Source organism: Macaca fascicularis, chromosome 11 (assembly GCF_037993035.2).
Source record: "Macaca fascicularis isolate 582-1 chromosome 11, T2T-MFA8v1.1".
Lineage (NCBI taxonomy): Eukaryota > Metazoa > Chordata > Mammalia > Primates > Cercopithecidae > Macaca > Macaca fascicularis.
In genome coordinates, this window is record NC_088385.1 from 46893948 (window position 1) to 47182305 (window position 288358).

The 288358-nt window shown below is 38.0% G+C and overlaps 1 protein-coding gene and 1 non-coding gene across 2 annotated transcripts; one reads left to right on the forward strand and one right to left on the reverse strand.

Moving 5' to 3' along the window:
• Window positions 1-985: 985 nt before the first annotated feature.
• On the forward strand, window positions 986-196173 carry MUC19 (mucin 19, oligomeric). The gene is given in 183 exon segments (XM_065525213.2): window positions 986-1037; window positions 6117-6149; window positions 8286-8312; window positions 14519-14668; window positions 16704-16853; window positions 20484-20633; window positions 22908-23093; window positions 23239-23403; window positions 23490-23672; window positions 24489-24677; window positions 24766-24807; window positions 26574-26624; window positions 27640-27699; window positions 28677-28905; window positions 29686-29803; window positions 30325-30385; window positions 30587-30684; window positions 34823-35033; window positions 35812-35937; window positions 36411-36534; window positions 39618-39753; window positions 41387-41479; window positions 42144-42228; window positions 42393-42530; window positions 43533-43682; window positions 45892-45986; window positions 46415-46541; window positions 47917-48163; window positions 51018-51070; window positions 51171-51271; window positions 51508-51659; window positions 52288-52426; window positions 53481-53585; window positions 53670-53864; window positions 54785-55024; window positions 55097-55253; window positions 56226-56351; window positions 57191-57332; window positions 58025-58056; window positions 58879-58908; window positions 60154-60195; window positions 60731-60763; window positions 61141-61185; window positions 70073-70111; window positions 71633-71731; window positions 74820-74885; window positions 75545-75628; window positions 75846-75923; window positions 76562-76636; window positions 76877-77011; window positions 77401-77466; window positions 84853-84951; window positions 86409-86510; window positions 86743-86844; window positions 87216-87311; window positions 90689-101026; window positions 101114-102616; window positions 105233-105298; window positions 105405-105458; window positions 109542-109595; window positions 110247-110303; window positions 111005-111049; window positions 111304-111357; window positions 111781-111834; window positions 112771-112824; window positions 112976-113029; window positions 113653-113706; window positions 115038-115091; window positions 115226-115279; window positions 115954-116007; window positions 116689-116742; window positions 117694-117747; window positions 117886-117939; window positions 118892-118945; window positions 119094-119147; window positions 119747-119800; window positions 120782-120835; window positions 120960-121013; window positions 121879-121932; window positions 122715-122768; window positions 122889-122942; window positions 123888-123941; window positions 124073-124123; window positions 124806-124862; window positions 125019-125072; window positions 125647-125700; window positions 125821-125874; window positions 126835-126888; window positions 127050-127103; window positions 127260-127313; window positions 127888-127941; window positions 133726-133779; window positions 134927-134980; window positions 136273-136326; window positions 136475-136528; window positions 137133-137186; window positions 137718-137771; window positions 137918-137962; window positions 138200-138253; window positions 138857-138901; window positions 139168-139221; window positions 139368-139421; window positions 141528-141581; window positions 142187-142219; window positions 142481-142534; window positions 142679-142729; window positions 143591-143644; window positions 144119-144148; window positions 144418-144471; window positions 144608-144661; window positions 146328-146381; window positions 147081-147134; window positions 147278-147331; window positions 148198-148247; window positions 148738-148777; window positions 149053-149100; window positions 149238-149291; window positions 149942-149995; window positions 150766-150819; window positions 150961-151014; window positions 151445-151477; window positions 151746-151799; window positions 151943-151996; window positions 152863-152916; window positions 153955-154002; window positions 154140-154193; window positions 154692-154745; window positions 154846-154899; window positions 155670-155723; window positions 155876-155929; window positions 156671-156724; window positions 156879-156929; window positions 157805-157858; window positions 158360-158392; window positions 158663-158716; window positions 158854-158907; window positions 159424-159468; window positions 159566-159619; window positions 160085-160129; window positions 160556-160609; window positions 161026-161058; window positions 161321-161374; window positions 161508-161561; window positions 162444-162497; window positions 162984-163016; window positions 165263-165312; window positions 165438-165489; window positions 165898-165930; window positions 166182-166235; window positions 166377-166430; window positions 168773-168826; window positions 169330-169362; window positions 169618-169671; window positions 169810-169854; window positions 170030-170077; window positions 170316-170378; window positions 170940-170987; window positions 171377-171430; window positions 171584-171650; window positions 172111-172157; window positions 172747-172800; window positions 173556-173609; window positions 174586-174633; window positions 174882-174935; window positions 175089-175142; window positions 175463-175516; window positions 175662-175715; window positions 182107-182157; window positions 182426-182479; window positions 183054-183095; window positions 184192-184245; window positions 185636-185689; window positions 186106-186156; window positions 186444-186497; window positions 186667-186714; window positions 188703-188732; window positions 190898-190929; window positions 191018-191180; window positions 191527-191564; window positions 192991-193105; window positions 194380-194415; window positions 195064-195172; window positions 195811-196173. Coding segments are annotated over 183 exon segments (24750 nt in total). The 3' UTR covers window positions 195995-196173.
• LOC123567707 (U6 spliceosomal RNA) lies at window positions 179132-179238 on the reverse strand. Its single transcript, XR_006690815.1, has one exon. It is a non-coding gene; the product is annotated as a U6 spliceosomal RNA (small nuclear RNA).
• Window positions 196174-288358: the final 92185 nt, after the last annotated feature.

Consider the following 288358-nt stretch of genomic DNA (forward strand, 5'->3'; position numbering starts at 1 on the left):
TCTTCTGCTTTTCTGGGGAGAAAAAACTAAGGACTGCTTTCACTTTAGCTGCTGAAGTCTTTCCTTGGGAGCAGCTGGGAGCAGATGAGGAGCAAATGGCATCATTGAAGCTGTGGAGTTGGCCTTCCATTTTCCAGGTCCACCTGACTGGCCCAAGAGATTCCTCCCTTGTCAATCCTCTCTACCCTGTTCATCATAGACCAGATCAGAACTTCTCTGAGATTCTAACTTGAACTTATCTCTTTACTCAGGATATCTAGATATGTATTGATGAATGACATTTTCTATTTAAATTTGTGTTTGTCCTAAAACATTCTTTTTATGTTGTTTTCATTTTAATATATTTTCTACTTATTTATATATCTTATTGTAAAATAAAAACATATCATTAGAGTTTTACATATCCTTTTGAATTATAAAGCTATTACTGTATATTTATACATCTTAGTGCATCTATACCTATACTTACGCAATGCATTTATCTAACATATTGGTAAGTAAAGAGTTCTTTGTTTCAAAGTAGGTTAATGTTTAAAACACATTTTGTTGTTAAGGGAAAGACAATTACAATATTTAATCACAATATTTGAGTTTCTTGAGGTATTAAGACTTCTGCAGTGATTAATGGAGGACAGATAAATGTGTGTATCCTCAGCTTATTTAGTTTTTAATCCTGGGGCTTTTAGTTCCTGGCTTTGCTGTTTGCACAGGGCGGCAAGAAGGCATGTTCTGGGTTTGGTACGAGCTGGATTTGGTCCAAGATAGAAGATGTCATAGGAGTAAGGCACTAAACTGGCTGAAAATGGATTTCATCTTTGGCAGGCTATGACATTTACCTTTGCTCTCTCGTCACCAAGTTTACCACACCTAGTCCCTGATGGCAGACAGTGGGATGAGTGGGTATAAAAACCAAAGTTACAGGGGCCCTTGTGGACTTGTCTCTCCAGAATGACTATGCTCCATTTCTAGGTCTCAAATCACAACCATGAAGTTGATATTATGGTACTTGGTTGTGGCTCTTTGGTGCTTCTGCAAAGGTAAGAAACTAATTTAAAGAATTCTTTCAAATGTGATGACCCCAAGTATATATTTGTTTAAATGTTTAGTGTTCTGTACATCAAACATTTTTCTTCCTAGCAATTTTTCTTAGACTACGTTTTAGAGTAGGATAAGAAAACTGGATTTCTCATCTTACTGTGTATTACCTCAGCTTTAACAATCCTGTCTTAAGGGTGTGGATACAAGCACACCTTGGAGATATCTCGAGTTTGCTTCTAGATTACTGTAATAAAGTGAATATTGTGATAAAGCAGGTCACACACAGTTTTTTTGCTTCCCAACATGTATAAAAGTTATGTTTACCCTCTACTGTAGACTAAGTGTACAATAGCATTATGTACAAAAAACAATGTATATATACCTCAGTTAAAAATCCTTTATTGCTAAGCAATGCTATGATCATTTGAGTTTTCACTGAGTTGTAGTCTTTTGGCTGGTGAAGGGTCTTGCCTTGATGTTGACTGCTGCTGAGTACCCAATGTGGTGGCTACTGAAGGTGGAGAGGGGGGAGCTGTGGCAATTTCTCAAAATAAGAAAGCTATGACATTTGCCACATTGATAGACTCTTCAATTCATGAAAGATTTCTCTGTAGCATGCAATGCTGCTTGACAACATTTTACCCACAGTAGAACTTCTTTCAAAGTTGCAGTCAGATTTCTTAAATCCTGCTACTGCTTTAGCATCTAACTTTGTCTAATATTCTAAATCCTTTGTTGTCATTTCAACTATGTTCACAGCATCTTCACCAGAAGTAGCTCTCAATTAAAGAAATCACTTTCCTTGCTCATTCACAAGGGGCAACTCATCATCTGTTCAAGTTTTCTCATGAGATTGCAGCAATTCGGTCACATCTTCAGGCTCCACTTTTAATTCTAGTTCTCTTGTTCTTTCTGCCACATCCACAGTTGCTTCTTCTACTGAAGTCTTGAACCCCTAAAAGTCAGCTTCTTCCAAATTATTTTAATGTTGATATTTTGGCTTCCTCTCATGAATCATGAATGTGCATCTAGAAAGGTGAATCCTTTCCAGAAGATTTTCAATTTACTTGGATTATATTCATCAGAGGGATCATTATTTAGGGCAAGCTATAACCTTAAGAAATGTATTTATTTCTTCAGTAAGAAGATGTGAAAGTCAAAATTACTCCTTTACCTGTCGGCTGCCGAATGGATGTTGTGTTAGCAGCCTGAAAACAACATTAATCTCTATGTACATCTCCATCAGAGCTCTTCAACTCTTTTTTTTTTTTTTTTTTTTTTTTTTTTTGAGACGGAGTCTCGCTGTGTCGCCCAGGCTGGAGTGCAGTGGCCGGATCTCAGCTCACTGCAAGCTCCGCCTCCCGGGTTCATGCCATTCTCCTGCCTCAGCCTCCCGAGTAGCTGGGACTACAGGCAGCTGCCACTGCACCCAGCTAATTTTTTTTTGTATTTTTAGTAGAGACGGGGTTTCACCATATTAGCCAGGATGGTCTCGATCTCCTGACCTCGTGATCCGCCCGTCTCGGCCTCCCAAAGTGCTGGGATTACAGGCTTGAGCCACCGCGCCCGGCCGGAGCTCTTCAACTCTTATCAATGAGCAGTAATATTTTGAAAGGCATCTTTTGTACTGAGCACTAGATCTCAGCAATGGGCTTAAAATATTCAATAAGTCCTGTTGTAAACAGACGTACTATCATCCAGGCTGAGTTATTTCATATATAGAGCATGGGCAGAATAGATTTAGCGTAATTCTTAAGGGACCTAGGACTTTCAGAATGGTCAATGACCAGTGGTTTTAACCTCAAGTCAGAAGATGCACTAGACCCTAAAAAAGAGAATCAGTCTGTCCTTTGGAGCTTGGAAACCAGGCATTGAGTTCTCCTCTCTAGCTACGAAAGTCCTAGATGGCATCTTCTGCCAATCAAAAACTGTTTTGTTTACAGTGAAAATCTATTGTTTGGTGCAGCCACCTTCATGAATTATCTTGGCTACATCTTCTGTTCTGAACTTGCTGCAGCTTCTCCATCAGCCCTTGCTACTTCACTTTGCACTTTCATCTTATGGAGACTGCTTGTTTCCTTAAATTTCATGAGCTAAACTCTGCTAACTTAAAACTTCTCTTCTGTAGCTCCCTCACCTCTCTCAGGCTTCAGAGAACTGAAAAGAGTTAAAGCCTTTTTTCTGGATTACGGTTTGGCTTAAGGGAATACTGTGGCTGGCTTGATATTTCCAGGCTACTCAAACTTTCTCCATATCAGAAATAAGACTGTTTTGCTTTCTTATCATTCATGTGTTCGCTGGAGTAGCACTTTTAATTTCCCTCAAGAATTTTTCTTTTGCATTCACAAATTGGCTGAGTGTTCAGCACAAGAGACTCAGCTTTCAGCCTGTCTTGGCTTTCCACGTGCCTTCCTCACTAAGCTTAATCATTTTGAACTTTTGATATTAAATGCAAGATCTGCCACTCTTCTTTTCATGTGAACACTTAGAGGCCATTGTAGGGTTATTAATTGGCCTAATTTCAATATTGTTGTGTCTCAGGGAAAAGGGAGGCCCAAAGAGAGGGAGAGAGATGGGGGCAATGACCTATTGGTAGAGAGGTCAGAACATAAGTCTATATTAAGTTTGCCATGTTATTGAGCATGGCTTGTGATGCCCGAAAACAATTACAGGAGCAACATCAAAAAATCACTGATCATAGATCACCATAACAGGTATAACAATAATAATAAATTGGAAATATTGGGAGAATTATGAAAATATGTTACAAAGACCTGAAGTGAGCACGTGCTGTTGGAGAAATGGTGTCAGCAGAGTTGCTAGTCACAGGGTTGCCACAAATCTTCAATTTGTAAAGCACACAATATATGTAAACATCAGTAAAGTAAAGCACAATAAAATGAAGGATGCTTTTAAATATATGTATACACATTTAGATATATTTGTTTAGCAACCGCCTAGAACTATTACTAAGAAGATCACGCAACATACATTCAGTGTTGTTTGTTACTGATTTTCATCACAGTTTATGCTTTGATGTTTCTATCTTGAATGCATATCCCTACTAAGACTAAAGACACAAACAGGTAATCATGTTTTTCACAAATCGAGAAATTATCACCAATTAAAAACAGGGTCATCATCAAAAACAACACTTTTAAACTAACGACTTGCCTGGATATTTTAGAAAGTTCATTAATTACTTTCACAAATTAAAGGTAAGATGTCATTCATTTTGAGAAAATTAAACATTAAGCAAAATGAAAAAGTGCCTAGAAACAAACGTTGTTCTGTTCCTGAAAAGGGCAGAAAAGATAACATTATCCAAACGTAAGGGGAAAAGTCTGCAAAGAGCAGGAGATTTTTTTCCATATCTAAACTTAAAAATCTATTCTCTAAATCTGAAAGTAGAACACAAAACATACATCTTACTTTTCTCTGAGATGCCAGAATATAGAGAACTGCAATTATTTGTTATAATTAAGATAAAATTTCTACGTTTAATCCAAGTCTCTGGGAAATTGATGAACCATTAGAAAATGATTACTTTGTGTAACAGTGATTTTCAAAATCTTACATAGTGCTTTGTTATATTCTTTTTTTCCTGTTGCATAAATGTGTTTCTTGTTTCCTAAGTAATGGAGCACAGAGCACATTCTTTTCTTTCTTTTTTTTTTTTTTTTTTTTTTTTTTGAGACAGAGTCTCGGTCTGTTGCCCAGGTTGGAGTGCAGTGGCATGATCTCAGCTCACTGCAAGCTCCGCCTCCCGGGCTCACGCCATTCTGCTGCCTCAGCCTCCCGAGTAGCTGGGACTACAGGCGCCGCCACCTCGCCCAGTTAAGTTTTTTGTATTTTTAGTAGAGACGGGGTTTCACCGTGTTTGTTCGCCAGGATGGTCTCGATTTCTTGACCTCGTGATTGCCTGCCTCGGCCTCCCAAAGTGCTGGGATTACAGGCCTGAGCCACCGTGCCCGGCCCGAGTACATTATTTTCAAAGCATTTATTATACGTCGTATCACCATAAACATAATTTTAAAAGTACTTGTTGTAAGTATATTAAATTTCCTGAAGAATTGGCTCATGTTTCTAAGGTAAATTCCTATATATCCATCCATTGTAGATCTGGAAAATGATTATGAGTATTTCAACGGGCTTTCCATAGACAGGCGACTTATCAACAAAATTCAAAGATTTTATGTATTTATTCAAGATGTCATTGTGGGAAATGAGAAACATACTTGGAAAAATGCTCTTTGCAGAAATCCTAGGTGCCTTATTTGAAATGAATTTTTGTTGCTGTTAGTCTGATTTATGTTTCATATACAGATTCTCATAGTTTTCAGCAGGTTATAGGATGATAAATCTTGGGGCCTGGAAGTTGCTGAAGGCAAATATTTAGTCAGTATCCATATAATCAATTGGAAGAAACATTTGCATTGTTTAATCAAGCATAACTATATAGAAAGAAAAAAATTTGAAAAACAATTTTTCTGGTTAAGTAGATAAAAACAGTTATAAGAGACATAGTTCAGGCGTGAATATGCATAATCTACTTTTATTTTTTTTTCCTCAGGCTATCCTATATTCTCATTAAAGTCCATATAATTGATTCTGTTCTTTTATTCTTGTTTCTTTTTCGTATAATTCACTGCTTATGAACACATTACCCAGAAAATGTTTAGGGGAAATAAAAGCATGTGAAATTTAGATCAGAAACCATACTTTAGATAAACAGCTGTAGTTGTGTGAAAAAGATATAAAGTACTGGCTAATATTAATTTGTGAACTTAATCTATTTGGTCATGCATATTTTCAAGTCTGAGTTGGCATTGAAAATTTTGATATCAAGTATGCTGGTAGGTCTGTGTTACATAGATCATTTCCTATTAAATAGAAAAGCTGCAAAATAGTAAATTACCATTAAAATATTACACTTACCAGATAAAAACAGTGGATTGCTTATATTGAATTTTAAGGAAGAATGAAAACAAAAAGAACATCTTTTTCATTGTCTTAAAATATGTTATAGAGAATTATAAAATGACTTGTTTTGTTTTTTTTTTTTCATTTAAAAATAGATGTGGAAGCCCTACTTTACCGACAAAAATCAGGTCAGTATCTTTCAGGAATTAATCTTTGCTTTGAAACATTATGCTGCATTGTGAGGTTGCTTTTGGAATCAGAAAATTAATGTGTGTCCTACACACTTGGTTTTGTGAATGAGCTCCCATGCCACCCTGTTTACTCCACGTGACTCTGAACTCCTTAAGGACAGATTTTGGTCTCTGCTGCTCACCCTGTATTCATAATGCCAAGAGCAGTGGCTGCAATGGAGTAGGTCCTCAGTACATCTTTGTTTTAAATGAATAAAATAAATTGGGATTATCAATATAAGATTTATTTTGCCTACAAGAATTTTCTACTTGAAAGTAACCAAATGCTTTGCAAGGTAAACTTTCTGAAATAAACCAAGGATGCCCTAACTTCTTACCAAAGAAGACGAGGAACTTCTGAAAATAGCTTAATCTTTTTTAAAGGCATGAAAATGCATGTCCATTATCATATTATATTCTATACAATGATGCCCTTGGAATCTACTGACTTGTGTAAACAGTTTGTCCCTGTTCCGGAGATTGTTTCTGAGTTTCTGTGTCTGCTTTTGATTTGCCTTTCTGTCCTCTCTTTTCTGTTCAACAACTAACTCTATATTCATAGGATCATCATGTCTACTTTTAGCAGTCAGTTCCAATTCTTACTCATTGTTTTCAGTCCACTGGGCTGAGAACACCATCGATCCAAGCTCATTAGCCTTGTACCTGTGGTAAGGATGTGCACTCTGAGTGAGGCCTCAAAAGATTTCTCCTGATGGGTACATTGAATAAGCAAGAATTTATCCGTGGGCTCGATGATATCTCTATTTGCCACAAGAGGATTTCGGGACAACTTCTTAACTGCAATCTACATTTCAGATAGTTAGAATTTTCCAGGTGTTTAACTTACACAGAGAATATTACTGTGCAGTTTTCTTTTGAAGCATTTATATTAAGTGTCTCCAAGCCACATCTATAAACCATTTCTTCTTAGCCTTTGGCTAGACATGTGTGTGTGCATTTGTTTGTGCAATACATAAGATTTGGTTTTGACAACAAATTTATGAGAACATATGGGAAATATCTTTTAAATGTGCTATTTACTGTTTGTCTTAATTTACCCCTTCATCTCTGGGATAGGTTTACTAACCATAAGTCCTGGATTATCCTGAATTGGATTTTAGTTCAAATTTCTAAAAGTTTATCTTAGTATCAGACCATGTGCCTTGACTCTTTATTTGAATAATGCAGTCAGTTTGGGTTTAGAAAATTTAAAGGTTATAGAGCATAGAGAAGCATTTAAAACAAACCACAATCCTGTAAATCTCCAAATAAAAATGTTACCGAAAACATCTTTGAAGTTTCTTTAATATGCCATCAACATGCAACTTTATGCAAAATTCGATTACCATTGTTAAGTGTTTTATTTCACAGAATTATTGAGAAAATTATTTTGGAAACCAATGACTTGATGTACTTAATACTAATATTTTTATATTTGTAAATCTTTAATAAGTGCATGTATATGTAAATTATACTTTTTGTCGTAAAGTACCCATTCTTATTGTGTTTTTGACTCAGCTGTACTTACAATAGCTTGACAAGGTTGTACATTTACATGCCATTTATTTAAGTATGGAGAAAGTTTACCTTGATTTACAATAATGACACTTAAATAATTTTTAAGTTGTGTATACGTAAATTTTAGTATTCAGCTATAAACTAGAAATTGTAGACATTTGATTCAGATTAAGTAATTGTAGTTTATTCAGTACCTTTGTCACATGAAAATATCTTTTAACTAAAACTTCTGCATTTTACCAAAAGAATAATTAGTCTTTTGAAGCACCTGTTCAGGCGTCTAAAAATTATTGAGTTTTGCTGCATTCTAATTTATGCATTTAGACTGGGCATGAGAGTGACTGGAAGATTAGCCCAGACTTTCTCCTTTATGGCAGTGTTCTGAAGATGCAGAAATGTACCATGGGCAATGGCTAATTACCGTATTTATGCCTGAGTATTAAATTCAATGAATATATCTCTTTGGGAGCACCTCCCAAAGACAAGAAATGACTATAATCAATATTCACTTTCTACTGGCAAATCTATCATTTAGAGACACCACTAATGACAGCAATTCTTCCTTTCTTTGTTCAGATGGTAAAATAGCAGCAAGCAGATCAGGTAAATTACTTTATTCTCTTTTCTTATACTGTTTATACTCAAAAGCAATAGAATGGTAGTGCTTTGCTTTGGACCTAGGGCGTATCTCCCCTGGAAAAATCCTTCAAATGCTTAAAATATAATCTCTCTTATTATTACAGACATGCTTTAATGTGTTTTTGTATAATCTGGGCCAGACATTTTAATCTTTGATCAATACTTTTAAAGGTGGTGAAATTTAGAATGGAAAATTGCTCTGGTTATTTGCTTAACCTAAAATATCTTAAACCTGTGATAGAAATGTGTATGCAAATTTAAGACTTTACTTTCCTATATTTTCATTGGCAGGACATGCTGTTGGTTTTCTCTTCCAAGATTGATTCCTTAGTGATCTGCTTTAAAATCAATCTAGTTTTCAGCAGTTTTACTAGATCCCATCAGGTGATTGAATATCACCATTATCCTTTACTGTTTTTTGTTTCTCTACCCACTGAAATGGAAAAATGAGCCATAGCAAATCAACAAGACTGCTTAATGAAGTTTCTCTGAAATCCAGCATTAAGATTATTGCTAATATCAACTTAGATTCAATTTTATTCTGATCTATTGTACACAGCAATCAAAATAGCCCAATATACTTTCCTGTGCTTTTCTTATAGGCATTTTACATCCCTACCTCATTCTACAACATAAATAAAATGTAATTTCAAAAAGTCTTCTTTGAGGGAAAATATAAACTGAGATTAAGCAGCAGCTCAGTTGAGTCAGGAAGACAGCAAGATTATTTTTCACAACTATGGACGAGACTCATTAAATTCCATCATAGTGATATAGTAAGAGTTTCTCTACAAAATCTGGTTGTTACTTTTGTAAATGGGGGTATACGAGTCTTCAGCATTCCTTTAGAAGCCCCCATTCACAAATGAGAGGGAGGTAAGGGTATGCTTGGGATTTTATAGTTCTATGAAAGTTCCTTAAAATTCTGAGGAATTGAATTTATTCTCATGTGTCTCAGAGAACTTCCAGGTCTGGGTATTATTTAGGAGGGACATGAGGTTCTCCAAGGCTAGAGCTGTCTTAAGTGAATAAAAATGGCAAGCAAGAAAGTCCCCATCAACCACTCAACCAGTCAACATAAAACTGGACAAACTGACCAGGCATGGTGGTTCAGGCCTGTAATCCCAGCACTTTGGGAGGCTGAGGCAGGCAGATCACGAGGTCAAGAGACTGAGACCATCCTGGCCAACATGGTGAAAGCCCGTCTCTTCCAAAGAAGAGAAAAATTAGCCGGGCATGGTGGTGGGGGCCTGTAGTCCCAGATACTCAGGAGGCTGAGGCAGGAGAATTGCTTGAACCCGGGTGGTAGAGCTTGCAGTGAGCCAAGATTGCGCCACTGCACTCCAGCCTGGCAACAAAGCAAGACCCCATCTCAAAAAGCAAACAAACAAACAACAAACAAACAAAAAAACTGGACAAACTTCAGGGCATTGTTATCCCTCAAACTCTTCATTTAATGAGATCAAGACTCCTACATTTGAGAAAAAGGATTATAGGTCAATACAGGGCTTCATGTTTTTTGATATCCACTGATTTTTACTGATGTCAGAAACATAATTCATTTGTTCCCATTACTTTAAAAATCTTCCTATCCACACAGCGGAATCATGTTCACCTCTCTTATCCAGCCCTTTCTCTCCATGAGGTAGGGATGAAGAAGCAGAATTATGTCTATTTTTATTTTCTACTCCATTCTATGGTTTAAAGTATAAGCTAAACCTTCCAAAATTTTGTGCAAAATGTATTCAAAATCTAATATGACTTTATTATGAAAATATAAACATTTTCATTTATCCTTAAGCTATAAAGTAAACATTTTATTTATCTTTGAGCATTGTATAAGCAATCTGTCTTTAAGCAAGATGAAGGCAGTGTACATTGCAGTTAAGAGCAAAGGATTTCTTGGCAGATTTTTCTAACCACGTGATCTTGGACAAATTATTCAGTCTCTTCTAAATATCTATTTTCTCATCTACAAATGAAGTAGTTTAATGGCACCTATCCCATAGAATTGAGGCTACTAAAGTGATAAGGTATATAAAGTACTGTTATACAGATGTTGTACATTTGAAAAACATACTGACCATAACTTCAGCAGCAAGTATTTCTGAGCAAGTTTTATATAATAAAAACAAAAGGGATAAAATAAAGTTAATAAAGTTAGTGAAGACAAATGTGGCACATTGAATATCTAGGATGCCAGGTCTACTCATGTCAACATTAGAATGAAGAAATACTGGTCTAATAAAATGAAGAATCTAATATGTCTCCGGGGTTGAGCTCAGGAGAGGTATGATGAGTATGGTGAACAAACACATCATGAATTAAATAAGTGAAATAAAATGCATCTAAACGAGTTTGATGCAGTAAGTTTGCTGAGACAAGTCAAATGTATTAAAGGACAGGGTTTATTCCAGTTGAATGCTGTGTGTAAGACACTGGACTAGGTACACTCACCTCACTTAACACTGTCATTTAATTAATACTTCTATTATGAAGTAGACATGATCTTATCCTTGTTTATGATGTACTCCCCATTTAGTAGATAAGAAAACTTTGTTTTAGAAATGTTAAATTGTCTATCCAAGGACAAGTCAAGAACACAAAACACAGCCAGGGGCAAAAGTACAAATGCAAGTGTGTAAATAATAAAAAAGTTACAAATAACAGGAACAAAGTAGCAAATAAAATGTGTAAGCTGGAATGATATTTCCTATGCAGAATTTTTAGATTCATTGGAAATCAATGCAAGAGCAGGGTTGCCTGTGCCCTATCCAAGAAGTAGCCCTGCTCCTTCTCTCTCTGGCTTGGTCACACTGGGAGAGACAGGCCAGCTTTCCTATCTCAGTCCACCTCTTTCTGCAAACTGACCACCCTCTGTTCATTCCTCACACCTTGGGCTTCAATTTTTTTTTTTTTTTTTTTTTTTTTGAGACGGAGTCTCGCTCTGTCGCCCAGGCTGGAGTGCAGTGGCGGGATCTCGGCTCACTGCAAGCTCCGCCTCCCGGGTTCACGCCATTCTCCTGCCTCAGCCTCCCGAGTAGCTGGGACTACAGGCGCCCACAACCGCGCCCGGCTAATTTTTTGTATTTTTAGTAGAGACGGGGTTTCACCGTGGTCTCGATCTCCTGACCTTGTGATCCGCCTGCCTCGGCCTCCCAAAGTGCTGGGATTACAGGCGTGAGCCACCGCGCCCGGCCTGGGCTTCAATTTTTGCAATGTGGTCTCACCTGGGGCAGAAGGTCTCAGGAAAGATGCCCATGAAGGTCCAAGTAGCAGGCTTGGAGCTGCAGCCCAGGGGACTTAGAATATTGTCCAGTAATGGGGAGGGGCAAGCACACCCTCTGAGTAGACAAAGGCTCTTCACCCTCGCCCTGTATTCTGTGTTCTCTAAGGAAGGCCATGACCCAGGAAGGCCACATGAAACTAACATAGATCAGAGCAGCAACCTCTGTTGCTAGGTCTAAGAGAGGTAGTGGCCAAGACCACACTGATTGCAAGAGGGTGAGCCCAGATGGGTTTGCTGAAAAGTGCATAATTTACACACAACTGAATACTTCTTTTCTTCCTTCTGCTTTGTCATCAAACTAAGATATTTATATATTAAAGTGCGGTTCTGAAACTACATGGCATCGAAGAAAGACAATGAGAGAGAGAGGGTAAAAGAGGAAAGGAAGAAGAGTATGTGGAAAACATGGGTTGATAGAGGGAAAGAGGAGACAATGAGAGGCAATGCTGTCTGTGGAGAAAGGTAGTGTAGTCATTGGAAGGTTACCTAATATAGGTAATAATATAAATAGACTATACATGATTTAAGCACTTGTATTCCTACAATAAAAAGTTTTATTATGGAATAAACATTAAAGCAGAATGTGATGCACATACAGGTTAAGGAGACTATCAAAACAGAAAGACATAGCCAAGCAGATGTAATCTATGACATACATGTTCTCAAGATTAACAAGTAGTTCTCAAGTGAATTTCATAGCAGCGTTAGCCATACAGTTCAATCTAAATTTATGGGGTAGTTGGGGTGGCCACCTGTGTCTGCTGATTGTCTTTAAAAGAAAAAAAATAAATTTCTTATATCTTATGACTGGAGGTAGGTTTGCAATTTGTAACCAGGCACCAGCTGAAGTTAGGCTCCTACCTCCCAGGAACCTAGGGGATGGGAAGTTATCTTCCTCTGTGATGACATGTCAAAGTGATGGTGCCAGGCCCTTGGGGAAACATTCTTGGGGTGCTTATCCAGTCTTTAAAAATATTTATATACATTTCAGAGAGGTAGAGAAATAAGTCACAAGTTTTCTTTTCTTTCTTTCTTTTCTTTTTTTTTTTTTTTTTGAGAGGGAGTCTCACTCTGTCGCCAGGTTGGGGTAGGGTGGTGCAATCTTGGCTCACTGCAAACTCCACCTCCTGGGTTCAAGCGATTCTCATGCCTCAGCCTCCCTGGTAGCTGGGACTACAGGCATGCACCACCACACCCAGCTAATTTTTGTATTTTTGGTAGAGACGGGGTTTCACCATGTTGGCCAGGCTGGTCTTGAATTCCTGACCTTGTGATCTGCCCGCCTCAGCCTCCCAAAGTGCTGGGATTACAGGCATAAGCCACCGTGCCTGGCTGAAAACACAAGTTTTCTAAAGTAAATAATCTAAGCAAAAGTGTGTAGGGAGAGAAATCTCATCTCCTATTTTGAATATGGAGAATTAAACTACTTAGTTTTACTTGCATTTGCTCTTACTTATTCTTCAAATTTTACTTACAAGTAATGTGCTTCATTCTCTTCTCTATTCATTGATCAAAATGTATGTCTTCCACAACTTTACAGGAATATCATCATTATTATGACATTAATTCTAAAGCATTTCAATTTTATTGTAAAGATTAAAAAAATAAAGGGAATGACGGAAAGCACATATGCATCATGTAAGACAGTATTTCTTCTCTTAAAAGTAATCTTGTTGGTGAATGTATTTACTAAATAAATATGAATTGGGTGTCCTCTGTAGTTCAGGCACTGCTCTCATCACCTGGGATACTTGAGTGAATTAAACAGGCAAAGAAACATTGAGTTTTTGCAGCTTAAAACCTGGAAGGATACAGTCAATAAACAAAAAACATTATAAGCAGTAAACATGTTATATTACAAGGTGATAAAATCTGTGGGATAAAATAGAGTAATATTAAATATAGTGGTAATTGGGAGTATAATGGTGGGGGTGGAGTTGCAGTTTTAACTGGTCAGAGTGTGCCTCATTGAGATGAAATTTAAGCTGAGACTTGAAAGAGGCTAACTCTACAATTAATTTATGAGTAAATGGTTACGTCTTTGCAGGAATACAGAAAAGAGAGTCAGATATGTTATCTTAATTTTGTCAGTTATAAGGAACAGTAGCCAAGGACAGAGTGGATTCAACATAGCAGATTATTTTGCTGGGCATCTAAGTTTATTTGCCTTGCTATCCATAAGGAAATATCTGAGGCTGGGTAATTTATGAAGAATGGGGGTTATTCATCTCCTGTATTTGAAGGCTGTATAAGAAGCATGGCACCAGCCTTTACTTCTGGTGAGGGTCTCTGGGTGCTTCCGCTCATGGCAACAGCCAAGGGCAGCTAGCCGGTGCACCATGAGAGAGCAAGAAAAAGAGAGAGAGAGATGAGGAATGACAGTTCTGTGGGAACTAACAGAGCAATAGCTCATTCATTACCAGGAGGACAACACCAAGCTATTCCTGAGGTGTTTGCCCACGTGACCCAAACACTTCCCAACAGGCCCTACCTCCGTCACAGGGATCAAATTTCAACATGGGTTGTGGGGAGACAAACTCCTAAACAATAGCAGTGGGAAGAGGTGGGATGCTGGAACTTGGGACTTATGAATGGGGAAGAAAGCAGATTGGGGAGTTTCTGCTCTGTCCAGGAGAAGAAGAGTCTCTCTAGCACACATCAATGATTGAATTTCCACAGCTCGATTCTCCTCTCTTTCTTAAGGTCTTAGAACCATGACAAAAAGACATGGATAGGTGGTATATGTTGTTCAAGTGCCACCAGAATAATAAGACTTGTATAAAATAAAAAAGTGGCTTTTCTTAGTGTCATAATCAGACCGCTTTTATAGTCTGTGCTAACAATGCTGTTTTCAAATAAAATCTTCTGTTATTTGCTGTAGGTGGCTTCTCTTATGGTAGTTCATCCTCTGGTGACTTGGACAGAAAAAAGCCACTCTTTAGCTTGGAATTTGGTTCTCCAGGAGAAGCTGAAGACAAGTCCAGACAACGTCAGGATGCTGGGAGTTCAAGGTCAGAAGACACCCCAGCAGGTACTGTTACAGAGAATACACTTACCTAGCAAGCATTTTTTTTTTTTTGATAATATGATAACCTTTGTTTTATTGAAGACGTAGCCTTAATAGAAATGTGAAGACCCTATAGGCACTAATGCTAGCTTCAAAGAGAGTGCTAAATTCTGTCTTTAGAGAATTCTGGCAAAGAGGTTTACAATAATTATTGTCCTGGTAATATTTATTTTGTATGCTATCTTTATATGTAGTATCTTAATTGTTATTATAATATATTTCAGCATATACATTAATAATTTAAAGTGCTTCCTGGACCCAAATGTAGTATAAGATCTCTCTATTCACATTTCTGTAATCTAACCACCATTCATTTCCTACATTAGGATTCTCTTTTTAAATTACACCCTTAATTTGCTAAACAATATTTTAAAGCAGTTTCTAAAAAGTTCATGGCCTGCAATTTTTTGGGGAGGAAAAATTTTTAGTGTCCTTACGTGAGGTATTTCATCTCTTGTTGTATAAAATTTTAAATGTCTTTAGGTGAGGTATTTCATCTCTTTCTGTGTTAGTTTATTCTCATGCTGCTATGAAGAAATATCCAAGACTGGGTAATTTATAAATAAAAGAGGTTTAATTGACTCACAATTCTGCACGGCTGAGGAGGCCTCAGGAAAGTTACAAGCATGGCAGAAGGGCAAACAAACACATCCTTCTTCACGTGGCAACAGGAGAGAGAAGAATGAGAGCTGAGTGAAGGGGCAAGCCCCTTATAAAACCATCAGATCTTGAGAACTTACTCGTTATCACAAGAATAGCATGGGGGAAACTGCACCCATGATTCAGTTACCTCCCACTTGGTCCCTCCCACCACATATGGGGATTATGGGAACTACAACTCAAGATGAGATCTGAGTGGCAACAGAGCCAAACCATATCACTTGTTTAACACATTTCTTCCCCCTGGCCAGTCCAAACTTTTTCTTTATTTTCCTGGTCCTGAAATCTGTTTGGTTTGTACCTCTACAAAAAAGAGAAAGAAGGAAGTCCAATGAAATAAATACTTTCAATGTTTTATATGAAAATTTAATATTTGAGTTCATGTAATGAAAAGGCAGTAACCGCTTTGGGTGTGGGGGTGTGGTTATGATACCTTTAGGCAGGACATAAAATTGTATATCTTTCCATGAGGTTGATACTATTTTATGCACATTCATTATGTAGTCTTCATTTAATAGTAAAATAAATTTTGTTTAAGGGAACTTTGTTTTAGAAGTGTTACTTTGTTTAACAGGCCAAGGGCACAGTCAGGGGTCAAGAGTATAAATGCAGGTATACACAAAATTAAAAGTTATAAATAAAAGAACAAAATAGTACATAAAATACTTTTTTTCCCTTCCTTGACAACAATATATTTATGACAACCTGGAAGGCAGGTTCCAATGTAGAATTTTCATGTTTATTGGAATTCAATAAGAGAATAAGTTTGGCTGTGCCCTAGGCAAGGTCCCTACAGCCTCTCTGTTTCTATCTCCTGCTTACTCCCATACTGAGAGGGATGCCCTAGTTTTACTATTTCAGTCCATCTTCTTCCACACACTGGCCATCCTCTGTCCATCCTTCAGACCTAGGGTTTCAATCAGTGTAATGTGGTCTCACCTGGAAAAGAAGGTCTTGGGAAAGATGCTCATGTAGGCCCAGATCGTGGGTTTGTCTGTAGCCCTAGGGACTTAGGACATGGTCCAGAAATGGGGTAGGGGATGACACAGACTCTAGGTAGGCATGTCTTCTTCACCCTCAGCCTGTAGCCTCTGCTCTCTGGGGAGCATCATGACCCAAGGAACGCCAGAGTGAGACTTGCATAGATCAGATTAGGAACTTCCAAAATGTTTGGATTAGATGATTAAGTCCCAGTGGTATATGTTGTTTCAAGTGCTGCTAGGATGATGGGATTTATACAAAATAAAATGTGGCTTTTCATAATGTCATAATCAAATGACTTTTATATTCTGTGCTGATAATGCTGTTTTCAAATAACATCTTCTGTCATTTGCTGTAGGTGGCTTTTTTTACAGTAGTTCATCCTCTGATGACTCAGACAGGAAAAAGCCACTCTTTAGCTTAGGACTTGGTGCTCCAGGAAAGGCTGAAGACAAGTTCAGAGACCGTCAGGATGCTGGAAGTTCAAAGTCAGAAGACACCCCACCAGGTACTGTTCCAGAAAAACATATGTACTTAGCAAGCAAGTACTCTTGATTTTCATTTTGGATAATCTGATACCCTATGTTTTATTGAAGACAAAGCCTGCATAGAAATAGTGGAAACCCTAAAGACACTATTTCCAGGGCCAATGAGAGTGATAAATTCTGTCTTTAGAGAATTGTAGTAAAAAAGTTTACATTAAATTAATTATGGTCCTGATAAAATTTATTTTTAATTCTATCTTTATATTTAGTATCTTTATTGTTATTATGACCAATTTCAGTATATAAATTAATTATTTAAAATGCTTCCTGGACCCAAATGTACTGTAGAATCTCTCCATTCACATTTCTATAATCTCATCACCATTCATTTTCTACACTAGGATTCTCTCTTACACACTTAGTTTACTAAATAGTAACATAAAGCTGAGTTTCTAAACAGTGTGTAGACTGCAATTTATTTTTATTTTTTTATTTTTTTAAAGAAAAATTTTAAGTATCTTTAGGTGAGACATTTAATCTCGTTTGACATATCTTTCCCTGCTGGCCTATTTAAACTTTCAATGTACTTGCCTCGTCTCTGAAATCTTTAGAGTTTATACCTCTACATGGGAAAGAAAGAGGTTCAGTGAAATAAACAACTTCAATATTTTATATGAAAAGTTGATATCTGAGTCCATGTAATAAAAAGGCAGAAAAAGCTTTGGGTGTAGGGGTGTGGTTGTAATATCTTTAGGCAGGACATAAAAAACTCTTTTCATGAGTTTGGCAATATTTTATCCTCATACGTTATGTAGTGTCCATTTAATGGTGAAATAAACTTTGTTTAAGGAAACTTTGTTTTAGAAATGTTAATTTGGTTAGCCAAGGACAGGCCAAGGGCACAGTCATGGTCAAGAGTATAAATGCAGGTATATACATAATTAAAAGTTACCAATAAAGAAACATAATAGGACATTAAATGTGTTGCTTTTTCTACCTTGACAAAAGTACACTTGTGACAACCTGGAAGGCAGGATCCAATGTAGGATTTTCGGGTTTATTGGAATTCAATGCAAGATCAATGTTGACTGTGCCCTAGCTGAGGTCCCCACAGTCATGCTCCTTCCGTCTCTGGCTTATTCGCATACTGGGAGGGACATCCCAGCTTTTCTATCTCAGTCCATCTCCTTCTGTGCACTAACCACTCCTTCCCCATCCCTCAGACCTAGGGGATCGTATTTGCAATGTGGTCTCACCTGGAGAAGAAGGTCTTAGGAAACATGCCCATGCATGCCCATGTAGCAAACTAGGGACTGCAGCCCTGCGGCCCTAAAATGTGATCCAGAAAGGGAGACTGGGATAGCACAGGCCCTGGGTAGGCATAATCCCTTCACTCTTGGCCTGTATTCTGTGCTCTCTGATGAGTGCCATGACCCCAGGAAGGCCAGAGGAAGATGTGGGTAGAATAGAACAAGAATCCCTGTTGCCTGAGAGCAAGAGAGCTACTATCCAAGGCTACCAATTGCAAATGGAGGAACCAGATGGGTTTGCATTAAGAGTTTATACTTTTGCTGTGACTGAATACTGCTTTGCTTCCTTCTGCTTTGCCAGCAAACTAAAATATTTATATATTAAGGGGCAGCTCTGAAACTACATGACATTGAAAAAGACAATGAGAAAGATGGTAAAAGAGAAAAAGAAGAAGAGTGTATAGTGAAGAAGGGTAGATAGAGGGAAAGAGGAGAGAAAGAGGTGAAATACTGTATATAGGAAGAGTAGTACAGGTAGCAGTGGTTGAAGGGTTAGGTAATTAAACAATAGTATATATTGGCTATTCATAATTTAAACATTGTTTTAGTCCTAAAACAAATGCCTACATGCACATTTTATAATTTCAAAATCTCTTAAATGTTGAATGCCTTTCCCTAATACTACATAATAGATTATTATTTTGACTATTCTCATAATCACAGACATATTTTATTTTTACTATTTGCTTTAGAAAAGTAGAGATACACTTGCTAGAAACTTGGAAAATGGCTAAGAATTCCAAGAGAGGTTGTTGGGGAAATGTCTTTAAAAATGGTCTCCTGCCCCCTTTGAAAACCTGTCCTGACAGGCATCTCACTAAAAAGATTGCAGACACACAGAAATATTTCTCTTTTATAAAACACGCAGATAAAACCCATTACATGTAAGTTATGAATATAAGAAATAACTAGTTCTCAAGTGGATTTGACAGCATCATTAGCCATAGGGTTCATCCTACATTTGCATGGTGGTTTGGGTAACCACCTGTGTTTGCTGATTGCTTTTAAAAGAAAAAAGAAGTTTCTTGTGTATTATGACCGGAGGTAGGTTTGTGATTTGTAGCCAAACACCAGTGGAAGTTAGGCTCCTACCTCCCAGGAATTTAGGATATAGGGAAGCATCTTCCTTCCTGAGTATATTTCAAAGTGTTGGCCCCCGCCCCTTGAAGAAACATTCTCAGGGTGTTTATTTAGTCTTTAAAAATGTCTATGTACATTTCAGAGAGCTAGAGAAAGTACTCACAAGTTTTCTTTAGGAAATGATCAAAGAAAAGGTATTTGTGGAGGGAGAAGTCTTTTTCCTTATTTTAATGCAGAATTAAGCCACTTATTTTATTTGTATTTGTGATTACATAGTCTTCAAGTGTTACTTACAAATCATTCACTTCATGTTTTTGTCTATTTGGTGACCAAAATTTATGTCTTCCACAACTCTACAGGAATATTACAGTTAAGATGTTAATAATTCTGAAATATTTAAATTTTATATAGAGATTTCAAAAAATATACAAATGGCATGATAGAAAGCTGCCCCTTAATATATAAATTAAGAAGTGGTCTTTGTTGGTGACTACATTTATTAAATAAATACTGAGTGCCCTCTATTGTTGACGTACTGGTCTGGACACCTGAAATCCCTCTCTCAATAGAACAGGCAAAGAAAACTTGAGTTTATGGAGCTTAAAATGTGGAAGAAGGATGCAGTCAATACTCCATAAGTATTAAAGACAGTGATAAAAGGTGTATCACAAGGGGATATATTTTACCTTGTATATTACAAGATGACAAATCTGTGGGATAAAATAGAATAATATAATGGTAACTGGGAGTGTAACAATGGAGTGAGGTTGCAATTTTAAGTTGTCAGAGTGTGCCTCATTGAGATGAAACTTGAGGTGGATAGTACAATTAATTCATGAGTAAGTGTTTACATGCTTTCTTCCTTGCAGAAATACAGAAAAGCAGCTATAATGAACAGTAGCCAAGGACAATGTGGATTCAACAAGGCAGAAAATTTTGATTGGGGGAAGTGGGATGCTGGAACTTGGAGCTTAGGAATGGGGAAGGAAGCAGACTGGGGAGTTTCTGCTCTGCCCAGGAGAAGAGTATCTAGTACACATCAATTATTGAATCTTCATAGCTCGATTCTCCTCGATTGAAGTTTCAGAAACATGACCAAAAGGTACAGATAAGGTGATTAAGTCAACCAGTGGTGTATGTTGTTCCAAGTGTTGTCAGGATAATGAGACCTACTGAAAATAAAATGTGGCTCTTCATGGTGTCATAATTAGACTACCTTTTTAGTCTGTGCTAGCAATGTAAATGTTTTTTTCTTCACTGTAGGTGGTTTTTTTTATGGTAGTCCATCCTCTGGTGACTCAGACAGAAAAAAGTCACTCTTTAGCTTTGAATTTGGTGCTACAGGAGAGGCTGAAGACAAGTCCAGAGAACGTCGGGATGCTGGGAATTCAAGGTCAGAAGACAGCCCAGCAGGTACTGTTCCAGAAAAAATATGTACCTAGCAAACAAGTGCTTTTGGTTGTCATTTTGGATAATCTGAGAATCTTTCTTTTGTTTGCAGCACATGGCTTTAATAGTCATAGCTACTCTAAAAGCACTGATTTCAGGGCCAATGAGAGTGATAAATTCTGTCTTTAGAGGATTTTGGTAAAGATGTATACATTAAATTAATTGTTCTCCTGATAATTATTTTCATATGTGCTCTTCATACTTGGTACTATTATTCTAATGATGAATTATTTTTCTGACATTTTTTACTGTATAAGTAATAAAAAATGATTCCTGGGCCCAAATGTAGAGTAGGTTCTCTCCACTCATGTTTCTATATCTAACCACAATTGATTTTCTATATCAAGATTCTCTACTGAACTTACATACCCGGTTTGCTGAGTGATATGATAAGGAAGAGTTCCTAAGCAGTTTGTGGCCTGCGATTTTGTTTTTTGGGGGAAAAAATTTAAATTTCTTTAGGTGAGTTGAGGTCTTGCTGGTTCAATACAATTTTTCCTACTGTTCTACTCACATTTTTACTATATTTGCCTGACCCCTGAAATCTCTATAGTTTGTACCTCTACAAAATGGGAAGGAAGCAGTCCCAGTGAGGAAAATAAGTTCTATATTTTACAATAAAAATTAGTAGTTTTGTCTCTGAGGTGAAAAGGCAGAAACAGCTTTGGATGTAGTATCTTTATGAAGGATACCAAGTTTTTATTTTCCACTCACCTGTTTTGGGACTGACAAACTCAGTAGGACTATGGAGATAAGACAGATCCATCTACTCTTGTTTACATTAGGTGTTAGTCATTTTCTCATGTTCCATAGAGCACAATAAAAGCTTATCATCAACGGCCCCAAAGCTTCATCATTCTTATGGAATCTTTCAAATCTCATGATAAATTGGTTGCCATTCTTACTCCTGATTCTACTACATAGAAATATATATGGAAAGATATGGAATAAGGGAGATCAAGGAATATATCAGAAACTAAAATGCAGCTCTGATTCAAGCAGTGTGCAGGGATTACTTTCTTGTATTGTATGAATGAATACAACTTTTCTATGGTAATGATTGTATTTTGGTGGATGAAATCAGTTCAGCAGGTGGTACTGTTTGGTGATACTGCTTCAAATCAAAATAAAATTGGTAGGGGTCCCCGATCAAAATGGATTAGATGTAGGTGCAGTAAATGGATTAGCTGACTCTGATTCTGCTGCCAGGGAAACAGGCATTCTATGTTGTTTCTTAGTTTATGCTTTTGTCAGAATAATCAATTAATTGACTGATTTAATTAGCAAAGCAGGAATTGGTGGTTTTCTTTGACAAATACAGATTTAATATTAGAGGAATTCATAAAAAAATTTGTAAACTCTTTGTCTGGTTCATCAAAAATCTATATTAACTTCAACAGAAATCAGCAATTTAAACAATTTAGTGAAGAGGCAAGTAGGTTTGAGGCTTCCCAGGAGCTTAGACCTGGGACAAGGAGTTTCGATCCCCAGTCTTTCACACTAACCTTTGGGGAAACCATTTAACCTCTCTTGTTCACAAGTTTTGTCATCTGGAACAGATAAATCTTGTGCTCTTGGGTTTGAATGACATCTACCACATTAACTTTTAAAATTCCATTACTCATATTTGAACTAGTTTTCTTGAAAAAGAAGGCTGGAGAAAATAAATTTACAAAAGTATGGATGAATAGCATTTCATATTCGGAAACTAGAGCCAATGAAGGAAGTGAGTGTCAAGAAAGTATAGTAACTCTAGATATTTTTGATTTAGAACAATTTACCATAAAAGACGTGGACATTGGTAGAAACAGGAAGAACAAGGAGTTCACTGGTGGTAAATCCACAGACCTTGGTGCTCATGTCAGTGACTAAGGAATTCTGATTGAGAGACTATTAATACAAAATACAAATAATTCTTATTCTTTGTATATTACTCTCAATAACAGTTTAATTTTTCATTAGGCAGAAACATTTTGGCTTTTGATTTTGGAGTTGGTGGTGAAAGGAAGAATGAATTGGGATTTGGTTTTGGAAATTCTGGCTCAGTTGTTGTCAGTGGTCTTCAACAAAAGGCTATGGTGAAAATGAAATACAGAACACTGGAAATCAAGTTCCAGTGATGTGGATATTACTATTCAGATTTTTGCATCAAAATAAAGAATCATAAGATGTGTTAAAATACTCCCTTGGCCACAATGATTTTTTTTCTATTTTTCTTTCTTTTTTTGTTTTCAGCAGATAGCACCAACACAAGATCTGGTGCTGGCGTTAGTAGCAGTGGTGCTTCTCTGAATGTGGGATTTGGTTGGGGGACGTCTGATGAAAAGGGATTGGAAGTCGGTAGAGCTGATGGGAGTGAAACTAGAGGCAGCGGATCTGCTGGGGGTGAAACCATAGTCTTTGGATCTGATACAGGTAGCTCAGGTATTCCAACAAGACTCACTCCTCAAAATTTTAGATTGATTCAATTAATTAACTGGTTAAAATACTTTTATTTTAATGTCACTTAATAGCAAAGAGATTAATTAATTAATATTAACTTTAATCATATTTTGATTTTTTCCATTAGTTGGAACTGGTTATTCTGGTTTGAAACTTGGAGCAGGGAAAGGTGACGCTGCATTTGGTTTTGAAGTTTCTGATTCGAATTCATTTGGTGACAGTGGCATTAGTAGCAAAACAGTTGAAGGAAATCAAATGAGTAGTTCTGGAGGATCTGTTTCCATTGATTTAGGTATTAATATCCGACTTTTGTGCATAAAAATGTCTGAATCATAAAATAGTTTCAATATACCGTGACAATTATTTTATATTCTGCAGGTGATACCAGTTTAAGAAGTGAGAATCAATTTGTTGGTGGTGGCTCTCGAAATTCGATATCCAATTTATGGGATTCTGGTCAAGAGGGATTTGGAATCAATGAAATTGGAGGGAATGGATTGAGTGACAGTGTATCTGCTGAGGCTGGATTCAAAGGTTTTGGATCTGATGCCAGTAGCTCAGGTATTCTAGCCAGTTTCTGTTCCTGAGATATACAACTGAATTCCAAATATTCATTTATTTAAAACTATTTTGATTTTCTGTTAGTGGGAATGCTTGAGTCTCTTGAATTTGGACTTGGAAGAAAAAAACTTGGAGCTGGATTTGATTTTAGGTATTCTGATTCAAGGAAATTTGGTGATAATGAGCTTAGTGAAAATGGAATAAAAGTTACTAGAGAATCTAGTTCCGGTGGTTAGGTATCAATATTTAATTTCTTTGCATAAAAGTTGGAATCATAAACTTATTGAAATGCATTCTGATGATAATCATTTTATATAATGTAATTGGTACCAGAACAATAAAAAAGGGATTTTTTGTGTGTGATATATGAGAAAATTTGGGTTTTGGTTTGGAGAAATTTGGTCAAAAGGGATTTGGAAGAAGTGGCTCTGGTTGGAATGAGCAGAGCAGCAGTAAATCTCATGTCAGTGGCACAGGTGGTTTAGTCCTGGACTATGCTCTGGTGAAATCTAAATTGATTTCAACCTTTCATCCATTATTTTACTAACATTTTACTTCTTCACCAGTGGAAAAGTCATGGTTATTTGAATTTGGGCTTGGATAAATGAAGGGTGGAGCTGAATTTGACTTTAGAGATTCTGGTTTAAATCAATTTGGTGACAATGGCAATAGTAGTAAAGATTTTGATAGAAATGGAGTAGGTAGTTCTAGAGGCTATAGTGCTAGGTACTGATTGTTAATTTCTGTGCACGGACAATTCTGAATCATGGTATGCATTGAAAGTAATTCTAGTGATCATAATTTTGTATTCAACAGGTGACTCAAGTGCAAGAAATGGGTTTGAAAATTCTAGTGATATCTCTGAAGATTCAGGAGTCATATTGGGGTCATCTGATCAACATGGATTTGAAGTCAGTGGAACTGGTAGGAATAGAAAGAGAAGCAGTGAACCTGCTGAGGCTGAGGCTGGAAACTTGAGTCCTGGATCTGATGTCCGTGACTCAGGTATCCTAACCTGGACTCTATTTCCAAGAAATTCCAATAAATTTCTTTCTTCTTTATTTCTTTTAATCATATTTTGATTTTCGATTAGGAGGAAACACTTGGTCTTCTGGTTCTGGAAGTGGTGGAGGAAGTAAGGGTGCAGATGGCCTTGGTGTTGGTGCTTCTGGACTAAGTGCATTTGGTGAAACTGGCCTTAGTGGTTCAGGTACCTGTGATAATGGAAGCAATGTTACTGGATCTTATTCCTATGGCATAGGCATTGAGATTTCTGATTATCAGAAAATCAGAATTCTAAGAAACATCTTACAATGACAATGAAAATTGTAAACATTATTAATAGTAATTTAAAAGGAATTCTGCATTCTCAAATGTTGAAATATTCTTAGATATAATCAGGCAAATGATGTTTAACATTTGTTGGCATAAGATGTGGAACTGGTTTTATGGCTGTGAACATATCAATGTAGAATTCTTTTTGTTGCCATTATGTAAAATTGATTTGGAGTCAGTTGAAGAGATAAAGTAGCAGCTGAACTGTTGGTCTCAAACTTTGTATCCCGAATCTGGACTTGGCGGCTTTAGTTTTCTTTGCAAGCCCATTGCTGAGAAGACTAAGACTTGCATCCACTTTTGAAATCCTTATACATTTTAATATTTCCACTTAATGAAAACATTCGATTGCATGGTCTTGGAATTTGTATTAAAAAATTTTAAAATAATATGTACTCTTGATGCAGAAACTGTTTTGATGCTGTTACCAGGGCTGGAACGACCTGGGAAACATTAGAGTAGATGACAATAGAACTGGGGACAGTGGATCACTTACAGTAAAATGGAGGTTCTGGAAAATATTCAGGATTCATCTTTAGAATTCAGCTTCAGGATTAATATCTTTTTCTTAAAAAGTGAAATGTAATTAGCAAGAGATACAGTGTAGTGTAGTAACAGTTGACCTGACACGGGATTGACTATCAATGAACCTATTCCAAGAAAGGCCTGGTCATACAGAAATAATAATTTTAATTTTGGTTGTTCTTAAACTTTGGTCGTCAATTTTGAAGTCAACACTTCCAAAGAACTAAGAAATTTGTTTATTATTTATTGACATGGATTTTTAAAAAATCACAGTTGTTACAAACGGTTTCAAAGACATCTAATTTAGGAACTCCAGCTAGGCTGCCATTAGCTCAGGTATTCAAATTTAGGTTTTCTTCCTGAGAAATGTATTCAGAATAATTACATTTTATGTTTCTTAGTGTGGAGTGGTTACCGATTTGATTTTTTTTTTTTTTTTTTTTGCTATTTGGATGTTAGACTTTAACTGCTTTGATTTTTCCATGTGAGATAGACTTTATTAAGAAGTGTTATTTTTGGTAGTGTTTCTAATGGCAGTAAATCCAGTGGCTTTGCAATGGGAAGTCTGAATCTCTTGACATTAATGAAGGTGTCAGTTCATTTAGATTAGTGTTTTTCATATTTCTAGTTTCTGTGAGTGCAGAATCTTTTGCTTAATTGACCTCTTGAAATAGTACCCAGGTTTCCTAAAAGTAAAACAATTCAGAAAGGGAAATAGTTTGGTTGACAGTGGGATAGGAGACCTAGAACTTTGTCTAATGAACCTTTTTCTCTTACCCTTGACAAGTTTTAAGACAAATGATCTAGAAAAAAATTGATTTGGTGTCAGTTAATTTAGAGGCAAGGCATTTAATTTTCTTACTCCAGCAAAGTTTTGAGTTGACATTTTTTTTTCTTGTACAGCTTTACACGGCCTTAGTCTGCTAGCATTAGCATTGCTGGACTAGGATCTATGGTCTATCCATCAGATTTTCTTTAAAAATCACTTTACCAAGTAAAATTATACACACAAAATAGCTTAATCATTTTGTATTGAAATAGGTGTCACAAACTCGTCTGAATACAGTACATCTGGACCACTCAATACTCCAGGTAATCTAATTTATGACTTTGAGTGTTTAAAAAGATATACATACACACACACATACATACACTTACAATGTTGTAATGTTCTGCTGATTATTGATTTACTAGGACTTGTTACTATTTTTTCTCATATTGAGCTCTTAAGTGCTACTTCTCTTTGGATACTAAAGTTTAGATGGCCAACTAAGTATTTGAAACAATTTCATGAATAAGAGAAATTAAACCACATTTTAAGGGAATTTGAATAAAACATATTACAACTCCTTTACTATTTTAGACATAGTATTTTTAAAATGCCTTCATAAACAAATTAGGAGTTCAATCTGTTTCCACTCAGTCTGAGTAAATACAACCTGTAGTAAAGAGAAGAAACTTCAAGATAGATGATAAAGAGCATTTCGGAAAAGAGTTTGCAATTCTATCAGAACATCCACTTTTGTTATTGTTGTTGCTTGTTTTTAGGCTTTACCCTACAATTGAATATAAATTTACTTGGTTACATACCAGGGTCATTAGATATAAACAATCATGGGAAATGTAAAGTTTTAAAGTATACAGATTTTTCCCTGTGAGTGGGAGAACTGACTTTTCCTCATATATAGATAAATTATTAGTATTAGATAATAGACTGATTGACTAAAATGTACCTCTGTCCTATTTGTGCCACAGCTCCTGATAGAAATGAACATGCAATGTTTTATTTCTAAAGTTGAAAAATATTTCTGTAAGGGGTGCAGCATATGTTAGTAATTGTACAGGACCCCCAATACATAAGCTCTTAATGATTCATGAACATACTGAAAAAGTGTGGACTGCAGAGTTAATCATGTATGTGACTTTGGCAAGTCCCAGCTCTCACAGAGTTATCCATTATATATGTTATATAATATACAGTATAAAAAATTCATTGATGGCCTTCAATGCCAACTTTTAAGTTCCCATGTAGAAGTTCCAATATCTTGTATATTTAAAATGAATATATGTCTTAACATTGAAATAATCTATGCATTGTGTTGAATAGAAAAAGGATCCCACATTCCAGAAGCAACTCCAAAATACTCAGAAACAAATGCAATTATTGGTAAGTAAAAATGGTTATGATATTCATTCATATATTTACACCCACGCCAGTACCTAATGAGATCACAGAAACAAATTTACAAAATTTGAAACTAGTTTTGTTTATTTATTTATTTACAAGGTCTCACTCTGTCATCCAGGCTGGAGGGCAGTGGTAAAATCATAGCTCTCTGTAACCTCTGACTCCTAGGCTCAAGCAATCCTCCTGCCTTAGCCTCTTGGGTAACTGAGACTATAGGAAGGCACCACCATGCCTGGATATTCCTTTTTCTTGGTAGAGGCAGAGTCTTGCTATGTTGCCCAGTCAGGTCTTGAACTTCTGGCCTCGAATGATCCTCCCACCTCAGCTTTTCAAAATGCTGAAATGACGGGCATGAGCCCAACCTGAAACTAGTTTTGAAAATGTCCCCATCATCTGTCTGTTTAATCATTGTATGTTTGAATGATACCACATTTGTACTATTTTTTTCTCCAGAAAACATGTATACACACACACACACACACACACACGCATATACCTATACACAGTCATATATACACACATTTATATGTATAGAGATAAATGATATAATTCTTTATCGTCATTCAATATAAATGGGACTTCATTCAGACTTAGAAAAACTATCTCTACCAAAAAAGCAAAGCAAGAAAGCATACAAACCACTGCTTCCTTCCATATATTCCATCCCATATTAGAGACAATTTTTGTTTTCCTATGGGAAGCAAGATGTTTTCAATCTTGCTTTATTTTAGCTGGAATAGCCAACTTAGGGTACACTAAAGAAGTACTCATGTACTAGTTTTAGTGAGTCTTTGCAGTAGTGAAAGAAAGCAAGCACTGATTTAAGGTGGTGGCTGTGAGAATTGAACCTTTCAGTGATTTTATTTCCCTTAGGACAAAAATGCTTTAAAACAGACCTAGAAGGTATGCTAATTGTTCTAAATAATTATGTATATGTTCCTCTGAATATTTTGTAGGTGAAGCATCTACCTGGAGCAAAGGAGCATATAAATCTTTCAACGGTCGCATCTTTTTGTTCGAATCTTCATGCCCGTACACTTTCTGCCGTCACTGCGTTGAATCTGGAGGGGATTTCAATATTGAAATCAAACGAAACAATGATAGTGAGACTGAAAAAATAACAGTTCTAATTGACAATAACGACATCTCTATTTTTGGTGACACCATTTTAGTTAATGGAGAAAGGTAAATACTGTAGTGTTTTGGGTAAATGATATAAAATTATTTAAAGTGACCTGAGCAAAAAAAGAAAGAAAAAAAAAAAAGACAAAAAGGGAGATGATACTTTCTTCCCATTTTGATGCTCATATTGATATTTTAATTGATTATTGGCCAAGAGTTTGATAAATGTGTAAGACTTTGACATATTTGGGATTGTAAGACATTGTATTTATTCCCATAACAAGACGGAAAAAAATTCTGTTGTTTGAGTATACTGACTATCTAGATTATGGGAATTGTGTGTATTCAACAAATTCGATTATTTTTGTTGAATGTTTCAGGATATTTCAGTTTTCATTTGCAAGTTTAACACCAAGTATAAATTTAAGATTTTATAAGTTAGAAATTGAGGAGATTAAAACTGTTAGTCCATGATTTTTAGAGGGAGCAATTCAGATTTGGAAGGGATGGCATATTTGAATACTTTCCAGAATAAGAAAATGAGGCATGATATTCTACTTGGGAACATTTCAATTTATTTTTTTCTGACACCAAACCAATGTTTCATCCTGTTAATTTCTCCAAAGCGCCAAGGATCTATTAGTTGTTTTTTAGAAGTTCTTCCAGTGTTCAAAAAAGCCACTGTTTCTCTTTTTCTGAATTGATTAAAAAAACTTTAGTATTTACCAGCAAGTATTCTATCTATAGGATACTAAATTGTTAGGTGACATGAATTATCAGAAAACATATTATAATAGTATGATTCTTACCTTTTTACATATACTTATATTTTGTATTTTTCAGCATACAGATACCATATAACAATAAGTTGATTCACATTAAAAAATATGGAGAATATAATGTTCTGAATAGCCGTAGAGGAATCCTGACTTTAATGTGGGACAAAAATAACAAACTCTCAGTAAGTCTATCTATGATTTTCATGTAATCCTGTGCTTTTTGTCCTTTAGTTAAGTTACAAAAACAATACACTATTAGGGAAGTAAGAGCTAAGGCTTACTGAGAAATCTCTATGTATTAGTCATTATACTAAATATTATCTCATTTAGTATTCAAAACATCTTAAAATACATGCTATTAATAATCATATTTTGCAGATGATGAAACTCAGGAAATGCAAAGTAAAAAAAGTTATTAGGTTGGTGCAAAAATAATTGCAGTTTTGACCGTTACTTTGAAATGGCAAATACCGCAATTACTTTTGCACCAAATAATATTTTCAGACACATAGTAAATGGTGGAGTTAGGACCTATTCAAATTCCAGAACCAGGTCCTTAAGAAAAAGCCCTCTACCACCTCTAAGTAAGCAGCTTAGATAGAATTGAATTTGAGGAGGCATGGCCCTTTGGTTTGGGTACATTTTATTTTGAGATGTGTTTAACATTTCATGAACATATAATACATGTAATTTATTTTTAAAGCTCACTCTTCACAAGCAGTATCCAACTTGTGGTCTTTGTGGTAACTTCAACAGCACTCCAGGTAACATTCCAATGTATAATTCCTAAGAACCTGCTTTCCAAAATGAAACTAAAAACTCAAATTATTTTCAATTTTGCCTTTGTCTAAAGAATGAGAACTTGTTAAAATGAAAACATTTTACATTGCCAAGTCCATATGTAGCTTGAAAATAATGCACACATAAAAAGAATAACTGAAACTAAACAATGCTTTCTTTTTAAGGGCAAGATATTAATGAGCACATTGCCAATAGTAAAATTCCTGGTGATTGTCCCAATGCTGTTGGTAAAAGCTATGAAGTTTGTGAAGATGGAATACAGGTAAGAAATTTATATTTCATTGTGTAGCAAATTCTAGCAATAGTTCCCTTGGTTTCTTTTTTAAAATAAATGTTATTGTGTATATTTAGGGTACACAACATGTGTACGTGTTTGTCTGGTATGTGATACATATGGATAGTAAAATATTTACTACAGGGAAGCAAATTAACATATCCATCATCTCATCTGAAAGATACTTCAACTTTTTTTTGTTGGTTTGTTTGTTTCTGTGGTAAGAGCAGCTGAAATCTGCTCATTTAGCATGAATCACAGATACAGTACAATCTTATTACTTATAGTCTTCAGATTGTACATTAGATCTCAAGATTCTTCCAGCCCCTGTAACCATTGTTTTGTTCTCTGTTTCTACAGACTTAATTTTTTAAAAAAGATTACACATATAGGTGAGGTCATGCAACATCTTTCTTCCTGTTTCTGGCTTATTTCACTAGTATAATGTCATCCATGCTTATCCATGTTATGATAAATGGCAAGATCTTGTTGTTTTTTAGGGCTGAATAATATTCCATTGTGCATATATGAGCCACAGTTTCTTTTTCCATTTGTTTATTTGTGAACACTTAGGTTGTTTCCATATCTTAGTTATTATGATTAATGCTGCAATGAACACAGGAGTGCAAATATCTTTATAAGGTGGTATTTCATTTCCTTTGGATATATGCCCAAAAGAGTGATTGCTGGGTCATATAGTAGTTCCTTTTTTTTTTTTTTTTTTTGAGACAGTGTCTCACTGTGTCGCCCAGGCTGGAGTGCAGTGGCGTGATCTCTGCTCACTGCAACCTTCGCCTTCCTGGTTCAAGGAATTCTCCTGCTTCAGCCTCCTCAGTAGCTAAGGTTAGAGTTGCATATCACCAGGCCTGGCTAATTTTTGTATTTTTTGTAGAGATGGGGTTTCACCATGTTGGCCAGGCTGGTCTCAAACTCCTGACCTCCAGTGATCTGCCCGCCTTGGCATCCCAAAGTGCTGGGATTACAGGCGTGAGCCACTGTGCCTGGCAGGTAGTTCTATTTGTAATCTCTTTAGAAACCTCCATGATGTTTTTCATGATGGCTGTACCAATCTACATTTCCACCAACAGTGTGTAAGCCTTGCCTTTTCTCCACACTCTTGCCAGTTCTGTTATCTTTTAACTTTTTGATAATAGCCATCCTAACAGGTGTGAGGTGATAGCTCTTGGTGGTTTTGAGCTGCATTTCCCTGACGATTAATGATGTTGAGCACCTTTCATATACCTGTCGGCCATTTGTATGTATTCTTTTGAGAAATGTCTATTTAAGTCTTTCACTGATTTTTAAGTTGGGTTATTTCTTTTTCCACTTTTGAGTTTTATATGTTCTATATAAATTTTGGATATTAATCCTCAATCAGATATATGGTCTACAATTTCACCCCTAATTTTTAGGCTACGCTTTAATTTTGTTAATTGTTTCATTGCTATGCAGAAGCACTGTTTTGATGCAGTCCCACTTGTTTATTTTTGCTTTTGTGGCCTGAGCTTTTGGTGTGATATCCAAAACATCACTGCCAAGGCCAATGTGCAGGATCTTTTCTCCTATGTTCCTTTTGAGATTTTATATTTTCTGGTCTTCAATTTAGGTCTTTGATTAATTTTGAATTGATTTTTGTGTATGGTATAATATATGGGTTTAATTTTATTCTTTTGTATATGGAAAACCAGTTTTTTCAGCACCATTTAGTGAAGAACCCATCCTTTCCACCATTGTGTCTTCTTTGTGTCTTTGTGAAAGATAGTTGGCAGTATATGTTTGGATTTATTTCTGGGTTCTCTATTCTGTTCCACTGGTCTGTGTGTCTGTATTTACGCCATTATTATGCTGTTCTTATTAACATGGCTTTGTAACCCTTGGTTCCAATTTAAGCCCTTGGTTCCATATTCTCCTAAGCACTCATACCTTCTTCTTAGAATTCTGCAACTGCTTCCTCTCCAATGTTCCTATTTTCTGTTTTTCAGCTTTGGTCTAGCTGCACATGCCAAAATAATTTCCCCCCAAATACTATGATATTTACCATATATTAGTGTAACAATTATAATTTCCTTTGCATAGTGTTTTAGTTTGTCTGTATGGAAACTGACATGCTTCACCTTTCCACTATCATCTCTTGATGGGTACTGTCTTGATTCCTCTCTTACAGTTTGGAAATCCATGTACTATGTCCCACTCCCTTACTTTTGCCCCAGATATCCTTTCTGAATTGTCATCCCTCATATCTTTTACTTTCTTTTTGAGAAAGTTACAGATAATATTTTTGACAACAGCATTTGCAGATAGTTATCATTTACTTTGTGCATTTTCTGCACTTATGTAAGCTATTATGTTGAATTTGATTGACTGCATCATCTATTTGGTGACTGAATGAATGTTCACACATTCCTGTTTCAACTAGAATAGAATTCTCAAGATCAAGAAATGTGTGGATAGCATTAATAAAATATGTTTTTGTTTTATTGGAAGAGGGTGTTGCAATTACAGCCATCCTGTCATCTTACAGCAAAGCAAATCACACCATGGCATTATACAAGATCATCTACCATCTTCGTTGTGAAATCTTACTTGATCTTTGCAGTTGGAATTGCTTTCTCTTTCTTTTGTTACCTTATGGCTCTCATTGGTACTTCTGATAAGATACCATCTATAAAAATTGCCCAAGTTTTTCTCATATGTTCCCTATAAAATTAGATGTTCCATGATAATAGAGATTATGCATTGTGGTAGTTGCATAATATGTTGAAAACTTATTCCTTGTTGCTCAAAAGTGTTAGTTAAATGATTACATCAATTTACATTCAAACCAATGTATATTTACTAAGGACCAACTTATGTGCAAGATACTGTGTTAAGCCCAGAGCATAAAAAGTTGTATTTCTTACTCTAGAGAAATCTGTAATATAGTGAGAAAAATGTACAAAAAATAATAGATGAAGAGTAATATTTGAAGATTTTATTTCACTTAATTTTATATGTCATTTGGAGAATGTCATCAGCCTGCCTCCAGCCTAGTTGGTACAAATTGTACACTTGGGCCGGGCGCGGTTGCTTACACCTGTAATCCCAGGACTTTGGGAGGCCAAGGTGGGTGATCACAAGGTCAGGAGTTCAAGACCAGCCTGGCCAACATGGTAAAACCCTGTCTATACTAAAAACACAAAAAATTAGCTGGGCGTGGTGGTGGGTGCCTGTAATCCCAGCTGCTTGGGAGGCTGAGGCAGGAGAATTGCTTGAACCAGGAGGTAGAGGTTGCTGTGAGCCGAGATCATGCCACTGCACTCCAGCCCCGGAGACAGTGCGAGACTCCATCTCAAAAATAACAATAATTTAAAAAATTGTACATTTGTTCTACAGTAGCTTTTTTGCTTCTCTAAAAATAAACAAATTGTTAAAATAGAAAACAGCTATATGGTGGTTGAACTGTGTTGAAATTTGAGCTTTTTTTCATTCAATAATACATGTCATTACTTCCTTTACTAAAACAGAGTATGTTGTTCCCAGAGCAAATACACATGACTCTGACTAAGAAAGGACAGAGTCACTTTATTTTATGGTCATCTGTTTGATTATAAACTATGGGCAGATTAACAGTTAAAGGGACAATATCCCTTCTGTCTATTATGGTATTCTATCAGGTACCATCCCAGTCTTTGGCATTAATCAACTCTCTTCTCGCCCCTTCCATTTTCTCTGTTCTAAAATTCACGTCACCTTTAAAGACAGTCTGGATAAGTTTAAGTACAATAAATTTTGAAGTCATTACATAGCAATTCAAGATGCCAAGTATCCAGAAGTATTCTCTTGGGAGTCACTTTACTAGCTGTAATACTTCAAAAACCTCAATTTCAACCAACGTCATTATACAACAATCCAAAATGCCGAGAATCCAACAGTATTCATTTTAGGAGTCATTTTACCAACTATAATACTTCAAAAAGCTCTATTTCAAACAGCATCCAAGAACTTTCCTTGTCAAAGCTACAGGATATGATGCAAAACAAAAACAAAACCAAAAACTTCTGTATTTATGCTTTAAAAATTCATCTTACTGCCCATTTTTCTTACTTTTGTTGCCCATTTTAATAAAATATCATGCTTTATTTTGTAGCACTGTAACAAAATTATTGGAACCTACTTTGAGAAATGTGGAAAGGTTGCCGCTCTAGCCAATGACTACAAAATGATCTGCATTGATGAATACTGCCAAACTAGAGACAAAACATCTACATGTGACACTTACTCAGAACTGTCCCGCCTCTGTGCCTCAGATGGTCCTGGCACCTTTGAATCCTGGCGAAGCGATTCTGATGTGGTTTGTGGTAGGTTTTTACCTTCATTGTAGGTTACAACTCTGTAAGTTTCTACAGCACTTTATTTTTTATTTTTTTTCTTATTTATCTTTTTTTTTTTTATCATACTTTAAGTTCTAGGGTACATGTGCACAACGTGCAGGTTTGATACATAGGTATACAGTACTTTAAAGTTAAGCTGTATTGCAATGTAATCTCAAATGATTCTAAGCCCTGGAAGGGGATCGTAGAGATGATGAAGTCTTGTTTGTCACATATACTTACAAGGAAATAGATTTGTTTAGGTGATGTGACTCGCCTCAAGTTGCAGTGCTTTGTGTTAAGATCTTAATTTAAAATGTTGTACTTGTTACAATCAGTTAAAGTCACAGAAAACGATGAGTCAGTTCTATAGAAAATAACTGGAAAGTTTATCAAATGTATACTGATTAGTACTATCATTTTTCAAAAAGATTAATAAAGAATGTAAATATGAGGTTCATATGCAAACATACTTTCCACATATGCTTAAGTCAATCCTCATAATACAAGTAGAATATAAATATCAACTTAAGATGAAATGAAATTACAGAAAAAATATATTTCCTCTAAATTAAATATTGTGTCATAAATAATGCACAGGAAATTGGCATAATTTAGTCGTATTGAGTATCTTTAAAGACTGACTTGTACCTTGTAACTCAGACTCAAAGAGTTCCATTTGAGAAGCTCCTCCTTAGAAGAGTATGTATTTCTTATATTTAGTTTCCTCTAATATCCGTGTATACATATTTTTATATTTCTTCAGAAACACATAGATGTCCAGAAGAACAACATATCTACAAAGAATGTGGACCCTCCAACCCTGCAACTTGTTCTAATGTGGCTCCTTTTCAAGACAGTGACTGTGTGAGCGGCTGCACGTGCCCGGAAGGTAGTACACCAATGAGAGTATTTACACTAAAACAAAACAAAAGCTAAAAAGAAAGTGGGACTCAAGTCATGTCAGAGTGATATCTTATTTATAGCATGACATTCCAACAATTTAACTATTTCTAATATATTCTCTTAGCAAACTGCAGAGGAGGGTTAGAGAGAATTTTAAAGCTAAAGTGTATTTCCATCTCTACAATACCTGAGGGCTTCTGTATTACACAGAATATGCTTTAGTCCCAAATTGAGTGCAATGGGACTGTGCACTGTGTAGCAATAACTCAGACTCAGAAAATTGTTTTCTATCCTCTTGCCAGTTCTCAAATTAGGAGTAATTGCTTTAACAAGAAATTATCATTTTCGGTGCATGTTACGCTTGAAAGAACTATCTCAAGAGTGATTTCACAATACGCTGCTGAACAATTTACTGATGTTTGTAGAGTTTTGAGGTCAACTTTATACAATGTGTTCTAGGTTATCTGTTGGATGATATTGGAGAGAAAGGAAAATGTGTATTAAAAGCTGAATGTCCCTGTGAATCCAGTGGAAACGTGTATCAGCCAGGAGAAGTCCGAGAAGGTCCTTGTGGTTCTCAGTGGTACGTGTGTGCTTTTTGTTCACATATTATTGATGGTAAAATAATACCAATATTTTTACATAATTTGGAAAGATTCCTAAATGCACCCTTAAAATAAACCTTTAAGAAATCAAAAGCAATATCACTGCATTTTCTGTGTTGTTGGTGTTTTGTTTTTAGACTCAGTGTGTTTTTTATTTTAAAATATATGATCTTTCTGTGTATCTTTAGAAGATAATGCTCACTAACAGAAACAGTGTTTTCAATAGTAAACCACTTGGTAGTTGCAAATATAGAGCAAAGTATAGTATAAGATTTTGGTTATAATAATGAAACAATAGTGATGCTAATTCTGCCAAGAATATTTAATAAAACATACAGTTAGAAAGAGCCAAATACTGTTCAAATAGTTTTTATATGTGGCGAGATTGGTGAAGATGAATAATATATCTATTCAGCAGTAAATTCTAATGTACCAAAAGTTATTGTAGATTATTTCACTATTAATTGAATACTCAGTTTGAGTCTTCCTTCTAAGTTCTACAACAATGTAATGACCATTGAGATTTCCCCATTCTTCATTATGGCTTTTCTCTGAAGCTCTAAATTTCTGCAATACTACAAAATACTTTTCTTTTTTTTTTTTTTTTTTCATTATACTTTAAGTTCTAGGGTACATGTGCACAACGTGCAGGTTTGTTACATATGTATACATGGGCCATGTTGGTGTGCTGCACCCATTAACTCGTCATTTACATTAGGTATATATCCTAATGCCATCCCTCCCTGCCACTCCCTCCCCACAATAGGACCCGGTGTGTGATGTTCCCCTTCCTGTGTCCAAGTGATCTCATTGTTCAATTCTCACCTAGGAGTGAGAACATGCGGTATTTGGTTTTCTGTTCTTGCGATAGTTTGCTGAGAATGATGGTTTCCAGCTGCATCCATGTCCCTACAGAGGACACGAACTCATCCTTTTTTATGACTGCATAGTATTCCATGGTGAATATGTGCCACATTTTCTTAATCCAGTCTGTCACTGATGGACATTTGGGTTGATTCCAAGGCTTTGCTATTGTGAACAGTGCCACGATAAGCATATGTGTGCATGTGTCTTTATAGCAACATGACTTATAATCCTTTTGGTATATCCCCAGTAATGGGATGGCAGGGTCAAATGGTATTTCTAGTTCTAGATCCTTGAGGAATTGCCACTCTGTTTTCCACAATGGTTGAACTAGTTTACAGTCCCACAAACAGTGTAAAAGTGTTCCTATTTCTCCACATCCTCTCCAGCACCTGTTGTTTCCTGATTTTTTTAATGATTGCCATTCTAACTGGTGTAAGATGGTATCTCATTGTGGTTTTGATTTTCATTTCTCTGATGGCCAGTGATGATGAGCATTTTTTCATGTGTCTGTTGGCTGTATGAATGTCTTCTTTTGAGAAGTGTCTGTTCATATCCTTTGCCCACTTTTTGATGGGGTTGTTTGTTTTTTTCTTGTAAATTTGATTGAGTTCTTTATAGGTTCTGGATATTAGCCCTTTTTCAGATGAGTAGATTGCAAAAATTTTCTCCCATTCTGTAGGCTGCCTGTTCACTCTGATGGTAGTTTCTTTTGCTGTGCAGAAGCTCTTTAGTTTAATGAGATCCCATTTGTCAATTTTGGCTTTTGTTGCATTGCTTTTGGTGTTTTAGACATGAAGTCCTTGCCCATGCCTATGTCCTGAATGGTATTACCTAGGTTTTCTTCCAGGGTTTTTGTGGTTTTAGGTTTAACATTTAAGTCTCTAATCCATCTTGAATTCCTTTTGTATAAGGCATAAGGAAAGGATCCAGTTTCAGCTTTCTACTTATGGCCAGCCAATTTTTCCAGCACAATTTATTCAATAGGGAATCCTTTGCCCATTTCTTGTTTTTGTCAGGTTTGTGTCAAAGATCAGATGTCTGTAGATGTGTGGTATTATTTCTGAGGGCTCTGTTCTGTTCCATTGGTCTATATCTCTGTTTTGGTACCAGTATCATGCTGTTTTGGTTACTGTAGCCTTGTAATATAGTTTGAAGTCAGGTAGCATGATGCCTCCAGCTTTGTTCTTTTGGCTTAGGATTTTCTTGGCAATGCGGGCTCTTTTTTGGTTCCATATGAACTTTAAAGCAGTTTTTTCCAATTCTATGAAGACAGTCATTGGTAGCTTAATGGGGATGACATTGAATCTATAAATTACCTTGGGCAGTATGGCCATTTTCACAATATTGGTTTTCTTCCTTTTCCTGAAATGTATTGTGTCTCTGTGGGGACATAATTTGGCTCAATACAAAATGCATTTTCTCTACAAATGGAAAATGTTTTATTTTGGTAGTAATAATCAATATTAATTTATATTATGTTTATATTAATAATTAATTTTAATTTGTATGAAGAATTATAAATAATAGTACCTGTAATTTATTGAATGTCTATAACAGTACTGTTCAAGAGAAATATAATTTAGGCTACAAAAATGATCCACATATATCATTTAACAGTTTTTAGTTGACAAATTTTTAAAAGACATGAAGAAACAGGTGAAATTAGTTTTAGTCATGTATTTTATATAACCCAATATATCTAGAATACTATTATTTAAACATAACATTAATGTGAAATCAAGTTAGTGAGGGATTTTACAATATTTTTTTCCTATAAGTCTTCAAAATCTGTATGTGTTTTACATTTATAGTGGGTCTCAATTGAGATGAGACACATTCCAAAAGCTCGCTCGATGTATTGTGCAGTGCAATTCTACAATGTGGTTTGTAGCAGGTATTTTAACACTGATAATGAACTGTGTTCCATTTAAAAAAATCTCTGAAATCCAGATTATAAGTTTTATATACTTAATTCATGAGAAATTATCATTATAGTCAAGACTTCTAAAATATTAGGATACCACCATCAATGAGATGTTTTATTAGAGCTGAGATATTGGGTGGAAAATAAAAATGGTCGAATAAAGCTTAACCAAATGTCTTAACTTGTGATGAATTTTTAGTGTGAAATTTTATCTGAACCATAGAGAAAATACAATTGATAACCCTTAATATAACCATTACATTTTAACAGCACATGCCAAGATGCAAAATGGTCTTGCACTGAAGCATTATGCCCTGGAAGATGTAAGGTGGAAGGAAGTTCCCTTACCACCTTTGATGGTGTTAAGTACAACCTTCCTGGAAACTGCCACTTCCTGGCCATTCACGTATGTAATAGCCTGCAATATTTGAGCAAACTGATATACAAACAAAGCTATTCTTCAACCAATTTAAAACACAGTCTTCACCTTGAATTAGTATTTAAAGAAATAAAAAATGAACAATCCTTCAATTACTGGTTATGTATGTCAGTATGTTTTCTATCACATACTGGCACTGATGGTATTACCTGTCAGTATTAAATTAACATTACCTGTCCTCCTTGGAAATTCCTTGCAAAAAAACAACCTAACAAATAGAACCCTTTTCATTCACTCATAATCATATGAATACACTGGGAATTTATTTCATTCTTCTACTTTTCTTTGTGTGTGGTCACTACTGTTTCAAATAAAATAATATTTTACATTCCATGAAGCATCTTCTGCTTTCATTATTATTTCCTTAAATTTATTTTTAGTTTTTATAATACAACAGTATCACTATGATAGAAGCTATTCTTACATTTACATTCTTTTCAGTACTAAAATTTTAAGTCACTTGAATTTCAGTAAAAGAGTGATTCCGTTTTGTAGTTAGTGCTACAGAGAACTAGCAATCTAGTCCACCTGAGAGTTAGTGATTTTATATAATCTTTTTGGTAAGAAATGAAGATGAACAGAATTTGTGAATCCCGAAGTGATAAATGTTGGTTAATGTCCTGTAAGCTACAAAATGTAGTTGCTGCTACTAAAAGTCACTCTTCCAAAATAAAGCTTCTTGATTGCCTACCAACATAATCTGCCTTTCCTTCTTCTTCTTTTTTTTTTTTTTAAATTTATTTGAGATGGAGTTTTACTCTTGCTGCCCAGGCTGGAGTGCAATAGCTTGATCTCAGCTCACTGTAACCTCTGCCTCCTGGGTTCAAGTGATTCTCCTGCCTCAGCCTCCTGAGTAGCTGGGATTACAGGTGCTTACCACCACGCCTGGCTAATTTTTGTATTTTTAGTAGAGACGGGGTTTCACCGTGTTGGCCAGGTTGGTCTCGAACTCCTGACCTCAGGTGATCTGCCCACTTTGGCCTCCCAAAGTGTTAGGATTACAGGCGTGAGCCACTGTGCCAGGCCTGCCATTCCTTCTTTTTATGCTCCTCTAAATCCATTAGGATACAGGATGGGGAAAGTAAGAGGGGAAAATGACAAAGCATAGGGAACATTTGCTTCTTATAGATTACAGATTTCCAGACATTGAAATGAGATCTGGAAGTCTATGTTTGATATGACTTATATTACAGTTTAACAAATTAAATGACTCTCACATTGGATTTAAATAGACATTGTGAACTGTCCAGAGAAGAAGCAAACTGTGTTACTGCTAATTCCTAAGAGTCCTTATATGGCAGTACATTCCCTTTGGGAAGACAAAAAGTAAAAATAAAATTAAAAAATGATGACTATGAAAATTCATCAATGGTAAACTACATGGATATAGTTTATGCAAGATACTAAGCTCTTGGCCAGTCCTGAGGTTGTACTATGGGCTGAACTTGGTTTCTATTCTTAGAGCACTCTGATTGTAGTAGGAATTGTACATATTTAAAATTCAAACACTCATTGTGAATGAATTACATGGTAATAGCATACCATAAATAGCATTAAATGACATTCTAATAAACATTTTAATGAAATGTATTTTTTACAGAATGAAGATTGGTCTATTAGTGTTGAGCTCCGTCCATGCCCAAGTGGTCAGACAGGAACATGCTTAAATAGCGTTACACTTCTTTTGAATTCTGTAAGTAATCAGCTTCCTAAGGCTTATTCAGAGTCAAATCATATCACTTATTTTATAAATTCAGGATTTTTGAGGTTGAAGAAGAGAAGCTTTACTATGTATACTCAAAGCTTAAGTAAAATTGCATAGAAAATTGATAAAGTCTCTGGAAGTGCCAGCTAGTTGCAAAAGTCCTGAAGTATATCAAAATCACCATAGATATACAATTAATATGTTGATTATGGATCAAATTTATGTGTTCATTGAAATGTTAAACTTTGCAGACCATTTATGAAGGAAGGCAATAGCATTTGTTTAGAGCTTTATTTATTTGGAATTGACATTATAAGTGGAAATAGACCTAAATGGGAAGGGAGGATGAGTAGTTTGGACTTTGACCTTCACAGGCTGTTTAACCTTTGGATACCCAAGTTACTGTCTTGGGTTTCCATTTCTGCATTCACATGTTGGGGATGAAGATTTATTTACAATCTGGTACACAGAGTTGGTATGAGAAACAATGAAGCAAAGTGTGCCTTAAAAATGCTTTAAAAATGTATTTTAGATATTTATTAATTAATCCCATAGCATTAAACATCTTATGACATAAAAATTTGGGTTCATATATTACATTAAAATTAATACTGTAAGTTAATATTAACTAACAAAGTGTTTTAAATATTAGTCTGTTCCAGTTGACAAATACATATTCAGCAGTGATGGAACAGTCACAAATGACAAGATTAGAAATCAAGGTTATTACTATTCAGGTAAGTTTAATAACAACATTTTAAAATAAGTGTAAGATGCAGTCATTTTTTCAATTTTTAAAGCTATTACATTTCTGATTTTTAACAGATATCAAAATATTAAAGTATTTTAAGAAAGTAAGAACTGTTGAACATGTAATTAACGTTCTTAATTACTTTAACAGATAAAATACAGATTTTCAACGCATCTTCCTCATACCTTCAAGTAGAAACATACTTTCACGTAAAACTACAAATACAAATTGTTCCTGTGATGCAATTATATGTTTCTATGCCACCCAACCAATTCACAGACACTGTGGGTAAGTCCTCTGGATTAAGTTTTATTCCCAAGGCTGAAATATTACCATCACTTATTCTAATTTCTTAATTAGATAATTAATTAATAACAGTAAGCCAATAAACCATTTTGACTTAATCTTTCCTTCCACATTGTAGTAAAATAATTCCAACTTACTCGTCATAGTAAAGATGGCTTTACTTATTACAAAATCTATTCCCTAAAGATTTTAACAATTTAAATTTTTAAACATTTTAAATTAACGCTTTTATTTAAATGAGATTTGATAATATATGTGTTAATGTATCACTTTGCTAGTGTGTGCTACTAAGGCTTTAAACCGTAGTTGAATAAATGAAAATATTATAGATATAAATCTTTTGAACATCACAGTTTATATAAAAGCTACACTGTGACTTGTCTTTCTGGGAGATCATATGGTCATTTCTGTCACTGATGTTTTCTGTCTTATAAATCAGTTATTAACTACAGCCATAAATGTTGAGCAAAACAAACAAAGATTATGGCAAGTGCCACAAAGACTAGTACCTAATAAACAGCAGAAGCTTTTGTAACACACCTGTACTTGAGAAGGTAACTTATTTACACAAAGGAATAGATGTAACTCATAGGTCAGAAGGGTCTGGGTTAAAAAGGCATATAGCACTCAATATGATTCAGCTATCCACACTGAAATCGTGCAAATGTGAGTCATAAGTTCCTACTTAGAAGCACACTTTCTGTTGGCTCCTCCAAAGAGATACAAGTTACAGCGACAAATAGGAAAAAGACAGTATTCATGGCAAATGGTGTTTCAGTGCTCCTGGAATGCGAATGAAAGGGAATTTGGGTGAAATCTGAAATGCCATGACATTTTACTTAATGTATGAAGGCTAAACAAGGCATATTCTCAGGTAGCTTCTACAGGTTTTCTCTTGGGCAAAGAACTGAATGTGCAGTGAGGATGTGAATCCAAAAAATTGAGTAGGTGAGGTGTGAAACTTTGCTGTGTGCTTTTATACAGGACTCTGTGGTTCCTACAACAACAAAGCAGAGGATGATTTCATGTCAAGTCAGAATATATTGGAGAAGACATCTCAAGCATTTGCTAATTCTTGGGAAATGATGTCCTGTCCTAAAGGAAACCCCTCTTCATGTATTAGTATAGAAAAAGGTAATGTTAATTGACTATTGAAATCTGTAATTACATATTTGGTGTAATTACATATTATGTACTTATTTTGGTAATAATATGAACACGTCAGATAATCCTGGCTTTAGTTAGTTTTTGTTGTACTGTCTGAATTTTGGAGGACACAGCAGAGAAGCAGTCTGGTTGGCTGATCTTATTCCTACAAAACAAATAGTTCATGGGAGTTCATCTTGGTTGTTTGCTTTTCTATACCTACTCCTTTCCTTCTTACACAATTTTCACTGTCACTATAGAATAACAAGATTAGAAGAGATTTGGGGCACATTTAGTTCTTCAATTATTCCCTCCTTTAACTTAGTTATAAAAATAGTCATTGGTTGAACTAACAAGACTCGCCCAAACTGGTGAAGCCACTTGATAGAGCTGTGGTTGGGTCCAGGTGTCCTAACTACTGCTGTGCAAGCCCCAATACAGACATTAATTAAACTTTACACTGGTATGATTCAGCTTACATTTATGCTTACCAAAAGGCTTTTAAAATATTAGTTCAATTTATTTCTACCAAAACTCATGAGCAGCATGGGCGGGACTATTATCCCCACTAATGTAGATAGTGGGGATAATGGAGCGCAGAGAGGGTTAATAAAGATCCCTAGTGAATAAGGATGACAGATGAGAAATTCAAGTATTTTGAATCCGAGTCATGCTTTGGTCGCTCCTCTGGTATTGCTGATACTAATAAATGCTTCATTTTGTGTTGCTTCTTTCATTAAAAAAAAGAGTGCAATGGAAGCTAAGTTAAAATATATTACATTGACATGTTAATTAGTTGTTTCTAAATTAATATATACTTGAAATAGTCTTATCAGATTATAATAATATTTTAACATTACTAAGGCAATTCCTTTTGAAAGCCTTGTCTACTAATTTTGATTTAAAAGAGTTGGTAGAAGCATTAATGTAAACATCATAATACATATTTCAGGGTTTTGATTATCATATTATTTTGATTTTGGAGTGTTGTAATGAAAACAGTTATAATGAGAATGTATATCTCATAAGATACCAAGTCAATTTATGTTAAGCAGACTATATGCCACCACTTTGGAGAGATATAGAAATTAATTAAATTTAATTTTCAGTGCTTTACATTTAACTTAACGTAAAATACAGAAAATTAAACTGTATTTTAATAAGCTGTTAGTAATATTTAGATAAAAAGTGATGATACTGGGTTGCCAATTTGTTAAAATTTTAGAAATAATTGGTCTCAGTTTGTTTTTAATAGAGACAGCTTCCTCTATTACCAAAAATCTTTAGGCCAAGCACTTATTACTCAGATGCTATTGTTATGATTTTTATTTTTGTTAATTTAATACTATGCTAGTTATTTATAGGCCAATGAAATATCAATTAAAAAACAAAACAAAATTGGTGTGTTGGAATTATTGATACTGGTTGTGCTAATATATGACCTTCAGGAAAACTGATATAATCTTCTATAATCTTCTGAGGTGACTGGGATCATGTGGTGGTTGGGCGGGCGGGGCGTTGTTGTGGTTGCTTTATTTACCAACTCATCACAATTTAGCTATAAATATATATTTTAAAGTTAAAAGGAATCTAAAGATATAATACGATCCCCTAATTCCATTTTTATATAGAAACTGCATTTCAGAGAAAGGTAAATTGATTTAATCCAAAATTCCAAAGCTAACAAAGACTTTGCCTCTTAGTGTAAGATTTTTTAATTATAGCATGCCATCTTTGCATATAGTGACAAGTTAGATGTATTACAGCAGAACACTTTAAAAATTGTTTTAATAGAGAGAACAGTTAAAATTGTACATCTTTTCTTTCAATTAAAGAATTATGGCCGGGTGCGGTGGCTCACGTCTGTCATCCTAGCACTTTGGGAGGCCGAGGTGGGCGAATCATGAGGTCAGGAGATCGAGACCACCCTGGCCAACACGGTGAAACCCCATCTCTACTAAAAATACAAAAAATTAGCTGGGCTTGGTGACACACACCTGTAATCCCAGCTATACAGGAGGCTGAGGCAGGAGAATCACTTGAACCCAGTAGGCAGAGGTTGCAGTGAGCCGAGATCATGCCACTGCACTCCAGCCTGGGCGAAAGAGTAAGACTCCATCTCAAAAAAAAAAAAAAAAAAGAGGAAAGGATTATGACATTATTGAAACTAATTTTGAGTGCACTGATTTTCTTCCAGAAAAGTTTGCTGAAAGGCACTGTGGAATTCTTCTTGATTCAAGTGGGCCTTTTGCTTCCTGCCACCCAATTGTGAACCCTAAACACTATCATGAGGTATGTGAGGCTCTAACATTAACACCTCTTGTTGACAAATACTTTGCTGATATTGACAAAAGCATGTAGATATTAAATATTTTCGAATAACAGCCATTGTCAGTAGATTAAAGTATATCCTTCGATATGTATTAGATTCTATTAATTCATTCTTGTGTTAGATATGCCAACTTCAGAAGAAAAGTGGTGCGGAAAATAACCCCAAATGAGAAAAATCTTGAATAAGTTTCTCTTTCTGCCTTTTTAAAAATGTTTTGACAAGCAGGCTAATAATTCATTCACTATTTTGAATATTTAAAAATGTTTTCAAACATTTCAAAAAAGCTTTTTTTGGAGTAGAAGAGTGGTTAGGAACTAAATTATACTCAGTTTACCTGTTCTTCTGAGTAACTTCATAATGTAATATAAATTTGTTTCTTATTTTCAAGGAATGCAAAAAATATACTTGCTCTTGTGAAAACAGTCAAGACTGCCTATGTACAATTTTAGGTAACTATGTGAAAGCGTGTGCTGAGAAGGAAACATACATAGTAGAATGGAGAACTGGCCTATGTGGTAAGCCGCAGAGAAGCTTGCAATAACTACTTCCTTCCCAGTTTTGCTATAGTGTGTGTGTGTGTGTGTGTGTGTGTTGTGTGCGTGTGTAGGCATATGTATTTACAAATTTTTAACTAGTTCTTTCAAAGATGATTTTGTTGTTTTATTTTTAATATCCTTGTGCAATCCTTACATATTTTACTTCTTGATTTATTGATCTTGATTTAATATATTCACATATAGAGAAAAACCAGAATATATATGTATTTATATATAAATATATGTTTCTGTTCAATTATTGTGTGCTGAAATTTAAATAATGTTCTGACTGCTAATGCATTTGTAAATGACATTTTAATATGAATAATTTATGTTGAGAAAAAACAAAAATGAACCAATAAATTAAGGGCTCAACTATGATATTTTTAAAATCTTGCTTTGTTTTAAAATGTTTATTGCACTGTTTGACTATGACTTCACAAAAACACTTGATTTACTAAGAGAAAAACAAAAACAAACAACAAACTTTGTAGAAACAAACCTCTTGTAGATCATATTTAACACCACATTGCTTGTATCTAGTTAATCAATAAGATCTGTCCATTTCACCTCCAAAATCTCTCTTAAATTTATTCACATCTCTCCATCTATATTGCCACCAACCAGGTTCAAGAAACTACCATTGTTTTTTCTCCTGGGTAATTTCAGCAGCCTCCTTCAATATTTACTCTTGGCTTCCTCTAATCCATTTTCTACAGAAAAACCAGGGTAATCTTTAAAACCAAGCCAAATGGAACTAAGCATATCATGTGACACTCCAGGCTAAAATAAGTTAATGGTGTCTCATTGCTCTAAGGCTAAATACCAAACTCCTTAAGGGGGCCCTGTAAATTTTAACCACTGATTCATTCTGTCTCTGGCCATATAGTTTCTATTCTTCTATGTACTCTTTGAAAGACTCATTCTCCCTCTGATTTAGGCTATTCTCCAGACAGAATCACCTCTCCCTGGACTGTCTTCTTGCTCTTCATCTACTCACGCTCTTCACTAAGTGTAGATCCTCATCTGTACACAGTTAGTGCTTCCCCTCTTGTTTCTTCATAGCACGTACCATGATTGAACTTTCACTGGGAATATAAGCCACGTGAAAGCAATGTATTGCTTCTCCTGTTTATGGGCTTAACCCCCAGCAAAGTTTTTAAACACATTAATAGGAATTCAGTATTGACTGAAAACAAAAAAGAATTTTAAAAACCCAATGAACAAGGACTTAAAAAATTCATAATCTCTCTTATGAAAACTCACGATATCTATAAACATCGAGCTGAAATAAAATTGTTTATTTCCCTGAATATGTACATATTCATTGTTTCTTTTGTCTCTGTACCAACAGAACATTCTTGTCCAAGTGGACTAGTTTTCAAGTACAATGTAAAAGCCTGTAATAGTTCTTGCCGATCATTGTCAGAGAGAGATAGGAGCTGTGATGTAGAAGATGTTCCAGTTGATGGATGCACCTGCCCTGATGAAATGTACCAGAATAATGAAGGAAACTGTGTACTGAAATCTCAGTGTGACTGCTACATAAATGACGAGGTCATGCAACCAGGCAAACTCATCCATATTGATGACAATAAATGGTATGGAAATTACATGTATACTTGCTATGACACTGAAATCAACAGACTGTGTTCTTTTCAGAGAAATGGTCTTTTGTCAGTATGAAGTCTTTTTAGACTGGTCATACTTATGATTCTTATTTCTTAATATAAATCTCTTTTATTCTGGAAGGCTCATTGCATCCTAATGGATATAGATTATCCCACTCTGGTTTTGTTTTAAACACCAGTAGAAAAATATTCTGGTAAATTCTATATACAGACAATGTGAAATGATTTCATATTCAGAAGATGCTCTCTAGCTGTCTCTCTGTAGTCATCATTAAACAAACACTTATTAAGTGTCTGCAGTGTGCCAGGCCTTGTGCTGAGTGCTGGAGTTGCAAAGCTGAAGGAACATTGTCTTGGACTTCAAGTAAGCAGGGCACAAACTATTAGAAGGAGCTTTGTATACTAGAATATGGTAGCAGAAAGAGCCAGGTACTACCTAAGGAGATTAAGGAAAACTTCTCAGAGAAGACAGGCAAATAAATTGTACGAGGGAATGAATCTTTTTCCAGACAAAAATGAAATGTAGAGGATGATTTCCTGTAAACAGAATGCACAGATGTAGGAAATGTTAGAAAAAAACTACACATGTGGGTTGTTTTGTACAAGATTGGGTTAGAAACACTGACAGTGGTCAGATCATAACCAAGAATTTGGAATTAGTTTCTGAAGAATTGAAGAATTTTGACTATTTTGGCCAAGGAGGCTATGATTTCTACAGTTTGGAACAAAGTAATTTTTCTCTTTCTTTCTTTCCTTCTTTCCTTTTTCCTCCCTTCCTCCCTTCCTCCCTTCCTCTCCTTCTTTCCTTCCTCTCCTTCTTTCCTTTCTTTCCTTTCCTTTCTTTCCTTCCTTTCCTTCCTTTCCTTCCTTTCCTTCCTTTCCTTCCTTTCCTTCCTTCCCTCCCTTCCCTCCCTTCCTTCCTTCCTTCCTTTCTTTCTTTCTTTCTTTCTTTCTTTCTTTCTTTCTTTCTTTCTTTCTTTCTTTCTTTCTTTCTTTCTTTCTTTCTTTCTTTCTTTCCTTTCTTTTCTTTTCTTTTCCTTCTTTCTTTCTTTCTTTCTTTCTTTCTTTCTTTCTTTCTTTCTTTCTTTCTTTCTTTCTTTCTTTCTTTCTTTCTTTCTTTCCTTCCTTCCTTCCTTCCTTCCTTCCTTTCCTTCCTTTCCTTCCTTTCCTTCCTTTCCTTCCTTTCCTTCCTTTCCTTCCTTTCCTTCCTTCCTCCCTCCCTCCCTCCTTTCCTTCCTTTCTTTCTTTCTTTCTTTCTTTCTTTCTTTCTTTCTTTCTTTCTTTCTTTCTTTCTTTCTTTCTTTCTTTCTTTCTTTCTTTCTTTCTTCCTTTCCTTTCTTTTCTTTTCTTTTCTCTTTCTTTCTTTCTTTCTTTCTTTCTTTCTTTCTTTCTTTCTTTCTTTCTTTCTTTCTTTCTTTCTTTCTTTCTTTCTTCTTTCTTTCTTCTTTCTTAGATGGGGTCTCACTTCAATTGCCCAGGCTGCAGTTCAGTGGCACAGGTTTGGCTCACTGCAGCTCCAACCTCCCTGGGCTCAAGTGATTCTCCCACCTCAGCCTCCTGAGTAGCTGGGACTACAGGTGCATGCCACCATGTCCAGCTAATGTTTTGTATTTTTAGTAGATACAGTATTTTGCCATGTTGCCCAGGCTGGTCTTAAACTCTTGGACTTAAGCAATTCACCTGCCTTGGCTTCCCAGAGTGCTGAGATTACAGGCATGAGCCACTGTGCTCAGCCTGGAGCAAAGTAATTTAAGCATGTTTCTAATTCCATAGAGAGATGTAGGAATTCTTGACAACATAATTGCCAAAATGAAATAGCCATTCAAAAATACTTTGAATACACCTCCTCTCTTTTCTTTGGTTTCATGAGGCTATCATTTAGCAATAAGTAATTTTTCTTGATCATTCAAAAGGAAAGCCTAGGTAACCCCTTTATATCAAAGCCCATGAGCCTTTGGCTGGGGTTTGATAATGATAATTTCTTTTTCTCTGTAGTTTTGGGGAATCAATAGATTAACTTTTTAATGGTGCTTAATAAAGAATTACTATTTTATCTGTTTTGGACATTAGAAAATACGCAGTCTGCTCTTATTTTCATGGGAATCAATACATTAACTTTTCAGTGAATCAGGCCAGTACCTCCAAATTATGTTCCCTTCACCATATTTGAGACTTTCCTCAGCTGGCACCACTGTGATAGCTAACTTGGTTGCTCATTGTTGCTCTGTCTCTCTGTCTCCTGTTTCCTGCACTACTGCAAGAATGTGTAGCTTAAAGCCACGTGCATAGCTATGTAACAAACCTGCACGTTCTGCACATGTATCCCAGAACTTAAAGTATAATAATAATAATAACAACAACAATAAAGACTATGTAGCCTAAAGCACTATTCTGATAGGGCCGCCTCCCTGCTCAGAAACTTTAGTGACTGACAGTTACCTGGAGAACAAATACAAACTTGCAAGTCATTTAAGACCATCTAAAGTCTGGCCCCAATCTACATATACTGCTTCCCCCATTTTCCCTTCTTTCCACCCAAACATGAATCATTTGAGTCACTGGAACATATCTTGTTCTCTCCTACACCACAGTTTGGCATCTTATCAGAAGTATTAAATTTCACTTCTCATCAAGATCCAGCCATCCTTTCCACAAGGTTTTCTCTGATGCCCATAAAACCTTGTTTGTACATTCTTGTAATATTTAGAAGATGATATCTTATCCTTTGGTATATTTTATGCCTCTTCTGGGGATGGTGTCTCACTCATTGAACTAATTGTCCTTGAAACTTATGTCTAAATTTATAATTTTGTTTTATTTCCAGTGTCTGTCGGGATGGAATTCTTCTTTGCCAGATTCCCATTGATTTAACCCTACGTAAGTGTTAAAATCACGGTGCAAATCTAAAATATCCACTTTTGCTAAAGAAAACAGATCGAGAGGCTCTTGATCAGTGACAATTCTTCTTATTCTGCAGAAAATTGTTCTGGAGGGGCTGAGTATGTAGACTGTAGGGATCCCAAAGCACAGAGAAGAACCGACAGAACATGCAGTACTCGGAACATACCTGTTTTTGATGTAAGTAACATAGTATTAGAGTTTAGCCATTTAAAGGTTTTGTTTCGGGGCCTAGGAAAGCTATAATTTTAATGAAAAATAATTAGAAGGTCATACTCTTTTTGCGTGTTATTTTCAGTTGTCAAAGATTGACTCCAAATACATACATGATATATTTAAGCATTTAAATTAATGCTGATAATATGACATGATTAGAATGGTGCCTCATGGTGTATATTTTATATTTATTCTTGTAGGAGAACTTGCCTTGCAAACGTGGGTGCTTTTGTCCAGAAGGAATGGTTCGAAATTCTAAAGGGATATGCATCCTTCCTGATGACTGTCCGTGCTCTTTTGGTGGACGAGAATATGATGAAGGAAGTGTCACTTCTGTTGGCTGCAATGAATGGTGCTTAATAATGGATTTTTATTTTATTTGTTTTAGATATTAGAAAATGCAGTCTGTTCTTATTTTCATAGGAAAGAATTCACACTTTGGGATATTTGGGGAAAAAAATGACCAAATACAGTTAGAAAAAGATGCTATTTATTTATTTATTTATTTATTTTGAGACAGAGTCTTGCACTGTCACCCAGGCAGGAGTGCAGTGGCATGGTCTCGGTTCACTGCAAGCTGGCCTCCCGGGTTCATGCCATTCTCCTGCCTCAGCCTCCAGAGTAGCTGGGACTATAGGCGCTCATCACCACACCTGGCTAATCTTTTGTATTTTTGGTAGAGACAGGGTTTCACCGTGTTAGCCAGGATGGTCTTGATCTCCTGATCACGTGATCTGCCCGCCTCGGCCTCCCAAAATGCTGGGATTAGAGGCATGAGCCACCGTGCCCGGCCAAGATGCTATTTTTAAAACAGAAGTTTATGTAGCATTGTATATATTGAACATCCTACATTATAACGAAGACTACTACAAAATTTAAATCAATATGAAACATAATTTTGTGCTTCTTTACAAAAGCAATATTAGTGTATGAATCCCGGCATAATATAATCACTACGCTGTGTCATCTTTTCCTTTTAGTACCTGCATTAAAGGGTCTTGGAGTTGTACCCAAAATGAATGTCAAACCATCTGCCACATCTATGGGGAAGGTCATGTTAGAACTTTTGATGGGAAAAGTTATAGTTTTGACGGTCTCTGCCAGTATTCATTTCTTGAGGTAATTATGAATATGTCTTACTAAAATTTTTCTATAATTCTTAATTGTTCATTTGTAGATTAGTTCCAAATACTTTTATTTTCAAATGGGAAATATTTTTAAAAGGTCCCTTATATGTTTCCAGAAGGCAGTAAAATGTTATATTGTGTACTGCTGGCTCTGGAGACTAGGACTAGATTTCAATGCTGGCTCCATCTTTTATCAGATGCATGTCTTTGGGGACATTCCTTAACCTCTCAGTGTCTCAGTTTTTGTATTTACAAAATGGGCATGAAAATAGCCCCTACTTGAAACCACACTAGAGCACACACTGGAGGACATACTAGTGCTCAATAAATAAATGCTAGATATGATTCTTCCAACAACAGCACTGGCAGCAAAAATTACAACTAACATTTATGAGTGCTTCTTTGTCAAGCAAATTTATATATTTCATTGCATTTAATAATTATAATACTATAAGACTGATATTATTATTCCTATGATGCAGATGAAGAAATTGAAGTTTAGAGAGGTTAAGCAACTTAAGCTACCAAATAGAAAATGTCATAGTAAACCTAGACCTGTCTGATTACAGAGTTCATGCTTGTTACATACATTCCAGAGTTCATCTTATCAAGCTGCAAGCTTCCTAACTAACATTTAAGGGGTAAAATTTGTTGTATTTATGCATTAGTTTTGTTTGAATATCAAGTTTCATGTAAGTCTTTGAGGAAATAAGGCCAAATTTACCTAGCTAGTCTAGAAATAAATCTGTGATTACAGACGTCTATACTTTAAATACTTACATGTTTATGGAATAATTCTGAACTTGTGCAGAAGTAATGGGAAAATAACTGAGTCAAAACAAATTAGCTAGAGTGGACTTAGTCAAGGCTAACTATCTGTAAATGTGTTAAACTATTGTTTTTTTTGGAAATTCCGTAACACAACATATGGCAATTTATTGAGTTTAAGGCAAATATTTTCTCTAAGAATATTTGTCTGACACAAATACTGTAGTTGAGTTCTGTGTCTCTAATATTTACAAACTATTATAATTTTTATTTTAAAGGATTATTGTGGTCATGAAAATGGCACATTTCGTATTTTAACGGAGAGTGTTCCATGCTGTGAAGATGGACTAACATGCTCAAGAAAAATTATAGTTTCTTTTCAGGTACAGTACTATTTTCTTTATTTTTTCCTCTCACATTGTGACAGCCAAATAAAACTGTTATTATAAATCTGTCTGAATTTACAGGATCAGAATGTTGTCTTGCAAGATGGTAAAGTAACAGCAGTCAAATCTACAGAAAGTAAGAAATGTGAACTCAATACAAATGCATACTCCATACATACTGTTGGCCTGTACTTAATTCTGAAATTTCAAAATGGAATAATCATGATTTGGGACAAAAATACAAGACTGTCTGTTATTCTGGATCCAAACTGGAATGTATGTATATCGCTAACAACTGAATAACGGGGAAGCAAAATCATTTCTGTTACTAAAAATTAAAGACAGGTATTGATAGGCAGAGTATAGGGGAATGGCAGGGTCTCTGTTAGAGTAACAAGCCCTCCACCTTTCTTCAACCTTCTTATGAAATATGAAATGTAATCAAAGATAACAAAATCTGGTTAAAAAGTAAATGCAAGGCCGGGCGTGGTGGCTCAAGCCTGTAATCCCAGCACTTTGGGAGGCCGAGACAGGCGGATCACGAGGTCAGGAGAGCGAGACCACCCGGCTAACACGGTGAAACCCCGTCTCTACTAAAAAATACAAAAAACTAGCCGGGCGTGGTGGCGGGTACCTGTAGTCCCAGCTACTCGGGAGGCTGAGGCAGGAGAATGGCGTGAACCCGGGAGGCGGAGATTGCAGTGAGCTGAGATCCGGCCACTGCAGTCCAGCCTGGGCGACAGAGCGAGACTCTGTCTCAAAAAAAAAAAAAAAAAAAGGTAAGTACAATAACCTGAGGCATTGTAGTTTGCCTGTATTTGGTTACTTGAGATTATCACATGATGTGATTTTCAGGTATTTGATATATTTTGAACTAAATGTGTTCCTTGGAGCAAATATTTTAAGAAGCCAAAGTAGTCTCATGTGTAATTTGAAGCTAGCAGACATACCTGTTTTGGTTCTTTAGACATTTATTCTGTGTGGTACTAGATCATTTTGTGACATGGGGTACCTTAAATGGGAGAATACTCTTATCCACAAATTCTGGAATCTTATCCATGAAAATTGGAATTTTACATAGATTCATGCTTCAATATACATAATCATGACATCTATCTGTTCATCTATCATCTGTTTATCTATCTCAATATCCCTAGTACAACTAATTTTTAAATTTCCCTTTCCGATCAATACAGGGCAAGGTGTGCGGTCTCTGTGGAAATAACAATGGTGATCTCAAGGATGATTTCACAACAAGATACTCTTCAGTAGCTTCTGGAGCACTGGAATTTGGGAATAGTTGGAAAACAAGCCAAGAGTGTTCAGATACAGTGGCTGAGACTTTCCCATGTGATTCAAACCCATACTGTAAAGCCTGGGCTGTGCGAAAATGTGAGATCCTCAGAGACAGCACCTTCAGAGACTGCCACAGCAAGGTAGCATTGTTCTGAAAGCAGAGACTTACACAGGGTTTCCTCCCAGAGACTCATGTGCTGTGCTCTGCCTAGGTTGACCCCAGTGCTTACTATGATGCATGCATTGAAGAAGCCTGCGCATGTGACATGGAGGGGAAGTACCTGGGATTCTGCACTGCCGTGGCTATGTACTCAGAGGCGTGTAGTGCAGTTGGAGTTTGTGTCTCATGGAGAAAACCAAATCTGTGTCGTAAGTGAAGTCCATATGTTGTTGTTCTTTCAAAATGTAATTAGATAGAAGTATTTTGTTAGACCCTCAGTCTTCCTCTCATATTTTCTATAAAACACATGTTTGTGTACCTAGAAACATGTTGATATTTTTGTTTATGGTGTGCAAAAATACCTAACTTAAAAAATAAAGCACCTGGCCCAGTGCTTCAAGTTCAATTTTAGTTTAAAAATTCATGTGTTCACAGGGGGAAAAATGAATACTGATGGAGAATATTTCTCATTCATACTTCGATGATGAACTGTTTACCTATCTTGGTATATTTACATATCCTTCAATATTTACCGAATATATTACTTTTGCTTAAAGTGCTCACACGTTTCCTTGAAAACTTTCATAGAGCCCTATTGAAGATGAACTGTACATTGAGTATAGACTGAATCTCGATACATATAGAATGTAATAACCTTAATAGAAATGAGTCAGCTCTTTTTCTTCTAAGTATTATGAGAGAAAATATGAGAAGTGTTAAAACAGAACCCTCATTTTATTCAGTTTTTTATGCACAGGATTAGATTATATTGACATCTTTAGTTACTTCATTTAGGAACTATTATTTACATATTAAAGAGCTTAATTGTCTAGGATTTAGTTTTCCAATTTAAAGTTGAAATTGAAACCATGAATCTAGGCTATGACCTAAAATATCTCCAAATGATAAAATGAAAGTTTACCTGTTAAATCTCAAACTAACCAGAGTGTGAGATGGCAAAACAAAGTTCTATTTTGAGTTTATATGTCTACTCCCCTTGTGACCTATTTTGGCTTATATGACAGTTTAGATAAAGCCAAAGGAACTTGATAAGACCTGATATAGTTTAGATATGCTTATTATTAATATCATCCCAAATCCCTTATTAAAATGCTTTGGAAAATGAAAGGTGAAAATTGTCATATAATGAATGAAAGTAATTTGATATAATTCAATTATAGCTGTCTACTGTGATTATTACAATGCACCTGGGGAATGCAGATGGCATTATGAACCTTGTGGCACAGTGACTGCAAAAACATGCAAAGATCAGGTCATTGGCCAGAAATTTTCTTCACTTTTAGAAGGTAACACATACTTTAAGAATATCCATAAAGTAGTGCAAATGCTATTCATCTTAACTGGAAAGGATTGCTTCTCCCAATTTAGTGTCTAACACTTGGTAATTTAATGAATAGTTATCTTTATTATGTCATTAATGTTTCTACATTAGAAACACTTTCTCTAAACATAAGCTTAGTGGGGGATGGGGACAGCACTCTGATTCTATTGTCACTTTTATATCTTTGATTAGACAATGTTGTTCAGTGTGAATGCGGTTTCAGAATGCAACATATAATACAATCTTGCTTGAGTAGTATAATTACTGTAGTAATGAACTATATCTTACACTTAAGCAGCATTTTATTCTTAGCATTATTTATTTCAGAGATAAACAAAAAACAGGCAAGAAAACAGTATAACATGAAACTCTTCCAAAAGTCACAACTGTGTTAAATCCTTTGGTGTATTTTTAGCTTATTTTGCTATGACTTTATCTTTACCTACTGTTGCAAAGACAGATATTTGAAACTGGCATTCACATTTCAGGATATGTATTTACCAGAGCCTATTTTATGTTACAGCATCATGCCCATTATGAAAGTAGCAAATCATTTAAAATTACTTCAAGAATCATTTTAGAAAAAAATAAATCAACCAAAATCTTTAAGTTCTTAGTCTGACATTTCACTGCAAGAAGATCTGAACCTTGTTTTATTTATATATTTTCATTATGAGTGTGATATTGTTTTGCTATTGTCTACTTCACTTCATGGAGTCATTTAAGTAACTTTACAAATATATAATATTCAGTATAATGAGTTTCAGTAGATAGAGATGAACTGTGGGTCATTTTTACACACAGGTTGTTATGCTAAGTGCCCAGATAGTGCTCCTTACCTGGATGAGAACACCATGAAATGTGTCAGTTTATCTGAGTGCAGCTGCTTCTATAATGATATCATACCAGCAGGGGAAGTGATTGAAGATAATTGTGGAAGAACATGGTATATTCTCTACTAACTTTTCAATAAGCAATTTTGACTTTTGCCTTTTCATTTAGGAGGAAAACTAAATACGTGTATGAATATATTATGTTAATAATATATATGTCATGTATACATGTATATATATGTATAATTTTTGATCCTGCCATTTCTGAATGAGAAGGCCAGCTTTAGGTTCATTTTATATCAGTTATGTTAGTTATTTTTATTTTCAGATAATTCGCATGTCAACAAATGGTTTGTGGAATTTTATACTTAATAACGCAGAACACAGGACAGAAAATGTCATTGTGTAGTTGTAGAGGAAAAGAATTTTAATTCTTTAAATGTAAGATTATGTTCACAGGTTTTCAAACAGTTACATGGAAGCAAATTGACGGGTTCATAGTAGGTCACCACGGCCATCAAATAACATCGTGTTTGAAATTGACTATGTAAGAACTACCTTTAAGGGTTACCTGCACACCATTTCTTCAGGTGCCCGGAGCTCCTCAGTGAAATGATTGGGTATAGCAGCACATGGAAAAACAAGCAATTTGAATAGTATTCTCTTGGGGAAACAAATATTTACTTCTATTTGGTTCTGCTTGTTTTCAATCAGACAATTTGTTGTTTTAAATTTGTGAGCTGTATGCAATTAAGAGTCAAATTTTCCAATTCATTCTTTTTTTCTTTTTACATTTAACTTTCAGCTACTGTATTGCAGGGCAGTTGGAGTGCAGTGGTAAGTCATTAAATTTTACACTAATTGATTTAGGAAAAATCAGAGGAGGGGTTGGGAATCATTTTTAGGCTAATCACCAAAGGGGCAGGGACTTAAATGCATTAGGCTGTCCCTCAGAGGACTGGCACAATTCCATCCCAGAGCGATTGTCCATGATGAGTTGCTGTTGGAAACCAGTGCTGCCAAGATATGCTGAACGACTGTCAGATGGGGCCATGGCTGATACTCAGGGGGTGCACCTACTGCATACGTGCCCCTGCCTAACTGTAGGTTCTGGGAATTGAGGGAATGAGGCATCAGTGAAAGGATGATTCCTCCCCACTGATAATGAAAGGGAGGAATAGAAGATGAGAATCAATATAAAAAGAATTAAATAACTGAAGGATTGTTCGTGAGCAACACATATCTCTCACTGCAACCTCCACCTCCCTGGTTCAAGTGATTCTCCTGCCTCAGCCTCCCGGGCAGCTGAGATTACAGGCGTGAGCCACCACACCTGGCTAATTTTTATATTTTTAGTGGAAATGGGGTTTCACCGTGTTGGCCGGGCTGGTCTCGAACTCCTGACCTCAGGTGATCCACCTGCTTTGGCCTCCCAAAGTGTTGGGATTACAGGCATGAGCCACCGTGCCCAGCCACAACACACATCTTAAAAAAATAAATCCCAAAAACCTTCAAAAGAATATGTTAGCTACTCCTTTTTATATTAGAAATTGCAAGAAGTAAAATAAAAAGAGATGTGACTTATAGACAAATTGAGATGTAGAATTTTTTCAAGATATAAAAGTTCCTGTCAATAACAGTGATGTGTGATTATTTCAGAAACTGCTCCTACCAATTCAACATTTGCAGGTAAAATCATCATTATATTTTAAATGTTGTATCTCTGATTTCTTCGTGTAGCTCATCCTTTATGGTTTCACTTGAATCTGTGCCAGTAAAAGGTATGATGGTAAATCTGCTGATACAAAAATTGTGAATTAAAATGAACAGTTACTAGAAATATGTCAGAATACCATTTCATTATATTCATATGAATTAAGTTAGGAATATGATTAAACATACAATAGATATTATTAGTTAATATTTATGTTATTAATTCATTAATATTTTAACTCTGCACATTAGTTAAATATCATCATCCAAAGCTTGGTATTTTTAGATAATAATTGAATAAGTGAATGAAGTAGAAGTAAATGTTGCCTTCTGTGAAGTAAATATTTTAAAACCATCATCATGCTAGAGGATGATTTGAAAACAGAAATAAAAAATTATTTTCCTTCCTTCCTTCCTTCCTTCCTTCCTTCCTTCCTTCCTTCCTTCCTTCCTTCCTTCCTTCCTTCCTTCTTTCCTTCCTCCCTCCCTCCCTCCCTCCCTCCTTCTCCTTCCTTACCTCCCTCCCTCCTTCTTTCCTTGCCTGCTTTCTCGCTTCCTGTTTTGCTTGCTTTCTTGTTTTGAGGCAGGGTCTCACTTTGTTGCCCAGGCTGGAGTGCAATGGTGCAATCACAGTGCACTGCAGCCTCTATTGCCTTGGCTCATGTGATCCTCCCATCTCAGCCTCCTGAGTAGCTTGAACCAAAGGCATGCGCTGCCATGCCTGGCTAATTTTTTATTTTAGAGAGATGGTCTTGTTCTGCTGCCCAGGCTAGAGTGCAGTGGCACAATCAGGGCTCACTGCTTCCAACAGTGAGCTTCCAACAGCGAGGCTTTGACAATTTATTTAAAATTATGCAATCTGCTGTAAAATGCTAGTTAAATTTTAGTTATTTTTGGTCACTTACCTGAAGTGAAGTTTTCATGTCAAGGTTCTGAACCACATTCCTTTAAAGTCGTTATTGGCCCATAAAGAGACCTTATAAAGTTCCTATGAGATTTTGGTTAAGTGATAATAACAGGAAATAGTTATTTTTGGTGGACATATATAAATATATGGTGTTATTTGTGTAGATGTAAATAAAAAATTATTTTGTCACTTAACCTCTGCACATGTTTCAGAAATTTTACTTTTAGTTGATGACAACTGGTTTCTTGAGCTATATTTCCCAGCAAAAATTATTCAATTAATTAATTTTCATAAATATTGTGTTTCCTAAACAGTTTCCACTACAACAGCTACCGCCATATTAAGCACCGGAGCAGGTATATAAATTAAAAAGTGCTAACTATTTTTATAGCTCCTAAATGAGCAGCAAAGATAATTGATAGTTTGGGAATCATGGTACTTTTTTCAAAGTTTTCATTCTCCATTTATGTATTTGCTAAAGGCCCATGCCAAATAGCAGGTCTGTACGTAATTGTAACATTATTAAAGAACATCTTCCCTTTTCAAAGGTTGTCTGTCCTAAGAAGAACATTCTACATTCTACTGATTTGGAGAAAGTGGCTATGTCAGAAAATTCTATGTTAAATTCCTTGAAAGTAATTTACAATTTCTTTTATTAACACCAAGAAATCTTTAACTTTAATTGGATGCTTTGTCATTAAAACAGTAGCTAGCGGAGTACAAAAGTATATTGAAATGTGTAAACATCTGATAAGTGAACTTAACTGTTACATTTAATCATTTATTTGCATTCTGGAGATCTTGAAACATGTTTAAATAGGTATGGTTAACCTCATCTTTCAATACCAGTTTAATGTATATTTCCAAATATTTGTCTTCTTCTTTGCATAGCAATTACACTGGTTACCAGTAGCCCAGGCATAGGTAAGCTGTAACCTCTAAGCCACAACTTAATCAATGGCGGATTTTTAAAAACACCCAAAACATCCTTTGCAGTATTATATCTTTGTAATGACATTTTTAGAAGAAATAGACGAAGTTTCTTTTTTAAAAAAGAATTTTTTAGAGAAAGCTTTTGGGGAAAAAAAGCATTATACCAAATGATAAGGTTTTTTGACCTTTTACTTGGGGCCTATACATTCTAAAACTAATATTTGGGCTTCTTTTCACCTATATGATGATTTTTTGTCTGATACAGTCATTTCAAGTTGATCCATTTTGCATGTGACTATAGATGTTCTTGGAAGTATAATTTCCCCTGCATATAAAACTTATTTTTTCCATTGTTTTCTCAAATTCAGCAGCATCCATTCCAGCGATTACAACATCAAGCAGTGAAACAACAGGTAGGTAAATCAGAAAATCCATAAGTGACGAATAAAGTTTTGAATAAAGGTTTGTATCTGAAACCTTGAACAACTTAAATATTAGAATCAACATCAGTTTGATTACACATTAAAATATTTGGGTTTGAATTTTCCCTCTGACCATCCAGTTTCCCTAATTTAGTTTGCTATTTTATCTTTCCACCTAAATTTAAAAATGTATTCAGTATGTTTCAGTGTCTTTAATGTATATGAAAATATGATTAAAAAATTCACAAAAAATGGCTAGCAGACAGTTTAGCATTGTGACTCTACATGTTGTTGTTGTTTGTAATATATAATAGTCACCTTCTTTTCTTTAAACTAATTAATTATACAATTAAAAAGATGTCATTTTTACTTAATTGAAGATTCACATGCATAGTGTATGTCATTTCTTTCTAGAATCTATGTGTCTGAGAAAATCATCCATAGATTTCAACCTTCCAACTCTGCACTATCTTTCATATACTCACTTTTCTATACTTACAGTCTTTACCCCCAACTTAGCACTAATTCTCTTTCTTTATTATTTATTAACTTATCAAGTCTTAAATGAATACATTACTTCAAGTCACAGGCCATGCTTCGCCATCCTTGAATTCCCAATTGTACCTAATGTTAAGGTACAGATTAGTTTGTATTCAGTAAGTAGTTACAGAGTGAATGAATGACTTTTCTTTTTCCCTGTCAAAAATTTAGAACTCAGGTTTAGAACTTTAGCTCAGAATTTCTGGTGAAGGTTAAACTATTTGTTAAATATTAGTTATACTGATCAATCCAACAGTTCATACATTTCACTCATTGGAGCTAATCTTCAATACAAAGATACAGTGTAAAACCAAGGCTATTATTGGATTATAAATTGATATCATAATATAGAATTGCGACTATAATTTTGAACATTTTGTAAATCTTAGTGTTGTCTATTTTTAAATTAATATATTTTTATATTAAAGGAGTAAATACATATGTATATCTTAAAGCATCAGCTATCATAGTGCACAATATTATTAAAAATACCAAAAACAACATGCTACTTCCTGTCAAACTTTCTCTTATGTTGGATACCATTCGTGACACAAAGCATTACTGGCTCTTTCAATGTAAATCTCAGAAAGCCTGACACATTTCAAAAATGTTCTTCTGCAGTCTGTAATCATAAATTCATTTCCCAGGACTAATAACAATTTCATCCCAATAGTTTTTTGAATTATTTCTCATGCACCGCAGAGTAACTTTCTAGCTACGTGTTACCTCAGTTGCAAGCAGTGGACTGAATCCCTAATTTTCAGCCTGGCTCTGTTTCTAAGATGATTAATTTGGTTCAGTTACTAAGCTTTCCTTTAGTCAAAGTTGTTCATCAGCTATTAAAACTTTCGTATATTGTGATCATTTAAAGAAATAATTTTTTCCTTGATTTGATGAACTGCATAGATACACATGAATCATAAGCAGCTTAGATAACTATTTCTATTTCTTCAGTATCATGATGATGATATCTATATCCTATATCACAATACTTACCTAGAACTATTAAAAGTGGTTTAATTTTTCTAGCTTATATACATATATATAAAATACATAAATTATATGTATATAAATATATAAAACATATAATTTCCTTTTCAAACACCTGGTTTTGAATGTAATATTCAATTTTATTTTGTCAACACTTTGTACTATAGTAAGTTAACTGTCCATGGAAAACAGAACATCATGAGTAGATTACCCTGATAAGGTTTTTGTGAGCAACTGATTAAGTTTTAGATGTAATATTTTGTCCCATTTCCCGTAAAACACTAAAAAAACTTATCAATTATCTTCATGGTAGCATTTTAAAAATTATAAATCAAATGCAGAGTTGAATTATAGGAAAGATTACCTGGGTGATTTTTTCCTTGAATTCATTTGGTATTATTTATGACTTTTGTGCTTTGCCTTACTGAATCCTAATGTTTTATTTAATTTCCCTGAAATTCTGGTAGATATTTCATGCTCTGTAAGTATAATATTAATAATTAACCAAATGCTATGTTACTATTTTATTGAAAAATATGCTAAAAATGACTTTTATTGAGGATTTACCTTATTCTAGTCATTATATTAAATATTTTTCATTCAGTATCTCATTAAATCTTAATCCTCTGATTGTTATTCTCCACAGTCTTCCTCACCTCATCATTTTAAAGGTGAGGAAATGCAAAGAGCTTAACTAACATTTTCAGGGTTATAAGGATCAGAAAGAAAAGGACTTTCTGGCATGATCTAGAGAGAAGTCAGGATTGGTTTTCTTTTTCTTGTTATCCATGCCAGAAACTGTAGTCAACATCATTATAAAATCAGGAGACAAAGAAGTATAAAAATGTTTATTTTTTCCCTCATATTAAAATTTTCCAATTGTGCCACAAAATGTGTGTGTTTCAAATAAAGTTAGTCAAGTAATCCCAATGTGCAGAAAACATTGATTATCAAATTAATAATATATTCCCAGCATTTATTAATAGTGTATGTATAGCTTATCTTGTTGCTGGAACAGATTAGGAAGTGCTAATTTTCCAGATAAACTGAAGCATACAAAACTTTAATTAAATTTTAGTTAAATGTATCAAATTTCAATTAAAAAATAACAATTAGTGGTAAGAATTAGAGGTAATTCTTAGTTCCTTATCTTTTCTGAGGCTATGACCATATCACACTATACAGATGGGAATTTAGAAATCATTCAAATAATGGTTAACTTAGTTTTCCTTAAACCTGTGACTTGAGGGCTTGGCGCATGCCAGTTGGTCATCTTTGTTCATTCGATTAAGTGGAAATCATAAATAGTATACTTCAACTTGTGCTAGGGACTTGGGCTGAGTACAAACTATTCAAAATAAAATGTGATATTTCTGAATTTTAACAACTAAGAGATGATATGCCAATTTTCTTCTGGCTGAGGAATCATAATAATTTATATAAAGTGAGGATGGTAATCAGAAGAAACCCAGAAAGTGCTAGATAAGGGTTTACTGGTATTTTTATTTTGGAGCTCCAAAGGAAAAAAAGTCACATCTATTAGTTTTCATTTTTCATGTAAGAATAAAACATTTTCCTTTAAGAGACACCAACTTATTTTTTCTTTTCACACTCTTTTTCTTTCTAAATTCATCCAATAAACATTATGTCATTGTGAAAACGAAACAGTTTAAGTTGTTTGCTTTTAGAATTAAAAAAAAAAAGGTCTTTTGTAGAGCAATTGTCTTGCACAAATTGTAGGCTTGAAAGATGCATCCTATTTCTTTCACTGACATTGGTGGTTTAAAAGTGGCATTTTCAAATTGTGATGAATCCCTAACTACAAAATGATTTTTGTTTTTAAGTTTTCTGGTGGTAAGCCTCACTTGATCAGTTATGAGAACAATGAATCCCATATTTGTTTTATTTTAAAATAAGTGTTTTGACACCATCACTAGCAAAGGGTGTTTTTTTCTGTTTCTTTCAAAATATAGTATGCATCAACCGAAGATACTTAGAGATTGAAAAGTAAAAGATTATATTTCAGATATAATATAGCTAAGAAGACACTTTATTTCAAATATGTATTTCCTCTCCATGAACTATCTATAATAAATGAAAGGATTTGTTTCTTGGACATGGAAACCCATTTCATTGTGGATAATGTATTAGTGCTTTTGAGCAGAACCAATATGATAAGTGGGATAAATTAACTTGGTTAAAACTTTCCTACTTTTACTTTTTGCTTTGTCTTAAAAATAAATCATTTTAACATAAAAACCTATAATTATTGAACACAAAGATAACATTTATTTTAAAAAGAGTCTCGGCGGGGCAGTGGGGTAGGGGCTGCAGGCTTTTGCCACTGACTTGTTCTCTGGATAAAGTACTTTTGACCAAGTACTGCATAGAAGACAAGGTATGACTTCATTGTTGAATAGACCTTAACTTTTTTGTTGAGGTAAATAGCATAGAAGTAAAGGGTACTTTTGAGCAGTTTAGAAAAACATTGCGGAAAACTCTAAAGTGAAAGGGAAGCAGTGTGCAGACTTTAATTTCTCCACGTGCTTTCTGTATCTATCATCTTTTCCATACAGTGAATGCTTTCAGAGGGCTAAAATACCCTGAGAGATGCCTAGCTAACCATTCTAATAAGCATGCTATTTTTTAGAAGAAACATTATGCAGTTATGGGGCTTTTCCTTTTTAGATTGACTGATCTTGATACAGAGCTAATATTTACTGAGCACTACTCTACCTATATGACATATATTATGTGATTTGATACAGAAAATTCCCTGAAGTGGTGCCATCATTTCCCCCTATTTACAAATGAGTAAATGGAAACACAAAGAGGTTAAGTTATACATTCAAGGTTACTTGCTAATAAGTTGCAGAGATAATTAAAATTCAGAACATATTTTCTAGACTCCAGTCCTAATGCCCCTGTGTTTCCATGTTTAAAGAAGAGGATGAAGTTGAATTTAATTTACATCAGTTATTGAAGAAGCAACATGTAATTACAGATTCTGATTTCAAATTGGAACTTATGATAAAATCATAGGTTGTTTAGTAGGTTTATATTAAAACAACAACAAAAAAATCCCCCCTGTGAATGAATACGTGGGATACTGACATATAATTTAAAAGTGAGTTTCTGTTACACAACCATATAATCTGTTAAAATGCATATTTACTCAAAAATTTAAAAACTTAGAATGTTACAACTGTAAGTTATGTATAAATTTTGTTTATACAATGTGCTTATTATAAAATAGCATCAATCATAAAAAAAATCGCATCAGGCAAAGGGAGGTAGATGAGTATAGTGGAATGTGGAATTAGAAAAATAAGAATTTGAATCCCTCCCCTTAAGGTTTGACCCTGTTTTAAGTCCCTCAAGCAGCCTGAGGTTTAGTGTTCTCATCTGTGAAGTGGGAACTAAAAATAATCTCTACATGGAAAGATTTGAGAAAACAGTAAATGTGATAGTGCAGCTTAGTGTAATACATAGGAAGGATTCAGTAAAGGCAACTTTATTATTAGTGAATTTTATAAGGAATGATTAACTAGGTGAATGAGTTTATATTTTAGTTGGGGAGTTTAATACTTTATAGGTTACTAATCAGAAACATACTGCTTCTTGAATTAAAGCCAATTTTATGAATTTTTAAACTTTTTCAGAATAAGATATTTTGCAAAAGCTGTAGACTCTGCAGTACTGAATTTGTTGTTTATGAGGGGAAATGTTATGGATACTCCTGAAGTTTATCTTTCAGACATATATATATTTTTTAAATTTATTTATTATTATTATACTTTAAGTTGTAGGGTACATGTGCATAACGTGCAGGTTTGTTACATATGTATACTTGTGCCTTGTTGGTGTGCTGCACCCATCAACTCGTCATTTACATCAGGTATAACTCCCAATGCAATCCCTACCCCCTCCCCCCTCCCCCCTCCCCATGATAGGCCCCGGTGTGTGATGTTCCCCTTCCTGAGTCCGAGTGATCTCATTGTTCAGTTCCCACCTATGAGTGAGAACATGCGGTGTTTGGTTTTCTGTTCTTGTGATAGTTTGCTAAGAATGATGGTTTCCAGCTGCATCCATGTCCCTACAAAGGACACAAACTCATCCTTTTTGATGGCTGCATAGTATTCCATGGTGTATATGTGCCACATTTTCTTAATCCAATCTGTCACTGATGGACATTTGGGTTGATTCCAAGTCTTTGCTATTGTGAATAGTGCCGCAATAAACATACGTGTGCATGTGTCTTTATAGCAGCATAATTTATAATCCTTTGGGTATATACCCAGTAATGGGATGGCTGGGTCATATGGTACATCTAGTTCTAGATCCTTGAGGAATCGCCATACTGTTTTCCATAATGGTTGAACTAGTTTACAATCCCACCAACAGTGTAAAAGTGTTCCTATTTCTCCACATCCTCTCCAGCACCTGTTGTTTCCTGACTTTTTAATGATTGCCATTCTAACTGGTGTGAGATGGTATCTCATTGTGGTTTTGATTTGCATTTCTCTGATGGCCAGTGATGATGAGCATTTTTTCATGTGTCTGTTGGCTGTATGAATGTCTTCTTTTGAGAAATCAGACATATATTTTAAGTAAAATAAACTTCATTAAAAAAATGCCAAAATATTTTTTCCTTGTAAAAATTAAAATGATTCTTAGAATTAATTTAAAAACTTAGTGGTAGCTAGAAAATTAATTAAAAGACTTTATATTAAGTTTGTAGCGAGGTGAAACCCAAGTGGACAAAGCCACTTGAAAAAATGTTTTAGGGTAGAGTTAGTGTTTTGGTGAAGGCAGCTCCTCCTATTACTATTTATGTCTCGTACACAAAGAAGCTGACGCATAATAATTGACAGTATCAAGTACTTCCAGCATGTGTGTTCATTTGCAAGTAACAGAAAAATCAGTTGAAACTGTAATGGTTATGGATGTCAGAATTAATGAGAATGAGAATGCAGTCTCTATCAGTTTTGGTAATTAAACCCAGAAGAAAAGTGAGTTCTCACGTATTCCTGTTAGTAAAGGCTTATCCCTACTTTTATTGCTGTATCAATAATTTCAGACTTACATCTTCTGAAGTTCATTCATGGGGAAAGGGAGCTATATCATAGTAGCCTGACTGGTCTGTACTCCAATCTGTGCCTAGTTTAAATAACTCTATGACCCTGATTAAAGATCGGTCCTTGAGATGCACATGAGCATGTTGCCATCTCAGCAACATCAATTATAAGGAAAGGCCTATAAATATGTTCTCTTGTGCATATGGCAAAAATAGTGATGATCAGAGCACTACCACCTATGATGTGCAACTATGTTCTTGAATCCATGTTGATTAGAGCATATTTATTTAGATGTGTAAATTTTGGAGATTTGATTTTATTCCATATGATAATGCTGCTTTTAATTAAATGCAATTGTCTTCAGTTTGAAAGTGCTCAAATTGGATCACTGGAATTCCATAAAGGTTAAATCAATACTAGGAAATGGAATCTGCACCAAAATCTTTGGGAATATCAGGGTCTATCTATTCTTCCACATCATTCTAATCTTGATCGTCTCTGGGGTTCATGGCATAACAGTCTTTCCATGCTATTCTTACAATTAGATCAGCAAGATATTTTGATTCAAATGTCCAACTATTGTGCTCATTAGTGAGAAAAGATCAAGATCTGAGCTGGTCAGTTGGTGGAGTCTGTGTAATACCGATTTTGAAAATTCTTCTCAACTAAACCTTGTCAGCTCTTGATAACTGTCACAAAAATTTTCTCTGAAACTAGTTACCATACTTATTTAAATATACATTCTGTAAAGTAATTCAGGGAGACAGGATATTTTATTCTTTACTTGATATTGTGTTCTATAATTTCTAGTCTAATTTTTAATATTTCCATTAACATGGTGAATGGGTAATTAAGAAAACTTGAAAACTGCAGGAGGTGATGTGTTATACATACAGGCAGAATAACATAAAAAGCAGTATGGGTCACAGTCCTAGATACTGGGGGACTTACATTTGAGTCCTAGTTTTGTCGCTAACCAGCAGTATGATCTTGAACAAATCACTCAACTTTTCTGAGCCCCATTCTTTATAGGAAAATGGGTAAAATATTTTTACTCCATTCATTCATTCATTCATTCTATGGACAAATATTTCTCAAGCCCTTATTATGTGCTAGGCACTCTTATAGGCCTTGGAGATACTAAAGTGAATTAAAATTTACATGGTTTCTGCCTTTATAAAGCCTACAGCCTAGTCAGGAATGTGGATATCAATTAAGTAATTACAAAAACAAATGGAAACTTACATCAACACAAGAGCTATGGGGTATCTAAAAGGGCCTGGGATGAGAGGCAGGGGATTTAATCCAGTCAAGGAGCTCAGGAAGGACTGAAGAAAAGATGATTGAGTTGAGAACTGACCAATGAAAGCTCAAGTAGGAGAAGAGGAGGAAAGAACCATGTTCCAAGTACAGAGAACTGCAAACAGCAGGTAGAAAAGATAGAAAGGCAAGTGTGGCTGGACGAGGAGTGAGGATCAAATAGATTGTGTGAGAAGTTTGTTTCTCTCCTTTTTTTGAAGTTCCAAAACACTATAAAATTGCAAAGTAGTATTGTTTACATAAAGTAAGCAGTGGATTTCCATGGATTTTCAATGAAAATTAACATTGAAATAGAGAAAATGCCTGACTATTTTTTTATTTATGAAAACCCCAAATTAATAAAGGCTTACTTTTAAGTGCACAGGTCCTCAGTAAACATGTGATGAGCTTTTATCACATCCCTAGCAATGGGCAGACATTGAGAATACAAGGGTAAAACATGGCCTTTTCCTTCAGGAGTTCACTGATAATCCACAACAGCTGTTTAGGGTAAATTCAAATTTATTTTTATAAACCTGCTATGTCAAATCATAAACATAAATCTTAAAAAATATTTATCCTTTTCCCTCCAAGTCCTTATAGACTAAGTGTTACTCAATATAAGAATATCCAAGCTGCAGACAACCAGAAGCTGAGAAAAGTTGAAGAAACCATAAACTGCAGAATCAGCCTCTGCTTATCAGAGGATGTATTGCCGTTGTTGATATACATTCCATTTACTTTGTATTTAGTAGAATTCAGCATATGTGTATGTGTGTGTATGTATACATTGGAAAGTACACCATGTATGTCACTATTTTAAAAATGAAATACAAATTTTTTATTAACTCTAAACACTAAATATATTACAAATTACTCTATATTGAAAACTACACAACAGCTGAACAATCTCTCTAGTATTTTTTCCTTGAGGTTGGAAAAATTCACATCATTTCTGTTTTCCTTTTCAGGAACAACTCTAGGTCTTCTCACCGAGCCTTTTACTACAGGCCAGTATATTAATTCCTGGTTTTATATGTTAAATAAAAATATTCAATAGTTTAAATTATTAGTCACTTTGGGTTTTAAAGAAAGAATGTATAGGACAGTTTGGCTTTAGAAAAAATATTTCAAACAAGTAGTTTACTAGGTTTTTACCGCTGACTTTAAATTTTTCTTTAAAAACCTTGAATTTTACTTGTTTTTGATCAGTCTATATTGACTGGCTATAGAAACATGGTTTCTAGTTTGATTTTCTTCTTTATCATTAACTATTAACATAATATCTGCAACAGTAGTAAATATCTTTAAATTTTTTTAAAGACTATGGGTTGCACATCTAATAACATACGTTACTGTCTTAGATGTTTAAAGTTTAAACATGTGCACATCTAATAACAGCTCTCTTAGCTGTTCTAAGCCTAAATGTAGCAATTAACTATTTCATGATAGTGTTTCTTTATTGTTATTATCAGCCCCAGGCCACAGTGATTAAGGCATAAGGATCTGCTTATTTTTATTTTATTTTTAAATTTTAAAAATTATTTTTTAAAATGTGGATACATAGTAGATATATACATATATGGCATACATGAGAGGTTTTGATACAGGCATGCAATGTGAAATAAGCACATCATGGAGAATGGGGAATCCATCCCCTTAAGCATTTACCCTTTGTGTTCTAAATAATCCAATTATATTCTTTAAGTTATTTTAAAATGTATAATTATAATTTGCTATAGTCACCCCATTGTGCTATCAAATAGTAGGTATTATTCATTCTTTTAAATGTTTTTATACCCATTAACCATCCCCACCTCTCCCTAACCCCTGACTACCCTTCTTAGCTCTGCTAACCATCCATTTACATTCTATGTTCATGAGTTCAATGGATCTGATTTTTTTAGATCCCATAAAATAAGAACATGTGATGTTTGTCTTTCTGTACCTGGCTTATTTCACTTAACATAATGATCTCCCATTCCATCCATGTTTTTGCAAATGACTGGATCCCATTCTTTTTTATGGCTGAATAGTACTCCATTTCATGTATCATTTATCCATTCATCTGTTGCTGGACACTTAGCTTGCTTCCAGATCTTAACTATTGTAAACAGTGCTGTCACAAATGTAGGAGTGCAGATATCTCTTTGATACACTGATTTTCTTTCTTTTGGGTATATGCTCAGCAGTGGGATTGCTGGATCATACGGTAGCTCAATTTTTAGTTTCCTGAGGAACCTCCAAACTTTTCTCCACAGTGGCTGTAGGTTCTGCTTATTTTAAAACACTTATTTAGAAAAATATATGAAGACCTAGTGTGGCTCAGTTCAAGATGCAGAAAGCTGTATTTGTAAAAAAGAAAAAAAGGCAATGATATTAAAACAAATTCTTAGGGAACTCTAGGCAGAAAGTCACTGGCTTTATTGATTCTATTTTCTATGGTAAAATTGATTAAACAGTTAACTCACTCCATGGTGATAAAGTCCTAATAGACTTTAGATGAGACGTTTATTTTATGTTTTTCTCAGGCATTACTGAAACTTCAGTTCCCATCATCTCAACATCTGGAAATGCAGGCACGACAGGAGTAGTGAGCCCCACTGTCACTGGTGCTGCAGGCGTGGCAGGTAAATTAAATTCAGAACAAAGTATACCAGTCTCAGCTAAGAAACTCATTTTAGGTGATGTTACTCAGAACAATATTTTGCAAAATAAAAGTATTAGAGCTAGGTGATTATTCCTTATATGTAATTGAAATATCGTATCTTTAGTCTTTTCACAAGTTGCTTCCTTAAAGTATAATGTTAAAATTATATGTGCTGATGACCTTGATAGTTGGTGGTGCCTATGCATTTTTTTAGCCAGATATTTGTTTTTTCTTTACCTTTGTCAGGGACAACTGGAGTGTTACCTGGTATAACCACAGGAGCTGAACATGGAAATTTAAGTGACTTCAGAACAGGTGAGACAAAGAAATGAGTCAAATGCTGTCTCTTCCACAGCCTATTTCTACTAGGAATCCTCTGTTTCAACTTGGCAACAACTTTACCCTGAGTACAATAGCTGACTTCAGAGATATTGAAGTCAGCTAAATGACCTTGGGGGAAAAATTCAATGATTAATATTTAATAAAATACTAATGATATGTTTCTATGGCACAGGAATATTTCTGAATTGTCTACAAATAGATAGTATGTAATTTAATCAACAATTACACCATGGTAGTTATCTGTCGTTATTCCCATTAGGTGAGAAAATAATAAAAGGTCTCCAAGCTGGAAGAGGCAGGATTAGAACACAAAATCCTAAGTCTGGTGTGGAATAGCTAGCTCCACAGCTCTGTGTGTGTATAAAAACGTAGATCCAACAAAAGCCAATGAGAATATGCTTGCCCTACATATCATTGACTGAATTTTAACTACTGTTGGTTTCATGAATAAAATATTATTGGTTTCCTTAACGAGACATCATTTTGATAGAAAACAAAAAAGCGTAAGTTCACCCCTGTTCACCATGCTATCAGCTACTAATTTCAAGTATCTCTTAAGTTTCTTCTCTGCATCAATTTGCCTCTGCTTTTGTTCAGGTGTTAAACATTTTCCACCTAGCCTCCACCTTGCTCACCTTCCTCCAACACAATGGTGTTTAAAGTGTGGTTTCTGGAACAGCAGCATCAGCATCTTCTGGGAACTTGTTAGAAATGTAAATGTCTGGGCCCACCTGCCTAAAATCAGAAGCTATTGGAGTGGAGCCCAGCATTTTACTAGCAAGCCCATGCATCTAATGCTCATCAAAGTGGAAAACTACTGCTCTAACATTTCCACTCCTTCCTCACTTCCCTCCCAATCTACGCTGCAGTCAATACCATGGCAGAATGGACTTCCAAAATCTCAACTATCATCATGTCACTCCACTACTTACAATTCTTCAATTGTTCTGATTGCTTTTAAGATAAATCAAAACTTCTTTACATATATACTGGGTTAAAAGCCATTTCTTTAGTGTATACATGGAACTATTTCTCTTTATGCACTTGCTAACTAATCCATGGCCTAATTTTATTTTTTCTACAGTTACTATCCCCTAGCAATTTTCCTGATTTAAACATTATAACTTAAACACTTTATGGAATAAGATATAGTTTACATAGAAATTAATGGTTTAAAGGATATAATCAATGTACAATAGCACAAATTAAGAAAGTGGTTGGTTCCAATCAGGTCAGTAAACTTAAATTTTAGAGTGATGACCATTTGCTTACATTTCTTAAAACCTGCATGGAAATTACTTGGATAATAATGATAAGCCAATCAGCTATCTCTTTTGGTTATGAGGCAGTATGTATAAGGATTTTGAGCAGGGCTACTCAAAGTTTGGTCGACAGATGGATACTCGCCAGACTGTTACCAGTTTTTGATGTATTAAGAACTGAAACAGAGAGTAAGTATTTAAAAACATAGCAATTTCACAGGATGATTTTTATGTCTATTAAATAAAGACTTGTGTTTTGTAAGGTTTTACTTTTAAAAATTTCATTTCTCTATTTTATGGCCTTTTTCAAAGTATTAATCTAGCATAGTTTGGAAATTTTACAAAATTGATCTTTTGCTACATATTGTTTGAGAAACACAGATTAGAGTATTAACTGTAGTTAGACTGCTTGAATTTGGCTCCTGGATCTGCTGACGACCAACTTGGTGACCTGGAGCAAGTCATTTAATCACATCTAATAAATAAGAATAATAATATGACTTGTTTCAAAGGAATTTAATAAGAGTAAATGAGTTGGTTTATGTGTAGGGCTTTTTTTTTTTTTTTTTTTTTTTTTTTTTTTTTTTTTTTTTGAGATGGAGTTTCATTCTTGTTGCCCAGACTGGAGTGTAGTGGTGCGATCTCAGTTCACTGCTACCTCTGCCTCCTGGGTTCAAGCGATTTTCCTGCTTCAGACTCCCGAGTAGCTGGGATTACAGGCACCTGCCACCAGGCCTGGTTAATTTTTGTATTTTTAATAGAGACAGGGTTTTGCCATTTTTGCCAGGCTGGTCTCGAACTCCTGACCTCAGGTGATCTACCCGCCTCTGCCTCCAAAAGGCTGGGATTACAGGCATGAGCCACCATGCCCGGCGAGGGCATTTTTTTAAATACTTTTTTTTTTTTTTTAAATCAAAAGTAACCGGAGGCCTTCCTGCCCACACCCAGGGAACCAAGCAAAGCAGCTGCAAGCCCTGGACAATCAGGCAAGTTAGGACATGTGCTTTAGCTCCTGTTAAATGGGCGTAGTCAAAACATGCTTTAGCGCCTGATAAATGGGCATAATCAAAACATGTAAGCTGCTCAAGAAGCTTGAAATGTGACTAGAATCTCCCAGTCTTTTCCTTTAGAAGCATCATATGTTGAAATTACTGCTACTGTGTTTGTTAGGTACGACTGGAGGATTCCTGGGCGCAACCACAGGAGCAGGCAGGGGAAGCACACCGGGAGCATCAGGCAGTGGGGCCACCAGCCCTGGGAACCCAGCAGGCAAGACAAAGACTCTTTTGGGGGCTGTAATTGGGGTCCAACACAAGCTTTGCCAAGACCCCAGAATACGATAATGAGATTAAGTAAATATAACCAAGGGCAATATTTTAGGAAAACAACATGAAACTGAATATCCTGAAATAATTTTTTTGGTAACTATCCATATACATTAAGCACCATTATTCTTCCGAGTAGGAAGAACTGGAGGAGTGGATGCAGCCACCACTGGAGCTGCTGGTGAAAATACATCTGAGAGAGCAGGTACTGGAAGAGCGAAAACATCATGATGCTGTCCTGTGGACACGTGAGCTTTCTGCTCAAAATTTAGTCAGAAACAAGGTTTGTTGGGGAATCCAAACATTACGTAAGGCTGTGTGTGCAGAAGATCAGAACTATACCAACAAGCATATGCTGTATACCTAATACTGTGATAGATGCTCTGTGGGATACAGGAAAAGAATAGGGCCATATATTTGTTCTCACTCTACTTCACTTTGGAGAGGAAGGAATAAATATTCCTACAGACATAGATGATAAAGACTAAGAAAGGCAGGAGTTAATCAAGCAAATAAAAGGTGCATGCTGGAGCATAAGGCAATTCTAGTAAGAAGAGACAAGATAATTCAATGTTGAACTATTCAGTGTTGAACAGTGAATTATCTGCACGATTACTCTATTTTACGAAGAAAAACTCCTTTATTGTAATCAGTACAATATCAGAGTTTCCTGATTTATTTGATTTACCTTGAACAAGAACTTGTCATGACATTTATGAGATAGATTCATTTTTTTGAAGAAAAAAGTGTGTATTTATATGAGATAGATTCATTTTTTAAAGAAAAAAATGTATATTTTAGGTCACTTTTATAAGGATTTAACTTTCTTAGCAGACATTGTTTTTTTCCATGATAAAAAATTAGGCACACTGCGGGTATCTGGAGCAACCCCTGTAGTCGGAGGTGGCAGTACCCTGGGGGAAGCAGGCCCTGGAGCCACAGTTTCTGGTAAGATTGACCAAGCTGGACATGATGTCTCAGAAGTTCCCAACCATACCTCCTACACTAAGTGATGCTCTGTAAATTCAGGCTAGAACTAGTATTAGGATGCAGGGCTGAGGAAAGTTGGAGGGATAGTTTCTTTCACTTCCTTTGTCTGGAACCTTCCAAGTAGTCATAGTAACAGAAGTAATAACATATATACCTGCTCCTCTCTTGGTTTCAGGAAGCACAGGAGTTTCTGCAGGCTCCACCACTGCCAGCCCTGAAGCTTCAGTCACAACCTCTGAAAGCAGCAAATCAGGTAAGTAAAAGGGAAAAGTCAGTGAGTATGCAGGAGTAAAATGGAGCGTGTGGATCTCCACATTTTCTTTATTTAGCAGTGCTGTAAAGAACGAAAAGAACTGGAGTTAGGAAGCCCAGTTACTGACCACCGGTATTGCAGGTAGTAATCGGCCATACAGATTCAGACAGAGGTTCCTGTTCTGGAACTTCTGAGTCTGTGAGTCTGGAGTGGGGCTGGGGTCATAGTTTGCAATCCTAACTACAAATTAGAATCAACTAGATAAATGTTTGAAAATACATATTGAAGAATCCGTCACAGACTAATTGAATCTGTCCCTGGAAGAAGGGACCAGGCATTAAGTATTTTTAAAAAGCCTCACGGGTCCCACATGCAACCTGGGTTGAGAACCACTAGGTTCAAATATCTGAATATTAAACAAGTAAATAATAAACAAGCTTATTTACAAGGAAGAGGTAAATAAGCACTCTCAGGGATGCCAACAATTGTATATGATTCTCATAATGAATTTTTGGAAAGAGTGAACCATTCCTGGAAATGAAGAAGTGTAAACAAAAGATATTTTGAAAGCAGAGAGTAGCACCCTCTGTTCTGCTAAATCAAAGATCACGATACATATTTATTGTCTATTTTGAAAGGAACTACTGGACCCTCAGTAGGTGGAAAAACTAGAGCCACAAGCAGTGAAGCGACATCATCTGAAGGCGTGTCAGGTGAGTAGAGGATGTCATTCCGAGGCCATGGCTTTTGGTGAAAAGGACAATCTTTCATCAGACCTTTGCAAATTTCACTAAGTATAAATGCCATCCAACAGAAGATAGAAAGGTATCTAAGTTATTAACATTTTCAAGAAAAGTTTTAATTTAGGTTTTCTCCAAGTATTTCCTTCAAAACTGCTATGGCACTGGGTTGTCACAATAATGTATGTGCTCTCCCAACACTGTGTTTGCCAGGTGGAACAGGACAGCCTCTTGGATCTACCGCTGGATCTGACAGTGAAATCACAGCGAGAACATCTTTCACTGGTTCCAGCTTACCTGGGAAACTCACCAGGCCAAGCCCAGGCTCACCTGGTCACTTTAGTGGTGGTGAGTCACAAACCTAGTTGGAACCTCAAATTCTTATAAATTTAAGCGAATTTAGAAGGGATCTAATTTTACAACAAATGATCATGGATAGTTTAAGTAGACCCCCTACCTCTTTAAAGAAACCCTGAAATTTGTTCGAAGAGTACTTCGTTATAACCATTTATGTAGACTAGGCTTGCCAGAGAAAATATAGGATACCAGTTAATTTGAATTTCACACCAATCAGGAACAATTTTTTTTTTTTTTTGGATGAGTATGTCCCATGCAATGATCAAAACACAGTGTTGATTGTTTGTCTGGGATTCATATTTAACTGGGTGTCCTGTATTTTTATTTCGTGATTTTGAAAACTCTGATGCAGACTGAGCACTGTTGCTCTTTTCAATTAGGAACAACTGAAGGGGGAAATGTAGCCACCACTGGAGCTGCTGGTGAAAACACTTCTGGAGCATCGGGTATGGAAAGAGCATAATTAGAATAAATCCAGACAGTAGAAGTATAATTTTTTTTACTTAAAATGTTGTCAGAGACAAGGTTGCCTGGGGAATTTAATTATTATTTGTGTAATGTCAAAACTGCAGAAGATCAGAAATAAATCAAGAAATATTTGTTGTGTGTTCAATATCATCCTGGGGGATACAGACAACATAAAAGAGGAGTACAGTAAGGCATTTGTTCTCATAGAACTTCATTTCTGAGCAAAAGAAATTAATATTTATAATACACACAAAGGCAAAAGATAATCAAAGTGGAGGAATTGTTCAATAACACGCATTGGAGTAAGACTTGAGAGTCAACTCTAGTAAAGTGACTGATTAATTTGTTTAAAACAACGGAATTATTCTATTTTGAAAATAATATAATCAGTGCACTACGAGCTATGTCTATATGCCCCAACTTGAACAAAAACTCAAAATACAAGGAAGCTGAGTGAAATTTTAAGAATCTATTCAACTGCAAGGGAATAAAAAGCAGTTATTCAGGTTTTGGGGAAGGAGGATTAAAAACAAAATATTCTTCAAATCCAGAACCCCCTGCACAAAAGTAGTACAGAATAAAATATAGGTTAACTATTGAATAAGCATTAAAACAGAAGGTGATGCACATCAGAGGCAGTCTGTTAAGAGATTGCAAAATCAAAGCAATATATCACTCTTTTATAATATATAGCCAAGCAGATATGACCTACTACACACATGTTCTCAATATAAATGATTATAGTCTTCAAGTAGCAGGACTTGAGAGCAACATTTATTACACATAGTTCATCCTAAATTCGTCTCTGGAAATGAAGCAAGTAAGTTGTTCACAGCTGAATCAGTGAATAGCCTTCCTTAACCGAATTTCTTACATATTGTATCTCTGTTGTAAATAATCTGATGACCTGGTTAAATATTCAAACACACCAAAAATCCTTTTATCACAAGCAGAATGTAATTTAGTCATAGTATCAACCTGATCCTTAATTTGCACTGACACTAGTAGATTCGAATAGGATTTAAGCTCAAGAAACCAATGGAAAAACACAAAAACAAAAACAGGAAAATGGTGGCTGCATAAATTGGAGTCTATAGGTACCTCTTTCTTCAAATCATAAAGATCAAAACAGAGCCCACACTTACGGTGTTTAGTGGAGACAGAGAAGAGCCAGACTCCAAAAACTGGGAATGATGGCTCTGAGGCTCACCGTGGGACTGAGATATAGGTAAGGGCGTCATAGAAAATAGAGAAGTATAGAGAGGTCCTAAGAGTGGTAGAATACTATGATTCTAATGGTTCAATCAAGTAGAGTTGAGCCTCAAAAGGAAAGATCCCCAACTTGAGTGGAAAATGCTGAGAGAAAATCTGGGACCTGGCAGGTCAGAGAGCCCTCATGAATGGAGTTGAAAGAGTATTGGAGAGTGCATGGAAGTTTTTGGAAGGGGGAGCAACCCTTGGAACCTGGGTGTCAAAGGAAAAAAATAAGTATGTGAAAATAAAGGTCTCAGTAAAACAGGATAATAATGAAAGCATCAGAAGACAGACAAGGAAAAAGTGCCACTTAAAAACAAAGCTTCCTCACTGTAAGAACATAAGAGGGGAGCCCTTTATCTGAGGAATCTGGGAAGCATATGGAAGCCTCTCTGCTGCCCCCTGCATAGAATCTCTTACTATTACTGGCCCACAAAACATTGAAAAAAATAATAATAATAAAGAAAAAAAAAGAAATTCCAATATCGATACACAGTTATTCCTTTGTATACATTTTCAAAAACTTTGCAGCAGTAGCAAGCAAATTGTAAAAATCTAGTCATGAAGCTAAAGAATACAAAAACATAACATTAACATAAAACAACTGGCCGGGCGCGGTTGCTCACGCCTGTAATCTCAGCACTTTGGGAGGCCGAGGCGGGCGGATCACGAGGTCAGGAGATCGAGACCATCCTGGCGAACACGGTGAAACCCCGTCTCTACTGAAAATACAAAAAAATTAGCCGGGAATGGTGGCGGGCGCCTGTAGTCCCAGCTTCTAGGGAGGCTGAGGCAGGCGAATGGCGTTAACCCGGGAGGCGGCGGGGCTTGCAGTGAGCGGAGATCGCGCCACTGCCCTCCAGCCTGGGCGACAGAGTGAGACTTCGTCTCAAAAAAAACAAAAAACAAACAAACAAACAAAAAACAACTAAGGAAACAACTGCAGCTACAAAGAGACATCAAAATTATAGATTAAAAATTAAGAGTGGAAATAGATAAACAGCAGGAATGTTACATTGGAATTGGTGAAAACCCAGGAGAAAATGGAAGAAAAAGAAAAATTATCTCAAAAGACCAAATAGCAAATTGCTCCACTGAGAATAAATAACACTGAAAATACAGCAAGGCTATTAGAGGATAGAACGGAGAAGAGGTATCCTACCCCTGAAATATTGCAGATACTTTCAAAAAAGGTATAATGGGCTAGAGAAGGATATAGTTTTAGGAAACAAACAAAAATATCGAAGACATATTATTGCCATATCTGGAGAAGAAAAAGCAATGAAGCAGAGCTAATATTTAAAATTATAAATAAGGAAAAATAGTCTTAATTTAGAAAAAAACCCTAAATCTATGTAGTGAAAGAACCTACCATATACCTGGAAGAATTAATCCTGAAGAGTCAATTCTGTAAAGTATTCGGAAAAACAATTGGACTCGCTTTACTCATAGATAACAGGTAGTAAGTAGTCAAGTGAATTGTTTAAATCTCATGAGCTAAGTACAAGAAGCATCAGTTTACAAAAAAGGAAGAATGAGCTATCAGGAAGAAACTAATGCTCGATTATTTTTATTAATACTGATTTTTAGTGACTTTTTCAAAATTAAGGCATCTTTTAATGTAATTCATAGTATTAATAGTAGATCTAAGGGGAAAAAAAAAACAACCCACAGAAGCTAAAATGGTATTTGATAAACATTGCCTAATCATTTCTGATGGGAAAAAAGACCACTTAAAATAATAGGAATGAATGGATATTTCCTTAAAACAGGGCCAGACTTGGTGGCTCATGCCTGTAAACACTTTGGGAGGCCGAGGCAGGCAGATCACCCGAGGTCAGGAGTTTGAAACCAGCCTGGCCAACATGGCAAAACCCCGTCTCTACTAAAAATATGAAAATTAGTTAGGTGTGGTGGCAGGCGCCTGTAATCCCAGCTACTCGGGAGGCTCAGGCAGGAGAATTGCTTGAACCTGGGAGACGGAGGTTGCAGTGAGCTGAGATCGCACCACTGCACTCCAGCCTGGGCAACAGAGCGAGACTCCGTCTCACAAAAATAAATAAATAAATAAATAAATAAATAAATAAATGTAAAGTACATATACCTCAGCCACACATGTAGCATCTTAATAAGGAATTTCTAAACTTATTCCACTATCTTCAGGAACAAGATAAAGAGACATACAATCATACTACTATTTAATATTTTCTGGTTATTAATAAATTGGATTATGTAGGAATTGAAAGCATAGAATTTGAAACAGAAAATATTAAACTATTTCTATTTACAGATGGCATAATAGTGTACCTGCAGAACCCTAGAGAATCAATGGAAAAGCTATAAGCAGTAAGATAATTTAATAAGGTACCAAGACACAAGATTAATCTATAAAAATTAAGTCTACATAAATACAAATAACAAGTTAAAATATATATTTGAAGGGCAAAGTCCAATTTATATAAACAACAAATAAGATAAATTACCCTGGAATAATCCAAACAAGATAAAACTTACATGAGGAAAACATTAAAACTCTACTTAAAGACACAAAAGCAGTTTTGACCAAATGGAAAGGCAATATGTATCAGTGTGCACAAGACCCCTTCAAGTTTTGGGACTCGCTAGAAGGACTCACAAGACTCAACATAGAATCATACTCATGGCTGTGATTTATTGTCAAGCAAAATCAGCAAAGGGAAAAAGTGCATAAAGCAAATCAAAAACTAGAATAATAGAAGATGCGAATTCAATTACAGAGAACAAGAACTATAAGTGATTCTTAACCCTCTGAGAAAATGATCAACTTCACACAAGAAAAATGTAAACCAAAACTACACTGAGATACCATTTCTCACTTTTTAGATTGGCAGAAATCCAAAAGTGTGACAACAGCCCTGTTGACAGTTCTGGAAAGAAACAGGTGGTGCTCTGCGCATTGCTGGTGGGAGCACAAAATGTTACAGCTCCAACGAGGGTAACTTGGCAAAATCTAACAGAATTACAGACTTGTTTATCCTTTGACCCAGAAATCCCACTTTCAGTACTCCTGAAGCTAGGCAACCAAAATATAAAATAACATACATAAACTTTTCATACTGGCATTTTTTTAATAGAAAGAGCCTGGAAACAACTCATCAAATACACATTGAATAAAAGATGACAAAAAGCAGCACTAGGCCATCGTAATAGAAGAGTGAGAAAGATCTCTATGTACTGATCTAGTTATTTCCAGAATTTATTGTAAAGGAAAAAAAGAAATCAGAATTGTATATACCATTTATACCTTTATGAAAAAAGAGGGGTGTGTGTATGTATGTGTACATATATGTATATATGTTTTGTAAGGATATGAATTATATATACATATGCAAATATGCATACAAAAAACACAGAAGATAAACTAAAAACTAGTGAAAGTCATTACTTATAGGGAATAAACCAAAACAGCAGAATTTTGAGTTCTCAGAGTATTCTTTTAGATAGAATTTTGGCTTTTGAAAAGGAAAATGTCATATGTATTTTTAAAAACACAATTAAATCAAAATAAAAAAAGCAAACCCTAAAACTGAAAACCAACCAAAACAAGTGAACCTAATTGAATATCAAATTATAATCACATGGAGAAAATAATTATTTCACATGACTTTAAAACACAGTAATCAGACAGTATATGCTAGTGTCATGTATTTTGATGGCAAAAAGACTGCTAGGAAATTTTAAACTTCATTCAGTAATTTTCTTCTCAGTAGTTATATGAGTGTTCTCACTTTGAAATGGTTTTTTATATATTACAGAATAAAACAATTAGTAGTTATATAAGTCTTATTAGAAATCAAGATTTTAAATGTAAGAGAAAAGAAATACAATAATTAAATCAGGGCTGGACAAAGTGCTCACGCCTGTGATCCCAGTACTTTGGGAGGCTGAGGCCAGCAGACTGCTTGAGCCCTGGAGCTTAAGAGCAGCCTGGGCAACATAGTGAGACCCCCATCTCTACAAAATAAAAAATACAAAAGATTAACTACACATGGTGGCACATGCCTGTATCCTAGCTACTTGGGAGGTTGAAGTGGAAAATCACCTGAGCCCAGAAGTCAAGGCTGTAATGAGCAGTGATTGCACCACTGCACTCCACCTTGGGAGAAGGAGTGAGATCCTGTCTCAAAAAAAAAAAAAAGAAAAAAAGAGATCAAATAATAAGTAAATTTCTGTAATGTTCCATTTGAGTGGGAAATATAAACTTACGATCTATATATCATTTATATAAATCTAAATATATGATATATATAGAAAATGTATATTTTTGTATACTAGAAATATATACAAACATCACAAATATGTGTGATATACCTAAATATAGGTATAAATATATATACTTCTAACATATGGAAATATATGTCTTCCAATATAATACATTTATTATCTATATATTTATTAATCTTTGTATCTTCCACCTCTGGCCACTGAAATGGCCTAAAAGCAGTGGTACCCTAACAGTAGTGTGCACCCCTTGTCAGCTAGTTTGCAGTCATAAATTTCTGTGTTCACTCTTGCTTGGAAAAATGGTTAATTCCAGGTCTTGGACAAGAAAAGTACAAGGTAGGCTTGGGACTTCTTGAGTCAGAAAATGAGGAAGCATTCAAGGACTAAGGGAGCTCTGCCTAAATGACAAGGGCACTAAACTGCATGAGTTTTTGTTGACCAAATTTGGAGAATTTTGAGCACTGAAAAAATAATTATTTGTAATAGATTGAGACCTGTTGATAATATTGAAACATACATACCCCCAATGATAATTAATAAAAAGAAACCACCACAGCAACATTTGATAATGTTGGTGGTGACTATCATGTCGAGTCCTTATTCTGGAGATTGGTAATTAAAGAGAAAAATTAATCAATTATCACCTATTTTTATTAGAAACTATGGATCAAGATATTCAAATAGTTCCAGTTGATCTGAGAAATCTATTTAAAGAAAAATTCCAACTAATAAATGTTGAAAAAAGACACAATTGGAAAAATCGCTGTTTTGAAACCCTGAATAAAATAGACAAGGAGCATAAATAAATACTGAAAACATTGGGTGAAAGATTGACTAGGACTTGGATGTTTGCCTGATGTCAAAGTATCACCCAACAGATTACTTGCTAATTGCAGAATCGAAAAATGCTTTATACTGGAGAGTTCTGGCTGTCACCACCTAAACCTACTGATCAAACATAGCATCACTGATAGTGGGGGCTTGATGTTATGTGTCTCCTTTTGTGATCCTAGAAATTATTCCTGCCCAAAATGATGAACCTGAAACGAATCAAGTTCTTATATCCCTTTCTAGATATTCTAAATTTAGCTCTTATCCATGATGTCAATTAACTTATTCTTTTATCCTCTGGATGCTCTGCGAACTGAAAATGAATATAAGAGTTTGATTGCAATACAAGACCAACCTTTTCAATGTTATAAAATAGAATTAGAATTTCTGCTGGGAGAGATAGGGAATTTACATTTTTAATAGGCTCACCAGATGATTCTTACACACATTAATGTTGAAGAATTACTACATTCCATATTCTTAAGCAGAGAAGGTATTTGTGATGAAGAATATTGACCTGTTAATTGGGTAAAGAGGAAACAATTGCAATATTTTAGGTAGGAGGAAGGAAGACATGAATTTGGGTGGTGGAAGCAGCCATAGAAACATCATTCATAAATAATGAAGTTGAGTTTAAAAATTTTTTCATATTACTTTTATCCTCCTCTTTCTCCTCCTTCTCTTCCTCCTCATCCTCCCTCTTCTTCAAAACAAAACAAAGCAAAACAAAATAAAACAAAACAGGAACAACCAGAATATCGGGTGAATTGACTACACTGGCAGGAAGAATGACTGGGATGCCAGGCAGTGAGTTGGGATTTCGTATTGAGTAAATAGCTAAATAATCACAGAAGCTTATTCATTCAAATCAATTGCATTGATCAGAAACAAAGCTATTGAAATACTCAGACAAAAGGATGAATAATGGGGATGTCTAAGAATATTTAACAATTGCCTTAATTTCCTAGAAACTTTGGAAATTAATGTAATCCTAGCTGCCTTTGTATGTTGACCAGGTTCAACAGAAGGGTCCGTGGAAGCCACCACCAGAGCAGGCAGTGGAAACACAGCTGGAACATCAGGTACTAGGGCCACTGGTCCTGGAAACACAGCAGGTAAGACAAAGCACATCTTGTTGTCAGAGCAATGGTCAAACACAAAGGTCTTATATATAATTAGTGCAAGTCCAAGTGAGCTTTTAAAAAACAAGTTAATTATAAGAGAATGAGGAAAATTCTAGCAATAATAAGTTTAATAATGAACTTTTGTCAAAAAGCATTTGCAGCAATCTATAGGCAGAACCTCGTTATTTTTCAAATTGGACACAATTGGAAGATCAGATACCACAACCTCTTTAGCCTCCCGTGAAGTCGCATTTGAAATATTATTTATATCTAAAGTTATGTTTAATTAGCAGAAGTGTGAGCTCTGATATCAAAATTTAATTTATCAAGAGATTATGAAGAATTTAGTACTTGTAAACAGATACATGCAAATGTTACCGGAAAGTGCGGGAATCCTGATGCAGTACATTCTTAGAGAGGAGTGGGAAACAGTTCTGAGCTTGTGGGGTTGAAAAAATAGTAGTAGCAGGGTTTATTTAAATATGTAGTGCACTCTGAAACACAAGACAGAGTGGACTGCTTGAAAGAATGAGCCAGCAGCAGCTAGTGCTGGGGGACTGCTTTTATGAGAATCTTACCTGATTATTCATGAAGGGGCGTGAGGGGGGTGTTACTTGCATGCATGTTTCAAGATGTCCTTTTCGGTGCCCATGCTCTGTTGCTGTACATGCCAGTACACACACTGCATGTCTCATTAGCATTTAAAATCTCCACCCAGGGATGTGCTTTTTACTATTATAATGAGCAAAAGTCTACTCCAGGACAATTTTTTGGAGGAGTGTGTGTGCTCGTCAGGAGGGAAAATCCCTAACCTGATTATCTCCAGCTAGGGCCTGGTAAGTCCCCTTCAAGGCAAGAGGAGCTCAACCACAAGGCCAGAAGTAGCCAGTGTAGCTGTTGTCTTTTTGCTGCCTGTCAGTGGGTGGCACTGACTATGAGGTGACAGCATCTCCAGGACTTGTTTTCCCAGGGGGTTCCCTTGCCTGCTCATTTCTGGCTATCTGCCTACCTTAACACAAGCCATTGTATTTTGACAAGACAATATTTATTGAGAGCTTAGTAATGTGTTAGGTACCAGAAGATGCTCTTATACTTACAAAGCTTAGAATTTTTTAGAAGAAAGTAATATTTAAACACATGCAAAAAGCAAAAAGTTAAGGAATATAGCAATGGGTAAATGGTGCAGTTTGGAGAAGAATTTACTCTGGAATTATAACTTGTAGGTAATTCTGGAAAGAGGCACATTCAGTGTCAAAGGCAAACAAGGATTGTGATGGTGTAATAGTGCCTTATCAGATTAACATGTATACCCTTCCTGAGCAAGAAGTCCTAATATCACTAAACTGTGTAAATATTATGAGTATAAATATGCTGGAAGAGATTTCCAAGTTGTTTCAGGTCACAGTGATTGAATAAAAGTGAGTTTCTTAAACTGTTTTCTCTGAAAGTCTCAGGCACACCTGCGGTATCACCTGGAGCAACTCCTGGAGCTCCAGGTAGCAGCACCCCTGGGGAAGCAGGCACTGGGGCCACCAGTTTTGGAAAATCAGGCAAGTCTGGACGTGACTCCTTAACAGTTCTCAATCCTACCTTCCTCAGCAGTGTGTGATGTGGACTATTGGTCAGGCTATAACCGACATTAAATGTCAGAACAAAGGGAAAGCGTAGAGAAGATGCCGTTAATCCACTATACTTTAGAAATCTCAGTTCTGTGCTATCAGCATGGAGTAGGGACCAGTATATTTGCAGCAGTGAGCCTGAAGCATTGTTGTTGATAACCAGGGACCCCGACAGTATCTGCTGCTTCAACAACCAGTAGCCCTGTGAATAAACACACGAATGCAGCCTCAGCCACAGCAGTGACAATCTCTGGAAGCAAACCAGGTAGGTAAAATGGGGGACCCAGCACTTGCCAAGGGGCAATATGGGATGTTCGTGTAATACTGTTCCTCAGAATCAATGTCATGCTGTTAAGCAAGTAAATCACTTAAGCTCTGTAACCTCTGTTTTCTTATCTGTAAAATGTGGGTCAAAGTGATCTACTTTGTGAGCTTGGGATGAGGAGCCAAGGAAATAATGAATAGTGTACGTCAAAGTATGTTTTTTAAATGTGGAAAGGATCATTATTTTTATCGATACAGAAAACTGAAGATTTCTGTAATTTTTAGGTGGAAGTTAATTTAAGTGAGAATTGGTTATCTCATAGCTTAAGAAATTCTGTGAATGTGTCCTTTCCATTTCTGCCATTGCCACAGGTACACCTGGAACACCGGGTGGTACGACTAGTGGAGGTGAAATTACATCTGGGCGGTCCAGCAGTGGTACCACCACAGGCTCTTCAAATACACCAGGTGAGATTCGCAAAGCGCTAAAAGGGCACAAAAATGGGAGTCAATGTAGAAACTTGTTTATAAAAAGCTTATTCAGTAGGGCATTAATTCTGTTGAAAATCTTTCCTGCTTGAAACTTAGAGCACTGTTATTTAAATATTCTGTGAATCCATTAAAGATGTTGCCATTGCATGCTTTGTTATTCAGTATTTATGCACTATGGAGGTATCAATTAGTGCATTATCTCAAATCACAGATAATAAAAATGATCTGATAGTTTAGATATTTTCCATTATTAAACTAAACTAGTGCAGCATTTTAAATCTGATGTTGTCACATGGCCAATTTAGAAATCACTGGAATGTTACTTGATAAAACCATAATGGAGTTAAATTAGAAAAAAAAAAAGCAATAGTGACCCTCTAACACTATCTCACGGTTGGTCCATAATTGTTGTTTTTGAGTTAAGGGCTTCTTAGGGTGTATTTGTTCATTTAGTTACAATTTCATTGTCTAAGTTCTGCATTTTTCCACACAAAATAACTTATGCAACAAGCTAACATAATTCAATATAGGCTAAAAGTAATAAATAATTACAAAATAATATGCTAGTTATTTTTGCAAATCATTGATTATATGATTTTCCCATAATACAAATATTTAAGAGTTCAATAAATTCTCTGCCACGAATAATATAATATGCTGTTGGGCATTAAAAGATTGTCTTAGATCAGCAGATTATTCAAATTTCAAACTAGAATTCTTTTTTTGCAATCTTTTGCAAAACCCCACTGTCTTTAGTATTAGAAATTATTGTGGTTTAAAGTGTTAGCATATTTTCCCATATGTTCTTTATTGAACAGAGATCTAGAACCTTAATGAACAGCTTTCCCCATTTCTAAGAACAATTTAGAAAGTAACACTGCCTTCTGAATTGTTTAAAAATTCAGAAATCAGTTTTCTTCCTAAAACCTCTACACGTGCGTTTTTAAAAAGTCTTCTTTTCTAGAATTTGCAAGTAGGGCATGTCTATAACTCATTTTTTCAAAGCTGACTTGCTGAGGAAATATGTAAGCTATACAGTGGGTGTTGCAGATCCCTTGCTAAACAATGTTTGTGTCTCATAAGACTTAACTTGTTTGAAATGACTAAAGAGATACATTACCAATCAATTTATTTATTTATATTTAAATACTTCTCAGAAAATAAGCCAAAAAATGCCTGAAAAATATAATTAGTAGGATAAAATATTAGTAGATAAAGCCACTTATATCTTAGTTTCTGCTGGATATATTTAATACAATATTATTTGTAATGTAAACATATGAAGCAGTCATTAACCATTATATAATATCATGTATAAGTTATCTTAATCTGTTTTAACAAAGGTAAAAATGATCATCAGGAAACAACTGTATAAAGTATAAAATGCACAAATGTTTTCACATGTATTAACTTACTTAAATCTTACAGACACCCTATGCAGTCAATAATATATTAGTAATTATTTACATTTTATCTAGGAAAACTCCATGTGTTTACCCCAAAGTCACAGGATGAGTATGTTGTTAGGCCAAGTCAGGGCCTGGATTGTTGATTCTTCATCCAGTCATTATCTTTTACTAGACAGACCACCAACATGGTAGATTTCGGTTAAAACTGGAGCAAGATCTTGTCACATTGCCTATCTTTGTTTACAGTTGTGTTCCTAGTGCCTAGCTCAGTTTCTGTTTGGCTACTTGATAAGTATCTGGTGGATATCTGGTAAATAATTCAATAAGTGAATAGTAATTCCCAGTCTGGTAAAGGATAGAGAGGTTTTATTCTCATCAATGAGGTAAAATAACAGGTCGTATGGAAGGGAACCTTCTGGAAGGATTGGAGCCATCAAGGGTTAGTGAACTCTTTTCTGCTCTACCCAAGTAGTTGAGTTTTGCTGGAAACATGTACCCATACACACACAGACACACCGCTGTGCAGATCCATGTCTCCACAGATCCAAGGTTTCCATCTTTATCTGGTTCTTTAGTGGTATTCTTGATATATTAGGATCTTCAGAACCAGAGCCTTCTGGGTGATACTGGATTTCCCTTTATGCGCACACCTGTTCTCTGAGTCTTCCCCATATTAGAAAATGTTACCATCACTGACTCAATTCACTCAGGTAAAAATATTATAGTCATCCTTGATGGTTCTCTTTTTTTTTTTTTTGTACCTCCCATATCTAAACAAGGCCTGTTAATGCTACTTCCAATACATATCCTGACCCTATCCACTATTCTCAGTCTCTTTTATCACAATTTTAACCCAAGCCACTCATAAATTATCTGAACTTCTGAAATTACCTCATAATTGTTGTTCTTAATTCTATAATGCACCCCTGCCATGTATTTTCTACAAAGTGTAAAGAGGGATTTTAAATGTATATCAATTCTATGCTATTTCTCCCCTGTTTAAAATTATAGCCCCTTGCATTTAGAAAAATCTTCAATCTCCCTCCCTGATTCATAAACATTTCACTTGCTCCTATATATCTGACCTTAACTTATAATATTCCCCACCTCAGCTCCCATTATCCAGCTATACTCAACTTCTAGCTCTGCTTTTCTAGCAAGCATAGCTCCATTAGACTTATGACCTTTGTACTGGCTGTTACCTCTGCCTGGAACGCCATTCGCCTAGAGCTTCACTAGTAAGTTGCTTCTTGTTATCAGACTTCAAAATAAAGAGCATCTTCTCAGAGAAGCCTTTACTATCCAGACAGTCTAAAATAGAATATTCCATTTGCTTAGTATCAATTCACTTTATATTAATGCTCTGAAGCTTTTCTTGTTTGTGAATTTGGTTATTGGTTGGCTAGTTATTTTATTTATGTCTACCTCTCTCTTCCCACTAGAATGTCCCATGGAGCAGAGAACCATTTATCTGCATCCCCTTAGAATAGCAACTTAATCTTGCTTTAGTTTCTATTTTATAAAAAAGTAATATTATGTATCTCATAGAATTATTCAAATGGTAAAGTGAGGTGATACTTATAAGTTGCTGACAACTTCTTTGACACACAATAGGGATATTGGATAAATTATTTTTATGAAAATAAACAAACAGAAAGAAGTTATGCTAGAGCTGGCACAGTGAAGATCACTGTGGTCCCAGGTACTCAGGAAGATTACTTGAACCCAGGAGTTTGTGATCAGCCTGGGCAACAAAGTGAGACTCTTTTTGTTAAAAGAAGTTACAATGTAGCAAAAAGAAAAGTATGAAATAATATGGTGGTTATGGAGATGAAGAGGTATAAAAGCTGTACTAGAGAAACAAAGCCACACGAGTCTTAAAGGTTAACCAAGGACCAAGATAGCTATTAACATCATTCTATTTTGACTATGTGTTTGTGACAGGGGCAACTGGATCATCAACTGGGGAGACAGAGACAACTAGACCATCAGCTAAATTAACAGGGAATTATGGACAATCATCTGAAATACCAGGGACAACTAAATCATCATCTGATGTTTCAGGGACATTGGGGCCATCAGATATAACATCTGGACCATCAGTTGCAGTGACAAGGACTTCTGAACAATCGTCAGGAGTCACAGAGACATCTGAACTATCACTTGGAGTATCAGGGACAACTGGGCCATTAGCTGAAATATCAGGGACAACCAGACCATTAGTTTCAGGATTAAGGACAACTGTATCATTAGCTGGAGGATCAGGGACAACTGGACCTTCATCAAGAGAATCAGTGACAACTAGACCATTAGCTGAAGGTTTAGGGACAAGTGGACAATCGTTTACAGGATCAAGAACACCTGGATTATCAGCTACAGAACTAGGTACAACTGTGTCTTTTACTGGAGGATTAGGTACAAGTAGATCATCTGCTAGAGAAATAGGGACAACTGGACCATCAGCTGATGGGTCAGGAACAACTGGACCATTTGTTGTGAGATCAGGGACAACTAGATTATCAGCTGGAGTGACAAGAGCAACTGAAACATCACCTGGAGTGACAGGAACAACTACACGATCAGTTGAAGACTCCAGAACAACTGGACCATCTGTTCTAGTGACAGGAACAACTGGACAATCAGGCCAAGGATCAGGGACAACCAGAAAATCTATTATAGAATCAGGATCAGGGACAAATGGACCAACATCTGCAGGATTAGGAACAACTGCACCATCAGCCAGAAGATCAGGTACCACAAGACCATCAGTTGGAGGAACTGGGACAACTGGACAATCAGGTGCAGAATCAGGAACAACTGAACCATCAGCTAGAGTGACAGATGTAACTGGAACATCAGCAACATCAGCTGAAGTATCAGGAAGAATTGAACCATCAGCTACAGGATCAGGTACAAGTAGACCACTAGGTGAAACAGCAGGTACAACTGTACCATCAGTGGAAGGATCAGAGGCAACTGGACCATCTGTCATTGGATCAGAAACAACTAGACTATCAGTTAGAGGATCAGGGACAACTGGAACTTCATCTGGAGGTTCAGGTGCAACAAGATCATCGGGTGGAGGAATGGGGACAACTGGACAATCAACTGCAAGATCAGAAACAACTGGACCACTTTTTGGATTGACAGAAATATTTGGACAATCCTCTACAGTGACTGGGACATCTTCAAATTCAGCTGGAGTAACAACATCTGAAGAATCACCTGGAGTGGCAATGACAACAGGACTATTGGTTGAAGGGTCAGCTACAACTCGACCACCTCTTTTAGAATCAGAGACCACTGAATCATCAGCTGGAGTGACAATGACATCTGGACAATCAGCCAGAGTGACTGGGGCAACTGGACCATCAGCTGGAGAGACGGGAACAACTGGACCATCAACTGAAGGATCAATTGCAACTGTACCATTTATTATTGGATCAGAAACAACTAGACCATTATATATAGGATCAGGGACAACTGGAACTTTATCTGGAGGTTCAAGTACAACAAGAACATCAGATGGAGCAACAGGGACAACCAGAAAATCAACTGCAAGATCAGAAACAACTGGACCCCTTTCTGGATTGACAGGAACATCTGGGCAATTGGCTGGAGTGACTGGGACATCTTCAAAATCAGCTGGAGTAACAGTGACATCTGAAAAATCAGCTGGAGTTGCAGCGACAACAGGATCATTTGTTGAAGGATCAGTCACAACTGGACCACTTCTTTTAGAATCAGAGACAACTAGATCATCAGGTGGAGTGACAGTGACATCTGGACAATCAGCCAGAGTGACTGACACAGTTGGAGCATCAGCTGGAGTAATAGGAACAACTGGACCATCAACTGAAGGATCAGGGGCAACTGGACCATCCGTTGTGGGATCAGGAACAACTAGACCATTAGCTGGTGAATCAGGTACAACTGAATCATCAGTTGGAGTGACAGGGACAAGGCCATCATCAGGAGGATCAGGGACAACTGAGTCATCATCAAGAGAATCAGCAACAACTGGACCATCAGATGAAGGATCAGGAACAACTGGACTATCACCTGGAGTGACAGTGACATCTGGACAATCAGCTAGAAAGACTGGGACAACTGGAGCACCAGCTGGAGTTACAGAAACAACGAGATCATCTGTTGTCAAATCAGGGACAACTGGACCATCTGTTACAGGAACAAGGACAACTGTAACTTCATCTGGAGAATCAGGTACAACAAGATCATCAGGTGGAGAAACAGAGACAACTGGCCAATCAGCTGTAAAATCAGGGACAGCAGAATCATTTACTGGGTTGACAAGAACATCTAGGCAATCAGCTGGAATGACTGGGACATCTGCACAATCAGCTGGAGTGGCACTAACAGGTCATTTTGTTGAAGGATTAGTGACAACTGGTTCATCTACTGTAGGATTAGAGACAACTAGACCTTCAGCTGTAGGATCAGGAACAACTGGACCTCCTGTTGTAAAAGCACAGACAATTGGACCATCAGCTGGAGTAACAGTGACATCTGGACAATCAGCTAGAATGACTGGGGCAACTCGACCATCAGTAGGAGTGACAGGAACAACTGGACCAGCAAGTAAAGGATTAGGGACAATTAGACCATCTGTTGTAGGATTAGAGACTACTGAACCATTAGCTGAAGGATCAGGGACAACTGGATCACCTATTGTAGGAGAGACAACTGTACCATCAGCTAGAGTGAGAGTTACATCTGGATATTCAGATAGAGTGACTGGGGCAACTGAACCATTGGCTGGAGTAACAGGAACCACTAAACAATCTGTTGTAGGATCAGTGACAACTGGACCATCAGTTACAGGAGTAGAGACAACTGTAAAAACTTCATCTGGAGGATTAAGTACAACCACATCATCAGTTGGAGGAACAAGGACCACTGGACAATCACCTGAAATATCAGGGGCAACAGGACCATTTACTGGATTGACAGGGACATCTGCACAATCAGCTGGGGTGACAATGACATCTGTCCAATCAGCTGGAGTGGTAGTAACAACAGAACTAAATGTTGATGGCTCAGGGACAACTGGAAAATCTCTTGTAGGATCAGGAACAACTGGATTATCAGCTGAAGCTATAGGGACAACTGGACCATCAACTGAAGGATTAGAGAAAACTGGACCATCTATTACTGGATCAGGAACAACCATACCATTAGTTACAGAATCATGGACAACTGGAACTTCATCTGGAGGACAGGGTACAACGAGTCTATTAGTTAGAGGAACAGAGACAACTGGACAATCAGTTTCAGGATCAGCGACAACAGGGCCAGTTACGGGATTAACGGAAAACTCTGGTCCATCAGCTGGAGTGACAGTGACACCTAGACAATCACCTACAGTGACTCAGACAACTGGGTCATCAGCTGCAATATCAGGAACCACTGTACAATCTCTTACAGTATCAGGGACAGTTAGATCATCATCTGGACAAACAGAAAAAACCGGATCATCAGTTGAAGAATCAGGGACAGCTGAACCATCAGCTGTAAGGTCAGGGACTACTGGACCAACAGCTGGAGTGAAACATACAAATGGGCCATCATCAGGTGGAGTGACAGGGATAACTGGGTCATCACCTGGAGTGACGGGGATAACTGGATCATCTGCAAGATCAGGGACAAGTATCCCATCTGCTGGAAAAACAGGAACAACTAGAACATCAGTTGAAGAATCAAGGACAACTGGACCATCAGCTGGAATAACAGGTACAAATGGACTATCAGCTGGAGTGACAGGGATAACTGGATCATCACCTGGAGTGACAGGGATAACTGGATCATCTGCAAGATCAGGGACAAGTATCCCATCTGCTGGAAATACAGGAACAACTAGAACATCAGTTGAAGAATCAAGGACAACTGGACCATCAGCTGGAATAACAGGTACAAATGGACTATCAGCTGGAGTGACAGGGACAACTGGATCATCACCTGGAGTGACAGGGATAACTGGACCATCAGCTGGCATGACAGGGACAACTGGACCATCAGCAGAAGTGACAGGAAAAACTGGACTATCAGCTGGAGTGATGGGGACAACTGGTCCATCAGCTGAAGTGACAGGGCTACCTGTAGTATCAACTGGGGTGACAGGGACAATTGGATCACCAGCTGGAGTGACAGGGACAACTGCAGTATCAGCTGGAGTAACAGGGACAACTGGACTATCAGCTGAAGCAACAGGGATAACTGGACTATCAGCTGGGGTGACAGGGACAACTGGACTATCTGCTGGTGTGACAGAGACAATTGGACTATCAACTGGGATGATAGGGACAATTGGATCATCAGCTGGAGTGGCAGGGACAAGAAGACTATCAGCTGAAGTGACAGGGACAACTGGACAGACAAATGGTGTGACAGGGTCAACTGGACTGTCACCTGGGGTGACAGGGACAACTGCACAGTCAGTTGAAGTGACAGGGACAATAGGAAAATCTGTTGGGGTGACAGGGACAGCTAGATCATCAGCTGGAGTGACAGGGATAATTGGACTATCAGCTGGACTGACAGGGACAAGTGGACTATCAGCTGGGGTCACAGGGACAACTAGACAGTCAGCTGGTGTGACAGGGTCAACTGGACTATCAGCTGGGGTGACAGGGACAACTGGACAGTCAGCTGAAGTGACAGGGACAACTGAACAATCTGTTGGAGTGACAGGGACAACTAGATCATCAGCTGAAGTGACAGGGATAACTGGACTATCAGCTGGAGTGACAGGGACAAGTGGACTATCAGCTGGGGTGACAGGGATAACTGGGCTATCAGCTGGGGTGAGGGGGACAACTGGACAGTCAGCTGAAGTGACAGGGACAACTGGACAATCTGTTGGAGTGACAGGGACAGCCAGATCATCAGCTGGAGTGACAGGGACAATTGGATCACCAGCTGGAGTGACAGGGACAACTGAACTATCAGCTGAAGCGACGGAGACAACTGAACAATCTGTTGGGGTGACAGGGACAACTAGATCGTCAACTGGAGTGACAGGGACAACTGGACTATCAGCTGAAGCGACAGGAACAACTGGACCATCAGCTGAGGTGACAGGGACAACCAGACTATTAGCTAGAGTGACAGGGACAACTGGACAATCTGTTGGAGTGACAGGGACAACTAGATCATCAATTGGAGTGACAGGGATAACTGGACTATCAACTGGAGTGACAGGGACAAGTGGACTATCAGCTGGGGTGACAGGGATAACTGGACTATCAGCTGGGGTAACGGGGACAACTGCAGTGACAGGGACAATTGGATCCCCAGTTGGAGTGACAGGGACAACTGGACTATCAGCTGAAGCAACAGGGACAACCAGACCATCAGCTGAGGTGACAGGGACAACCAGACTATCAGCTGGGGTGACAGGGATAACTGGACTATCAGCTGGGGTGAAAGGGACAACTGGATCATTAGCTGGGGTGACAGAGATAACTGGATCATCAACTGGGGTGACAGGGAAAACTGGATTATCAGCTGGAGTGACAGGAAAAACTACAGTATCAGCTGGAGTAACAGGGACAACTAGACTATCAGCTAAAGCAACAGGGATAACTGGACTATCAGCTGGGGTGACAGGGACAACTGGACTATCTGCTGGGGTGACAGAGACAATTGGACTATCAACTGGGGTGACAGAGACAATTGGATCGTCAACTGGAGTGACAGGGACAACTGGACAGTCAGCTGGTGTGACAGGATCAACTGGACAGGCAGCTGAAGTGACAGGGACAACTGGACAATCTATTGGAGTCACAGGGACAGCTAGATCATCAACTGGAGTGACAGGGATAACTGGACTATCAGCTGGACTGACAGGGACAAGTGGACTATCAACTGTGGTGACAGGGATAACTGGGCTATCAGCTGAAGTGACAGGGACGACTAGACTGTCAACTGGGGTGACAGGGAAAACTGGACAGTCAGCTGAAGTGACAGGGACAATAGGACAATCTGTTGGAGTAACAGGGACAGCTAGATCATCAGCTGGAGTGACAGGGATAACTGAACTATCAGCTGGAGTGACAGGGATAACTGGACTATCAGCTGGAGTGACAGGGACAAGTGGACTATCAGTGGGGGTGACAGGGATAACTGAATTATCAGCAGAAGGGACAGGGACAACTGGACTATCATCTGAAGAGACAGGGAAAACTGGATCATCAGCCAGAGTTACAGGAACAACTGGACCATCAGCAGAAGTGACAGGAGAAACTGGACTATCAGTTGGAGTGACGGGAACAACTGGCCCATCAGCTGAAGCGACAGGGCTACCTGTAGTATCAGCTGGTGTGACAAGGATAATTGGATCACCAGCTGGAGTGACAGGGACAACTCGGCTATCAGCTGTGGTGACAGGTATAACTGGACTATCAACTGAGGTGACAGGGACAACTGGACTATCAGCTGGGCTGACAGGGACAACTGGACTATCTGCTGGGGTGACAGAGAAAATTGGACTATCAACTGGGGTGACAGGCACAATTGTATCATCAGCTGGAGTGACAGGGACAACAAGACTGTCAGCTGGAATGACAGGGACAACTGGACAGTCAGCTGGTGTGACAGGGTCAACTGGACTATCAGCTGGGGTGACAGGGACAACTGGACACTCAGTTGAAGTGACAGGGACAACTGGACAATCTGTTGGGGTGACAGGGACAGCTAGATCATCAGCTGGAGTGACAGGGAAAACTGGACTATCAGCTGGACTGACAGGGACAAGTGGACTATCAGCTGTGGTGACAGGGAAAACTGGACTATCAGCTGAGGTGACAGGGACAACTGGATTATCAGCTAGGGTGACAGGGACAACTAGACAGTCAGTTGGTGTGACAAGGTCAACTGGACTATCAGCTGAGGTGACAGGGACAACTGGACAGTCAGCTGAAGTGACAGGGACAACTGGACAATCTGTTGGAGTGACAGGGACAACTAGATCATCAACTGGAGTGACAGGGATAACTGGACTATCAGCTGTGGTGACAGGGAAAACTGGACTATCAGCTGAGGTGACAGGGACAACTGGATTATCAGCTAGGGTGACAGGGACAACTAGACAGTCAGTTGGTGTGACAAGGTCAACTGGACTATCAGCTGAGGTGACAGGGACAACTGGACAGTCAACTGAAGTGACAGGGACAACTGGACAATCTGTTGGAGTGACAGGGACAACTAGATCATCAACTGGAGTGACAGGGATAACTGGACTATCAACTGGAGTGACAGGGACAAGTAGACTATCAGCTGGAGTGACAGGGACAACTGGACCATCAGCTGGGGTGGTGGGGACAACCGGACAGTCAGCTGAGGTGACAAGGACAACTGAACAATCAACTGCAGTGACAGGGACAATTGAATCACCAGTTGGAGTGACAGGGACAACTGGACTGTCAGCTGAAGCAACAGGGACAACCAGACCATCAGCTGAGGTGACAGGGATAACTGAACTATCAGCTGGGGTGACAAGGATAACTGGACCATCAGCAGAAGTGACAGGGACAACTGGACCATTGGCTGGAGTGACAGAGACAACTGAATTATCAGCAGAAGTGACACGGACAACTGGACTGTCAGCTGAGGTGACAGGGAAAACTGGATCATCAGCAAGAGTGACAGGAATAACTAGACCATCAGCAGAAGTGACAGGGAAAACTGGGCTATCAGCTGGAGTGATGGGGACAACTGGACCATCAGTTGAAGTGACAGGGACAACTGGATCATCAGCTGGAGTGACAGGGACAACTGGGCCATCAGCTGGAGTGACAGGGACAAGTGGACTATCAGCTGCAGTGGCAGGGACAACTGGCCCATCAGCTGAAGCAACAGGGCTACCTGTAGTATCAGCTGGGGTGACAGGGACAATTGGATCACCAGCTGGAGTGACAGGGACAACTCAGCTATCAGCTGTGGTGACAGGGATAACTGGACTATCAACTGAGGTGACAGGGACAACTGGACTATCAGCTGGGGTGACAGGGATAGCTGGACTCTCAGCTGGGGTGACAGGGATAACTGGACCATCAGCTGGAGTGACAGGGATAACTATAGTATCAGCTGGAGTAACAGGGACAACTGAACTATCAGCTGAAGTTTCAGGGATAACTGGACCATCAGCTGGGGTGACAAGGACAACTGGACTATCTGCTGGGGTGACAGGGATAACTGGACTATCAGCTGGGGTGACAGGGACAACTGAACAGTCAGCTGAAGTGACAGGGACAACTGGACAATCTGTTGGAGTGACAGGGACAACTAGATCATCAACTGGAGTGACAGGGACAAGTGGACTATCAGCTGGGGTGACAGGGATAACTGGACTACCAGCTGGGGTTACAGGAACAACTGGACAGTCAGCTGAAGTGACAGGGACAACTGGACAATCTGTTGGAGTGACAGGGGCAACTAGATCATCAGTTGGAGTGACAGGGACAATTGGATCACCAGCTGGAGTGACAGGGGCAACTATTTCATCTGCAAGATTAGGGACAAGTATACCATTAGCTGGAAAAACAGTAACAACTAGAACATCAATTGAAGAATCAATGATAACTGTACCATCAGCTGGAATAACAGGTACAAATGGACTATCAGCTGAAGCGACAGGGACAAATGAAATACCAGCTGGGGTGAGAGGAACAACTGGACAGTCAGCTGAAGTGACAGGGACAACTGGACAATCTGTTGGAGTGACAGGGGCAACTAGATCATCAGCTGGAGTGACAGGGACAATTGGATCATCAGCTGGAGTGACAGGGACAATTGGATCACCAGCTGGAGTGACAGGGACAACTCGGCTATCAGCTGTGGTGACAGGGATAACTGGACTATCAGCTGAGGTAACAGAGATAACTGGACTATCAACTGGGGTGACAGGGATAACTGGACCATCAGCTGGAGTGACAGGGACAACTACAGTATCAGCCGGAGTAACAGGGACAACTGGACTATCTGCTGGGGTGAGAGAGACAATTGGTCTATCAACTGGGGTGACAGGGACAATTGGATCATCAACTGGAGTGGCAGGGACAACAAGACTATCAGCTGGAGGGACAGGGACAACTGGACTGTCAGCTGAAGTGACAGGGACAACTGGACAATCTGTTGAAGTGACAGGGACAGCTAGATCATCAGCTGGAGTGACAGGGATAACTGGATTATCAGCTGGACTGACAGGGACAAGTGGACTATCAGCTGTGGTGACAGGGATAACTGGACTATCGGCTGGGGTGACAGAGATAACTGGACCATCAGCTGGAGTGACAGGGGCAACTACAGTATCAGCTGGAGTAACAGGGACAACTGGACTATCAGATGAAGTGACAGGGATAACTGGACTATCAGCTGGAATGACAGGGACAACTGGACTATCTGCTGGGGTGACAGAGACAATTGGACTATCATCTGGGGTGACAAGGACAATTGGATCATCAGCTGTAGTGGCAGGGACAACAAGACTATCAGCTGGAGTGACAGGGACAACTGGACCATCAGCTGGTGTAACGGGGTCAGCTGGACTATCAGCTGGGGTGACAGGGACAACTGGACAGTCGGCTGAAGTGACAGGGACAACTGGACAATCTGTTGGAGTGACGGGGACAACTGGACTATCAGTTGGGGTGATGGGGACTACCAGATCATTAGCTGGGGTGACAGGGACAACTGGTTCATCTGCAAAATCTGAGACAAGTATACCATCAGCTGGAAAAACAGGAACAACCAGAACATCAGTTGAAGAATCAAGGACAACTAGACCATCCGCTGGAATAACAGGTACAAATGGACTATCAGCTGGAGTGACAGGGTCAACTGGACTATCAGCTGGAGTGACAGGGACAACTGGACTATCAGCTGGAGTGACAGGGACAACTGGACTATCAGCTGGAGTGACGGGGACAACTGGACTATCAGCTGGAGTGATGGGGACCACTGGATTATCAGTTGGAGTGACAGGGAAAACTGGACTATCAGCTGGAGTGACAGGGACAACTGGACCATCAGTTGGAGTGACAGGAATAACTACACTATCAGATGGAGTGACAGGGACAAGTGGACTATCAGCTGGAGTGACAGGGAAAACAGGGCTATCAGCTGGAGTAACAGGGAGAACTGGGCCTTCAGCTGAAGCAACAGGGAAAACTGGACTATCGGCTGGAGTGACAGGGATCACTGGACTATCAGGTGGGGTGACAGGGACAACTGGTTCATCAGCCAGGGTGACAGGGACAACTGGATTATCTGCAAAATCTGGGACAAGTATACCATCAGCTGGAAAAACAGGAACAACCAGAACATCAGTTGAAGAATCAAGGACAACTAGACCATCAGCTGGAATAACAGGTACAAATGGACTATCAGCTGAAGTGACAGGGTCAACTGGACCATCAGCTGGAGTGATGGGGACAACTGGACCATCAGCTGGAGTGATGGTGACAACTGGACTATCAGCTGGAGTGACGGGGACCACTGGACCATCAGCTGGAGTGACGGGGACAACTGGACTATCAGCTGGGGTGACAGGGACTACCAGATCATTAGCTGGGGTGACAGGGACAACTGGTTCATCTGCAAAATCTGGGACAAGTATACCATCAGCTGGAAAAACAGGAACAACCAGAACATCAGTTGAAGAATCAAGGACAACTAGACCATCAGCTGGAATAACAGGTACAAATGGACTATCAGCTGAAGTGACAGGGTCAACTGGACCATCAGCTGGAGTGACGGGGACAACTGGACCATCAGCTGGAGTGACGGGGACAACTGGACTATCAGCTGGGGTGACGGGGACTACCAGATCATTAGCTGAGGTGACAGGGACAACTGGATCATCTGCAAAATCTGGGACAAGTATACCATCAGCTGGAAAAACAGGAACAACCAGAACATCAGTTGAAGAATCAAGGACAACTAGACCATCCGCTGGAATAACAGGTACAAATGGACTATCAGCTGAAGTGACAGGGTCAACTGGACCATCAGCTGGAGTGATGGGGACAACTGGACCATCAGCTGGAGTGATGGTGACAACTGGACTATCAGCTGGAGTGACGGGGACCACTGGACCATCAGCTGGAGTGACGGGGACAACTGGACTATCAGCTGGGGTGACAGGGACTACCAGATCATTAGCTGGGGTGACAGGGACAACTGGATCATCTGCAAAATCTGGGACAAGTATACCATCAGCTGGAGAAACAGGAACAACCAGAACATCAGTTGAAGAATCAAGGACAACTAGACCATCAGCTGGAATAACAGGTACAAATGGACTATCAGCTGAAGTGACAGGGTCAACTGGACCATCAGCTGGAGTGATGGGGACAACTGGACCATCAGCTGGAGTGATGGTGACAACTGGACTATCAGCTGGAGTGATGGGGACCACTGGACCATCAGCTGGAGTGACGGGGACAACTGGACTATCAGCTGGGGTGACAGGGACTACCAGATCATTAGCTGAGGTGACAGGGACAACTGGATCATCTGCAAAATCTGGGACAAGTATACCATCAGCTGGAAAAACAGGAACAACCAGAACATCAGTTGAAGAATCAAGGACAACTAGACCATCAGCTGGAATAACAGGTACAAATGGACTATCAGCTGAAGTGACAGGGTCAACTGGACCATCAGCTGGAGTGACGGGGACAACTGGACTATCAGCTGGGGTGACAGGGACTACCAGATCATTAGCTGAGGTGACAGGGACAACTGGATCATCTGCAAAATCTGGGACAAGTATACCATCAGCTGGAAAAACAGGAACAACCAGAACATCAGTTGAAGAATCAAGGACAACTAGACCATCCGCTGGAATAACAGGTACAAATGGACTCTCAGGTCAAGTGACAGGGACAACTGGACCATCAGTTGGCACAACCACTGTAACAGGAAGAACAGGAGAGCCAGGAAGTGAGGTTACAGTCCCTGAAGGCAAGTCCAGTTAGCTAAAGATAGGTCATTTAATATGAACAACGTAATTTTTGGTCTTCCAGACTTGAATCTGTGTAAATTTATCACAATTAAATATGTTATTAAGAACTCAAATTGGTGAACAATGAGGGGGCTTTCCAGAATATTAGACTTTTTGGGTTTATGTTTTCATGGGGACTACTGTAGGTGTTGGCAAGGGATGCACAGCTGGAGCACCAGACTCTGGGGCCACTACAGTTGGGAACCCAGCAGGCATGGCTCACCTGGGTACTCTGGTGTGGTTCAACATAAGCCTGGCTAAGACCTCCAATTATGATTGTAAGATGAATCAATTATGATTTAACCAATGACCTAAATTGGGGAGAAATGATTAAGAGATGACCTAGATTTATTGATATCTAAATTCGAATTTTACATAAGGGGCAGTAAGTTCATTATATTTACTAAGATGAACCATGTAAAGCTGATAATCAAGTAGTGCTTTAACCAGGCAAAACTGAAGAACCATATGTAACCAGCCCTGGAGCAGATGAAAGCAGGACCAGATTGACCACACCTGGAAAATCAGGCAAGTGGGGTTGGAAGAATTTGGTCGCAACTGTAGCTCAACGTAAGGTTTTCTTTTTTTTTTCTTTTTCTCTTAAGACAGAGTCTCACTCTCACCCAGGCTGGAGTGCAGTGACAAGATCTCAGCTCACTACAATCTCCACCTCCCAGGTTCAAGCAATTCTCATGCGTCAGTCTCCCAAATAGCTGGGATTACAGGCACGCACCACTGTGCCCGGCTATTTTTTTATTTTTATTTTATTTTAGTTTTAGTAGAGACAGAGTTTCACTGTGTTGGCCAAACTGGTCTCGAACTCCTGACCTCAAATGATCTGCCCGCCTTGGCCTCCCAAACCGAACATAAGGTTTTCTGGTCAATGTAATTATGGTAATGAGTATATTGTAAATAAGGAAATTAGAAAGTCAGATCCAAATCATCTATTAGGTTTGTGCAAAAGTAATGGCAAAAACCATAATTACTTTTGCACCAACCTAATAGTATTTAGGACCTTAAATTTTGTTAGGTGTTTTAGGACTAGGATGGAAGGAAAACAAATTATCTGTCTTTACAGTGCTGATTTTATCAGGAAACAAACCTTACATGAAGAAGCTTAAAGCAAGAAAATATTTCAGCACTTTTTGGGCAGCCAGGAACTGTTATGAGATGTGTAAACATGTCACTAATTTTCACAGCAACTACTGAGATAAGTGCTATTTTTGTTCACATTTTCAAATGAGGAAGTCAAGGAGAAGTTTAGTTAGCTGCTGTAAGTGATAATGTACACCAGGAAGGTCTGTCCTCAGAGCCTATTCCTTACCTTCTACACCATCCTCCCTCGTGTGGCAGTGGGTATAAACTAGAGCAGAAAGGAAATATATTCCCTGGAGGGGATATCTCGATGGAGTCTCAGATATGCCAAATGCCAACCTCCCAAAGAAAATCAGATTAATGAAAAGTCTACTATACCAGAAGTATTTGGACATTTTCTATTATGACAGCAGTGTCTCACATTTACTGTTTAATTAAATGTTGTTTAATTATTTTTATTGTCATCTGTGTGTCAGGCACTGTGATAAGTGTGTGGGCACAGAAGTGAATGAGTCTGACAGGGTCACTGCTCTCAGGACATCCTGTCTAGTGGGGGATTTAGCCAGTAAGAGAAAAGTATCTCAATAGTATTAAAATTAATGTTAAGTGCTAAGAATAAGGTGAGGGTGCCAGGAAAGTGACTTTCCACCTGGTGTCCCAAAGAATGAAGAAGCAGTAGTCAAAGAGGATAAGACAGGGAGGGAAATGCTAAGAAGAGCTCCATGGGGGAAATCACAGGCTCTTAGAAAGTTTAAGGTGGAAAGAGGCCAGGGTTCCCAGTGCCCTGTTAGGAAGCCAGAGGGTGTACAAAATAAGCCCAGAGAAGTCAGAAGGACCCTGATCACATAGAACAGAGCCTTGCCACACACGTTAAGGATTGTAGACTTGTTGCTAAGAGCTGAGGGAAGTTAACTGAAGGTGTGAGACAGAAGAGTGACATGATCAGGATTCCCATTTTTAAAAGATCAGTAAGACTGCAAATGTGAAGAATTGTGTAAGGCGAGAACGGAAGCAGAGAAATTTGTTAGGAAGTTATTGCTCAATCAAGGTAAGAGGCAATGGTTTAAAATAAATTATGGTGGTGGATGGAAAAAAAGGGAAAAGTTCAAAACCTATTTTTGGAGAACCATCAAGGGGATTTGGCAGTGGTTTGATGGGGATTTTGTTAAGGGTATTTTTCAGGTTAATATTTAGTTGCTGGGATGGTGTTTCTATCAATTATTAAAATAGGGACTGTGAAGCAGCAGCAGTTTGTGGTGGGAAGATCATAGGTTCATGTTTGAAAGTTGAATTTGAGATGTTAGGGAGAAGTCCATATGAAAATTTCGAATTATTCTACTAAGATTCTTTTTCATTTGTTTTAAATTCAGCTACAACTGGAGTGCCTGCTGCAACTTCCCTAGGAGCTGAAGGTGAAAGCATAGCTTCCACATCAGGTACTGGAACCACAACTGGGCTCAAAGTAGTTATGTTGATAAATATCTGGATAGTGCTTCAATAAAATAAGAACATTGCTCCTGACTTTACGCTTTTTAATCTCAGTTGCCACGGGAGCCATCCCTGGGTCAACAATTGCACCAGGAAGTACCACTACTGGTAAGTAAGCAGGGGGATGTCAGATGTGTTTTTGATTTTTTTTCATGCTCATTGCTTATTTTAAAACAGCAATATCATTAATAATAATAATGCCAGTTAATTACAATGTCTTTAAATATATTATCTCATAAATTACTTGAATGAACATGATTATCTCATTTTGCTCATGAGGAACTTAGGCAAAGTTATTACCTAAGTTGATAGGTTTCTACAGCACGCCAAATGGTGAAATCAATATTTTTCTTGATTGTTTATTGATTCCAAAACTGTGCTCTTCAATGTGATGCCTTCCTTTGCTAAAGCAAAATATACAGTGATATTTAATTACCCTTCAATAGGCTGGGTGCAGTGGCTCATGCCTGTAATCCCAGCACCTTGGGAGGCCGAGACGGGTGGATCATGAGGTCAAGAGATGGAGACCATCCTGGTCAACATGGTGAAACACCATCTCTACTAAAAATATAAAAATTAGCAGGGCATGGTGGCGCATGCCTGTAGTCCCAGCTACTCAGGAGGCTGAGGCAGGAGAATCGCTTGAACCCAGAAGGTGGAGGTTGCAGTGACCCGAGATCAGGTCACTGCACTCCAGCCTGGGCAACAGAGCGAGACTCCATCTCAAAACAAACAAACAAACAAACAAACAAACAAAATCATCAATAAAGCTCGCTTTTAAAATCACAAAGCTTAAATGTTTCCCATTTCTAACTAAAAGAATTGGAGCAGCAGGTAAGAAAAATAAGTTTTTTAATGTAATAAACTACGGCACTTCCTATTCTGAAATAAGATTCGGAGAATTTTATTTGACAAAACTATAACATTATTGTTTTATAAGTCCAAATTTTATAACTTTCCTTTTTAAAAAAAGATTCACAAATACTTACAGGGCAATTTCTTTTTCCTAACACTGAGTAAATTAACAGAATTATTATTTCAAGGCTACAGTATATTATTGTTTAAGGTTCTCAACTAGTAATATACTTAGTATGACAGTACTTGAGAAATACGTCATTTCTCAATGTGCAAGTCCCTAACAGAACCCAGACTCTAATGACTACATTGCTCATTAATAGTTTAAGGAATAGAATGCTTACCTTTTTTTTTTTTTTTCTGATGAAGATTTATGCCACATTATTGTAACTACTGTTATAAAGTCTCCTGTGGAAATTAATTTTACCAACTGATCGCTAGAAAATAATTCAATAATTTAATTCAAACTAAATTTGTATTCATTATTTATTCAATCTATGGTTATGCAAATGTAAACAAATTGGCATGATTCATATTATATATTGAGCAACATAATTATAAGTTAACACATGGCCACAAACAGGTAGCCATTGGGACACGGTGTGTAACTATTGAGGCACAGTATGTATTTTATCATTTTTGGCATTTTATAATTTCAAGACAGCTTTAATTAAATGTAACCAAATAACAATTACCTGTGTATAAATGTTTTGCTTGGAAAAATGGCAGTGTTTTTGTTTTCAGTTTGATAATCTGTAATCATAGAAATCATACATGATTCTTTAAAAGAGCACTTTACAATATGTCTCACAAGAGAACACTTAATCTGACTTAAATTTCTAAGATAAGCCTCTGTGGGAAATAACATCTGTTTTTTAAACAAAATTTAATTATCAAGGCATTTGACCCACTGAAGCAAATTTTTTAAAGGAAATTCAAATAAATTCTTTAATTTAAATATGGATTTAATTTATCCTTTAGTAAGCTCAGTTAGAATTCCACCACAACTCATTGTAGGTAAGCTGAAATTCAATGACATGAAAATTTATTTCTGTACAATGTGCTTGAAATATAATTTCTATCTTTTTCCATTTGAGCACTGAAAAACATTTAAAGGATTGTGTGTGACATGCTTCTCAAATTATAACCTAACATACAAATTAATCTTTGTAAATGGAAATTAATCAAATATATACATTTATAAATATATTTGTTTTTAAATTTCAGTGCCATCAAAACAGCCTGAAGTAGCAGGTGAGAAAATATGAGATTATAAATGTGCATTTGAAAAAATAATGTTACATTAATGGAATAGAACACATGGTACCAGAAGTCTTTATTATCTGATTAATAAAACATGAACTTCAAATTTGATTTTTGTAGCATAGGGCTTTTGATTTTTCTATTCTCATGTCTTCTTAAATCATAATAAAGGTGTATTGAATCCTTTATATAATACTTAAATTCTACACTGATTGTATACAAGTATACAAACTCAGACAAACCAAAAAAACTCCCAAAACATCTCCCCTATTAAAAAGAGGTAGCACCATATTTCTCAGCATATTAATAGTCACCTACTATTTACAAGAAAACTATTTAGCTTTTAATGTATCCTGGTATCTCTTTTTTAAACTTAAAAACAGTTTTAAAAGATAAGCAAAAGTAGCCGACTTTTTGTTGTTGTTTTGGGTTTTTTGTTGTTGTTGTTTCGTTTTTGGAGACAGGGACTTGCTCTGTCACCCAGGTTGGAGTGCAGTGGCACGATCTTGGCTCACTGCAACCTCCAACTCCTCAGTTCAAGCGATTCTCTTGCCTCAGCATCCTGAGTAGCTGGGATTACAGGTGTGCGCTACCACGCCCGGCTAATATTTTGCATTTTTTTTAGTAGAGATGAGGTTTCACTATGTTGGCCAGGCTGGCCTCAAACTCCTGACTTCAGGTGATCTGCCCAACTCGGCCTCCCAGAGTGCAGGGATGACAGGCATAAGCCACCACAGATGGCCTAGAAGCTGATTCTTTAGAATATCTCACTTTGAAAAAAAAAAATTTCTCCTTCTGATCCTTTTAGCGCTTACATTGGAATATAAGTTCCATGAAAACAGGCATTTTTGTCTTATTTTTCACTGATTTAAAACCTCTTTATGGCCCTTATCCGATGAGGTGATTGATTTCAATACTTGTCTCCCTGATCCACTAGATTCTACCTTTGTTGAAAGGGGACCAAGTCTTATGTATCATTAATGTCTTACCTGGGGAGCTTTGCATATAACGAACACTCAATACAGCTGAAATATGTTTAGCTTTCATTCACTATCTCATTTGGATAATGTAGGCATTATTTTCCCTAATTTGCTGGTAAGGAAACTGAGGTTCAGAGATTTTTAACCTGTTTAAAACCACACAACTCTTTTGATTCCAACACCTGAGCTCTTTCTACTCCTCTACATTTCCTTTAGTCTAGACTATTGTAGGCAAGTTTCCTCTCTTCTAGTTTTCTCTGTTCTCAGATGTGTTCTATCTGAAACAGCAGTCAGTGGTCCTCTATTGACTGTTATCTCTGTTCATATCATTTCTGTCATCAATCCATGGTAGCAGCTACCCATTTCCCTTCAAGTAAATTCTAAGTGCTGTAGTGTAATATTAGAGCTTTTGGAGACTCCATCTACTTTCCAAAGTTCTCATTAGCCCCCTTTACATAACAACTTTTAGCCTCACTTGAATTAGTTGGTGGCACTGTTAGAAGTTCCTTTATAAAATGTTACAAACTGATCACTAGGAAGTTGTTTTCTCACTGAATTTGAGCTAAATTTCCAGTTATTTTTCACTCATTCTATGTTTATACAACACATATTGCTATGTTTCCCTAAACCTTGGCTCTCACTATGTCTTCTGCCTGATGTTCCCTTCCTGGACTTCACATAGACAAATCCTAAGCAATAGTAAAGATCTAGATGCTGTCTTTTCCAGAAAGCCTTCTTTGACCCCATTAAGGAGTAATGCTCAGCAGTTTCTCGTTGTCTCAGGTACTCAGTATAAACTGTCTTTTGTAGTAGAGAGCTAAGGCCTACTGAGATCAAACTAGGTGAACACAAGAGAAGATCATCTTTCATCTTTGTCAGGGAAGGCCAGGAAAGGACGTCTCAAGTAGAGAACGTTGCCACTCCCTGTGATTTACAAATGGAATAGTTCAAGCAGAAAAACTCATAGAATTATAGATTTTTTAAGTACCCAGAAAAGGCTACTTGTTATAGCAAAGAACACACAGATGGCATCTAGATTCAGATGTTCTCATGGCAGAATGAGTCAGTGACCTCTGGACTTTTTGTGTTTCAGGTACCACTGGGGTAACCACTGGCACAACTCTTGCCCCTAGAAGTTCTAACACAGGTGAGAACAAGCTGAGTGGAATCTTCCCATTAGAACTTCTTTCAAGGAGCTATCTCCTCAGGTTTTATTTCTAGGCAAAATTATCACTATAATAATCCCAAATCCTTAATGTCTTCCCAATTGTGTCTTTGTTCTTTTCCTCATCCTCAGAGGCCACAAGTTCCTAGGAGGAAGTAGAATCTCTGCAGGTGGAATAGCTCCAGCTCAGCCTGCTAAGCCATTACTGCATTTTTGATCATCTTTCATTAAGCAGTGTTGCCTAAAATGTAGCCACACTACTTTATTCCATAAACTAAACCTTTTAAAAATGCAAAACAGTTACTAGATAATAAATGTCAAGCTTGAGGAGCCTGACTTCCTTCTACCTCAAGGAGCTCATTCCATGCCCTAAGAAGTCAAGTCCCTGGCCACTGGATATACATGTACTGAGAAAACTTCCATTTCCAAGCACTGAATCTCAAAGACACTAAAGCATCTAGAATATTGTCAGAAAATTTGCTATAAGAAAGAGATGCTACATTGGAAACACAGATAAATTTTTGCCATTGGAAAGCTCAAAGAAAGCGCATCCTAATATATTGTAAGAAATACTCATTTTTGAAAAAGCAATGCCCTAGTCATGGCATGTGGACCACCATTTCTTTATTTCAGGAACTTTTGGTAGTATTTCTGGGAAAACCCTCAAACCTGGAACTTATGTCTCAGTAAGTCACCACATACCAGGACATCCTGGAGGGAGCCACTTAGGTAATACAGTTGACCCAGCATGCTTTTCTTTTTCTTTTCTTTCCTTTTCTTTTCTCTTTTCTTTTCTTTTTTCTTTCTTTCTTTCTTTCTTTTTCTTTCTTTACTTTCTCCTTCCTTCCTTCCTTCCTTCCTTCCTTCCTTCCTTCCTTCCTTCCTTCCTTCCTTTCTTCATTTCTTCCTTTCTTCCTTCCTTCCTTCCTTCCTTTCTTCCTTCCTTCTTCCCTCCCTCCCTCTCTCTCTCTTTTCTTTCTTTCTCTCTCTCTCTTTCTTTCTTTCTTTCTTTCTTTCTTTCTTTCTTTCTTTCTTTCTTTCTTTCTTTCTCTCTCTCTCTCTCTCTCTCTCTTTCTTTCTTTTTCTTTCTTTCTTTGAGATAGGGTCTCACTCTGCTCCCTAGGCTGGAGTACAGGGGCATGATCTTGGCTCACTTCAGCCTTGACCTCTTAGGCTCTGGTGATCCTGCCACCTCAGCCTCCCAAGTAGCTGGGACTACAGGCTCTTTTTTGTAGAGACAGGGTTTCACTATGTTGCCCAGTCTGGTCTCCAACTCCTGGACTCAAGTGATCTGCCAGCCTCGGCCTCCCAAAGTGTGGAATTATAGATGTGATCCATGAGACCCAACCGTCCAGCATGTTCTTACTTCATTCCTTTCTTTTCTTTCTCAGAGGCTACAACTGCTACAGGGACTCCTGGAGCAGGACTGTCAGGCGGTGAGTGTTCTCATTCCAAGACTTTGGGTTCTGTTGATTCATTGTTTGGGATTGCAGCTTAAAACAGAAGAATACGAAGGTTGAGGACACATTTTACGCAAGGCTAAGTCAAATTGTGAATCCCTCTGGAACTGACATTTTCATGACCCTCCGACAAGTGTGCCTGAGTCCTGGCTTTCAGAACTAGTTCTCTGAAGTCAGGAATGAGACCGTCATTGCTTTAAAGTTCACACAATTTTTTTTTTTTTCCACAGGCACCACTATCATTTCTTCTGAAGTCAGTACCAGTTCAGAAGTTTCCAACGCAGGTAAAATTCCATAAAGAAAATGTAGGCTGGCTCTTACTCGTTTATGAGTTTTGTGCATGTGTATGTGTATGCATGGGTATGCTTTAGGGATGACATGAAATCAACCACAAAAGTATCACAGAGATATTTATAAAGAACTTTATCTTTCATTTTCCTTCCTCTGTAGTCATCCCTGGTACACCAGGAAGACATAACAGGAAGTGAAACAGGCAGGCATGAAATGAGCCCCCATCCCTCTGTCAGCAGACTAGAATGTAAGGGTGTTCACTGGCAAGTTGCCTGTGAATAAATGGGCCAAGGAGATGAAATGAGAGAAGGACACTCTTAATTTAGCATTTGCACCGTTTATAACATTAAGTCCTGAGAAATGCCCTTTTAGTTGCTTCCATGATGAATTTGCTAAGTTTGCTTTTCTTGTTTTAGGTATCACTGGAGTAGGCTCTGAGACATCTGTTGAAACAGGAATTTCCAACACAGGTAAAGTTGAAAGAAAACCATCTCTATGGATGCGCAGATGAAATGATGTTTTTTGTAGGTTGTTCTGATGAATAACACAAAATCTCTCTTCCCTCTATCGCAACTCCCCAGAATTTACAATTCCAAATCATGTCTCAGAGGCCACAATTTCCGCAGAACACGTTGGCACCACTGAAGCTTCATTCACAATAGGCGAGAAGGAGCAACTCATGTCTTTCTTGTTATCACTGATTTTGACACTCATAGCGAGACTAGAGAGAGGAGGATTCTGGAAAGCAGTTTGTATTTACTTTACTAATATACTACATTTTTGGCCAACAAATTCTTTATAAGTTTAGACATTTTTCCAGAAAAGCTACTAATTACAGAGTGCAGAATCATACTTCTAATCCTGGAAGATAGGACAATTATACTGATTGTTCTGAGTAACTTCTGCTGTGAGATTACAAACATTAGAAGCTTTTAGAAGAGGAGGGGGTGATAAAACTTGCTGAGAAACACAGAGGAGCTACAAGAACCCAGGAAACACACCTGCCCTGTGTTAGTGCTTCCTTTTCACAAATGAAGAGCTAAATATTTTCACAACGTCTGGAGTTCTCAGCACACTCATGGCATTCTCAGCAACCACCCCACAGCAGGCACCACTCTTGCATCTGACAGCCAAGACACAGGGAGGAGAACAGGGGAGCATGGGAGAAACCCACATTGTCCTCCTGACCGAGAATACTAGGAAGATTATCACAGGTTGAGAACATTGTCACTTTGGTTGCTTTGGTAATAAAATGGTTAGTAAGAAAATACACAGGGCTCATCACCAGGGAAGAGCTAGGGAAAGTGCTAGTTAGATATAAGTTAGGTTTAGATTCTTTCTAGAGGCAGGTCTGTAGGAAAGAAAGATTAATCACCATGGTGATCCCAGTCCTCTTGGTGTTTCATCTACGACTGGGGTGGCTCCTGGCACAACCCTTGCCCCTGGCAGTTCCAGGACAGGTGAGTCTGCAGGTTGGCAGGGAACTCTTCAGAGCTCCTCCCGTAATTTGATGTCTTCTCTGGTGCTTGTCTTTTTAAGAGTAATATCTTATTCATTTCATAGTGATTGAATATTTTTCAAATATGTCTTTTCTGTTTTTCTGTCTCTCAGAAGTCACAACTTCCATAGGAGGAAGTACATCAACAAGAGGTGGAATAGCCACAGGTGAGCATTGCTGGGTCATTGCATTCATTTGCCAGTAATATTCAATAAAGACTGTGGTGCGAAATGAATCCATGTGACTGGATTCTCCCATATTGAGTACTGATCAAGAAATTACCGTTGTTCGTTGATGAAAGGTCGGAAACTCAAATTTCATTCTTATTTCCTGTGCTGTAAGCAGGTTCTCTTTCCACACCCAAGGCAGTCATCAGTCATTTGATTGACAGTTACATAGATGATCTAGAGATAGCCCCCATCTCCCTGTTTCAGAACTCTAGAAAAAAAAGAGACGCGATAAGTAAAAATGTCTTTGGTAGATATACTGTGGGAAGGATATTATATGAGAAATACACAGATGTCCTTTTAGCATTCAAAACCCAGTTTACTGACATATTGAATAAGAATATAGATTTTATCAATCTATTTGCTTGTTGCCCATTACCCACTTTCTTAATACCATGGTGGCTTCTCTAGAGAGACTCTGGAACTTGGGAATGACAACACAGGATAGTCCAAAAGCATACTGGGCTGCTACACCTTGGCTGCTCAGACGACAGGCTCCTAGGGCTACATAACCCTGTATGTCTTCATACTGCAGTCTTTATTGTTGCTTTATTTTCTCTCAGAAGCCACAGGTTCCTCAAGAGGGGTCAGGACCACTGGATCAGAAGCTCCAGGAGGTAAGCTTCATCAGTCCCAGGCTTCAGAATTCTCATCCTTGCCCTGTTGTGGGGTGCTGAGGTGAACACATAAATGAGAATGAGGGCCAAGGAAAGACAATTACTTCTTAACTGGAAGCACAACGTGTATTCTGATCTTCTGAGTTGTTCTGCTAAAGAATTTCAGAAACTGGTTGTATTAGTTTATTCTCACAGTGCTTTAAGGAACTACCTGAGACAGGCTGTATGGAGGCGTGGCTGGGGAGGCATCAGGAAACTTACAATCATGGTGGAAGGCGAAGGGGTAGCAAGTACATCTTCACTTGGTGACAGGAGAGAGAGAGTGAAAGAGAAAGTGCTACACACTTTTAAAGAAGCAGTTCTCGTGAGAACTCACTATCACAAGAACAGCAAGGGGGAAATCCAGCCTCTTTGATCCAATCAGCTCCAACCAGGTTCCTTCCCCCAACACTGGGGATTATAATTCAACCTGAGATTTGAGTGGGGACTGAGAGTCAAACCTTATCACTGAGTTATCTAAGTCAGGCATTGCTCCATTTCCTGTGTGACAACTTTAGTACTCTGGACACCTGGCTGAGGCCCACTGACCTGCAGCAGCCTCCTCAGAACCCCCAATTCTTTCATTCGGCCCCTCATGATTCCAAAGTACTATCACCTGCTGACATCTATTGAACATATTTATTACACTTGTTTATTTTCTGTGTTCCCTCTCCCACAAATGGAAATCTCACAAGGCAGAGACCGTTGTTTGTTCTTTTCACTGAGAAGAGAATGTCAGGTACAAAGGATTGCTTACAGCATATAAGATGAGTGACAAGTATATGCTTATTTTGAGTGTCACTCTGTTTACTTCAACAGCTACGACCACGGTTTCACCTGTTACCAGCAGCAGTTCACAGGGTCCCAAGCCAGGTAAGATGAACTACTTAAAATCACCAGCGGGAGGTATAAATATCTCATAGAAGTATATTATTATACATCCGATTATCACAATATTTTCAATTACACAAACAAGAACATTTAGAATGTTCAAGACATTTTTCCTCCTCCAGGAACACCAGGAAACTACATCACTGAAAGTGAAGTTAGTAAAGTGAATTTAAGTATCCTTCTTTTTTAAATTGAATTTAAGCTATTACTGTTTTTGAATAAGCTGCAGGGGAAAGGATAATCCGTAGCAAATCATCTGTCAATAGTTGGGGAAAAAATTATTCATTGTTAATTTCCTTCGGAAACCAGAGCTCTTAGGAAAGGTCTTCTAGTGGTTCAGGAACCCACTGATGATTCCAGTATTATTTGTCCTATTAGCTCCTTTATTTTTCTCTTTTTAGGTACTTCTGGAGAATTCTCTGGGACAACCATTTCATCTGGAGGCTTCCACACAGGTAGTTGAATGGGAATGAGTTCCTCATCTGGAATGCATGATAACTTTGCAGAGCTGCAATAAAAAACTAGCACTGTGATAGTTTTCCACAGTATCTCAGATTCCCCAGACCTCTTTATTTTCTTCTTTTCTCAGAAGCCACAACTCTCACAGGAGGTAGGGGCAGTACTGGAACTGAATCCAGAGCAGGTGAGGCGGAGCAGCTCATGATTTGGGATTTACCGTGAATCGTGACTCTCATAAGCATGACTTGTTTGGAAGTGGGCTTTCCTACAGAATATTTTGCATTTATTTCTGGACAATGCATCTTAGCACAAATAGTTCTGCCTTTAAATTAAATATTTTCCCAAAAATTTACCAATATCCTATTAGAAGTGAAATGTCTCTTGTAATTGTTCTGAGAAATTTCTCCTGTAATGTTATATGTAAGTATGGCCAGGATATTAGTAGGAGTAAAAAACATTTGTGATCCAGGGAAGGAGAGATAATGTAAATGAATCCTAGAAATACTTGTAAATAGAGGTTTCCATGCCCTAAAAACAGTATAATTATTAGTGCTTTCTTGACATCTCAAATTGCCAGCAAACTTAATTTTTTGTCTTTCATTCCTGGCAGTAAATTGGTGAGTATGGAAAATCGTGTCTCTCCCTCTCATGGAATGTATATTGCTTCCAGCTGAAGAACTGGCCCCTCTGATTGCATTGAGAATTAAATGGTTCTGCAGGTTGACAGGGAACTCTTCAGAGCTCCTCTCATAATTAGATATCTCTTCTGGTGTTATTGTTTATGAGAGTAATTCCCTATCTGTTTCATGACCTTTGAATATTTTCCAAATATGTCTTTTCTGTTTTTCTGTCTCTCAGAGTCCACAACTTCCCTACAAGAAAGTGCAAAGACAAGAGGTGGAATAGCGACAGGTGAGCATTACTGGTTCATTGCACTCACTTGCTAATAAGATCCAATAAAGCCTGTGGCTTGAAAAGTATCCATACTCTCATTTCTCCCATATTAACATTGTTAGGAAAGTTCCTACCATTTTTCACTGACTAAATACAGAATCTCAAATTTCATTCTTATTTCTTGTGCTTGAACAGACTCTTCTATTGCCCCCCAAGGTAATCATGCAGCCATTTGACTGACAGTTACATAGAAAATCTAGAGTTAGCTTCTATCTCCCTATTCATGAAATCTTGAGAAAAGGAAGCCTAATAAGTTAAAAAAAAATTGGGTAAATAGACCATGGGAAGAATATTATCTGAGAAGTGTAGAGATTAGTTTTTGGCATTTAAAGGCCAGTTTATTGAAATAATGAATAAGTATACAGCCTGTGTCCATTTATTTGCTTAATACTCTTTTCTCACGTCATAGTAATGAGGTAATGACCCCCCATTGCCCCATCCCTTTCTTAATAGCTACCAATGGGGCATTCTCTGGAAAGACTCTGGAACCTGGGAATGGTAACACAGGCAAGTCAAAAAGCACACAAGGAATGCTACACCGTGGCTGCACAGGTGTAACATAACCTCCTAGGGTACTAGGGTAATGTAACCCTGTATTCCCCATACTGCAGACTTCATGCTTGCTTTCTTTTCTCTCAGAGGCCACAAGTTCCACAGGAGGGGTCAGAGCCACTGGAACAGAAGCTCCAGGAGGTAAGGTTCGCCAGTCCCAAACCTCAGGGTTCTCCTCATTGCCCTGTTGTGCTGAGGTGAACACATAAATGAGAATGGGGGCTAAGGAAAGGGGGTTACTTCTTGTCTAGAAGCACAACATATATTCTGACTATCCTGAGTAGTCCTGCTAAGGAATTCCTGCCACTTGGTCATCTAAGTTAGGCATTGCTCCACGGCCTGTGTGACAGTGTTAGTTCTCTGGACACCTAGCTGAGACCCACTGACCTGCAGCAGCCTCCACAGAACCCTGATTCTCCCCACTCAGGCCATCATGATTCCACAAAGCACTATCACCTGTTGCCATCTCTCTAACATGTTTATTACACTTCTTGCATATTTTCTATTTCCTCTCTCACAGACACAAATCTCACAAGGCAGATACTTTGTCTGTTCTCTTCACTGAGAGGATGATGTCAGGCACAGAGGAAATGCTTATAAAATATGAGATGAGTGACAGGCATATTCTCATGTAGAGAGTCACTGTTTACTTCACAGTTTCACTTGGTGTCAGCAGCAGTTTATTGGGTCTGGAGGAAGTCAAGGAGGCTACTTAAAACACCATGGAAATGTAAAAATATTGACATAAGTGTATTCTTAAATACCTGATTATCACACTATCACCAGTTATACAAATAAGAACATTGGAAATATCAAAATGTTTCCTTCTTTTCCCGCTGGAATGGCAGGGAGCCACATCACTGGAAGTGGAATCAGTAAAGTGAAATTAAGCTTCCTTCTTTTTTTTTTTTTTTGCTAGGGTACAGTGGAAGGAATAGTCAGTGCGAGAACATTAAACAATAAGTTCACAAAAAATTATGGTGTTTATTTTTTCTAAAATAGAAGTTGTCAAGAAAATTTTCCAATGGTTCAAGACCACAGTGCTGATTCCAGTACTGCTTGCTCTGTTAGCTCTTTATATTCTCATTTTAGCTACCTCTGGTAAATTCTCCGGGACAACCATTTCATCTGGAGGTTCCCACACAGGTAGGTCAATGAGAAGGAAATCTTCATTTTGCGTGCATGATAACTTTGTAGAGCTGCAGTCATAAAATAGCGCCTCGATGTTTTTTACTCATATCTCAAATTCCCCAGACCTCATGATTTTCCTCTTTCTTTCCTCAGAGGCCACAACTCTCGCAGGTAGCAGGGGCAACACTGAAAGTGAATTCAGAACAGGTGAGGAAGAGCAGCCCACAATTTGGGATTTACCATGAATCATGACTCTCATGAGGATGACTTGCTTAGAAGTAGGCTTTCCTACAGAATATGAAATATGGATTTACAGACAATGTAACTGAGGCCAAATATATTTTTTAATTTAATATTTCCCTATAAATATCCTAAAATCCTCTTTTTGAATGGGTTGACTCTTCTAGATGAGGTGTAAATGGGATGTAATTGTTTTGAGAAATTTCCACATAATATAATGTATAAATATTTCCAGTGTAATAGTAGAGGTTAGAAAACAGTTTTGATTCCAGGAAGTAGAGATAACACAAATGAACTTTAAAAACATGCCTGTATAGATGTTTCCTTGCCTCCAAAGCAAGAGACATAATTATAGTATTAGGTCAATGGGGAGCAATTAGGAGTAATTAGTTCTGGTGTTTTGTAGCAGTGAGGTGCCTATGGTCAACAATATTATGGTGTACATTCAAATATCCTTGACAAGAAGGTTCTGAATGTTCTGCCCACAAAGCAATGATAAGTGAGATGATGGATAAGCTAAATATCATGACTTGATTTTTACATAATATATACATATATCAAAACCTCCCATACAACCCCCAGAAATATGTATACTTATATAAAAATTAGAAAGAAAAGTAAAAATAGATTAAATTATCATGAAATAAAGAATTTTTTGTCTTCTAGCTCTGGCAGTATAATGGGTAAGTATGAGAGAAAACCACCTGTTTTGCTGTTATGGAATGTCAGGTGTAATCTCCAAATTTTGCCCCTTTGACTGCATTGGTAGTTTATTAATGAATGGGAAAACACATCAGAGTGGCAGCCAGAGAAAGTGACCTTTGACATCTTAAAGATGTAAACAGATTCCTTCTAGAGGCAGGTCTTCAGGAGACAAACAGGAGTCACTGTGGTGATGCCACTTTCCCTTGTGTTTCAGCCACCACTGGGGTAGTTCCTGCCACAACTGTTGCCCCTGGCCCTTCCAAGACAGGTAAGTCAACAGGTTGACATGGAATCTTCCACATGCCCTCCCATAATTAGACATCTCCTTTGTATTATTTTTTGCAGGAGTAGCACCATATCTTCTCCACAATCCTTAAATATACTCCAGGTAACTCTTATCCCTTTGTCTCCCTTAGAGGCCACCACTTTCCTAGGAGTAAGTGGAACAACAAGTGTTGGAAGAGCCACGGGTGAGTGCTGCTAGACTAAGACCTGTAATTCCTAATGACACCTTCAATAGTCTTCTGAAAATATCTACATGATTTGTATATGCTATATTGAGAAAATTCATAAAAAAGACTAGACAGTCTCCTTATTTCCTGAGCTTACAAAGTCCCTCACTAAACCATCATGATGTCAAACCAATGACAGATAAATAAGTAATATGGGGAGAAAATTCTTATCTTTCCCCCAAAGAGAAGGACATGATAGTTGATAACTGTCTCAGTAAAATTGCTGTGGAAAGAAATGTTGCGTGGGACAAATATGAATTTCTTCTAGCACTGTGAGTTCAGAGTAATAGTTTGCTTCTAAGTGGGGATTTGAGATTCCTATAGAAACCAAGTGGAAATAGAGTTCAGCTAGTGACACCATCTCTTTCTCGTTGTAGGTATTACCGTTGTAGTCTCTGGAAAAACACTGAAACCTGGAAGTTACAAGACAGGCAAGTCTGAAAATACATGCAAAATCTGGACATGGGCACCTTTGTTGACATACTCTGCCCACAGCGCCGTGTGTACTCTCTCAAAAACTAGTCTTCACTCCTTCCTTTCTTTTCTCTCTCTCTCAGGGGCCACAACTTCCATGGTAGGGGGTGACACCAGCCAAGCAGAACGTCCAGGAGGTGAGTTTTTTACTCTGAGGCCTTGGTGCTTTTATCAAATCCCTGTTCTCTGCAGTGAAGACATTGATGTGAAGGTGGGCTGAGGAAAGGGGCCCACATTTTCTCTGGGAACACAGCATGCCAGAATCACAAAGCTGGTTGTGCCTAGGAATTCCCTGCACTCATCTGGCTTATCCCTCTGGATTTCTAGCAGCCCAGGCTTGCAAAGCTAGTTATTATGTAGCAAGGATAAGGCAAGCTGCTGGATACCCCCCACCAATCAGGGCATACAATTTGCCTTTTATACAATTTGCCTTTTTCCCAAAGTGTTTACTAACATCTTTCACACTGACTTATTTATTATATTTCTTGTTCATTGCTGGCCTCCAGCTGCTAGAATGTAAGGTGCATTAGGAGAAAGATCTTTGAACATTTTGCTGACTGATACATCCCAAGGTCCTAAACAATATTGCACAGAAGAGTTGCTTAATAAATATTAGTGGAATGATGAAATAAATTATTTTGAAGTAGTTCATTCTATTTAATTGGTACAACTATAGTTTCACCGGAAGTCAGAATTCCAAGCCAGGTAGAATAGATTGAATAAAGTCATCACATGGCAATATTAGAGTTAGAGAGTTCTTTTTTAAACATGTGAATATCAAAATACCTCAAGTGATTGATGAGAAATATTTATAAAGATAGAAGGTAGTCTGCTTTTTTCTTCTTAACACATCATTGTCACATCAGGGAGCCCAGCTTCTGGAAGTTCAACGGGTGAGGGGGAGATAAAGTCTCCTTTCACATTCTCTGGGATCTATGGAAAGGGAATCCCAGAAGCAACAATGTTCAGTTGAGGGGCAAAGAAATAAAGGGGTAGTCATTCACGGTTCCTTTCCTTCCAAAACACATGTTCTTAGGAAAGGCCTCTAGTGGTTCAGGATCATATAACTTCTTTTACTATTCTTTGCTCTATTAGCACCTTTACTCTTCTCATTTTAGATACTTCTGGTGAATTCCCAGAAACAACCATTACATCTGGAGATTCCCACACAGGTAGTTCAACAAGAAGGAAATCCTCATGTTGAATGTATGATAACTTTTTAGAGCTGCAATCATAAAATAACTTTTTCCTTGTATCTTCAATTCCTTACACCTCTTGATTCTCTTTTTCCCGCAGAGACCACAGCTGTGACAGGAAGCAGGGGCAGTATTGGAACTGAATCCATAGCAGGTGAGGAGCAGGCCACGATTTGGGAGTTATTTGAATTATGACTTTTATTATTATGACTTGTTTAGAAGTGAACTTTGCTGCAGAACATTGTGCATTTTTATTTTATTTTATTTTATTTTTTTTTTAGGGAAAATGAATCTAAGCCCGAAGAACTTTTTTTTACATTTTTTTTTTTTAAATACACACAAATTACCAATAGTGTCTTTTGAATGTGATGCCTCTTGAATTTGTTTTGAGAAATTTCTCCTATAAGGTTATAAACACTTCCAGGGTTTTAGTATGAGCTTAAAAGAGTTTTGTTCTTGGGAAGTAGAGACAAGGTAAACGAACCTTGAAATCATGGCTGGTAAAGGTTTCTATGACCCAAAGCAATACAAATAATAATTATTTTGTGAATGTCTAAAATTCTCATTAAGCTTAAATTTTTTAAAGTAAAGCCAATGAATATGGGAGGAAACCACCTATCTTCCTCTCATGGAATTCCAAGACTATTGCCACATGTTGAGAAATTGATCACTCTTACTAGTTTGATAATAAATTTGTTAATGAGAAAATACATCTGGCCTATCATCAGGGAAGAACCAGAAAAAGAGTTTTTTGGATATAATGATGATATGCTTAGATTCTTTCACCATAATGACCACAGTCCTCTTGATGTTTCATCCACCACTGGGATAACTTCTGGCACAATTCTTGCCCCTGGCAGTTCCAATACAAGTGAGTCTACAGGTTGTCAGGAAACTCTTCAAGGATCTTTACATAGTTAGACGCCTCATTTGGTGCAATTCTATCCATGAATAATATATCTGTTTCATGGCCTTTCAATATTTTCCAAATATGTCCTGTCTGCTTTTCTCTCTCTTAGAGACCACAACATACATTAGACGAAGTGGGACCACAAGAAGTGGATTAGCCACAGGTGAGCATTGCATTCACCTGCCATTAATACCCCCAAAGGATTACAGACTGAAATGTATCCATGCGAATCATTTCTCCAATACTGAGGATTATTAAAGATAATCTTACCATTATTCATTGACTGAGGTTTCAGATTCTCAGATTTTGTTCTTATTTCCTCTGCTTTGAACAGCTTTGAACAGAAGCTGTGAGATAGAGTTAGCTTCTACCTCTCTAGTCCTGAACTCTAGAAGAAAGAAAGCCCAATAAGTAAAAAATTACTTGGTAAATATTTTGTCACATGTATATTTTATGAAGAATATGCAGATTACTATTAGACATAAAAAGCCCAGTTTATAGCCGGGCATGGTGACTCATGCCTATAATCCCAGAACTTTGAGAGACCGAGGTGGGAGGATCACTTAAGCCAAGGAGATTGAGACCAGCCTGGGTGATATGGTGAAACCCTGTCTCTACAAATAATAATAATCATAATAATAATACAAAAATTAGCTGGGCATGGTGGCATCTGCTTGTAGTCCCAGCTACTCGGGAGGCTAAGGCTGGAGGATGGCTTGAGCCCAGGAGGTGGAGGTTGCAGTGAGCTGAGATTGTGCCATTATGCTCTAGTCTAGGTAAGAGTGAGACTCTGTCTCAAAAAAAAAAAAAAAAAAAAAAAAAAAATCCCAGTTTACTGAAATAATAAATAAGTATGCAAACTGTGTCTCTTTATTTGCTGATACTGTCTGCCCACTTCATGGTAATGAGGTACTGACCCGTGACTACTCTTCTCTTTCTTAGTAGCTACCACTGGGGAATTCTCTGGAAAGACTCTGGAACCTGGGAATGACAACACAGGCAAGTCAACAAGCACACAGGGAATGCTACACCATGGCTGCTCGGGTGACAGGCTCCTAGGGTTACATAACTCTGTACTCCCCATACTGCAGACTTCATTCTTGCTTTCTTTTCTCTCAGAGGCCACAAGTTCCACAGGAGGGGTCAGGGCCACCGGATCAGAAGCTCCAGGAGGTAAGCTTCGTCAGTCCCAGATCTCAGGGTTCTCCTCATTTCCCTGTTGTGCTAAGGTGAACACATGAATGAGAATGGGGGCCAAGGAAAGGGGGTTACTTCTTGCCTGGAAGCACAACATGTATTCTGACCATCCTGAGTAGTCCTGCTAAAGAATTTGATTCACTGGCTTATGTATGTCAGGCATTGCTCCATGACCTGTGTGACAGTGTTAGTTCTCTGGACACCTGGCTGAGGCCCACTGACCTGCAGCAGTCTTCTTGGAACCCTGATTGTCCCTGCTCTGCTCATCATGATTCCACAAAGCACTATCACCTGCTGCCATCTCTCAAACATATTTGTTATACTTCTTGTTTATTTCCTGTGTTCCCTCTTCCACAAATGTAAATCACATGAGGCAGAGACTTTCTTCTTCTCACTGTCAGACACAGTGAAAATTCTTCTAGAATATGAGGTGAGTGACAGGCATATTCTTATGTAGAATGTCACTCTGGTTACTTCAATTGGTACCAACACAGTTGCCCTTGGTGTCAGCAGCAGCTCACAGGATTGCATGCCAGTTGGCATAGGCTACATAAAGACATTAAAGGAAGCTATAAACATCTATGTGTTTATTCTTAAAAACATGATAATCACAGGATTACCTGTTCCATAAAGGAAAACACTTAGAATGTTCAAGACTTTTTCTTGCTCCTAGATCACCAGAGAGCCAAGTCACTGGACATGAAATCTGTAAAGTGCGATTAAACTTTCTTCTTTCTAAATAGGCTGTGATGGAAGAAGTAGTCAGTAGCAAAACAATAGTCAATGCATTGGAGGGAAAACCATCATGGTTCATTTCCCTCTGAAACAGAGAATCTGAGGAAAGGTCTTCCAGTGGATCAAGGCAGCATTGCTGTTTCCAGTGTTGTTTGTCCTATTAGCTCCTTTACCTTCTCATTTTAGGTACCTCTGGTGAATTCCCAGGGACAACATTTACATCTGGAGGTTCCCACACAGGTAGTTGAATGGGAAGGAAATCTGCATCTTGAATGCATGATGACTTTGTAGAGCTGCAGTCGTGAAAGAGTGACTCAATGCTTTTTACCAGTATCTCCCAGACCCCTTGATCCTATTCTTTCTTTTCTCAGAGGCCACAACTTTCACAGGAGGCAGGGGCAGTACAGGAACTGAATCCAGAGCAGATGAGGATGAGCAGCCCATAATTCGCATGTTACTGTGAATCTTGACTCATTAGGATGACTTGTTTGGGAGTGACTTTTCTGCAGAATATTATGCATTTATTTAGGGATAATGAATCTTAGGCCCAGTAGAACTTCCTTTAGATTTTATAGTTTCTAAAACTTTGCCAATAGCCTCTTTTATACTGGGATATCTATTGCATTTGTTCTGAGAACTTCCTCCTGTGAGGTTACATAAAAACGTTGCCAGGGTATTACTAGGAACTATGAACAGTTTTGTTGTAGGGAAGAAGAGAAAACTTAAGTGAACCTTAGAAACGTTCCTAAAGAGTGGTTTGATGACTTAGAAGCAAGAGAAATGTTTAGTATATTCTTGATGTGTAAGAGTCCCAGGAAAATTGTTTTTGTCTTCCATATTCTGGGAAGTAAAATGGTAAACATGGGGACCACCACCTGTCTCCTGATGGAAGACCAGAAATATTGCCTTAGGTTGAGGAACTCGACCTTCTGATTGTTTTGCTAGTAAAATGGATAACGATAATTATACAGGGTACCACCTCAGGAAGAATCGGTGAAAGTACCATTTATAAATAATTCAGATAGGCCTAGATAGTTTTTAGAGGCAGGCCTGCAGGAAAGGGAAAAGTTGATCATCATGGTGATCACACTCTTCCTTGTGTTTCAGCCACCAGCAGGGCAGCTCCTGGCACAACTCTTGCCCCTGGCAGTTCCAACACGGGTGAGTCTGCAGGTTGCCAGGGAACCTTCAGAGCTCCTCCCATATTTCGATGTTCGATGTCTCCTCTGCTGCTGTTCTTTCAAGAAGTTGCATCATGTTCTTTTCATGGTCCTTGAATATTTCCTAATATGACTTCCCTGTTTTTCTGTCTCTCAGGGGCCACAGCTTCCCTAGGTGGAAGTGCAACGACAAGGGGTAGAATAACCACCGGTGAGCATTACTGAGTCATTGGACTCACTCTTTAAAAATATCCATTAAAGGTTATTGCTTGAAATATATGCATGTCACATATTTTTCCACATGGAACATTATTAGGTAAAATCTTACCTTAATTTATTAAGTATATCAGGTTGGTGCAAAAGTAACTGCAGGTTCGCTATTGAAATTAATAGCAAATCAGACACTCAAAAATAGCAATTCAGTGATAGCAAATCACAAACTCAAAATTTAATTTATTTATACACTTTAAGCAGACCGTCCCGCTCGTTCCCAAGGTAATCATGCAGCCATTGGATAGTTATGTAGAGAATCTAGAGTGATAGCTGCTAGGAGCCTCTTCCTGAAATCTAGAGAAATGGAGACCCAATAAGTTAAATTCCTTTGGTACTATGCCGTGGGAAGGATGTTATATGAGGAGTCTATGGATGACCTTTTGGGATTTAAAGCCTGGTTTCCTGAAATATTGAATAAGCATACAGAGTTGGCCATTTGTGAGGTTGTTATTCTCTGCCCACTTGATGATGACAAGGTACTGACCCACGACTACCCATCTCTTTCTTAATAGCTACCACTGGGGCATTCTCTGGAAAGACTCTGGAGCCTGGGAACGACAACACAGGCAAGTTCAAAGCCACACAGGGAATGCTACACCATGGCTGCTTGGGTGACAGGCTCCTAGGGTTACATAACCCTGCACTCCCCATACTGCAGACTTCATTCTTGCTTTCTTTTCTCTCAGAGGCCACAAGTTCCACAGGAGGGGTCAGGGCCACCGGGTCAGAAGCTCCAGGAGGTATGTTTCGCCATTCCCAGGCTTTGAGATTCTTCTCACTGCCCTGTTGTGCTGAGGTGAACACATAAATGAGAATGGTGGCCAAGGAAAGGCGGTTACTTCTTGTCTGGAAGCACAACAACTGACCATCCTGAGTAGTTCTGTTAAGGAGTTTCAGAAACTGGGCTATCTGAGTCAGGCATTGTCACATGGCTTGTGTGACAGTGTTAGTTCTCTGGACACTTGTCTGAGGCCCACTGACCTGCAGCAGCCTTCCTGGAACACTGATTCTATCTGCTCTGCTCATCATGATTCCGCAAAGTACAATCACCTGCTACTATCTTACTAACATGTTTTTTACACTCCTTGTTTATTTCATCTGTTCCCTCTCCCACAAATGTAAATCACATGAGGCAGAGACCTTTGTCTCTTCTTCTCGTTGAAAGAAGACTGTCAGGCATAATGGAAATGGTTCCAGAATATGAGAGGACTGACAGGCATATTCTTACGTAGAAAGTCACTCTGTTTACTTCAATGGCTAACATCCTCATTTCCCTTCGTGTCAGCAGCAGTTCACAGGATCCCATGCCAGTTTGCACAGGCTACAGAAAAACACTAAAGGAGTCTATAAACATATCCTATGTGTTTATTCTTAAAAACATGATAATTACAATATTACCTTTTCCACAAAGGAGAACACTTAGAATGTTCAACACTTCTTCTTGCTCCTGGATCACCGGATAGCCAAGTCACTGTACACGAAATCTATAAAGTCAGATTAAACTTCCCTCTTTTTAAATAGCCTGTGATGGAAAAAATAGCCAGTAGCAAAACAATAGTGTATACATTGCAGGGAAAATCATTCACGATTCATTTTCTTCAGAAACAGAGATTCTGAGGAAAGGTCTTCTAGTGGATCAAGGCAGCATTGCTGTTTCCAGTGTTGTTGGTCCTATTAGCTGCTTTACCTTCTCATTGTAGGTACTTCTGGTGAATTCCCTGGGACAACAATTACATCTGGAGGATCCCACACAGGTAGTTGAATGGGAAGGAAATCCTCATCTTGAATGCATGATGACGTTGTAGAGCTGCAATCACAAAATAGCAACTTGATGCTTTTTGCCAGTGTAGAGGCAGGCCTACAGGAAAGGGAAAAGTTGATCATCATGGTGATCACACTCTTCCTTGTGTTTCAGCCACCAGCAGGGCAGCTCCTGGCACAACTCTTGCCCCTGGCAGTTCCAACACGGGTGAGTCTGCAGGTTGCCAGGGAACCTTCAGAGCTCCTCCCATATTTCGATGTTCGATGTCTCCTCTGCTGCTGTTCTTTCAAGAAGTTGCATCATGTTCTTTTCATGGTCCTTGAATATTTCCTAATATGACTTCCCTGTTTTTCTGTCTCTCAGGGGCCACAGCTTCCCTAGGTGGAAGTGCAACGACAAGGGGTAGAATAACCACCGGTGAGCATTACTGAGTCATTGGACTCACTCTTTAAAAATATCCATTAAAGGTTATTGCTTGAAATATATGCATGTCACATATTTTTCCACATGGAACATTATTAGGTAAAATCTTACCTTAATTTATTAAGTATATCAGGTTGGTGCAAAAGTAACTGCAGGTTCGCTATTGAAATTAATAGCAAATCAGACACTCAAAAATAGCAATTCAGTGATAGCAAATCACAAACTCAAAATTTAATTTATTTATACACTTTAAGCAGACCGTCCCGCTCGTTCCCAAGGTAATCATGCAGCCATTGGATAGTTATGTAGAGAATCTAGAGTGATAGCTGCTAGGAGCCTCTTCCTGAAATCTAGAGAAATGGAGACCCAATAAGTTAAATTCCTTTGGTACTATGCCGTGGGAAGGATGTTATATGAGGAGTCTATGGATGACCTTTTGGGATTTAAAGCCTGGTTTCCTGAAATATTGAATAAGCATACAGAGTTGGCCATTTGTGAGGTTGTTATTCTCTGCCCACTTGATGATGACAAGGTACTGACCCACGACTACCCATCTCTTTCTTAATAGCTACCACTGGGGCATTCTCTGGAAAGACTCTGGAGCCTGGGAACGACAACACAGGCAAGTTCAAAGCCACACAGGGAATGCTACACCATGGCTGCTTGGGTGACAGGCTCCTAGGGTTACATAACCCTGCACTCCCCATACTGCAGACTTCATTCTTGCTTTCTTTTCTCTCAGAGGCCACAAGTTCCACAGGAGGGGTCAGGGCCACCGGGTCAGAAGCTCCAGGAGGTATGTTTCGCCATTCCCAGGCTTTGAGATTCTTCTCACTGCCCTGTTGTGCTGAGGTGAACACATAAATGAGAATGGTGGCCAAGGAAAGGCGGTTACTTCTTGTCTGGAAGCACAACAACTGACCATCCTGAGTAGTTCTGTTAAGGAGTTTCAGAAACTGGGCTATCTGAGTCAGGCATTGTCACATGGCTTGTGTGACAGTGTTAGTTCTCTGGACACTTGTCTGAGGCCCACTGACCTGCAGCAGCCTTCCTGGAACACTGATTCTATCTGCTCTGCTCATCATGATTCCGCAAAGTACAATCACCTGCTACTATCTTACTAACATGTTTTTTACACTCCTTGTTTATTTCATCTGTTCCCTCTCCCACAAATGTAAATCACATGAGGCAGAGACCTTTGTCTCTTCTTCTCGTTGAAAGAAGACTGTCAGGCATAATGGAAATGGTTCCAGAATATGAGAGGACTGACAGGCATATTCTTACGTAGAAAGTCACTCTGTTTACTTCAATGGCTAACATCCTCATTTCCCTTCGTGTCAGCAGCAGTTCACAGGATCCCATGCCAGTTTGCACAGGCTACAGAAAAACACTAAAGGAGTCTATAAACATATCCTATGTGTTTATTCTTAAAAACATGATAATTACAATATTACCTTTTCCACAAAGGAGAACACTTAGAATGTTCAACACTTCTTCTTGCTCCTGGATCACCGGATAGCCAAGTCACTGTACACGAAATCTATAAAGTCAGATTAAACTTCCCTCTTTTTAAATAGCCTGTGATGGAAAAAATAGCCAGTAGCAAAACAATAGTGTATACATTGCAGGGAAAATCATTCACGATTCATTTTCTTCAGAAACAGAGATTCTGAGGAAAGGTCTTCTAGTGGATCAAGGCAGCATTGCTGTTTCCAGTGTTGTTGGTCCTATTAGCTGCTTTACCTTCTCATTGTAGGTACTTCTGGTGAATTCCCTGGGACAACAATTACATCTGGAGGATCCCACACAGGTAGTTGAATGGGAAGGAAATCCTCATCTTGAATGCATGATGACGTTGTAGAGCTGCAATCACAAAATAGCAACTTGATGCTTTTTGCCAGTGTAGAGGCAGGCCTACAGGAAAGGGAAAAGTTGATCATCATGGTGATCACACTCTTCCTTGTGTTTCAGCCACCAGCAGGGCAGCTCCTGGCACAACTCTTGCCCCTGGCAGTTCCAACACGGGTGAGTCTGCAGGTTGCCAGGGAACCTTCAGAGCTCCTCCCATATTTCGATGTTCGATGTCTCCTCTGCTGCTGTTCTTTCAAGAAGTTGCATCATGTTCTTTTCATGGTCCTTGAATATTTCCTAATATGACTTCCCTGTTTTTCTGTCTCTCAGGGGCCACAGCTTCCCTAGGTGGAAGTGCAACGACAAGGGGTAGAATAACCACCGGTGAGCATTGCTGGGTCGTTGCACTCACTTTAAAAAAATATCCATTAAAGGTTATTGCTTGAAATATATGCATGTCACATATTTTTCCACATGGAACATTATTAGGTAAAATCTTACCTTAATTTATTAAGTATATCAGGTTGGTGCAAAAGTAACTGCAGGTTCGCTATTGAAATTAATAGCAAATCAGACACTCAAAAATAGCAATTCAGTGATAGCAAATCACAAACTCAAAATTTAATTTATTTATACACTTTAAGCAGACCATCCCGCTCGTTCCCAAGGTAATCATGCAGCCATTGGATAGTTATGTAGAGAATCTAGAGTGATAGCTGCTAGGAGCCTCTTCCTGAAATCTAGAGAAATGGAGACCCAATAAGTTAAATTCCTTTGGTGCTATGCCGTGGGAAGGATGTTATATGAGGAGTCTATGGATGACCTTTTGGGATTTAAAGCCTGGTTTCCTGAAATATTGAATAAGCATACAGATTTGGCCATTTGTGAGGTTGTTATTCTCTGCCCACTTGATGATGACAAGGTACTGACCCACGACTACCCATCTCTTTCTTAATAGCTACCACTGGGGCATTCTCTGGAAAGACTCTGGAGCCTGGGAACGACAACACAGGCAAGTTCAAAGCCACACAGGGAATGCTACACCATGGCTGCTTGGGTGACAGGCTCCTAGGGTTACATAACCCTGCACTCCCCATACTGCAGACTTCATTCTTGCTTTCTTTTCTCTCAGAGGCCACAAGTTCCACAGGAGGGGTCAGGGCCACTGGGTCAGAAGCTCCAGGAGGTAAGCTTCGTCATTTTCAGACTTTGGGGTTCTTCTCACTGCCCTGTTGTGCTGAGGTGAACACATAAATGAGAATGGTGGCCAAGGAAAGGCGGTTACTTCTTGTCTGAAAGCACAATATGTATTCTGACCATCCTGAGTAGTTCTGTTAAGGAGTTTCAGAAACTGGGCCATCTAAGTCAGGCATTGTTCCATGGCCTGTGTGACAGTGTTAGTTCTCTGGACACCTGTCTGAGGCCCACTGACCTGCAGCAGCCTTCCCGGAATACTGATTCTCCCTGCTCTGCTCATCATGATTCCGCAAAGTACTATAACCTCATGCCATCACTCAAACATATTTATTATCCTTCTTGTTAATTTTCTGTTTTCCGTAAATCAAATGTAAATCACATGAGGCAGAGTCCTTTCTTCTCACTGACAGGACTATCAGGCACAGTAGAAATGCATCTAGAATATAAGAGAAGTGACAGGCATATTCTTTTTTTAATTTTTAATTTTTTTTTATTACACTTTAAGTTCTAGGGTACATGTGCACAACGTGCAGGTTTGTTACATATGTATACCTGTGCCATGTTGGTGTGCTGCACCCATTAACTCGCCATTTACATTAGGTGTATCTCCTAATGCTATCCCTCCCCCCCGCCCTCGCAATAGGACCTGGTGTGTGATGATCCCCTTCCTGTGTCCAAGTGATCTCATTGTTCAATTCCCACCTAGGAGTGAGAACATGCGGTATTTGGTTTTTGGTTCTTGCGATAGTTTGCTGAGAATGATAGTTTCCAGCTGCATCCATGTCCCTACAAAGGACACGAACTCATCCTTTTTTATGGCTGCATAGTATTCCATGGTGTATATGTGCCACATTTTCTTAATCCAGTCGTGATAGGCATATTCTTATGTAGAATGTCAGTCTGTTCACTTCAGTAGCTACCACCACAGTTTCCCTTCCTGTCAGCAGCAGTTCACAGGATCCCATGCCAGTTGGCATAGGCTACAGAAAAACACTAAAGGAAGCTATAAATGTCTCCTATGTGTTTATTCTTAAAAACATGGTAATCACAGGATTACCTGTTCCACAAAGGAGAACAGTTAGAATATTCAAGAGTTTCTCTTGCTCCTGGAACACCAGGGAGCCAAGTCACTGGACATGAAATCTGTAAAGTGAGTTTAAACTTCCTTCTTTTTGAATAGGCTGTGATGGAAGAAATAGTCAGTACCAAACCAAACCAAACCAAACCAAACCAAACAAAACAAAACAAAACAAACAAAACAAAACAAAACAAAAAAACAGTAGTGCATACATTGCAGGGAAACCTATTCATGGTTCATTATCTTCAGAAACAGAGATTCTGAGGAAAGGTTTTCCAGTGGATCAAGGCAGCATTGCTGTTTCCAGTGTTGTTTGTCCTATTAGCTCCTTTACCTTCTCATTTTAGGTACTCCTGGTGAATTCCCTGGGACAACAATTACATCTGGAGGTTCCCACACAGGTAGTTGAATGGGAAGGAAATCCTCATCTTGAATGCATGATGACTTTGAGGAGCTGCAATCACAAAATAGCAACTCATGCTTTTTACCAGTGTCTCCCAGACCTCTTGATCCTATTCTTCCTTTTCTCAGAGGTCACAACTTTCACAGGAGGCAGGGGCAGTACAGAAACTGAATCCAGAGCAGGGGAGGAAGAGCAGCCCATAATTCACATATTACCAGGAATCTTGACTCTCATTAGAATGTCTTGTTTGGGCGTGGACTTTTCTGCAGAATATTATGCATCTATTTAAGTATAATGGATCTTAGGTCCCACAGAATTTTCTTTAGATTTTACTGTTTATAAAACTTTACCAGTAGCCTCTTTTAAAGTGAGATTTCTGTTGCATTTGTTCTGAGACGTTTCTCCTGTGAGGATACTTGGAAATGTTGCAAGGGTATTACTAGGAACTATAAACAGTTTTTATCTAGGGCAGAAGAATTAACTGAAATGAGCCTTAGAAACATACTGAAATAGTGGTTTTCAAACCTCAGAAGCAACAGAAATGTAAAATATATTCTTGATGCGTAAAAGTCCCAGGAAAATTGTTTTTGTCTTCCACATTCTGGGGAGTAAAGTGGTAAACATGGGCTCCACCACCTGTCTCCTGATGGAAGACCAGAAATATTGCCTTAGGTTGAGGAACCGGACCTTCTGATTGTTTTGCTAGTAAAATGGATATGGAGAAAATATACAGGACATGACATCAGGGAGGATCATGGAAAGCGCCATTTATAAATAATTAAGGTAGATCTGGGTAGTTTTAGAGGCAGGCCTACAGGAAAGGGAAAAGTTGATCACCATGGTGATCCCACTTTTCCTTGTTTCAGCCACCGCTAGGGCAGCTCCTGGCACAACTCTTGCCCCTGGCAGTTCCAACACGGGTGAGTCTGCAGGTTGCCAGGAAACCTTCTGAGCTCTGCCCGTATTTCGATGTTCGATGTCTCCTCTGGAGCTGTTCTTTCAAGAAGTTGTATCATGTTCTTTTCAGTTTTATTGAATATTTCTTAATATGCCTTTCCATTTTTCTGTCTCTCAGGGGCCACAGCTTCTCTAGGTGGAAGTACAAAAACAAGAGGTAGAATAACCACCGGTGAGCATTGCTGGGTCATTGGACTCACTTTTTAATAATATCCATTAAAGGTTATTGCTTGAAATGTATGCATGCTACCCATTTCTGCAACATTGAGCATTGTTAGGTAAAATCTTACCTTCGTTCATTAATTATATTAGGTTGTTGCAAAAGTAACTGTGGTTTTGCTATTGAAAGTAAGAGCAAATCAGAAACTCAAAATTAGCAAATCAGTAATAGCAAATCAGAAACTCAAAATTTAATTTCTTTCTATACTTTAAGCGACCCTCCCACTAGTTCCCAAGATAATCATGCAGCCATTTGATAGTTATATAAAGAATCTAGGGTGGTAGCTGCTAGGACCCTGTTCCTGAAACCTGGAGAAATGGAGACTCAATAAGTAAAAGTTCCTTTGGTACTATACCACGGGAAGGATATTAAATGAGGAGTCTATGGATGACCTTTTGGGATTTAAAGCCCAGTTTCCTGAAATATTGAATAAGCATACAGATTTATCCACTTTGAGGTTGTTATTCTCTGCCCACTTGATGATGACAAGGTACTGACCCACGATTACCCATCTCTTTCTTAGTAGCTACCACTGGGGCATTCTCTGGAAAGACTCTGGAGCCTGGGAACGACAACACAGGCAAGTTCAAAGCCACACAGGGAATGCTACACCATGGCTGCTCGGGTGACAGGCTCGTAGGGTTACATAACCCTGTACTTCCCATACTGTAGATGTCATCCCTGCTTTCTTTTCTCTCAGTGGCCACAAGTTCCACCAGAGGGGTCAGGACCACCAGATCAGAAGCTCCAGGAAGTAAGCTTCATCAGTCCCTGCCTTCAGAGTTCTCATCATTGCTGTTTTGTGCTCAGGATAACACATACATGAGAAACGGGGCCAAGGAAGGGGCTTAATTCTTGTCTGGAAGGTCAACATGTATTCTGGCCAACCTGAGTAGTTCTGCTAAGGAGTTTCAGACACTGGGTTATCTAAGTCAGGCATTGTCCCATGGCCTGTGTGACAGTGTTAGTTCTCTGAACACCTGTCTGAGGCCCACTGACCTGCAGCAGCCTCCCCAGAACCCTGATTCTCCCTGCTCTGCTCATCACCACTCTGCATAGCACTATCACCTGCTGCCATCTCTCGAACGTATTTATTACACTTCTTGTTTATTTCATGTTTTCCCTCTCCCATAAACCGTAAATCACATGAGGCAGAGACGTTTGTCTATTCTTTTCTCTGAGAAGAGGATGTCAGGCACAGAGAAAATGCTTCCATAATGTGAGATGGGTGACTGGTATATTCTTATGCAGAGTGTCACTATGTTTAATTTAGCAGCTACCACCACAGTTTCATTTGGTGTCAGCAGCAGTTCAGAGGGTCTGAAGCAAGGTAGGATGAACTACTTAAAATCAGCAGGGGAGGGTATAAATATCTCATAGTAGGGCATTGCTCAGCATCTGATAAGCACAATATCGCCAGTTACCGATATGAGAACATTTAGAATGTTCAAGTCTTTTTCTCTTTCCTGGGAGCACAAGGAAAGCACAATATTTGAAGTAAAATCAAGAAAGTGAAGTTAAGCTTCCTTTTTCAGTAGAGTACAGGGGAAGGGATAGTCAGCATAAAAACGTTAGTAAGTTGGCAAAAAATTATTCGTGGTTCATATTTTCTGAAACAAGTTTTCAAGAAAGGTCTTTCAGTGTTTCAGGACCACATTGCTGATTCCAGTACTGCTTGCTCTATTAGCTCCTTTACTTTCTCATTTTAGGGACTTCTGGTAAATTCTCTGGGACAACCATTTCATCAGGAGGTTCCAACACAGGTAGTTCAATAAGAAAGATATCATCATCTTGCATGGGTGATAACTTTGTAGAAATTCAGTAATAAAATAGCAACTCAGTACTTTTTACCAGCATCTCAAATTTCCTAGACCTCTTGATTCTTCTCTTTCTTTCCTCAGAGGCCACAACTCTCACAGGAGACAGGAGCAGTACCAGAAGTGAATCCAAAACAGGTGAGGATGGCAGCTCAAGATTTGGGAGTTACCAAGAATCATGATTTTCAGGATGACTTGTTTGGAAGTAGGCTTTCCTACAGAATATGAAGTAATTTATTTAGGGACAATCTGTCTAAGGACAAATATATTTTTTAATCTAATATTTTCCTTAACCTTTTAATATACACTTTTCAAATGGGTTGACTCTTCTAGTTGGGGTGTAAATGGAATGTAATTGTTTTGAGAAATTTCCCTATAACATTATATTGAAATATTTTCAGCATAGTAGTAGGAACTAAAAGCAGTTTTAACCCTGGGAAGTAGAGGTATATGAATCTTGGAGTCATGCCTACATAGATTTTTTTGCCCTAAAGTGATAGAAATAATTAGTAATAAGTCAATGGGGACAAAATCACAATTAGATAGCAGGCATTAGTTCTGGTGGTCTATAGTGTAGTGGAGTGCCTACAGTAAGCAGTATTATAGTATATATTTGAGAATACCTTGAAGAGAGATGTATCAGTCCATTTTCATGCTGCTGATAAAGACATACCTAAGACTGCATAGTTTATAAAGAAAAAGAGGTTTAATGGACTCACAGTTCCACGTAACTATGGAGGCCTCACAATCATGGTGGAAGGCAAAAGGCATGACTTACATGGCAACACGCAAGAGAGAGCTTGTGCAGGGGACCTCCCCTTTGTAAAACCATCAGATCTTGTGAGACTTGTTCACTATCACAAAAACAGCAGGAGAAAGACCCACCCCCATGATTCGACTATCTCCCACCGGGTCCTCCCATGACACATGTGAATTGTGGGAGCTACATTTCGAGATGAAATTTGGGTGCGGACACAGCCAAAGCAGATCAAGAGGATTCTAAATTTACTTACCACAAAGCTATGATAAATGTCAGAGATTATGGTTATGCTAAAGACCATGACTTGACTATTATGCAATGTATGTACATCTAGATCAAAACCTCGCACTGGAAATATGTAAAATTATAGGTCAATTAAAAATGTAATTAGAAATAGATACAATTATTATAAAGCAAATGTTTTTTGTCTTCTATTCCTGGCAGTGAAATAGGTAAATATGGGAGAAAACTGTCTGTCTCGCTGTCATGGGATGTCAGCTATAATGCCCCAACTTGGTAGTTTATTAATGAATGGGAAAACACATCAGAGTGGCAGCCAGAAAAAGTGACCTTTGACATCTTAAAGATGTAAACAGATTCCTTCTAGAGGCAGGTCTTCAGGAGGCAAACAGGAGTCACTGTGGTGATGCCAGTTCCCATTGTGTTTCAGCCACCACTGGGGTAGTTCCTGCCACAACTGTTGCCCCTGGCCGTTCCAAGACAGGTAAGTCAACAGGTTGACATGGAATCTTCCACGTGCCCTCGCATAATTAGATATCTCCTTTATATTATTTTTTGCAGGAGTAGCACCATATCTTCTCCACAATCCTTAAATATACTCCAGGTAACTCTTATCCCTTTGTCTCCCTTAGAGGCCACCACTTTCCTAGGAGTAAGTGGAATAACAAGCATTGGAAGAGCCACAGGTGAGTGCTGCTAGACTAAGACCTGTAATTCCTAATGACACCTTCAATAGTCTTCCGAAAATATCTACATGATTTGTCTATGCTATATTGTGAAAATTCAGAGACAAAGACTACACAATCATTATATTGCCTCCTTATTTCCTGGGCTTACAAGGGCTTTCATTAAAGCATCGTAACGTAAAACCATGACAGAAAAATAGGTAATATAGGGAGAAAATTCCAATTTCCCCGCCAAAAAGAAGGACATGATAGTTGGGAACTGTCTCAGTGAAACTGTGTGGAAAGAAGTATTGCATGGACAAATACGAATTACTTCTAGCACTGCAAGTGTCAGAATAATAGTTTGCTTCCAAGTGGGGATTTGAGATTCCTATTCAAATCAGTGGACAAACTGTTGAACTAGTGACACCATCTCTTTGTTATTGTAGGTATTACTAGCGTAGTCTCTGGAAAAACACTGAAACCTGGAAGTTACAAGACAGGCGAGTCTGAAAATACATGCAAAATCTGGACATGGGCACCTTGGTTGACATAGTCTGCCTGCAGCACTGTGTATGGTCTCCCAAACCTTAATCTTTGCCCCTTCCTTTCTTTTCTTTCTCAGGCGCCACAACTTCCATAGTAGGGGGTGACACCAGCCAAACAGAACGTCCAGGAGGTGAGTTTTTTACTCTGAGGCCTTGGTGCTTTTATCAAATCCCTGTTCTCTGCAGTGAAGACATTGATGTGAAAGTGGGCAGAGGAAAGGAGCCTGCATTTCCTCTGGGAAGATAACATGCCAGAGTCAAAACCTGGGTGTGCCTAGGAATTCCCTGGCCTCACCTGACTTATCCCTCTGGATTTCCAGGAACCCAGGTTTGCAGAGCTAGTTATTATGTAGCAGGGATGAGGGTGAGCTGCTGGATAACCCCTGCTTATCAGGGTCCTTGACCCTTTTATACAACTTGCCTTTTTCCTAAAGTGTTTACTAACATCTTTCCCACTGACTTCTTTGTTACATTTATTGTTCATTGTTGTCCTCCAGCTACTAGAATGTAAGGTGCTTTAGGAGAGAGGTCTTTGAACATTTTGCTCACTCATACATCCCAAGGGCCTAAAACAATATCACATGAAAGAGATACTTAATAAAGCTTAGTTGAAAGGTGAAATGTTTTATTTGAAGATTTTTTCACTCCACTTTCTTTAACAGGTACAACTGTGGTTTCAGCTCGAGTCAGCAGCAGTTCACAGAGCTCCAGACCAGGTAGGAAGGACTAAATACAGTCCTCATATGCTAGGATTAGAGTTAACAAGTTCTATTTTCAAATTCTCAGTATCAAAATGCCTGAGGTAATTGATGAGTAAAATTCAGAAAGATGAATGTCATCTGCTTTTTTTTTTCTCCTGAAGGTACCTCTGTCACACCAGAGAGCTCAGCATCTGAAAGTGAAACAGGTGAGGAGGAGATAGGGTTCCCATCCACATTCAGTGTGCTCTATGGAAAGGGAACCCCAGAAGCAACAGTGATGGATAGGTGGGCCAGAACATGAAGTGGTAGTCGCTTATAGTTTATTTCCTTACAAAATAGAGGCTTTCAGGAACGTTCTTCCAGTGGATTAAAGCCACATAGCTACTTCCACAACTGATTTAGGAAGTAATGACATGTTGATCCCTTTCTTTTTCCACTGTTAGTTACTACAGAAGAATTATCTGGGACAACTGCTATATCTAGAACGTCCCACACTGGTAGGTTGATAAGCAGGAAATCTCCATGTTTAACCATATAATATAGTTTTAGAGCTGCTTTGATGAAATACCAACCTCATTCTTTTCCCAATATCCCAAATTCTGATCTCACCATTCATCACTTCCTCCCCCAGAGGCCACAACTTTAATAGAAGGCCGCAGCGTTCCTCCGTCTGGATCCAGCCCAGGTGAGAATAAGCAGAGCACAGCTTAGGGTTTAGCATACATTGTGACTCTCCGTAGGCTCATCTTTTGGGAGTGTGTTTTCCTAGGTAGTGGTTTGCATTTACTTTCAGTGTTTTCTCACACTGAACATATTCTGGAAAACTCTTAAAACCAACATCTAGCCCCACAGCTGTAACTTTCTAAAGAGGGGCTGGTGGTGCAATCAGCATAAGAGATTTCTCCTGCAAAGTCATACATACCACTATGGTGTAGGGGAGCTGGAAAACAGTGTATTTCTGGAAAGAAAACAATATAAGTTCTAGAAGCAGGCATACCCTATATAAAAGTTTTCTCACTCAAAAAAGCAATAATGATGTGAAATATTTTCCAGTGTTCTTGGCACATGAAAACATTGTTCTGGTTTTCATCCCATGGCAGGCACCACGGCAGCCTCAGGAGGCCAAGCAACTGGGAGCCTGACCAGTGAAGGGGAGAGAAAACCACCCCATTTCCTTGTCTGGGAGTGAATGTATGAAATTCAGTGGAGGGACCTCAATTTGGGCACATTACTATTTCCACTGCTTTGTTAATGCTATGGGTCACAGCAAAGGCGTACAATTCTCAGTTCATCAGGAAGCAGTGAAAGGGCTCTTTGATATAACAAAGATACACCCAGATTCCTTCTGGAGGCAGGTCTTCAGAAGACAAACACAAGTCACTGTGATGATCTCAGACCCTTTGTGTTTCAGCCACCACTGGGGTAGCTCCTGGCACAACTGTTGCACCTGGCAGTTCCAACACAGGTGGGTCCCTGAGATGGCACATTCCTCCACGAGTCCATCTATGACAAATTCTCCTCCAGTGTTACCCTGGGTAGGAGAACTACCATAGGTTTTCCATGGTGTTGAAATATTGTTCATCACTTCTGTCCTGTTTTCCTCTTTCTCAGAGGCCACAACTTCTGTAGGAGAAAGAGAAACAACAAAAGCTGAAATAATCACAGGTGAGCTCTGTTAAGGTATTAACTATTCCTGAAACCTTCCCAAGAATCTGGCCTGAAATATGTAAATACTTTTTGAATTCCCCAGAATTGGCATATTAAGGAAAATCTAACAGATGTCCAACATTTGACATCAATAAATACAGTACAGACCTTTCAAATTTTCCTCCTTATGTCTTGCACCGTGGGTCTAAGGATCCTTCATCACAGCATCATGAGACCCATTCCCTGACAGTTACATAGATGATTTGGGCCCAAGTGTACATTGCTATCATTAAAACCTAAGAAAGGGACTAGTGGTGGAAGACTTTCTCTCAGAACAAATCACAGTAAACTTGCTCAGGGAATGATATGTTCCATGGGCAAAGTGTGGATTCACTCTCAAAACTAAAGTCCAGAAAAATTAATTTCCTGGTATATTAAAGAAACAAACATTTAATTTGTTTTATTATTAAGAGCCCATGTCTGTTAAATTAAAGACCACAAATTAACCAATTACAATCCTTTCTAATTTCAGGTACTACTGAGGGCATCTCTGGGAAATCTCTGGAAGCTGGAAGTGCCCACACAGGTCAGGAATTCTGAATGTGGCCTCTTGGGCAATACAGCTTATGGGAGGCTCAGAATGTCCTGTGCAGCCTTTTTTTTTTAAAAAAAATTATTTTTTATTTTATTTTTCCATAAGTTATTGGGGTACAGGTGGTATTTGGTTACGTGAGTAAGTTCTTTAATGGGGATTTGTGAGATTTTGGTGCACCCATCACCTGAGCAGTATACACTGCACCCTATTTGTAGTCTTTTATCCCTTGCCCCCTCCCACTCTTCCCTACCAAGTCCCCAAAGTCCATTGTATCATTCTTATGCCTTTGTGTCCTCATAGCTTAGCTCCCACATATCAGTGAGAACATACGATGTTTGGTTTTCCATTCCTGAGTTACTTCACTTAGAATAATAGTCTCCAGTCTCATCCAGGTCACTGCAAATGCTGTTAATTCTTACATTCTGTTCCTTTCTCTCTCAGAGGCCACAACTTTCCCAGGAGGCAGTGGGACCACTCAAGCAGGACCACCTGGAGGTGAGCTTTTCAGGCAGAGGCCTGAGGCTCTCATCATCTCTCAATTTTGGTGGCTGCAATAACAAATAATATGAAAGCATTTGAGGAGAAGTCGGCATTCTCTGAGGCCATATTATGTCATAACAGTCTGAAAAGTTATTCTGCTTATAAATTCCATGACCTCAGATGTCTCAGCCAGGCTATCTCCAGTATCCTGGCCTATGGAGACATTTTTGTCTGATATGAGGATTGAGAGTATATTACATGCATTCCAGCCCTCCAGGACTTCCAGTCTTCCTTAGCCAGTTTACCTTTCCACCCACAGCTTGACATTTTCTTTTCTTTTTCTTTTTCTTTTACTTTAAGTTCCGGGATATGTGCAGGTTTGTTACATAGGGATACGTGTGCCATGGTGGTTTGTTGCACCTATTGACCCATCCTTTAATTTGCCTTGGCATGTGATGTTCCCCTCCCTGTGTCCATTCGATCTCATTGCTCAACCCCCCACTTAAGAGTGAGAAGAAGCGGTGTTTGGTTTTCCATTCCTGTGATAGTTTGCTGAGGATGATGGCCTCCCGCTCCATCCATGTCCCTGCAAAGGACATGATCTCATTCCTTTTTATTCAGCTTGACATTTTTCTACTTTAATTATACATGATGCTTATTTTCTGTATCCCCTCACTAGAAAGCTTCATAAAGTCAAGTGATTATTAAAATGCCCTCAAGTTGTATGAAAGAGTTCTACTTATAAAGATAAAACCATGCTTTGTTTCTCCTGTAGGCACTTCTGTCACAGCAGGGGGCTATGTCTCTGGAAGGCAAACAGATTTAAAGGACTATTCTCCCCTTGCCTTGTAGTAAAAGGGAAACCCAGTAGCCACACATCTATCCCATGTTGGCCTGGAAAGCCCAGTGCTAAGCAGCTGTTCATTTTTATTCTATAGAAACAGTGTACTCAGGAATGGGCTTCCAGTGCTTTAGGGCCACATTGATGCTTCCAAGCTTAGTTGGGGAGATAATACTCTATAGTTTCATTTTCCTTTTTTGCATTTTAGGTACCACTGGAAAATTATCTGGAACAACCATTATATCTGAAACTTCCACCACAGGTAGTTTAACAAGAAGGAAATGCCTCTTATTTAATGTCACATGTCACAGTATCTCTTTTAGGACGGCTATGATAAAATAACACCCCCAAATCCCCTCCAGTATTCCAAATTCCCAGACTTCACTATTCTACTCTTCCCCTCAGAAGCCACAACTTCCATTGTAGGGAGTGGCACTAGTGGAACTGAACTCAAAACTGGTGACAATAAATAGCCCATACTTTGGCCTCATAAGGATTAGTACTCTCAAGCTTTCCTTGAGAGAGTTGTGTTTCATTTAGAGACATTGCAAGTAATTCAAAATAGGATTGCTGTTATTTATTTGTTAATTTATTTGGAAAAACTACCAGTCCTAGAATTGAGCCTGCCTTCATCAAGTCGGATGACAGGATGGGATTTTTCTATTGAGTTACAACTCTCACCAGCATTTGAGCTGGAAACCAGAAAGTTTTCTGTGTGAATGTGCATGAAGTAGAAAAGAGCCTCACGGAAACAGGGAGCATGCATCCATAATTGTGTAGCTAACAATTGGCTTGTCCAACATTTTCTCCTATATCTGAAGTTTCAACACATTTAAACCTTTCTTCCCTCCTCTTTCTATCTCACAGCAGGCATCACTGCAGCAACAGGGAAGCAAGCAGGTGAGCATTGGGAAAATGCATCTAGTTTCTCTTTTGTCAAATTTTCAGTTGTGTTTGTACTTGAAACACTGTCTCTCTATCTCCTTTATTATGAACTGTTGAAAGCAGTAAATACATCAATTTTTCCACCTTCCTTGTGCTCAGAGAAAGAGATTTCTGTTATGGCAAATGCATACAGAAACACAGCATATCCCTTTTAGATTTGGGTCCTCATTTGACTTACTCATTCACTGTGATCACCTCAGTTTCTTTGTGTTTCAGGCATCTCAGTGGTAGCTCCTGCCACAACAGTTGCCCCTGGAAGTTTCAGCACAGGTGAGTCTACCTTGTGGTGGGGAATCCTTTCATGGATGCTTGGCTACAGTAACATGTCTTTACTTTTGGTGCTTCTATGCAGGAGCTCCACCATTGCATTCCATGCCCCCTGAATCTTTTCCATTTGTGTCTTTCTTCTCCAAGCAGTGACAGCTTCTCCTGAAGCAACACGAGTGACTGGCGTTACAACTGCAAGTAAGAACTGACAATCCACTACCTCCTTCCCAGTAGGTCACATTGTCTCAATCACATCTACCATTTGTACTTCCTGTGAAGAGCATTTTTGTTGGGGAAAAAACACAATTCCAAATAGGCAAGATTTTACCAATACGTAAACGTCAACACTCAAATGCTTTTATCTTCCTTTCCTCTGCTTCAAGGAGACTTCACCATGGAGCTAAGGCACTGAGCATCAGTTGTGTGATTAGAGAGAAAGGTCTTTCTTTCCCTCGGTGATATATAAAGGAAATAATAGCCACTAACATTTTTCTCATTAAATATTCTATAGAAATTGTGCGTGCAAAACATAAAGATTAACTCCTGGTCTAGAAACCTCTGAAAGAGCTTGCTGACACATTAACAAAACAGAGTTCCCTGAGCCCATCAAACGTCGTTTTCTTTTCATTATGTGTAAAGAATAAAAATATTGATTCCTATCACTCTGAGTTCCAATGTGGTAGCCACTGGCAAAACTTTTACACATGAAAAGTCTAATACTTAAAGCAATAAATAATGATGATTATAGTAATAAGCACATTGATCATTTATGAGTTCCTTACTATATCTACTTTTTTAATTAGAGGTTTACATATCTTATTCCAATTAAGAAATACCTAAGGTCCAATTAAGAAGATAAATTTACAAGTGATGTATCTCTTGGTTTTAACAATTAAACTTATATATTTATGTTTTTCATTACTTTTAAAGTCAGAAGGCCTTCTTTTCTGACTTAATAGAAAGTGTCCAGACATTTTGAATTGAGGTTATCTCATATAATGACATCAGCTTAGCTCATCCCTCTTTCTTAATACTCAATTAATTTTGGTTTTCTTCAAGAGACCACAACTTCCCTAGGAGGAAGTGACACCCCTGGAGCAGAAATAAAATCAGGTAAAGACTTTGAGGTATTTATGTTTATTGTTGTATTTTGATAAATTTCATAGAGGAAATTTTTTAATGAGTTTTTAATTTGGAAATAAATTGAAATTGCAGAAAATTATCACAGATAATGTGGAGAATCCCTTTAGTATGGAGTGTGGTTTTAAATTTCCTTTGAGGCTATAATATTTCAAGGAAACAGAGTTTCTTCTTGGATTTGAATTTGTAAACTCTTGAGCCCAAAGTTCCTAAAGTCTTTCCCTTCGGGAGACTAACCTCAGAGTTCTAGGTTGCTGGAGAGGAGGGTTGCAATAATAGCTCTGGCTTTGAAGTGGTTTTCCCCTTGAAAAGAGCATAGTCTGTAAAACATTAATGTCCTGTTCATAGATGAAAATTTAAGATTTTCTTTCTTCTTTCCTCTTCTTTCCTTCTCCTCTTCTTCTCCTAATCTCTTTCCTTCTTCTCCTAATCTCTTTTCATGTGGAGCCACCACTGGAGCACCAGGAAGTAGGACAGGTAAACTTGGGGAAAGCCTTTCATGAGACCTCCAACACTGGCATAATAATAATCATTATGATGAAGGCAGGGATATTGCTTACTGCATTAACCTTGGCCTTGTAAAGAAACACAATAAATCTGAAACATGGTTGTCCTTATGTCAGTTATAAGTCCAGAAAGTATTTTTTCTTGCTTCAAAGTCACAAATAGACCTACTGTTGGCCACATGTTTCTAAGGGTCACAAAAGAGTTCCCATGTAGATCTTTCTCTTTTCTTTCCTACCTAGGCACAGCTGGAGTGCTCTCTGCTACAACAGTCTCCGCTGGGAGCTCCAACTCAGGTAAAGCACCAGACTGGGAGGAACCACTGCTTGGAAAGGGCTCCTCAATGAGGTGTCTGCCTGGGTGATCTTACCATGTTTTTTCAGATGCTTCTAATCTTTGCCCTCACTGCTGTTCTTTGTCCCTGTTTTGCAGAGGCCACAACTTCTATAGGAGAAAGTGGAAAAACAGGAGCTGAAATAATCACAGGTGAGCTCTGCTAAGGAACTAAGTTTACTTTGTTATAATTTCCCATGTCTCAATAGAAATATGGCAAAAGTTTTTAAATTTTCTATAGTTGGCATATTAGGCAAAAATTTAGCAGATATTCAATATTTAATATCAATAAATATAGTTCAGATACTTCAACATTTTCCCCTTATATCTTTTGCCTTGGGTCTCAGAACCCTTCATCCAGGCATCATGGGGCCTATTCCCTGATGGTTATATAGGTGACTTTGGCCCAAATCTATCTTTCTGGACCGAAATTCTAAAAATAAAAACTCAGTGGCAGAGGACTTTCTCTGTAAACTTGCTGAGGGAATTATATGTTCTATAGACAATGCATGGATCAACTCTTAAAAATAGAAACTCCAGAGTAATAAATTTTCTGTTTTATTAAAGAAAAGAATTTTTTTTTCATTAAGAGCCTCTGCCCATATCCCGAGGAGCAATAAACTGACCGACTGACCTCAATCCTTTCTTTTTTCAGGTACTACTGAGGGCATCTCTGGCAGAACTCTGGAGGCTAGAAGTGCCCCCACAGGTCAGGAATTCTGAACGTGGCCCTTTGGGAAATACAGGTTATGGGGCTCTAGAATGTCCAGTGCAGTCTTCATACCTCTAATTCCTTTCTCTCTCAGAGGCCACAACTTTCCCAGGAGGAAGTGGAACCACCCAAGCAGGACCAACTGGAGGGGAGCTTGTCAGGCTTAGGCCTGAGGGTCTCATCATGTCTCTAGCTGGTAGCTACAGAGAACAAATAGTGAAGGCATTTGAAGTAGGGGCCTGCATTTTATTCTGGGTCATATGGTGTCCTGTCAACCTGGTCAGTTATTCTGCTTTTGAATTTCATGACCTTGGATAGTCAGCCAGGCTGTGTGCACTATTCTAGCTTATGGAGACATTATTTTTTCTCATAAAAGATATTTTAAAACGTTTCATATATTTTAGCCTTTCAGGACTTCCTATTCCCCTACCAAGGTTGCCTTTCCACTCACATCTTGATACTTTTTTAATCATTTTTCTCATATACGTACACATGATGTTGATTTCCCTCTCTCTCCTCACACTAGAAAGCTTCATGAAGACAACTGATTATTAAAATTCCTCAAGTTGTATCACACAGTCCTGCTTATAAATATAAAACTATGATTTTTTCATCCTGTATGCACCTCTCTCACACCAGGGGGATATATTCCTAGAAGGGAAACAGGTCAGGTTGATTTAAGCCCTATTTTTCTCTTGCCTCACAGTGAAAGGGAATCCCAGCAGCAACACATCCATCCCATGTTGGCCTGGAAAATGAAGTGCTAGGAAGTTGTTCGTTTTCCTTTCTCTATAGAAATCGAGTGTTCACAGGAGAGGGTTTTAGTGCTACATTGATGCTTCCAAGCTTAATTGGAGACAAGCTGCTCTATTCCTTTATTTCCTTTCCTTTTTTTTTTTTTTTTCATTTTAGTTACCACTGGAGAATTGTCTGGAATGACCTTTATATCTGGAAGTCCTAACACAGGTAACTTAACAAGAAATGCCTCTTATTTTAATGTCAGATGTCATGATTTTTTAAAGCCTTCTCTGATAAAGTAATATCCCAATATCTTCTTCCAGTATTCTAAATTCCCAGTCTTTTTCATTCTCCTCTTTCTTCCATCAGAGGCCACCACTTCCACAGAAGAGACTGGTACTTCTGGAACTGGATTCAAAACTGGTGAGAAGAAACATCCCGTGATTTGACGTCATAAATATTAGGTCTCCCAAGCTTTTCTTGAGAGAGTTTGTGTTTGTATTATTTAGGGACACTGCAAGTGATTCAAAATAGATTTGCTGGTGGAGGTATGTTTTTTCTTGAAAATCCACCAATTCTAAAATGGATCATTACTGCTTCATTTCTGAGGATATGATGCATTTCTCCATTTATGTTACAACTCCTGCTAGCAGTTTAGGTGGAATTCAGAAAGTTTTCAGTGCATGTGTGTGAAACAGAAAAGACCTCTATGGAACCAGGACACATACATTTAACATGTATATTTGAACAAAAATGCTGACTCAGTATTTTCTCCTGCCTGTGTAGCTTCAATACATTTAAACTATTTTTCCTCCTCTTTCTATCTCACAGCAGGCATCACTGCAGCAACAGGGAAGCAAGCAGCTGAGCATTGGGAAAACGCATCTAGTTTCACTTTTATCACCTTTTCAGTTGTGCTTGTTCTTGGAAACATTGTATCTTCTTTTGTTATGAATTGTTGAAAGCAGGCAGATACACCAAGTTTTCCACCTGCCTCCTGCTCAGAGAAAGAGGATTCTGTTATGGCAATGAAATACAGAAATACAGCTTATCCCTTTTAGATTCAGGTCCTCATTTGACTTACTCATTCACTGTGATCACCTCAGCCTCTTTGTGTTTCAGGTATCTCAGCGGTGGCCCCTGCCACAACAGTTGCCCGTGGAAGTTTCAGCACAGGTGAGTCCACTGTGTGGTGGGGAATCCTTTCACGGGTGCTTGCTACAGTGACTTGTCTATCCTTTTGGTGCTTCTATGCAGGAGCTCCACCGTTCCATTCCATGCCCCCTGAATCTTTTCCATTTGTGTCCTTCTTCTCCCAGCAGCCACAACTTCTCCTGGAGCAAGTGGAATGACTGGGGTTACAACAACTGCAAGTAAGAACTGACAATCCACTACCTCCTTCCCAGTAGGTCACTTTGCCTTGATCACATCTACCGTTTGTACTTCCTGTGTAGCGCATTTAAAAAAATTTTACAAATAGGCAAGATTTTATCTAATATGTAAAAGTTGGACACTCAAATGCCTTTGTCTTCCTTTCCTCTGCTTCAAGGAGACTTCACCATGGAGCTAAGGCACTGAGCATCAGTTGTGTGATTGGAGAGAAAAGTCTTTCTTTCCCTCAGTGATATATAAAGAAAATAGTAGTTATTAAAATTTTTCTCACTAAATAATCTATAGGAATGGTACATGAAAAAATATAGATCAACTTTGGGTTCTAGAAACCTCTGAAAAAATGCTTTTTGACACATTAAGACAACACAGATTCACCTCACCCCATCGAAGGCCATTTTCTTTTCATTATGTGCAAAGAGTAAAAATACTGATTCCTACACCTCTATAATTCCAGGTTCCAATGTGGTAACCACTGGAAAAGTTCTTACACACAAAAATCTAATACTTAAAGCAATAAATAATGATGATAATAGTAATAAGCATGTCAATCATTTATGAGTTCCACACTGTATCTGCTTTTTAAATTACGGGTTTACATATCTTATTCCAATGAAAAAATATCTAAGGTTCAATTCATAAAATAAATTTATAAATGATGTATCTTCACATTTTCACAATTAAACTTGTATATTTATAGTTTTCATTACTTCTAAATTCAGAAGGCCTTCTTTTCTGACTTAATAGAAAGTGTCAAGACATTTTGAATTGAGGTTATCTCATGTAATGACGTCAGCTTAGCTCATCCCTCTTTCCTAATAATTAATTTTGGTTTCTTTTCATCTTCTAGAGACCACAACTTCCCTAGGAGGAAGTAGCACCACTGGAGCAGAAATAAAATCAGGTAAAGACTCTGGGGTATTTATATTTATTGTTGTACTTTGATAGATTTCTTAGAGAAAACTTTTTTAATGAGCTTTTAATTTGAAAATAAATTTAAATTACAGATAATGCAGAGAATCTTTTTAATGTGGAGTGTGGGTTTAAATTTCCTTTGAGGCTGTAATATTTCAAGAGAGCAGAGTTTGCTCTTTGATTTGGATTTGTAAACTCTTGAGACCAAAATTTCTAAAGTCTTTCCCTTCTGAGAGACTAACATCAGGGTTCTAGGTCTCTGGAGAGGAGACTTGCAATAATAGCTCTGGTTTTGAAAAGGTTTTCCCTTTGAAAAGGGCATAGTCTGTATAACATTAGTATACTGATTTCTACAGTGTAGAAATCACTAAGATGTCATATTTTAGTTTAGAGATAAAAAGTCAAAATTATCTTTCTTCCTTCTTGTTCTTTCTTGTTTTCTCCTCCTCTTTTTTCTCCTTCTCTCTTATGCTTTTTATTAAGAACCACCACTACAGCACCAGAAAGTAGGAGAGGTAAACTTGGGGAAAGCCTTTCATGAGACCTCCAACACTGGCATAATAATAATCATTATGATGAAGGCAGGGATATTGCTTACTGCATTAACCTTGGCCTTGTAAAGAAACACAATAAATCTGAAACATGGTTGTCCTTATGTCAGTTATAAGTCCAGAAAGTATTTTTTCTTGCTTCAAAGTCACAAATAGACCTACTGTTGGCCACATGTTTCTAAGGATCACAAAAGAGTTCCCATGTAGATCTTTCTCTTTTCTTTCCTACCTAGGCACAGCTGGAGTGCTCTCTGCTACAACAGTCTCCGCTGGGAGCTCCAACTCAGGTAAAGCACCAGGCTGGGAGGAACCACTGCTTGGAAAGGGCTCCTCAATGAGGTATCTGCCTGCGTGATCCTACCATACTGTTCTCAGATTCTTCTAATCTTTGCCCTCACTGCTGTTCTTTTTCCCTGTTTTGCAGAGGCCACAACTCCTGTGGGAGAAAGTGGAATAACAAGAGCTGAAATAATCACAGGTGAGTTCTGTTAAGGAACGAAGTGTACTTTGTTATAATTTCCCATGTCTTGCTTGAAATATGACATTTTTTGAATTTTCCATATTTGGCATATTAGGCAAAAATTTAGATGTTCAAAATTTAACATTAATAAATATAGGTCAGACACTTCAACATTTTCTCCTTGTTTCTTGTGCCTTGGCTCTAAAGTCCCTTTATCAGGATATCATAGGGCCCATTCCCTGACAGCTATATGTGTGACTTGGGCTCAAATCTATCTTTCTCTATCTAAACCCTAAAAAAATGGAACTTGGTGGTAGAGGACTTTCTCTGTAAACTTGCTGAGGGAATTATAGTTTATATGAATAATATATGGATTGACCCTTAAAATAGAAACAGCAGAGAAATATATTTTCTGTTGTATTGAAGAAAAAAGTTTTTTTTTTCTTTAAGAGCCTATGCTTATATCATAAGGCGCAACAAATTGACCAACTGCCCATGATCCTTTCCTATCTGGGGTACTACTGAGGGCATTTCTGGCAGAACTCTGAAAGATGGAAGTGTCCACACAGGTCAGGCACCTTCAGAACATGGCCCCTTGGCCAGTACAGCTTATGAGACCCCAGAATGTCCTGTGCAGTCTTCATACCTCCAATTCCTTTCTCTCTCAGAGGCCACAACTTTCTCAGGAGGTAGTGGGGTCACCCGAGCAGGATTACCCAGAGGTGAGCCCGGCAGGCCCAGACCTGGGGCTCTCATCATGTCTCTGTCGGGGTGGGTACAGGGAACAAATAATATGAAGGCATTTGAAGGAAGGGCTTGCATTTTCTCCTCAGCCATATTGTGTCATATCAACCTTGGTTAGTTATTGGACTTGTAAATTTCATGACTTGGATTGTCAGCCAAGCTGTCTGCACTATTCTAGTTTATGGAGACATTATTTTTTTCTAATTAAACATATTAGAAAATATTTCACATATTCCAACCTTCCAGGACTTCCTATTCCCCTTCCCCAGCCTTTCCACTCACAGCTTGATACTTTTTATCATTTTTCTCATATACTTACACATGATGTTGATTTCCTCTCTCCCCTCACTAGAAAGCTTCAGGAAGACAACTGATTATTAAAATGCCCCAAGTTGTATCACACAGTCCTACTTATAAATACAAACAATGAATTATATTTCCTGTAGGTACCTCTGTCACACCAGAGGGATATGTTCCTGGAAAGAAAACAGGTCAGGGTGATTTAAAGCCCTATTCCCCCCTTGCCTTAGTAAAAGTGTATCCCAGCAGCAACCTATCCATCGTGTGGGCCTGGAAAATCAAGTGCTAGGAAGGTGATCATTTTCCATTCTCTATAGAAATGCTGTCTACAGGAGAGGGCTTCCAGTGCTTTAGGGCTACGTTGATGGTTCAAGCTTAACTGGAAACAAAATGCTCTATTCCTTTATTTCCTTCCCCCCTACTTTTTTTTTTTTTTTTGACATTTTAGGTACCACTGGAGAATTGTCTGGAATGACAATTATATCTGGAAGTTTTAACACAGGTAGCTTAACAAGAAGTAAATTCTTATTTAATGTCAGATGTCATATTTCTTTTATGACTTCTATGATACAGTAATATCCTAATTTCTTCTTCCAGTATTCTAAATTCCCAGCCTTTTTCATTCTCCTCTTTCTTCCGTCAGAGGCCACCACTTCCACAGAAGGGACAGGTACTTCTGGAACTGGATTCAAAACTGGTGAGAAGAAGCAACCCATGATCTGGCATCATAATTATAATTATGGCATCATAATTATGAGGTGTCTCAAGCTTTTCTTGAGAGAGTTTGTGTTTATTTTATTTAGGACATTGCAAGTGATTCAAAATAGATTTGCTGGTGGAGATACATTTTTTAAAAATCTACTCATTCTAAAATGGAGCATTACTGTTCCATTTCTGAGGATGGGATGGAACTTCTCCATTTGTGTTACAACTATTGCTAGCAGTTTAGGAGGAATTCAGAAAGTTTTCCGTGTGTGTATGTGAAACAGTAAAGAGTCCCATGGACCCAGGACGCATACGTTTACAAGTGTATATGTGAATAAAAATGCTGACTCAGTATGTTTTTTCTTATGTCTCAAGTTTTAATACATTTAAGCCATTTTTTCCCTCCTCTTTCTCCCTCACAGCAGGCATCACTTCCGCCTCAGGGAAACAAGCAGGTGAGCATTGGGGAAATGCATCTAGTTTTGTTTTATCAAATTTCCAGGTGTGCCTGAAGTTGGGAATATTTTCTATGTGCTTTGGTTTGAATTGTTGAAAGCAGGCAAATACATGTAGTTCACCATTTGCCTCGTGCTCAGAGAGAGATTTCTGTGGTGGCATATAAATAAATAAATATATACATACATAGAGCATATTCCTTTTAGATTCGGTTCTTCATTTGACTTACTCATGCACCATGATCACCTCAGTCTCTTTGTGTTTCAGGCACCTCTGGGGTATCTCTTGCCACAACAGTTGCCCCTGGAAGTTTCAGCACAGGTGAGTCCACAGTGTGGTGGGGAATCCTTTCATGGGTACTTGCTATGATAATATGCCTTTCCTTTTGGTGCTTTTATGCAGAATAACTACCTTTCCATTTTAAGTCCCCTAAATCTTTTCTATTTATGTTCTTCCTCTCTCAGTGGCCACAACTTCTTCTGGAGCAAGTGGAATAACAGGGGCTGGCCCCACCTCAGGTAAGAACTGATGAACCACTACCTGCCTCCCAGTGGACCACGTTGCCTGAATTGCATCTACTGTTTGTACTCTCTGTGAAGAACATTTTCTGAAGAAAGATTATCACATAGGCAGGATTTTACCTAATAACTAAAGGCCAGACACTCAACTTTTTAACCTTCTTTTCCTCTGCTTCAAGGAGACTTCACCATGGAGCCAAGGCACTGAGATTCAGTTAGGAGATTGAAGATAAATATTTTTCTTCCTCTCATTGATATTTAAATGAAGTGATTGAGTTATTGACATTTTATTCATTAAATATTCCATGAGATACAAATGATGTGTAGAAAACATACACAGATTAACTCCTGCTTCTAGAAACCTCTGAACAGAGCTTGTTGACACATTGAGGAAACGCATAGTTTTCTTATCCCATCCTAGGCCATTTTCTTTCTCATTATGGGTAAAGAATTGAGATATTGATTCCTATTTCTAATCCCACACTGGAATTATTATACACTGGTAGTCAGTGGCAGAATTTTTTCTCATGAAAAGTCTAATTCTTAAAGCAATAAATAATGATGTTAATAGTAATGAGCATATTGATCATTTTGATTTCCTTGCTATATACATATCACATATGGCCTTTATATACCTTATTACCATTGCAACTACCTAAGGTCCAAAGAAGATCCATGAGTTCAAAATGGACAATTAAACTTGTGTCTTGAAGATAAACACTTTTACATGGAAAAGGGCTTCTTTTCTGACTTAGTGGTAGATGATAAGACATTTTGAATTGTATTTGTCTCACGTAGTCTCATCAGCTTAACTCACCCGTCTTCCTTCATACTCAATTAATTTTGGTTTTCTCTCCATCTTTAAGAGACCACAGCTTCCCTAGGAGGAAGTGGTACCACCGGAGCAGGAATAAAATCAGGTGAAGATTTGGGTATTTTCATTATTTATTGTTATAGTTTGATTCCAAGTTCATGGATTTCTTAGGGAAAACAAGCCTTTTATTTTGAAATATTACATTATGTAAAATGCGCAAAGATAAAGCAAAAATCCTTTCATGTGGAATGCAGTTTTTATATCCTTTGGGGGCTATAGTATTTCGGGGAAACCAGCAATACTTTTTGGATTCGGATTTGAAACCACTTGGCCCCAAAGTTCCTAATGGCTTTCCCTTCTCAGGGACTAACCCTTGGGTTCTAGGCCTCTTGAGAGAGCAGATATAATAGCTCTGGCTCTGAAATGGTTCTTCCTGTGAAAGGAGCTTAGTCTGTGTTACATTCCAGTACTGATTTTTATTCAGCAGAGAAATCATTAAGATGTCACATTTTAGTTCAAAGAAAAAATTCTAAATCTTTCTTCTTCTTCCTTCTCTGCCTCCTCCTCCTTTTTCTTGTCTTCCTGTTCCTCTGTCTTCCTTTTCTCCTGTTCCTTTCTTCTCCTCCTTCTCTACCTAATCCTCTTTCTTCTTCTTTTTCTCTCTCTTCTTCATCCTTTTTCTCCTCTTCCTTCTCGTCTTTCTCCTCCTCTCCTCTGCTTCCTACTCTTGCTTCTTCTCCCCCGGCTTCTTTTTTTCCTCCTCTGCCTCGTCCTTCTCTTCTTTCTCTTCCTTCTCCTCTTCCTACTCCTCTTATCTTCCTCCTCCTTCTCTTCTCCCTTCTTTTTCTTTTCGTTAGGAGCCACTACTGGAGCACCAGGAAGTAAAACAGGTAAATATGGAAAAAGCCTTTGATATGACCTTTAATCTTGGCAAAGATTGGCAGGTATATTGGCCATGGTGTTAAACTTGGCTTCACAAAGGCAAATGGTAGACATGAAACACGTCTATATTTCTGTCAGTTATAGGTTCAGAAAGTATCTTTTGCTGTTTCAAAGTCACAGATAGACTTGTTACCGACATTCTTCCAGGGATCACAAAATTGTTCCTGTGTTGATCTTTTTCTTTTTTCCCACCTAGGCACAGCTGCAGGTTCCTCTGGTACAACAGTTGCCCCTGGGAGCTCCAACTCAGGTAAAGCACCAGGCTAGGAGGAACCACTGCTTTGGAAGGGCTCCTCAGTGAGTTGTCTGCCTGGGTGATCCTACCATACTCTTCTCAGATTCTTCAAATCTTTGTCCTCATTGTTATTCCTCTTCTCTCATTTGCAGAAGCTACAACTTCTATAGGAGAAAATGGAAAAACAAGTGGGGAAATAATCACAGGTGAGCTCTGTTAAGGAACTAAGTGTACTTTGTAATAACTTCCCATGTCTCACTTGAAATACAGCAAAATTCTTTGGCTTTTCAACATTTGGCATATTACAAATATTTAGCAGATGTTCAATATTTAACATCAATAGATAGGGTTCCAACACTTCAATGTTCCCTCCTTGTGTCTTGTTCCCTGTGTCAAAGGCCTCTTCATCAGGCTAGCATGGGGCCCATTCCCTTGCAGTTATAGAGGTGACTTGGCCTGAATCTATCTCCCTGTAACTAAATTCTAAAAAAGGATCTCAGTGGTGGAGGACTTTCAGTGTAAACTCGTTGAGGGAATTATATGTTCCACGAGCAATATATGGATAAACTCTTAAAACTAGAAAGCCCAGAGAAATAAATGTACTGGTATATTGAAGAAACAAAGTTATTATCTTTCCTTTAAGAGCCCATGCCCATTTCATGAGAAGCAACAGATTGATCAGCTGACCACCTTTCTTATTTCAGGTACTACTGAGGGCACCTCTGGCAAAGTTCTGGAACCTGGAAGTGCTCACACAGGTCAGGAATTCTGCATATGGCCCCTTCGGCAATATCGGCTTTGGGAAACAAACAGAATGTCCTGTCCAATCTTTATACTTCCAATTCCTTTCTCTCTCAGAGGCCACAACTTTCCCAGGAGGCAGCGGGACCACCCGAGCAGGACCACCAGGAGGTGAGCTTGTCAGGCTGAGGCCTGGGGCTCTCATCAGCTCTCGATCTGTGTGGCTGCAGTGAACAGTCATGAACAGTAATGCAGTCAAAGTCTTTTGAGGGAGGGTCCTGTGTTTTCTCTGTGGCCATAGTTTGTCATATCAACCTGGTCAGTTATTCTGCTTGTGAATTCATGACCTCAGGTGTCTCAGTCAGGCTGTCTTCGATGTCCTGGCTTATGGAAACAATTTTTTCTGATTGTTTGAGAGTATATTGCATATATTCCAACTTTCCAGGACTTTCAACTCTCCTTACCCAGTTTTCCTTTCCACCCACGGTTTGAGACACTTTCTATCACTTTTCTCTTTTACTTACACATGGTATTTGTTTCCTCTCTCCCCTCCTATAAAACTTCATGAAAACAACTGATTATTAAAATGCTCCAAGTTGTATCAAAGAGTCCTGCTTATAAGTATAGAATTGTGCTTTGTTTCTCCTGTAGGCACCTCTGTTACGCCAGGGGGATATGTTCCTGGAAGGGAAACAGGTCAGGGTGATTTAAGCCCTATTCTTCCCTTGCCTCATAGAGAAAGGGAAACCCAGTAGCAACACACACAGCCCAGGTTGGCCTGGAAAATCAAGTGCTTGGAGATTGCTCATTTTCTATTCTCTATAGGGATACAGTGTCCTCAGGAAAGGGCTTCCAGTACTTTAGGGCCACACACGGATGCTTCCAAGCTAACCTGGGGAGATAATGATCTATTACTCCATTTCCCTTTTTTGGCATTTTAGGTACCACTGGAGAATTGTCTGGAATGACCATTATATCTGGAAGTTCTAACACAGGTAGCTTAACAAGAAGGGAATGCTTCTTATTTCATGCCAGATGTCATGATATCTCTTTTAGGGCTGCTATTATAAAAGAATACCCCAATATCCTCTGTGGTATTCCAAATTCCCGGATGTCACTATTCTCCTACTTTTTTTTTTTCCCTCAGAGGCCACAACTTCCACAAAAGGGACTGGTACTTCTGGAACTGGCTTCAAAACTGGTAAGAATCAACAGTCCATGATTTAGGGTCATCAAGATTAGGAATCAAGCTTCTCCTAAGAGTGTTTATATTTTGTTTAGGTACATTGCAAGTAATTAAAAATGAATTTGCTATAGAGATAACTTTTTTTGGAAATCTACTAATTCTAGAATTGAGCCTCACTGCTTCAGGTCTGAGAATGGGTTGAGATGTCTCCAGCAGTATTACACCTATCACCAGAATTGGCGCTGGAATTCAGAATGTTTTCCGTGTGTGTGTGTGAGTGTGTGTGTGTGAAATAGAAAAAAAGCCCATGGAACCAGGATGCATGCATGCATATGTGTGTATCTGTATATGGATAAAACTTCGCTTTGCCAATATTTTGTCCTACATCTAGTTTGCAGCACATTTAAAACTTATTTCCCCTACTTTTTATCTCATAGCAGGCATCACTGCAGTGCCAGGGGAGCAAGTTTGTCAGCCTTAGGGAAATGCATCTAGTTTCCCTTTTATTAAATTTCCAGGAGAAGCACCTGAAGTTGCAAACAGTATTTCTCTATTTGCTTTGGTTATGAATTGTCGAATGCAAGCAAATACACTTAGTTCACCCTCTGCCATAACCTCAAAAAGAGAGATTTCAGTTATGGCAAATAGATACATTATATCCCTTTCAGAGTCAGGTCTTCACTTGACTTACTGAGTCATAATGGTCAGTAAGTCAAATGAAGACCTGACTCTAAAAGAGATATAATGTGTTTTCAGGTACCTCTGTGGTGGCACCTGGCACAACAGTTGCCCCTGGAAGTTTCACCACGGGTGAGTCCACAGTTTCTTTACTGATTCCACAGGAATCATTTCTTGAGTGCTTGCTACAATAATGTCTTTCCTTTGGTGCTTATATGCAGAAGCACCACCATTCCATCCCTAGGCCCCTGAATCTTTTTCATTTATGTCCCTCCTCTCTCAGTAGCCACAATTTCTCCTGGAGCAAGTAGAACCACTGGGGCTGGACCCGCTGAAGGTAACCACTGATAAACTACTAACTGCTTCCCAGTAGACAAGGTTATCTGAATGACATCTACTGTTTGTACCTCCTGTGAAGAGCATTTTCTGAACACGGATTACTGGATAGGCAGGATTTTACGTAATAACCAAATGTCAGATCCTCAGACTCTTTTATCTTCCTTTCCTCTGCCTCAAAGAGACTTCAGCATGGAGCTAAGGCACTGAGAATCAGTTGAGTGATTAGAAAGAAATATCTTACTCTCATTGATATCTAAAGGAAGTAATTGAGTTTTTGGAATGGTTGTCATTAAATATTCCATGAGATGTAAATGGTGTGAAGAACATATATAAATTAACTCTTGATTCTAGAACCTCTGAAAAGAGCTTGTTGACATGCTGAGAAAACATGGCTCCCTAACCCCATCGTAGGCCATTTTTTTCTCATTATGGGTAAAGATTGAGATATTGATTCCCATTGTTCTCTAATACCAAGTTCATTTTTGGTAGCCACTGGCAAAGTTCTTGCACATGAAAAGTATAATATTTAAAGCAATAAATAATGATGATGATAATAGTGAGCATATCTATCATTTATGCGTTCCTTACTATATACGCTTTTTTATTAAGAATTTTACATATCTTATTCCAATTAAGAAATAACTAAGGTCCAACTAAGAACCATGTGAGTTAAAATGTTTTATCTCCCCATTTTAACAATTAAATGTGTGTATTAAAGGTTTCCATCACTTTTACAGTCAGTAGGTCTTCTTTTCTGACTTAATAGTAGGTGACAAGACATTTTGAATTGGGCCTATCTCATGTAGTGACATCCACTTGCTCATCCCTCTTCCTTAATACTGAATTAATTTTAGTTTTCTTTTCATCTTTAAGAAACCACAACTTCCCTAGGAGGAGGTGGCACCACTGGAGCAGAAATAAAATCAGGTAGACTTTAGGGTATTTATATTTATTGTTGTATTTTGATAGATTTTGTAGAGAAAAACATTTTTAATGATCTTTTAATTTTGAAATAATTTTAAGTTACAGAAAATTTGCATTGATAATGCAAAAATCACCTTAATGTGGAAGTGGTTTTAAATTTCCTTTAAAGCTGTAATATTTTAAGGGGAACAGAGATTCTTCTTGGATTTGGATTTGTAAATATGTGGGCCCAAATTTCCTAAAGGCTTTTTCTTTTTCAGATACTAACCTCAGGGGTCTAGGACTCTGCAGAGGAGGGTTACAATAACAGCTCTGGCTCTGAAATGGTTTTCCCTTTGAAAAGAGGATAGTCTATATAACATTAGTGTACTAGCTTCAAATCAGTGTAGAAATCATTAAGATGCCCATATTTTAGTTTGGAGATAAAAATTCAAAAATATTTTTTCTTCCTTATTTCTCTTTCTTTCCTCCTCCTTCTTCTCCTTCTCTTTTTCTTTTCATTAGGAGCCACCTCCGGAGCACCAGGAAGTAAGACAGGTAAACTTGGGAAAGCCTTTCAAATGACCTTCAACATTGGCAAAAAAAAAAAAAAAAAAAAAAAAAAAGGACAAGCATATTAGCCATTGTGTTAACCTCGGCCTTGCCAAGGAACACAATACACATGAAAAATGCCTCTCCTGTCAGTTATAGGACCAGGAAGCATCTTTTCCTGCTCTGAAGTCACAGATGGACATGCTGTCAGCCGCATTCTTTCAAGGGTCATAAAAGGGTCTCTATGTTGATCTTTCTCTTTTCTTTCCTATCTAGGCACAGCTGGAGTGCCCTCTGTGACAACAGTTGCCCCTGGAACCTCTAACTCAGGTAAAGCACCAGACTGGGAGGAACCAGTACTTGGAAAGGGCTCCCCAATGAGGTGTCTGCCTGGGTGATCCTACCATGCTTTTCTCAGATTCTTCAAACCTTTGCCCTCACTGCTATTCTTTTTCCCTCTTTTGCAGAGGCCATGACTGCTTTAAGAGAAAGTGGAAAAACAAGGGCTGAAATAACCACAGGTGAGCTCAGTTAAGGAACTAAGTATACATTGCTATGATTTTCCATGTCTTGCTAGAATATGGCAAAATCTGAATTTCCCATATTTGGCATATTAGAAAAACATTTAGCAGATGATCAATATTTAACATCAATAAATATAGTTCAGACACATCAACATTTCCTCCTTATGTCTTGTGCTGTGGGTCTAAGGACCCTTCATCAGGGCATCATGGAGCCCATTCCCTGACAGTTATAGAGGTGATGTGGGCCCAAATCTCTCTATCTGTAACAATACCCTAAATAAGGAACTCCATGGTAGAGGACTTTCTCTATAAACTTGCCAAAGGAACTATATGTTCCATGGGCAGTATATGGATTAACTCTTAAAAACAAAACAAAACAAAACAAGACAAAAACTCTAGAGAAATAAATTTTCTGGTGTGTTTAACAAAAAATGTTTTTTTCTATAGGAGTCTATAGCCGTTTCATTAATGACAACAGATTGACCAACTAATCACAATCCTCTCTTATTTCAGGTACTACTGAGGGCAAAACTCTGGCAGCTGAAAGTACCCACACAGGTCAGGAATTCTGAACATGGCACCCTGGGCAATACAGCTTATGGGGCCCCAGAATGTCCTGTGCAGTCTTCATACATCCAATTCCTTTCTTTCTCAGAGGCCACAACTTTCTCAGGAGGCAGCGGAACCACCCGAGCAGGACCATCAGGAGGTGAGCTTGTTAGGCTGAGGCCTGAGGCTCTCATCATCTCTCTCTCTGGGTGGATACAGGGAACAAATAATGTGAAGGCTTTTGAGGGAGGGGGATTTTCTCTGGGGCCATATTGTGTCCTATGTGTGGTCGGTTATTCTGCTTGTGATTCCATGATCTCAGATGGCTCAGCCAGGCTGTCTTCAGTATCTTGACTTATGGAGACATTTTTTTCTGATAAGAAGAGGCTTGGGAGTCTATTGAACTTATCCCATCCTTCCAGGATGTCCAGCTGTCCTTTACCCAATTTACCTTTCCACCCACAGCTGGACATTTTCTATCCTTTTTCTCATTTAGCTATACATGATGTTGATTTTCTCTCTCCCCTCATGAGAAAACTTTGTGAAGTCAACGATTATTTAAATGCCCCTAGCTGTATCAAAGAGTCCTGCTTAAGGTTAAAACCATGCTGTATTTCTCCTGTAGGCACTTCTGGCACATCAGAAGGATATGTCCCTGGAAGGGAAACAGGTCAGGGTGATTTAAACCCTTGTCTACCTTTGCCTTATAGTAAAAGGGAAACCCAGCAGCAACACATCCATCTCAGTTTGGCCAAGGAAAATGAAGTGCTAGAAGTTGTTCATTTTCCATTCACTGTAGAGACAGAGTATCCTCAGGAAAGGGCTTCCAGTGCTTTAGGGCCACATTGATGCTTCCAAGCATAAATGGGAAGAAAATATTGCTGCATTTACCCCTTTTTCTTTTTAGGAGAATCTTCTGGAACAACCATTATATCTGGGAGTTCTAACGCACATAGCTTAACAAGAATAAAGTGCCTCATATTTAACATCAGATGTAATGATATCTCTTTTAGGGTTGCTGTGATAAAATAACGCCCCAGTATCTCCTCTCAGTATTCCAAATTCACAGACTTCCCTACTCTATTTCTTTCCTCAGAGCCCACAACTTCCATTGAAGAGACTGGTCCTTCCAGAACTGTATTCAAAACTGGTGAGACTAAAATGCGCATAATTTGGGGTCATCTAGATTAGGTCTTTTAACTTTCCTTGAGGGTGTTTGTGGTTTTTATAGGCACTGCAAGTGATTCAATATAGGTTTGTTACTAGGGAGAAATCTTTTTTGAAAGTCTACTTATTGTAAAATTGAGTCTCCCTCTATTGAGGCTGAGGATGGGAAGGGTTTTCCCATTGTGTTACTATTACCACCAGCATTTGAGCTGGAAGCCAGATAGTTTTCTGTGTGTACCTGTGTGAATGTGTGTGAGGTAGGAAAGAGCCCCATGGAACCAGGGTGCATGCATGCATATGTGTGTATGTATCTTACAATTGGCTTTCCCAAAATTTTCTCCAACATCTGAAGTTTCAACACATTTAAATCTTTTTTCTTTCTTCTTACGTACCTCACAGTAGGCATCACTTCGGTCCCAGGGAGGCAAGCAGGTGAGCATCGAGAAAATGCATCTAGTTTCCCTTTTATCAACTTTGTAGTTGTGCTTAAAGTTGGAAACATTTTCTGTGTGCTTTGGTTATGAATTTTTGAAAGCAGGCAAATATATATTGTTCACCATCAGTCTCATGCTCAGAGAGAGATGTATGTTGTAGGAAATAAATAAATACATAAATACAGCATATCCCTTTAAGATTTGGGCCTTCCTAGAACTTACTGAATCACTATGGTCCCCTCAATCCCTTTGTGTTTCAGGCACCTCTGTGGTGGCGCCTGGCACAACAGTTGCCCCTGGAAGTTTCAGCACAGGTGAGTCCACTGTGTGATGGGGAATCCCTTCATGGGTGCTTGCCATAATGTCTTTGAGTGTTTCAATGCAGAAGCATCACCATTCCATTCCATGCCCTCTGAATCTTTTCTATTCATGTCCTTCCTCTGCCAGCAGCCACACCTTCTCCTGGAGCAAGTGGAATGACTGGGGTTAGAACCACTTCGAGTAAGCACGGACAATCCACTACCTCCTTCTCAGTAGACATTGCCTCAATCACATGCAGTATTTGTACTTCGTGTAAAGAGTCTTTTCTGAACATGGATTACCAGATAGTCAGGATATTACCTAAATGACTAAAGGCCCGACACTCAAATTCCTTTATTTTTCTTTCTTCTGTTCCAAGGAGACTTCACCATGAAGCTAAGGCACTGAGAATCAGTTGTGTGATTGGAGAGACATGTTTTTATTTCTCTCATTGATATCTAGAGGAAATAATTGAGTTATGGAAAGTTTTGTCATTAAATTTTCTGTGAGACAGAAATGGTGCACGGAAAACATATGTAGGTTAAATCTTGGTTCTAGAAACCACTGAAAAGAGCTTCTTGGCACTTTGAGAAAACACATAGTTCCCACACCTTCATGATATGACATGTTCATTCTTATTACGGGTAAAGAATTCAGATTTTGATTCCTATCACTTTCTAATTCCAACTTTCAATGTGGCAGCCATTGGCAAACTTCTTGCACGTGAAAAATCTAATATTTAAAGCAATAAATAGTGATGATAATAGTAATAAGCATATCAATCATTTATGAGTTCTGACCGTATACCTTTTGAAATTAAGTTTAAATAACTTATTCCAATTAAGAAACACTTACATTTCAATTAAGAACAATATGATTTGAAAATGTTTTACCTCACCATTTAACAATTATACTTGGATATTGAAGGTTTCCATCACGTTTACAGTCAGAAAGATTTCTCTTGTGACTTAATAGTAGGTGACAAGATATTTTGATTTAGGTTTATTGCATGTCTTGACATCCACTTAGCTCATCCCTCTTCCTTAATACTCAATTAATTTTGGTTTTCTTTCCATCTTTAAGAGACTACAACTTCCCTAGGTGGAATTGGCACCACTAGAACTGAAATAAAATCAGGTAAATATGTTGTAGTATTCATTATTTATTGTTGTATTTTGATAGATTTCTTAGAGGAAACATTTTTTAACAATGAGTTTTTAAGTTACAGAAAATTTGCATTGATGATGCAAAGAATAACTTTAATGTGGAGTGCAGTTCTAAATTTCTTTTAAGGCTGTAATATTTCAGGGGAAACAGAATTTCTTCTTAGATCTGGATTTGTAAACATGTGGGCCCAAATTTCCTGAAGGCTTTCCCTTCTTAGAGACTAACTTCAGGGTTCTAGGCCTCTGGAGAGGACAGTTGCAGTAGCTTCAGCTCTGCAATTATTTCCCTTTGAGAAGAGCATAGTCTGTTTATCATCATAGTATTGACTTGTATTCAGCATAGAAACCATTAGGTTGTCATACTTCACTTCAGAGATAAAAATTCAAAATTTTCTTTTTTTCTCCTTTCTCTTTCTTTCCTTCTCATCCTTCTTCTTCTTTTTTATCTTTTCGTTAGGAGCCACCACTGGAGCACCAGGAAGTAAGACAGGTAGATTTCACAAATGCCTTTTATATGACCTTCAACATTGGCAAAAATAAGTCATCAGGGCAGTCATATTATCCTTGGCCTTGCAAAGGCACACAGAAAACACAAAACATGTCTGTCCTCCTGTCAGTTATAGGTCCAGGAAGTGTCTTTTCCTGCTCCAAAGTCAAAGACAGGCATGTTGCTTATACCACATTCTTCTAAGCATTACAAAAGAGTGCCCATCTTTCTCTTTTTTCCTACCTAGGCACAGCTGGAGTGCCCTCTGCTACAACAGCTGCCCCTGGGAGCTCCAACTCAGGTAAAGCACCAGGCTGGGAGGAACCACTGCTTGGAAAGGGCTCCTCTGTGGGGTGTCTGCCTGGGCAATTCTACCATACTTTTCTCAGATTCTTCTAATCTTTGCCCTCACTGCTATTCTTTTTCCATCTTTTTCAGAGACCACAACCTCTGTAGGAGAAAGTGGAATAACAAGTGCTGAAATAGTCACAGGTGAGCTCTCCTAAGGAACTAAGTGTAATTTGTAAGTTTCCCATGTGTTGCTAGAAATATAGCAGAACTCATTGATTCCTGTATCTGGCATATTAGACGCAAATTCAGCAGGTGTTCAACATTTAACATCATTAAATATGGTTCATAAATTTCAACTTTCCCTCCTTATATCTGCCTTGGGCTTAAAGGCACTTTATCAGGGCATCATGGGACCCATTCCCTGATAGTTATAGAGGTGACTTGAGCCCAAATCTATCTTCCTGTGTCTAAACCTTAAAAAAGGGCCTCAGTTGTGATGTTTGTAAACTTGCTGAGGAAACTGTATGTTCCATGGGCAGTAAATGGATTAACTCCTAAAATACAAAATCCAGAAAAATAAATTTTTAGTATATTAATGCAAATAAGTATTTTCTTTTTCCTTTAATAGCTTATTCTCATATCATTAAGGAGGACAAATTGACCAACTGACCACATAATCTTTTCTTTTTTTTTTTTTTTGAGACGGAGTCTCGCTCTGTCACCCAGGCTGGAGTGCAGTGGCCGGATCTCAGCTCACTGCAAGCTCCGCCTCCTGGGTTTACGCCATTCTCCTGCCTCAGCCTCCCGAGTAGCTGGGACTACAGGCGCCTGCCACCTCGCCCGGCTAAGTTTTTGTATTTTTAGTAGAGACGGGGTTTCACCGTGTTAGCCAGGATGGTCTCGATCTCCTGACCTCGTGATCCGCCCGTCTCGGCCTCCCAAAGTGCTGGGATTACAGGCTTGAGCCACCGCGCCCGGCCCACATAATCTTTTCTTATTTCAGGTACTACTGAGGGCATCTCTGGCAAAACTCTGGAAACTGGAAGTGCCCAAACAGGTCAGGAATTCTAATCACGACCTGCTGAGCAGTCTAGTCTCTGAGAGCCACAGAATGTCATGTGTAGTCATTATACCTCCAATTCCTTTCTCTCTCAGAGGTCACAACTTTCTCAGGAGGCAACCGGACCACCCGAGCAGGCCCACCAGGTGAGCTTGTCAGGCTGAGGCCTGCTCTCATCTCTCTATTTGGGTGGCTGCAGTGAACAATAACATGAAGGTTTTTGAGGGAGGGGGATTTTCTCTGGGGCCATATTATGTCATATCTACCTGGCCCGTGATTTTGCTTGTGATTCCATGACCCCAAAGGGCTCAGCCAGGCTATCTCCAGTATCCTGGCTTATGGAGACATTTTTTTCTGATAGGAGGCTTGAGAGTCTATTGCATGTATTCCAACCTTCCAGAACTTCCAGTCCTTGTTTTCCCAGTGTACTTTTCCACCCGCAGCTTGACACTTTCTGTCATTTTTCTCATATACTTTTACAAGATGTTTGTTTCCTCTCTCCCCTCACCAGAAAGCTTCATGAAGACAACTGATTATAAAACGCCCCAAGTTGTTACAAAGAGTTCTACTTATAAAGATAAAATTATGCTTTGTTTCCTCTGTAGGCACCTCTGTCATACAAGGGGGATATGCTCCTAGAAGGCAAACAGATTAGGGTGATTTAAACTCTATTCTACCCTTGTGACATAGTGAAAGAGAAACCCAGTAGCAACACATTCATCTCTGGTTGGCCTGGAAAATGAAGTGCTAGGAAGTTGTTCATTTTCCATTCATTATAGAAATAGAATGTTCTCAGGAAAGGGCTTCAGTGCTTTAGGGTTGCCATGTTGATCCTTCCAAGCTTAATTTGGGAGACAATGCTCTATTATTCCATTTCCATTTTCTTTTTCCATTTCAGGTATCACGGGAGAATCTTCTAGAATGACCATTATATCTGGAAGTTCTAATGTGTTGTACTTAATGTCAAATGTCATTCTATGTATTTTAGGGCTGCTATGATAAAATCTCACCCGAGTATCCTCTCCCAGTATTCCACATTCATAGACTTTACCACTCTCTTTCTTCCCTCAGAGGCCACAACTTCCATTGAAGAGACTGGTACTTCTGGAACTGGATTCAAAACCGGTGAGAAGAAACAGCCCCTGATTTGGCATCATAAGTATTAGGTCTCTTAAGCTTTGCATGAGAGAGTCTGTGTTTTATTTAGGGATGCTGGAAATGATTCAAGATAGTTTTGCTGGTAGAGATACAAATTTTTTTGAATTATAATAATTCTAGAATGGAGACTGACAGCTTTATGTCTAAGGATGGAATGGAATTTCTCCATTCATGTTACAACTGTCACTAGCACTTGAGGTGGAATTCAGAAAGTTTTCCATGAAAGTGTGTGAAATACAAAAGAGCCTCAGGGACCCAGGACGCATGCGCTTATATGTGTGTGCATGCTTACACATTTTCTTGCTTTTTATGTTCTCCTACATCTGATGGTTTCAGCACATTTAAAACATTTCCCCCCTCCTTTCTATCTCACAGCAGGCATCACTGCAGCACCAGGAAAGCAAGCAGGTAAGCACTGGGGAAATCCATCTAGTTTCCCTCTTATCAAACTCCAAAAGTGCCTGAAGCTGAGGACACTGTCTATCTGCTCTAGTTGTGAAGCACTGACAACCAGCAAATGCATCTAGTTCACTAACTGCCATATCCTCAGGGAAAATGACTTCTCGTATAGGAAATAAATATAGTATATACCTTTTAGATTCAGGTGTTCATTTGACTTACTCACTCATCATGGTCACCTCAATCCCTCTGTGTTTCAGGCACCTCTGGGGTGGCACCTGGCACAACAGTTGCTCCTGGAAGTTTCAGCACAGGTAAGTACACAATTTGGCACAGAGCCATTTCTTGGATGCTTTCTACAATAATGTGTCTTTCCTTTTGCTGCCTCTGTGCAAAAGCGGACCATTCCCTTTCTAAATCCCAGAATGTTTTCCATACTTTTTTCACTCTCTCAGCAGCTACAACTTCTCCAGGAGCAAGCAGAGTGACTGGCACTGGACCCACTGCAGGTGAGCCCTGATGAAGCACGACCTGCTTCTCAGTAGACAACGTTGCCTGAATCACATCTAATGTTTGTACTTCCTGTGAAGAGTATTATCAGAACAAGCATTATCATATTGGCAGGATTTTACCTAATTACCAAATGTGACACTCAGCCTCCTTCATCGTCCTTTCCTCTGCTTCAGGGAGACTTCACCATGGAGCTGAGGCACAGAGAATCAGTTGGGTGATTGGAGAGAAATGTCTTTCTTTCTCTCATTGATATCTAAAGGAAGTAATTGAGATAATGAAATTTTGTCATTAAGTTTTCTGAGATAGAAATGGTGCATGGAAGACATATACAGATTCAACTCCTGGGTCTAGAAACATCTAAAAAAGAGCTTGTTGGCACATTGAGAAAACACAGTTTCCTCACCTTCATCCTAAGCCATTTTCTTTCTTATTTTGGGCAAAGAATAAAGATAATGAATCCTGTCACTTTCTAATTCCAAGTTCCAATGTGGTAGGTGCTGGCAATTTTTTTGTTTTTTTTGAAGAGAGGACATCCAAGCAAAGGCAATTTGTGGCCAGCCCTGAGATTGTCCCCACTCCCTCTGGCAAAATTCTTGCACATGGTACTGGTACCAAAACAGAGATATAGACTAATGGAACAGAACAGAGCCCTCAGAAATAATATCACACATCAACAACCATCTGATCTTTGATAGACTTGATGAAAACAAGAAATGGGGAAAGAATTCCCTATTTAATAAATGGTGCTGGGAAAACTGGCTAACCATATATAGAAAGCTAAAACTGGATCCCTTCCTTATACCTTAGACAAAAAAATAATTCAAGATGGAGTAAAGACTTAAATGTTAGATCTAAAACCATAAAAACCCTAGAAGAAAACCTAGGTAATACCATTCAGGACATAGGCATGGGCAAGGACTTCATGTCTAAAACACCAAAAGCAATGGCAACAAAAGCCAAAATTGACAAATGGGATCTAATTAAACTAAAGAGCTTCTGCACAGCAAAAGAAACTACCATCAGAGTGAACAGGCAGCCTACAGAATGGGAGAAAATTTTTGCAATCTACTCATCTGACAAAAGGCTAATATCCAGAATCTACAGAAACTCAAACAAATTTACACGAAAAAAATCAAACAACCCCATCCCAAAGTGGGCAAAGGATATGAACAGACACTTCTCAAAAGAAGACATTTATACACCCAACAGACACATGAAAAAATGTTCATCATCACTCGCCATCAGAGAAATGCAAATCAAAACCACAATGAGATACCATCTCACACCAGTTAGAATGGCAATCATTAAAAAGTCAGGAAACAACAGGTGCTGGAGAGGTTGTGGAGAAATAGGAACACTTTTACACTGTTGGTGGGACTGTAAACTAGTTCAACCATTGTGGAAGACAGTGTGGCAATTCCTCAAGGATCTAGAACTAGAAATACGATTTGACCCAGCCATCCCATTACTGGGGATATACCCAAAGGATTATAAATCATGCTGCTGTAAAGACACATGCACATGTATGTTTATTGTACCACTATTCACAATAGCAAAGACTTGGAACCAACCCCAGTGTCCATCAATGATAGACTGGATTAAGAAAATGTGGCACATATACACCGTGGAATACTATGCAGTCATACAAAAGGATGAGTTCATGTCCTTTGTAAGGACATAGATGAAGCTGGAAACCATCATTCTCAGCAAACTATTGCAAGGACAAAAAAACCAAACACCGCATGTTTCTCACTCATAGGTGGGAATTGAACAGCGAGAACACTTGGACACAGGGTGGGGAACATCACACACCAGGGCCTGTCATGGGGTGGGGGTGGGGGGGGAGGGATAGCATTAGGTGATATACCTAATGTAAATGACAAGTTAATGGGTGCAGCACACCAACATGGCACATGTATACATATGTAACAAACCTGCACGTTGTGCACATGTACCCTAGAACTTAAAGTATAATTTTAAAAAAAGGAAATTCTAATACTTAAATCAATGAAAATGATGATAATAGTAGTGAGCTTATCTATCATTGATGAGTTCCTTTCTATAACCATTTTTATTAAGAGGTTTATATATCTTATTCCAATTAAGAACTACCTAAAGTCTAATAACCATATGAGTTAAAATTCTTTCATTCCCCATTTTAAAAAAATACCCCTGTGAATTGAAGGTTTACATCACCTTTACAGTCAGGAAACTTTCTTTTCTAACTTAGTAGGTGGCAAGACATTTTGAACTGGGCTTCTCTCATGTAATGATATCAGCTTAGCTCATCCCTTTTTCTTAGCACTCAATTAATTTTAGTTTTCTTTCCATCTTTAAGAGACCACAATTTTCCTAGGAGGAAGTAGCACCACTGGAGCAGAAATAAAATCAGGTGAAGATTATGGGAGTTTCATTATTTACTGTTGTATTTTGATAAATTTGTTAGAGGAAACATTTTTTTCAATGAACTTATTTTGGAATAATTGTAAATTATAGAAGGGTTGAATAGATTATGCAAATAATCTCTTTAATGTGGAATAGAGTTTTTCCTTTCCTTTTGAAGCTATTTCAAAGCAACCAGGATTTCCTTTCAGATTTGGAACAACTTGGGCCCAAATTTCCAAAAGGCTTTTTCTTCTCTAGGACTAGCCTCAGAGTTCGAGGCCTCTAGAGAGGAGAGTTACAGTAGCTCTGGCTCTGAAAAGGTTTTTCCTTTGAAAATAACTCAGTGTGTGTATCATTACAGTACTGACTTGTATTCAGCAGAGAAATCATTAAGATGTCACATTTTAGTTCAGGGGTAAAAATTCAAACTTTCCTTTCTTCTTTCTTTTCTCCCTTTTCTTCCTCTTCCTCCTCCTCCTCCTTCTTCCTCTCTCTTTTCCTTTTCATTAGGAGCCACCACCAGAACACCAGGAAGTAAGACAGGTAAACTTGGAGAACGTCTTTGATATGACTTTCAATCTTGGCAAAAATAATCAGAGCAGGCACATTAGCCACTGCATTAACCTTGGCCTTACAAAGGCACACGGTAAACATAGAAAATACCACCTCCTGTCAGTTATAGGTCCAGGAAGCATCTTTTGCTGCTCCAAGGTCCAGGTAGACATGATGCTGGCCACATTCTTCTAAGGGTTACAAATGTGTCAATCTGTTGATCTTTTTTATTTCTTTCCTTCCTAGGCACAGCTGGAGTGCCCTCTGGGACAACAGTCACCCCTGGGAGCTCCAACTCAGGTAAAGCACCAGGCTGGGAGAAACCACTGCTTGGGAAGGGCTCCTCAATGAGGTGTCTCTGCCTGGGTGATCCTACCATGAGTTCTCAGATTCTTCAAATCTTTGACCTCACCGCTATTCTTTTTCCCTTTTTCTCAGAGGCTATAACTTTCTCTAAAATCACTGAAGCAGTAACAGTCTCAGGTGAAAATGGGAAGTTTGTAAAATAGTTCTAACAATTCAAATTGATTGAAATAAATACAGAGTGATTTCCTACGGAAATCTTTGTCCAAGCCCCCAAATTTCAGAATATTAGTGTTTTACCAAAATTTTTACATTTATAGATAGCAGAATATTCTCTCTCTTTTCTCTTTTACAGGATCCATGACCACTGCACTGGGGAGCCAACTCTCCAGCAGTCAAACAGGTGAGCATGGGAAAGTATAAATATCTTCCTGATATTTACCAGTATTCAGATAATAAGGATACTTCTAATGTGAGTCCTTAGCCTTGGCTTTTTTGTTTTTTTTTTTGAATGAAGTATCCTTGTTGAAAGGTGTATGAGGAATAATGGAATACGCCCTCTGAGTTAACAAAAAACATATGTTTTTCTTCTTAGCCCTTCTGTTAATGTAAAGGAAATGATGTAAGTTTCCTTCTCTTAGTGATTCCAGGTTCCAGTGGCATCATCTCTCACACAACTGTTGCACCTGGAAGTTCTGTTATAGGTAAGTGAATATTTTCAATGGCAGTCATCACTTGTTTAATTTCAAGGAGGAATATGTAACCCCAAACATCCTTTCTGCTTCATTTCCTCTTGCAGAGGCCAAAGCTTCCTTAGAAGTAATCAGAGTCACTGTTGTGAAATCACTGAGAACTAGGGGTCTCAAAGGTTAGCATGGCCATTAAGTAGTATCATGAGTTTGCCTCTGGATCTGAAAGATTATCGTATAGGGAGGGCAGGTCCTCCCATCCAAACCCCTGAGCTGACTTCTGAACCAGCCTTTTCCAATGCCTGGCCTTAGGACATAGATTTCTGGAGAGGGTAGCAGGAGCAGTAATTCCCTGGACAATTAACCCAGTGGATATTATAGATATTACTACAGAATCAGCAGGAGTCAAGACTGGCCCAGAAGGTCTGTCTCAGGTGAACAGATGACTAAAATGAATTCAGAAATGGTTTGCTCTCCATCCTGAGATTTAAGTATTAAGTTGCTGAAAGGTTGCCTCAGTGATTGATTATAGGTCAAAACATACTCAGAATCATTTTTCCTACTTTCAGTCATCAGGAACCACCTCTGATGCATCAGACAATCAAGTCACTGGAAGTAAAACAGGCAAATATGTTAAAGAAATTCTTTTGTCTCACATTTGAGGGTTTTATATTATATATGCTTGGAAAGCCTACTAAAAGGTAGGCTTCTTGAGAAAAAAGTCTCTGTTCAATGATCCCTAGTACTAAACAGGGCCCAATAAATATTTATTGAATGAATGAAATAATTAAAATATAGGAAAAATATATAATTCAATCCAGGAACAAAAAGGCCAGTGGAAGAACATGCTCAAAGGACTGCCACATAGACAAAGCAGGCTGTGTGAATGGTGCCTCCTGGAGCTGGCCAGTGTACAATATGAGTGATATGGCCCTGGAAATACAGATTTAGTTTATACCTAGACTGCCTCCATGCAAAAGATTCTTTATAACACCATAACCTTCTCATTTCAGGCACTACTGGTGTGGCCTTGAGCACGGCTGTTGCACCTGGAAGTTCCAGTACAGGTAGGCTAACAAGCTGAGAAGAAAGCTCCCTTTCTGGAAATAAGATGGCAAAAATGTCTTTCACATTGCTCTTCTTCTATAAGAGCATCACAGTATATTTCCCCATCCTTCTAAGTCCTCATCCTTTACTCGTTGCTTCTCTTTTTCTTCCAGAAGCCACAACTTCCACAGGAGTCCATAGAACCACTGTAGTGGGATGGAAGACAGGTGAGAATTAATGGTGTGTATTTGTGCATGCATGTATGACTTTTGAGTGATAATAAATTACAATTATACTTTGCTTCTTAATAGGATAGTTTTTCAAGGAGGAGCTTTTGAGGAACTCTCATCTAAGATCAGCGTTTTGTTACTTAATTTTGAATTAACTTGGGCAAATTTCCTTCCATTTCCAGGGCCAAGCCTCACATATATAAGTCTCTGCAAATGAGAGTGAAAGTGATAATTGTATGAAAAGTTTTCTTTTTCCATTTTAGTTATCTCCATTTTAGGTAGATCAGAAAAAGGAATTACTGGCTCAGAGGATTCTATTTCAGGTCAACAGAAGGCCAAAATGCACACAGATTTGCCTCGAACGATATATTTTTCCTTGAGCACAATAATGACTGAAATGTACCGTAGTTATCCCTATAACTCTAGTCTACATTTATATTCCAAAGTTTTTCTATTTTTATCCTTTTAAGAGCTACCACTAGAGGGTCAGCAAACCAAGGAACTGGAAGCACAATAGGTAAAAATGGCAGGAAAGAGGGCCACTTTTCTTACTGCCATTGAATTCCAGACAAATGGAGTCCTCTTTTGAGGAATTTGTATCTTTTTTTGATTTGAGAATAAAACTATGCATGAGAAAACACAGGCCAGGCACGATGGCTCACACCTGTAGTCCCAGCACTTTGGGAGGCCGAGGTGGGTGGATCACCTGAGGTCAGTAGTTTGAGACCAGCCTGGCCAACATGGTGAAACCTCTTCTCTACTAAAAATACAAAAATTAGCCAGGTGTGGTGGCATGAGCCTGTAATCCCAGCTACTCAGGAGGCTGAGGCAGGAGGATCACTTGAACCTGGGAGGCGGAGGTTACAGTGAGAGATTGTGCCATTGCACTCCAGCCTGGGTGACAGAGAAAGACTAGGGTAGCTTCTGGCAACACATCTAAACCTGGGAGTTCAAACACGGGTGAGCCAGCCAGCTGGTGAGACTCCACAGAATGATTTACTAGTAAAGTGCCTCCCGTGGCACTGTTATCAAGAACAGTGCATCCTTCATTTTCCTCACAATGCTAATTCCTCTCACTTCATATTTTCCTACCTTTCCTCTCTAAGAAGCTATGACGTCCTTTAGAGGCACTGAGACCACAGGAAGTGGAATGAATACAGGTGAGCACACGAGCTTCCTAACCTGTCCACTTTTCACTTAAAATAATAGCCATAGTAGTTAACACTTTCTAGCATGAACTATGTTCCAGGCACTACTCCACGTTTTTCTCATTATTATTTCTTTTATCCCTCATCCCAAATTGTGAGGTAAGCACTATTGTTCTCACAGACTTTCCAGATGAGAAAAACCTATGGCTCAAAGATATTCACTAACTGAATGAAGATCACACAGCGAGCAAACAACAGATTTCAACTCAGGCACTCTGGCTTCAAAAATCCATCCTCTTAACCATGATACTAAATCACCACTACACTATACCGCTACACTCTTTTGTCACATCTCAACTCTTTTAGACTACTACAATTTCTACGATACCAATATTTTACCCAAATGAAAATTCAACAGGTAATCAGTCCTGCTTTGTTCCTTTTTCTAGGGGTATCAGGTAGCCAAGTCACTAGCATTCCACTAGGTAAGTAAAGTACCTTTGTTTTCCTGACATTGAGTCCAGAAAAAGAGACGTTCTCATTGAGACTCCACCACTACCTCACATTGCACCCTTCCCCCACCAAGTTTATAGTGAGAATGGAGCATTACATTTGCAAAATACAAAATAACTTTGGAACAAGCTGTCCCTGAAAATGTTTTTTTCTTGCATAATAAAGAATTCTGTCGTTGCTTCATTCTATTATAGAATGGGCTTTTATTATAAGAAAACAATTGATATAGTGGTACCCTTCCATTTTGTTTTTAGGTACTACTGCAGTGGTCTCTGGCAACACCATCTCACCTAGCAGTGTCAACACAGGTGAGTCAATGAGGAAACAGATACTGTTGGTTTTTTTTTTTTTTTTTGGTTGGGTGCTAACTCTGCAGCAATGGCACATTATGTCTTTTGATGATTTTCTGTTAGCCCTCACTACTTTCTTCCTTTTTATTCTCAGAAGATATAACTTCCATGGAAGGAAGCATAATCAATGAAAGTGGAATTGGCAAATATATATATACACACACACACACACACAAATAAATATATATATACACACACATATATTAATATACATGAGAAAAAATGAGAAATGAGAAAAAATGACAAATGTATATATTATTTTTTTCTTGAGATAGTCTCACTCTTGAGATAGTCTCCAGCCCAGGCTGGAGTGCAGTGGTATGACCTCAGCCTACTGCAAATTCCACCTCCAGGGTTCAAGCAATTCTCTTACCTCAGCCACTCAAGTAGCTGGGATTACAGGTGTGCACCACCACACCAAGCTATCTTTTTTTTTTTTTTTTGTATTTTTAGTAGATATGGGGTTTCACCATGTTGGCCAGGCTGGTCTTGAACTCCTGGCCTCAAGTGATCTGCCTTTCTTGGCCTCCCAATGTGCTGGGATAACAAGTGTGAGCCACTGCGCCTGGCCAAAGAATTGGCAACTCTTGAGTTTCTACAAATCTACATTGGGCTTTTGCCTTTTCATAGAGATATTTGTTAAACAAAGCTTGTATTTATAAAAATCATATCATTTCTCCTGGGGCCAAACCTTATACTACAATTATAGAAAAAGAGGCTCAGAGTCCAGAAAGATTCCCCTTTTAACATTTAAGCTATTACCCAGTACATACAGAGGAAATATAAATCCGTATTGTTCTATTTAAGGCAGCAGAGGTGATAGAAGTTACTCTAGAGGTTTAGATCTGTCATATTTTGGAATTTGGATGTTATAAGTTTATTGAATGCAGCTGAATACCTTTACACAAATATTGTTTTCATTTCTTGTCACTAGAAGCTACCAGTGGCACATCTGAGAGGTCAAACCCTGGAAGTGAAATAGGTAAGCGTGAAAAATACCCCGAAGCCTCTGACATTAAACTCTAAGGAGCCAAATAATCAAGGCTGGACTACAAACTAATGTGTTTACTGTGACTCTGAATTTAAAAATGGAGAACACACTTCATGATGACAGGATAGCACAAGCTTTCTGCTGCTTTCAAGTCATAGACAGTCATTGGCGTCCATGTTCTTCTTGGGATGGTAAATGCATCACAATTTGGGGTCTCTCTTTCCCTCTCCCTGCTTTAGGTACCACTGGTATAGTCTCTGGCACAACAGTTGCATCTGGAAGTTCCAACACAGGTAACCTAATAGGGAATGAGGGGTTTTAGTCATGGAATATGACTGAGTCCCTCCCCAGAAACATACACACTCTCTACCGTACCATGGGAATACCACGGGATTTTCTCAGTTATAGGATTCTTCTGAATTTACTTCTTTTCTCCCTTCACTTAGAAGCCACAACTTCTTTGGGCAATGGTGGAACCACTGAGGCTGGAAGTAAAATAGGTGGGCACTAGCAATCAAATAATTATTTTTTTCTTTTCATCTTAAACTAAATCAAATTGGCTATAATGAACTTAGTGGACGTTTTCCTCAATCATTGTATACAAATTACTGGTATATAAATAGTTTACTCCTTGTGAATTGCTGCTTATTTGCAATACAATGACATCCTGAGAACATGCCTAATATATCACTTAAGGCAAAAAAGTTCCTGATATAAACCTTTTAGTTCACTTGAGAAACCTATTATTTTTTTCTAAACCAAATCCTAATTTTAGATGAAAAGGAATTCATAAATTGATTCTCTCCTCTTGTGATTGCAGTTACCACTGGGATAACTACTGGCACAACCATTGTATCTGGGAGTTCCAACACAAGTGAGTCATAAAAGAGTTGAAGAAACCTGCCTATGTGAACTTCTGGGGACCTGATGGCTCCCACAGGGATATTACATAAAGTAAGACTGTTACTCGTTTTTCCAAATGTCTGCATTCTATACCACTTTCTCCTATTTCTTCTCAGAGGCTACGACTTCTACAGGCATTGGAGTTGCCACTGGAGTTGGAATGGCAACTGGTGAGTGGTTTGTTTTGGGTTCTCAACAATTCTTTGCTTGAGTTTGTGGTAGTGATGAATGAATGGGAAGATGAGCTGAAACAGGATTTTGTATTTCACTTGAAGAGACATGTCAGGTAAATCAAGCTTGGGACCTTGCTCTTCACATGGATTTTCTCCATACACTAGTCTTTTTTTTATATTTTAAATTTTTTCAACTTTTATTTTAGATTCGGCGGGGGGGAACATGTGTAGGTTTGTTACATGTCCTGAGCGTATTGCATGATGCTTAGGTTTGGAGTATGAATGATCCCGTCATCCAGGTACTGAGCAGAGTACCCAATAGTCAATTTTTCAATGCCCCCTTCTTCTTCCCCTTTATAGTGGTCCCCAGTGTCTATTGTTGCTATCCGTATATCCATGAGTATCCAGTGTTTAGCTCCCACTTGTAAGAACGTGCAGTATTTGTTTTTCTGTTCCTGCGTTAATTCACATAGGATAATGGCCTCCAGCTGCATTCTAGCTCCATCTGTGTTGCTGCAAAGGACATAATTTTGTTCTTTCTTATGGTTGTATAATGTTCCATGGTGTGTATACACTACATTTTTAAAATCCAGTCCATCATTGATGGGAACCTAGGTCGATTCCATGTCTCTGCTATTGTGAATAACCCTGTGATGAATGTGCAAATGAATGTGTCTTTTTGGTAGAACGATTTGTTTTCTTTTGGATAGATACCCACTAATGGGATTGCTGGGTCAATTGGTGATTCTGTTTTAAGTTCTTTGAGAAATCTCCAGACTGCTTTCCATAGTGGCTGAATTAATTTACATCCACATCAACGATCAATTCCCTTTCCTCTGCAGCTTTACCAGCATCTGTTTTTTTTGTTGTTGTTTGTTTTGTTTTGTTTTTGACTTTTTCATAATAGCCATTCTGACTGGTGTGAGATGGTATTTCATTGTGGTTTTGATTTGCACTTCTCTAATGATTAGTAATGTGAATGTTCTCATATGCTTGTCATATGTGTGTATGCCTTATGAAAAATAGCTGTTTGTGTACTTTGGCCACTTTTTAATAGGGTTGTTTTTTGCTGGTTAATTTGTTTACATTCCTTGTAGGTTCTGGATATTAGATCTTTGTCAGATGCATAGTTTGCAAATATTTTCTTCCATTCTGTAGGTTGTCTGTTAACCTGTTGATAGTTTCTTTTGCTGTGCAGAAATTCTTTAGTTGAATTAGGTTCCATTTGTCAAGTTTTGTTTTTGTTGCAATTGTATTTGGCATCTTTGTTATGAAATCTCTGCCAGGGCCTATATCCAAAATGACATTTCCTAGATTATATTCCAGGGTTTTCATAATTTTAGGTTTTGCATTAAAGCCTTTAATCTATCTTGAGTTGATTTTTTTATATGGTGTAAGGAAAGGGGTTCAGCTTCAATCTCCTGCATGGCTAGCCAGTTATGCCAGCACCATTTATTGAATAGGGAGCCATTTCCTCATTGCTTGTTTTTGTTGGCTTTGTCAAAGATCAGATGGTTGTAGGCGTATAACATAATATCTGGGCTCTGTATTCTGTTCCATTGGTCTGTGTGTCTGTTTTTGTACCAATACCATGCCGTTTTGGTTACTGTAGCATTGTAATATAGTTTGAAGTTGGGTAATGTTATACCTCTAGTTTTGCTGTTTTTGCTTGGGATTTCCTTAGTTAAGCTCCTTTTTTGGTTCCATATGAATTTTACAATAGATTTTTTTTTTCTAATTTTGTGAAGAATGTCATTGGTAGATTTAAATAGCATTGAATCTGTAAATTGCTTTGGGCAGTGTGGCCATTTTGATAATATTAATTCTTCCTATCCATGAACATAAAATGTTTTTCTATTTGTATCATCTCTGATTTCTTTCAGCAGTGTTTTGTAGTTCTTATTGTAGGGCTCTTTTGCCTCCCTGGTTAGCTGTATTCCTAGGTATTTTATTTTTTGTGGCTATTGTGAATAGGATTGTCTTTTTTGATTTGGCTCTCAGCCTTGATGTTGTTGATGTATAAAAATGCTACTAATTTTTGCACACTTATTTTGTGTCTTGAAACTTTGCTAAAGTTGATCAGATCTAGGTTTTTTGGGCAGAGACTATGGGGTTTTCTAGGTATAGAATAATATCTTCTGCCAACAAAGATAGTTTGACTTATTTCCTTCCTATTCAGATGCCTTTTATTTATTTCTCTGGTCTGATTGCTCTGGCTAGGACTTCTAGTACTGTGTTGAATATGAGTGGGGAGAGTTGGCATCCTTGTCTTGTTCCAGTTCTCAAGGGGAATGCTTCCAACTTTTGCCAATTCAGTATGATGTTGGCTGCGGATTTGTCATAGATGACTCTTATTATTTGGAGGTATATTCCTTCAATACCTAGTGTTTCATGAGTATTTAACATAAAGGGTTATTCAATATTATCAAAAGCCTTTTCTGCATCTATTGAGATGATCATGTGGTTTTTGTTTTTAGCTTTATATGGTAAATCACATTTATTGGTACATACATTTGTGTATGTTGACCCAAACTTGCATCCCAGGGATAAAGCCTACTTGATCATGGTGCATTAACTTTTTGATATGCTGCTGGATTTAGTTGGCTAGTATTTTGTTGAGAATTTTTGCATCTATGTTCATCAAGATTATTGTGTTGAAATTTTCTTTTTTTGTAGTGTCTTCATTAGGTTTTGGTATCAGAATGATGCTGGCTTCATAGAGTGAGTTAGGGAGGAATTTCTCCTTCTAAATTTTTTGGAATAGTTTCATTAGGAATGGTACCAGCTCTTCTTTATTCATCTGGTAGTATGTATCTGTGAATCTGTCTGGTCCTGGGCTTTTTCTGGTTGGTAGGCTTTTGATTGCTGATTCAATTTCAGAACGCTTTATTGGTCTGTCTAGGAATTTAATTTCTTCCTGGTTCAATCTTGGGAGGTTATATGTTTCCAAGAATTCATTTCTTCCAGGTTTTCTAGTTTGTGTGCATAGATGCATTTGTGGTAGTTTCTGGGAGGTTTTTTTTTTTTTTTTTTTTTTTGTAATTCTATGGAGTCTGGTAATATTTCCTTTGTCATTTCTGATTGCGTTTATTTGGATCCTCTTTATTAGTCTAGATGGTGGTCTATCAATTTTATTTATTCTTTCAAGAAACAAACTGCTAGATTCATTGATATTTTGTATGGTTTTTCACATCTTAATTTTTTTTTTCAGTTCAGCTGTGATTTTTGTTGTTTCTTGTTTTCTGCTAGTTTTGAGGTTGCTTTGGTTTTGTTTCTCTAGTACCTGTAGGTGTGATGTTACATTGTTACTTTGAGATCTTTCTAACAGTTTAATGCGGGCATTTGGCGCTATAAACTTCCCTCTTAACACTGCTTTAGTTGTGACCCAGAGATTCTGGTATGCTGTATCTTTGAAAAATATGAAATGCCTCATGAATTTTTGTGTCATCCTTAAAGCAGGGCCATGTTAATATTCTCTGTATCATTCCAATTTTAGTATATGTGCTGCTGAAGTGAGCACAAGAATTTCTTTGTTCATTTTCTGCCCTGATGATCTACCTAATGCGTCAGTAGGGTGTTGGAGTCCCCCACTATTACTGTGCAGCTGTCTTTTTGCAGGTCTAGAAGTACTTGCATTATGAATCTGGATATCCCAATGCTGGGTGCATATATGTCTAGAATAGTTAATTTGTCTTCTTGAATTGAACACTTTATCACTATGTAATGCCCTTCTTTGTCCTTTTTTGCTGTTGTTGGTTTAAAGTCTGTTTTATCTAAGAATAGCAACTTCTGATCTTTTTTGTTTTCCTTTTGCATCATAGATCCTTGTTTCTTTATTTTAACTCTCTGGGTATAATTACATGTGAGATGGAGCTCTTGAAGACAGCAGATGGATGGGTCTTGTTTTTTGTTTGTTTGTTTTTGTTTTATTCCAATTTGCCACTCCACACCAGCTTTTTAGATGTGATATTTATGAAACTAAGAATGATGTGTTATTCTGAATCCTTTATCCATCTTGCCTTCATATGGTCAGTTGGAGTTTTCAGGAGCCTAGAAAACGCCATATCTTGGTTAGCAAAGATGTTTAATTTGCCCATCTTGGACTTCTATTGCGTATTAAACCTATTCTCATGGGTTTATCCTCATGAATAAGGTTCCAATAAATTTAATTTAAAAAAATCACCCCACACTTCCAAGAAGTCCCTATTGAAACATGAGGGAGCCACACCGCAGGAAGTAAAACTGATGAGCAAAGGAAAAGCACTGCTTTCCAAAGTATTTAACCACAGCAAAGGGGCTCCAGAATGACAGTTTTGCCACAGTTGGTTTTGGGAGATGAGAAAGCCTAGGAGAAAATGTGGTTTTTGTTTTTCTTTGCATAGAGAAGCCCTTGGATGGCTTATAAGAAATGCGTATTTTTCCAAGTCTATGCTATTCTCTGGGTTAAAAAAAAAAGTCATTACTATGGTCTCTCTCTCTCTCTCTGTTTTACTATCTTTCCCTCAATTTCATTTTCATTTCAAATCCCCTGGAATATCTTCTTTCATCACACTTGCTGGAAATTTCAACAGGGATTAGTCAAAGTTACAAAAGAAAGCTGTCTATGAGTACCTCAGGCAAAAGGCCATCTTCTTTGAGAATATGTCTTCTACTAAAACATGAAATATTTTCCAGATTTCAAACTTAAGTCATCTCAACTTTTTCCTCTACTACCAGGAACTACAACTTAATTACTAAATAATACCACTACTAGAAATTAATTACAGAGGATTTCATTAATTACTAGTGAAATTTAAGCCCTGACAGGAGATGATAAAACTTTTCATTTGAAGACTTATTGAAGTCCGTTGAAGGAGGTCATATTAATGCTGTCGAATACCCTGGACTAAAGATTTAATTAGGAACATCATTGTTAGGACATAGCTTCTCAGAAGTAGATACCTAAATGGGGACAGGAATCTTTTTAGGTAAAATATTTCCACACTTGTCTTTGCTCATACTACTGTCATATCAAATAAAGCCACCACTAACCAAGATTTCCAGGCTGGATAAATAAAAGATGACTGAAATAAACTTAAGGCATCTTGGGCGTCTTTTGTTTACTTGAAAAAATGATGATGGAAAAGAATATTTTCTCTTTTCTATTCAAATGTCTGGGGGATGTAAAACAGTATGGAATTTTCAGGGAACTATAATACAATAATACAATATACTTGTGGAACACAACCCAGATGTTGAGAGAGCATTGAAAGAGGGAATGTTGAGAAGTTTTTGGAGCTTCTAGATTACAAAGTTGGGACAGAAATATCATGAAATGAAGAAAAAAATCACTCATCAATTCTATATTCTATGAGACTATTATAATATTGGGCTCAATTATAACACCAAAAATTAAAACGTTGATTCATGGGCAATGAGAAGGGATTTTAAAATAGGTTAATTATCATGCCCAGGTTGTATTTTTTGGGAATATTAATTACTCACAGGTAGAAGATTGATATGAAAGAGAGTAAGAGTAAGGGTGGAGGTATGTTGTATAGTTTGAAATCTCTTGGAAATGACAGATGGTTAGGGACTGAAATAAGCTAGTCATAAGGGGATACAGAGGCAGAAAGAGTGTACAATATGTTAGCCAGTTAGAATCAACAAGTGTGGCTGAGGAGATAAAGGAGAGGAATAAATTTAGCTGACTTCTAGTTCATGATTTGAGTGCTTGGGTGGATAGGTGATGGTGCCATCTGCCAAGTTTGTGAATATACTAGAGGAAATAAAAATATTTGATAAGTGATACAGTAAGGTCTGATTTTGATCATTTGAATTCAAATTACTCTGAGGTTTCCAGGTAGTGATGTCCAGAAGAGTTGATGAAGGTGACTGGGGCCCAGACGAGAAGCCTGTACTGGGATAGAGATTTGTCAGTCATTTGCTTACAAATAATATTTGAAACTATGGGTACTGATGAGTTATTTAGGGTTATATTAGCCCTAAATAACCCACTGTATGTTATTTACATACAGGGAGAAGAGAAAACAGACAAAGAGTTCCTTGGGCTCTCCAGGACATAAAGGGTGGACATAGGCAAAGAGCCTGAAAAGGAGAGGAGTTCTGGTTTAGCAATTTCCAATGTGTTTGACTTAGCACTGTGTACTGAAGTACTGGGATACACCATGTTATACCAGGAGACCATATTGCCTCTAATTTTGGGATTCAGAATCTCAAACAGGATCAGCCAGAATTTGTGGGGGACATATTTTTTAATATTTCATTTTTTCAGAGAACCTAGCCTCATAGTTATGAAACTTTGAAAGTAGAAAGTAGAAGGGGGGAAACTCTCTTGAAAGAATTAAAATATTAAGATTCTCAATCTTTTTCATTTTTTAACCTTTAGGGATCACCAACATAATTTCAGGGAGAAGCCAACCTACTGAAAGTAAAACAGGTGAGCATGGGGAATTGAAAAAGGTGAGGATGGGAAAGGCCCTCGTTCATGATGCTAACTTGGAAAAGAAAGATCCCAGAGGACTGAAGCTAACCAAAATGAACACTATAAAACGGGGAAAACCATGTTTAGTTTACCTCTTGGGAAAGGAATCCTGGAGAAGGAATGCATTGTCTCACAGAAACACATGGATTTGTTCTAAACCATGATTTCTATCCTATCAGACTCTGCTCATATTACCTCCTCTTCCTTCTCCCTCTCATCCAAGGCTACACTGTGACAGGCTCTGGGACAACAGCCTTACCTGGAGGTTTCAGAACAGGTAAGTCAAGTAGTGAAAGGAATTCTCCTTTAAATGGCTCTCAGTTAGCAGTGTAATTGGATTGTTTGTAGCTCAATGGATGGATACCCCATTCTTAATGATGTTCTTATTTCACAATGCGTGCCTGTATCAAAACATCTCATGTACCCCATAAGTATATATATCTACTATGTATGCACAAAAATTAAAAACATTAATAAAACTAGTAAATTATCTCATGACAACATCATCTATTGCCATATCATTTTCATGTTGACAAACTCTCCATCTTTTCCACTTTTCTTAAGTTGCTCTTACAGAGGCCACAACTTTTAAAGGTTATGTTGGAACCACTGAAGCAGAAATTTCATCAGGTGAGTTTTTTCACATTTTAGATTCTCCACGATTTTTCCATTTGAGTTTGCTACATACAGATTTTGAATGAAAATGAATGTGGCTGGAAGGTGGTTGCTTTCCCTTTAATAAGAGATCGTGAGGCCAACCTAGACCAATTATCTGATTTTTCCAAGATATATTGTAGATGTATTAATAATTATCTAGACACATCCTTTCTTTACTCCCTTGGTCTTGTCAGGCAATACCCCAGGATCAACAGGAGTCACCAGCAGCCAAGAAGGTGAGATTACTATAATGGATGCAGGTAATTTTGCTGATTAAGAGATTATTCAATAGATGCAGGTAATTGTGCTGATTAAGGCTTTGATTTAGATATTTAATCTTTGATCACAAGTTTACACACACTTTGTTTTCTGGTTTTCTTTCTATGGAGTACTTGTCCCTTTTCTTACATTTACTGTAGAAAATTTTTACTGGAGGTAAATCATGTGCGTATAAGAAACACATTCTCAAATTTAGTAATTGAAGTCTGGATGATTCTAGATCTAGAGAAATGAGATATATGAGGCAATTGTGACTTTCCCATATTTCCCTTGAACATACAATTATGAAAGAGTCAATTGGAAAACATGCTAGGCTTAGCATTTAGTGCAAGAAAACTTGTTAAATTGTTTTCTGTTGCTTCAGAGAAACCAGGTTATGTGGAAAAGCCATACATTTCCGATGATGGGAAAGGCGTTGTGTCCTTCCCTCTTATTACAGGCACCACTGAGGTAGCCTCTAGCATTATTATTTCTGGAAGTTCAAACACAGGTATGTAAATATTTAGTAGGTAGCTACAAGAACCTAAGGCTGGAAAACTAAGATCCCTTCTGTGGAACTGACTGTAGCGTCCACACATCAATTCCTACCTCATTCTTCTTTGCCTTTCTTAGGGTTAAATGAGTGTCTGTCAGTAGTTAAATCTGTTTAACTCCACTGGGTTCTCATTAATGACTTCTATCCATTGCTTCAGCATAGGGAAATATTGGGGGTAAAGATAAGACTCAGGAAGTTCCATTAGGGAATTTACATTTCCTAGCCATCTATGGTTGTTTTCTTGTTTTGGGGTTTCTCAGGCTCATGCCAGAGTCCCCAGGTCAGGCTGTGAAGGCACACAGGGCACCACTAAAGGAGAGAGCAGACACTGAAATCCATGAATTCTCAGCTGTCCAGAGGAGTTATCTGTGTGTCTGTAATTCACAAGGTGCCCTGTGGGCTAGCTGCAGCACTGGCCCAGAATGTCATCTGAGTTGCTTTCTCTTCCTCATGTTGATCTCCGAGGATAGGAATAAGGGCTGTGGCTGATATGAATTTGCCCTCATTTTCCTTTGCAGGCACCACTGTAATATCAAGTGGAATCACTGGAATCCCAGAAACTTCCATCGCAGGTAATATAAATTATTGTCTCAAATGAAGACTACATGCTCAACATTTCTGTGTCTTTAACACCAAAGTAAATACTGTTTACAAAGTCAATACAGATAGGCAGTATTTATCTCTATGAATGAATGTCACACTTCAACTGCAAAATAAAATGGCACCAGATGTAGTTAAACAGGCAAAGAAGACTTTGTTCAAGACTACTACAATAAGTGTCAAAACCATTGCAATAGGGGAGAGAGACTGAACTCAGCTCTGATAAAGCAAAAGGCAGGAGAATTGTTTAGTGCTTGGCTAAGCTAGTGGAAAAGTAATGAAGAATGTTTGGAGAGACTTCAACGTATACGATTAGGCCATCTGTGTTTGGTAATTGGCACTTAATCAGGTCAAAGTTAGGCCCCTGCCCTCCCACAGAGATTGGGAGATAGAGACATTATTTTTCTTGATAATTATATTTCAAAAGAGTGGCTGTCAGGTCCTTGAGAAAGATATTTATGAATTGTAAGATTGACAAGAGAGTGGGAGAAGATTTACATCTCAAAGGGGCAGAGGAAGAATTTAAAAGTAAGGCAAGTTTTCTAAAGTAAATAAGAAAAGGGAGGTTAAGAGCCAATAGCTAGGAACAAACCTGTCTAAAATGTAGTTAAGCTAAGGGCAACATTAGGTCTCTCATTTTCTCATTTTTTCCCACTCTCTCCCTCCAAAATTAATACAGGAGAACCAAGAAACCAAGTTACATGAAGAGTTAGGCGTGAGAAAAACTCTTGTCATTTAGAGAAGGGGCACCAGAAGTGAAACATGTATAGAGTAAAGTGTGAGAAAAGCTCTCATCACTTAGAGAAAGGAAACCCACAAGAGAAACATGTATCAGGGTCAAAGAAGAATCTTCACTTCACCTCTGTGAACAAGGGATTGCTACAATAGGAAGTTCTTTTTTTTTTTTTTTTTTTTTTTTTGAGACGGAGTCTCGCTCTGTCACCCAGGCTGGAGTGCGGTGGCGTGATCTCAGCTCACTGCAAGCTCCGCCTCCCGGGTTCACGCCATTCTCCTGCCTCAGCCTCCCGAGTAGCTGGGACTATAGGCGCCCGCCACCTCGCCCGGCTAGTTTTTTGTATTTTTTTAGTAGAGACGGGGTTTCACCGTGTTAGCCAGGATGGTCTCGATCTCCTGACCTCGTGATCCGCCCGTCTCGGCCTCCCAAAGTGCTGGGATTACAGGCGTGAGCCATCGCGCCCGGCCAAGTTCTTAGTGTTTCCACAGCAGGGGCGTGAGCTAGCATTAGTAGATGTGTTAGTGTATTCCAACTGCTTTGAGACTCTTGTTCCACGTGGAGGTGTCTTAAGTAAATGCTCTTCTGAGATCAGAAAAAGTGTATTGCTCTTCCCTTGCTCATTTTAGGTCCTTCCAAGGAAGCATCTAACGAAACCACTGCTCCTGGACCTCCTACCACAGGTAAGTCAAATAGTAATAAATGCATTTGTCTCGGTGGCCCCTCAGAAGACAGGATAGCTTATCTGCAGTTCTCACAGAAGTAAAGAGTAGAATGATGGTTACCAGTGGTTGGGGTAGTTGTATATATGGGGAGGGGTATGGTGGGGAGATGTTGGTGAAAGGATACAAGATTTCATTTAGACAGGAGGAGTAAATTCAAAAGATCTATTGCACAAGATCGTGACTATAGTTAATAATATATTCTTGAAAAGTGCTAAGAGGGTGGCATAATGTAGTTCTTCAGAACATCATGTACAAAATACATAGTTTTTTTCTGTCCATCTAAAACATGAAGAATAAAACATTTTTTTAAAATGAAGTTAAGCTTTAGCTTCTCCAGTCCCCTGTACTCACCACTTTTGTTCCTTTTTAAGCAGTCACTGCTTCCACAGGAGTCAAAATAACTTCTGGAACTGGAGTGCAAACAGGTGAGTATTCAGTGTGGCTTTGATTATACATAAGAAGTTGAGTTAGGAGGAGAGAGGTAGGAGAGAAGTGAAAGACCGAGGCCAGGATGATGGCATTCAACTTCCTCTTAGAACACAACTTCGAAATTATACTAAGGATACCTTTTTTTTCCCCCCCTCTGGGAGTTTTTGGTTTAGGTTTTCACTGGGGCTCCCCTCCTAAAGACTTCTTCATGCAGATTGAGAATTCTGAGCAGGGTATTATGAAGGGTGCTAGTCCTAAAATGTCTTATATTTCCTTTTGCGAGGCTCCACCTTGGTTCCAGCTGGAGTGCCAACAAGACCACAAGTACCCCAGTCAGGTAAAATCAGATGACCCAAATGAACTGGAATAAATTGTCTGTTCCACACAAAGCTTTCCTTGAGTATGAATTTGTGCCATCATTTGGGCATGTACATAAACACAGACTTAATATGTGTAGGTTATTCTAATTTTTAAAATCACAATACCATCCATTTATTTCCTCTCAGAAACCACTGTCGTGGCAACCAGAGAAGTAGAAACTGAAAATAAAACAGGTCAGTATAGGAAAAGCCCTAATTTCTTTGTTACTATGTCAACTAATATTTCTTTAGTACCTTATATGTGCTAAACTCTCTAGCAGACATTAAAAGCAAAAACATCAGCAGGATGCAGCACTTGCCATTTTTTATTCTGTGTGTGTGGGAGGAAGAGATTATTTTGGGCACAGATAGTATATATTTAGTGATACCAAAAATATGCACAAAATATGTGGTTCCGGGGGTGGAGTGAGAGTAGTGTTAATTTCTGCTTATTAATTGGTAGTGTGGAGTAAAGGCATGAGAAATGGCATGATTGAGTTTAACATTGGCATGGATGGGGAGGGTATTCCTGCCAAACAGCCCTGGAAAAGATAAAGATATAAGACCTCATGGGGGAGTTCAGGAATCAACCAGATGTTGGCAATGACTGCGTAAGGTTCAGGGAAGAAATGAGAGCAAAAACGTAAGTAGAGGAAATTTTATGAAGAACCAAACTTCAACAAGGCTTTATCCTTATAGTAATGGGATACCATTAAGGATTTGATCAAGAGCCTGACATGATCAGATAGTTGAGAAATTACTCTGATACAAATGTGGTGATTAGGAGACTGTTCTCTGTGGCTCCTCTTACAAATATCTCCAACAAACGCTTGCAATCCTGGTCAGGGAATATTTTCTCTTGTATTCATGCCTAACTGATCTTTTTTCTCTCTTGTTGCTGGTTTCTGTTACTTTGCTAAGCATCCATAATTAGCATCTGGCTTAGCCTCCCTATGTAAAGAGTTGGAAATATTTGATTACCCAAATTTCCATACCTTTAATTCATTTTGTAATCTATATTTTGGGCCTATTAGTTGTTGGGATCACTTTACCTAAACATGTAGAAATTTTAAGTTCTCTTCAAATATTCTGTTGCTCCTAGGTCAGCCTTTTTCTTGGTAGGTTGAGATATATATATACACACACACATACACATATATACACATATACACACATATGCATACATATACGTGTATGTGTGTGTGTATATATATATCTCGTGTGTATATATATATATACACACACACACATATATATCTCAACCTACCAAGAAAAACGTGTGTGTGTGTGTGTGTGTGTGTGTGTGAGAGAGAGAGATATATACATATTTAAACAGAATCTTGCTCTGTTGCCCAGGCTGGAGTGCAATGGCTGATCTCGGCTCACTGTAAGCTCTGTCTCTTGGGTTCAAGCAATTATCCTGCCTCAGCCTCCCTGGTTGCTGGGACTACAGACAAGCACCACCATACCCATCTACTTTTTGTATTTTTAGTAGAGATGCAGTTTCACCATGTTGGCCAGGCTGGTCTCAAACTCCTGGCCTCAATTGATCTGCCCACCTTGGCCTCACAAAGTGCTGCAATTACAGGCGTGAGCCACTGCGACTGGCCAGATTGCATAAAATATTCATTTTGTTTTTAGAAGTTTCGGAATAGAGTTTGAAATTTATGAGTGAATTGTTGGATTGACCAAAATATATGATGTGTAAAGGCTAAAAAAGATACGTATTGCCAGTTTAAAGCATTTGTTGGGGGAGAAGATAGAGCAAAATTGAAGTATTTCAAGAAGATAAGGAGAATAAAGGTTTTTAAATGACTAAAACTGGGTAATTAATACTCATTTTATACTGGAGCACAATTATCATTTTCCCTTTTTAAATCTTTTTGTCCTATTCATTAGAACTGCCTTCAAAAAATTTTGAAGAGTTTACTTTGATGTTTTCTCTTTTTGATACTTATATTTTTCTCTCATTAAAATATGAGGTCCGAAGGAAACACTGTACAATGGAATTTCAAATGCAGCGAGGAGCAGGACGGGGAGATAGATGGGAATATATCGATTTGTAAGACTAGCTATGTAGACAATTATTTTCAGCAATGGAATAATGAATTAGATAACTATACTTGCCACAATACTATTCCAGTAACTTCAGAGACTGACTTAAGGTTCCTGTCTTTACACAGAATGTCTAGCCTCACTTCCACCCGCTCCAGGTAAGAGTACCACGACTTCAGAATTGCTCTGCATTAATGGCTACTCTCATCAATCAAATTTCAGAGGTCCTGCTAATAAAAGTCACCAGCCATGGAAATGTTATAAAATAGGAAAACATGTATTGGATTAACTTAGCTTTTATTCCCCTAATAGTGAGTAAATAGTTCATTTCCTCCTTCACAAACCAATGAAACCAAACCAAACAAATATACCTTGTTACTCAGATCAAAACAAGGTTTACCTACTAAATGTTTCATATAATTATGATACCTTAACCAAAATATTGTCACTTGATAGTAAGCATCTTTTTAAACTAGATAATTTCAACTTGAGGGATGAGCTATAGTAGAAAAAATCCGTTTAGCCAGAGTTAAGTAATTTTAAGGAACTTTGTAGCAAATAAACAAAATTACTAAAAAATATGCAGCCATAAAAAAAGGATAAGTTCATGTCCTTTGTAGGGACATGGAAGAAGCTGGAAACCATCATTCCCAGCAAACTATCGCAAGGACAAAAAACAAAACACTGCATGTTCTCACTCATAGGTGGGAATTGCACAATGAGAACGCTTGGACACAGGGTGGGGAACATCACACACTGGGGCCTGTCATGGGGTGGCACGAGGGGGAAGGGATAACATTAGGAGATATACCTAACGTAAATGATGAGTTAATGGGTGCAGCACACCAACATGGCACATGTATACATGTGTAATAAACCTGCACATTGTGCACATGTACCCTAGAACTTAAAGTATAAAAAAATAAAAATAAATAAATAAAATAAAAAAGTAGTCAGATCTTCAAAAAAAACTACTAAAAAATAATTCTCTGACCTTAGTACATAGTGGGAAAAGGAAGGTCTTCAGAGAAATAGCAAATTTAATATCAGGCAGAAAATAAATTTCAAAGTAAAAATATAAACTATGTATTATATATAGAGTGCATATTGTCTGTCACTTGTGTTGTATATTTTAAGGTATCTCCAGGAATTTCTTTACAATATTGATATTTGAGAACACAAACAGACCAGTCCAGGGCATGTAAATGAGAGAAGTGAGATAAAGTTGAGAAGGTCAGTTTGAGTCACAATATGAGAGCCCTCGAAAGCTAGACTGCTAGAATAAAGTGTTTGTTTATACACAACTATAAGGGACCATCAAAGTAGTAATGAGATGAGAATTAGGCTTTAGAAAAATCATGTTACCTGATTGGATCAGAACGAGATATGAGTCAGAGTAATCCCCTAAAAAAAACCAGTAGAATATGCTAGATCAAAAACGTAGTAAGATCTTGGAGTGGCATTGTAGCAAGTAGAATAAGGAAAGGAAGAAATGAATGTGAGATACAGGATTTGGCAGTAGATTTGATGCCAGTGATAGAAGAACTCAAATGGCTCCTTGATTTTAAGTTTGAATGATTGAAAGTATAGTTCTATCTGTAGAGAAGGAAGCCAGTCTAGAAGAGAAGCTGGTTTTGGGGGGAAGATGATACAATCTGTTGTGTGCACATCGAGTTTTGGGTTTCTATAGGTCTGCCAGGATTCTGTCTAGAGGTAGAGAGAGAACTGGCTCCAAAGCTATGAGAGAGATCTGGGCTGGAGCTGGACATTTTAGAGTCATTCTTTTGATGTTACGGTGCACATTGTGGAGATAGAGGAAAGAGTTAGAGGCAAAATGAGAGGGAGTAAGACAAACTGCCAGTGAAGACAAAAATTTCAGAGTATTAAATCTGAAGAAAGGAGAACATTTTTCAAGAAGGTAAGAATGAACAATGTCAACTATGGCAGATAACTTAAACTGAGACGGGGCCCTTGGGTCTGGTAATTATGAAGCCATGGTGACTTGTAGGATTGGAAAAGCAGAAGTCAGACTGCAAAACAGTAAGTCAGTTAGTAGCCATAAGATTGATTGACCACTGCCAGGAGAAATGAAGAATTATGCTTTGCTGAGATTTATAAAAATAGGATATGCCTGTTGGTAACAGTTTGCTTAAAGCAGGTGGACTTGATTTTATTCACCTTAAGGCACCATAAAATCTTGTATAATTCTGTGACTCTGAAATCCTAATGCCAGTTACAGTATTGGCCACCTGGTGGTTATCTATAAATAACAGGTGGTTATATTTTGCCAAATTTAATTACCATTTATCATTTATGTTAACAGTTTGTCACGGTCCACTGGGAGAAGAGAAATCTGTAAGTACACAGTTTTGCTCTACTTTAATCCAAATGTGCTCTAATTCCTGTATTTGAATAGAAGTCTAAACTTGGTTTGTATATGTAGCCTGGAGACATATGGACTGCCAATTGCCACAGATGTACCTGTACTGATGCAAAGACTATAGACTGTAAACCTGAGGAGTGCCCTTCTCCACCCACATGCAAAACCGGTGAAAAGCTTGTGAAGTTCCAATATAATGACACCTGCTGTGAAATTGGATACTGTGGTGTGTATTCATAATACATTATTTTAATTGAATATGTTCACTGGTTGTTTATAAACATATTCAAGAGATACTTTTTGAGCTACCAGTTTTGTCAAACATAATACTAGACAGGTGTAATAAATAGTACAGAATTAGTATAATAATATTTGTGTTCTTAAAACTTACCATCTTCAGAATGGGGGACACCCAGAATTAAGTTATGAATATAATCAGTAAATTAAAGGAAGACTATGATATTATGGGTAGAAACATTACAGTTGGTTGCTATGTATGATCTCATCTACAATTTCTGTTTTATAAATAGAATTATAGTATTTTAGAATAAAACAATATATTTATTTTTCAGAACCAAGAACATGTTTGTTTAACAATACTGACTATGAGGTAAGGTCTTTTCTTCATTAAAATGTTTTTGTTAATTATATGAATAAATTTAATACTCGGCTATATTAAGGGACTTTTAGCCTATTTTATATATATAATATATGTAAGTATATATATTATCTATATAAAAGAAATTACATAATAAATATATATGTATGTATATATATTTTTTTAACCCTAGTAACAACGGATTGGAATCCATTCATTTTTTTCCCCACACCCACTTCCAAAGGAACATCAAATGTAACACTCACCAGGACTCTTCAAAGGAGGAAAACATAATTCTTGATCATTAACTACTCAGCAGTAGAGCTTCTGAACAAAATTTCCCATGGGCCTTGCCAGATGGAGAAGACATACTTTGTAACATTCAAATCAATGAACAGAGTCAAACTGTAATTATAACCAGAAAGATCAGATGGTCAAGCTGTCAGAGATCAAATAAGAAAACCCAAAGGGCTAGAACTCTATTATGCAGCTACAGCAACACAATATATTCAAGGCTGGATTTTGACAACTAATTTGACATTTTGGACAGTAATTTAACTTTTTAGAAAAAAGTATAACGAAGCCATAAAAATCAGATGATTCTCAAATTGATATTAACACACTTGAAATGGTGATAGTAAATATTAAAAAATCTAAAATGAAATATATGTGGTATATTAGGCAATAGATAAAACATCCTATGAGAGTTTTACTTTGATAACCCATTTATCACACTCACATTTCTACCTGGACTTCTTAAATTTTTAGTTTCCAAAGTTGATCTGACTTAAACCTGTGGTAGTTTTTTAACAAAAAATATGATGATATTTAAGAAACAAAAGGAAAGTTTTCTTCTGATCATTTATAGTAAAATTCCAATTTATCAGAAAGTTCATCTTGTCTGAGGCCGTGAAATAAACGCAGTTTCTCAAACTGTTGTTTGAATATTTAACATAAGCTAATTATAAAGTAACATCAGAGAGCTTTAAAAGTATAGGAATATAGGCCAAGATAGAAGCAAGACATCTTGTGAGACTTGTCATTTGTTTTAATATGATAAGCCTATTTTGTGCCATTTTTCCCCCACTTAAATTTCTCGTTTCCCCTTAAGCTTAGAACATAACAATTAAGTGCTTGATCACTATAAAAAAAACCTGTCTTGAAAATTTCTTGAAAATATAATAGAGTATCTGTTGGTGAATCTTCATTTGAGGATTGAGAATCTTGACACATTTTGTGTCTCAATGAACAAATTTGGTTTATTCATGGAAGTGAAAGACTTTCAAACCATCTTTTCTTTACTATTAACCTAATGACAAAGTGCCTCTGGAAAATCACTAAACATGAATTTGAATTTTTAAACTGATATTCTTGCAAACCTCTAAAAGAAATCAAGGTGAATAATTATTTTGTTTTTGTCCTCCTCTTTTCCTCCCAGATTGGTGCTTCATTCGATGACCCCAGCAACCCCTGTGTCTCCTATTCCTGCAAAGACACTGGCTTTGCTGCAGTAGTCCAGGACTGCCCAGAGCAGACCTGGTGTGCAGAAGTAAGTCATCTTAACTAATGAACACTGAGGTTCAGTTCTCATATCAAACCCTGGCTGGGCGCAGTGGCTCACACCTGTAATCCCAGCACTTTGGGAGGCCGAGGCGTGCGGATCACCTGAGGTCAGGAGTTCGAGACAAGCCTGGCCAACATGGTGAAACCTCGTGTCTACTAAAAATATAAAAATTAGCCAGGCGTGGTGGCAGGTGCCTGTAATCCCAGCTACTCAGGAGGCTGAGGCAGGAGAATCGCTTGAGCCCAGCAGGCGGAGGTTGCAGTGAGCCGAGCACTGCACTCTAGCCTGGGGAACAAGAGTAAGACTTCCTCTCAAAAAAAGAAAAATCAACCTGTCTTCAATCTCATTAGAAAATATTTGTGTCTGGCTATCAGACATAAATATCTGGTAGATCGTATAGCTCTTTAAACAAATGCATTATATCCAGAGCCCAGGTGATTCCAGACATGCTCATCTTTTATTGTTAAGTATATAGTTTTTTTCATATCAAGAAAGGCTCTCATGCTTTGCAGGCTTTATAAAACTTAATTTAGTGCTCATCTAGAAGGAGTCAGTTATTATAGAAAGCATTTTGCTATTTCTAAACTAAAAAACTCACTAACTTTTAAAAATAGCTCAAATAATTATCTATAAGGATACCAATTTTTCTATATAATCATGTCTGGGTACTTTAGATCTTTCTTTGTGTCACAGTGCTCTCCATTTCTGTGCTCCCCAAGTATGGCTGAGTTTTATATTAATGAATGCTTAAGTTTCAATTATTAAGGGAGGTTTAAGTTATCATTTTTCTTTCTGAAGATATAATTGATAATATGGTTTAATGTTTTATTTTCGAGCTCTAATACCGGATTTCAGTATTTATCATGCTTTTCCTTTGTTATGATTTTAAACCTATCAATTTCTCAAAGGTGCAGCTTCTAATTGTGAGTTTCTAGTATGTAGTAGTAGTATTATTGTTAAAGCATTTTTCAGTAAGTGAGAAATAGTCTAATATTATTTAATGTTATCTTTAACAAGAATTCAGTTTAAAGCTTATTTTTCCTTTGCCCATTGTTGAAAAATTTTAGTCATATTTTTCTTACTAAGCTGGTGTCTCTCCTTTGCTGCCTTTTGCTTAGTAGATCTGGGGTAAGATTGTCCATCTGTTCCATTTCCTCTCTGTGATGTGATGCATTTTAACCAATTAAGAAGTGTTGTATTATTTGCAGAAAAATTTAGAACAACATTTCTCGTTTTTATCTTTTTTCTTACCCCTACAGGAAGACAGAACCTATGATTCCAAAAAATGTTGCTATACATGTGAGTAAAGTTAAGTTCTGCACAGAGAAACATGTAAGCTGTTGACAAAAGTTTAATTTCTTTAAAACAAAATGGCAGATCATTAAGAGAAAGTATCTTGTATTTTTAACACAACAGGTAACCTAGCCTATCTGTGTAAACTTCCATTGGATATTTGTACATAATGTATTACGGCTATGTATTCATGTTGACTGCAGCATTCTTCTCAGTAAAAAACAATGTTTACAAGGGAACAAATGTAATTTTCATGGAAAAGATTAGCTTGTTCTTTTGACATCAGCAAGTTGTGTTGTAAATGGTGTATTAGATCATAAGGATAATCAGTGATGAGAAAATGGATGTCAAAAATAATTCATCCACCCCTGTTTTTGATGGATGTCAAAATAATCCGTCTGCCCATTTCTTCCCCTCTCCATTCCGCTTACTTCTCCCCTCAACCCCTTCACCTGTGATAGTGTGATAGTGATAACAGGAACAAGATACCAGTAATCTGAGTATTAACCAGCTACCTTGTAATGGTGCTGAGATGGTTAATCTCCTCAATCATGTTGTGAAGTAGTTGCTATTATTTATAGGTTAAGAAAATGGAGGGTTAGCAATTGTTAATGTTAAACCTCACTTCTGACTCTCTTTTCCTTTTCGTTTTAGGTAAGAATAATTGCAGATCTTCCTTTGTGAATGTGACTGTTATCTACAGTGGTTGCAAGAAAAGAGTTCAGATGGCAAAATGCGCAGGGGAATGTGAAAAGACTGTCAAGTGAGTTCTTTGAATGTGTATCGTGTGTTAACTTTGTAACCTTGTGGAGAAAATGAACCTTTTAAAATATTACATGGAAAAACTTTTATGTGAGGGCAATACTATTTTGTTATAAGGACCAAATGAAAGAAGAATCTAAGATATTAAGATCTGAGAACTAAAATATTCACTTAAAATAGTGATGAGTCATTCCGAAGTAGTTTTCTAAATATGCCAAGCATGATACCTTTGTAACAAATGTACTCATCTTCATACAGTGACTACAGAAAATATTTAAGCAAAGAAGTGAATTTCTTGAATTACTTACACTTGAAATTTAGATAGTATGTTTTTCCTTTATGTACACTTTTATGTATAGATTAATATAGAGATAATAATCTCATATTAAGTTATATCTAACATTTTATTTAGTTTACTTTTTCACCATAATGCTCCAATTATGAGATTATAACTTCTTTTCAGATTTCTTATCACTGAGCAACATCAGAGCTTTACAGTGACAGGGGAAATGCAAGGTCTAGAAAAAGAATAAATTGGTTACAAGGCTTGCTAAGTCACTTAGACAATTACTGTTTGAGTAATGATGTCAGTTTATCTTTAAAATTCTAAAAATGTTTATTACTGAATTTTTCTTTTAGGTACAATTATGATACCTTACTCTTGGAACATTCATGCCTTTGCTGCCGAGAAGAAAACTATGAACTCAGAGACATTGTACTTGACTGTCCTGATGGGAGTACAATCCCTTACCAATACAGGCATATCACAACCTGCTCTTGTTTAGACATATGCCAACCATATACGACTTTCACATACAGTTAATGCTGACATCACCTTCCCAGTTTTAACAGGCCTGGTATTTATAAGTGAGGAAAAATAATCATTAAAATAGTGGGAATAACTAAACATTTGTATCTCACTCAAAACAATGAGTTCTCATTATGAGGAATTTTGCTCTCTCGTGGACTGGATCTGAAAAATAAACACAACCTGACAAGCAATTCATGAGCAAGGGTATTTATTTTACAGCAAAACGAATTCTGCAAGTCTAGCAGAAACTGGATCATATCATGACTCTTCAATATATTTTCCTTTTATCCTTCAGCTTCTTATGTCCTTCTCCTGTTTCATTTCCTTCACTTATTGAAAATGTAGACTTGGTTTTCTTTTCTCACTTCCTATGCCAGTTGCATCACTCCTCCCATCCTACTACAACTCCTCCTGCTAGGACACTAGTGACCTTCTTATAATTCTGCCTACAGGGTCTGACAGCGTTTCCATTCTTCCTTTCTTGAGACATTTTTCTCCTTGTTTCTATGACATCATTTCTTTTTTCTTTCTGTGACATCATTTAAAATTAACGCTCCTACATTGTGTGGACAGCTTTATTTCTGCCAGTCCTCTAAAGTTTAGTTTTCCAGTTGCATCGTGTTCTGCTTGTCATTTTACTCAGTCCTTGTCCAATTTCATCAATTTAAGCAGATGTATTTACACATTGAGGATTTCCAGTCTGTATCACCAACCTCAGCCTCTGAGTTTCAGACACATTGATACAACTTTGAATTTAACACCTCTCACTGGATGCTCTATAGGTACCACAAACTCAGCAAGGCCAAAACCAAAATAAATATCTTTCTCTATCTAACTCAGTCCTGTGCTTGTATATTGTGTACCAGTGAAGTAGGTAGCTAAAAAGAGAGATTAGACTGAGGCAGGCAGATCAAGAGGTCAAAGAAATCGAGACCATCCTGGCCAACATGGTAAAACGCCATCTCTACTAAAAAATACAAAAATTAGCTGGGCATGGTGGCATGCGCCTGTAGTCCCAGCTACTCAGGAGGCTGAGGCAGGAGAATCACTTGAACCAGGAGGTGAGAGGTTGCAGTAAGTCAAGATCGCACCACTGAATGCCAGCCTGGTGACAGAGCAAGTCTCCATCCAAAAAAATAAAAAAGGGAGAGGTTGAGGTTGACTAATATTATGGCTGTCATCTTTAATACATTCTACTGCCTTGTTATTTCACACACATCCTTCTTCCTGAACATATATATTCAAATGTGCCTTGGATAAATGATTTACATAGGTAAAATGTGTGCAGTTATTAACACTCTTACCCCCTTCCTAACATGAAGGCAAACCCAAATTATCATAACCTATTGATGAACCAGTTCTTACTTTTCTATATCACTTTGACTAGTGGTAAATTTAACTATCATCAAACACTGTATGTCTAATGGTGGAGAAGGAAATAGATGTGTTAGTATATTGGTAATTGCCACCAAAGGTGGATAACAATTCCTTATGAGTGGGCATTACAGGTCTCACTTCTACAGCCAGTCCCAGGGCCTTTGGCTTTCCTCTATGTCTATCACTGGTTGCAGGTTTTCCTTCCTCTCAATGCATACCAGAGTTCATCATCTCACAAAATTATGAGGAGCTTGAGCCCTTGAAAATCCAAATGGCTGAGGTTGCAGGAGTTTCTTTAATAGCTTTTACCTCAGGAAATAGTAGATAGAGCACAGAGTCAACATTATACCCACATTACAGTCCTTACCACGTGGTAGCAGCTCTATTTTCACCTAATAGAATTAATCATCCCAGATAATAAGCTGACAGCATTTTCTGCTTAGTAAGCCTGCTTTAGACTTATGAGAGACCCCAAATGGCTAGCTGGGAGTTTCAGAACAAGGGAGATAAAATGAATGTTGATTTCTGGTCCAGCTAATATATTACATCCTGCCAACAGCACACCAACTTCACAGGGTAGTATCCCTCAGCTGGTATCAGAGTGGAGGGCTCAGTAGGCTAATCTTTAAGGTTTACCATCTGTGAATAATAAAGTATAATACATTTATTGATGTATGTATGCAACTTTCTTTTCTTTAATTTGATGCTGTATGAACTTTTCTTCACTTGAAAATAAATTCCTTTGGTTAGAAGCAGTGCTGCACAGCATTTCACGGCATGAATAAAGTATTCAATAAGCCTATAGATAGAAGTGCTAGTCTAGGCATATTAGACATAAAAAGGAAATGCCAATCCATACTTGGGTATCTCAGAGAAAATAAATGCTGTCTTCCCACCACCAGAAAAGGATCAAAGTTGTCTCCTTTTTACCAAGTATCTGAGTGACATGATAGTATGAAAATGGAAGATCACTGTCTTCCATTTATATCACAGTACCATGATTATTGGCATGGTGGTATCCCAAGTGGCTTCAGTGGAGGGAATTTAGGCTGCTGAACCCATGTATGACCCTCATTCCTGCTACAATTGCTACCTTCTTCTTTAAGCATCCGCTTACGTTCAGGTATGGATATATTCTGAATTATTCATACAGTTCCCCCAACCCTTCTTGACATTCTCCATTTTTTCTCTCCTCAAGTCCTGCGCTATCTATACAAATTATTTGCTGTGTCTGAGAAATCAGTGTGAATCCTGACTTCAGGCCAATCTTCTGCCAAGCACAGTGGCTATAGAGAATTTTCCTTTACAGTTGTTGTTCACAGCACTCCTAAGGTAGGCTCACTTTTCACTGACACTGGGTCTGTAGGCAATCTAGCTTTGAGTCTTTTCATCCTGTGTTAAATGGTTATAAGCAATTCCTCCTCTAAGCAAAAGGCATTAATTCAGAGAAATGTGGCAGCCAGATAGTAGTGCATTGTGAGCCTTAAGAAATGATTGCTTGGATCTGACCTTCTGACTTGTGCCTTTGAGACCTGAATGGACTCTATTCTGTATATATGACTTTGGATTGATGATGGATTGCTGCTGAGAATGCCCAAATCTATGGCAACATAGAAAAGCTAATGCCCCCTCCAGGATGAGGGGTTTTGGTTCACAGTCACCTGTTATTTTAGTATTGACAGAAAGCTAGTATTTGCTGAAAATAGAAGAACTGCCTCAGGAGGTAGCGTGGTCTTGCTCCCAAAGCTCTGAAGCTGCTATTGCTATGACCATTTTACGACTTGTCATTGGCCCCTCTGCTAGGTTTTACTTTTCTGTTACAGATTCTTCTAGAACCATTGGATCAACACAGATTATGAGTTAAACATTGAGGTAGCTTTTACCAAAACCTCGATAATCTGAACTGATCTTATATTTTGTCTGAGTCCCTCTAGAGTTATCAGGTCTTAGGTCATCCAGTGAGTAGACCTAAGAAAGACATTTATATCCTTATAGGTTTCTTGATGTTTCCAAAATCCAAAATCCACTAATCCATCAATCTTGATGTTTCCAAAATCCACTAGGGTCTATTTCCTAATGTAGGTGAACAAAGTGTGAGAGCATGTCCTTCACTTCAATGATGAGGACCCACTATCTTCATATTACTAAGATTTAAGCTGATTACAGAAAAAGCCAATATAACAGTGACTTTAAAAAGAAAGGTATTTCTCTCTCATACACAAAACTGGGTAGGTGACCCAGAGGGGCATGACTGTGCCTAGTCTCTTCAGTCTTATTGCAGAATGCACTGTCCAGCTTCCATCTTGTTGACCCACAATGGTTCCCACTAGCTGCTACCATCTCATTCTTATTCCAATCAACAGGAAAGTAGAATGGGAGAGGTGAGTGTGTGCTCCTCCTCCTCTGAGGGCAAAACTCAGAAGTGGCACACGTACTTCCACTAACATTCCATTGACCAGAATTAGAGACACAACTGTCTGGAACCACAACAAATGCTTCCAGAATGAGGGTCTATAATCATTGGGGATCTTTATAAAAATACAGATTTATGAATTTCATCCTGAGAGGTCCATTTCAGTAGATCAGAAAGCAGGTAGCTAAATCAGTTTTTGCGAGTAAAATTCCAGGGGCCATATTGTTCCATTTAGTAACAGAAACATCTAGAAAAACAGCTACAGTTTGAGTCATCATCAGACTAAGTTTATTGTGAGGGATATTGTGATGCACTGCTCAGATTCCCCTTCAGAAAAACAGGGTTTATTCCACAGCTGCTGAGAGTGCTGCCAGAAGACTCCTTTCAGTTGTCAGCCTCCTTAGGGGTTTGCCTCAGCTAAAGACAGACACGTCCCCCACTGATATGTCCACCTTCTGGAGAAAAAAGGGGGCATCAAGTGAATGGTAGGGGAAAGTGGAAAGGCTGAGCACTCTCTCCCCAACTTGGTCTACGAATTCTTTACTCAGTAAGTTGCTGGGGCTTTCACTGAAGATGCACGATGCCTTGACTTCTCCCTCCTCCCAATCTTGTTTCCTTCCTTCTCTTCCACAAATTTGGATTCCAATAACACTTTATAACGAACCTGCTGCATGTAAATCTCCATCTTAGAATCTGCTCCTAGGGAGCACAACCTGTGCTGCTTATAGGAATTTAACATCATTCTCTAGAGTCCACCAATTATTTGTAGCATTCAAGTCTGAGAATTTAACGGGGAAGGTAGAGAAAGCGGCCTACCTATGTCTTTCAAGTCTTTGATGGTGGCTTCGAAATGAACTAAATTGTGTGAAGCCTCCTCTACTACCCTATCTCTCATTCCCTTTCCCCCTTCGGTTGTACAAATAAAAAATATTTACTTTCCTATATGCCAATGAGACTATTTTAATAGGCTCAAAAGACAACTGATCCTACTGTAAAATTGATGACAAGGAGTAAAGTTGATTACTGACACTCAAAATATAGAACTGTAATTTTGTCGAAACACTTTGAAAACTCAATATTTCTGACTATTCTATCTTTTTCTCTGCCTATAATCCACCCCCCATATACTAGTCACTCTCTTTTCATCATCTGCCTTTCTACAGTTGGTAGCCCTATATATACTTTTAATTACAGTTATTGTTAACATTTATTTGTTTTTATTATCCCTTTTAAAGTAAGTTTTCAGAGGGCAGGAGGTTTGTATCTCTATCCCACAGCCCTGCCTCTAATACCTAGAAGAGGACGTGGCATAGAGTAGGTAATCAATAAACATTTGTTGAGATTTGAATGAAAAAATCTAACAAAGGCAGCCAGTTAAACAATTCAGTTACTTATCTAGGAATATACTCATCAAATATTTTTTTTGCAGTGAAATTGAAGGTTCTTGTTAGTAATTAAAATTAATTATAACTAATTAATTATTGTTAAAAACTCTGTTTTAAGAAAACTATTCATGGAAAATTGCCTGCATTCAGGCTGGCCATTCTTCATATACTAAATTATATTCTTGGAGTAAATAAATGAGAAGGTGACATCTCCTAGTATATGTCTTCTCACTAGAGATATAGAATGTGGAGCAGTTAAATATGCAGGCTATGGAGCCAGACTGCCTTGGTCCAAATATCGGTTCCCCCTACCTAATGCTATATAACTTAGCCTTGCTTTAAAAAATAACATACTTACTGAGATGTAACTCACATACCATAAAATTCATCCTTTTAAAGTGTGCCATTCAGTGGATGTTAGCATATTCACAAGGTTATGCAACCCTCACTTCTATATAATTCCAGAATATTTCATCACTCCAAAAGTAAACCCAATACTGATTAGCAGGCACTGCCCATCCTCCCACACCCCAAGTCTCTGGCAAACACTAAGCTACATTCTATTTCTACAGATTTGCCAATTCTAGACATTTTATATAAATGGAATCATACAATATGCGACCTTTTGTGCCTGGCTTCTTCCACTTAGCATAATGTTTTCCAGGTTCATCTTTGTTGTGTACATCAGTATGTCATTCCTTTATACTGCTAAATAATATTTCATTATTTGGATATATATTTTGTTTATTCATTTGTAGATATTTCATTGTTTCCATATTTTAGCCATTATGAGTAATGTTTCTATGAAAATTCATGTTCAAGTTTTAATGTGGATATATATTTTCAATTCTCCTGGGTATATATCTCGCAGTAGAATTGCTGGGTCATATGGTATCTCTATCTTTAACATTTTGAGGAACTGCTGAACTGTTTTCCAAAGTGACTGCACCATTTTACATTCCCATTAGCAATGTTTCTCTACATCCGTATCAATGCTTATTATTGTCTTTTTAAATTGTAGCCATTCTAATAGGCTATTTAACCCTTTTATACCCAATTTTCTTATTTGTAAAACAGAATAAAAATATTTACTTCTGAGGTTTGAGGTTGTATAAACATCTGCTATCATATTTTTGCAATCTGTGATTATTCTGCTTTTCCTCAACCTTGCAAAGCAGCTTACGACAGTTCTATGAACTGATTTGCGTACTGCTTACTTTATCTCTACTTAGAGAAATTGACAAAACAGAAATAGACGTAACATTCTTAAGTATATAGGAAATAACTATTTCATGATAGTAATTCGTAAGAATATCTACAATTAGACAAGGGTATTATCATAATCAAGTTTTGTCATAAAGAAATATGTCAAGCTTTGGGAATTGAGAAGATGGTAGCAATACAGGTCAACGCAAAATTTCATTATGCTCTAAATGTGACAGTCTTGCTAATATCACTATTTTAATAACTATCTAAAAATTTTAAATTACTTTTATAATAATTTTATTATGTCCCTGTAAACAATGTTCCATGGTTCTATTTTCAAAATTGAAGTAATTTGTTTTGGAAATCATCTTTGTTCATTTTATTTCTATTGTTAGGCTGGTTGGTAAATAATTGAGATAGAACTGCCATCTTTCTGGAATTATCAAAAGCCAATTTCTCTTTCACCTATATGTAGGAATCCAAACTTGCCAGCAAGAAAATTCCAAATTTGTTACCGTGTAGGATAAAGGAAGGGACCAACATCATCGTTCATTCTCTCTTTTTATCCATGGCATAAAGACACCAGCTAATTCATAGGGTGGTTGTAAGGATTAAATGAGATCCTTGATGTTTGGGATTTCCTTAGAAAATGCTAGCTAGTCACATGTAATGCCATTCTTACTGCTTTCCCTGCTTTACTTCTCTCATCTCTCAGAGACCCTGGCTGGTTCTCCCACTCTCTCTTACCCTCTCCAGGGCTGGAGTTACTTGATGCCGACCTCCAGTTATAGTCCTGCATCAACAGGGTCAGTTCCACCTCTAGCACCAGCTCCCACCCAACTTTCTACACAATTGTTGCTAGTTTGGCATTGATTTTGTGCCTCAACTCTGCTACCTGAACTTTCATCTTGTTCCTGAAATCTAGACTCATTTTGTTCTCCAATTTTGGTGACTGGCCAAGAAAGAGGTTCAGCCTCTAGGAAAATAGAACCTCTGAGAACCTGAACCTCTTTCTTGGCTCTATTTTTCTAGAGCCTGAACCTCTTTCTTGGCCACTTGCCAAATAGCACCATCTCAGAGGGTTGGCCTTATTATTTTGCTATTTCACCTCCTTCTTCCCCTTCCTCCTCCTCCTTTTCTCCCCTCCACCTCACTCTCTGGGTCTTGGATTCTGCTATTAGGAAACACTCTTCTTCTCTCTTACCTGTAGTGTGCCTTGATTTCCCAACATATTTTGGCTCAGGTAATTTTGTTAAACTAGCACGTTACTGAGGCAATACTGCCCTCAAAAGAATTCTATTGCCCTGGGCAATAACTCCCCCATTATACAATGCTCATGAAACACCTTTTCTGTTATAGATTATTGAAGGTCATTGAAAGAGTTGTCCAGCCATATTGTTTGATTTGCATGGGGCCCTGAAGTCTTGTGACAAAGAATATAAGCCTGTCCATAAGGACTTCAGGCATAAATAGACCTATTTTGTTTGTAGGTTAGAATTACATTTAACCTATTTGAGATTGAGGTCTTATTGATGCCAGAATCTTCATGAAGCATCAACTATTTCTTTTATGAGGGTCATGAGAGAGCTACATGCTTAAGGAAAAATAAGAGTGGGATACAAGCTGCCCTGATACTGTTAGCCAGGCTTGTCCCAGTGGCATATATGAAATATGCCCTTCTCTTTGGATGGTAATAGAGGTCAGACAAGGAAACAAAGTGTTTCCCTATCTTCCTAATTCCCTATATTTGAATCTATTTCAGTGAACTGAATACCAAGTCTATGGTCAATTATTGTATGGCTGTCTCAGAAAAGAAATAAATGGAGTGTCAGTGAAATACTGCCTGCATGTTTGTGTAGCTATTTCTCTTACGTTTTTCATTATGCCTATGTATCCACCTGCTTCTAATAATAAAATGAGCATTCTAGTTGTCTTGACACACTTTGTAATTGGAAAGTTATCAAAAGACATCATTAAAGTTAGCATTAATGTCCCATAATATATTTGGCTGAGAATTCACCTACTGTTCAATTTTGCTTTTCAAATCATGTCCAGTTGTAAAATCCAATCTGCACCAGAGAGTATTATGTAATAGACACCACATTGATTTGTTTAATAATTATTTACTGAACAGCTACTATTCTAGGCCTTGAAAATACAGTGACTCATAAACAAAGATTCCTTATACAGAGTTTACTTCTAGTTCAGAATAGTAGTACAGTTTACATATAGTTTATGTGCTACTAGTATATATAATAAATATATCCAGTAATTTACATATAGTGTGAATAATAGGAAATAAATAAATAGGAGCTCTGAGAAAAATGAAACACATTGCTAAGACAGAAAGTGAGAGCATGATGAAGTTACTTAAAACAGACCTGGTGTGGTGGCTCATGCCTGTTATCTTAGCACCTTGGGAGGCCAAGGTGGGAAATTGCTTGAGCTCAGAAGTTCAAAACCAGGCTGGGCAACACAGTGAGACCTCATCTCTACTAAAAATAAAGAAAATTAGCCAAGCATAGTGGCACACACCTGAAGTCCCAGCTACTTGGGAGGCTGAGGTAGGAGGACTGCTTGAGCTTAGGGGTTTGAGGCTGTAGTGAGCCATGATCAGGTCATTGCACTCCAGCCTCAGGGACAAAGCAACACCCTGTCTCCAAACAAACAAACAAACAACTTAATACTGTGTACTAAATGTATCAGACCAGGCTAGGATATGCTGTCATTAAAAAATTAACTCCAAAATCATAGTGGCTTATTACAAAAGTTTCTCACTTATGCAAAGTCTACTATGAGTTTTGTAAACTCTCCAAGACAGTAATCCTCCATGTAATGACTCAGCAATCAAGATCACTTTAATCTCGTTGACATCTCAATATAAGACCATCCAGTTGTGATGGAAAGAAAGAAGTGAGATTAGAATATTCCCAGTGACTCAACCCAGAAATGACACATTTTATTTCTGCTCACAGTCTAGTAACCAGAGCTGATCCAATGTCCTTGTCATTTTCAGCAGAGTTTGGACATATGATCATCCATGTGCCTAGCAAAAAGAGGTATGTGCTAGTGATAGCAACAGGAGACAGGCAAATTCCTAGGCAGACAGAAATGGGTCTCCAGTGAAACCCAACCTTCAAGTCAAGGGCTGAAAGCCTGAAAACCAAACTGCCAATTCCAGATAGAGTCCACAACTGAAGTGAGGACTTCCCTGTCTTACCTACTCCCTCTTAACTGGTTCCTTCTGAATGATGTCTTTTAACCAATCAACTAGTGCCTTTTCCAAGACCACCCATGGATGAATCAGCACCCAATTCCCTATTCTAAGCCCATAAAAGCGCCAGACTCAGGCTCACAGACAGCTATTCACTTCAGGTCCACTCTCACTGTTGAGAGCTTTTCTTTCACTCAGTAAAACTCTATTGGCATTATTTATTCCACAGTGTCCATGTACCTCATTCCTCTCAGTTGTGGGGCAAGAACCTGGAACTTTCCAAATGGTGGGAGTGAAAGAGCTGTAATGCTACTGACTGCCAAGCTGCAGACAGCAGGAATAAATTAACTGTAACTGTCTTGCCAAACAACAGGAGGGAAGAAGCCACTGGGTGCCACTCTCTCCTGCTTGCTGACATATGGGATTGAAAAAGGCACTGGGCACCACATATGCCCACTTGCCAAGCTATGGGAATGAAGGAACTGCTGGGTGCCACTCCCTCCCCTCACTGAAATATGGGAGCAAAAAAGCCACAACATTAGTGATATATACCCCACCTCAGAAGGTCTCCCTGATGCTTGAATAACAAGAAAAAAGGAGACATTTGAAGATAAATGTAATAAACAGTGCAGGTAGAAGAAGCTAGAGTAAGCGCATTAGTCTGTTCTCACACTACTATAAAGAAATACCTGAGACTGGGTAATTTACAAAGGAAATAGGTTCAACTGACTCACAGTTCTGCATTGCTGGTGAGGACTCAGGAAACTTACAATCATGGCAGAAGGCCAAGGAGAAGCACGCACCTTCTTCACAAGGTGGCAAGACAGAGTGAGAGCACAAGCAGGAGAAATGCCAGATACTTATGAAACCACCAGATCCCATGAGATTCACTCACTATCACAAGAACAGTATGAGTAAAACCACCCCTATGATCTGGTTACCTCCATGACATGTGAAAATTACATTTCAAGATCAGATTTTGGGTGGGACACAGCCAAACCATATCATTCCACCCCTGGCCCCTCTCAAATCTCCTCACATTTCAAAACACAATTATGCCTTTCCAACAGTCCCCCAAACTCTTAGCTTATTCCAGCATTAACCCAAAAGTCCAAGTCCAAAGTCTCATCTGAGACAAGGCAAGTCCTTCTCACCTATGAGCCTTTAAAATTGGAAGCAAGTTAGTTACTTCCTAGATAAAATGGGGGTACAGCCATTGGGTAAATACACCCATTCCAAATGGGAGAAACTGGCCAAAATGAAGGGGCTACAGGCCCCATGCAAGTCTAAAGTCTGGTAGGGAAGTCATTAAATCTTAAAGTTCCAAAATTATCCCCTTTGACTCCATGTCTCACATCCAGATCAGGCAAATGCAAGAGTTGGGCTCCCATGGTCTTGGGTAGCTCTGCCCCTGTGGCTTTGCAGGGTACATCTCTCCTTCTGACTGCTTTCACAGCTGGTGTTGAGTACCTGTGGCTTTTCCAAGTGCCAAGTGTATGCTTCAGTGGATCTACCATTTTGGAGTCTTGAGGATGGTGGCCCTCTTCTCACAGCTCCATTAGACAGTGCCTCAGTGAGGACTCTGTGTGAGGGCTCCAACCCCACATTTCCTTCTACACTGGCCTAGCAGAGGTTCCCACGAGGGCTCCACCCCTGCAGCAGACTTATTCCTGGACATCAAGGCATTTCCATACATCCCGATGTCTAGGCAGAGGTTCTCAAATCTCAGTTCTTGACTTCTGTTCACCTGCAGGCCCAACACCCAAGTGTAAGTCACTAAGGCTTGGAGCTTGCACTCTCTGAAGCAATGACCCCAGCTATACCTTGGCCCCTTTTAGCCATGGCTAGGATGCCGGGTGCCAAGTCCTGAGGCTGCCCAGATCAGCAGCAGTGTGGCTGGGCTTGGCCCATAAAACCATTTTTCCCTCCTAAGCCTCCAGGCTTGTGACGGGAGTGGCTGCTGTGAAGTCTCTGACATGCTCTAGAGACATTTTCCCCCTTGTCTTGGTGATTAACATTATGCTTCTCATTTCTTATGTAAATAACTGTAGTGGGCTTGAATTTCTCCCCAGAAAATGGGTTTTTCTTTTCTATTGCATTATCAGGCTGCAAAATTTCCAAACATTTATGTACTGCTTCCTCTTGAACACTTTGCCACTTAGAAATTTCTTCCACCATATATGCTAAATCATCTCTCTGAAGTTAAAAGTTTCACAGATCTCAAGGGCAGTGGCAAAATGCTACCAGTCTCTTTGCTAAAGCATAGCAAAAGTGACCTTTACTCCAGTTCCGAACAAGTTCCTCATCTCTGTCTAAGACCACCTCAGGTTGAACTTCATTGTCCATATAACTATCAGCATTTTGGTCAAAGCCATTCAAATCTCTAGGAAGTTCCAAACTTTCCCACATATTTCTGTCTTCTTCTGCATCCTTCAAACTGTTGCAATCTCTCCCTGTTACCCAGTTCCAAAGCTACTTTCACATTCTCAATTATCTTATAGCAATGCCCCACTACCTCAATACCAAATTACTGTATTAGTTCATTCTCACGCTACTATAAAGAAATACACAAGACTGGGTAATTTATAAAGGAAAGAGGCTTAATTGACTTACAGTTCCACATTGCTGGCGAGGCCTCAGGAAACTTGTAATCATGATGTAAGGCAAAGGCGGAGCAGACACCGTCATCACAGAGTGGCAGGACAGAGTGGGTGCAAGCAGGGGAAATGACTGATGCTTATAAATCCATCAAATTTCATGAGACTCACTCACTATCATGAGAACAGCATGAGGGAACTACCCCTATGATCCGATTACCTCCACCTGGTCCCGCTCTTGACACATGGGGATTATAATTCAAGATAAGATTTTTGGTGAGGACACAGCCAAACCATATCAGTAAGGGTTCTAACGTGGGAACAGAAAGAAGATCAGTGCACTAAGGAAATAATGATATGAGTTTTTGTCAAAGAGGAAGTCAAGGAACTGACCATGTAAGGCACAATGTAGCAAGTAGTTCGGTTTTATCGTCACTATGATTAGAAACCATTGAAGCTTGTTTAAAAAGAGAAGTGCCATGTTTTGGTTTATGTTTTTTAAATAACAAACGAACTGATATAAAGACAATTGTTTATATGAAGGCAAAAGGAGAAGCAGATTATTAATGCAAAACACCCATATGAGAGTAGTGGGTTTGGCCATGCATGGTGTGGTAGATTGCAAAAAACATCACAAATGCCTCTCATCCCGTTATGTACCCAAATAAGGCAAATGCCTAGCTGTGGCCAATAGGACAATTTGTTTACTTCTGTGTTCAACCCATAAAAGCCCCACTGCTCACTCTGCTGAAGTAGAGCTCACTGAACCTTTTCCACTTTTGAGTGCTGCTCAAAAATCTCTGTTAAATTTGTCTAATCTAAAGTTTCTATTTCAACAGTTTCTGGATATCAATTTGTTTTTCTAGAAATTGATAAGCAGAAAGAATCAAGCATTTTCACAGTCAGTTCTATACGTACAGGTAAGAAACCGAATAGTTGATGAGAGAAATTTCTTTGTAATGGAAACTAACACACATAGGAGAAATGATAGAATGCAAAAATAGGCATTTTAGGCTCCTAGTAAAATAATGGATCTAGACAATGACCACCAATGGCTGCTTATACCACTGTGTAAAAGATTGAGAATGACTTTATAAAGGCTGACACCTCCTGTTACACTTTTTTAGTATTCATATTACAAGTAGTGAAGAAACCAGAAATAATGACCCAGATTTTTCAGTAATAGAATTATAAAGGAGGAGGAAATGATATATATTAAAACGGACATAAGAATCACAAATTAAATGTGTGTGTAGCTGTGGTCTGGGTCCTGATTTGAATATATCAACCATAATAAGATATTTTTGAGACAAAAAAAAAATTGAGCATAGATTGTATACTAAGTGATATGAAGGAACTGATATTAATTACATTGGTTGTAATGATGCTATTGTGATTGTGCTTTCTTTTTTAACCCTTATCTGTTAGATATATTCATTTTCCTATTTAGTAGTAAAATCATTTGCTTTAGAATACTCTAGGACAAAAAACAGTGATATTCTTGTGTGCTTCTTATGTCACATGCTGGGTGGAATTTGGCAAAAGGGATTCTCTAGAGACAATGTGGTACAAGGGGAATAATGTTAGGCTTTGACTACACAATGACTTGAAATAAAATCACTTATATTTCAGAGAAACGCCCAGACTGTGTTTTCTTCTTTTTATAGGAAACTTATACTAGGTTCTCAATATTTCTGTGCACATTCGATATTTCAACTATTATAGTCACTATCTGAACACTTTAAGGGATTTAAAGACCCGAGAAGATACAAAACGAGTCTATTAACATTGCAGGATATTCACACTCAGTGTGACAACAGCTCACAGGGTGAGGAGAGCATCTTACCCTTACTGTTACTACGCCAGTGCCTTGACTGTCCTTCAGCACTGTAGAATGCTTTATTGCCCTGATTATGAGCTTATACATTCACAAGTCAAAGGTTCTTGCATATTTCAATACAAATGAGATTTATTTTTGTGCCATCTTCAAAGTTTCGCTGTCTGACATTGCTGTCATAATAGGCATATTCAATTAATTTACATAGAGCAAAAATGGGCAAGCCTGCCCATGGAGTTTGAGAAGTACAGGTTAAGTGCCACAGTCACATTTACTGCACCTGTTTTGGTAGGTATTCCCAACAACATAGCTACTTATATATTTTCTCGATTTCCCTTTCACCAAAATATTGAAGGGAAATGAGTCTGTGACATGGTTGAAGCTCAACAAATTCTTTTGGAATAGTCTGTAGGCTATTTCTTTGTAAGATCATGATAATTGGATCAAAAAATTCCTTTGGAATAGTTTGTAGGTTATTTACTTTAAAAATCATGATACATTGGAAGTTAATGTCCTATGGGCATAGCATAATCTTGCAAGCACTTTGCATAGAGGAAGTGTTAAGTCTTTGGTTTAGTTATACCAAGTTTCTGGTTTTGTGGGTCAAATGGTCAAATACTACTATCTTAGTTCATTTGGGCTCCTGTACCAAAATACCACAGCCTGGATGGATTATTAATAGTAGAAACTTATTGCCTACAGTTATGAAAAAAGGTCCTAGCAGATTGGCTGTCTTGTGAGAGCTAACTTCCCATTTTTATAGAGAGCATTTTATCCCTGTGTCCTCACCTGGTATAAGGGGTGACAAGTCTCTCTCTGGTGATTTTTTTTTTTTTTTTGAGATGGAGTTTCTCTCTTGTTGCTGAGGCTGGAGCACAGTGACATGATCATAACTCATTGCAACTTCCACCTCCTGGGTTCAAGCGATTCTCCCGGCTCAGCCTCCTGAGTAGCTGGGATTACAGGCGCCCACTACCACGCCCGGCTAATTTTTTGTATTTTTAGTAGAGACACGGTTTCACCATGTTGACCAGGCTGGTTTTGAACTCCTAGCCTCAAGCAATCCACCTGTCTTGGCCTCCCAAAGTGCTAGGATTACAGGTGTGAGCCACCGTGCCCGGCCTCTGGTGTCTTTTATAAGGATGATTATCCCATTAATTAGGGTTCCACTCCCATGACCTAATCACCTCCTAAAGTCTCCACCTCCTAACATCATTACTGTAGAGGTCAGGATTCCAACATATGAATTTTGGGGAGACACAAATATTTTTTATGATATTTAAATCTATAAATGCATATTGGAGAGACTTATTTCTCAGTTGTTTTATATTTTTTTGGAGAGAAGCCTAAATTACTGTTGTATACGTGAATCCTTTAGTAATAATTCTTCTTTTAAAACTTTAATTATACCCCCATCTTCCTGCAATAAGATTATTTACAAGAGCTTTCAATAAAAAGCCTATGTGTGGTTTGGGTAAGATCCTAGCAAATGTTGGAAAGGGTGGATAAGGAGTAAGAACAGATTTCAATACCAAGAGTATCCAGCTGTGAGTAAGAAAACACTATCATATACACTGAGGGCCTGACAAGTGGGTGAACTGAGTTAGGAGCCAAAGTGGGAATTTTGGAGGTCAGGACCCTGTCCATTCATTCATAACCTTTGAAAAGCCATACCCAGGGTCTGGTTTAGACATTTCTATACTAGTGCCAAACAACCAAAATACAAAAGACAGAACAGGAAAGACAGGACATAGATGATAATAGATAATAATTATGCCCATGCTCACATCTAAGTTACCTGGCTGTCTCACCAAAGATAAACAATGAATTTTATAGCTCTAACCATTTGATATAAAATTATACAGGATCTGAGAAGAGACAAGCTTTGTCCTAGTTTTGTACCGTGAGGAGAAATTTTGTCAGATTTTTAGAGTTCATTTTAATACCTTTGGGAAAAAAGGGGCATGGAGAATGTAAATATTATAAAGGAGATAATGGGGAAAACTGTGCTTATTTAAGTTATTCCGACATTTTACTAGGAATAAATGTATCTCAAGAAAGCAGATGAATACTCATTCTGTTTATGCATCATCATAATTACTAAATATCCATTTATTCAACAACTTTCAGTTAAGCATCTGTGTCTCATGCCCTGTAAGTGGACCATGAGCATGTTCCTACATTCATCGATGGTTATATGATGTGATTACAAAGGAGATCAAAAGGAACCTACTTTAAATATGACACACAACACAGGGCCTCTCTAAGGAAACGAGATTTCAGATAAGACCTGAAAGATGAGAAAGTGCAGGGTATGCTGAGTACTGAGAAAAGAATTACAGGCAGAAGAAACAAGGAAAGCTTGCCATCTTCAGAAAACAAACAAACAAGCAAAAAACAGCAAATGGCTCATGTTGCTCAATTTATTAAGTCAGATAATGTCCTGAGATGAGGTTGGAGAGCAGGCAGGTGCCAAATGTTTGAGGCGTTATATGTCAAGTATGGCTTTTTAATTTTATTATAATTATAATTTCATCTATCTACCTATATACATACCTACTGGTGGCTGTGTGGAAAATGGATTGGAAAAAGGGTAAGAGAAGAAACATCAAATGTTAAACTTAGCATTTATATATTATGTATTCATAAGGAAGAAACTTATGAAATGCATCATTTGGTTTACAGATGTGTTTTTCATATTGTTACTCAATGAAGTATTCCTGAATACAGATCACAACTGAGTCATGATTGCTTGCAGCTAAATATGAAAACTGTCAAATTTTCCAGATACATTTTTGTCTTCTCTAAACTCTCAACTTGCATTTACCTACCTTTAGGTCAGTAATCCAGCTGATGAGTTGGTCATAATTCAAGCTGACACAATCAATCCAAATTAGTCATGATCTCTGTCATGAAGAAATGTGGAACAAGGGCAGTGGGGCATAACTGATGTTTGCTCCACTGAGGATGAATTATTGTAAATGTCTATAAATAATAATATTTTAGATTTCTCTAGTCCTGTATGTATGTGAGTTATTTTACTTTATTATGTGGATCAAATTTAAATCCGAACAAACTGTCAAAAACTGTTTAATATTTTATGCTGAAGATAGGGTAATAATTCATTTTCTAAATTTGATTGATTAGAAAAGGGAGAAAATATTTGCAGAATAAAATCAATTAAAATAATCAAGGCTCGGTAACATTTTTCTAAGGAGACTGGATTTCAAGGAATAAGTGAACATAATAATACCTAAACTGTAGTGTAAAGAGAAAGTAGGATCCAAATCATCCCAGATCTAAATCTTGAGTGACTAGTAATCAAATTTACTAGTAATCAAAAGTAAACAACCAGCACACAACACAATACAACAGTCAGTACTTCCAAGTTCTTTTTCTTCAATGTATACATTTTCAATTCTTAAACAGAGACGTTTAAAAGAATTAAGAGTAAGTATGGGCAAATAGGTTCTTCCTTTATGACATTCAGTTCTATAAAAGGACAGAAGACCAGTAAATGCACATTTGAAGGACTTTAGAAACTATTTTATCTACTGCTTGGACAAGTTAATAAATTCTCTAGAGCAAGAGTATGGCAGGTTAATTTATTTCCCATTGACCCAGCAACTAATGTATACAATATTATGGAAACCTTTGTCTATTGCCATGGCAGGGCTAAGTAGGAGGAATTCTCCTGAGGTTTGAACCTTCAGTACTTGTTCAACATTCTCTGAAAGATTTGACATGTATTTCTGCAGAGATCTTCTCTCTTGTTAGGAGAAACTTATTTTGTTTGATTAAAAACTAAGAAAACATAGACACAACAGCAAATTAGCAAGTACCAATGGTTAAATTTCATCATGATAGGAGCATAGAAAACAATGCCTTTCTGCACACCACATTTTGCATATTAAAGAATAGTAGAATTAGCAGATAGTTCTCCTAAACCACAATCAAATAATTAAAGAATTAGTCTAGGATATACAAATGATTTCACCCTCAATGTCACCTTTTATGCTTTCTATTTTTTGTTTCAGTGCAAATTCATTAACCTACTCCTTTTGGTGCTCATCCTTCTGTGAAAAGATTCTTTATGCTGGGTGGTCTTCACTCGTCACAGTATGTGAAGGAAGAGACCACAACTGTCTTCAATCTTTTCAGTTTTCTTCTATTTCTTAATTTCCCTAAATATCTAAGCATGCTTTGTTCCAAATAATCATATTCAAGTGCTTTCATTTGCTTGAACATGTCCTTCTATCTCATCTGTGTTATCATTTATAATTTTTTCTTCCCTACCTTGTCCATATGATAAATATGAACTCACGTAGGAGATCAGTCAAGGTGGTGGGAGAAATTATAGGAAAAATGCAAATCTTTTTGGAAAGCCGAGGTTTTGCAAAAGCTTCGAAAGATAATTTGGCTGAAGGTAGCCAAATTCTCTTATCCGGAGCCTGAGAGCAAAAGGTAGATAACAAGGAAGTGTAAAGGAATTGATTTGGATTAGTTTACTTAGGCCTTGGAACCTGGTCTTTAATCATCTGCAAGCAGGACTGGTATATTAGGGGGTGGTTGTGGAGTGGGAGGTGGGTGGGGGCTAGCGGGCGACCATGTTAATTACCCACAAGGTGTGTTGACTCAAAGCCTTTATCTTTCAATCTGTGCTAACTAAATGCCTGCAGTGCTGAATTGTCATGGCTGCGGCTGCTGTGACTCTTTATGGCACCCTCCTGGGTGTCTGTACGTGGCCCAGTCCCCTAGACATGCAGCCAGGCAAAAAGCCTGTGTCTGTGTACTTTTTTCCATCCATCACTCGGCCAGGGTCTGCCGGTCAGATCCAGCAAACTCACCTATCATTGCTTGTGTGCCACAAGCCCTTTCTCATGAGAATGCCTACCTCCTGGAAAAGAAATGTTACTTATCAAAAATCTCTGCTCCATCCTGGGCACAGATAACTGGATCAGGGTAAGTAACTGGTTCAGCCAAGGCTCCTCAGATTCTCTTTCCCAGGAATTTGGATTTGGAATACTGAAGGGCTATACAAAACAGTTTCAGGAAGTGCAAAAGCAGATACTGTACTGAATGGGACAAACCAATGGTGGTGATGGGAATGAAAAGACCAGATAACAGTGGGCATAATTGACACCAGCAAGCCAAGCACACATGAAAATGGAAATAATGGGAAAGTAGGAACTAAGAGTATTAAAGAAGAGAAATAAGTCTGGAAAGAAGCAGAACTGAGAGACGATTTCCTATGGAAAAAGAGTCACAGAGAGAATAAACCCACAAATGTGCCATTTTCAGAGCCCAAGCTGTTTTATTCCTGCAAAGAGAGAGATTTCCTTCCATCCTTTTTACTGGATTTTTTTTTTCAGTTTGAGCTAATTGAAGCAGTTTTCTTTGACAGCCGCCTCTCTCCCAGAATGCCTATCTTTTCCTACCCTCCCCCAGTAGAAGGGCCTCTCTGTCTTCAGATGCCTCATTGCTGTGATTCCCATTGTTATAGTTCCTTTCTCATTTGGTCTTGAGGTCTCTCTGTCGAGAGTGGGCATAAGCCAAGATATACACTCTCTAGGAGAGCCCTTACTGAGGGAAAGTTAGGTTCCAGTGTGTCCTTCAGGTGAGACACATTTGCAGGTAAAACCAAAATGTATGAAACAGAAATGTATTACTTACAGATCCCAGAGAGGCTAGGGGCACTGACAGGAGGCTGACAGGAAGACTGGAGGTGACAAGGAGCTCAACCAGTGGATGGGGAGTGAAAGGGAGTGAAACTTGTGGGACTATGCCTTTATTAAGGTCCATGGTGTTACCTTTTAGGCACTTCCTTGAGGTTGTGGATTGGCTAGTTTAAGAAAAGACGAGCAAGTGTGGAAACCTATTTACATGACTCCGGTGTTGACCATTAGATTTTATCATGGTAGCAGCTGTGGGGTGTGTTGGGTTTTGAGTTAGTGAGATAAGGAATAGGTGGGCTATATCTCAAACAACCGCAGTGGGAGAAATTTTAACTAGGCCAAAAGTGACAGGGTAGGACTGGGTTTCAAACCACTCATGTCGGGCCTAAAAGTGGATGCTGAGGCAGCAACTTCATTAAACAACTTTAGGACACTCATGTGTCCTATATGTGCCTTTTTTTTTTTTTTCACAACCCCCATTAACCTTTGCTAAATGTACTTTTTTGTATCTGTCTCCATCATGTTGGATACTTAATAAATATTTGTAGAATAAGTGAAGGAGTGAATGAAACAGTGAATAATTTTTTTTTTGAGACAAAGTCTCGCTCTGTCACCCAGGCTGGAGTGCAGTGGCGCGATCTCGGCTCACTGCAAGCTCTGCCTCCCGGGTTCACGCCATACTCCTGCCTCAGCCTCCGGAGTAGCTGGGACTATAGGCACCCACCACCTCACCCGGCTAGTTTTTTGTATTTTTTTAGTAGAGACGGAGTTTCACCGTGTTAGCCAGGATGGTCTTGATCTCCTGACCTAGTGACCCGCCGCCTCAGCCTCCTCAAGTGCTGGGATTACAGGCATGAGCCGCCGCGCCCGGCTGAATAAAATTATTTTAGAATCTCTACTGTATTGTCCCTTAAAGCTAGATTCAGAGATTGGAAGGTTCACATGCAGCCTTCCACTCCAACTGTCAAATTTAAAGATAAGAAAACTCAGCCTTGAGAAATTAGGTGACTGTCCAAGGCCACACAGTTGGTTAGTGGCAAGGTCAGACCTGAAACATAAGTCACTGGTGATACAATCCAGTGTTCTTTCCGGGAAACAAACAGAATTTTTCTTTATTTTATATCTTTATTTGTCCCCTCACCCCTGATTAAACAAACAGTACATGAATTCAATAGTTTTGGAAAACTGCTTAGAGTATTCATTAAAACAAAGCATCTGGAACTCTATGGCCCAGAAATTTTACTCTTAGGTATATACCCAGCAGAAATGTGCCCATATGTTTAATAAGAATGTTCAGAGCAGCACTAATAATAGTAGTCTCAAATAGAGACAACTTGAATGTCCATCAATATTGGAGTAGATGAATACACTAGGGTACATTCACAAAATGGAATACTAAATAAATCGATGGGAATGAAAAAAACTATAACTACATGCAAGAATGTGGATGAATTGTACACAAAATACTATGAAGGCAAATAAGTCAGACACAAAATAATATGTACTACATGATTCTAATTTTTAAAAGTTCAAAAACAGGCAAAACGTGTTTATGGCTTTTTTGGACTAGTATTTAGGTTTTGAGTGGCATTCACTTGAAAGTTAAGAAAAGAAGCCAGGGATCAAGACTAAGAAATATTTAGAATGTAGGATGAGTATTAATATTTTTGCATATTTCCCATCACATTTTATGCATGTATACTATCTGCACTTTTGTAATCCCCAAAGTTCAAAACCCAAGTGTTTTTTATAGCTTATTTGGCAACAAAATCCTGACTTGAACTGAAATCATTTGGTGACAAAACCTGACCTCAACCGACATGAGGCTATTTATAGTCTTTATTTATTTCACTTGGGGTGAATATTCACACGTTTCCTGCAGAAAGATTAATGTGCTTGATTATGGGATGCTGTTGCAGACACTACTGAGAGTGTTATCTTTAAATCCTAAAAATCCTGAACTGCAAAATACATCTGGTCCTAAGGCTTTAATATATGACTTTAGGTATTGCAGTAGGCAAAATAAAGACTCCCCAAAGATATTCATATCCTAAACTCTGGAACCTGTGAATATGTTAAGTTACATGGCAAGGTGGAATTAAGGTTGCAGATGAATTAAGGTTGCCAATTAGCTCATGTTGAGATGAAAGATAATCCTGAATTAACTGGGTGGGTCCAATGTAATCACAAGGGTTCTTATGAGTGAAGATGGAGACAGAAAAGAGAGAACCAGAGACAGCGGTGTGAGAAAGACTCAGCCCAACATGGCTGACTTTGAAGACGAAGAGAGAGGGACATAAGCCAAAGAATGTAAGTAGCCTCTGAAAGCTTAAAAAGGGCAAGAAAAAGGTTTTCTTCTAGCACCTTGAGAAAGAAATACAGCCCTACCTACACCTTGATTTTTGCCCAGTGAGACCCATTTTGGTACTAATTTGGTAGTTTGTTATGGCAAAAATAAGAAACTAATACATATATATGTATATTATATATACATATATAGATATACAGATGTATGAACCATGAAATTACACATACATATATGTGTGTATATATGTGTGTATGCATTAAGATATATAGTGTGTATATATGCTTATACACATTTTTACACAATATCTGAATCAAACAGTGAATGGCACAGAGTAGAAAATAAGAATTTTGAGGCTGGGCACAGTGGCTCATGCCTGTAATCTCAGCAATTTGGGAGGCCAAGGTGGGCGGATCAGGAGGTCAGGAGTTTGAGACCATGCTGGCTAGAAACCCCGTCAATACTAAAAATACAAAAAATTAGCTAAGCATGGTGGCACACACCTGTAGTCCTAGCTACTTGGGAAGCTGAGTCAGGAGAATCGCTTGAACCTGGGAGGTAGAGACTGCAGTGAGCCGAGATGATGCCACTGCACTCCAGCCTGGGTGACAGAGAGAGACTCCATGTCAAAAAAAAAAAAAAAGAATTTTGAATAGATGAATGAATGAATGAATTGAATGAATTGAGAGTGGAAAGGAGTCAACTCTTGGTCTGTGTAACAGACAACTATTGTTACATAACAAACTCAAAACTTCAGTGGCAAACAACAACATTCTTTCTAGATCACACATTTGCAGGTCATCCCAGGTAGCTTAGCTCCATATTTCATATTAGCTGGATGGCTTTCCTCCACGTGTCCTCAGCATCTTCTCGCAGTGATGACAGAGGCACAAGGGGGCATGCCTAACTACCCATGCACATAGCCTGCATCAAGTCTGTTAAAGCACTGACAAAAGTAGGTTACATGGCCAAATCCAAACTCAAGGGGCAGCAGAGGATACTCATTTTTTTTTTTTATGGAAGGAATTGTAAAGTTACATGAAAATGAAAATGAGTACAGGAAGAAGTGGAGAACTGTGACCAAAAATTAATTTACAATATTTATCTTGCCTTATATAAAAAAGCAACACTGAAGGCAAATATGGGCTTTGGGCTAGGCCAGACTGAATAAGACCTTCAGCGACCCAAGAAGGAAACTATAAACTGTCATGCAAGAAAGAATATAGGAATGAGATGCAATTGCCAAGGAAAAATAGTTTCATTTGTTTATCTGATTAGTAAGGAATTAACTAGGAGTGATGATATGTTTTTTGTTTGTTTAGCTTTTTTTTTTTTTCTTTTTTTTTTTTTCCAGACAAGAATCTCCGTCTGTTGCCCAGGCTGGAGTACAGTGGTGCCATCTCAGGTCACTGCAACCTCCGCCTCCCGGATTCAAGTTATTCTTCTGCCTCAGTCTCCCGAATAGCTGGGACTATAGGCACGTGCCACTGCACATGGCTAATTTCTGTGTGTGTGTGTGTGTGTGTGTGTGTGTGTGTATTTTTAGTATAGACAGGGTTTCACTGTGTTAGCCAGGATATATTTTAAAACAGCAATTTATAAATTTCAAGAAAGTATTCTTAAGGCAGACAACTATTACTTTATATAAATGTCTAAAAAACAAAATATACACTCAAACTATCAGAAGAATGAACAGATTTATGCCATTATTTCTTCTTAAAAGTTTTATTTTGTTTTTAATTGACACATAATAGTTGTACATATTTATGGGGTATATTGTGATGTTTGGATACATATATACATTGTGTAATGATCAAATCAGAGTAATTACCATATCCATTACCTCAAACACTTGTCATTTTTTGTGGTCAGAATTTTCAAAATCCTCCTTTTTGGGTATTTTAAAATATTTTATACAATACATTGTTTTGGACTATAGTATCCTTCTGTGCAATGGAGCACCAGAATTTCTTTCTCCTAACTATACCTTTGTACCCTTCTCCCTGCTCTCCTACCCTCTGTTAACCACTATTCTACTTTCTACTTCTGTAGTATCAATAATTGACATTCCACATATAAGTGAGACAATGTGATATTTGTCCTTCTGTCCTTGGCTTATTTTCTTAACATAATGTTATCTAGGTTAATCCATATTGTCGCAAATGACAGGATTTCATGTTTTTTTTAATAACTGAAGAGTATTCTATTGTGTGTATATACCACATTTTAAAATCTATCCATTTATTTGTTGGTGGCCACTCAGGTTGATTTTCTGTCTCAGCTATTGTGATGGGAGTGAAGATGTATCTTTGACATACTGATTTCATTTCCCTTGGAAATATATTCAGTAATCATCTATATATCAACAGCAAACTATCTGAAAAACAAATAAAGAAAGGAATCCTATTTACTTACAGTCACTACCAAAAAAAAAACCATGAATAAAATAGCCAAGATCTCTATAATGAAAACTACAAAACACTGAGGAAAGAAATTGAAGAGGACACTAATACATAAAAAGATATCCAATGTTTAGAGATTAAAAAATTAATGTTGCCAAGATATCCATACTACCCAAAGCAGTCTACAGATACAATGCAATCTATGTCAAAATACCAGTGAGATATTTCACAGAAATAGAAAAAACAATCCTGAAATTTGTGTGTAACCACAAAAGACCCTGAATAGCCAAAGCAAGATTAAGAAAAAGGAACAAAGCTGGAGGCATCACACTACCTGACTTTGAAATATACTACAAAGCAATATTAACCAAAGTAGTATGGTATTGGAATAAAAATAGACCAATGGAACAGAATACAGAACTCCAAAATAAATTCATGTATTTATAGCCAATTGATTTTCTACAAAGTTGCCAAGAATGCACATTGGGGAAAGGACAGTCCCTTTAATATGTGGTACTGAGAAAACTGCCTATCCATTTCCAGAAGAATGAAAGTAGATTCCTATCTCTTATCACTTACAAAAAAGTAAACTCAAAATAGACTGAAAACTTAAGTGTAATACCTGAAAATTCTAAACTAGTAGAAACAAATGTAGGGGAAAACTTTATGACATTGGTCTGGGAAAGAATTCTTTTTTAATAAGACCTCAAAAGCACAGGCAACAAAAGCAAATATCAACAAATGAAATCACATCAAACTCAAAAACTTTTGCACAGCAAAGGAAACAAACAGCAGCATGAAGAAACAACCTACAGAATGGGAGAAATTCACAAATTCTGCATCTGACAAGAGGTTGATATCCAGATTATGTAAGGAAATCAAACAACTAAATAGCAAAGAAACCTGATAATTCAATTTAAAAATGGGCAAAAGATATGAATAGACATTTCTCAAAAGAAGGCATACAAATGGCCAACAGGTATATGGAAAAAATGTTCAACACCACTAATCATCAGGAAAATGCAAATCAAAACCACAATGAGATATTACCTCACCCGTTAGAATTGCTACTATAAAAAATTGCTGGTGAGGATGTGGAGAAAGGGGAATTATTAAACTTTGTTGGTAGGGATGTAAATTGGTATAGCCATTCTGGAAAAATGTATAGAGATTCCTCAAAAAAGGAAAAAATAGAACCATCATATAATCCACTACTGGGCATAAATTCCACTAACGGGCATATATCCTAAGGAAATGAAACCAGTAGCTTGAAAAGATATCTGCCCTCCCATGTTTGATTAATACAAGCCTGTCGAGGCTGATCTTGGTTTCAAAATTCTATAGGTTAAACTATTATATCTTTAGGAGGAGATATGAGAAGCCACGTCAGGGCCCTTAACTGTCCCCTTATTATGCATAGACAAGGTGAACAGCACCCCATAAAAGAGATTAGCAGATTTTCCCTTGCGATCCAAGAAGCATGCCTATGTTTTGCCTCTAGCCTCCTCTCTGAACATTCTTGCTTGGATTTTTGTTTTTTTCTCATTACCCTGTACCCTCCTCATAGTCACTTTGTATTCAGGCCCAGTACGTAATTTTCTTTATTCCCTTGAAATCCCTTTTTCAGGACATCCTTAAATCCACCTGCTGCAGACCGTACATCCATACCTAGGCATTCCAGCCCCAGCCTAGCTCCTCGGAACTCCAGTAATAGTCCAATATTTCTGGTGCCAGGTCATCAACAAAAAGAGAAACATGGATGTGAATATGGTAGACTATTAAAACTAAATAAACACTTTGTTAATGGATTTGCACTTTCTTATAATTCTGTGTTAAATCCCAATAATGAGAATAAGGCACATATACCTTACTCAATGTTGTGATTATTTATACATGTTGGTCCCATTGGGGCCTTTTGAGATGGGTCCTTCATTGTCCTCATGTGACAGATTCTAAAAACACAGTATGATTTTGACTAATGGAATAAAAAATGATCAACTGTTGAGAAAATTTCATAAAGATTATTTCACGAGATTATCAGTCTCTCATCATAAACAGGCTTCATGGGAACCCATAATGTAACCGCTATTTGGGAAGTATTGTGCCAAAACAAATGAATTGAGGTGTCTTGAAACAGTATTTTCCACCACAAAAAAAACCCAGTCAATGCAATTGTGAAACTTGAAATCGTGACCCATGTTTCCTTCACTGAAAAGTGATTGCTTTAGCTACTGACCACATTTTGTATCTGTTCTTCCTTTTGTAGGTACCATGTGATCTGGTGATCCTGTGTCAGCTCTGCTCTTTGGATATGTCAATGTTGCTATATATGCTAAAGTGAGACTTTGAATATGTACCTTCATTGGAATTTGGGTACGCAGCACAGTTCTTTATAATACATGTTCCTGGGATCTAATAGGTAAGGTGGTTCGGAATGGTTCACTTCATCTGTTATGTGTTAAGGGTATTGTATTAGAAGTGTGGGTCCTGAGGAACCTCACTGATTCCTTCAACAAGTATTTATCGAGTGCTCACTATGTAGGAGACACTGTTCTGAGTATTGATGAGATAATATTTTTTTTTGAAGTCTGTACCCTCATGGAGCTTATATTATGATGAGCGAGACTGCTTTTAGTTAAGCAAACTACTATAATATACTATTATACTCTGATACAAGCAGCAAAAAAATGCAGGGAAAGGGATAGACAGAATTGGAACCAGGCAGGAAAAGACTATTCTAGATTGAGTTTTTGAGCAAGCCTCTCTGAGAAAGCGGTTATGGACTTTAGACATGAAAAGAATGAGAAGGCATGCCTTATAAATGCCTGGGGAAGAAGTATTCCAGACAATGCAAACTTGAGTTCAAAGGCACTGACTTGGGAGTACGGTTGACATTTTCCCAAGTGGGTATGGTTGCTAGAGGAGTGGATGAGAGGAAAATGGTTGGAAATACGGTATGGAAAGGAGGCAAGGGTCAGCTGTAGAGGACATTGAAGGCCATGGGGAGGACACTAGAGTTATTTTTAAGTCTCGAGCAGGAAATTGACATGACCAGATTGAAATGTTACAAGGATCACTACTAATCCTTGTAGTATGCATGGTAGTGTGAGGAATACAAACGAGAAAGTAGGGAGATGGATCATTTGGATGTTTTAGTAGTTCAAGCAAAAGATGATGTTGGTGAGGGCCGTGGCAGTAGCAGCGAGGAAGTAAGATGTGGAAAGGATGGGATAGAAAAGACATAGTGATGGCTCCAAGGTTTTGGTTCTGAATAATTGAAACGTGACCATTTTCTGAGATGGGAAACACTGGGAGAGGAGTTTGTGGGGAAGAGCTTTACATATATTAACTTAAAGATGTTTACTGAATAATCAAATAGAGATCCCATAGAGAGGGCTGGGTAACTGAGTCTGAAGTTCAAGGAATGGTTTGTATTAGAAATACACATTGGGGAGTCATTTCTGAACCCTAGATAATCTTAAAACCATGGTACTTGATAAGTTTACCTATAGGATTGAGTTTAGCCAGGGCAGGGTTTGAAGGCTGGATCCCTGGCTCATTCCAACAAGTGCAGAAACAGGGCCTACAAGTGCCTTGTGAGAAAGGAGGAAATCCCGAGTCTCCTCCATGAGTCTTCACACCATATGCCCAGAATGTTTCTGCTAATCCAATATCTGAAAGGCTCCTTGATCACGGTTTCTCTAAATATCACTACATTAGGAGCCAATATTTATATAAATAGGTATTAATACAATATTAGTAATAAATTGAGATATCAACTTGCTTATCTCACTCTTCCAAAGAATAACTAAAAACCATATAGTAAGTCTGACTTTTCCTTACAGACTGTCCCACCACTGGCCCCCAAATTTCATTTCTGGAATTTCCAATGGACTTATCAGATTTTATTTAAAGAAATGTTAATAGAAGTAAACATGTCAAATATGACAAAAGCTGAAAAAAAAATTAAAGGTTAAATATATACTAAAAACTGTGGCTAATTATTTCTAAAATGTAAAATTTTGTCACATCCCCTTGAAGAGATTAAAAAATAATTTTAATCAGTCCATCAGAGTAAACTGATTTTTTAAAAAGAAAGAAGTTTCTGAGAAAGGAATTAATTAGTTATAAGGGCAATTAAATCTCCTAAAATGAACAGAGGGTTCCACTGGAAATTATATAAATATTCATAAAAATACCACTTTTACTGATAAGATGTCATTTGCTTTATTAAAATCATCTTATTTGAAGAAAGTATCCCCAGAGAATTATGAGAATACACATTAGTAGGAATATTAACTATGACAAAATTTTGAACACCTTAATTCTCCCTTTTAATTCTCCTTATTTTTCTTTTTGGGCAAGTAAGTTTAACAAGTTAATTTAAAACTTGAAAATTATTGTTACGTGTCTTCCCTGTCCCCACTTTATTAAGATATAATTGATGAATAAAAATTGCATATATTTATGGTGTACAACATGATGTTTTGACATGTACATACATTGTAAAATGATTAAATCAAGCTAATCAACATAGCTATTGCTTTATATACTTAATTTTTGGTGGTGAGAACCTTTAAGATTCTCACCTATTTCAATTACTTAATACATTATTATTAGCTATAGGTACCACCCTATACAATACATCTCCAGAACTTATTCATCCTATCTAACTAAACCATTGTACCCTTTGATCAACATCTCCTCGTCTTCCCTGCCCATCAACCCCCTAGCCCCTGGCAACCACCATTTTACTCTCTGCGTCTATGAGTTTGACTTTTAGATTCCACATATATGTGAAATCATGCAGTATTTGACCTTCTGTACCTGGCTTATTTCACTTAGCGTAATGTCCTCCGGATTCATCTGTGTTGTTACAAATGACAGAATTTCTTTTTTCAAGGCTGAATAATATTCCATTGTATGGGTGTACTATACTTTGTTTATTCATTCATCTATGGGTGGACATTTAGGTTGCTTCCATAGCTTGGCTATTGTGAATAGTGCTGCAATGAACATGGAAGTGCAGATACCTCTTTGAGATCCTGAATTCAATTCCTTTGGATATATACCCAGAAATAGAATTGGTGGAATTACTGGATCATATGGTAGTTCTATTTTGAATAGTTTGAGGAACCTCCACATTGTTTTCCATAATGGCTGTACCAAATTGCATTCTTGCCAGCAGTGTGCAAGAGTTCCCTTTTCTCCACATCTTCATGCATACTTATCTTTTGTCTTTTAGACAAAATTACTCTAACCAGGTATGAAGTGTTATCTCATTGTGGTTATAATTTGCAGTTCCCTGATGATAAATGACTTTGAGCATTTTCTCATATACCTATTGGGCATTTGTGTGTTTTCTTTTCAGAAGTGTTTATTCTGGTCCTTTGCCCATATTTTTAATTAGGTTATTATTATTATTCTTATTGCTATAGTGTTGTTTGAGTTCCATATATATTTTGAATATTAACCCCTTATAACATGTATGATTTGCAAGTGTTTTCTCTCACTCCATAGATTGTCTCTTTACTCTGTTGATGATTTCTTTGGCTGAAGAGGAGCTTTTTAGTTTGATGCAGTCCATCAATTTTTGCTTTTGTTTCCTGCACTTTTGAGGTTGTATTAAAAAAATCATTGATCATACCCATGTTAAGAAGCATTTTACCTATGTTTTCCATTAGTAGTTTTACAGTTTCAGGTCTTACACTTAAGTGTAATGTATCTTATGCTAGCCATTGATGTGCCAGTTTATTGGTAATGGCCAACTACTTCTCGCTGATGGAAGAAGGCTATACTGTCTAGAAAATACCTGCTGCACATACGATGGCAAATTAGAATCCATGATTTCTACTCCCAAGTCATTCAAAGAGTTGTAAAGCAAAGCAAAACAAAGCAAAGCAAAATATCATAAAATTAGGTTTGGTCCACTCACTCTAGATGAGCTTAGATGGATGTATGGGTTTTTTTTTTTTTAATCATGTAACCTCAAATTGCACTGCTGGATTCCAGGTATAGCAATTTTTTATAGTATAGGTAGACAGGTAATACATTTGGATAGTTTAAAAGTTATCTGAGCTATGTGAATATATACTTTTCCATTTTGAATCTATGTTTCTTTAGGAATATAAAGGTTCTTTCTTTAGGAAACATAGATTCAAAATGGAAAAATATACATTCACATAGCTGAGATGGCTTTTTGGGTTCAACATATTCTAAAAATCAGCATTAAAGATGTGTCAAAGTTTTTAGAATTACATGAAGAAAGAAAATATACTTTTGAAATCTGTAACTCTTACTCTAATTTCTGTTATCCCAGATTGAACTCTCTGCCACTATATTATTCCTATTTTTGGCAAGAGAATGTGAGACATTAGAATATCATTAAAATTAATCTGCTTTGTTAAAAAAGTGCATTACTGTAGAGGACCTAAAATCTGGTTTGCACGTGTATCTCCAAGGCAGAAATATCTATCCTTCAGCTATTGCCAATTTTCACCAGTCTTAAACTGTGCTAAGCATTTAAGTCATATCCAATCATTGCTCACCTTATATATTTTGAAATTTTATATTAGTTACTGTTTCTATTTCCAGTGACATCTTCTAAGCTCTTTTAACCAATAATAATTACTATAATAACAATGTTTATTTATTGAGCAGTTACTCTATGCCAAACACTATTGTAATGATATTATATTAGCTCACCTAATTCTCACAACAACACTATGAAGTAGGATACAGTTAGCATCCCCATTCTGCAGATGAGAAAACTGAGGAAAAACTGTTGTTAAATGGCTTGCTTAAGGTCATTCACCTGGGAAGTGGCAGAGTTGAGATTTAAACTCATGTGATTTCAGAGCCCATCCTCTTCATCAGCATGTTACCTAGATGATTTATTTACATCTTTGTCTCTAGCTTATACGTAACTTTTAGAAAAAAAAAAAAAAGAGTATAGTACATAGAGTTAAAGAAAGAAATCTCTAGTTCTGCCTAAATAACTAATTATTAGTTCTAGTGGTTCTTAAACATACAATTCCTTCAATAACCAGGTTCTCCTGCAGTGATCAATGGTTGTGTTTCAAGGACCTCCACAGCTAGTGATTTATTTGATTACTTATTGCTGAATTGGGATAACAAGGTGGTCTCAGTGAACAGCCTCTGGGTACTTGCACATAAGAAAGATGTTTAACGTACAAGATGATAGAATTAAGGAGAGGGTGGGGACCAGATGAGAGGCAGCCTGGGTAAGCCAGATTTCTCTAAATTGGGGGGATATTTTTTATTCGTCTTAATATCTGACTTAATTCAGGAATTTTTAACTTTAAAATTTAATTAGGGAGTTTCTATTATAAATGAAGCGTCTGTCATTTTATGTTATTATGAACTTCCCTGGATAGCCTAAGAGTAAAATGTAGCAACAATTTCATTAAAATTGCTCACATCAAAACAGGGAACAAAGCATGTTTTTATGTGTCTTTTATCTTTCCCTTTTTCTTTCAAAACCATTTTGATTATTCTGCCATGGTTATTTTAGAAATAGCTCTATGACGAGCTTTTATACTACTAATTCTCTGCTGCCCATAATAGTGTTCTTTGCTGGTCTTCAAAGAGCTTTTAACAAACGTTATTACATTAAAGAAAAGTGGCAGGTATCACCAGCCATATCATACAGGCAATCATTCTTGAAAACCTAGACATATAATGGTCTTGCCTGATATTATAAAGCAAATTAGTTTCAGGGCTAGACAGCTGATTTAATGTTATCTATGGCATAATCTGATAAGAGTTAAAATGCTAGTGAAATAAAAATAGCAATAACATCACGAAGATGTTTGTGAGAGGGCATGAAATGTATATATATTGCATTTACAGAATTATTGGTTTGAAAGGGAAATTAGGGAACATTTTATCAATTTTTCTGGTAATTTTCAGGTAAGGATAGATTAAGTGATTCATCCAAAGCCATACAGTTTGCTCACAATAGAGAAAGTTCTAAAATTTTGTTTTGTTTTTATTCTACAGTTATTGAGATGGTACTATATATGCCAATTTTCTGATGTGTGACAAAAATTTAAAGATAAATAATACACTAGAGTTGACAATATGGGAGGAAAAGTAGGTAAAATAATAATTGTAATATGGTATGATTGTTTCTATGAGAATAGACAGTCCACTCCCATTCCTACTATTGACCTGTTGACCCTACCCCTCACTGCCTCTTCATATGCCATGTCAGAAAAATAAAATAAATTGCTTTTAAAACAATCAATTTTGACTTGGAAATTACACTAATAATTATGCTACCAAACTAAATTCTAGAAAAGTAGAGTTTATAGTTGGCAAAATGCTTTGTCAAATTATGTCAAATATTATTTTTCTAAAAATATTATTCATTAAGTATATGTGGATATATATATGTGTGTATGTATATAATCCATTAATTATAGATGGATATTAAAATTAGATTGTGAGATACTCTGTTTCTTCAATTCTAATTATTGAATATTCATGTCTGAGTTTTGTATCCTAAGCAAATAATCATAAACATGACCTTATTTCCCTAGATGCTTACAGTTTGTTTTCACTGACTTACAGATACACATCTCAGCCAAAAAAGGAAACACTGAATAGATTAGAAAGTCCAATAAATAATTTAAATGATGCATTTAATTTTAGGGATTTGAGAATGCTGTGAATTTCTTAGCAGGAAAAGCTAAGCAGGGCAAATGGTGAAATGAAAATCATCACTCAAATACACTTCCAGGATTCCTGGAGGAATTGTGGCAGCAGTGAGAATTGGCACAATTAAAACACTTTTAATTTAAGAAAAGAATATAAATCTGATCCAGTGCTTTAAATAGTATAAGCACCTAGTGTATGTTACATTTCCCATAACAGTACAATACTGAAGATTTTTATATCTGCATGTTCCCATAGTACACACTAGTGATTTTAAAATTCACAACTAAATTCTTACTTCTAACAGTAAGATATTAGCTTAGAATTTCCCATAACCCCACATTGTATTTTACAAAGTTGCTTCTTTTTGAGCATATTATTATCATTGCTCAATATTGATCACCCTCTGTCCAATCCTAAACATAACAAGAATAGCACATAATTTTCCACACATGATATGTTTATAAAATTAGTTTCGCCAGGAACATCTCTGCTACGAAAGGAATAGTTATCAAAGAGAGTGCTGCCACTGGTTTCCTGAACAGCCTGAGGCAAGTCACTGACCCTTGCCATGGTTAGTGTCTTTATCTTTTTGGACACTTTTATTAGGTATGATAAAATATGAGAGCTTAACAAAAGTTATTTCTGGGAAAGCAGAAGGGTACGCTCGGGAGAATTCTTTTAACATCAAGATGTTACTAAGCATCTAAGGAGTGTGATTGAATATAAATTATGAAGAAAATTAGTGGAGAATGTGAAGACAGAGAGGTAAAAAGACATCAGCAAGCCATGCAAAATGGAATTTCCTGTGTGCTCTTATAAATCCTCTTTGTCAATATTGTATCAGTTTTAATATTTCTAGGTGGTGATATATACCTAAAGTTACTTTTTATGCCAACGGAAGGCGTTACACAAATATACAAAAATATCTAAGTAATGTGTTCAAAAGGCAACCTAAAAAGAAATTGTTTCAACAGGATCAATGTGAGCTATTGTTGTTTTTAATATTCAAACAGAGTTTTGTTCATACAAAGGACTATTTAAGGTTATCAGGGTTTAAACTAATATTCAATTTATTAAAGTTAAAAATTAAAATGGCCTAATTTTCTTAATGGCTTCAATTTCTACTTAAAAATCTCATTATGGTATTAAAAAATCTAGTAAAATGATAATAGTTCCCTTAAATTTTTCTTGGATTACTGTTTAATTAACTTAAATGGAACAGAATAATTTCCCTTAGGCAAGTAGTCTCATTTACTAATTTAATTAATTAAATTTGCTGGAGCATTTTATATTACTTTTATAAATACAGCATATTTGAGCTGCAAAATATTGCTGAAACACTTCACTAGTGTTAAAAAAAGAACAATAAAACATTGCTGAAAAATAACAAAGAGTATCTAAGTAAATGAAGCGGTAGTTCAATTTCATGGATTGGAAGACTGAACATTATAAAGACAGTAATTCTTCCCAAATTGATCCAAAAGTACAGTGTGAAGTCTATCAAACTCCCAATTGACTGTTTTTTTTTTTTTTTTTTTTTTTTTTTTTGCTGAAATTGACAAGCTGACCTTAAAATGTATATGGAATAGTGAAAAATTCCTGAAACAGAACAAAGTTAGAAAACTACTCAATTTTAATAATTACTACAAGGCTAAAGTAATCAAGAAAGTGTGGTAAAACTAGATACACAGATCAGTAAGAGAATTGAGAGTCTAGAGATAGAGATAAACCCTTATGTGTCTGGCCTATTGAACTCAGATAAAGGTGCTAAGCCAATTCAATGGGAACAGAATAGTCTTTTAAACAGTGCTGAGAAAATTGGCTAGCCATATGCAAAAGATGAATTTAGACCCTTACATCACACCCTACAACAAAATTAACTAAAAATTGGCCATATACCTAACTGTATAAGCTAAACATTTAGAAGAAGACATAGAAGTAAATCTTATTGATACTAGGTTAGGCCAAATTTTCTTAAGTGTGACACCAAGTCCAAATGTTTTTTAAAAAATATGAAATTAAAACCTTGTGATTCAAAAGACACCACAGGAAGTAAAAAGTAAAGCCATAGAAAGTGATAAAACATTTGAAAATCATATATCTGATAAAGAACTTGTAAGCAGAATATGTAAAGAACTTTTGCAACTCAAGAAGATAAAGAATCCAGTTGAAAAAATGGTCAAAAGATTTAAATAGACATATTACCAAAGATTTATGAATAAGCACATGAAATAATGCTCAGCATGGTGGCTCATTAGGGAAGTGTCTGAGTTAAAACCACAATGAGATATCACTTTATATTGACTTGAATGCTGATAATCATAAAGAACAACAATAAGTATCAGTGAAAATGTAGAGAAACTGGAATGCTCATCCATTGCTAGTAGAAATATAAAATGGTGCAAACACTCTAAAACAATTTGGCAGTTTCTTAACAAGTTAAACATAAATTTACCATATGATCCAGTAATTCTACTCCTAAGTAACTTCCTAATGGAAATCAAAGTGTAAATACTTTGTATGACAATTTGGCAGTTTCATAGCAAGTTAAACATAAATTTACCATATGACCCAGCAATTGTCCTCCTGGATACCTAACTAATGGAGATGAACTCGTGTGTCCACACAAAGTGGGCATGATCACTCAGTGCAAATGATCACAGCAGCATATTCATAATCACCAAACCGTGGAAACAATCCGTCAACGGGTAAGCAGATAAAACAAACATGGTGTATCCATTCAATGGAATACTGTTTGGCAATAAAAGGGGGAAATGCTGCAGCATAAATGACTTTTAAAACATTACACTAAGTGAAAGAAGCCAGACACAAAGACTACAGATTGTTTGATTCCATTTATATTAATATTCAGAAAAACCAAATCTATAGAAATGGAAAGTAGGTTAGTGGCTGCATGGAATTCAGTGTGGAAATATGGTAGTTGAATAATGGCCCCAAAGATGTCCACGTCCTAAAACTCAAAATCTGTGACTATGTTACCTTACATGGCAAAAGAGACTTTAATGATGTCATTAAGTTAAGAATCTTGAGGTGAATAAATTATTCTGGATTATCCAGGTGGGCCCAATGTAATTGCAAGGGTGCTTTTAAGAAGGAAGCAGGAATGTCAGACTTAGAGAAAGAGATTTGCAGATGTTGCACTGCTAGCTTTGAAGATGGAGGAAGAGGCCAAGAGCAAAGGAATGCTGACAGCCTCTAGAAACTAGAAAAAGGCAAGAGATCTCATTGTTCAGTTCCCACTTATGAGTGAGAACATGCGGTGTTTGGTTTTCTGTTCTTGTGATAGTTTGCTAAGAATGATGGTTTCCAGCTGCATCCATGTCCCTACAAAGGACACAAACTCATCCTTTTTGATGGCTGCATAGTATTCCATGGTGTATATGTGCCACATTTTCTTAATCCAGTCTGTCACTGATGGACATTTGGGTTGATTCCAAGTCTTTGCTATTGTGAATAGTGCCGCAATAAACATACGTGTGCATGTGTCTTTATAGCAGCATGATTTATAATCCTTGGGGTATATACCCAGTAATGGGATGGCTTGGACTCGGGAAGGGGAACATCATATACCGGGGCCTATCATGGGGAGGGGGGAGGGGGGAGGGATTGCATTGGGAGTTATACCTGATGTAAATGACGAGTTGATGGGTGCTGACGAGTTGATGGGTGCAGCACAGCAACATGACACAAGTATACATATGTAACAAACCTGCACGTTATGCACATGTACCCTAGAACTTAAAGTATAATAATAATAATAATAAATAAATAAATAAATAAAAGAAAAAGGCAAGAGAACCGATCATCCCTGTAAGAGCCAGTAGCAAGGGAACAGATTCTCCCTTAGAGCTTCCATAAGGGAAGCAACTCTGTCAACACCTTGATTTTAGTCATATAAGATCCCTTTTGGACTTCTGACCTTCAGAACTATTAGACAATAAATGTGTTGTATTAAAGTATGTGGTGGTTTGTTACAGTCAATGGAAAACTAATACAGAAAGTGATTGCAAATGACCAGGAAGGATCTTTTTGGGTTGTGGTTATGGTGGTACAACTCCATAAATTTACTAAAAATAATTTAACTGTACACTTACAATTAGTAAATTTTATTGCATATATATTTTACTTCAATGAATTTGTTTCCTGTTAGTTAATCTAGTCACTATCTTGCTTACCTTCCTTATTTTTGTTCTTCCAATCTAGCTCACCACAACTATAAAGTCATTCTAATGACTCACTTTAGATTCTGGGTGTTTTTTTTCCACTTTGGTCTTGCTATTGGAGTAAAACTCTACATGCTGTTGGAAAACTGGAGGCTGTGTTGAAGTTTTGCAAATAATACTTTTTAAAAACTGGTTTTTACCTTTCCTTACTTTTGTGAACAATCTGTGAAACTGAATGTAACTTTCTTATTGATAATATTTAATAATTGTTAATGTTATTGATATTGATGAGATGCTTTTGTATAAACTTGTTTCTAGAATATACACCAAAGCATTATTTTTGAAATCTGTGATTTTCAATGGCTTATTTTTAGTAAAAGGAGTAAGAAATTTGCTCAAGAAGTATACCAGACCACCTTTTAGCAAATTAATTGCCAAATCCAGCACTGAGGGTGTCTTCTAGATGCTATATATAAAATAACACTATAATTTCTATTTGCTTTATCCCATCTACTGAGTTGTTTGCAACTTACAAACAAATTTTCTGCTTTAATAAAGCATCAATAACTCCTTCTCGTGAACCTCAAAAATTTATTTCCTGTTCAACCTAGAGGTAGAGCTCAGCATCATGTACAGATAGCCGATAGCATCCTAGATTAGAGGCATCTTTTTCTTGTGTAAAAAAAAATGTCCAGAAGTCAGTAGTCCATGGTTGGTACAATAGTTGAAGGCAATTCTCAAAGACCGAGGGCCCTTGCAGCTTCCAGCTTGCCTACTGTTAACATGAGACTCATCCTAAGAGTCATAACTGCCTGTAATCACACAAAGGCATATTTTGAAGCCATTAATATTATCTTGCACAAGAACTGTTAATGCTATAAAAACTTTTACAATATATTAACTGAAAAAAGTAACTGAGAAGTATATGCTCTTCATGCCCTTTTTTATAACAAAGACACATTTCTTTTTTTTTTCTTCAACTTTTATTTTAAGTCCAGGTGCACAGTGCAGAATGTGCAGGTTTGTTACATAGGTAAATGTGTGCCATGGTGGTTTGCTGCACAGATTATCCCATCACCTAGGTATTAAGCCTGGCATCCATTAGCTATTCTTCCTGATGCTCTCCCTCCTCTTACCCTCCACCCTCCAACAGGTCTCAGTGTGTGTTGTCCCCAACCCCAAAGTGTCCATGTGTTCTCATCATTCAGCTCCCGCTTATAAGTGAGAGCATGTGGTGGTTGGTTTTCTGTTTCTGTGTCAGTTTGCTGAGGATAATGGCTTCCAACTCCATCCATGTCCCCGCAAAGGATATAATCTCATTTTTTATGGCTGCACAGTATTCCATGGTGTATATGGACCACATTTTCTTTATCCAGACTATCATTGATGGGCATTTGGGTCGATTTCATGTCCTTCCTATTGTGAATAATATTGCAATGAACATACATGTGCATGTATTTTTATAATGGAATAATTTATATTCCTTTGGGTATATACCCAGTAATAAGATTGCTGGGTAAAATGGTATTTCTGCCTCTAGGTATTTAAGGAATGACCACGCTGTCTTCCACCATAGTTAAACTAATTTATACTCCCACCAACAGTGTAAAAGCATTCCTTTTTCTCTAAAACCTTGCCAACATCTGTTGTTTTTTGACTTTTTAGTAGTAACCATTCTAACGGGCATGAGATGGTATCTCATTGTGGTTTTGGTTAGCACGTCTCTAATTATCAATGATGTTGAGCTGCTTTTTTTCATATGTTTTTTGGCCACATGTATGTTTTCTTTTGGGAAGTATTTGTTCATATCCTTTGCCCACTTTTTAATGGGGCTGCTTGCTTCTTTCTTGTAAATTTAAATCCCTTGCAGACTCTGGATATTAAACCTTTGTCAGATAGATAGATTGTAAACATTTTCTTACATTCTGTAGGTTGTCTGTTCACAATGATGATAATTTCTTTTGCTGTGCAGAAGCTCTTTAGTTTAATGGCATCTCAGTTCTCCATTTTTGCTTTTGCTGCAATTGCTTTTGGCATTTTCATCATGAAATCTTTGCCTGTGCCTGTGTCCTGGATGTTATTGCCTAGATCTTCTAGGATTTTTATAGTTTTTGATTTTACATTTAAGTCTTTAACCCATCTTGAGTTAATTTTTGTATATGGTGTAAGGAAGGGGTCCAGTTTCAATATTCTGTATATGTCTAGCCAGTTTTCCCAGCACCATTTATTAAATAGGGTATTCTTTCCCCATGGCTTGTTTTTGTCATGTTTGCCAAATATCAGATGGTTGTAGGTATACAGTCTTATTACTGAATTCTCTAATCTGTTCCATTGGTCTATGTGCCTGTTCTTGTACCAGTACCATGCTGTTTTGGTTACTGCAGCCTTATAGTATAGTTTGAAGTCAGGTAGCATGATGTCTCCAACTTTGTTCTCTCTGCTTAGGATTGTCTTGGCTATCCAGGCTCTTTTATGCTTCCATATGAATTTTAAAATATTTTTTCTAAATCAATTAATAATGTCAATGGTAGTTTAATGGGAATAGCATTGAATCTATAAATTTCTTTGGGAAGTATGGCCATTTTCACAGTATTGACTCTTCCTATCCATGAGCATGGAATGTTTTCCCATTTGTTTGTATCCTTTCTGATTTCCTTGAGCAATGGTTTGCAGTTCCCCTTGAAGAGGTCTTTCACTTCACTTGTTAGCTGTATCCCTAGATATTTTATTCTTTTTGTAGCAATTGTGAATGGGAGTTCATTCATGATTTGGCTCTCATCTTGCCTATTGTTGATGTGTAGGAATGCTAGTGATTTTTTTCACATTGATTTTGTATCCTGAGACTTTGCTGAAGTTGCTTGTCAGCTTAAGAAGCTTTTGGGCTGAGACTGTGGAATTTTCTAGATATAGGATCATGTCATCTGCAAATAAAAATAATTTGACTTCCTCTCTTCCTATTTGAGGACCCCTTATTTCTTTCTCTTGCCTGATTTCCATTGCCAGAATTTCCAGTGCTATGTTGGATAGGAGTGGTGAGAGAGGGCATTCTTATCTTGTGCTGGTTTTCAAGGGGAGTGCTTCCAGCTTTTGCCTATTCAGTATGATATTGGCTGTGGGTTTGTCACATATGGCTCTTATTATTTTGAGGTATGTTCCTTCACTACCTAGTTTATTAAGCATTTTTAACATGAAGAGATGTTGAATTTTATCAAAGGCCTTTTCTGCGTCTATTGAGCTAATCATGTGGTTTTTGTCTTCAGTTCTGTTTATATGATGAATCACATTTTTTTTATTTGCATATGTGTAACTAACCTTACATCCCAGGAATGAAGCCACGTTTGTGGTGGATAAGCTTTTTGATGTGCTGCTGGATTCAGTTTGCCAGTATTTTATTGAGAATTTTTGCATTGATGAGAATGAGGGATATTGGCTTGAATTTTTTTTTGTTATTGTTGTATCTCTGGCAGGTTTTGGTATCAGGATGAGTCTGGCCTAAGAGAATGAGTTAGGGAGGGGTCCCTCCTTTTCAACTTTTTGAAAAAGTTTCAGTAGAAATGGTGCTAGCTTTCCTTTGTACCTCTGGTAGAATTCAGCTGTGAATCCATCTGGTCCTGGGCTTTTTTTTGGTTGGTAGGCTATTTATTACTGCACCAATTTTAGAACTCATTATTGGTCTATTCAGGGATTCAATTTCTTCCTAGTTCAGTCTTGGCAGGGTGTATGTGTCCAAGAATTTATCCATTTTTTCTAAATTTTCTGATTTATGTGCATAAAGGTGTTTATAGTACTCTCTGATGGTTGTTTGTATTTCTGTGGGGTCCGTGGTGCTATCCCCCTTACATCTGATTGTGTTTATTTTATTCTTCTCTTTTTCTCTTTATTAGTCTAGCTAGCGATCTATTTTATTTGTTTTTTTTTTTTTTTTTTCTTCAAATAACCAGCTCCTGAATTCATTGAATTTTTGACGGGTTTTTTTTTTGTGTGTCTCTGTCTCCTTCAGTTCAGCTCTGATCTTGGTTATGTCTTGTCTTCTGCTAGCTTTGGGGTTTGTTTGCTCTTGGTTCTCTCATTCTTTTGACTGTGATGTTGGGTTATTAACTTGAGCTATTTCTAGCTTTTTTATGTGGACATTTAGTGCTATAAATTTCTCCCTTAATGCTGCTTTACCTGCATCCCAGAGGTTCTGGTACATTGTCTCTTTGTTCTGATTACTTTAAAATAACTTCTTGATTTCTGCCTTAATTTCATTATTTACCCAAGAGTCATTCAGGAGCAGGTTGTTCAATTTCTATGTAATTATGTGGTTTTCTGTAAATTTCTTAATCTTGAGTTCTAATTTGATTGTGCTGTGGTCTCAGAGACTGTTACAATTTCAGTTCTTTTGCATTTTATAAGAAGTGTTTTACTTCTGATTATGTAATCAATTTTAGAGTAAGTGCCATGTGGTGATGAGAAGAATATATATTCTGTTGTTTCTGGTTGGAACATTCTGTAGATATCTATTAGGTCTACTTGATCCAGAGCTGAGTTCAAAGAGTTCAGATCCTGAGTATCTTTGTTAATTTTATATCTCAATGATCTGTCTAATATTGTCAGAGGGGTGTTAAATTCTCCCACTATTATTGTGTGGGAGTGTAAGTCTCTTTGTAGGTCTCTAAGAACTTGCTTTATGAATCTGGGTGTTCCTGTATTGGGTGCATATATATTTAGGATAGTTAGTTCTTCTTATTGAATTGAACACCTTACCATTATGTAATGCCCTTTGTCTTTTTTGATCTTTGTTGGTTTAAGGCCTGTTTTGTTAGAAACAATCAGGTTGGTACAAATGTAACTGTGGTTTGGCCACTAAAAACAATGGCAAAAACCACAATTACTTTTGCATTAATGTAATAGCATTGCAATTCCTGTTTTTTTCTGTTTTGCATTTGCTTGGTAAATTTTCCTCCATTTCTTTATTGTGAGCCTATGTGTGCCTTTGCACATAAGATGGGTCTCTTGAAGACAGTATGCCTATGGGTCTTGGCTGTTTATCCAGCTTGCCATTCTGTGTCTTTTAATCGGGGCATTTAGCCTATTTACATTTAAGGTTAGTATTGTTATGTGTTAATTTTATCCCGTCATCATGATACTAGCTGGTTATTTTGCAGACTTGTTTATATGGTCGCTTCATAGTGTCACTGGTCTGGTCTGTGTACTTTGGTGTGTTTTTCTAGAGGCTGGTAATGGTTTTTCATTTCCATATGAAGTACTTCCTTCAGATGCTCTTGCAAGGCAGGCCTGGGGGTGACAAATTCCCTCAACATTTGCTTGTCTGAAAAGGATCTTATTTCTCCTTCGTGTAGGAAGCTTAGTTTGGCCAGATATGAAATTCTGGGTTGAAAATGCTTTCTTTAAGAATGTTGAATATTGGCCCCCAATCTCTTCTGGCTTGTAGGGTCTCCAATTAGAGGTCCACTGTTAGTCTGATGGGTTTCCTTGGCGCTTCTCTCTGGCTTAACATTTTTTCTTTCATTTTGACCTTGGAGAATTCGATGATTATGTGTCTTGGGGTTGATCTTCTCCTGGAGTATCTTACTGGGGTTCTCTGCATTCCTTGAATTTGCACCTTGGCCTGTCTTGCTAGTTTAGGAAAGTTCTCCTGGATGATACCCTGAAGCATGTTTTCCAACTTGGTTCCATTCTCCCTGTCTCTTTCAGGTACCCCAAATCAGTCATAGGTTCAGTCTCTTTACATAATCCCATATTTCTTTGAGTTTTTTTTTCATTTCTTTTCATTCTTTTTTCTCTATTCTTGTATGCCTGTCTTATTTCAGAAAGATAGTGTTCAAGCTCTGATATTCTTTCCTCTGTTTGGTCTATTATGCTACTGATACTTGTGATGATTGCACTGTATACTTATCGTGTTGTGTTTTTAAGCTCCATTGAGTCAGTTATGTTCCTCTAAACTGGCTATTCTGGCTATCACCTCCTATATCATTTTATCATGATTCTTAGCTCCTTTGCATTGGGTTACTAAATGCACTTTTAGCACAGTGAAGTTTGTTATTACCCACCTTCTGAAGCCTACTTCTGTTAATTTAGCCATCTTAGCCTCAGCCCAGTTCTGTGCCCTTGCTGGAGAGGTGTTGCAGTCACTTGGAGGTGAAGAAGCACTCTGGCTTTTTGAGTTTTCAGCATTTTTGCATTGATTCTTTCTCATCCATATGGGCTTATCTACCTTCGATCTTTGAGGTTGCTGACCTTTGAATGGGGTTTTAGTGGGGTCTTTTTTGTTAATGTTGTTGTTTTCGGTTTGTTTGTTTTTCTTTTAACAGTCAGGCCACTCTACCATAGGGCTGCTGCAGTTTGCTTGGGTCCACTCCAGGCCCCAGTTGCCTCAGTTTTTCTCATACCTGGAGATATCATCATTAAAGTCTGTGAAACAGCAAAGATGGCAGCCTTTTCTGGAAACTCTGATCCAGATGGGTAGTGACTTGTTGCCAACTCACATGTGCCTATCAGGGGTGGCTGGGGACCCCTGTTGGGAGGTCTCACCCAGTCAGGAGGGACATGATCAGGGATTCACTTAAAGAAGCAATCTGGCTGCTTTTTGGTAGAGCAGGTATGCTGCAATGGGGGGAACCCTTCCTCATCTGGAATGTTTGGATTCTCCAAAACCAGCAGGCTGGAATGGCTGAGTCGGCTGAACTGCAGAGATGGTAGTCACCCCTCCCCTCAGGAGCTCCATCTCAGGGAGAGATCAGAACTCTGCCCATATAACTCTGGCTGGAGTTGCTGAAACCCCAGCAGGGAGGTTCAGGACAGTGAGGAGGAATGGATTTGGTTGCCCCTTAAAAAAGGAATCTGGCCACGATTTGGCAAAGCAGCTATGCTGTGTTGAGGGGGACCCTTCTTCTGGATTGTTTGGATTCTCCAAAGCCAGCGAACTGGAATGGCTGAGTTGACCAAACCACAGAGATGGTGGCAGCCCCTTCCCCTGGAAATTCAGTCCGTCTCAGGCAGACTCTTGTTGCCATTGGCTGGCTGGAATTCAAAGTCAGTGGGTCTTAACTGGTGAGGTGCAGTGGAAGTTGAGCCTACAGAATGACTCTGCCTGGCTCCCTGGACTCAGCCCCCTTCCTAGAGATATGTATAGATGGATCTCCTGCCTTGCCAGGGATCCCAGGGCAGAAGTATGTAAAACTCCTGTGTCTCTGTGTGTGCCTGAGTGGCTTCTCTGCCTAGACTCCACACAGCTCTGTGTATCAAACCCAAGGCCCTGGTGGCAAGGGCTCATAAAGGGATCTCTTGATCTGTGTGTTGTAAAGATCTGTGGGAGAAGTGTGCCTTTGCAGGAGGAGTTGCACAATCACTCAGCAATTGCCTTGGCTGGGAGTGGGGGTTCCTTTGGCTCTGTGGTGCACCCAGGTGGGCCATTGCCCTACCCTGCTTTTCTTCATTCTCCACGGGTTGAGTTTGCCTAGTCAGTCCCAGTGTGAGAACCTGGATATTTCAGTTGAAGATGTCAAATTCACTTGCCCCTTTCATTCCTCTCCGTGGGTGCTACAGACTGCAACTGCTTCTAATCAGCCATCTTGGCCTCATTTCTTGGCTTCACAGGTGTTCTGGAGTCTTAAATATGGATCTTCCAATACCAGCAGATCACAGACGATGGGGGCTGTGGCAGAATCACCTCAGCCTCCTGAAGCAGAAAACACAGGGCAGTGAAGACCTAACCCCAAGCTCTGGTTCTATAATAGTATCTTCAAAGAGTACATGTATACATGTACGTACAAAACGCTAACAGATTATGCTTTAAGAGACAACCAGTGTTTATCTGTACAGTAGTTCCTCTTTATCCATAGTCTTGCTTTCTGTGGTTTCAGTTACCTGTGGCCGATCATGGTCCAAAAATATTAAGATATTTTGAGAAAGAAAGGGAGAGAGTGTGAGGAACTCCTCCACCCCCAGCCAGGGGAAGTGGTGAGTGACTGTGCAACCCCTCCTGAGAAACCACACTTCTCCCATGGATCTTTACATTCATACCACTCTTGGTATAGTATAATTGTTCTATTTTATTATTAGTTACTACTGTTGATCTCTTACTGTTCCTAATTTATGAACTAAACTTTATCATTGTTATAAACATACAGGGAAAACATAGTATATATATAGTATTCAGTATTATCTGAGATTTCAGGCATCTACTGTGGTTGTTGAAACATCCCCTTGCAGATAAGGGGATACTACTGTATGATTAGAACTGTAGATGAATTTAGTTTTGTTTTTGTATATCTGTATTTTCTGTAATAGTATACATTTCTTTCATAATGAAAACATACAATGAAAGTTATTATTTTGAAGGGGTGAGTTTACTTTTTCCGCAAGGCTTCAATAAATATGCTTCCATTTATACAGCTTGGCCAGAATTGAGTCACCTGGTCACTCATAACTGCTAAGAACGTGGGGAGGTAAATATTTCTGCTCTGAATAAAATTGGGGTTTTGATAGTAAATAAGAATGTATATTGGGCTAGCAAATGACGGTGTCCACTGTAGATGCAATGTATGCTGAATTTTGTATTTAATGATTACTCAGCTGTAATTTGCCGAAAAGAATGACCCATAAATAGGTGTATATACATGGTTATATGCATAGTGTATATACGATGGTTATATGTTAGTTTGTACATAAAAGAGATCAGAGAACCATGATTTGGTGGAAAAGCATGCCTGGATTCAGACCTGGCTTCTAATCTTATGTTTAATATTTTTATTTGTTACTCTAAAAAAGTAGAAATAATACCTATTTTTATGATGCTTAAAAAGAATAAGGACTATGAAGTGTCACCTATATATAAAGAGAGATAAATCAAGGGTTGAATTTACCAAAAAAAAAAAAAGGTCATATGGTTTAGCCATTCATAGGGAACTCACTCTAATTCTCTTTCTGTTGTATTAGGAATATCTGTGTTCTATGGAAATTAATTCTATTTATAGAGATATCTTACTGTGGAAAAGTTCTTTGCCTTATTGACTCAAATTTGTCTTCTGTTTTATACCAAGGCTCTTACTAAGGTAGAACTTCCCTTGGAATTTAAACACATTCCATGATAAATAGATACATTTTTTATTTGCAGTGTTAGCAATTTAAGGGTTATTATTATTTTCAATATAATTCATGTTTGTTTCAAGGGAAAAATAATTCCTGAAATGTTTTCCATTGAAGTAATGTTTCTCTTAAATGTTCGTTGCCAGTGTGACTCCAACAAATAACTGCCCTTATAAATCAACTTTGATATTACCTAATTAATGAATATGAATGTGTCCAGTTTTTCCATTTCCTTTCAGGGCAAGCACATCTGGTACTTAGAAGAATTGCTGCAATCTCACACAAAGAGGGTTAGTTGATGAAGCTTGCTGAATATCCCATGTGCCAAAGAAAGCAACTTGGCTTCCTCTGAATACTCTGTTTCATGCCCCAAATACTGTGTGAGTGTCTAAAACTACACATGTCTTTCTGATAGTGTTTTGCGTCTCTGATACCCAGGCCAATATCAAAGGCATTCCTCTGTGTTCTCGGGGCATTAACTGGGTCCCAGAGTATCTTCCAAGCCTGATATTTTCATGGGACTGAAAGTCAATAGGCCCGTCTGCCCCACCGGAAGTGGCTTTGCCATCTGGCTTTAGGAAATTGGGTCATGGCTTACTGGTTCAAAGTGAATTGGTAGTAAATCTTTCTTACGTTGCAGCACAAAACACAATCATGAAAAGACTGCCTTTGAAAGGTAAAAAGACATCTTTGAAGTCATCCTTAGCTCATTTTACCCACGTATGCTGACCAGGAAATCATCAGTCTACTACCAGTTATGGAATGCCAGATGTTTTATACTCATTATCTTTGCTACTCACAAAAACCACATGTACACTTTATTTCCCCCACCTAATAGATGTGTTCCTAGTCTAAGAGAGATTAAATGAGATGCCCAAGATGCACAGCCCGGCAGAAGTGCATCTTGGAATCAAACCTGCATGCGTACTGTGGCCTCTGCACACACTTCTTTTCCATGACCTAATCCCAGCTGCAGCGTCACTCTTCCTGCCTCTGTGCCGTTCTTTTATACTGTGCTCTAAAGAAGTCAATAGGTTTTCATAAATTGGAATATACTATTTGTAATGTTTTTTTTCCTGAAATAATAAACAAGCTTTGAATTTAAATGAAACAAAACAGTACATACCCTTTAACATTTTCCAAAGCCAAGAAGGAAGAATCCTTGAACTGCTTTCCTAACTTTTCTACTATAACATGTCCATCCTTCTGACTTTGGCTCTTCTCAGTTGCGAAGATTTGTTGACTTACTTGGAGACAAAATGTTTAAAGCCAACTCATCAGTATTCATTTGGTGAGAAGGGAAATTTAAGAAGTATGTAAATGTGACTAAAAAGGAAAAAAAAGTATTCTCTAGTTCAAATTGCTTGGTGGTCTCACATGAAAAGCCTCAGTCAGAAAATAAAGGAGGCTATAACTAGGTGTGCTACTATCCCAGCTAGAGAATAAAGGTTTCCAGAAGTGAACTCCTCTTGTGTTTAAAATCCCAATCTGCAGGGATTTTATAGGCTACAAACTTCATGTACATTTAAACTTAACCTTCTCATTTTTATTGTTGGTTGAATCAGACCTTGAAGTATAACAGCAAGAATATTTATTTACAATTTCCAGTATTAATTATCCAGTTGAAACTACCAAGTGAATGATTTAGAACGCCTACAATATTATTTGTTTTATTTTGTTTTGTTTTTGAGACAGAGTCTTGCTGTGTCACTCAGGCTGGACTACAGTGATGTGATCTCGGCTCACTCCAACCTCCGCCTCCAGGGTTCAAGCAATTCTTATGCCTCAGCCTCCTGAGTAGCTGGGACTTCAGGCAGCGTGTGCCACCACACACAGCTAATTGTTGTATTTTTAGTAGAGACGGGGTTTCACTATGTTGGCCAGGCTGGTCTCAAACACCTGACCTCAGGTGATCTGCCCACCTCGGCCTCCCAAAGTGCTGGGATTACAGGGGTGAGCCACCGTTCCTGGCTGTGAACTCCTACAGTATTATTTGAGAAGTCATTTTCTGCGGTATGCTGTATATAATGTTAAAAAAACACACATTGTTTTCTATGTGGTTTCTAAAATAAAAAGCTTTCTATGTTTTTTCAAACCATTCTAATTTTAATATGTAGAAATTACTTTTGTTTTCAGAGTGATTAAGACAATTTTCATAAAATATAAATATCCATAAAAATATATAGATAGATAGATATAGATAAAGGTATAGATATAGATATATAATATGTGGAGATAGATACCATGTGGATATATATCTCCTATTTTATATATCTCTGTCCTATTTCATATATATATATATATATATCTCCACATAGTATAATGGCATTAATTGAAACGATGTAAAATAATGAACAGAGTGTACCAGTTTCACGGACTTATTTTCTTTCTACTAGCAAATTCCTAGTTTTTAAAATGAGCAGACTTCTAAAATTGGAATCTGAGGAATTTCATTTTTTATGAACCTTTGCATAACATTTCTTCACTGAAATCTCTAGGTCACTCAATTTGCTGAAGTAGTCTTAAGCTTTGCTGATCCCAGTCAGAGGCCAGAAGGAACATTTGCTTCCATTCAAACCTCTCTCTGCAATATACCCAGGATTCAGGGTTCACAGAGAGAAAATCCAATAAGCCTGAACTGGCTACTTATAGATTCTTAGACGGGAGCAGGTTAGAGGTCAAACCTGGAAGATGATGTTGGGGCTCAGAGACTGATACCCAAGAATATGGTACTTTGACATGCAAAACTGAAGAAGCCTCAAGGTCTCTCTGACTCTCTTCCAACTCTTGCCACTGAATCTTCTGTCTCCCAATATGCATAATAAAAATATTCTTTGAAGTTCCCTTATCTGGCAAAAGTCCAGACACACCAAAGAAGAAAGCAATTATCTCTGGTCCCTTCCTGAGTTTGCATTAACTGAACTCCTTTGGCCAGAATAAAGATGAAAGTCTTAACACACCTGCACACATTTGCAAACTACTGCTCTGCAGGTCCAACAGACTTTGTCCCAGGCCACTGTATGTTTTTTAAGTCTATTGAATTTCCCTAAAAATCCCGTACTACCTGCCTAAAATAATCCACATTTCCCCACCTCAATTTCTTCTAAGAAGAAGGGTATATAAGTATCTGTACCCCATTGTGTGTGACGGAGGGCAATCACTCTGTGATTTTTACCCCATGCACATTAATAAATCTGTGTGCTTTTTCTCTTATTAATCTATCTTTTGTCTGTTGATTTTCAGTGAAACTTCAGAGGCAAAGGGGATGTTTTCCCATGGCCCCTACAGTGGGATAGAGATTGCATTTTGGTATAGAACTGGGGACTTTAGAAATAATATGAATGGGATACTGTATGGTCACAGTTAGTGGGCTGAGGCAATAAAACAAAACAAAACAACCCCCCCCCCCCAAAAAAAACCCCAAAAACAACAACAAAAAAACATGTTAAGGCCATCTAACAAGGGATGATTCTTATAGTCTGGTTTGTCTTGTCTTCTTTTGCTATAGCTTCCCTAGATGATATTTTCAATAATTGTGGATTAAAGTAATATCTTTATGCTGGTCACTACTAAATTTACATTTCAAGTCAAAATCTTCCTTCTGGGAAGCACTCTCAAAAACTTCTTCCTACACAGTGTTTTCACTAGGGTGTCTCAAAGGCACAGTCTGCAAAACAGACATCTTTCATTTTCCACCAATTCATCTTTCTGCTTCATTTTTCTTCATCTCAACAAGTGACAAAACCACGCTCCTGTCAATTGCTCATGATCAAAATGTCTTCCCTTTTCTTTATACACCTAAGTCCCATTGATTTGACTTTCAAAAGATTTCTTGGATCTACTCATAGCTCTGAAAGTCCCTTGTCATCACAAAGTACAAAGTACCAACACCTATTTCTTAGATCATGGTGTTAAATTCCTGCTTCACTTTTATAAACTTTCTTTCCTGTCCTCTTACAATACATTCATTGCCAGCAATGACTAAACTGAAAATGTAAATTCCATCATGCCATTCTTTTGCTTAAAGCTTTCCAATGTTTACTCGTTGAACTCGGAATAAAATCCTAAGTCTTTTCAGTGGCCTAAAGGCCCTGCATTATCCAGGCCTAGCTGCATCTTTCTCTATTCCCACCATGATACACTCCCACCACAGCTCTCTAATATCTCTAGATACTGAGTGTTCTAGCTCTATCCTAGCTCACTGCTTTTGCACATGCTATCTCCTCTGTCTAAAATGCACTCATCTCAAATTTTTTCCATGACTAGCTCGTTATCTTCCTTTAGGTCTCAACTGCAGTGCTATATCATCATGAGGCCTTCCATGACCACTGAACCTTGCTCTCTTCAAAACTATTATTAAAGTTTGCAACTGCTTATTTATCTATTTCATTTATTTGTCTGTCAGCCACCCTCACTACAATGAAAGCTGCATAACTCCTTTGTTTACTACATTATCCCAGCCATCTGTTAAATTAATGAGTTGATGAATAGTCAAGGAGCCTATTTTGTTCATACAAGGAAGCAATTTGAGAAGATAGACCAGAAGAAGCCTCTCTGGTCAGAGGGAGTTTTCCATGAGTTTTGGGTTTACAATCAAGATTCCCAGTCAACCCTGCCTTATGTCAAAGGAGTTTGTTAAGATCCCTTGTATTATGAATCTTACTGTATTTCCACCTCCTAGTTGTTAAAGAAGTAGGGGAACCACTGAGCATTTCAAGAATTACAGTGACCAGAGAAGCCTTATCCCAGATGGAGCAATTTCTCTTGGGTTCTCAAGAAACTGTTTAACTCTTGGTTTTACTGGCCGATTTTCTTAACAGGGTCTTAAAAGCGGGACCTCAAGAGACAGTCTGATGGCAAAAAGGGCTGCCACCAGATGGCAGCAAAGAGTTGTGTCTTCTTGCATGGTTACTTTTAAATCTTGCCCCATTTAGAGTTATTAAAATATGATTGTTTCTCAAATACACTTACATCATCAGTGACCTTCCCATTTGGCATTTGTATCTGTTTATTTCAAACACTTCAAATTCATATATTTAATGGGAAAATTCCACTAGATAAAGGGATATCTTCACAAAAGAAAAAACTCAAATTGTAAATTTTTTGAATTGAAAATGATAGGGCTGGGCTTTTGGCTCATGTCTGTAATCCCAGCACTTTGGGAGGCAGAGATGGGAGAATCACTTGCAGCCAAGAATTCAAGAACAGCCTGGCCAACATGGCAAGACCCCTTTCTCTACAAAAAAAAAAAATAAAAAAAAATAAGCAAGGCATGGTGGCATGCACCTTTGGTCCCAGCTACTTGAGAGGCTGAGGTGGGAGGATAGCTTGAGCTCAGAAGTTCGAGGCTGCAGTGAACCATGATCAGGCCACTGCACTCCAGCCTGGGCAACAGAGCAAGAACCTGTCTCAATGAAAAAAAAAGAAAAAAGTTAAGCTTTTCTTTCCAAGAAAATTACTTAACTTTAACCTTAGAATCTTACAATCAACACAGAATGTAAGTTGGGTTATGATGAAGACATTTTATATTTAAAAATGAATTAATTCACTTGATACCAATTTGACTCAAAAAAATAAGAAATATAAGGAAAAGTATGTGCTGCTGCATCAGGTGCCCTCAATAGTGATACACTAACACCTGTGTAGTATTATTAATCATTGTGATCATTGTGCTATCCCATTGGAATTGAACTACTTAGGCTGGCATCAAATACTTCAACATTCTAAATCTGAATTGGTGTCACTAACTCACTACAATCACTTCCCCCTCCATTATCTACTCTAGTCATGATAAATTCCCCACTTCCCAAACACTTCAATCACATCAGTGCCTTTGCTCATGCCAATCCCAGGTCTACAAGTAAATCAGCAGCTCTTTTGAGTTGAAAAATATCTATTTATTTTTCAAGAACCATCGCAAATGTAACTCCTTCTGAAGGCTTTTCTGCCTTCCATTCTCTTTCACACAGAAAGACACTCATCTTAGTTTCTATATGTCACTTCAAGCAATCATTCATCCAGTAAATAACTATTAGATAATTCACCATGCATTACATCTAATGTGCTGAGTAAATAACAAGCATGTCACTGTTATAATAGACTATAGAAGGGTAAGGAGAAATTAAATGAGTTATTGTATGTTGAATGCTATAAAGGTCTATAGGACACATATCTTTTACATGTGATACAGGATTTCCTGAATACTAAAACAGATCTAAAGAATGAATAGCGGGAGGGGGTTTTCCAAGATGGCTGAATAGGAATAGCTCCTGTCTACAGCTCCCAGCATGAGCAATGCAGAAGATGGGTGATTTCTGCATTTTCAACTGAGGTACCAGGTTCATCTCAATGGGGCTTGTCAGACAGTGGGTTCAGCCCACGGGGCATGAGCCAAAGCAGGGCAGGGCATCACCTCACCTGGGAAGCACAAGGGGTCGGGGAATTCCCTTTCCTATCCAAGGGAAGCCATGACTGATGGTAGCTGGAAAATTGGGACACTCCTACCATAATACTGCACTTTTCCAGCAGTCTTAGCAAATGGCACACCAGGAGATTATATCCCATGCCTGGCTCAGATGGTCCCACACCCATGGAGCCTCACTCACTGCTAGCACAGCAGTCTAAGATTGAACTGCAAGGCAGTAGCGAGGCTGGGGGAGGGGCATCCACAATTGCTGAAGCTTGAGTACGTAAACAAAGCTGCTGGGAAGCTCAAACTGGGTGGAGCCTACCACAGCTCAAGGCCTGCCTGCCTCTGTAGACTCCACCTCTGGGGACAGGGCATAGCTGAACAAAAGGCAGCAGAAACTTCTGTAGACTTAAACGTCCCTGCCTGATAGCTTTAAAGAAAGTAATGGTTCTCCCAGCATGGAGTTTGAGATCTGAGAACAGACAGCTGCCTCCTCAGTTGGGTCCCTGACCCCCGAGTAGCCTAACTGGGAGGGACCTACCAGTAGGGGCCAACTGACACATCATATGGCTGGGTGCCCCTCTGAGATGAAGCTTCCAGAGGAAGGGTCAGGCAGCAACATTTGCTGTTCTGCAATATTTGCTGTTCTGCAGCCTCTGCTGGTGATACCCAGGCAAACGAGTCTGGAATGGACCTCCAGCAAACTCCAACAGACCTGCAGCTGAGGGTCCTGACTGTTAGAAGGGAAACTAACAAACAGAAAAGACATCCACACCAAACCCCCATCTGTATGTCACCATCATCAAAGAACAAAGGTAGATAAAACGACAAAGATAGGGAGAAACCAGAGTACAAAAGCAGAAAATTATAAAAATCAGAGTGCCTTTTCTCCTCCAAAGGAACACAGCTCTTCACCAGCAACGAACAAAGCTGGATGGAGAATGAATTTGACGAGTTGAGAGAAGAAGCCTTCAGACAATCAGTAATAACAAACTCCTCTGAGCTAAAGGAGGATGTTTGAACCCATCGCAAAGAAGCTAAAAACCTTGAAAAAAAGATTAGATGAATGGCTAACTAGAATAAACAGCATAGAGAAGACATTAAATGACCTGATGGAGCTGAAAACCATGGCACGAGAACTACGTGATGCATGCACAAGCTACAGTAGCCGATTAAATCAAGTGGAAGAAAGGGTATCAGTGATTGAAGATCAAATGAATGAAATGAAGTGAGAAGAGAAGTTTAGAGAAAAAAGAGTAAAAAGAAACAAACAAAGCCTCCAAGAAATATGTGACCATGTGAAAACATCAAATCTACATCAGATTGGTGTACCTGAAAGTGACGGGGGGAATGGAACCAAGTTGGAAAACACTCTTCAGGATATTATGCAGGAGAACTTCCCCAACCTAGCAAGGCAGGCCAACATTCAAATTCAGGAAATACAGAGAACACCACAAAGATACTCCTCAAGAAGAGCAACTCCAAACACATAATTGTCAGATGCACCAAAGTTGAAACAAAGGAAAAAATGTTAAGGGAAGCCAGAGAGAAAGGTCAGGTTACCCACAAAGGGAAGCCCATCAGACTAACAGTGGCTCTCTCAGCAGAAACTCTACAAGCCAGGAGACAGTGGGGGCCAATATTCAACATTCTTAAAGAAAAGAATTTTCAACCCAGAATTTCATATCCAGCCAAACTAAACTTCATAAGTGAAGGAGAAATAAAATCCTTTACAGACAAGCAAATGCTGAGAGATTTTGTCACCACCAGGCCTGCCTTAGAAGAACTCCTGAAGGAAGCCCTAAACATGAAAAGGAACAACCAGTACCAGCCAATGCAAACACACGCCAAATTGTAAAGACCATCGATGCTAAGAAGAAACTGCATTAACTAATGAGCGAAGTAACCAGCTGACATCATAATGACAGGATCACATTCACACATAACAATATTAACCTTAAATGTAAATGGGCTAAATGCTCCAATTAAATGACAGACTGGCAAATTGGATAAAGAGTCAAGACCCATCAGTGTGCCGTATTCAGGAGACCCATCTCACATGCGGAGACACACATAGGCTCAAAATAAAGGGATGGAAGAAGATATACCAAGCAAATGGAAAAATAAATAAATAAATAAATAAAGCAGAAGTTGCAATCCTAGTCTCTGATAAAACAGACTTTAAACCAACAAAGATCAAAAGAGACAAGGCCATTACATAATGGTAAAGGGAACAATTCAACAAGAAGAGCTAATTATCCTAAATATATATGCACCCAATAGAGGAGCACCCAGATTCATAAAGCAAATCCTCAGAGACCTACAAAGAGACTTAGACTCCCACACAATAATAATGGGAGATTTTAACACCCCACTGTCAACTTTAGACAGATCAACAAGACAGAAAGTTAAAAAGGATATCCAGGAATTGAACTCAGCTCTGCAACAAGCAGACCTAATAGACATCTACAGAATTCTCCACCCCAAATCAACAGAATATACATTCTTCTCACCACCACATCACACTTATTCCAAAATTGACCAAATAGTTGGAAGTAAAGCACTCCTCAGCAAATGTAAAAGAACAGAAATTGTAATAAGCTGTCTCTCAGACCACAGTGCAATCAAACTACAACTCAGGATTAAGAAATTCACTCAAAACCACTCAACTACTTGGAAACTGATCAACCTACTCCTGAATGACTACTGGGTACATAACAAAATGAAGGCAGAAATAAAGATGTTCTTTGAAACCAATGCGAAAAAAGACACAACATACCAGAATCTCTGGGACACATTTAAAGCAGTGTGTAGAGGGAAATTTATAGCACTAAATGCCCACAAGAGAAAGAAGGAAAGATCTAAAATTGACACCCTAACATCACAATTAAAAGAACTAGAGAAGCAAGAGCAAACACATTCAAAAGCTAGCAGAAGGCAAGAAATAACTAAGATCAGAGTAGAACTGAAGGAGATAGAGACACAAAACCCCTCCAAAAAAACCCATGAATCCAGGAGCTGGTTTTTTGAAAAGATCAACAAAATTGATACACCACTAGCAAGACTAATAAAGAAGAAAAGAGAGAAGAATCAAACAGACACAATAAAAAATGATAAAGGGGCTATCACCACTGATCCCACAGAAATACAAACTACCATCAGAGAATACTATAAACACCTCTATGCAAATAAACTAGAAAATCTAGAAGAAATGGATAAATTCCCGAACACATACACCCTCCCAAGACTAAACCAGGAATAAGTTGAATCCTTGAATAGACCAATAACAGGCTCTGAAAGTGAGGCAATAATTAATAGCCTACCAACCAAAAAAGGTCTAGGACCAGACAGATTCACAGTAGAATTCTACCAGAGGTAAAAAAAAGGAGCTGTTACCATTTCTTCTGAAACTATTACAATAAATAGAAAAAGAGGGAATCCTCCCTAACTCATTTTATGAGGCCAACATCATCCTGATACAAAAGCCTGGCAGAGACACAACAAAAAAAGAGAATTTTAGACCAATATCCCTGATGAACATGGATGCAAAAATCCTCCATAAAATACTGGCAAACCAAATCAAGCAGCACATCAAAAAGCTTATCCACCATGATCAAGTTGGCTTCATCCCTGGGATGCAAGGCTGGTTCAAAATATGCAAATCAATAAACAGAATCCATCCTATAAACAGAATCAAAGACAAAAACCACATGATTATCTCAAAAGATGCAGAAAAGGCCTTCGATAAAATTCAACAGCCCTTCTTGCTAAAATCTCTCAATAAACTAGGTATTGATGGATCATTCTCAAAATGATAAGAGCTATTTATGACAAACGCACAGCCAATATCATACTGAATGGGCAAAAAGTAGAAGCATTCCCTTTGAAAACTGGCACAAGACAGGGATGCCCTCTCTCACCACTTCTAGTCAACATAGTGTTGGAAGTTCTGGCTAGGGCAATCAGGCAGGAGAAAGAAATAAAGGGTATTCAATTAGGAACAGAGGAAGTCATATTGTCCTGGTTTGCAGATGGCATGATTGTATATTTAGAAAACCCCATCGTCTAGCCCAAAATCTCCTTAAGCTGATAAGCAACTTCAGCAAAGTCTCAGGATACAAAATCATTGTGCAAAAATCACAAGCATTCCTATACACCAATAACAGACAAACAGAGAGCCAAATCGTGAGTGAACTTCCATTCACAATTGCTTCAAAGAGAATAAAATACCGAGGAATCCAACTTACAAGGGATGTGAAGGACCTCTTCAAGGAGAACTACAAACCACTGCTCAAGGAAATAAGAGAGGACACAAACAAATGGAAGAACATGTCATGCTCATGGATAGGAAGAATCAATATCGTGAAAATGGCCATACTGCCCAAGGTAATGTACAAATTCAATGCCATCCCCATCAAGCTACCAATGACTTTCTTCACAGATTTGGAAAAAAACTACTTTAAAGTTCATATGGAACCCAAAAAGAGCCCACATTGCCAAGACAATCCTAAACCAGAAGAACAAAGTTGGAGGCATCATGCTACCTGAGTTCAAACTATACTACAAGGCTACAGTAACCAAAACAGCATGGTACTGGTACCAAAAGAGATATAAACCAATGGAACAGAAGCGAGCCCTCAGAAATAACACCACACATCTACAACCATCTGTTCTTTGACAAACCTGACAAAAACAAGAAATGGGGAAAGGATTCCCTATTTAATAAATAGTGCTGGGAAAATCGGCTAGCCATATGTAGAAAGCTGAAACTGGATCCCCTCCTTATACTGTATACAAAAATTAATTCAAGTTGGATTAAAGACTTAAATGTTAGACCTAAAACCATAAAAACCCTAGAAGAAAGCCTAGACAATATACCATTTAGGACATAGGCATAGGCAAGGACTTCATGACTAAAACACCAAAAGCAATGACAACAAATCCAAAATTGACAAATGGGATCTAATTAAACTAAAGAGCTTCTGCACAACAAAAGAAACTACCATGAAAGTGGACAGGCAACCTACAGAATGGGAGAATATTTTTACAATCTACCCATCTGACAAAGGGCTAATATCCAGAATCCACGAAGAACTTAAACAAATTTACAAGAAAAAATCAAACAACCCCATCAAAAAGTGGGTGGAGGATAGGAACAGACACTTCTCAAAAGAAGACATTTATACAGCCAACAGACACATGAAAAAATGCTCATCATCACTGGCCATCAGAGAAACGCAAATCAAAACCACAATGAGATGTCATCTTACACCAGTTAGAATGGCAATCACTAAAAAGTCAGGGAACAACAGGGGCTGGAGAGCATGTGGAGAAATAAGAACACTTTTACACTGTTGGTGGGACTGTAAACTAGTTCAACCATTGTGGAAGACAGTGTGGCAATTCCTCAAGGATCTAGAACTAGAAATACCATATGACCCAGCCATCCCGTTACTGGGTATATACTGAAAGGGTTATAAATAATGCTGCTATAAAGACACATGAACATGTATGTTTATTGTGGCACTATTCACAATAGCAAAGACTTGGAACCAACCCAAATGTCCACCAATGATAAACTGGATTAAGAAAATGTGGCACACATACACCATGGAATACTATGCAGCCATAAAAAAGGATGAGTTCATGTCCTTTGTAGGGACATGGATGCAGCTGGAAACCATCATTCTGAGCAACCTATCACAAGGACAGAAAACCAAACACTGCATGTTCTCACTCATAGGTGGGAGTTGAGCAATGAGAACACTTGGACACAGGGTGGGGAACATTACACACTGGGGCCTGTTGTGGGGTGGGAGGAGGGGGGAGGGATAGCATTAGGAGATATACCTAATGTAAATGATGAGTTAATGGGTGCAGCACACCAACATAGCACTTGTATACATATGTAACAAGCCTGTACGTTGTGCACATGTACCCTAGAACTTAAAGTATAATAATAATTAAAAAAAAGAATGAATTGAAGCCATCTAGACAAAGAGAGGGGAGGAAGACATTCTAGGCAGAAAAAAGAACTTGTGCAAAACCACTCAGTTAGAGGATGGTATCTATTCATTCAAGGAATCACTAGTTCAGTGTGCTGGTGCAGAGATAGTAAGGAAAGGACACTCAAATGAGGATATAGAGTTAGGAAGTGGGGTGCATAGTTCAGTCTTTAAAGCCTTATTGAGGATACTGGACTTTACCCAACAGTAGGGAGAAGTCAGCAGCAGCTTTTAAGAAGCGTAATAAAATAATCAGATGTGGTTTTGATCCATTACTCTAACTCCAAAGTAGAGAGTGGATTGGAGAAGAGCACAAGTAGGTTGGAGAAAGTGTAGTGAGGTTATTGGAATAGCCTAGGCAAGTGCTTTTGATAGATTGGACTAGGGCTGTAACCATGGGGATGTAGAGAAGCAGAATGATTTCAGTGTTATTAAAGAGGCAAAATTGATGGACTTGGTGATTGCTTGTGGGGAATAAGGGAGAAGAAGGAATCAAGTGGGCTCTAAGATTTCTAGATTGAGCCACCGTATATAGATGATTTTGCTATTTTCAGGGGTGAATTGATTTTTATATTACTGATTAATATTTAGAGTTATATGGATCCTTTATTTAATGTGCTCAAGAAGTATATAATAAGAATAAAAGTCATGTTATTTCAAAACTAGGATATCAAACTTATAAAATTCATGTTTAAAATAATTTGTGGAATTCTAAAGAAATACAAATTGTAAAAAAATAAATGTCATAATGATGAAGAGACATAACAGACTAGGACACCTGCAGTAATAATTACTCGTACTGCTATCAAATTCTGCCTATGGTTGCTGCTTAAAGGAAGCTTTTGCCCTTTCCTCTCTGTTTTTCTGATCCTAGTAAGATTCACACCCTCCTGCATTTTACATATGTAATGCTTTAGAAATTAAAAATAGAATCTGGAAGCCGCAGAAATTCTAATTGAACATTTTAATAACTTCTTTTCTTTGGATTAATCAACTTTCTAAAGCATGAGCTATTTTTAGCATCAGTTACACTTCTACCTTTGTGCCCAATTCTAATTCTCTTCACATCACAGAGGATCTCTTTACAGCACTCACTTTGAAATCAATCAGCGCTTTCAGGAGTTATGTAGTGGAGGATGAGAATTGGGTCATGGCGGACATTCTCCCTCACATAAGGCTGAATTCTTTCACTTTCAGGTGCAAAGACAGGGTTAGATAATTACAAGTTAAAGAGCAAAAAGAAGACCATTAGAGTTCAACCCCTCCCCCGACCCCCCAAAAAAAACTTACCTTGGTAATGCTATTTCAGATTGGTCACATTGTTGTTCTGTTTCCAGAATTTTAACTTCACCAAGAAACAAATTACACTGAATAAATTTGCTATTAAAAAAAATTCCTGGTCTGAAAAATGGGAAGCAGTATCTAATGCAACCTACTCACACCCTACTTAACACCCAGATTCCTGGGAAGATCCTGAAAAGACCAGCAGGCAGCCTACTGCCTGATAGATAATCTACTCACAGGAACTTTAGAAATTTGTGTTAATTGTATGTTTGATGGAATTTGGAGTAAGGTAACAAGAGTGATTTGCCCTCCCCCTTCCTTTTTAAGAGGAAGAGCGTAAACACACTACCTGAAAGAAGGTTACAAGATCTTTCATCCTTCCCCCACTGCTGATCTGTTCATTAGAGTTTCAGGTTCTATATTCTATTAGTCCATTTGTGTTGCTATAAAGGAGTACCTGAGACTGGGTAATTTATAGGGGAAAAAGTTATTCGGCTCATGATTCTGATTGGCTGGAAGAATAGTCATCTGGTGAGGGCCTCAGGCTGCTTCCACTCATGGTGGAAGGAGAAGGGGGTCTGGCAGGTGTGGAAATCATGGAGATGCCAGGCTCTTCTTAACAACCAGCTCCCCTGGGAACTGAAAGAGTGGGAACTCACTCACCTCCCCATCCAGGGAGGGTATTTATCTCTTCACAAGGGATCCACCCCCATGACCCAAGCACCTCCCATTAGGCTCCACCTCCAACATTGGGGATCAAATTTCAACATGAGATTTGGAAGAGACAAACATACAGACTATAATGTATATTGACCAGAAAAGAAGAAAATCATGTCTTTTCTTCATTCATGTTGATTTTGAAGTCAGAAGCTACTCTTTTAGCCTTTCTCCCCACTCCCATTATTCAAATAAAGTGAGGTAGATGGGATCAGGGTAGACCAGAGCAATAAATAATTCAGAGGAAGGGCTAGGCATGGTGGCTCACATCTGTAATCTCATCATTTTGGGATGCCCACATGAGCAAATCCCTTGAGCTCAGGAGTTTGAGACCAGCCTGGTCAACATGGTGAAATCCCGTCTCTACCAAAAATACAAAAATTAACCAGGCGTGATGGCATAAGTCTGTCATCCCAGCTACTTGGGAGGCTGAGGTAGGAGAATAACTTGAACCTGGGAGGTGGAGGTTGCAGTGAGCCAGCCAGGATGGTGCCACTGCACTCCAGATTGGGCAACTCTGTCTAAAAGAAAAAGGGGGGGGGGCACTATAATCCGAGAGGAAAGAATTCTGAATGAATTCTTAAGGAAAAACACACCAGAAAGAATGCCTTCCACTACAAGAGAAAGAAAAATTATTTTGATTTTCCAAAGTATATAAACTAATATAAGGATAGAAGTTTTGACTATCTGAAATAAAGCTTGAAGCAAGAAAATGTAATGTTGGACTGGAAAGTCAGTAGAGGAAGAGTCCATTACTGATTCTCTTCACTACACACATCTTCTCTTTTGGTAGAACAGAAGAGAGATAATAAAACTCCTTTATGGTTTAGAGGAAAGGGTTTAAAGACTGGAAGAGGAGAGTAAGAAGGTTCCCATGTGGACGGGGAGTGGGATCCTGCCTTTGTCCCTCCCAAGGTCAAAATTGAGGTTGTGCTTATTGTATATCTGCAAATAAGTCTGAGAATTGAAGAGCAGGAGTGCCCTACTTCTTATCTGGACTGTTGAGAAGGGGAACGTATGCATAGCATTGCAATCATAATGCAAGAAACATGCATGCAAGGGCAGTTATAGTCAGAGAGAGAGAGAGAGAGAGAGAGAGAGAGACAGAGAGACAGAGAGACTCTCACCCCTATCCATTACCATTGTAAGGTATCAGTTGCCAGTGGTGAATCCATATGGGTCTTCAGCAATCTCAGTTCTTGCCTCCTCAGAAGAAAGAATTCAACTGAGTGACATAAGGCACAAAAAGAGACCAAGGCAAGTTTCAGAGCAGAATTGTAAGTTTATTTAAAAGGCTTTAGAGCAGAAAAGAATGGAAAGAGAAGTATACTTGGAAGAAACCCAAGTGGACACCAAGGTCAAGTAGATGTTTAACTTTCATCTTAGGTTAAACTTTCCCATGATTCTTTCCCATGATTCGTCCTTTAGGGTGGGCTGCCTGCATGCCCAGTGCCCCTGTTACCCTCAGGAAGTGAGTATGTACAGTGTGTTTAGGAAGTTGTATGAATGCCCATCTGGCTTTCTTCCTTTTTCCTTTTTCCAGTAGACTGCCCCAGGAAAGTCATACTCCACCATTGTGTCTCTTAATGTGCATGCCCAGGAAGTCGCTTCTTCCTGTCATCTGCATTCAATTATGACTTTAGTGCAATAGGGTGTGGACCATCAGGAAATGGCCTCTCCCTAGCACCAGCTGAGGCAAGATGATAATTACTGAACCATCACCCGGCATTCCTAGTAGGTGGGAGAGCCCTCTTCTGCCCCACTCATGCCTATCTAATTAACTGTAAAATATCCATCTGCTCTCATAGGCCAAGAGCAGTATGGATGAGCAACTAAACGATATCCATGTTCCCTTGAAATTGATGCACAGGAAGGCTGAGAAAGTACAGGTGGCACTGGGGTCCAGAAGGAAAGTTAATTTTTTCCTCAACCTTCATAAATTCTTAGTTGGGGTGGCCCTGTGTGACTAAAGACAAATTAACAAAGAAAAGCAGAAGTTTATTAACATGCTCGTTTCATGTATACAAGGAGATACCCAGGGAATGAGTAATTTTCAAAGAGGGAGCTTTGATTTCCAGCTTATATATTATCTTCAGTAAAGAATGGCACATTCTTAGGGAAGTGACAAGACAAAGGTAAAGGACTTTGAGTCTTTAGGAATAGCAACTTGAGGGAAGAAAAATAACTGGCAGATAAAGGTTGGTGAGTAGAGTTTTTTCATGCAGATTCTTCTGGTGCCATCTCCAGGCCAATGCAGGTCTAAAGTTTGCTTTAGTGGTTAACTTTTGTCTACCTGGTAGAAAAGGGGATGGAGTATCCTTTGTCCTTGTAAATCTATGTTCTACTTTTAGGAAAATGGAGAAAGGGCAGAGAGATTTCCTGTATCTGCTTTTTCTTATTTGCCTTCAGATTTTTGAGGTGAAGATATTAATCTTATGCAAAAGAGACATGTTTTTGGGTGGCATAGTCTCATCTCCCACGTTGGACAGGCCTTAGAGCTGGGATGAGGAATATGTGGCGTGAACTGTATTGTCCTGGCAATCGAGAGCACGGCAGTACCATGGGTGGTACATGCAGTAGAGGGCAGAGGGAATGGATGTTGATAATCCAAGGCCAAGATGGATTATATATCTTGCTGAATGCCTCACAGGACAGAAAATGGCCGTGGATAGATATCAACTTTCCCTTGCGACCCTAATCATACATAAGCACTTTCTCCCTTAGGGAGAAGAGAGGAGCAAATACTCTTGAATTAAATGAATTAAAATTCTGTTTTAAATTCAGTGAAGATTATTTAATATGAACCAGCAAGACTAAGAACTCTGTCTTCACTAATAGCAAAAAGGAGGTTTGGAGAGACTACATTTAGTTCAATTAACGAGATATAGAAAGGAAGTTCCATTTTTACACACCTGAGTGCAGCACAAGCTTCCCACCACCACCATCAACAACGAAGGAGACTAAATGACTTTGTAAGTACCTTATTCCCTTTAAATATTTAATTCCTTTATTAGAAAAGTGGTTCTTGTTTCCTACATCTGAAACCTGAATAACAGATATGCAGTGCCGTGTGCAGGCAGGGATTGTAGCCAATGAACCTTTCTAGATGGAAATCTGGGATTGGTTATCTAATCAAGTTTGGGTTTAAGGCAGTGAGGACCAGTTACCATTGGAAAGTGGAATACTGGTAACACATAGCACGTTATGATAAAGTAGTTCCTGAATTATCACTTTGGTCTAGAATGAAGCGTTTGCAGAAGGCAAGCCTTGGTGGATAAAGTGGCTACTGCAATAGTATACTAATGGTAATATGTATATATTTTAAAAGAGTAAATTTTATGGAATATGAATTATATATCAATAAAGCTATCATTAAAGAAAGAAGCTCCTGTAAAGTTACTGAGAAATACAATTTTTGCATCATCAACTAAATTCATGGATAGATGTCATGAGCACATCTTTATGAAGTGATCACACAGTTTGGAAGGTTACTAAATGATAAAATTACAGAATATGAAAAATTACTTTATCATACAGTGGTTTCTGGAAGGCATTTTTTCAATATAAATGCATTTTATTGAAGAGTGAGGACCTGAAAAAGACTAAGAATTTGTTGCCCGTGATATACAGAAGAAAAAAAAAAAAAAGAAAGAAGTAAAGTTAAAAAGAAAAAACGAATTATTTTGGGAAGTTAATATAAGGCCTCCATGAATGGTCACCCCTGACCATGGTGACTAAGATGGAGAATATACGTTAGTTTTTGTGACATCTTATTTTCTTGTGTCTTTCCTTCCTTCCTTCCTTCCTTCCTTCCTTCCTTCCTTCCTTCCTTCCTTCCTTCCTTTCTTCCTTCCTTCCTTCCTTCCCTCCCTCCCTCCTTCCCTCCCTCTTTTCTATTTTTCTTTCTTTCTCTTTCTTTCTTTCCTTCCTTCCTTCCTTCCTTCCTTCCTTCCTTCCTTCCTTCCTTCCTTCCTTCCTTCCTTCCTTCCTTCCTTCCTTCCTTCCTTTCTCTCTCTCTCTTTCTTTCTTTTGTTCGTTCGTTCATTTTTAGACACAGTCTCACTCTGTTGCCCAGGCTGGAGTGCAGTGCCACAATCTCAGCTCACTGCAACCACCATCTCCCAGATTCAAGTGATCCTCCCACCTCAGCCTCCCGAGTAGCAGGGATTACAGACGTACACCACCACGCCAGGCTAAGTTTTGTATTTTTAGTAGAGACAGAGTTTCACCATGCTGTCCAGGCTGGTCTCAAAATACTGACTGCAGGTAGTCCAACTGCCTTCGCCTTCCAAAGTGCTGGGATTACAGGCATGAACCACAGGCCCCAGCCAGTCTTGTGTATTTTTTGTTGGCTATAATTCCTTCAACATGTAGCGTGACTTCATTTCCTTTCAGTTGCTACAAATGCTATTCGAAACAAGTGTTGGCTTTTAAATTACTTGTCAATTAGCTATTAATATAAAGAAGAAAACTTTGATCTTGTTGCCCCAGGATTAAAATTAGTAAAGATAAGTTTTTACTAAATCATAGTAAGAGAAATCCTAATACTCTTGTCATAATTCCTATCTTATTCCAGAGTAAAAGAGTCACTAAATTGGAAACGAGTTTTTATGTATCAAAAATTATGTAGCATTTATCAATACCACTCAGAAATATAGCTTTAACCATAGCTTCCTGAATTATTTTGTAACTTGCTGAGGGGAAAAAAAAGGAGACACAGATTGCAATAAGGCATGTGGTGTGTGTTCAGTATTAAATGTTTGGCTGAAAGTACTGTGCTAGAATTTTAAAAAGAAATTATGGGGTAGACTTTTATTTCAGAGTGAAGATATTAAGGCTGAAATGTCCATATATTTGATACCTACAATTGAAAGACCAAAACTCTCCAATTTTGAAGTCCAAGAAAGGGATGTCACAACTTATGCCATTTATTGAGAGCATAAACAGTGTAGTTTATATTTACTAGAATATTCCTTCTGAAGCAGCTCTTCAGATGGGGGAGAGAATTTCTTTTCCTGTTTCATTAACCAGATTTAAATGTCTGAGAAACAACATCTCCTTTGTCTCCTAGGCTGCAATGAAACCACTATCTGGGGGATTTAGCATTTCCCTTCCTTTATAAAATATGCTCAGCAAACGGCACCAGTTAGCTATAGATTGGTAAACTGGTGTTATAATAATGGTGACATCCATAATGTTTTGTAAAGCAATCGATTTAATAAAATCACAAATGTGAAACCTGAAAAAAGAAATCACATGGATAGGATGTGAGGAGCCTCACTCCCCAGACAGCCTAGTGCCTGCTTAGGGGGCTTGGGAACAAAATGCCCATGGTGGCCAAGGTGGCACTTGTGTACAGGCTTCCCCTCACCAAGGCTAATGGGGCTAACAGTATTGTTAAATGTTCCACTTGCCAGAATAGAGACTAATGCTGCACCCACTTTGCCAGCATATCCCAGAGGTGCCAGAAAACATCTGGGGGCAAGGTGAGCTACTTTGACCCACATCTGTCAGATTCCTGTGTTCTCTCTGAAACAGACACACATTCTGAATTTGAATTTGTCTTTTTTGTCTGTTCTCTGCTAACATCAACATCTATGAACTTAGTGAACGCTTCATTCGCAATACCAGGGTTCCACACAATATTATTTCCAACCATGGGGCCTGTTTTCCATGGGGGATAAATGGAACAATGTGCTGAAACCTGAGGAATTTTCCAACTGTGCTATGTCTCCCATTACAGAACTCTCCTTATAGAATAATGAAAATGAAACAGCATATTGAAGACTCAGTTACAGCACTTTCTGGAAGATAGCACCTTGTGAGGTTAACAGTCTGTTTTAGAAAATGATCTTAAGCAGTGAGTCATTTCCTGGCTCATCAAATTTAAGTTGGCCTGGATTGTAAGGAGTTCAATTATTTTATGTAAAACTAAGAAAAAATATACTATCAAGTAAACTATACCTTACAATGATTGTAAGAAGCAGGCTGATGTCAGAGACACAAAAACCTTAAAAAAAGACAAAACAGAAGTGATGTAAAACAGAAGAAATATTGTAAATGGTACTCTTTTTTTCTGTAGCCATAATTCAAAAGTCAAGGAACCAAGGAGTGGAAGTGAAAGTAGGTTTTAACCTACTATACCAATGTCACCTTCACAAAATCCTATGCCATTTTGGACTTTTCTGTTATTATTATTATTATTATTTTTTAATTTAAACCTGTTCTGACAGTTTAATTATGTGGCCTTGTCAAAATTTTATTTCAAGATTGTTCAAGAAAAGGGACTTAAGTAGACTAATTTAAAGACTTATCTCTTGCTAGTACATTTATAGAAAAGAGAAATGTTAGTTAATTAAGAAAAGATTTTCTGATTAGAGATGATTACGCTTCTAACTGACAGTCCGCTGACAGTTAGAGGGTGGGCAGGTGACTAGCTTTCCAGAACAGATCTCAGGCTTATTACAGTTCATCAGGCAATGATACAATGTGCTTAGGCTATTTCATTAGGTATGCCAATTTTTTCTTGGAAGGAGATTGTGAAATACATTCCAGACCAGGTTTGGGGAAATATTTTCCTTAAGTTTCCAAAGGGAGAAATGCTTCTACTAGGGCCACAATGACAGTTGCATTTTAGGCTCTTCTTGAAACAAGCAAAACAAAACAAAATAAAATAACAACTGGTGTGGGAGTAAAATAACTGTTCCAGTGATTAACTGAATTACCAAAGAAAAATAGGGCTACCCTTTCACAATGGAGACAAAAAACTGTGTCTGGAGCCAAGTTATCTAAATGGTCTCCAAGTAGTGGCCAGTCTAAGGATAAAAGACAATGGAAAATTATATTGGCCAAATGATCATTCAGGGAAGACCAGCAAGGAGCCAGACATCTCAGAATAAAGATTTGGATCAACATGCAGACAAAACAAACAAACCATCAAGCAAAACAAACAAAACTAATCAGCTAAGGCATTGGGTAAAGAATGTGACATAGGTCATAGCTATACATAGTTCTTTCTCTTTATGTGATGTGTATATCTCTACCTACTGGTTAACTTTTTGCTTCTCTTCCCTTCCTTTTCTTTTTTTGTATAGGATTTGTGTGTGTGTGTGTGTGTGTGTGTGTGTGTGTGTGTGTGTGTGTGTGTAAGACAGGGTCTTGCTCTGTCATCCTGACTGGAGTGCAGTGGTACAACTATAGCTCATAGCATCCTCAAACTTCTGGGCTCAAGTGATCCTCCTGCCTTAGACTCCTGAGTAGCTGGAACTGGGATTACAGGCACACACCACCACACCCAGATATTATTTATTTATTTATTTATTTGTAGAGATGGGAGTCTCACTTTGTTGCTTAGGCTTGTCTCATAGAATGTATCATCGATGTTAAATTTCTAATTTAATTTATAGCTTTATACATAAGAGAACAATCTAAGCTGATGTACAAGAGAGTCTAAAATCCAGTAGCTTAAGATAAAAGTTTATTTCTCTCTCATATAATAGTTGGGCTTATAGTCTCGGGTTTGATGGTGGCTTGAGCCACTATCAGAGATCCGAGTTTCTTCTATTGCTTGCTCTCCCATTTCTAGAATGCTGTCCCTGCCTGAAATGTCAAAGATAGTTCAACCCCACATGCATATTTCAGCGAGTAGGAAAGAGGAAAGAAAAAAGGACAACAATGTTGAAGGTGGCATTTCAGCTGAACTAAAAGGATGAGTATCACAAAAAGATCATTAGAGTGACTGACGAGACTGTGGTTCTCTCCTTTTGGAGAGATGGCAAATGCATTATATCTGTATGGTAATGGTTATTTTAGGTTGCCATTGTTGGGAGTTTAAGTATATGGAGAAATATGTGTATAAATGTTGCATACCCAGAAAATTGAACTTGGTGGATATAGTGAAACAGCACTCATATTCACTCCAACTTTCCAACTTTCTCCCTCATGTGACTTTCTCTACAGCAAAGGTCGCAAAAATCAAAACTCTATGTTTTAGATTCCTTTGAAGCTGAGGTTGAAGATGAGAATTGTGTACTGTATGTTACATAGAACTGCCTGAGGCATGGAGAGCAGACGTCTCCCTATGCTTTGGGTGTTATTTTTGGCAGGCACCATTTTATACTTGTTGGTTTCACTGAAACAGCATTCCAACCACTGACTTCTAGACTGGAGGTTGATATATGTTTTCTGTAAAGGGCTAGAGAGCATATATACCAGTTTTGTGGAACAAGAGGCCAAGCTCTGTCACAATTCCTCCACTCTGTCTTGCAGTGAAAGCAGCCACAGGCAGTATGTAAACAGAGGAGTGTGGTCATGTTTGCTGCCTGGATTTGGTCTTGGGAACATTGATTTCCAACCTCTTTTCTAGAGCATAGTCTTGGAAAGGCAGATTCAAGCAGCACTGGTGGCCCTGCTCAGCAATGCATTCTCTAGTCATTGAGAGTGACTACAGAATGGGTGTCAGGAGGAAGTTGTGGAGATGCTGGCTTATTTTCTGGATCACAGTCAGAAAGCCTTCTGTGTTTCCTTGTCTTCCTAACTGTGGTAAAGACTGTAGTTCCCTGGTGAGCCATTTCGATTGTATTGATCTTGGAATCATTCCTGGAGGAAGCTTAGGATAAAGTTTGCCTTTCCATTCCTTTAATGATTTTTGTAAGCACCTCGTTTCCTACATTTAAACCAATGTCTACATAAAATATGTCTATGGTGGTTTCTGTTTCTTGTAAATCAAAGCTGTCTGATCCTAGCTTGCCTCTACATATCATTCAGAGTCCATAACTCTCAACAGGCAACATGCCAGGAAAGAGAGGCAAAGGCTAAGTTGATGTGAGGATATCTGGTTGCCTCAGAAAATGCTTTTCTCCCCTCCATAGAAAGCCAGAATAACACCATGCACAGTGCATTTTGGTCTGAAATCTTGGCAAAGAAAGCATAAGCTCTGACTTCACTCCAACAAAATCACACTGGATTGTGATTAGAAATCACACATTGAGTACATCAAGCTTTCCTTCCATTTGGACAGAAAAGCTACCAGCACCCACATGGACAGTAAATGGTACAAGAGATATTCTAGTTTGTCTTTTGGCAAATGCTAGGCTTGATTTTGTGGCTCTCCATTCCAAATTAGTAGAGAAAATAGTCTATAAAAATGTTTAAAATGCTGATTAATGAGGGAATATTTACAGTTTTGAAGATTCCTTTCTGTTAGAAACAGATCAAACAGAAATTATTAGATGTCTAACTCTCTTCTAACAATTATCTGACTGAAGAAGATAGGAACAATCACAGAAAGCCAGGAGTAAGAAGTGAAGATTAGAATGCAAAGAGAGATGATAGAAGTAGAAATAGGTATGGCTAGACTTACCAAACCCAATCACAGAACAAAGTCAGTGTTGAAGAAGAAGTGAAGGTAATAAACTTGCAAAAGATCAAATGAACATTTGATACATAACTTTGAAGTCTAGCAAGGTAAGTATCAAATCTTTAGGGCAGGCTGCCAGCCTGGATATCTTCTTCCAACATAAGGCTGCACTTGGCACTCTCTTAATAGTGTCTTTTAATAACAGAATTTCTTAATTTAAAAAGTATAATTTATCAGTCTTTCCTTTTTTGGTTGGTGCTTTTTGTTCTGTTTAGAAATCTTTGCGTACCTCAGTTCATAAAAGTATTTACCCATGTTACTTTCTAAAGCTTTGTATATATATTCCACAATTAAGTCCATGAATTAATTATTGTATTTGATGTAAAATGATCAAAATTTGTTTTTTATCATATGGATATCTACTGATACAGCACAACTTACTTAAAAAAATCATTTCCCTACTATCAGTGGCACTTTTGTCATATATTAGATTGGTTGGATACGTATGTGTCTACTCCTGGATTTTCTATTCCATTTAATTGGTTTATTTACTTCCTTGTACAACACCACATTGTTGTAATTATTGTAGCTTTATAGTGAGTTGTGATATCTGGAGTTGTAAGTCCTCCACTTACATTTTTCAAGATTTTTAAAAAATTTATTTAGCATTTCCATATACATTGTAGAATTAGCTTTTCAATTTCCATATAGACACCTACACAAACCTGCTGAGAATTTAATTGCAATAGTGATACATATATAAATTTATTTAGAAAGAACTGACATTATCTTTACTATGAAGAAGTTCACAGCTCCTTGTAGGACTTCTGTAGGCAGCTATGGGTGAACAGAGCTTTTCAAAGATTTCTAAGATGTCCTTCAGAACTCACCTAAGGAATAAAGTATGTATGATGTCACACAATGTGACTCTCTTCTAAGTTTGTCTGGTCATTTTGATATTCTAAAGTAACAAAAAGACCCTTGAAATTGCCTTTGACAAATCTGATGTCAATAGAATGGACACTAATAATTCTTCTACAGGGAGGGGCAGTAAATTCTTGTGAAAATAACACTCTACCAGACTTAGTATAAGAGACTCAGCCAAAATCTCAAAATCTCCATCACTGTCCTGAAATCATAAGATATAAGACTGTCTATACAACTTAAAGACCATGTATTAGTCCATTTTCACACTGCTATAAAGACCTGCCCTGAGACTGGGTAATTTATAAAGAAAAGAGGTTTAATGGACTCACAGATCCGCATGGCTGGGAGGCCTCAGAAAACTTACAATCATGGCAGAAAGGGAAGCAGGCACATCTTACATGGCAGCAGGTGACAGAGAGAGAGTGTGAAGGAGGAACTCTCACAAACTTATAAAAACATCAGATCTCATGAGAACCCACTCACTATCATGAGAACAGCATGAGGGAAACCACCCCCATGATCCAATCACCTCCTACCAGATTCCTCCCTCAACATGTGGGGATTATGGGGATTACAATTCCAGATGAGATTTGGGAGGGAACAGAGAGCCAAACTGTCAGAGGTGTTTGAACCAGAGCAACTCCATCTTGAATACGGGCTTAGTAAAATAAGGCTAAGACCTACTGGGCTGCATTCCCAAGAGGTTAGGGCATTCTTAGTCACAGGATGAGACAGGAGGTTGGTGTAAGATACAGGTCATAAAGACCTTGCTGATAAAACAGACTGCAGTAAAGCAGCTGGCTAAAACCAACCAAAACCAAGATGGCAACAAGAGTGACCTCTCGTTGTCCTCACAGCTCATTATATGCTAGTTATAATACATTAGCATGCTAAAAGACACTCTCATCAGTGCCATGACAGTTTACAAATGTCATGGCCATGTTAGGAATTTACCCTATATGGTCAAGAAGTAGGGGGAATCCTCAGGAATTGCCCACCCCTTTCCTGGAAAACTTATGAATAATCCACCCCTTGTTTAGTGTGTAATCAAGAAATAACCATAAAAATGGACAACCAGCAGCTCAGGCTGCTGCTCTGCCTATGGAGTAGCCATTCTTTTATTCCTTTACTTTCCTAATAAGCTTACTTTCACTTTACTGTATGAACTTGCCTTGAATTCTGTCTTGTGTGAGATCAACGAAGCCTCTCCTGGGGTCTAGATTGTGACCACTTTCTGGAAACAAAACCATATCAGGCCAGAACAGTTTTAGAGGGTTTGCAGAAATCAACAAAAAATTACATTTTAACAGTGGCTCCAAGACACATTTATAAAGGTTGAAATTGATTTATCATAACCAGTTTTCTGAGAAAAAAAGTGTGTTAAAGAATGAAGTGGAATAACATATATAAAATTAGTAATACCAACCATGGAATGAGATATGTGAGTTTTCTATTTTATTATAATCCACTGTAAGATTTAGTTGTCAGACATAGTGTATGGCTCCCACCCAGATATTTTAAACACTAGTTATTTATATGATTTTAGAGATGGGTGCTGAACTGCATACACTTCCAGGGCTTTATATGTGATCACTGGGCTTTGGAGCCAAAAGAAGCCTCAGTTGCACAGGCATCCAAGGCCCATGGATTGAAGCAGAGCCTGTGGCTGGAGATGTGAGGTTTGGTTATTCCTCTCATTACAAATAGAACAAAAGTGATCCTCTTGATAATTTGTAATTCAAATGGTTATAGCAGCTTACAGAAAATAAGCACCCATTTCAAGGTATCTTTTGAAGTCACTGAGTTTTGTTAGCTTAGAAAGATATCTTTGGCTCTTGAAAGTCAAAAGGAGTAACTTCTGTCTTAGGGAATATACATAACCTGGTGAAAATGTTGACTGATAAACTTTTTTTCCTTCAGAAGGACTTGAGACTAGTAGCATTCTAGATAATTGTGCTGATTTATGTGCTGCTACTACTAGCAAATGCTTACATAGAACATTCTGCTTTAGCTATAGTTTGATAAGTGTAAATTTCTGCTATCCTTGCTGAAATCGCTACAGTGAAATTAATGGAAGTTATCTGAGTACAACTTACAAGAAGATAAACAATGTCAAACAAGGGTCATTTCCTGTTGACAAAGATAATGAGGTAAAGTTAAAATATTCACGTGTAATGACAAATAAGATTTGTAAACAAAATATCCAACTCATTGGGAAGGGCAATTAGTAAAATAAACAATATGCTTTAAATGCTAGAAAAATTATCAAACTTTATTAATACCCTGATCAAAATGAAATAATGTTGAGGATTGTTTATCTCAACTTAACCTCAAATCCCATTCTGAATTGGAAAAATTGCTGATGGAAACTGTGAAGTTGAAGACCACTACTTTCTAACTTTTTGACTTCAACATATGTATCATTTGACTATCATCAGTAATTCCAAATTTTGCAGGTGATACTTGCATCCTTGCATATGGTATGCAAACTGCAGCAGTTTTTAAGATTACTGCTGAATAGGTAGAGATTTCTCTTCACTCCCTTTCTTTCTGTTCTTTTTTCTCCCTCCCTTGTCCCTCCCACCTTGAATACTTACAGACACCTGGGTACTACTGCTGCCAGTCTACTTGTCACTGATTCAGAGGTTGCTAGTCATCTCTAAAATCTGTGTTTGCCTCTGTTTCTCACTGACACTGGGACGTTACCTTTTCCAGCCCCTTTCTCTGTTAAGTGGGGCGAGGAGACTGAGTTCAATATGTGCAACATTTACAAATCGAGGTCTAAAGTTTCCTTCCAGATCTGCCTTCTCTTGTTTTCCCTTCTCTGTTAGCCAGATGCAAAGCATTCAATGGAAGTTATGGAGGCTCTACGTGATAGAAGAGTCACTGATAAAAAGAAAACTAGGTACCCGAGTAACTACATGAAGCACAGAAACCCGCTCCCACTGCCTCCACCCTAACCAACCTCCACATTCAACAAGAATGGGAATAAACAGAAATTCTTAATTTTGTTAAGCCATGGGGTGTGAGAATTGTTTATGAGCAGCTAGCATATCTTTACAAATATAGTGTTCTCTTTCCGATGATTTGTCCACTCTCCACTTACCCTTTAGGATAGGAGTTACGAAACTACGGAATTGGCTAAACACAGCCATGGCCTGTTTTTGTACAGTCTGCAATCTAAAAGCGTTTTTTTATTTTTTTATTTTTTTATTTGTTTGTTTGTTTTATTTTTTAAGTTTAAAGGGTTTATTTAAAGAACAAGATGAGAAGGAAGATGGCGAAGAGGCAACAACGTGACAGAGATAGCATGTGGCAAAGAAACCAAAAATACCTACTGTCTGGCCTTTTACAGAAAATGGCTGCCAACCCCAGCTCTAGAGTATTAGGATCATCCAAGATCCTTGGTAAAAGCATCAGTGTGGCAGACTGCTCATCATGCGGTCACCAGTGTCTATCGAAGCCAAGACTGCGACTCTGCACCCTGCCACCATTTTCGGCATCCAGGTTCAAGATCGGGGCAAGGCTCTCTGCAGAGATACAAGGGGTGGGCATGGGGTGGGCATTCTAACTTATCCCTGAGCCTCAGTTTTTCATGTGGGCCCCCATGGGCACCTCTCTTTAGGCCTGGAGTCACATGACCACCATTTGAGGGGGGCTATAAGATTTTGGTTTTAACACTTACAGAGGCTGAAAAACAGTCTCAAATTCCTGGGGAAGGAAATAGTCTTCACTACCCCTCTCATGGTTTTCACATTCTAATCTATTATGTAGGTGCAAAGTAATTGCAATTGTTATCATTGCTTTTAATGCAATTACTTTTGCACCAACCTAATAGTTCCCAGATTTCACAAAACTTCTATCAGTGTAAACATTGTTCCCACAAAAACTCTCATGGACACAAACACAAGAAGGGAGGCTGATACTTGTTATGTATGTGGAGAGGGCATAGCTAAGGGTGTGCATGTAGTATGTGTATGGTATTTTCTGTACTGGCAAGCAACTGACTAAAATATCCTATTATATTTGTTTTTGTATAGGATTGACCATCTAATTACAATATTTGAGATTTTAAGTTGGCAGTGAAGAAGATATCTGTGCCAGGCATTGCACTTTGGGAGTGGAAGTTTCTTGACTCTAAAATTATAAAAATTTGGTTATTACTTAGCTAACTATATTTAAGACCATTCTAACAGTTAAAACCAAGGTTCTGGGGACAAAAGAAAATAAACGTAGTTTCTCTTGGCTGAGAGAAATCATGTACACCTTACTAGGACGTGGGAGTCACAGTCTTGGTGCCGAAAGTATTGAGGCTGAATTTTATAATAGTAGTGTCTAGACCAAACTATCCTACCAAACACAACTAAATCTGGCAACTGAACCATCATAAAATATAAAAAAGATAATTTATAGTTAGTGAAAAACTTTAAAATGTTTTGGAATTCAAACCAGTGTTAGCCTGAATTATAGTTTCATTAGAATACATTCAAAAGTGAAACAAAAAAAGGGCAAAGAAATGGCTGACTGCCCAAACATAATCCTGGACTTCTTGACACCTGCTGACTATGGATTTATTTGTTCTTATAAATATTTTCTTGAAAAATAAAGCATATCCCAGATATGCAGTCCTATCTAAGCAATCACAGAACTTTTAATGAAGTTATGTTAGGAAAGTTTTTAAAGGAATGCAGTCTTAAATCCTGGGTTTCAGACAACATGTAAAGCAGGCTGTCGTTATTATGCTTTACAAATATTTTACATGCTTAGCTTAGAATAAATCACCTATTTCTCCAAAATAAAAGGACCACCAATTGTTATGGTCAGCTCTCTCTTCCATGTCTGAGAGAACTATTGCAGAGCCAAGGAGGCTTTGTGCATGGAAGAGCATGTGAATGAAACAAATCCTCTTGCCAATCTCCCTTCACTGACTTCCAGGGAATTAACATTGACAGGCTTCCTGATGTCAGTCCCTCTCCTCCAACAGGCTTCTGATCCATTTTAATTCCCTGATGGAGTGACTGGATAAACAAATCCACACTATCTTGGCATCAAACACTAATATTTTTATATGCCTTCAACAAATTTAATACTTTTGGCTATTTGGCAGTGTTTGCCATCTCAGGGAAGAGAATGTCAAAACCTTTTGTAAAACCCCACAATTATTCTTACTTTCAAGGTTATTTTTAAACAGATTGCTTGATGAGAACAAAATTGGCATGAACTGTTAGCTTTAAACTCATTGATTAAAACTGGGAGCAACATGGCATACATGATCTTTCTGTACGGATAATGGAGCTAATGGTAATGTTTTTCAGCAGGTAAGAGTTTTAGGATTTAAGGGAGGTGTTTTCTGTTGTTGTTGTTGGTTTCCTTTTTGTTGTTAATTTGCCCTTTTCCCAAAGGAAAACCATTTTTGTTTTTGCAGAAAACATATTTTAACATATTTAAACATATTTTAAAGTACTCCAATAATGACTGGCTAATTTAAATTTCAGTTCAGAAAAGAACTAAGAATGAACTTCTAAAAAAAGACTAGCACAAAGACTACACCTTGGACAGGCCTAAATGTTTCTTGTACATGATCAATATCTAATGCCAGCCATATGGCTTCTATAGGAGAGCAGTTTGCCTGAATGAGCAGGTCAGTGTTCTAGGAATGACACACCATGACCAGTTAACAGATCATTCCCATCTTTGTCTGTGAGTCACAAAAGGGAGTAAGACAATTTTCTTCTGGCATTTTATTCCTTTCTTCCTCAATCACCTTTTCCTTACCTGGAGCAACAAGGACCCTTGAATGCAGGCATCTACAAAGACTGCAATATTTCTGCCCATTTGAACCCTTCATACTGAAATTCTGCAAATTTGGATTTCATATTCTCAATGCTAATGCTGATTTGATCCTGGAGCAAAATGCCCTAAAACAGACGCTAGTTTCTTTTTCTCCAGAATAGTTTAAATTGCCTATGCATTTTAAAAACTATATTACAAAAACTCATTTTCTACTATTTTATATTGTATTTTACTTTATTACCTCATAACCTATTTGAACAATTAATTGATGGTTTCTCCTAAAACTGAGTACAGATCTTTGCTTTTACAATGTCCATTTTCCTATATTCTCAATATTACAATGCCTGGTAATGTGGCTATAAAAGTCAACTCTTTATAGAAAAACTATTTAAGAATAATAATCTTGACAAAATGTTAATTTAATACAATTTTATACTTTTATATATAATTTATTTTTTGCATTTTCTGTTAAAAAAAAAAAAGAGCAATGCATCATTTTGGGGGGAATGTCTGTGAAAATGCAAAGCTTTATTTTACTCATGCCCTTGAAGAAGGCAAGAATTACCTGACAGCTTTTTATTCACATTTTTAAATTAAAATAAACATTCTAAACCATAGATAAGAATATTATAAAATATTTTATTAAATCTGAGATGGTCTAGAATTTTGAATAAAATTATTTGAATCAAGCTAAATACAGGCTACTGGAAGATTTTCAACAAAGAGAATTTGACAATTTAGATAAGAAGCAAAAACAAAGGCCATTAATCTTCCTGCTGTGAGAGGTAATATCACAACCTTGCGGTATTTCTGAGATGATGGAAGGCCAGGCTGATGAGAAAGCTGATGTGGCCATTAAGAGTTCAAGAACTTTTTGGCCAAACAAAAGCAACATGCATTATGTAGACAAGAAGGGGAGACAGTTTACTTTCAAGGTAGCTACTAAAGGCAGCTTTTTTTTCAGACTTGAGATATTTTGAGATAAACAAGATCTTATATTTATAAAGCAATATGCAAAAATGTAATAGCCTACCAAAAAAAAAAAAAAGCTTCTGTCATCTTACAAAAAAGTAGCTGATATATTGTAGGAAATGTATCCTCACTTCACCCTCTCACTTCAAAATGACAGTCACAAAAATTGGGTCAATGGAGAACTTTCTGAGAGGTCATACTAATAATTCTCAGAGATAAAGCAAAACAAATTTTATTAAGAAAAGTCAAATGCAAGCAGAAACAAAGCAATGGGATTGTGTGAAAAATAGTAGACCCATGTTTCCTATCAGTATATGAATTTAGACCCTTTTCACACTTTCTACTGAAAGGTCAGGGGAAAGGGAAAAATAATATATATAAATCAAATGTTCCTGGATATACAACATAAAGACATTTTGATCATGAAATCTAGTGTCTGAAAAAGGAAAGGAAGAAAATGAGGTAAAGGGAATGGATAGTTTGAGAAGAAGGGAAGAAATAAAAATAAAAGGAAAGCAAAGAACACAAACCAACATTTTCAGAGCACTTACTGAGCTCTAGGTAATGTGATAGGTGCTTTCATGTATGTCACCGGATCTAATTTTTAACATAACTTTCTAGATAAATATTATTACCCCATTTATATAGAAGAGAAAGCTGAGATGCATAAAAATTAAATAAAGCAAACTGAAACCAGGATTAAAATTCATTTTGACTGTTAAGCTCATTCATTCTCCATTTTATCACTATCATTGGAAATCATAAAGATTAATCTTCTCACATTTAAATGACTAATCATTGCCCAGTGAAGTGGATTTAATTCCTAGAGATGGTAATCTTTCTATCAAAATTTGAATCTCCAAAGGAACCTCAGTGTTTTTGGCCCCAGTCCATGTATAAGTGTTTTAACTATGGGATCTGCAATGTGGACATCGGGGAGACAATCCACAACCTTCAAAGTCCATCAAACTATTAGAATGTACTGATTGGGAAATCATTCTGTGTTGGCTGCTGTTTTCTTAGTCGGGGGTAGTGATCTTCCATTTAGAAAAGAATAGTATAGCTTCTGTAACCATTCAAGGGATTCTCCCTGTCTTTGCATAAAGGCAGACATTGCAGTGAAGAAAGAGCTTAATAGGCAGGAGGCCAGTCACACCACATAGGGGATGGAGTTAGTACTCAAATAATCACATCCAAAGCTCAAGGGTTAGGGGTTTTTCAAAGGCAGTTTGGGGAAATTTATACAGGTAGCCTGTTGCAGGAAGTCAGGGACCCCAAACGGAGAGACTGGCTGAAGCCACGGCAGAAGAACATAAATTGTGAAAATTTAATGGACATTTATGAGTTCCCAAAATTAATACTTTTATAATTTCTTAAACCTGTCTTTACTGCAATCTCTGAACGTATGCCTGTCTTTAATCTCTTAATCCCGTCATCTTTGTAAACTGAGGATGTATGTCACCTCGGGACCCTGTGATGATTGTGTTAACTGTACAAATTGTTTGTAAAACATGTGTTTGAAAAATATGAAATAAGTGCACCCTGAAAAAGAACAGAATAACAACGATCTTCAGGGAACAAGGGAGATAACCATAAGGTCTGACTGCCTGCAGGGTTGGGCAGAATAGAGCCATATTTTTCTTCTCACAGAAAGTCTATAGATGGATATGCGCATAGGAAAAATATCGCCGAATTCTTTTCCCAACAAGGAATATTAATAATTGATAGCCCTGGGAAAGGAATGCATTCCTGGGGGGAGGTCTATGAATGGCCACTCTGGGAGTGCCTGTCTTATATGGTTGAGATAAGGACTGAAATATGCCCTGGTCTCCTGCAGTACCCTCAGGCTTACTAGGATTGGAAAAATTCTAGCCTGGTAAATTCTAGTCAGATGGGTTCTCTGCTCTTGAATCCTGTTTCCGTTAAGATGTTTATCAAGTCAGTGTGTGCACAGCGGGACATAGACCTTCATTAGTAGTTCTAATTTTGCCTTGCCTTCTGACCGTTATTGCCCTTTGAAGCATGTGATCCTTGTGACCTACTCCCTGTTCGTATGCCCCCTTCCCTTCTAAAATCCCTAAGAAAAACTTGCTGGTTTTGTGGCTCGGGGTCACCATCATCGTCCAACCAATATGTGATGGCACCCCCAGAGGCCCAGCTGTAAAATTTCTCTCTTTGTATTCTTTCTCTTTATTTCTCAGACCAGCTGATACTTAGGGAAAATAGAAAAAGAACCTACGTTGAAATATTGGGTACTGGTTCCCCCAGTAGTAGCCAGGTAACAGGTACTTGCTGCTGATTGGTTGGGGCAGAGATGAAATCACAGGGAGTCAAGGCTGTCCTTGGGCTAAATAGCTTCTGGGTGGGGCCACAGTAGTAGGGCTGGCAGGTCCAGGTGGAGCCATGAGTTTCAGACATGCAAAAAAATATCTGAAAAGATATCTCAAAAGGCCCATCTTTGGTTCTATGATAGTGATGTTATTTTCAGGAGTAATTAGGGAAGTTGCATTATCTTATAACCTACAGAATATAGGCTGACAAACATTTATGTCTCCACCTTAGCAAGACTCATGCTCCTCTCCTATTCCAACCTCATGGTCTCCTATTAGCTTTACACAAGTGGTTGAGTTTCAGGGCAAAACCCATTATCATTTAAACTATAGCCTAAATGTCTTCCAAAGTTAGCTTGGCCCAATAGCCCAGGAATAATTAAAGAAATGGCAAGATGGGGGTTGACTAGCTCAGATCTCTTTCAGTGGCATGATTTTCTCACTGATATAATTTTTGCAAAGGTGGTTTTACTTCAGAGAGGGAAGAATGTCATTGTTGAGAAATACCTTTTTTTATAGTTAATCATTGATTCCTGGACCAGATATAACTGACTTTGCACCCTAGAATTTTAGCCATCTCCTATACTGCTTTCTCTTTGATTTTGTTCTCTTTGCCCAGTTGCAGCCCCTCAAAGCTCCACTTTTAGTTACTAACCATACTTTTTTTCCTGCTGCCCCATCTCCTTTTATTGAGGTCACTTCAATCTCCTTCTGTCTCTTGGCATCCTCCCATTATTGGTTCCACATTGGCAACTTGTTTGAATCTGCCTCTTGCTAAATGTGTATGCTATGTCCTGCTGTGTTTTCTGGTTTGGGTCACACTGCCCTACATGAAAACTTTGGAATCACTGTCCAGGATCTTAGGTGATTCCGTTCTTTTGGACTAAATCCCTAGGGGCTTCATGAAAGTTGAGACACTGTGGGCAATATTGACAAGGAGTTTTCTTAGTTACTTTGCAAGCCAGGGACCTCCAGCCAGTGATGCCCCTGCCTGGGCCTCGCTTGGCCATGCTACCTGCCACAAGAGGCAACTGCCCACTCAGCCCACCCAGGCTGTCCCTGGCTTGTGCACTGGCTGAACCTGCAGCTGGGACAAGCATGCCCCAGCCCACCTGTGCTATAGCTCATATCCATGTTCAGCAGTTCCTGAGTTCTTGCCTCATGTCCAAGAATAATGAGGATATTCTGATAGTTGAAGGGTGAGGAGGGCAGAGAAGAATTTTATTGAGGATGAAACAGCTCTTAGCCAAGAGCGGCCGTGAAGGTGGTCAGCTACCTGATGTCGTGTGGTTTCTCAACCAGTGTGGCTGAATCCAGGGTTTTTATGGGCCCATAATAAGAGAGTGCATCCTGATTTGTTTGTGAGTATGCAAAAAAGGTTAAAAACAAAGGTAGCACTCAAAGGTGGGCACAGAAGTGTGAAAAACCATTTAGGGAAGGGTAGATATATGTAAAATAGGTGAAGGGTGGGGATCAATTAGAGGAATGTGTGCCAAAAGGGAAGACAGTTTCTCAATCCGGTCCCTGCATTTGACCTGTAGCTTGACTTTCAGGCTTTAAACTATCTTTGGCTTGGAGGTGGGGTTTCACAGGGGTCCCACCCCTATCTGCTTAGGCATTTGTCTGCCTGCCACTATCAATATGAACCTAATGATAGTGCTGGAATATATTGATTCAACCATTCTCTGGCAATTTATTTTCTCATTACCCTCCAATATTCTGACTCTCATTCTCAAGTGGGCCCTCAGTGTTGCCCAGTAGTGTCACCCACCATATTTTCTTAGTACATTCACTCTTATACCTTCACAGATGGCCATCTTATGCCATCTCTTTCCTTCAGCCACCAGTACCTCCTCCTCACTTTCCAATCAGAATAACTAGCCTTTCTTCCTCTATCGACAATCAAAGAAACCAAAGGATACAATTCCACATGCTCCCAAAACCACTTCTACTGACTTATTAATATATTTGCCTTTCCTTCATCACCAGTAGATAGAATAACCACCAACTCATCTAAGGTCAATCCCTTCATTTGGGCACTAGATCCCAACCTTTCATGCCAATTCAAATACATTAATTTAGCAACTGTCTCTTCTCTATGGCATCATCAATTTCCTCTCTTTACTATATCATTCTCAGTATCATACCAATATGCTATAATACATCTTATCTACACCTTTCTTGTTGCTGTCCATTTCCCAGTCCTCTGTTCTAGTATATTTTTTGATAATGTTGTCTATGTTTGCTATCTCTTTCTCTCTTCTAATATTTTTCAGAACCCATGCCAATCAGGCTTTTAATTCACTGAAATAGCTCTTGTCAAGGTCTCCAATGACCTGTAATTGCCAGGTGCAATGGTCAATTCTCTGTTCTTATCTAATATTTAATAGAGTGATCATTTCCTTATTTCCACTTTCTTCACTTGACTTCTAGCATATTTCTCTCTATATCTCACTCTCACTCTCTCAGTGCCCTTCTTCATTAGTTATTCCTTCCTAATCTTCTTTGCTGATTTTTATTCATCTCCCCTAACTCTAAATTGGAGGGCCCTATGACAGAGTACTCAGATGTCTTCCTTCACTCCCTAGGTGAGTGCAACTAGTCTCATGGCTTTCAACATGCCCTTACTTCCAAATTTATAGTTCTAGCCCAGTTGTCTCGGCTGAACTCCAGACTCATATACTCAACCTTATAGTTGACATTTCCACTTACAAGTGTAATATGTAACTCAAGCTTACATATCCAGACCAAATACTGATTTTCTACATTCCTGCCCCAACCTGCTGCTCCTATAGGCCACCTCATGTCAGTAAATGGGAATTCAATTTTTTCATTGCTCAGGCTAAAACATTCCCTTTCCCTTTCTCTTCTACCATATTACACTTATTACTAATCCTACTTGATCTATGTTCAAAATATATCTAAACTCTATGTCTTACTATCTCTACTACTACCACCACTGTCCAAGCCACTGTATTCTTGCTTGTACTATATCTACAAACTGTTAACTGGTCCTTCTACTTCCACATTTGTTTCAATCTATTCAGTCTATTCACTATACAGTAGCTAGAATGATCTTTTGAAAATGGAAGGTCAGGTGCTGTTACATTTCTAACCAATACTATCCAATGACTTCCTAGCTCATGCCAAGTAATAGCCAAAAATCCCGTGTCTACAAAATGCTTTCCTCTCTTCCCAACCTTTTTAACTTTGTCTCCTACCAATTCCCCACTCATGGCTTATTCTGCTTCAACTACATCAGCCTTCCTGCTGGCTTCAGGTGTTTTGTACACAGTTTCTTCTGCCTAAATGTTTCCCCTGAGTTCCATGGCTCCCTTCCTCACTTCCTCCAGGTCATTGCCCATGTGTGCCTTCACTGGCAAAGCCTCCCTGACCTAGTATTAAGAAGCCTCAATATCTCATGACTGTCCCCAGCCCTCCCTGCTCTATCATGTGATTATTTCTTCATTTGTTTTGCTTATTATTTTTTTATTGGCAATCTCTTTTTACTAGACTATAAACTCTATGAGGACAGCGAGCTTCCCTTGTTCTTTGAAATGTCCCTCATGCCTATAGCAGTATCTGTCTCAGAGTAAACTTCAATAAATATTGTTGGATGAATACATTGGGATAATAATAAGATTAACTAATCTGACTTGTTTGGTGAGGAGGTATTTTATTAGAATGATCAAAAGCTACAAATATTAAAGGTCTTAGGCAAGAGAAAAAGAAAATGAAAGCAAGCTAAGGTTTCCTGGTAACTTGCTTGGTTTGTGAAGGAGTCAACCTTGATTTATCTACTATCTGATGGTATGGATTTTTTCTTTTCTTTCTTTCTTTTTTTTTTTTTTTTGAGATGGAGTTTCACTCTTGTTGCCCAGGCTGGAGTGCCATGGCGTGATCTTCGCCCTCTGCAACCTCCGCCTTCTGGGTTCAAGCAATTCTCCTGCCTCAGCCTCCCTAGTAGCTGGGATTACAGGCGCCTGCCACCACGCCAAGCTAATTTGTATTTTAGTAGAGACAGGGTTTCACTATGTTGGCAAGGCTAGTCTTGAACTCCTGACCTCAGGTGATCCACTTGCCTCGGCCTCCCAAAGTGCTGGGATTCCAGGTGTGAGCCAAGCCCCCGGATTGGATTTTGGTTTTCATCCTCAAAGTCTAACATTATAACCAGGCTTGTGCTCACAGTAAAGGAGCAGAAAATTCCATATGAAGCTTGCCTTTGAAGTGTCCTTACAAATGTTCTGACACAATCTTCTCCCATCACAGACAGACCAATGCTTGCTCAAGGCTGCTCAGCAAATAAAGGGCAGAGCTTTTCATTTTTTAATCTATTTTAATGTACTTTTATAACAGATTTGCTTCAATTTTCTTTTTTTTTTTAATAATAAAAACTATCCAAAATTTAACAACAAGGTAAAGAGAGTTCTGTGCTCTTTTAAGGTCATATAAGAGCCCTGACTTACCAGCCTACCACATCTGTCCAACAGAAATACAACGTGAACCTTATGTGTAATCTGAATTTGCCAGTAGCCACAGTAAAACATTTTAAGAGAAATGGGTGAAATTTATTTGAATAATATATTTTACTTAATCCAATGTATGAAAAATATTATTTTGACCTGTAGTCAATATAGAAACTTATTACTGGGGCAGTTTACTTTTTTCTTTTTCATGCTGTTTTTGAAATTCAGTGTGTATTTTACACTTGTAGCATATCTCAATGTGGACTTGCCACACTTCAAGTGCTCTATGGCCACATGTGGCTAGTGGCTTGCATATTAACCAATACAGCTCTAGGGAAACCACATATTTGTTTGACGTTATTTATTTTTATTTTATTATTATTTTTTGAGACGGAGTCTTGCTCTGTCTCCCGGGCTGGAGTACAGTGGCACAGTCTCGGCTCACTGCAAGCTCCGCCTCCCCGGTTCACGCCATTCTCCTGCCTCAGCCTCCCAAATAGCTGGGACTACAGGTGCCCGCCACCACTCCTGGCTAATTTTTTGTATTTTTAGTAGAGATAGGGTTTCACCGTGTTAGCCAGGATGGTCTCTATCTCCTGACCTCACGATCTGCCTGCTTCGGCCTCCCAAAGTGCTGGGATTACAGGCGTGAGCCACCACGCCTGGCTGACATTTATCTTTGATAGTTTCCAGATTCCATAAATGTTGATCATAATGTTAATTTAGAGATGACTGGTTTAATACAATCAACCTTTTGTCCAGTAGTGAAACAACTTTTATTTAATAGAAAATATAACATCAACGATCATGATTTCATTGTCACATAGGAGTTTTGTACCTCAGTTTTTCATCCTTTGTCAGCACTCTTTTCAGTGCTGACCATATGTCCACCCACTCACCACATGTTCACAGACCAGCCTCTCCTATCTCCCTCTGAATCAACTTTGCAGACCTGGTTACTTCCCATATTAGTGAGTTAAATGCCTCTTTGGCGTGTATTCATCAAATATTTGCAATAGAATGATGCTTTTAACTTTTTGAAATGTAGATTTTGACATGTGGATATTTTAATTGGCATAGTTTAAGGCATCAAATTTGTACATTGAAATGTTTCATCTTTTCAGTCAGCATCTTCAAATTTGTCTCTTTTAGCTGGCATACAGAAATCTAATCACAGAATAAGTACATGACTGCCAGTACAGTGGGATTTGTGGAACCTTAAGACAATCCTCTTTGTTGAGAATTTATCAGCCTTTAGGGCTGAATAAAATTCCAGCCAGGTGTTAACTAACTAGAAAACACAGTTATCTGTAAAGAGAGACATTAGTAAAGCCCCTTGCCACCCTGCTGTCCCACACCTGAGAATTTTCCTGAGGAAACAGGACAAAGTAGCCGAGTGTATTGAGGGAGGAAGCATAAATTTTACTTCATGTGTGTTGCAGCGGGGACTGGGGAGTAAGTATGAAGATGATAGAACATGAGGACAATTGTGTCACAGGTGCTCTGAGAGTTTCTGGAAGAAAAAATACTTCCTAATTTCACTTGGATTTGGCCTTACCAACATTTTAAACCACATGAAGGCATGATGACATGGGCATAACAAACATCTGTTTAACTTACTGGAATTTACCTATGTCCCACTTGAAGAAAACGGAGAGTAAGGGAGAAACGTAGTCCAAGAGAGAAAGAGTGAGAGAGATCTCTTTAGCTGTACTTTTTGTTTGTTTGTTTGTTTTTTGAGATGGAGTCTCGCTCTGTCACCCAAGCTGGAGTGTAGTGGCGCGATCTCGGCTCACTGCCAGCTCCGCCTCCCGGGTTCACGCCATTCTCCTGCAGTTTCCCGAGCAGCTGGGACTACAGGTGCTCACCACCATGCCCAGCTAATTTTTTTGTATTTTTTTGTTTTAGTAGAGACGGAGTTTCACCGTGTTAGCCAGGATGGTCTCGACCTCCTGACCTCATGATCCACCCTCCTTGGCCTACCAAAGTGCTGTGATTACAGGCGTGAGCCACCGTGCCTGGCCTAGTTGTACTTTTGCCTTTTTCTTTGTCAAACCATGGCCTCTCCTGTTGCAGGCCTCAGGGAAAGAGAACACAAGAGCACAAGGTCCAAGTGACACATACAAGATTAATTCAGCTTTTGGGTTCCCAAAGACTCACTTGCTTAAGAGTTAAAGGACATTCAAAAGCAATTTTGACTGTATGTGATTTTTGACTTACCTAACCCCTGAAGAGAATCAATATCCTACCCTGTTATCATAGAAACCTGTCAAGCAATTTAAGTAAATCATAATTCAGAGCATCCTTGTATCTCCTTGTTACCCAGTGCCATTTCTCAGCACTTAAAAACATGCTCCTTCAAGATTCTGCTTCTGAGCTCCACCCATTTGCATCTCCTCTCCTTCCTTCTTGGAAGGCATCTGCTCCTAGTTCACAGTCTCACTTGAATCTCCATTTAATCTGGCTTTTATAAAAAGTTTCTACAACAAAGAAAAAAAACTCCACCTTTTTCTTACCTTGGGCTTGTCCACAGGTCATTTTCTCCACCTATCACGAATTTCTCAGCTCTTTAAGCAAAACTTCTTTGTCATACTTTGGTCTTGTTACCTCCCCTGGCGACCTTTTTGGAATAGGAGGTCTTTCTATTTCCTTTCACCTTGCTCTGGACAGCTTTATCACAGAACAATCTTAATTTTGTCCTAGCACTTGATTATCACACCGTTTGCTTGTTTTTCATTGTCTGTCTTCCCTACTATTCCATCATAAATGCAGGGGCAATATGTTATTCACCAGATCATCTGGGCATTGTAGGCATACAATTTTGTTGTTTTGAGTAAACAATTGAATGCAACAAGTAAAGTTGTTAATAAATAAGTGTCTAAATCAAAGCTATTCAAAACTTGGAGAAAAGAAAGAATTGTTGAATGACTGCTATTTCAAACAGTTTTCTTATACTATTTAATACAGCAATACTGAGAGATATGTGCTATCACCATTTTATAAGCTAAGAGTTTGGGAGTTAGAGAGGTAATGGGAACTCACTTATTGGTTCTCAGCCTACTAGTTGGTTCCTGCAGGCTAAATTTCCCGGGCTTGCTGGATAACTGATGACTTCTAGCTGAGTTTGGACCAAGTGCAGCATCAAACCCTGTGGACAGGATGAAGGACACTGGGGAGTATCTCTCTGTCCTCTTGTTTCTCAGAGAACACTGGTGTCCTCTCTGGGTCTCCAGTTTGTATTCCTCCATCTCCTTCTGATTCTAGCTTTTTCCAATTGACTCCAGCCCCATACTCCAATAGATGTCTTTTCCTTCACAATCACTTCAGCCTAAGGATGGTAGTCATTTCTTGCTGCTGCTAATCTTGGTTGATTAAACACTTCCTGTTTAGCTTTTCATCTCTTTTTCATTGTGTCACCCTTTCTTGTGTAACTTTTTTGCTGGTTTACTTATGTAGAGTGGCTTCTATTTTCTGACTGGACTTGAAATGCACTGGGAGTTTATCCATGCAAACTCTGGAAACCCATACCTTTCTCTGGTTAAAATACTAAGTGCTAAGTACTGTTACTGGCATATTTCTTTTATCTTTCTTTCTTTCTTCTTCTTTTTTTTTTTTTTTTTGAGACATAGTCTTGCTCTGTCACCCAGGCTAGTGTGCAATAGCATGATCTCAGCTCACTGCAACCTCCGCCTCCTCCTGCCTCAACCTCCTATGTAGCTGGGACTATAGGCGTGTGCAACCATGCCTGGCTATGTTTTGTATTTTTTGTAGAGATGTGGGTTTTACCATGTTTCCCAGGCTGGTCTTGAAGTGGGCTCAAATGATCCACCTGCTTCAGCCTCCCAAAGTGCTGAGATTACAGACTTGAGCCACCATGCCTGGCCTTAGTTATTGGCTTATTTCTAAGAATCCAACTTTGCAGTAGATGAGAGCAACACACATCTTTCCTAGTCTGAGTAGAAATGCAAAGATGAATAGTGATACTAATTTTATTTTATAATTATCTATGCAACTTTCAAATCATTTCACATGACATTTCATTTTCACTATATTTTAGCATTCAAATCATATATTGCCACAAAAGATACAGAAGAATGCTAAAGAAAACAACATACATTATATGTGTCTGTGGATGTATGCACGTCCATATCCATATGTACACCTGCATCAGTATTATCTGTGTAACATATGAAGGCAGAGACTAGAAGTGTACTCTCTATTTCTTCCCAACTAATGAAATAACTCTTACTTTCAACATGAAGGCAGATTAAAACATGTATAATTACAAACAGCCATTTATATTATATAAAATGATCATGTAAGATAAAAAATATTAACTATATATAAATGTCAAAAAACTAATAATCAGTGATGTGAGTACTAGTTTTGAACAATGTGTGAAATAAAACAAAAGAAAATGCCATAAAATAAAAACAATGTTAGCACTACATGGTTGCTCATGCCTGTAATCCCAGCACTTTGGGAGGCCAAGGCAGAAGGATCGCTTAAGCTCAGGAGTTGGAGACCAGCCTTGGCAATGTAGAAAGACCTCATCTCTACTAAAAATCAAATAAATTAATTGGGTATGGTGGTGTACAACTGTAGTCCCAGCTACATGGGAGGCTGACATAGGAGGATTACCCTATTTTGCATTCTGCCATTGTTCTTGGAGAATAACAGGTGTGATGATTATTCTTTTGTTATACATACCACCTATCAGCACAGCAGTCAACAGGAATTCAATGAGTTTTGTCTTGTTACTCTGTTTTATGGGGAATATGATAATCTTTTCAAACATAATTGGTGCTGTTCATGGTCTAATATCATCTACTGTGGGCAGGGCTGGGCTCTGAAGACAGGCAAGCCCATTAATTGGAGAAACTCCCAAGTATAAGTCCAACAAGAAGAACATAGCATGAGACACAAGTAAACGGTTAGGGATTCTGGGCAAGCAAGTCTCACAGGATGGGTGTTTTAAAATAAAGTAACAGGAGATCCTGGCCTGTGGATAGGATACAGACCATGCAGTTCAAGAACAGATTTATTTTTTAGGAGTTTTTCCATTGCAAATGACAGAAATTCAACTCAAAATAGCCTTTTCACAAAAGGGAATATATTGTTTCACATAGCAAGAAGTCTGAAAGCACTGAAATTTCAGTCACCCAGTGGCTCACTTAAAGATATTTTAATAGTACTCTGTCTCACTCTTCATCTCTTGAACAGGCTCATGCTGCATGGTAGGCCAAATGGTTTACCAGAGCCTGATTTCGTATCTTAGTATCCTATTAGCCTCAACAGAATAGGTCTTTTCTGATTGCCCCAGAAGAACTGTTCTAGGGAAGACGCTTCTTGGCCTGTCTGTAGTCAGGTGCATATTCCTGGACCTGTCACAATGGCGAGGAGGCTCCCCAAAGATAGGGGAATTTTGGCCAGGCCTGGATCCTATTCCCTCCTCTGTTTCATGGGGAGTGACAAGATGCATATGAACCACATGAAATGGATTTCCCAAAGGAAAGAGGAATTATATTACAGAATAAGAAGGAGGGAAAGCCAGGTAGGCCAGAATAATAAATATCCACTACATAGGCAATAATATTCAGAAAGACAATCAGGGGTTTGACACACAGGAAGCCTTTACATGTGTAAAAACAAATGGATTCTTTGTTTGTGAGGGATGCCCAGAGGTGGGAAAGATACCAGTGGGGAATGGATAGGATGCTATTATGATATGCATTTTCCCCAGAATATGTATCAATAAAAAAGGGTAATTGAATAACACCAAACTAAAAAACAAAAGATGAATTCTCTACCACCATTTCTTTTTGTCTTCTATGTGAGTGACACGTAAAAAACTGCTCCCCTGAAATGGATTATTAATTTAAAACTAGCTAAATGTAAGTTGTCAGAGAAATGTCAGAGTTATGGGTCTAGTAAAGTTAGTGAAAATATAAAGTGTGTAATTGCTTACAAATGAAAATAAAACCCAAACATTTTCTATTATTGAAAATAATAACCATTTACCTGTGGCCCAATTTTAAGTTATAATTATAAAAATTCATTATTGTTTACATTATCTTTATTTCCATTTTTTACTTTTTGTAATTGACTATTTCTACTTCTATTTTTAAATGTTGCCTTTTGCAGTTAATTAAGGGATGGTTCTTTTCTAGTGTAGAAGGCAAACATAGTTTTAGTAGAGAAGAAAGAGATAGGGTTTGGGGTTATTGGCTGATTATACTTGATTCCCTTTGAACTATTCCTTCTATCTAACAAGAAGTGAAAAAATATATGCTAAATACAGCATTAGTTATCCATGGCTGGATCCTGGAAATCAAATTGAAGTTCTCTGAATAATGAGAAAGTGCTGAAAATAAATATTAATGATTAAAGTATTACTGACCTTGAATTATTATACTTTGAAACCATTTTGTTTATATTTGACTCTTTTAAGAACATAATGTCCTCAAATTCTTCAGCCTTCTGTGCCACTTCTCTCTCTCTCTCTCTCTCTCTCTCTCTCTCTCTCTCTCTGTCTCTCTCTCTTTTTGAACCTTAAACATGAATGCTCTTAGTAGCACTATTCACAATAGCCAAAAGGTGGAAACAACCTAAATGCCCATCAGCTGATGAATGGAGAAACAAAATTTGGTGCATTCATACCATGGGATTTTTAAAAATTTCCATTTTTATTTTAGATTCTTGGAGTAAATGTACAGATTTATTACAAGGGTATATTGTGCGGTACTGACACTTCTGTCTTTAAAATCATAATAACAGTAGTGATATGATTTGGCTGGGTCCCCACCAAAATCTCATTTTGTAGTTTCCATACTTCCCATATGTCATGGGAAGAACTTGGTGGGATGTAATTGAATTATGGGACGGTTACCCCCATGCTGCTTTTCTCATGATATTAAGTGAGTTCTCAGAGGATCTGATGGTTTTATAAGGGGCTTTTTGCCTTTTGCTCAGCACTTCTCCTTACTGCCATCATATGAAGAAGGATGTGTTTGCTTCCCCTTCCACCATGATTATAAGTTTCCTGAGACCTCCCTACCCATGCAGAATTGTGAGTCAATTAAACTTTTTACCCTTACAAATTACCTGGTCTTCAGCAGTTCTATATAGCAGCAGGGGAATGGGCTAATACAGCAAATTGGCACTGAGGAGTGGGGCGTTGCTGTAAAGATACTGAAAAATGTGGAAGCGACTTGGAACTGAGTAACAGACAGAGGTTGGAATTGTTTGGAGGGCTCAGAGGAAGAAAGAAGATGTGGGAAAGTTTGGAACTTCCTAGACACTTGTTGAATGGCTTTGACCAAGATGCTGATAGTGATATGGACAATGACGTTCAGGCTAAGGTGGTCTCAGATGGAGATAGGAACTTGTTTGGAACTGGAATAAAGGTTATTCTTGCTATGTTTTAGCAAAGAGACTGGCAGCATTTTACCCCTGCCCTAGAGATCTGTGGAACTTTGAACTTGAAAGAGATCATTTAGGGTATCTGACAAAAGAAATTTCTAAGCAGCAAAGCATTCAAGATGTGACTTAGGTACTGTTAAAAGCATTCAGCTTTATGTATTCACAAATATGTGGTTTGGAATGGGAACTTATGTTTAAAAGGGAAGCAGAGCATAAGAGTTTGGAAAATTTGCAGCCTGATGATATGATAGAAAATGAAACCCATTTTCTGAGGAGAATTCAAGCTGGCTGAAGAAATCTGCATAAGAAACAAGGAGCCAGATGTT